Here is a 262,500-nt window from a genome sequence, read left to right as displayed (position 1 = left end):
TACTGCTACTACAAGGCTTGCTTCTCCAAATACTACTACTACAAGGCTTGCTTCTCCAAATACTGCTACTACTAGGCTTCTCCAAATACTACTACTACAAGGCTTGCTTCTCCAAATACTGCTACTACAAGGCATGCTTCTCCAAATACTGCTACTACTAGGCTTCTCCAAATACTGCTACTACAAATCTTGCTTCTCCCCAAAAAAATTTTTTTTTTCACCTTTATTTAACCAGGTAAGCTAGTTGAGAACAAGTTCTCATTTGCAACTGCGACCTGGCAGTTCTTGAGGCATGAGGAGGTAGGCGAATAATTACAATTTTGCAGATTAACACTGGAGTGATAAATTATCAGATGGTCATGTACAGGTAGAGAGAGATATTGGTGTGCAAAAGAGCAGAAAAGTAAATAAATAAAAACAGTACGGGGATGAGGTCGGTAAAAATGTGTGGGCTATTTACCGATAGACTATGAACAGCGGCAGCGATCGGTTAGCTGCTCGGATAGCAGATGTTTGTAGTTGGTGAGGGAGATAAAGTCTCCAACTTCAGCGATTTTTGCAATTCGTTCCAGTTACAGGCAGCAGAGAACTGGAATGAAAGGCGGCCAAATGAGGTGTTGGCTTTAGGGATGATCAGTGAGATACACCTGCTGGAGCGCGTGCTACGGATGGGTGTTGCCATCGTGACCAGTGAACTGAGATAAGGTGGAGCTTTACCTAGCATGGACTTGTAGATGACCTGGAGCCAGTGGGTCTGGCGACGAATATGTAGCGAGGGCCAGCCGACTAGAGCATACAAGTCGCAGTGGTGGGTGGTATAAGGTACTTTAGTGACAAAACGGATGGCACTGTGATAAACTGCATCCAGTTTGCTGAGTAGAGTGTTGGAAGAAATTTTGTAGATGACATCGCCGAAGTCGAGGATCGGTAGGATAGTCAGTTTTAGTAGGGTAAGTTTGGCGGCGTGAGTGAAGGAGGCTTTGTTGCGGAATAGAAAGCCGACTCTTGATTTGATTTTCGATTGGAGATGTTCCATATGAGTCTGGAAGGAGAGTTTACAGTCTAGCCAGACACCTAGGTACTTATAGATGTCCACATATTCAAGGTCGGAACCATCCAGGGTGGTGATGCTGGTCAGGTGTGCGGGTGCAGGCAGCGAACGGTTGAAAAGCATGCATTTGGTTTTACTAGCGTTTAAGAGCAGTTGGAGGCCACGGAAGGAGTGTTGTATGGCATTGAAGCTCGTTTGGAGGTTAGATAGCACAGTGTCCAAGGACGGGCCGGAAGTATACGGAATGGTGTCATCTGCGTAGAGGTGGATCAGGGAATCACCCGCAGCAAGAGCAACATCATTGATATATACAGAGAAAAGAGTCGGCCCGAGGATTGAACCCTGTGGCACCCCCATAGAGACTGCCAGAGGACCGGACAGCATGCCCTCCGATTTGACACACTGAACTCTGTCTGCAAAATAATTGGTGAACCAGGCAAGGCAGTCATCCGAAAAACCGAGGCTACTGAGTCTGCCGATAAGAATATGGTGATTGACAGAGTCGAAAGCCTTGGCAAGGTCGATGAAGACGGCTGCACAGTACTGTCTTTTATCGATGGCGGTTATGATATCGTTTAGTACCTTGAGCGTGGCTGAGGTGCACCCGTGACCGGCTCGGAAACCAGATTGCACAGCGGAGAAGGTACGGTGGGATTCGAGATGGTCAGTGACCTGTTTGTTGACTTGGCTTTCGAAGACCTTAGATAGGCAGGGCAGGATGGATATAGGTCTGTAACAGTTTGGGTCCAGGGTGTCTCCCCCTTTGAAGAGGGGGATGACTGCGGCAGCTTTCCAATCCTTGGGGATCTCAGACGATATGAAAGAGAGGTTGAACAGGCTGGTAATAGGGGTTGCGACAATGGCGGCAGATAGTTTCAGAAATAGAGGGTCCAGATTGTCAAGTCCAGCTGATTTGTATGGGTCCAGGTTTTGCAGCTCTTTCAGAACATCTGCTATCTGGATTTGGGTAAAGGAGAACCTGGAGAGGCTTGGGTGAGTAGCTGCGGGGGGGGGCTGTTGGCCGAGGTTGGAGTAGCCAGGCGGAAGGCATGGCCAGCCGTTGAGAAATGCTTGTTGAAGTTTTCGATAATCATGGATTTATCGGTGGTGACCGTGTTACCTAGCCTCAGTGCATAGGGCAGCTGGGAGGAGGTGCTCTTGTTCTCCATGGACTTCACAGTGTCCCAGAACTTTTTGGAGTTGGAGCTACAGAATGCAAACTTCTGCCTGAAGAAGCTGGCCTTAGATTTCCTGACTGACTGCGTGTATTGGTTCCTGACTTCCCTGAACAGTTGCATATCGCTGGGACTATTCGATGCTATTGCTGTCCGCCACAGGATGTTTTTGTGCTGGTCGAGGGCAGTCAGGTCTGGAGTGATCTGTTCTTAGTTCTGCATTTTTTGAACGGAGCATGCTTATCTAAAATGGTGAGGAAGTTACTTTTAAAGAATGACCAGGCATCCTCAACTGACGGGATGCGGTCAATGTCCTTCCAGGATAACCGGGCCAGGTCGATTAGAAAGGCCTGCTCACAGAAGTGTTTTAGGGAGCGTTTGACAGTGATGAGGGGTGGTCGTTTGACTGCGGCTCCATAGCGGATACAGGCAATGAGGCAGTGATCGCTGAGATCCTGGTTGAAGACAGTGGGGGTATATTTGGAGGGCCAGTTGGTCAGGATGACGTCTATGAGGGTGCCCTTGTTTACAGATGTATGGTTGTACCTGGTGGGTTCCTTGATGATTTGTGTGAGATTGAGGGCATCTAGCATAGATTGTAGGACTGCCGGGGGGTTAAGCATATCCCAGTTTAGGTCACCTAACAGAACAAACTCTGAAGCTAGATGGGGGGCGATCAATTCACAAATGGTGCCCTGTGCACAGCTGGGAGCTGAGGGGGGTCGGGAGCAGGCGGCAACAGTGAGAGACTTATTTCTGGAGAGTCATTTTCAAAATTAGTAGTTCGAACTGTTTGGGTATGGACCTGGAAAGTAAGCCTGCAAAGTAATGTCAATCTCTGCAGTAGACTGCAACTCCTCCCCCTTTGGCAGTTCTATCTTGACGGAAAATGTTATTGTTGGGTATGGAAATCTCAGAATTTTTGGTGGCCTTCCTGAGCCAGGATTCAGACACGGCAAGGACATCAGGGTTAGCAGAGTGTGCTAAAGCAGTGAGTAAAACAAACTTAGGGAGGAGGCTTCTGATGTTGACATGCATGAAACCAAAGCTTTTTCGATCACAGAAGTCAACAAATGAGGGTGCCTGGGGACATGCAGGGCCTGGGTTTACCTCCACATCACCCGCGGAACAGAGAAGGAGTAGTATGAGGGTGCGGCTAAAGGCTATCAAAACTGGTCGCCTAGAGCGTTGGGGACAGAGAATAAAAGGAGCAGATTTCTGGGCATGGTAGAATATATTCAGGGCATAATGCGCAGACAGGGGTATGGTGGGGTGCGGGTACAGCGGAGGTAAGCCCAGGCACTGGGTGATGATGAGAGAGGTTGTATCACTGGACATGCTGGTTGTAATGGGTGAGGTCACCGCATGTGTGGGAGGTGGGACAAAGGAGGTATCAGAGGTATGAAGAGTGGAACTAGGGGTCCATTGTAAACTAAAACAATGATAACTAACCTGAACAACAGTATACAAGGCATATTGACATTTGAGAGAGACATACAGCGAGGCATACAGTAATCACAGGTGTTGAATTGGGAGAGCTAGCTAAATCAGTAGCTAAAACAGTAGGTGAGACAACAACAGCTAATCAGCTAGCACAACAACAGCAGGTAAAATGGCGTTGACTAGGCAGGGAGGGTCGGATTAACTACACACAGAGCCTGAGTGCGCCTGGGGCCGACAGATAAAACATAAACAAGCAGAATGGAGTACCGTGATGGACAGTCCAGCATGCATCAGCTATGTAGCCAAGTGATCAGTGTCCAGGGGGCAGCGGTGGATGGGGCAGGGAAGCTGGACTGGCGAGTGTTATCCAGGTTTTTAAAAAACTGGCTGGCTGTGCAGAAGGTAAAAGGTAAAAGCCGCTAGCAGTGGCTAACAATGACTAAATAGCTTGTAGCTAGTTAGCTGGTTAGCTTCTGGAGGTTCTTGAATGTGTTCTAAGAATTTAAAATAATAGCGATTCCGTATCACATTAGGTGAGGCAGGTTACCGGAAGGTATAAACAAATTAAAAATCGAAAAGAGATTGAAAGTAAATATAGGTCCAGTGAGTGGTTGGGACGCGGCGATTCAGACGGTTAGCAGGCCTGTGCTAACAAGCTAACAGTTAGTAGGCCGGGGCTGAGCAAGGTAGCAGTTAGCGGACCGGGGCTAAACAAGCTAGCAGTTAGCAGGCCGAATTAGCAAGCAAGGAGATAGCAAGGGCTAGAAAGCCTTTGGGGGACGTCGCGATGGGGTGAGTCTGTTTATGCCTCTTCATGCGTTGACATCGATAGACCGGTCATGGGTCCGGATATTGTAGCCCTGGAGTATGCTTCGGTGGTAGCACAGGAGCTCTGGCCGGGTGGGAACGCTAGCCAGGAGTAATCATCCGGGGTTGCGGTTAGCTAGTTAGCTAGTTGTGAAGATCCAGCTGAAAATGTTCCGTTTGCGGTGGGAATCCGGGGATAAAAAATAATAGGTCCGTTATGCTCTGGTTAGAGTCGCGTTGTTCGAACTGGCGAGAGCTTTCCGAGCTAAAGGTTAGCTGATGACCGGTTAGCTGAAGACCGCTAGCAATGGTTTGCTGACTGATAGCTGGTAGTTAGCTGGCTAGCTTCAGTTGAGGGGTTCCGGATCCGAAGTAAATATAAATACTTTAGAAAAAAAAGCAGATCCACGCTACATTGGGTGAGGCGGGTTGCAGGAGAGTATTTAGAAGTTGAGGTTTAGCAAAATGTTTTAAAAGATATGCGAAGAAAAATTAGTTTAAAAAAACGATATATACAAGGGACACGACACGACAAGACGTCTGACTGCTACGCCATCTTGGAAATACTACTACTACAAGGCTTGCTTCTCCAAATACTGCTACTACAAGGCTTGCTTCTCCAAATACTGCTACTCGAAGGTTTACTTCTCCTAGGTTTACTACACAAGGGCCTACTTCTCCTAATCTTTCCATAGAAGGGTCATATTAGTTTATAGGCCAAACCGTTTTCGTGAGAAGACCGATTTTTGGGATATCGTCTGGTCTGACAAACAGCGCTTTCGTTCTGCCACTTTCCACAGCGGATACAGAAGGCCGACAGGTCTCTAGCTTAAAAACTGACTGGTTTTTATGGCCATTTTTTATTACGTAAGTGTTTTATTCTCTTTCGTGTTGGTCTATTAACTAACTTGATGTCACCAGGCAGGCCAAAACTAATTCAGGTGGTCTTTTCAAACAGCTCTTACACTAAAAGGACATTCAAAATAATTTTCACAATTTCACAGTATTATTCCAACCTCATAGTGTGGAAATGTATATAAAACACAGGAAATCACTTTTTTTTTTTACTGTACTGGTCCTTTAACGTAGTTTCTCTCTGTCTCCCCCCTTCTTTCAGGGCTCTGTGTACATTAATGATGACGCTAGGATAGTCTCCAGTGATTATGTGACAGCTGACGGTGTGATCCACTACATTGACAAGGTCCTCACCCCATATGACCTGAAGGATCAAAAGGCCATACCATCTAAGGTAGGCTACGGCTGCATGCCACTCAGCAGACGCTTTGATCCAAAGCTACTTACAGACACATGGTGTGCATATATTTTCCATATGGGTGGCCTCAGCGGGAATCAAACCTATGATCCTGGCGTTGCAAGCTCCGTGCTCTACCAACTGATCAACAGAGAGATGGGCACCCTATTCCTATACTATATAGGGCTTAGGGTGTTGCCATTTAATATAATAATAATAATATATGCCATTTAGCAGACGCTTTTATCCAAAGCGACTCACAATGTGTGCATACATTCTACGTATGGGTGGTCCCGGGAATCGAACCCACTACCCTGGCGTTACAAGCGCCATGCTCTACCAACTGAGCTATAGAAGGACCACAAGTCACAATTTACTCCCCAAATAGGTTTTATTCATTTTAAAATCACTCGTAAATAGGGGTTCAAATTTTCCTGAAAATCTACCAAGTTTAAATTCTGGGAATAATTCATATTTATCCCGAGAGTCCAAGAAAATACAGCAAAAAGTCCTAGCGTTTAAAACCAAGATGGTCACTATGCCAGGGTCCTCCCAAAATGAGAGGCGCGTTGCGTCACCTTGTCTGCTTGGACTCGCCACTATGTAAAGGTTTTAGAGCAAATTAAACTCATATTTAGTATCTGTGATCGCTTAATGAAATTGTGAAACAGGACGTTCATAAATTCCAGAGCGCTATGTTCCTCAATTCATTCAGCGGGTTTTCTGGTCAGGGCGCACAGGCTTTGTCAAATCATACAAAACTTTGTAATGGCAGTTACAAAAGTCAAATGACAAAAGTTGCTAAACTTCCTCCTTCGACAAATGACAGAATATCACCTGTATTTGTCCAAATAGAGTCGATGGTTATACAGAAAGCTGATCAGCCCAAGACTAACGGGGAGATGAAGAGTGGAATTCTTTTAGTATCAAAGTATATCTTTTTACATTTGATTTTATTTCTACCTTGATTTAACTAGGCAAGTCAGTTAAGAACAAATTCTTATTTTCAAAGACGGCCTAGGAACAGTGGGTTAACTAACTGTTCAGGGGCAGAACGACAGATTTGTACCTTGGGGGTACAACTTGCAACCTTCCGGTTACTAGTCCAACACTCTAACGACTAGGCTACCCTAAAAAAACATCCATATCTCCTGTCATAGCGTTTGTTGATCACACGTTCTCTACCTGAACTCTATATGGGCAGCAATACGAGACAGCACCCAGAAGCGAGGTAAATGTTATAGAGGTATTCTGATGTCACATGTGCTCTGAAAATGCAACCTATAGATTAGAGAATAAAGTTAGGACTTTTTCAGGACTCAGGATTTGGGGTTTCAGGGGGGTTGATACTGGATAGGATATTATCCTAGGCTTTAGGACAGAAGGAGACTGGATAGGATATTATCCTAGGCTTTAGGACAGAAGGAGACTGGATAGGATATTATCCTAGGCTCTAGGACAGAAGGAGACTGGATAGGATATTATCCTAGGCTCTAGGACAGAAGGAGACTGGATAGGATATTATCCTAGGCTCTAGGACAGAAGGAGACTGGATAGGATATTATCCTAGGCTCTAGGACAGAAGGAGACTGGATAGGATATTATCCTAGGCTCTAGGACAGAAGGAGACTGGATAGGATATTATCCTAGGCTCTAGGACAGAAGGAGACTGGATAGGATATTATCCTAGGCTCTAGGACAGAAGGAGACTGGATAGGATATTATCCTAGGCTCTAGGACAGAAGGAGACTGGATAGGATATTATCCTAGGCTCTAGGACAGAAGGAGACTGGATAGGATATTATCCTAGGCTCTAGGACAGAAGGAGACTGGATAGGATATTATCCTAGGCTCTAGGACAGAAGGAGACTGGATAGGATATTATCCTAGGCTCTAGGACAGAAGGAGACTGGATAGGATATTATCCTAGGCTCTAGGACAGAAGGAGACTGGATAGGATATTATCCTAGGCTCTAGGACAGAAGGAGACTGGATAGGATATTATCCTAGGCTCTAGGACAGAAGGAGACTGGATAGGATATTATCCTAGGCTCTAAGACAGAAGGAGACTGGATAGGATATTATCCTAGGCTCTAAGACAGAAGGAGACTGGATAAGATATTATCCTAGGCTCTAGGACAGAAGGTGACTGGATAGGATAACAGCCTAGGCTCTAGGACAGGAGAAGATATACTTTTCCCTAATGACTCGGAATTGTCTGTGACAGAGATGCCTACAATATGTAGTGAATTGTGCATAGACCTATCACGGTTATCCATGTTAATCTATGGACCTATCACGGTTATCCATGTTAATCTATAGACCTATCACGGTTATCCATGTTGATCTATGGACCTATCACGGTTATCCATGTTAATCTATAGACCTATCACGGTTATCCATGTTAATCTATAGACCTATCACGGTTATCCATGTTGATCTATAGACCTATCACGGTTATCCATGTTAATCTATAGACCTATCACGGTTATCCATGTTAATCTATAGACCTATCACTGTTATCCATGTTAATCTATGGACCTATCACGGTTATCCATGTTAATCTATAGACCTATCACGGTTATCCATGTTAATCTATAGACCTATCACGGTTATCCATGTTAATCTATGGACCTATCACGGTTATCCATGTTAATCTATGGACCTATCACGGTTATCCATGTTAATCTATAGACCTATCACGGTTATCCATGTAAATCTATAGACCTATCACAGTTATCCATGTTAATCTATAGACCTATCACAGTTATCCATGTTAATCTATAGACCTATCACATTTATCCATGTTAATCTATAGACCTATCACGGTTATCCATGTAAATCTATAGACCTATCACATTTATCCATGTTAATCTATAGACCTATCACGGTTATCCATGTTAATCTATAGACCTATCACAGTTATCCATGTTAATCTATAGACCTATCACATTTATCCATGTTAATCTATAGACCTATCACGGTTATCCATGTAAATCTATAGACCTATCACGGTTATCCATGTTAATCTATAGACCTATCACAGTTATCCATGTTAATCTATAGACCTATCACATTTATCCATGTTAATCTATGGACCTATCACGGTTATCCATGTTAATCTATAGACCTATCACTGTTATCCATGTTAATCTATAGACCTATCACGGTTATCCATGTTAATCTATAGACCTATCGCGGTTATCCATGTTAATCTATGGACCTATCACTGTTATCCATGTTAATCTATAGACCTATCACGGTTATCCATGTTAATCTATAGACCTATCACGGTTATCCATGTTAATCTATGGACCTATCACTGTTATCCATGTTAATCTATAGACCTATCACGGTTATCCATGTTAATCTATAGACCTATCACGGTTATCCATGTTAATCTATAGACCTATCACGGTTATCCATGTTGATCTATAGACCTATCACGGTTATCCATGTTAATCTATAGACCTATCACGGTTATCCATGTTAATCTATAGACCTATTACGGTTATCCATGTTAATCTATAGACCTATCACGGTTATCCATGTTAATCTATAGACATATCACGGTTATCCATGTTAATCTATGGACCTATCACGGTTATCCATGTTAATCTATGGACCTATCACGGTTATCCATGTTAATCTATGGACCTATCACGGTTATCCATGTTAATCTATAGACCTATCACGGTTATCCATGTTAATCTATAGACCTATCACGGTTATCCATGTTAATCTATAGACCTATCACGGTTATCCATGTTAATCTATAGACCTATCACGGTTATCCATGTTAATCTATAGACCTATCACGGTTATCCATGTTGATCTATAGACCTATCACGGTTATCCATGTTAATCTATAGACATATCACGGTTATCCATGTTAATCTATAGACCTATCACGGTTATCCATGTTAATCTATAGACCTATCACGGTTAGCCATGTTAATCTATAGACATATCACAGTTATCCATGTTAATCTATAGACCTATCACGGTTATCCATGTTAATCTATGGACCTATCACGGTTATCCATGTTAATCTATAGACCTATCACGGTTATCCGTGTTAATCTATAGACCTATCACGGTTATCCGTGTTAATCTATAGACCTATCACGGTTATCCGTGTTAATCTATAGACCTATCACGGTTATCCGTGTTAATCTATAGACCTATCACGGTTATCCGTGTTAATCTATAGACCTATCACGGTTATCCGTGTTAATCTATAGACCTATCACGGTTATCCGTGTTAATCTATAGACCTATCACGGTTATCAGTGTTAATCTATAGACCTATCACGGTTATCCGTGTTAATCTATAGACCTATCACGGTTATCCGTGTTAATCTATAGACCTATCACGGTTATCCGTGTTAATCTATAGACCTATCACGGTTATCCATGTTAATCTATAGACCTATCACGGTTATCCATGTTAATCTATAGACCTATCACTGTTATCCATGTTAATCTATAGACCTATCACGGTTATCCATGTTAATCTATAGACCTATCACTGTTATCCATGTTAATCTATAGACCTATCACGGTTATCCATGTTAATCTATAGACCTATCACTGTTATCCATGTTAATCTATAGACCTATCACGGTTATCCATGTTAATCTATAGACCTATCACGGTTATCCATGTTAATCTATAGACCTATCACGGTTATCCATGTTAATCTATAGACCTATCACTGTTATCCATGTTAATCTATAGACCTATCACGGTTATCCATGTTAATCTATAGACCTATCACGGTTATCCATGTTAATCTATGGACCTATCACTGTTATCCATGTTAATCTATAGACCTATCACGGTTATCCATGTTAATCTATAGACCTATCACGGTTATCCATGTTAATCTATAGACCTATCACGGTTATCCATGTTAATCTATAGACCTATCACGGTTATCCATGTTAATCTATAGACCTATCACGGTTATCCATGTTAATCTATGGACCTATCACTGTTATCCATGTTAATCTATAGACCTATCACGGTTATCCATGTTAATCTATAGACCTATCACGGTTATCCATGTTAATCTATAGACCTATCACGGTTATCCATGTTGATCTATAGACCTATCACGGTTATCCATGTTAATCTATAGACCTATCACGGTTATCCATGTTAATCTATAGACCTATTACGGTTATCCATGTTAATCTATAGACCTATCACGGTTATCCATGTTAATCTATAGACATATCACGGTTATCCATGTTAATCTATGGACCTATCACGGTTATCCATGTTAATCTATGGACCTATCACGGTTATCCATGTTAATCTATGGACCTATCACGGTTATCCATGTTAATCTATAGACCTATCACGGTTATCCATGTTAATCTATAGACCTATCACGGTTATCCATGTTAATCTATAGACCTATCACGGTTATCCATGTTAATCTATAGACCTATCACGGTTATCCATGTTAATCTATAGACATATCACGGTTATCCATGTTAATCTATAGACCTATCACGGTTATCCATGTTAATCTATAGACCTATCACGGTTATCCATGTTAATCTATAGACATATCACGGTTATCCATGTTAATCTATAGACATACACGGTTATCCATGTTAATCTATAGACCTATCACAGTTATCCATGTTAATCTATAGACCTATCACGGTTATCCATGTTAATCTATAGACCTATCACGGTTATCCATGTAAATCTATAGACATATCACGGTTATCCATGTTAATCTATAGACCTATCACGGTTATCCATGTTAATCTATGGACCTATCACGGTTATCCATGTTAATCTATAGACCTATCACGGTTATCCATGTAAATCTATAGACATATCACGGTTATCCATGTAAATCTATAGACCTATCACGGTTATCCGTGTTAATCTATAGACCTATCACGGTTATCCATGTTAATCTATAGACCTATCACGGTTATCCATGTTAATCTATAGACCTATCACGGTTATCCATGTTAATCTATAGACCTATCACGGTTATCCGTGTTAATCTATAGACCTATCACGGTTATCCATGTTAATCTATAGACCTATCATGGTTATCCATGTTAATCTATAGACCTATCACGGTTATCCATGTTAATCTATAGACCTATCACTGTTATCCATGTTAATCTATAGACCTATCACGGTTATCCATGTTAATCTATAGACCTATCACTGTTATCCATGTTAATCTATAGACCTATCACGGTTATCCATGTTAATCTATAGACCTATCACGGTTATCCATGTTAATCTATAGACCTATCACGGTTATCCATGTTAATCTATAGACCTATCACTGTTATCCATGTTAATCTATAGACCTATCACGGTTATCCATGTTAATCTATAGACCTATCACTGTTATCCATGTTAATCTATAGACCTATCACGGTTATCCATGTTAATCTATAGACCTATCACGGTTATCCATGTTAATCTATAGACCTATCACTGTTATCCATGTTAATCTATAGACCTATCACGGTTATCCATGTTAATCTATAGACCTATCACTGTTATCCATGTTAATCTATAGACCTATCACGGTTATCCATGTTAATCTATAGACCTATCACGGTTATCCATGTTAATCTATAGACCTATCACTGTTATCCATGTTAATCTATAGACCTATCACTGTTATCCATGTTAATCTATAGACCTATCACTGTTATCCATGTTAATCTATAGACCTATCACGGTTATCCATGTTAATCTATAGACCTATCACGGTTATCCATGTTAATCTATAGACCTATCACGGTTATCCATGTTAATCTATAGACCTATCACTGTTATCCATGTTAATCTATAGACCTATCACGGTTATCCATGTTAATCTATAGACCTATCACGGTTATCCATGTTAATCTATGGACCTATCACTGTTATCCATGTTAATCTATAGACCTATCACGGTTATCCATGTTAATCTATAGACCTATCACGGTTATCCATGTTAATCTATAGACCTATCACGGTTATCCATGTTAATCTATAGACCTATCACGGTTATCCATGTTAATCTATAGACATATCACAGTTATCCATGTTAATCTATAGACCTATCACGGTTATCCATGTTAATCTATAGACCTATCACAGTTATCCATGTTAATCTATGGACCTATCACGGTTATCCATGTTAATCTATAGACCTATCACGGTTATCCATGTAAATCTATAGACCTATCACGGTTATCCATGTTAATCTATAGACATATCACGGTTATCCATGTTAATCTATAGACCTATCACTGTTATCCATGTTAATCTATAGACCTATCACTGTTATCCATGTTAATCTATAGACCTATCACGGTTATCCATGTTAATCTATAGACCTATCACGGTTATCCATGTTAATCTATAGACCTATCACGGTTATCCATGTTAATCTATAGACCTATCACGGTTATCCATGTTAATCTATAGACATATCACGGTTATCCATGTTAATCTATAGACCTATCACGGTTATCCATGTTAATCTATAGACCTATCACGGTTATCCATGTTAATCTATAGACCTATCACGGTTATCCATGTTAATCTATAGACCTATCACGGTTATCCATGTTATTCCCTACTTGTGACACATTTGTTTTCTTATATTTCAGCTTAATTTCACTGAAGCAGGTGAACTATATGGATACATGAAGTTCACCAAACTGGTGCAGGTAAACAAATCTAATTTTATTGGTCACATGCACATGGTTAGCAGATGTTAATGGTCACATACACATGGTTAGCAGATGTTAATGGTCACATGGTTAGCAGATGTTAATGGTCACATACACATGGTTAGTAGATGTTAATGGTCACATACACATGGTTAGCAGATGTTAATGGTCACATGCACATGGTTAGCAGATGTTAATGGTCACATGCACATGGTTAGCAGATGTTAATGGTCACATACACATGGTTAGCAGATGTTAATGGTCACATGGTTAGCAGATGTTAATGGTCACATACACATGGTTAGTAGATGTTAATGGTCACATACACATGGTTAGCAGATGTTAATGGTCACATGCACATGGTTAGCAGATGTTAATGGTCACATGCACATGGTTAGCAGATGTTAATGGTCACATACACATGGTTAGCAGATGTTAATGGTCACATACACATGGTTAGCAGATGTTAATGGTCACATACACATGGTTAGCAGATGTTATTGGTCACATGGTTAGCAGATGTTAATGGTCACATGGTTAGCAGATGTTAATGGTCACATGCACATGGTTAGCAGATGTTAATGGTCACATGGTTAGCAGATGTTAATGGTCACATGGTTAGCAGATGTTAATGGTCACATGCACATGGTTAGCAGATGTTAATGGTCACATGGTTAGCAGATGTTAATGGTCACATGGTTAGCAGATGTTAATGGTCACATGCACATGGTTAGCAGATGTTAATGGTCACATACACATGGTTAGCAGATGTTATTGGTCACATGGTTAGCAGATGTTAATGGTCACATGTTTAGCAGATGTTAATGGTCACATGCACATGGTTAGCAGATGTTAATGGTCACATACACATGGTTAGCAGATGTTAATGGTCACATACACATGGTTAGCAGATGTTAATGGTCACATGCACATGGTTAGCAGATGTTAATGGTCACATGCACATGGTTAGCAGATGTTAATGGTCACATACACATGGTTAGCAGATGTTAATGGTCACATACACATGGTTAGCAGATGTTAATGGTCACATACACATGGTTAGCAGATGTTAATGGTCACATACACATGGTTAGCAGATGTTAATGGTCACATACACATGGTTAGCAGATGTTAATGGTCACATACACATGGTTAGCAGATGTTAATGGTCACATACACATGGTTAGCAGATGTTAATGGTCACATACACATGGTTAGCAGATGTTAATGGTCACATACACATGGTTAGCAGATGTTAATGGTCACATACACATGGTTAGCAGATGTTAATGGTCACATGCACATGGTTAGCAGATGTTAATGGTCACATGGTTAGCAGATGTTAATGGTCACATGGTTATCAGATGTTAATGGTCACATGCACATGGTTATCAGATGTTAATGGTCACATGCACATGGTTAGCAGATGTTAATGGTCACATGCACATGGTTAGCAGATGTTAATGGTCACATGCACATGGTTAGCAGATGTTAATGGTCACATGCACATGGTTAGCAGATGTTAATGGTCACATGCACATGGTTAGCAGATGTTAATGGTCACATACACATGGTTAGCAGATGTTAATGGTCACATACACATGGTTAGCAGATGTTAATGGTCACATACACATGGTTAGCAGATGTTAATGGTCACATACACATGGTTAGCAGATGTTAATGGTCACATACACATGGTTAGCAGATGTTAATGGTCACATACACATGGTTAGCAGATGTTAATGGTCACATGCACATGGTTAGCAGATGTTAATGGTCACATACACATGGTTAGCAGATGTTAATGGTCACATACACATGGTTAGCAGATGTTAATGGTCACATGCACATGGTTAGCAGATGTTAATGGTCACATACACATGGTTAGCAGATGTTAATGGTCACATACACATGGTAAGCAGATGTTAATGGTCACATACACATGGTTAGCAGATGTTAATGGTCACATGCACATGGTTAGCAGATGTTATTGGTCACATGCACATGGTTAGCAGATGTTAATGGTCACATACACATGGTTAGCAGATGTTAATGGTCACATGCACATGGTTAGCAGATGTTAATGGTCACATGCACATGGTTAGCAGATGTTAATGCGAGTGTAGCTAAATGCTTCTTGTTCCGACCGTGCAGTAATATCTAACAAGTGGCTGTTCCACTGGATGTCATAAGGTGTATGCACCAATTTGTAAGTCGCTCTGGATAAGAGCGTCTGCTAAATGACTTAAATGTAAATGTAAATGTAACAAGTAATCTAACAATTTCACAACAACTACCTTGTACACACAAGTGTAAAGGAATGAATACGAATATGTACATATAAATATATGGATGAGCGATGGCCGAATGGCATAGGCAAGATGCAGTAGATGGTATAGAGTACAGTATATACATATGAGATGAGTAATGTAGGATATGTAAACATTATATAAAGTGGCTAGTGATACATTTATTACATCCAATTATTCATTTTTAAGTCGCTCTGGATAAGAGCGTCTGCTAAATGACTTAAATGTAAATGTAAATGATTATTAAAGTGGCTAGAGATTTGAGTCAGTGTGTTGGCAGCAGCCACTCAATGTTAGTGGTGACTGTTTTTCAGTCTGATGGCCTTGAGATAGAAGCTGTTTAACAGTCTGATGGCCTTGAGATAGAAGCTGTTTAACAGTCTGATGGCCTTGAGATAGAAGCTGTTTATCAGTCTGATGGCCTTGAGATAGAAGCTGTTTAACAGTCTGATGGCCTTGAGATAGAAGCTGTTTAACAGTCTGATGGCCTTGAGATAGAAGCTGTTCAACAGTCTGATGGCCTTGAGATAGAAGCTGTTCAACAGTCTGATGGCCTTGAGATAGAAGCTGTTCAACAGTCTGATGGCCTTGAGATAGAAGCTGTTTAACAGTCTGATGGCCTTGAGATAGAAGCTGTTTATCAGTCTGATGGCCTTGAGATAGAAGCTGTTCAACAGTCTGATGGCCTTGAGATAGAAGCTGTTCAACAGTCTGATGGCCTTGAGATAGAAGCTGTTTAACAGTCTGATGGCCTTGAGATAGAAGCTGTTTATCAGTCTGATGGCCTTGAGATAGAGGCTGTTCAACAGTCTGATGGCCTTGAGATAGAAGCTGTTTAACAGTCTGATGGCCTTGAGATAGAAGCTGTTTAACAGTCTGATGGCCTTGAGATAGAAGCTGTTTATCAGTCTGATGGCCTTGAGATAGAAGCTGTTTAACAGTCTGGTGGCCTTGAGATAGAAGCTGTTTAACAGTCTGATGGCCTTGAGATAGAAGCTGTTTAACAGTCTGATGGCCTTGAGATAGAAGCTGTTTATCAGTCTGATGGCCTTGAGATAGAAGCTGTTTTTCAGTCTCTCGGTCCCAGCTTTGATGCACCTGTTCTGACCTCACCTTCTGGATGATAGCGGGGTGAACAGGCAGTGGCTCGGGTGGTTGTTGTCCTTGATGATCTTTATGGCCTTCCTGTAACATCGGGTGGTGTAGGTGTCCTGGAGGGCAGGTAGTTTGCCCCCGGTGATGCGTTGTGCAGACCTCACTACCCTCTGGAGAGCCTTACGGTTGTGGGCGAAGCAGTTGCCGTACCAGGCGGTGATACAGCCCGACAGGATGCTCTCGATTGCGCATCCGTAGAAGTTTGTGAGTGCTTTCAGTGACAAGACAAATTTCTTCAGCCTCCTGAGGTTGAAGAGGCGCTGTCTGTGTGGGTGGAGCAGTTGCCGTACCAGGCGGTGATACAGCCCGACAGGATGCTCTCGATTGCGCATCCGTAGAAGTTTGTGAGTGCTTTCAGTGACAAGACAAATTTCTTCAGCCTCCTGAGGTTGAAGAGGCGCTGTTGCGCCTTCTTCACCACGCTGTCTGTGTTGGTGGACCATTTCAGTTTGTCCGTGCTTTGGCCGTTGGTTTACTAATTCATGTATAAAGCTAATACACATTTACTACCGCATAAATAACTTCAATCTCAAATACTTTTATGGGGCAAATCCCAATTTACACAAAGTCAAAATTTCACATTTTCTCCCATTGAAGTAGCATATGGCATTCAGCCAATCATTTACATTTACATTTACATTTAAGTCATTTAGCAGACTTAGACAGAGCGACTTACAAATTGGTGCATTCACCTTATGACATCCAGGAGAACAGTCACTTTACAATAGTGCATCTAAATCTTAAAGGGGGGTGAGAAGGATTACTTCTCACATTGTACAAATGGACCAGGGCTTTACACTCTTTGTTAGGGTCCACCTGATTGGCTGAACACAGTAAACTACACCTAGCATTGTGGTGGAAAATGGATCCTATTGGTCGTTTTCACGCCTGCACTAATACATCTGAGACCAGATTGGAGAGAGAGAGGAACAGGGCTTCATGCCCCTGACCATGTTGTTGTTATTATTTTTAGGATGCCAACATGCTGAACCTGGTCGAGAACTCCATCCACCAGCCCCTGACCATGTTGTGGCCGTCTGACGCTGCTCTCAGCTCTCTGTCTGAAGAGAGACAACACTGGCTCTACAGTCTTGCCCACAGGGACAAACTCACAGCCATCATCAAAGCTCACATCATACGCAATATCAAGGTGAAGCTATGGGTGCATCACAAATGTTATGATTACTTCTTGATGTTGTTTTGATTGTGATCTTGTATTGATTATAATGACGTTGATCTCGCTACAGAAGATGACCTTGACTTCGTTCACTACCTACCGGACGATGCACGGATCAACCTTCACCTTTAGCTGTAACAAGAAAGTCGTTGTGAGTCGCTACTTCATTTACATGACACCCCGCTCCCGATATAGGGCACTGCTTTTGACCAGAGCCCAAAGGGAATAGGGTCTAAAGTAGTCCACTATATAGGGAATAGGGTCTAAAGTAGTGCACTATATAGGGAATAGGGTCTAAAGTAGTGCACTATTTTTTAAATATTTATTTATTTATTTCACCTTTATTTAACCAGGGAGGCTAGTTGAGAACAGGTTCTCATTTACAACTGCAATCTGGCCAAGATAAAGCACAGCAGTGTGAACAGACAACACAGAGTTACACATGGAGTAAACAATTAACAAATCAATAACACAGAGAAAAAAGGGGAGTCTATATACAATGTGTGCAAAAAGGCATGAGGAGGTAGGCGAATAATTACAATATTGCAGATTAACACTGGAGTGATAAATGATCAGATGATCATGTACAGGTAGAGATATTGGTGTGCAAAAGAGCAGAAAAGTAAATAAATAAAAACTGTGGGGATGAGGTAGGTGAAAATGGGTGTGCTATTTACCAATAGATTATGTACAGCTGCAGCGATCGGTTAGCTGCTCAGCTAGCTGATGTTTGAAGTTGGTGAGGGAGATAAAAGTCTCCAACTTCAGCGATTTTTGCAATTCGTTCCAGTCACAGGCAGCAGAGTACTGGAACGAAAGACGGCCGAATGAGGTGTTGGCTTTAGGGATGATCAATGAGATACACCTGCTGGAGCGCGTGCTACGGATGGGTGTTGCCATCGTGACCAGTGAGCTGAGATAAGGCGGAGCTTTGCCTAGCATGGCCTTGTAGATGACCTGGAGCCAGTGGGTCTGGCGACGAATATGTAGCGAGGGCCAGCCGACTAGAGCATACAAGTCGCAGTAGTGGGTAGTATAAGGTGCTTAAAGGGAATAGGGTCTAAAGTAGTGCACTATATAGGGAATAGGGTCTAAAGTAGTGCACTATAAAGGGAATAGGGGGCCATTTGGGAAATACCCCTTATTTATCCCCAAGGCACAATTATAGCTGAGAATGAAAGAAAGACAGTGAAGATACATGGTACACCATCTGCTCAGAATTACTGGGCCTTCTGGGCCTACTGGGCCTTCTGGGCCTACTGGGCCTTCTGGGCCTTCTGGGTCTACTGGGCCTACTGGGCCTACTGGGCCTACTGGGCCTTCTATATGCCTCTCTCCCCAATCTCCCATTTTCATCTAGCCTCAGCCTGGTTCTAGATTTGTTTGTGCTTTCTTGCCACGGGTGTAACTGACTTTAGGAGTCTGGGACCAGGTTAGTTCTCATCTTGTCCTGTGTTTATCTTATTACCTTTGTCATGTTTGTTTGTTTGTGTCTGTCAGGGGGACATGATGGTGAATGACAACATGGCGAGGGTCCTGGATCGTTTTATGATGTTTAACGGGGGCGTTGCGTACGGCATCGACCAGCTACTGGAACCTCCCGGTCTGGGTGCACACTGCGATGGACTGGAGGACAGGACTATATACGTAAGATACTTTAATATCACCTTCATATATAGAGATGAGTCTTCAGTAAAGACTTAGTAAAGTAAAGTAACCCCCAATGGGGACAGTTCTTATAGCATTTAGCAGTACCCTTATCCTACCCCTCCTCTGTTCCTCTGGTGATGTAATATATAATAATAATAATATAAAAATAATAATAATAATAATATATGCCATAATAATAATAATAATAATATAATAATAATAATAATAATAATAATAATAATATATAATAATAATATATGCCATTTAGCAGACGCTTTTATCCAAAGCGACTTACAGTCATGTGTGCATACATTCTACGTATGGATGGTCCCGGGGATCGAACCCACTACCCTGGCGTTACAAGCGCCATGCTCTACCAACTGAGCTACCCTTTCCCCCAGAGGTTAACCCAGACCCTGTAGCCCCCAGTTCCACTCCTATTCCCCAAGTGCTCTCATTTGTTGACTTCTGTAACCATAAAAGCCTTGGTTTCATGCATGTTAACATCTGAAGCCTCCTCCCTAAGTTTGTCTTAGTCATTGCTTCCGCACACTCCGTCAACCCAGATGTCCTAGCCATGTCTGAATCCTGGCTTAGGAAGGCCACCAAAAATTCTGAAATTTACATCCCTAACTATAATATTTTCCATCAAAATAGAAGGGGCGTATTGCAATCTACTGCAGAGACAGCCTGCAGAGTTCTGTCATGCTATCCAGGTCTGTTCCCAATCTACTGCAGAGATAGCCTGCAGAGTTCTGTCATGCTATCCAGGTCTGTGCCCAATCTACTGCAGAGATAGCCTGCAGAGTTCTGTCATGCTATCCAGGTCTGTGCCCAATCTACTGCAGAGATAGCCTGCAGAGTTCTGTCATGCTATCCAGGTCTGTGCCCAATCTACTGCAGAGACAGCCTGCAGAGTTCTGTCATGCTATCCAGATCTGTGCCCAATCTACTGCAGAGACAGCCTGCAGAGTTCTGTCATGCTATCCAGGTCTGTGCCCAATCTACTGCAGAGATAGCCTGCAGAGTTCTGTCATGCTATCCAGGTCTGTGCCCAATCTACTGCAGAGACAGCCTGCAGAGTTCTGTCATGCTATCCAGGTCTGTGCCCAATCTACTGCAGAGATAGCCTGCAGAGTTCTGTCATGCTATCCAGGTCTGTGCCCAATCTACTGCAGAGACAGCCTGCAGAGTTCTGTCATGCTATCCAGGTCTGTGCCCAATCTACTGCAGAGACAGCCTGCAGAGTTCTGTCATGCTATCCAGGTCTGTGCCCAATCTACTGCAGAGATAGCCTGCAGAGTTCTGTCATACTATCCAGGTCTGTGCCCAAACAGTTCGAACTTTTACTTCTAAAAATCCACCTTTCCATAAATAAGTCTCTCACTGTTCCTGCTTGTTATAGACGCCCCTCAGCCCCCAGCTGTGCCCTGGACACCATATGTGAATTGATTGCCCCCCGTCTATTTTCAGAGTTCGTACTGTTAGGTGACCTAAACTGAGATATGCTTAACGCCGCCCTAAAATCTAAGCTAGATGCACTCAATCTCACACAAATTATCAAGGAGCCTAGCAGGTACAGCCCTAAATCCGTAAACATGGGCACATTCATAGATATCATTCTGACCAACTTGCCCTCTAAATACACATCTGCTGTCTTCAACCAGGATCCTAGCGATCACTGCCTCATTGCCTGCTTACGTAATAGGTCCGCGGTCAAACGACCACCCCTCATCACTGTCAATCGCTCCCTAAAACACTTTTGCAAGCAGGCCTTTCTAATCAACCTGGCCCGGGTATCCTGGAAATATCTAGGTGTCTGGTTAGACAGTAAACTCTCCTTCCAGACTCACATTAAGCATCTCCAATCCAAAATTAAATCTAGAATTGGCTTCCTATTTCACAGCAAAGCCTCTTTCACTCATGCTGCGAAAAATACACTCGTAAAGCTGACTATCCTACTGATCCTACTGTGTCTCCAACACTCTACTCAGCAAATTGGATGTAGTCTATCACAGTATCATTGTTTTGTCACCAAAGCCCCATATACTACCCACCACTACGACCTGTATGCTCTCGTTGGCTGGCCCTCGCTACATATTCGTTGACAAACCCAGTGGCTCCAGGTCATCTACAAGTCTTTGATACGTAAAGCCCCGCCTTATCTCAGCCCACTGGTCACCATAGCAACACACATCCGTAGCACACTCTAAAGCAAGTATATTTCACTGGTCATCCCCAAAGCCAACACCTGCTTTGGCCGCCTTTCCTTCCAATTCTCTGCTGCCAAAGACTGGAACGAATTGCAAGAATCACTGAAGCTGGAGACTTATATCTCCCTCACTAACGTTAAGCAACAGCTGTCAGAGCAGATTACCGATCACTGCACCTGTACACAGCCCATCTTTAAATAGCCCACCCATCTACCTCATATTGTTTATTTTATTTTTTGCTCTTTTGCACCCCAGTATCTCTACCTGCACATCATCATCTGCACTTCTATCGCTCCAGTGTTAATGCTAAATTGTAATTATTTCACCTCTATGGCCTATTTATTGCTTTACCTCCCTAATCTTACTACATTTGCACACACTGTACATATATTTTGTATTGTGTTATTGATTGTATGTTTGTTTATTCCATGTGTAACTCTGTGTTGTTGTTTTTGTCGCACTGCTTTGCTTTATCTTGGTCCAGGTCGCAGTTGTAAATGAGAACTTGTTCTCAACTGGCCTACCTGGTTAAATAAAGGTGTTCTCAACTGGCCTACCTGGTTAAATAAAGGTGTTCTCAACTGGCCTACCTGGTTAAATAAAGGTGTTCTCAACTGGCCTACCTGGTTAAATAAAGGTGTTCTCAACTGGCCTACCTGGTTAAATAAAGGTGTTCTCAACTGGCCTACCTGGTTAAATAAAGGTGTTCTCAACTAGCCTACCTGGTTAAATAAAGGTGTTCTCAACTAACCTACCTGGTTAAATAAAGGTGTTCTCAACTAGCCTACCTGGTTAAATAAAGGTGTTCTCAACTAGCCTACCTGGTTAAATAAAGGTGTTCTCAACTAGCCTACCTGGTTAAATAAAGGTGTTCTCAACTAGCCTACCTGGTTAAATAAAGGTGTTCTCAACTAGCCTACCTGGTTAAATAAAGGTGTTCTCAACTAGCCTACCTGGTTAAATAAAGGTGTTCTCAACTAGCCTACCTGGTTAAATAAAGGTGTTCTCAACTAGCCTACCTGGTTAAATAAAGGTGTTCTCAACTAGCCTACCTGGTTAAATAAAGGTGTTCTCAACTAGCCTACCTGGTTAAATAAAGGTGTTCTCAACTAGCCTACCTGGTTAAATAAAGGTGTTCTCAACTAGACTACCTGGTTAAATAAAGGTGTTCTCAACTAGCCTACCTGGTTAAATAAAGGTGTTCTCAACTAGCCTACCTGGTTAAATAAAGGTGTTCTCAACTGGCCTACCTGGTTAAATAAAGGTGTTCTCAACTGGCCTACCTGGTTAAATAAAGGTTAAAAAAATATTATAATGATAATACATTACAATACATTTCCAAAAGATTTAACAACATATTAAGTGTGTTCCATCAGGCCCATACTCCACTACCACATATCTACTACACAAAATCCATGTGTACGTGTGTGTATAGTGCGTATGTTATCATGTATGTTATCACAAATACAAGTAGTGATGAAGTCAATTTCTCCTCCACTTTGAGCCAGGAGAGTTTGACATGCATATTATTGATGTTAGCTCTCTGTGTACATCCAAGGGCCAGCCGTGGCCCTATTTGTGGCACTTGACCACACAACTGAACAGTAGTCCATGTGCCACAAAACTAGGGCCTGTAGGACCCGCCTTGTTGATAGTGCTGTTGACTTGTTATGCCTGCAATCCCGCTAACGGGATCGATATGATTGTACAACTGGTACAACTACCAGTGAAAATAGAGGGCGCCAAATTCAAACCACAGAAATCTCATAATTACAATTCCTAAAACATGCATGTGTCTTATACCATTTTAAAAGTAATCTTGTTGTTAATCCCACCAAAGTGTCCGATTTCAAATAGGCTTTTCAGCGAAAACACTACAAACGATTATGTTAGGTCTCCACCAAACCACAATAAGCACAGCCATTTTCCAGCGAAATATAGCATTCAATAAAAGCAGAAATAAAGATAAAATTAATCACTAACCTTGAATTATCTTCATCAGATGACACCCATAGGACTTCATGTTACACAACACATGCATGTTTTGTTTGATAAAGTTCATATTTATATTTTTAAAAAATGAGTTTACATTGGCATATTAGATTCACTAGTTCCAAAAACATCAAGTGATTTTGCATAGCCACATCATTTCAACAGAAATACTAATCATAAATGTAGATGATAATACAAGTTATACACATGGAATTATAGATATACCTCTCCTTAATGCAACCGCTGTGTCAGATTTTTTTTTAAAGTTTACGGAAAAAGCAACCCATGCAATAATCTGAGACGGAGCTCAGAACAGTAGCCATGTTAGCCACCATATTGGAGTCAACAGAAACCAGAAAATACATGATAAATGTTTCCTTACCTTTGATGAACTTCATCAGAATGCAGTCCTAGGAATCCCAGGTCCACAATAAATGCTTGATTTAATCGAAAATGTCCGTTATTTATGTCCAATTAGCTACTTTGATTAGCGCGTTTGGTAAACAATTCCAAAGTCACAAAGCGCGTCCACTATAACGTGACGAAATGTCCAAAAGTTCCGTAACAGTGGAAACATGTCAAATGATGAACTGAATCAGTCTTTAGAATGTTGTTTACATATATCTTGAATAACATTCCAACCGGAGAATTAGAATGACTTCAGATGACCGGTGGAATGCAGGTCCTTCCCCTGTGAATGCGCATAGTGAAAGCATGGTCAACTCGTGGCAGTGGTGACTATTTCCTGTGTCATTCGACCCCCCGTCACATTAGAGTCATCAGACAAAGTTCTATTGACTGTTGACATCTAGTGGAAGGCGTAGGAAGTGAAAACTCATCCATATCTCGCTGTAATTTCAATGAGAGCTTGGTTGAAAATCTGCCACTCCCAGAAAAAATCCAAACAGGAAGTGGAATTTCTTAGGTTTTTGCCTGCAATATGAGTTCTGTTATACTCACAGACATAATTGAAACAGTTTTAGAAACTTCAGAGTGTTTTCCATCCAATACTAATAATAATATGCATATATTAGCAACTGAGACTGAGGAGCTGGCCGTTTACAATGGGCACATTTTCAGCCAAGCTACTCAATACTGCCCCTGCAGCCATAAAAAGTAGAACACCCCCTGTGTTCTGTTAGACAGGTAACTCTTTATCCACAATATAGCAGGGGGTGTAAAGCCATAACACATGTGTTTTTCCAGCAGCAAACTATGATCGATAATGTCAAAAGCTGCACGGAAGTCTAACAAATCAGCCCCCACAATATTTTTATTATCAATTTCTCTCAGACAATCATAAGTCATTTGTGCTGTGTTTGTTGAATGTCCTTCCCTATACTCAATGCTGAATGTCTGTTTTTTTACTGTGAAATAGCATTGTATCTGGTCAAACACTAAGGGTTGAAGTTTACGAATGGTTGGTAACAAGCTGATTGGTCTGCTATTTGAGCCAGTAAAGGGGGATTTACTATTCTTGCGTAGCGGAATGACTTTAGCTTCCCTCCAGGCCTGAGGGCACACGCTCTAGTAGGCTAATTTTCTATCCATTTTGTTAGACCTCAGTGGTTTGCTGATAGACAACAATAATTTTTCACCTCTTCTCTTCCACACGGACTTCAAAATTACAATGCTTGTCTTTCATAATTTGGTCAGATATACCTGGATGTGTAGTGTCAGTGTTTGTTGCTGGCATGTCATCCCTAAGTTTGTTTATCTTGCCAATGAAACTATCAGCGGGTTTTGTGATGAATGAGCCATTTGATTCAATGAACGATGGAGATGAGTTTGCCTTGTTGCCCAAAATGTTATTGAAGGTGCTTGAAAGCTTTTTACTTTCATTCTTTATGTAATTTATCTTTGTTTAATTGTGTCGTTTTTCTTCTTTTTATTCAGTTTAGTCACATGATTTTTCAATTTATGTTTGCCAATCGGTTGTGCAGCAAGCTTGTTTGCCATTCCTTTTGACTCATCCCTCTCAACCATACCATTTTTCAATTCCTCATCAATCCACAGGGATTTAACAGTTTCTCCAGCCATTTTCTTAATGGGTGCATACTTATTATTAAATGGAATGAGCAATTTCATAAATGTGTCAAGTGCAGCGTCTGTTTTTAAAACTTTTATTTCACCTTTATTTAGCCAGGTAGGCTAGTTGAGAACAAGTTCTCATTTACAACTGCGACCTGGCCAAGATAAAGCAAAGCAGGTCGACACATACAACAACACATAGTTACACATGGAGTTAACAAACATACAGTCAAAAATGCAGTAGAAAACAAGTATATATACAGTGTGTGCAAATGAGGTAAGATAAGAGAGTTAATTAAGGCAATAAATAGGCCATAGTGGCGAAGTAATTACAATATAGTAATTAAACACTGGAATGGTAGATCGGCAGAAGATGAATGAGCAAGTAGAGATACTGGGGTGCAAAGGAGCAAAATAAATAAATAAATACAGTATGGGGTTGAGGTAGTTGGAAGGGCTATTTACAGATGGGCTATGTACAGGTGCAGTGATCTGTGAGCTGCTCTGACAGCTGGTGCTTAAAGCTAATGAGGGAGATATGAGTCTCCAGCTTCAGACATTTTTGCAGTTCGTTCCAGTCGAGTCGCCATGGACCAACAGATATTCTTTACATCAACAGCATGGAAATCACTACAAAACGTATTGTATGTGTGTTGTTAGAGTCGATGTGGTAGCTGCTTGGGTCCCCGACCCTGTCCCCACGGAACTGAAGATACGGTGAGCTCACACACACACACACACACACACACACACACGCACACGCACGCACGCACGCACACACACACACACGCACGCACGCACACACACACACACACACACACACACATACACACACACACACACACACACACACACACACACACACGCACACACACGCACACACACACACGCAAACCATAAGACAATTTCCTGCCTTTCACAGGGCAAGACTGAGTTCTGCAGCTTCATCAACCCCTACTCTATGCTCTACCCTCGACAACACAGTTTGATGTATAACCACGACTTCAGGTAGGGAGACTCCACAGTGATGCACAACAATGACATCAGGTAGGGAGACTCCACAGTGATGTGTAACCACGACTTCAGGGAGGGAGACTCCACAGGGATGTTTGACCATGACGTCAGGTTGGGAGACTCCACAGTGACGTTTAACCATGACTTCAGGGAGGGAGACTCCACAGGGATGTTTGACTACAAAGTCAGGTAGGGAGACTCCACAGGGATGTGTAACCACGACTTCAGGGAGGGAGACTCCACAGGGATGTTTGACCACGACGTCAGGTTGGGAGACTCCACAGGGATGTTTAACCACTACTTCAGGGAGGGAGACTCCACAGGGATGTTTGACTACAAAGTCAGGTAGGGAGACTCCACAGTGACGTTTAACCATGACTTCAGGGAGGGAGACTCCACAGGGATGTTTGACCATGACTTCAGGGAGGGAGACTCCACAGTGATGTTTAACCACTACTTCAGGGAGGGAGACTCCACAGGGATGTTTAACCACTACTTCAGGGAGGGAGACTCCACAGGGATGTTTGACCATGACGTCAGGTAGGGAGACTCCACAGGGATGTTTAACCACTACTTCAGGGAGGGAGACTCCACAGGGATGTTTGACCATGACGTCAGGTAGGGAGACTCCACAGGGATGTTTAACCACTACTTCAGGGAGGGAGACTCCACAGTGATGTTTAACCACTACTTCAGGGAGGGAGACTCCACAGGGATGTTTGACCATGACGTCAGGTAGGGAGACTCCACAGGGATGTTTAACCATGACTTCAGGGAGGGAGACTCCACAGGGATGTTTGACTACAAAGTCAGGTAGGGAGACTCCACAGTGACGTTTAACCATGACTTCAGGGAGGGAGACTCCACAGGGATGTTTGACCACTACTTCAGGTAGGGAGACTCCACAGGGATGTTTAACCACTACTTCAGGGAGGGAGACTCCACAGGGATGTTTAACCACTACTTCAGGTAGGGAGACTCCACAGTGATGTGTAACCACTACTTCAGGTAGGGAGACTCCACAGGGATGTTTAACCACTACTTCAGGGAGGGAGACTCCACAGTGACGTTTAACCACTACTTCAGGGAGGGAGACTCCACAGGGATGTTTGACCACCACTTCAGGTCGGGAGACTCCACAGTGATGCATACATCAAATCAAATCAAATGTATTTATATAGCCCTTCGTACATCAGCTGATATCTCAAAAGTGCTGTACAGAAACCCAGCCTAAAACCCCAAACAGCAAGCAATGCAGGTCTAGAAGCACGGTGGCTAGGAAAAACTCCCTAGAAAGGCCAAAACCTAGGAAGAAACCTAGAGAGGAACCAGGCTATGTGGGGTGGCCAGTCCTCTTCTGGCTGTGCCGGGTGGAGATTATAACAGAACATGGCCAAGATGTTCAAATGTTCATAAATGACCAGCATGGTCGAATAATAATAAGGCAGAACAGTTGAAACTGGAGCAGCAGCACAGTCAGGTGGACTGGGGACAGCAAGGAGTCATCATGTCAGGTAGTCCTGGGGCATGGTCCTAGGGCTCAGGTCCTCCGAGAGAGAGAAAGAAAGAGAGAATTAGAGAGAGCATATGTGGGGTGGCCAGTCCTCTTCTGGCTGTGCCGGGTGGAGATTATAACAGAACATGGCCAAGATGTTCAAGTGTTCATAAATAACCATGACTTCAGGTAGGGAGACTGCACAGTAATCGATAACCATGACTTCAGGTGGGGAGTATCCACAGTGATGTCTGACCACGACTTCAGGACGGGAGACTCCACAGTGATGTCTGACCACGACGTCAGGTAGGGAGACTCCACAGGGATGTTTGACCACCATCTCAGATAGGGAGACTCCATAGTGATGTTTGACCACCGCCTCAGATAGGGAGACTCCACAGTGATGTCTGACCACGACGTCAGGTAGGGAGACTCCACAGGGATGTTTGACCACCGCCTCAGATAGGGAGACTCCACAGTGATGTTTGACCACCATCTCAGATAGGGAGACTCCATAGTGATGTTTGACCACCGCCTCAGATAGGGAGACTCCATAGTGATGTTTGACCACCGCCTCAGATAGGGAGACTCCACAGTGATGTTTGACCACCGCCTCAGATAGGGAGACTCCATAGTGATGTTTGACCACCGCCTCAGATAGGGAGACTCCATAGTGATGTTTGACCACCGCCTCAGATAGGGAGACTCCTTAGTGATGTTTGACCACCGCCTCAGATAGGGAGACTCCATAGTGGTGTTTGACCACCGCCTCAGATAGGGAGACTCCATAGTGATGTTTGACCACCGCCTCAGATAGGGAGACTCCATAGTGATGTTTGACCACCGCCTCAGATAGGGAGACTCTGCAGTGATGCATAACCATGACTTCAGTTAGGGAGTATTATTTTTCTTCATCCTCTTCTTCTACAGCCTCCATCCCTCTATGACGAGGCACCACATGGGCCAAAGGATGGGCTGTAAGAGGATGTGTAAGAGTCAAGCCTGGGTCATGAGCTGCTGTAAGAACCACTATGGAAGAGATTGCCAAGGTGAGCCTTCCCACTGCCTCAGATAGTGATATACATGACATGATGTGCAGTGCCCTCAGATAGTAGACATGATATACAGAGCCCTCAGATAGCGGACGTGATATGCAGTGTCCTCAAATAGAAGACATGATATACAGTGTCCTCAGATACATTAAGGTGTTTAGAAACATATTCTATTCTTATCCACAATAAAAGTGACTCCAAAATGACATAAAACATTATTACAAATAAACGGTTCACCCAATATGGATGAAAATCCCTTCAAATCCAAACTTTGAGTACAGAGCCAAAAGAAGAACAATTCATTTGACTGTCCCAGTCATTCTTATATCGTATGGATCCCAAATGGCATAGGGCCCTAGTCAAAAGCACTTTATAGGGAATAGGGTGCCATTTGGGATGCAGCCATCTACAGTATATGTGTACTTCAGGGGTATCAAACTCATTCCTCAGAGGGCCAAGTGTTTGCGGGTTTTTCCTTTCAATTAAGACCTAGACAACCAGGCGAGGGGAGTTCCTTACTAATTAGTGACCTAGACAACCAGGTGTGGGGAGTTCCTTACTGAGACCCAGACAACCAGGTGAGGAGAGTTCATTACTGAGACCCAGACAACCAGGTGAGGAGAGTTCCTTACTAATTAGTGACCTAGACAACCAGGTGTGGGGAGTTCCTACCTGAGACCCAGACAACCAGGTGAGGGGAGTTCCTTACTGAGACAACCAGGTGAGGGGAGTTCCTTACTAAGACCCAGACAACCAGGTGAGGGGAGTTACTTACTGCGACATAGACAACCAGGTGAGGGGAGTTACTTACTGAGACCTAGACAACCAGGTGAGGGGAGTTCCTTACTGAGACCTAGACAACCAGGTGAGGGGAGTTCCTTACTTAATTAGTGACCTAGACAACCAGGTGTGGGGAGTTCCTTACTGAGACCCAGACAACCAGGTGAGGGGAGTTCCTTACTGAGACAACCAGGTGAGGGAAGTTCCTTACTAAGACCCAGACAACCAGGTGAGGGGAGTTCCTTACTAAGAACCAGACAACCAGGTGAGGGGAGTTCCTTACTGAGACCTAGACAACCAGGTGAGGGGAGTTCATTACTAATTAGTGACCTAGACAACCAGGTGATGGGAGTTACTTACTGAGACCTAGACAACCAGGTGAGGGGAGTTACTTACTGAGACCTAGACAACCAGGTGAGGGGAGTTCCTTACTGAGACCTAGACAACCAGGTGAGGAGAGCTCCTTACTGAGACCTAGACAACCAGGTGAGGTGAGTTCCTTACTGAGACCTAGACAACCAGGTGAGGGGAGTTACTTACTGAGACCTAGACAACCAGGTGAGGGGAGTTCCTTACTGAGACCTAGACAACCAAGTGAGGGGAGTTCCTTACTAATTAGTTACCTAGACAACCAGGTGAGGGGAGTTACTTACTGAGACCCAGACAACCAGGTGAGGGGAGTTCATTACTAATTAGAGACCTAGACAACCAGGTGAGGGGAGTTCCTTACTGAGACCTAGACAACCAGGTGAGGGGAGTTACTTACTGAGACCTAGACAACCAGGTGAGGGGAGTTCCTTACTAAGACCCAGACAACCAGGTGGGGGGAGTTCCTTACTGAGACCTAGACAACCAGGTGAGGGGAGTTCCTTACTAATTAGTGACCTAGACAACCAGGTGAGGGGAGTTCCTTACTGAGACCCAGACAACCAGGTGATGGGAGTTCATTACTAATTAGTGACCTAGACAACAAGGTGAGGGGAGTTCCTTACTAATTAGTGACCTAGACAACCAGGTGAGGGGAGTTCCTTACTGAGACCTAGACAACCAGGTGAGGGGAGTTACTTACTGAGACCTTGACAACCAGGTGAGGGGAGTTCCTTACTAAGACCCAGACAACCAGGTGAGGGGGGTTCCTTACTAAGAACCAGACAACCAGGTGAGGGGAGTTCCTTACTAAGACCCAGACAACCAGGTGAGGGGAATTACTTACTGAGACCCAGACAACCAGGTGAGGGGAGTTCATTACTAATTAGTGACCTAGACATCCAGGTGAGGGGAGTTCCTTACTAAGACCCAGACAACCAGGTGAGGGGAGTTCCTTACTGAGACCTAGACAACCAGGTGAGGGGAGTTACTTACTGAGACCTAGACAACCAGGTGAGGGGAGTTACTTACTGAGACCTAGACAACCAGGTGAGGGGAGTTCCTTACTGAGACCCAGACAACCAGGTGAGTGGAGTTCATTAATAATTAGTGACCTAGACAACAAGGTGAGGGGAGTTCCTTACTAATTAGTGACCTAGACAACCAGGTGAGGGGAGTTCCTTACTGAGACCCAGACAACCAGGTGAGGGGAGTTCCTTACTGAGACCTAGACAACCAGGTGAGGGGAGTTCCTTACTGAGACAACCAGGTGAGGGGATTTCCTTACTGAGACAACCAGGTGAGGGGAGTTCCTTACTGAGACAACCAGGTGAGGGGAGTTCCATACTGAGACAACCAGGTGAGGGGAGTTCCTTACTAATTAGTGACCTAGACAACCAGGTGAGGGGAGTTCCTTACTAAGACCCAGACAACCAGGTGAGGGGAGTTCCTTACTGAGACCTAGACAACCAGGTGAGGGGAGTTCCTTCCTAATTAGTGACCTCGACAACCAGGTGAGGGGAGTTACTTACTAATTAGTGACCTAGACAACCAGGTGAGGGGAGTTACTTACTGAGACCTAGACAACCAGGTGAGGGGAGTTACTTACTGAGACCTAGACAACCAGGTGATGGGAGTTCCTTACTGAGACAACCAGGTGAGGGGAGTTCCTTACTAATTTGTGACCTAGACAACCAGGTGAGGGGAGTTCCTTACTAAGACCCAGACAACCAGGTGAGGGGAGTTCCTTACTAAGACCCAGACAACCAGGTGAGGGGAGTTCCTTACTGAGACCTAGACAACCAGGTGAGGGGAGTTACTTACTGAGACCTAGACAACCAGGTGAGGGGAGTTCCTTACTGAGACCTAGTCAACCAGGTGAGGGGAATTCCTTACTACGACCCAGACAACCAGGTGAGTGGAGTGCCTTACTAAGACCCAGACAACCAGGTGAGGGGAGTTCCTTACTACGACCCAGACAACCAGGTGAGGGCAGTTCATTACTAAGACCCAGACAAGCAGGTGAGGGGAGTTCCTTACTGAGACCTAGACAACCAGGTGAGGGGAGTTCCTTACTGAGACCTAGACAACCAGGTGAGGGGAGTTCCTTACTGAGACCCAGACAACCAGGTGAGGGGAGTTCATTACTAATTGGTGACCTTCATGAATTATTAAGGGAGAAGCGAAAACCCGCATCAACTCTGCCCTACGTGGAATTAGTTTGACATGTGCTGTATATTCATGCTAACAGTAAATACATTTTTCTTTAAAATATTCTATTTTAAAGAATGTTTGATGATTTGGAAAGTATTCACACTTGACTTTTTCCACATTTTGTGTCATTACAGCCTTATTCTAAAATGAATTAAATATTTTTTTTCCCTCATCAGTCTACACACAATACCCCATAATGGCAAATGAAAACAGTGTTTTAGACATTTTTGCAAATGTATTACAAATTAAAACCGGAAATACCTTATTTACATAAGTATTCAGCACCTTTGCTATGAGACTCGAAATGAGCTCAGGTAGATCCTGTTTCCATTGATCATCCTTGAGCTCTTTCGACAACTTAATTTGAGTGCACCTGTGGTAACTTTAATTGATTGGACGTGATTTGGAAAGGCACACATTTGTCTATATAAGGTCCCACAGTTGACAGTGCATGTCAGAGCAAAAAAAACAAGCCATGAGGTCGAAGGAATTGTCTGTCCAACTATGAGACAGGATTGTGCCAAGAAACAAAACATTTGTGCAGCATCGAAGTTCCCCAAGAACACAGTGGCCTCCATCATTCTTAAATGGAAGAAGTTTGGAACCACCAAGACTCTTCCTAGAGTTGGCCATCAGACCAAACTGAGCAGTCGGTGGAGAAGGGCCTTGGTCAGGGAGGTGACCTAATGGGAGGTGACCTAATGGTTACTGACAGAGCCCCAGAGTTCCTCTGTGGAGATGGGAGAACCTTCCAGAAGGACAACCATCTCTGCAGTGGCCAGATGGAAGCCACTCCTCAGTAAAAGACACATGACAGCATGCTTGGAGTTTCCCAAAAGGCACCTAAAGCCTCTCAGACCATGAAAAACAAGATTCTCTGGTGTGATGAAACCAAGATTGAACTCTGTGGCCTGAATGCCAAGCGTCAGATCGGGAGGAAACCTGTCACCATCCCTACGGTGAAGCATGGTGGTGGAAGCATCATGCTGTGGGGATGTTATTCAGCGGCAGAGACTGGGAGACTAGTCTGGATCGAGGGAAATATGATTAGAGCAAAGTACAGAGAGACCCTTGATGAAAACCTGCTCCAAAGCACTCAGGACCTCAGACTGGGGCGAAGGTTCACCTTCAAACAGGACAACGACCCTAAGCACACAGCCAAGACAATGCAGGAGTGGCTTCGGGACAAGTCTCAATGTCCTTGAGTGGTCCAGGCGGACTTGAACCCGATCAAACATCTCTGGAGAGACCTGAAAATGGAGACCTGAAAATAGCTATACAGTGACTTTCCCCTCCAACCTGACAGAGCTTGAGAGGATCTGCAGTGTGAAAAAAATGTCAAAGGGTATGAATGCACTGTCCATGTGGCTCAGTTGGTAGAGCATGGCGCTTGTAACGCCAGGGTAGTGGGTTCGATTCCCGGGACCGCCCATACGTAGAATGTATGCACACATGACTGTAAGTCGCTTTGGATAAAAGCGTCAGCTAAATGGCATATATTATTATTATTATTATGTCAGTTGGTTTACAGTGGTGTACAACCTTGTTGTCATAGTAATGATAACAACACTCAGAGCTTTACTTTGAAAAGGTGATATGTTCCAATGTGTTTCAGTGTAAACTCACTTCATCCACTACCAATGTGTTTCCGTGTAAATTCACTTCATCCACTACCAATGTGTTTCAGTGTAAACTCACTTCATCCACTACTAATGTGTTTCAGTGTAAACTCACTTCATCCGCTACCAATGTGTTTCAGTGTAAATTCACTTCATCCACTACCAATGTGTTTCAGTGTAAACTCACTTCATCCACTACCAATGTGTTTCAGTGTAAACTCACTTCATCCACTACTAATGTGTTTCAGTGTAAATTCACTTCATCCACTACCAATGTGTTTCAGTGTAAACTCACTTCATCCACTACCAATGTGTTTCAGTGTAAACTCACTTCATCCACTACCAATGTGTTTCAGTGTAAACTCACTTCATCCACTACCAATGTGTTTCAGTGTAAACTCACTTCATCCACTACCAATGTGTTTCAGTGTAAACTCACTTCATCCACTACCAATGTGTTTCAGTGTAAACTCACTTCATCCACTACCAATGTGTTTCAGTGTATGTGTTTCAGTGTCACTTCATCCACTACCAATGTGTTTCAGTGTAAATTCACTTCATCCACTACCAATGTGTTTCAGTGTAAACTCACTTCATCCACTACCAATGTGTTTCAGTGTAAACTCACTTCATCCACTACCAATGTGTTTCAGTGTAAACAGTGTAAACTCACTTCATCCACTACCAATGTCAGTGTCCACTTCATCCACTACCAATGTGTTTCAGTGTAAACTCACTTCATCCACTACCAATGTGTTTCAGTGTAAACTCACTTCATCCACTACCAATGTGTTTCAGTGTAAACTCACTTCATCCACTACCAATGTGTTTCAGTGTAAACTCACTTCATCCACTACCAATGTGTTTCAGTGTAAACTCACTTCATCCACTACCAATGTGTTTCAGTGTAAACTCACTTCATCCACTACCAATGTGTTTCAGTGTAAATTCACTTCATCCACTACCAATGTGTTTCAGTGTAAACTCACTTCATCCACTACCAATGTGTTTCAGTGTAAACTCACTTCATCCACTACCAATGTGTTTCAGTGTAAACTCACTTCATCCACTACCAATGTGTTTCAGTGTAAACTCACTTCATCCACTACCAATGTGTTTCAGTGTAAACTCACTTTCCACTACCAATGTGTTTCAGTGTAAACTCACTTCATCCACTCAATGTGTTTCAGTGTAAACTCACTTCATCCACTACTAATGTGTTTCAGTGTAAACTCACTTCATCCACTACCAATGTGTTTCAGTGTAAACTCACTTCATCCACTACTAATGTGTTTCAGTGTAAACTCACTTCATCCACTACCAATGTGTTTCATGTGTCAGTGTAAACTCACTTCATCCACTACCAATGTGTTTCAGTGTAAACTCACTTCATCCACTACTAAAGTGTGATTCACTTCATCCACTACCAATGTGTTTCAGTGTAAACTCACTCCACTCAGTGTAAACCACTATCCACTACCAATGTGTTTCAGTGTAAACTCACTTCATCCACTACTAATGTGTTTCAGTGTAAATTCACTTCATCCACTACCAATGTGTTTCAGTGTAAACTCACTTCATCCACTACTAATGTGTTTCAGTGTAAACTCACTTCATCCACTACCAATGTGTTTCAGTGTAAACTCACTTCATCCACTACTAATGTGTTTCAGTGTAAACTCACTTCATCCACTACCAATGTGTTTCAGTGTAAACTCACTTCATCCACTACTAATGTGTTTCAGTGTAAACTCTACTAATGTGTTTCAGTGTTCATCCACTACCAATGTGTTTCAGTGTAAATTCACTTCATCCACTACTAATGTGTTTCAGTGTCATCCACTACTAATGTGTTTCAGTGTAAACTCACTTCATCCACTACCAATGTGTTTCAGTGTAAACTCACTTCATCCACTACTAATGTGTTTCAGTGTGAATTCACTTCATCCACTACCAATGTGTTTCAGTGTGAATTCACTTCATCCACTACCACTATCATCCACGGTCCTTCTGTAGCTCAGTTGGTAGAGCATGGCGCTTGTAACGCCAGGGTAGTGGGTTCGATTCCCGGGACCACCCATACGTAGAATGTATGCACACATGACTGTAAGTCGCTTTGGATAAAAGCGTCTGCTAAATGGCATATATATTATATATATTACCAATGTGTTTCAGTGTAAACTCACTTCATCCACTACTAATGTGTTTCAGTGTAAACTCACTTCATCCACTACTAATGTGTTTCAGTGTAAACTCACTTCATCCACTACTAATGTGTTTCAGTGTAAATTCACTTCATCCACTACTAATGTGTTTCAGTGTAAACTCACTTCATCCACTACCAATGTGTTTCAGTGTAAACTCACTTCATCCACTACTAATGTGTTTCAGTGTGAATTCACTTCATCCACTACCAATGTGTTTCAGTGTGAATTCACTTCATCCACTACCAATGTGTTTCAGTGTAAACTCACTTCATCCACTACCAATGTGTTTCAGTGTAAACTCACTTCATCCACTACCAATGTGTTTCAGTGTAAACTCACTTCATCCACTACCAATGTGTTTCAGTGTAAACTCACTTCATCCACTACCAATGTGTTTCAGTGTAAACTCACTTCATCCACTACCAATGTGTTTCAGTGTAAACTCACTTCATCCACTACCAATGTGTTTCAGTGTAAACTCACTTCATCCACTACCAATGTGTTTCAGTGTAAACTCACTTCATCCACTACCAATGTGTTTCAGTGTAAACTCACTTCATCCACTACTAATGTGTTTCAGTGTAAACTCACTTCATCCACTACCAATGTGTTTCAGTGTAAACTCACTTCATCCACTACTAATGTGTTTCAGTGTAAACTCACTTCATCCACTACCAATGTGTTTCAGTGTAAACTCACTTCATCCACTACCAATGTGTTTCAGTGTAAACTCACTTCATCCACTACCAAATGTGTTTCAGTGTAAACTCACTTCATCCACTACCAATGTGTTTCAGTGTAAACTCACTTCATCCACTACCAATGTGTTTCAGTGTAAACTCACTTCATCCACTACCAATGTGTTTCAGTGTAAACTCACTTCATCCACTACCAATGTGTTTCAGTGTAAACTCACTTCATCCACTACCAATGTGTTTCAGTGTAAACTCACTTCATCCACTACCAATGTGTTTCAGTGTAAACTCACTTCATCCACTACCAATGTGTTTCAGTGTAAACTCACTTCATCCACTACCAATGTGTTTCAGTGTAAACTCACTTCATCCACTACTAATGTGTTTCAGTGTAAACTCACTTCATCCACTACCAATGTGTTTCAGTGTAAACTCACTTCATCCACTACCAATGTGTTTCAGTGTAAACTCACTTCATCCACTACCAATGTGTTTCAGTGTAAACTCACTTCATCCACTACCAATGTGTTTCAGTGTAAACTCACTTCATCCACTACCAATGTGTTTCAGTGTAAACTCACTTCATCCACTACTAATGTGTTTCAGTGTAAACTCACTTCATCCACTACCAATGTGTTTCAGTGTAAACTCACTTCATCCACTACCAATGTGTTTCAGTGTAAATTCACTTCATCCACTACTAATGTGTTTCAGTGTAAACTCACTTCATCCACTACCAATGTGTTTCAGTGTAAACTCACTTCATCCACTACCAATGTGTTTCAGTGTAAACTCACTTCATCCACTACCAATGTGTTTCAGTGTAAACTCACTTCATCCACTACTAATGTGTTTCAGTGTAAACTCACTTCATCCACTACCAATGTGTTTCAGTGTAAACTCACTTCATCCACTACCAATGTGTTTCAGTGTAAACTCACTTCATCCACTACCAATGTGTTTCAGTGTAAACTCACTTCATCCACTACCAATGTGTTTCAGTGTAAACTCACTTCATCCACTACCAATGTGTTTCAGTGTAAACTCACTTCATCCACTACTAATGTGTTTCAGTGTAAACTCACTTCATCCACTACCAATGTGTTTCAGTGTAAACTCACTTCATCCACTACTAATGTGTTTCAGTGTAAACTCACTTCATCCACTACCAATGTGTTTCAGTGTAAACTCACTTCATCCACTACTAATGTGTTTCAGTGTAAATTCACTTCATCCACTACCAATGTGTTTCAGTGTAAATTCACTTCATCCACTACTAATGTGTTTCAGTGTAAACTCACTTCATCCACTACCAATGTGTTTCAGTGTAAACTCACTTCATCCACTACTAATGTGTTTCAGTGTGAATTCACTTCATCCACTACCAATGTGTTTCAGTGTAAACTCACTTCATCCACTACTAATGTGTTTCAGTGTAAATTCACTTCATCCACTACTAATGTGTTTCAGTGTAAACTCACTTCATCCACTACCAATGTGTTTCAGTGTAAACTCACTTCATCCACTACTAATGTGTTTCAGTGTGAATTCACTTCATCCACTACCAATGTGTTTCAGTGTGAATTCACTTCATCCACTACCACTATCATCCACGGTCCTTCTGTAGCTCAGTTGGTAGAGCATGGCGCTTGTAACGCCAGGGTAGTGGGTTCGATTACCAGGTAAACCACTTCATCCACTACGTAGAATGTATGCACACATGACTGTAAGTCGCTTTGGATAAAAGCGTCTGCTAAATGGCATATATGTTATATATATTACCAATGTGTTTCAGTGTAAACTCACTTCATCCACTACCAATGTGTTTCAGTGTAAACTCACTTCATCCACTACCAATGTGTTTCAGTGTAAACTCACTTCATCCACTACCAATGTGTTTCAGTGTAAACTCACTTCATCCACTACTAATGTGTTTCAGTGTAAACTCACCCTTTCATCCACTACTAATGTGTTTCAGTGTAAACTCACTTCATCCACTACCAATGTGTTTCAGTGTAAACTCACTTCATCCACTACAAATGTGTTTAAGTGTAAACTCACTTCATCCACTACCAATGTGTTTCAGTGTAAACTCACTTCATCCACTACCAATGTGTTTCAGTGTAAACTCACTTCATCCACTACCAATGTGTTTCAGTGTAAACTCACTTCATCCACTACTAATGTGTTTCAGTGTAAACTCACTTCATCCACTACTAATGTGTTTCAGTGTAAACTCACAATGTGTTTCATCCACTACTACTAATGTGTTTCAGTGTAAACTCACTTCATCCACTACCAATGTGTTTCAGTGTAAATTCACTTCATCCACTACCAATGTGTTTCAGTGTAAACTCACTTCATCCACTACCAATGTGTTTCAGTGTAAACTCACTTCATCCACTACTAATGTGTTTCAGTGTAAATTCACTTCATCCACTACCAATGTGTTTCAGTGTAAACTCACTTCATCCACTACCAATGTGTTTCAGTGTAAACTCACTTCATCCACTACTAATGTGTTTCAGTGTAAATTCACTTCATCCACTACCAATGTGTTTCAGTGTAAACTCACTTCAATCCACTACCAATGTGTTTCAGTGTAAACTCACTTCATCCACTACTAATGTCACTTCACTTCATCCACTACTAATGTGTTTCAGTGTAAACTCACTTCATCCACTACCAATGTGTTTCAGTGTAAACTCACTTCATCCACTACTAATGTGTTTCAGTGTAAACTCACTTCATCCACTACCAATGTGTTTCAGTGTAAACATCCACACCAATGTGTTTCATCCACTACCAATGTGTTTCAGTGTAAACTCACTTCATCCACTACCAATGTGTTTGTGTTTCAATGTGTTTCAGTGTAAACTCACTTCATCCACTACCAATGTGTTTCAGTGTAAACTCACTTCATCCACTACCAATGTGTTTCAGTGTAAACTCACTTCATCCACTACCAATGTGTTTCAGTGTAAACTCACTTCATCCACTACCAATGTGTTTCAGTGTAAACTCACTTCATCCACTACCAATGTGTTTCAGTGTAAACTCACTTCATCCACTACCAATGTGTTTCAGTGTAAACTCACTTCATCCACTACCAATGTGTTTCAGTGTAAACTCACTTCATCCACTACCAATGTGTTTCAGTGTAAACTCACTTCATCCACTACCAATGTGTTTCAGTGTAAACTCACTTCATCCACTACCAATGTGTTTCAGTGTAAACTCACTTCATCCACTACCAATGTGTTTCAGTGTAAACTCACTTCATCCACTACCAATGTGTTTCAGTGTAAACTCACTTCATCCACTACTAATGTGTTTCAGTGTAAACTCACTTCATCCACTACTAATGTGTTTCAGTGTAAACTCACTTCATCCACTACCAATGTGTTTCAGTGTAAACTCACTTCATCCACTACTAATGTGTTTCAGTGTAAACTCACTTCATCCACTACCAATGTGTTTCAGTGTAAACTCACTTCATCCACTACTAATGTGTTTCAGTGTAAACTCACTTCATCCACTACCAATGTGTTTCAGTGTAAACTCACTTCATCCACTACTAATGTGTTTCAGTGTAAACTCACTTCATCCACTACCAATGTGTTTCAGTGTAAACTCACTTCATCCACTACCAATGTGTTTCAGTGTAAACTCACTTCATCCACTACCAATGTGTTTCAGTGTAAACTCACTTCATCCCACAATGTGTTTCAGTGTAACTCAGTTGGTCCAGAGCATGGAGCTTGAGATGGGAACTCCTGTACGCCAGGGTGTGTGTTTCAGACCCGGGACCATCCTTACGTAGAATGTATGCACACATGACTGTAAGTCGCTTTCCATAAAAGCGTCTGCTAAATGGCATATATATTATATATATTACCAATGTGTTTCAGTGTAAACTCACTTCATCCACTACTAATGTGTTTCAGTGTAAACTCACTTCATCCACTACTAATGTGTTTCAGTGTAAACTCACTTCATCCACTACTAATGTGTTTCAGTGTAAACTCACTTCATCCACTACCAATGTGTTTCAGTGTAAACTCACTTCATCCACTACCAATGTGTTTCAGTGTAAACTCACTTCATCCACTACTAATGTGTTTCAGTGTAAACTCACTTCATCCACTACTAATGTGTTTCAGTGTAAACTCACTTCATCCACTACCAATGTGTTTCAGTGTAAATTCACTTCATCCACTACCAATGTGTTTCAGTGTAAACTCACTTCATCCACTACTAATGTGTTTCAGTGTAAACTCACTTCATCCACTACCAATGTGTTTCAGTGTAAACTCACTTCATCCACTACCAATGTGTTTCAGTGTAAACTCACTTCATCCACTACCAATGTGTTTCAGTGTAAACTCACTTCATCCACTACCAATGTGTTTCAGTGTAAACTCACTTCATCCACTACCAATGTGTTTCAGTGTAAATTCACTTCATCCACTACCAATGTGTTTCAGTGTAAACTCACTTCATCCACTACCAATGTGTTTCAGTGTAAACTCACTTCATCCACTACCAATGTGTTTCAGTGTAAACTCACTTCATCCACTACCAATGTGTTTCAGTGTAAACTCACTTCATCCACTACCAATGTGTTTCAGTGTAAACTCACTTCATCCACTACCAATGTGTTTCAGTGTAAACTCACTTCATCCACTACTAATGTGTTTCAGTGTAAACTCACTTCATCCACTACTAATGTGTTTCAGTGTGAATTCACTTCATCCACTACCAATGTGTTTCAGTGTGAATTCACTTCATCCACTACCAATGTGTTTCAGTGTAAACTCACCCTTTTCCACTACTAATGTGTTTCAGTATGTTCTGGTGGGTTGGAGTCTCCCTGTGGAGATCACGGGGACTGTGATGATGGCCGTCTGGGGTCTGGACGCTGCCGGTGCCACGATGGCTTCAAAGGAATAGCCTGTGAGCTGTGTGAACTTAAACACTACGGAACCAATTGTACAGCGTGTAACTGCACAAACCAGGGCCAGTGTGAGGAGGGGATGGAGGGAGATGGGAGCTGCTCCTGTACTGAGGGCTGGACTGGAGACCGCTGCCACCTTAAAATAGGTATTAGCTATTATGGAACTACACTATTACATTCAAAAAGCATTCCTTATCCATGATACTTCAATGGGTGACTATCCAGACCTGTACTGGGTGTAAGGAATGTTTTGGGGGATGTTCAAGTCCCTCCGTCAAGTACCTGATTCCCTTTTTCTTCAAGCTGGGCTGAAGCACCTTTGGGGATATATTTTTTAACTATTACATGGTATTGTGTTATGCCATTTACACAATGCCACAAACAGACAATAAATTCATAATATGATCTTAAATACTACCTTCATGCCATGTGTGCGTGTAGCAGTATATCGTTGGTAGGTAGCCCAGCGGCTAAGGAGTTGGACCTGTAGCTGAACGATCCCCTGTTCAAATCCCAGGCCAGGTGCTGAAAAGTTCATTTTCTAACAACTATCCCCTACCGTTGGGTGCTTGAGCAAGGTCCTTAACCCTTCACCATGTTCTCCATCCAGGGGCATTGCAGCTTCACCCTGTGCTGCTGTCAACTCTGTGATGTGTCTGTGTGATGTGTCATGTGGTGGGGGGTTAAGAGAGAAGAAGACATTTCTCTGTATCTATAAAAAAATATTATAACTATAATATTAATAACAACAACAATATTATATAATAATAACAGACTATAATAATAATAACTATAATAATATTAACAACTATAATAATAACAACTATAATAACAATAACAAACTATAATAACAATAACAACTATAATAATAACAACTATAATAACAATAACAAACTATAATAATAACAACTATTGTATGTGTGGGCCCGTGTGTGATAACTTTGTCTACTGTTGTGTCCAATCAGAGAAGAAGCTGGTGTGTTCTCCAGAGTGCCATAGCAACGCTGTGTGTCAGGCCGGCAACATCTGTCTCTGTCAGTCACAGTATGTGGGGGACGGCTTGAACTGCACCGGTGGGTTGGAATCATTATTTAACTCATTTATTACCCACAATCCAGTTAGCTAATAGATTAACCCAAAGTATTCATTCTAAATCCACACTCTTGGGGTGGTGCGTCATGAGTAGGGGCCCAGAGTTTTTCCAGACCATGTGACCTGACCTGGGAAAACTCTTTGGCCCTAAACATTTAGCGAGTCTTGGGATGCGTCCCAAATGGTACCCTATTTCCGATATTGTGCACTTATTTTGAGTAGTGCACAATATAGGGAACAGGGTGATATTTTAGATGAAGACCCAATGTAGTTTGTTAGTCACTACGGAAACTGTGTGCACTAATTAGGTAATAGGGTGCCATTTGAGAAATCTCCTCCAGCACCTGGTCTGTTATATTATTCTCTCTGTCTCCTCCAGCTCCTGGTCTGTTATATTATTAATGATCTCTGTCTCCTCCAGCTCCTGGTCTGTTATATTATTCTCTCTGTCTCCTCCAGCTCCTGGTCTGTTATATTATTAATGATCTCTGTCTCCTCCAGCTCCTGGTCTGTTATATTATTCCCTGTGTCTCCTCCAGCTCCTGGTCTGTTATATTATTCTCTGTGTCTCCTCCAGCTCCTGGTCTGTTATATTATTAATGATCTCTGTCTCCTCCAGCTCCTGGTCTGTTATATTATTAATGATCTCTGTCTCCTCCAGCTCCTGGTCTGTTATATTATTCTCTGTGTCTCCTCCAGCTCCTGGTCTGTTACATTATTAATGATCTCTGTCTCCTCCAGCTCCTGGTCTGTTATATTATTCCCTGTGTCTCCTCCAGCTCCTGGTCTGTTATATTATTCTCTGTGTCTCCTCCAGCTCCTGGTCTGTTATATTATTAATGATCTCTGTCTCCTCCAGCTCCTGGTCTGTTATATTATTAATGATCTCTGTCTCCTCCAGCTCCTGGTCTGTTATATTATTCTCTGTGTCTCCTCCAGCTCCTGGTCTGTTATATTATTAATGATCTCTGTCTCCTCCAGCTCCTGGTCTGTTATATTATTAATGATCTCTGTCTCCTCCAGCTCCTGGTCTGTTATATTATTCTCTGTGTCTCCTCCAGCTCCTGGTCTGTTATATTATTAATGATCTCTGTCTCCTCCAGCTCCTGGTCTGTTATATTATTAATGATCTCTGTCTCCTCCAGCTCCTGGTCTGTTATATTATTCTCTGTGTCTCCTCCAGCTCCTGGTCTGTTATATTATTAATGATCTCTGTCTCCTCCAGCTCCTGGTCTGTTATATTATTAATGATCTCTGTCTCCTCCAGCTCCTGGTCTGTTATATTATTAATGATCTCTGTCTCCTCCAGCTCCTGGTCTGTTATATTATTAATGATCTCTGTCTCCTCCAGCTCCTGGTCTGTTATATTATTAATGATCTCTGTCTCCTCCAGCTCCTGGTCTGTTATATTATTAATGATATCTGTCCCCTCCAGCTCCTGGTCTGTTATATTATTCTCTCTGTCTCCTCCAGCTCCTGATCTGTGTGCGGAGTACAACGGGGGCTGCCACCAGCATGCAGCCTGTCTCCAGACAGACCTGCAGGTCAACTGTACATGTCTGTCTGGCTACGAGGGTGACGGCTCTGTCTGCTCACCTATCAACAGGTGTGTCACAGAGACCAACGGAGGATGCAGTGACTTCGCTACTTGCCTGTTCACAGGGCCTGTGAGTGGTGGCTTCATATTATCTTTCCTTCCTGTTGAATGCAGAACGAGGGAGCGCTCCGTTTGTTGTTTTGTAAAGTTATGAAAGTCTCTGAAAAAGTGTTCAAGTGAAAAAGTTTGGTTAGTAGCTAGCTACCGTTTGAGTTTGGTTAGTAGCTAGCTACCGTTTGAGTTTGGTTAGTAGCTAGCTACCGTTTGAGTTTGGTTAGTAGCTAGCTACCGTTTGAGTTTGGTTAGTAGCTAGCTACCGTTTGAGTTTGGTTAGTAGCTAGCTACCGTTTGAGTTTGGTTAGTAGCTAGCTACCGTTTGAGTTTGGTTAGTAGCTAGCTACCGTTCGAGTTTGGTTAGTAGCTAGCTTTGGTTTTAGTAGCTAGCTACCGTTCGAGTTTGGTTAGTAGCTAGCTACCGTTCGAGTTTGGTTAGTAGCTAGCTACCGTTCGAGTTTGGTTAGTAGCTAGCTACCGTTCGAGTTTGGTTAGTAGCTAGCTACCGTTCGAGTTTGGTTAGTAGCTAGCTACCGTTCGAGTTTGGTTAGTAGCTAGCTACCGTTCGAGTTTGGTTAGTAGCTAGCTACCGTTCGAGTTTGGTTAGTAGCTAGCTACCGTTCGAGTTTGGTTAGTAGCTAGCTACCGTTCGAGTTTGGTTAGTAGCTAGCTACCGTTCGAGTTTGGTTAGTAGCTAGCTACCGTTCGAGTTTGGTTAGTAGCTAGCTACCGTTCGAGTTTGGTTAGTAGCTAGCTACCGTTGAGTTTGGTTAGTAGCTAGCTACCGTTTGAGTTTGGTTAGTAGCTAGCTACCGTTTGAGTTTGGTTAGTAGCTAGCTACCGCTGAGTTTGGTTAGTAGTGAGTAGCTAGCTACCGTTTGAGTTTGGTTAGTAGCTAGCTACCGTTTGAGTTTGGTTAGTAGCTAGCTACCGTTTGAGTTTGGTTAGTAGCTAGCTACCGTTTGAGTTTGGTTAGTAGCTAGCTACCGTTTGAGTTTGGTTAGTAGCTAGCTACCGTTTGAGTTTGGTTAGTAGCTAGCTACCGTTTGAGTTTGGTTAGTAGCTAGCTACCGTTTGAGTTTGGTTAGTAGCTAGCTACCGTTTGAGTTTGGTTAGTAGCTAGCTACCGTTTGAGTTTGGTTAGTAGCTAGCTACCGTTTGAGTTTGGTTAGTAGCTAGCTACCGTTTGAGTTTGGTTGTAGCTAGCTACCGTTTGAGTTTGGTTAGTAGCTAGCTACCGTTTGAGTTTGGTTAGTAGCTAGCTACCGTTTGAGTTTGGTTAGTAGCTAGCTACCGTTTGAGTTTGGTTAGTAGCTAGCTACCGTTTGAGTTTGGTTAGTAGCTAGCTACCGTTTGAGTTTGGTTAGTAGCTAGCTACCGTTTGAGTTTGGTTAGTAGCTAGCTACCGTTTGAGTTTGGTTAGTAGCTAGCTACCGTTTGAGTTTGGTTAGTAGCTAGCTACCGTTTGAGTTTGGTTAGTAGCTAGCTACCGTTTGAGTTTGGTTAGTAGCTAGCTACCGTTTGAGTTTGGTTAGTAGCTAGCTACGTTTGAGTTTTGAGTTTGAGTTTGGTTAGTAGCTAGCTACCGTTTGAGTTTGGTTAGTAGCTAGCTACCGTTTGAGTTTGGTTAGTAGCTAGCTACCGTTTGAGTTTGGTTAGTAGCTAGCTACCGTTTGAGTTTGGTTAGTAGCTAGCTACCGTTTGAGTTTGGTTAGTAGCTAGCTACCGTTTGAGTTTGGTTAGTAGCTAGCTACCGTTTGAGTTTGGTTAGTAGCTAGCTACCGTTTGAGTTTGGTTAGTAGCTAGCTACCGTTTGAGTTTGGTTAGTAGCTAGCTACCGTTCGAGTTTGGTTAGTAGCTAGCTACCGTTCGAGTTTGGTTAGTAGCTAGCTACCGTTTGAGTTTGGTTAGTAGCTAGCTACCGTTTGAGTTTGGTTAGTAGCTAGCTACCGTTTGAGTTTGGTTAGTAGCTAGCTACCGTTTGAGTTTGGTTAGTAGCTAGCTACCGTTTGAGTTTGGTTAGTAGCTAGCTACCGTTTGAGTTTGGTTAGTTTGAGTTAGTAGCTACCGTTTGAGTTTGGTTAGTAGCTAGCTACCGTTTGAGTTTGGTTAGTAGCTAGCTACCGTTTGAGTTTGGTTAGTAGCTAGCTACCGTTTGAGTTTGGTTAGTAGCTAGCTACCGTTTGAGTTTGGTTAGTAGCTAGCTACCGTTTGAGTTTGTTAGTAGCTAGCTACCGTTTGAGTTTGGTTAGTAACAGCTACCGTTTGAGTTTGGTTAGTAGCTAGCTACCGTTCGAGTTTGGTTAGTAGCTAGCTACCGTTCGAGTTTGGATAGTAGCTAGCTACCGTTTGAGTTTCTAGTAGCTAGCTACCGTTTGAGGTTAGTAGCTAGCTACCGTTTGAGTTTGGTTAGTAGCTAGCTACCGTTTGAGTTTGCCTAGCTAGCTACCGTTTGAGTTTGGTTAGTAGCTAGCTACCGTTTCAGTTTGGTTAGTAGCTAGCTACCGTTCGAGTTTGGTTAGTAGCTAGCTACTGTTTGAGTTTGGTTAGTAGCTAGCTACCGTTTAAGTTTGGTTAGTAGCTAGCTACCGTTTGAGTTTGGATCCTACGAGGTGGTTGGCATCCGTTGCTGGGACTGCAACTATCGGTCCAGTGATCCTGACGGCCAATGACAGGTCTGTGGGGCTGTTTGGTGTAGAAGCGAGCCTAGTTGCTAGCTAGTTGCCTATCAAGCTAGAAGGGTTTCATTGAGGGCTTGAACGCAGCCCGCGACACGGTTAGCCATGCTGTTTGTTGCTGCTTCCATCTTCCCTCTGACATGACCTGTCTGGAACTGAGAGGAGTAACAGTATAACCTGTCCTGTCTGGAACTGAGAGGAGTAACAGTATAACCTGTCCTGTCTGGAACTGAGAGGAGTAACAGTATAACCTGTCTGGAACTGAGAGGAGTAACAGTATAACCTGTCCTGTCTGGAACTGAGAGGAGTAACAGTATAACCTGTCCTGTCTGGAACTGAGAGGAGTAACAGTATAACCTGTCCTGTCTGGAACTGAGAGGAGTAACAGTATAACCTGTCCTGTCTGGAACTGAGAGGAGTAACAGTATAACCTGTCCTGTCTGGAACTGAGAGGAGTAACAGTATAACCTGTCCTGTCTGGAACTGAGAGGAGAAACAGTATAACCTGTCTGGAACTGAGAGGAGTAACAGTATAACCTGTCCTGTCTGGAACTGAGAGGAGTAACAGTATATAACCTGTCTGGAACTGAGAGGAGTAACAGTATAACCTGTCCTGTCTGGAACTGAGAGGAGTAACAGTATAACCTGTCCTGTCTGGAACTGAGAGGAGTAACAGTATAACCTGTCCTGTCTGGAACTGAGAGGAGTAACAGTATAACCTGTCCTGTCTGGAACTGAGAGGAGTAACAGTATAACCTGTCTGGAACTGAGAGGAGTAACAGTATAACCTGTATAACCCAGGAGTACCGTTGATGACAGTGGTGTCTTTCTATCACAGTTCTTCTAAACAAATAAAATAGTTCTAAAAGTTGTTACAACAAGAAAATAAATACAAATGTTTTGTCCAATTACTGGTGGAGTCAACTAATAAAAGAATGGACGACCTGACCAGAGAGGTCCAGGACCTGAAGAACAGTTTGCAGTTCTCCCAGGTTCAGCTCGGTGAGGTGAAACAGGAGAACGGCAAGTCATTGAGAGAGGTCATCAGTTCTGTGTGTGAATCCATTATAACAATGACTGAGGAATCAGATTATCTCCAGGGATAATCAAGACGGAACAATATGGTTATGGATGAAATTTCAGAATCTCCACGAGACCTTGACGGAGTCTGAGGACAAAGTGAGGAAAATGACCTGAGAAATTGAAGATGGACCACAGGAAGATTGACGTAGAGCGCACCTACAGGATTGGAAAACCCACCACCGGCCCGGGTGACAGGCCCAGGCCGACAGTGATCAGATGCCTGAGGTTCAAGGACAAGGTAGTTGGTCTGGAAAGAGCCAAGATCTTGAGAGATTCAAGATCCTTTTCTCTTTTCCATGTGTCTATCTCTGATCAGCTACCCAGGAAATGACTGAAAATAGCCCATATTAATATATGTAGTCTTAGAAATAAGGTAATGAATAATGAAATCAATAACTTGTTAACAACAGATAACATTTATATATTAGCCATTTCTGAGACTCACTTAGATAATTCATTTGATGATACAGCAGCAGCAATACAAGGATATAACATCTACAGAAGAGACAGGAATGCTTATGGGGGAGGTGTTGCTGTATATATTCAGAGCCATATCCCTGTAATGCTTAGATAAGATCTCATGTCAACTGTTATTGACGTGTTGTGGTTGCAGGTTTCCAGCTGTGTGTAATAACACAAAAAAACTTTCTGGGCTAATAATGTAAGAAATAACACACACAAAAAAAATACTTTCAAAGTTGCTTAGGAGCTGAAAGCAGAGCTGCCATGTCTGTCGGCACCATCTTGTAGAAAGACAAATTCAACTCCATCTTTCATCCAATCAGATGGCTTATTCATCACAAAACCATTTAATGTTTCCAATTATTTGATTGATTACTTCATTGGCAAAGCGGGAAAATGTAGGCAGGAAATGCCACACACGAACAGTGAGCCATCGTGCATAAAAAAACGAAAGTTAGAATTTTGTAAAGTTAGTGGGAGAGGTGGAGAAATTATTGTTATCGAGCAATAATGACAAAACTGGCTTTGACAAATTAGATGGAAAGCTACTGAGGATGGTAGCTGACTCTATAGCCACTAATATCTGACATATCTTTAATCTGAGTCTAGAGGAAAGTCTTTGTCCTCAGGCCTGGAGGGAAGCCAAAGCCATTCCGATACCCAAAAGTGATAAAGCTTTACCTTTACTGGTTCTAACAGCAGACCTATCAGCTTGCTGCCAGCTCTTAGGAAACTGTTGGAAAGAAATGTGTTTGACCAAATAAAATAGTATTTCTCTGTAAACAGGTTGACACTTTCAGCATTTTTATAGAGAAGGGCACTCAACATGTACTGCACTGACACAAATGACTGATGGTTGATTGAGAAATTGATAATAAGAACATTTGTGGGAGATGTACTGTTAGATTTCAGTGCAGCCTTTGATATTATTGACCATAACCCGTTGAGAAAAAACTAAGAGCATTGTATGTGATACAAATCATTCCCTAAGCTCTAGCCCTCCGCTGATTCTGGTAATGAATGGTGTGGCTGTTGAACAAGTTGAGGAAACTAAATTACTTAGATTGTAAACTGTCATGGTCAAAACATTTTTTTATTTTCTATAACCTTTATTTAACCAGGAAGGGCTCATTGAGATTTGAAATCTATTTTTCAAGAGCGTCCTGGCCAAGATAGGCAGCCCCAAGTCATTACACAATTACAGACAGACAACATGAAAAAAACATGAAAAAGTAATCTAGTAAAACCATAGAATTCACAATAGTTTAACAAAATCAAAAACAGAAAATTAAAAACATTGACAGGTCAGGGAATCAGCCTCAAAATCCTCCATCAGTGATTTAAAAACACCAATCGGGACAAGTTCTTCCAGTTTAAAAGTATTTTGTAAGGTGTTCCAAGACGATGGCGCAGAGGACATAAAAGCCCTTTTACCAAATTCAGTTTGGACATTTGGAACAGTCAGCAGGATGAAGTCATAGATTCAATGGTTGTAAAGATGGGGAGAGGTCTCTCCATAATAAAGAGATGGGGAGAGGTCTCTCCATAATATAGAGATGGGGAGAGGTCTCTCCATAATATAGAGATGGGGAGAGGTCTCTCCATAATAAAGAGATGGGGAGAGGTCTCTCCATAATAAAGAGATAATATATAAAGATGGGGAGAGGTCTCTCCATAATATAGAGATGGGGAGAGGTCTCTCCATAATAAAGAGATGGGGAGAGGTCTCTCCATAATAAAGAGATGGGGAGAGGTCTCTCCATAATATAGAGATGGGAGAGGTCTCTCCATAATAAAGAGATGGGGAGAGGTCTCTCCATAATATAGAGATGGGGAGAGGTCTCTCCATAAGAAAGAGTTGGGGAGAGGTTCCTCCATAATAAAGAGATGGGGAGAGGTCTCTCCATAATATAGAGATGGGGAGAGGTCTCCATAATATAGAGATGGGGAGAGGTCTCTCCATAATATAGAGATGGGGAGAGGTCTCTCCATAATAAAGAGATGGGGAGAGGTCTCTCCATAATATAGAGATGGGGAGAGGTCTCTCATAATATAGAGATAATAATATAGAGATGGGGAGAGGTCTCTCCATAATATAGAGATGGGGAGAGGTCTCTCCATAATATAGAGATGGGGAGAGGTCTCTAGAGATGGGGAGAGGTCTCTCCATAATATAGAGATGGGGAGAGGTCTCTCCATAATATAGAGATGGGGAGTCTCTCTCTATAATATAGAGATGGGGAGAGGTCTCTCCATAATATAGAGTCTCTCCATAATATAGAGATGGGGAGAGGTCTCTCCATAATATAGAGATGGGGAGAGGTCTCTCCATAATATAGAGATAGAGATGGGGAGAGGTCTCTCCATAATAGAGATAGAGATAGAGATGGGAGAGGTCTCTCCATAATATAGAGATGGGGAAGGTCTCTAAAGAGATGGGAGAGAGAGGTCTCTCCATAATAAAGAGATGGGGAGAGGTCTCTCCATAATGGGGAAGAGATGGGGAGAGGTCTCTCCATAATATAGAGATGGGGAGAGGTCTCTCCATAATATAGAGATGGGGAGATGTCTCTCCATAATAAAGAGATATAGAGATGGGAGAGGTCTCTCCATAATATAGAGATGGGGAGAGGTCTCTCCATAATATAGAGATGGGGAGAGGTCTCTCCATAATAAAGAGATGGGGAGAGGTCTCTCCATAATAAAGAGATGGGGAGAGGTCTCTCCATAATATAGAGATGGGGAGAGGTCTCTCCATAATATAGAGATGGGGAGAGGTCTCTCCATAATATAGAGATGGGGAGAGGTCTCTCCATAATAAAGAGATGGGGAGAGGTCTCTCCATAATATAGAGATGGGGAGAGGTCTCTCCATAATATAAAGATGGGGAGGTCTCTCCATAATATAGAGATGGGGAGAGGTCTCTCCATAATATAGAGATGGGGAATATAGAGATGGGGAGAGGTCTCTCCATAATAAAGAGATGGGGAGAGGTCTCTCCATAATATAGAGATGGGAGAGGTCTCTCCATAATAAAGAGATGGGGAGAGGTCTCTCCATAATAAAGAGATGGGGAGAGGTCTCTCTCTCCATATATAGAGAAAGAGATGGGGAGAGGTCTCTCCATAATATAGAGATGGGGAGAGGTCTCTCCATAATAAAGAGATGGGGAGAGGTCTCTCCATAATAAAGAGATGGGGAGAGGTCTCTCCATAATAAAGAGATGGGGAGAGGTCTCTCCATAATATAGAGATGGGGAGAGGTCTCTCCATAATATAGAGATGGGGAGAGGTCTCTCCATAATATAAAGATGGGGAGAGGTCTCTCCATAATAAAGAGATGGGGAGAGGTCTCTCCATAATAAAGAGATGGGGAGAGGTCTCTCCATAATAAAGAGATGGGGAGAGGTCTCTCCATAATATAAAGATGGGGAGAGGTCTCTCCATAATAAAGAGATGGGGAGAGGTCATAATAAAGAGATCTCCATAATAAAGAGATGGGGAGAGGTCTCTCCATAATAAAGAGATGGGGAGAGGTCTCTCCATAATATAGAGATGGGGAGAGGTCTCATAATATAGAGATCCATAATATAGAGATGGGGAGAGGTCTGTCCATAATATAGAGATGGGGAGAGGTCTCTCCATAATATAGAGATGGGGAGAGGTCTCTCCATAATAAAGAGATGGGGAGAGGTCTCTCCATAATAAAGAGATGGGGAGAGGTCTCTCCATAATATAGAGATGGGGAGAGGTCTCTCCATAATATAGAGATGGGGAGAGGTCTCTCCATAATATAAAGATGCTCTGCTTTTTTGACACCACACTCCACAAAGCAAGTCCTGCAGGCTCTAGTTTTATCTTATCTTGATTATTGTCCAGTCATATGGTCAAGTTCTGCTAAGAAAGACTGCAGCTGGCCCAGAACAGAGCGACACGTCTTGCTCTTCATTGTAATCAGAGGACTAATATAAATATTATGCATACCATTATGCATACCAGTCTTTCATTGGCTAAGAGTTGAAGAAAGACTGACTGTGACACTTCTTGTCTTTATAAGAACATTTAATGTGTTGGAAATTCCAAATGATTTGCATAGTCAACTTACTCACAGCTCTGACACACACACTCACCCCACCAGACAAGCCACCAGGGGTCTTTTCACAGTCCCCAAATCCAGAACAAATTCAAGAAAGCGTACAGTATTACATGAAAATCCCATCATATTGCTCAAATGAACAGCAAACCTGGTTTAACAAAACAGATAAAGCAACGCCTCGTGGCACAACGCCTCTCCCCTATTGGACCTGGAGATTGTGTGTGTATGTATTGATACCGTAATGTAGGCTATGTGAGATGCTTTTAAATGTATATGTAGTTCTGTCCTTGAGCTGTTCTTGTCTATTAATGTTCTGTATTATGTAATGTTGTGTGTGGACCCCAGGAAGAGTCGCTGCTGCTCATAAACCCCCTAACACCTGATTCCTTGCGTCCTATCCCCTCACTTCTTTCTCAAAATGCGTTGGAGGAGAAAGTCCAAGGTTGGTCTCCTCCGGTACATTTTGAGATCTAGTTATCCTTGTTTTTAGTAATATCCTGATGTGTTTTATCCTATCAGAATGAGCGTCAGTGCGAGTGTCTTGATGGGTACGTGGGGAACGGGCTCCAGTGTCTGGAGAAGGTGGTTCCACCCGTCGACCGCTGTCTGGAGGAGAACGGAGGATGTCACCCCCAGGCCACGTGCAAGGACCTGCACTACCACAGTAAGAACTGACCTAAGACCTGCACTACCACAGTAAGAATTGACCGAAGACCTGCACTACCACAGTAAGAACTGACCTAAAACCTGCACTACCACAGTAAGAACTGACCTAAGACCTGCACTACCACAGTAAGAACTGACCTAAGACCTGCACTACCACACTAAGAACTGACCTAAGACCTGCACTACCACAGTAAGAACTGACCTAAAACCTGCACTACCACAGTAAGAACTGACCTAAGACCTGCACTACCACAGTAAGAACTGACCTAAGACCTGCACTACCACACTAAGAACTGACCTAAGACCTGTTTTCCATGGTCGGGCTAGGCCCCTTAGTTCCAGTGAAGGGAAATATTAACACTACAGCATACAATGACATTCAAGACGATTATGTGCTTCCAACTTTGTGGCAACAGTTTGGGGAAGGCCCTTTCCTGTTTCAGCATGACAATGCCACTCTGCACAAAGCAAGGTCCATACAGAAATGGTTTGTTGAAACCCGAGTGGAAAAACTTGACTGACCTGCACAGAGACCTGACCTCAACCCCATCGAACACCTTTGGGATGAATTGGAAAGCCGAATGCGAGCCAGGCCTAATCGCCCAACATCAGTGCCCGACCTCACTAATGATCGTGGCTGAATGGAAGCAAGTCCCTGCAGCAATGTTCCAACATCTAGTGGAAAGCCTTCCCAGAAGAGTGGAGTGCATGACCATCTCCATGATTTTGGAATGAGATGTTGGACAAGCAGGTGTCCGCATACATTTGGCCATGTAGTGTATGTACAGTTGAAGTCGGAAGTTTACATACACTTAGGTTGGAGTCATTAAAAATAGTTTTTCAACCACTCCACAAATGTCTTGTTAACAAACTATAGTTTTGGCAAGTCGGTTAGGACATCTACTTTGTGCATGACACAAGTCATTTTTCCATCAATTGTTTACAGACAGATTATTTCACTTATAATTCACTGTATCACAATTCCAGTGGGTCAGAAGTTTACATACACTAAGTTGACTGCCTTTAAACAGCTTGGAAAATTCCAGAAAATTATGTCATGGCTTTAGAAGCTTCTGATAGGCTAATTGACATCATTTGAGTCAATTGGAGGTGTACCTGTGGATGTATTTCAAGGACTACCTTCAAACTTAGTGCCTCTTTGCTTGACATCATGGGAAAATCAAAAGAAATCAGCCAAGACCTCAGAAGACAATTGTAGACCTCCACAAGTCTGGTTCATCCTTGGGAGAAATTTCCAAATGCTTGAAGGTATCACATCTGTACAAACAATAGTACGCAAGTATAAACACCATGGGACCACGCAGCCGTCATACCTCTCAGGAAGGAGACGCGTTCTGTCTCCTAGCGATGAAAGTACTTTGGTGCAAAAAGTGCAAATCAATCCCAGAACATCAGCAAAGGACATTGTGAAGATGCTGGAGGAAACAGGTACAAAAGTATCTATATACACAGTAAACGAGTCCTATATCGACATAACCTGAAAGGCCGCTCAGCAAGGAAGAAGCCACTGCTCCAAAACCGCCATAAAAAAGCCAGACTACGGTTTGAAACTGCACATTGGGGACAAAGATTGTACTTGGTCTGATGAAACAATAATAGAACTGTTTGGCCATATTGACCATCGTTATGTTTGGAGGAAAAAGAGGGAGGCTTGCAAGCCGAAGAACACCATCCAAACCGTGAAGCACGGGGGTGGCAGCATCATGTTGTGGGGTTGCTTATCTGCAGGAGGGACTGGTGCACTTCACAAAATAGATGTTATCATGAGGGAAGAAAATGGTGTGGATATATTGAAGAAACATCTCAAGACATCAATCAGAAAGTTAAAGTTTGGTCGCAAATGGGTGTTCCAAATGGACAATGACCCCAAGCATACTTCCAAAGTTGTGGCAAAATGGCTTAAGGACAACAGAGTCAAGGTATTGGAGTGGCCATCACAAAGCCCTGACCTCAATCCCATAGAAAATTTGTGGGCAGAACTGAAAAAGCGTATGAGAGCAAGGAGGCCTACAAACATGACTCAGTTACACCAGCTCTGTCAGGAGGAATGGGCCAAAATTCACCCAAAATATTGTGGGAAGCTTGTGGAAGGCTACCCGAAATGTTTTACCCAAGTTAAACCATTTAAAGGCAATGCTACCAAATACTAATTGAGTGTATGTAAACTTCTGACCCACTGGGAATGTGATGAAAGAAATAAAAGCTGAAATAAATCATTCTCTATACTATTATTCTGACATTTCACATTCCTAAAATAAAGTGGTGATCATTAATGACCTAAAACAGGGAGTTTTTACTAGGATTAAATGTCAGGAATTGTGAAAAACTGAGTTTAAATGTTTTTTTATTATTTTTTTTAAATTGTATGTAAACTTTATTTAACCAGGACTTGAGAACACCTTTATTTAACCAGGTACAAGTTTAACCAGGTAGGCTAGTTGAGAACACCTACTCATTCAAGCATTTTTTTCTTTATTTTTTTACAATTTTATACATTGTATAATAATAGTGTGAACAGACAACACAGATACATCACATCTATGAAATAACACATATGGAATCATTCAAGCATTTTTCTTTATTTTTTTTAACAATTTTATACATTGTATAATAATAGTGAATACATCACATCTATGAAATAACACATAAAAGTGTTAAATATACATATTTTTTATTTTAAATTTGAGATTCTTCAAAGTAGCCACCATTTGCCTTGATGACAGCTTTGCACACTCTCAACCAGCTTGGTAATCTCTCAACCAGCTTGATGGGGTAGTCACCGGGAATGCATTTCAATTAACAGGTGTGCCTCGTTAAAAGTTCATTTGTGGAATTTCTTTCCTTCTTAATGCATTTGAGCCAATCAGTTGTGTTGTGACAAAGTAGGGGTGGCATACAGAAGATGGTCTTTTAGCAATTAGGGTCCATATCATGGAAAGAACAACTCAAATAAGCACAGAAAAACGACAGTACATCATTACTTTAAGACATGAAGGTCAGTCAATCCGGAAAACGTGAAGAACTTTTAAAGTTTCTTCAAGTGCAGTCGCAAAAACCCTCAAGCGCTATGATGAAACTGGCTCTCATGAGGACCCCCACAGGAAAGGAAGACCCAGAGTTACCTCTGCTGCAGAGGAGAAGTTCATTAGAGTTACCAGACTCAGAAATTGCAGCCCAAATAAATGCTTCAGAATTCAAGTAACAGACACATCTCAACATCAACTGTTCAGAGGAGACTGCGTGAATCAGGCCTTTATGGTTGAATTGCTGCAAGAAACCACTACTAAAGGACACCAATAAAAATAAGAGACTTGCTTGAACAGGAAACACAAGCAATGGACATTAGACCGGTGGAAATCAGTCCTTTGGTCTGATGAGTCCAAATGTGAGATTTTTGGTTCCGACAGCCATGCCTTTGTGAGACGCAGAGTAGGTCAATTGATGATCTCTGCATGTGTGCTTCCCACTGTGAAGCATGGAAGAGGTGGTGTGATGGTGTGGAGGTGCTTTGCAGGTGACACTGTCTGTGATTTATATAGAATTCAAGGCACACTTAACCAACATGGCTACCACAGCATTCTGCAGCATTCTGCAGCGCTTAGTGGGACTATCATTTGTTTTTCAACAGGACAATGACCCAACACACCTCCAGGCTCTGTAAGGGCTATATGACCAAGAAGGAGAGTGATGGAGTGCTGCAACAGATGACCTGGCCTCCACAATCACCTGACCTCAACCCAATTGAGATGTTTTGGGATGAGTTGGACCACAGAGTGAAGAAAAGCAGCCAATTGCTCAGCGTATGTGGGATCTCATTCAAGACTGTTGGAAAAACATTCCAGGTGATGCTGGTTGAAAGAATGCAAAGCTACTTTGAAGAATCTCAAATATATTTGGATTTGTTTAACACTTTTTTTGTTTACTACATGATTCCATATGAGTTATTTAATGGTTTTGATGTCTTCACTAGTATTGTACAATGTATAAAACAATTTTAAAAAATAGAGAAAACCCCTTAATTGAGTAGATGAATTCAAACTTTTGACTGGTTCTGTACTACATACATTTTACACAGACAGACAGACAGACAGACAGACAGACAGACAGACAGACAGACAGACAGACAGACAGACAGACAGACAGACAGACAGACAGACAGACAGACAGACAGACAGACAGACAGACAGACAGACAGACAGACAGGACACAGAGACACAGAGACACAGAGACACAGAGACAGACAGACAGCATTATCCTGAATGATACATGCATTGTCATGCTGAAACATGAGGTGATGGTGGCAGATGAATGGCACCACAATGGGCCTCGGGATCTCGTTACGGTTTCTCTGCGTTCAAATTGCCATCGATAAAATGCACTTGTGTTCATTGTCCTTAGCTTATGCCGCCCATACCAGAAGCCCATCGCCACCATGGGACACTCTGTTCACAACATTGACATCAGCAAACCGCTCACCCACACAATGCTATACATGTGGTCTATGGTTGTGAGCCCAGTTGGACGTACTGCCACATTTTCTAAAACGATGATGGGGCTTATGGTAGAGAAATGAACATTAAATTATCTGGCAACAGCTGTGGTTGGACATTCCTGCAGTCAGCTTGCCTATTGCACGCTCACTCAAAACATGAGACATCTGTGGCATTGTGTCTTTTGACAAAACTGCGCCAAATACAGCCTTACCGTGAACAGCCCTTAACCAACAGTGTAAATAGTCCGCTGGCAATTGGATTTAATTGTTCAGCAGTCTTATGGCTTGGGGGTATAAGCTGTTAAGGAGCCTTTTGGTCCTAGACTTGGCGCTCCGGTACCGCTTGCCGAGAGAACAGTCTATGACTTGGGTGACTGGAGTATCTGACAATTTAATGGGCTTTCCTCTGTCATCGCCTATTATATAGTTCCTGGATGGCAGGAAGCTTGGCTCCAGTGATGTACTGGGCCGTTCATACTACCGTCTGTAACGCCTTACGGTCAGATGCCGAGCAGTTGCCATACCAGGCGGTGATGCAACCGGTCAGGATGCTCTCGATGGTGCAGCTGTATAACTTTTTGAGGATCTGGGGACCCATGCCAAATCTTTTCAGTCTCCTGAGGGGGAAAAGGTTTTGTCGTGCCATCTTCACGCCTGTCAAGGTGTGTGATAGATCGTTGGTGATGTGGACACCAAGGAACTTGCTCCACTACAGCCCCGTTGATGTTAATGGGGGCTAGTTCGGCCGCCCTTTTCCTGTAGTCCACAATCAGCCTTTTTGTCTTGCTCACGTTGAGGGAGAAGTTGTCCTGGCACCACACTGCCAGTTCTCTGACCTCCTCCCTATGGGATGTCTCATCGTTGTCAGTGATCAGGCCTACCCCTGTTGTGTCGTCAGCAAACTTAATGATGGTGTTGGAGTCGTGTTTGGCCACGCAGTCGTGGGTGAACAGGGAGTACAGGAGGGGACTGAGTACGCATCCCAGAGGGGCACCAGTGTTGAGGATAAGTGTGGCAGACGTGTTGTTGCCTATCCTTACCACCTGGGGGCGGCCCATCAGGAAGTCCAGGATCCAGTTGCAGAGGGAGGTGTTTAGTCCCAGGGTCCTTAGCTTAGTGATGAGCTTCGTGGGCACTATGGTGTTGAACTCTGAGCTGTAGTCAATGAACAGCATTCTCACATAGGTGTTCCTTTTGTCCAGGTGGGAAAGGGCAGTGTGGAGTGCGATTGAGATTGCATCATCTGTGGATCTGTTGGGTCGGTATGCGAATTGGAGTGGCTCTAGGGTACCCGGGAGGATGCTGTTGATGTGAACCATGACCAGCCTTTCAAATCACTTCATGGCTACCGACATGAGTGCTATGGGGGCGATAATCATTCAGGCAGGTTACTTTCGCTTCCTTTGGCACAGGGACGATGGTGGTCTGCTTGAAACATGTAGGTATTACAGACTCAGTCAGGGAGCGGTTGAAAATGTCAGTGAAGACACTTGCCCGTTGGTCCACGCATGCTTTGAGTACACATCCTGGTAGTCCATCTGGCCCTGTGGCTTTGTGTATGTTGACCTGTTTGAAGGTCTTGCTCACATCGGCTACCGAGAGCGTTATCACACAGTCATCCAGAACAGCTGGTGCTCTCATGCATGCTTCAATGTTACTTGCCTCGAAGCGAGCATAAAGGAAGTTTAGCTCGTCTGGGTTTCCCTTTGTAGTCCATAATAGTTTTCAAGCCACATCCGACGAGTGTCAGAGCCGGTGTTGTAGGATTCAATCTTAATCCTGTATTGAAGCATTGATGGTTCGTCTGAGGACATAGCAGGATTTCTTATAGGCGTCCGGATTAGTGTCCTACTCCTTGAAAGCGGCAGCTCTGGCCTTTAGCTCAATGCGGATGTTGCCTGTAATCCATGGCTTCTGGTTGGGAAATGTACGCACGGTCACTGTGGGGGATGACGTCGTCGATGCACTTATAGATGAAGCTGATGACTGATGTGGTGTACTCCTCAATGCCATTGGATGAATCCCGGAACATATTCCAGTCTGTGCTAGCAACACATTCCTGTAGAGTAGCATCCGCGCCATCTGACCACTTCCGTATTGCATGCGTCACTGGTACTTCCTGCTTTAGTTTTTGCTTGTAAGCAGGAATCAGGAGGATCGAGTTCAGGTCAGATTTGTCAAATGGAGGGCGAGGGAGAGCTTTGTATGCTTCTATCTGTGTGGAGTAAATGTGGTCTATAGTTATTTTCTTCCTCTGGTTGCACTTGACATGCTGGTAAAAATTTGGTAAAACTGATTTAAGTTTGTCTGCATTAAAGTCCCCGGCCACTAGGAGTGCTTCTGGATTAGAATTGTATTATTATTATTATTATTGGTAGTTGAGTAGAGCTGGTTGAGTGTGGTTTTAGTGCCAGCATCAATCTGTGGTGGTAAGTAGACCACCACAGACCGATGAACTCTTCTGGTAGATAGTGTGGTCTACAGCTTATCATGAGGTTTTCTACCTCAGGTGAGCAATACCTCGAGACTTCTTTAATATTTGACATCGTGCACTTGCTGTTATTGACAAAAAAAACACACACCCAACCCTCGTCTTAACAGAAGTGGCTTCTCTGTTCTGCCGGTGCATTGAAAATCCCTCTAGCTCTATATTGTCATCCGTGTCGTCGTTCAGCCACAACTCTGTGAAACATAGGATATTACAGTTCTGAATGTCCCTTTGGTAGTATAATCGTAAACGTAGGTCATCTATTTTATTTTCCAATGATTGTTAGCAAGTAGAATTGATCACAGCGAGCGGTTACTTGCTCGTCTACGGATTCTCAAAAGCCTGATCTGCGTGCTTTTTTCCTCCGTCTCTTCTTCACGCAAATAACGGGGATCTGGGTCTGTTCCCGGGAGAGCAGTATATCCTTCTCATTGGACTCGTTAAAGGAAAAAGGTTCTTCCGAGTCCTGATGTCCAGAAGTTATTTTTGGCCATAAGAGACGGTAGCAGCAACATTATGTACAAAATAAGTTACAAACAACACAAAAAATAAAAAATAAAAAGTAGCACACTTTGGTGACGGGTCGTCAGATTGTTCTTCCCAATTGTGTCAGGTTATTTATACATATTAAAGGAGAAGAGGACCAGAGGAGGAGAAGAGGACTCAGCAAGATGCAATACAGCAGTAGTAGTTCAATGTCAACAACAACTAAGAGCATTGAAGCGTTGAAACTTCTCTGAAGTTTTGGTCCAGTAGTTACTGCGTCGTATCAACGTGACGCTAACACCTGCACACGCGCAGATACTCTGTGTGACTGCGTGTTTAATTATCATAACACCAACCCCTCTTTTAAGCTACTGCTACTCTGTGTTTATCATATATGCATAGTGACTGTAACTATACATTCATGTACATACTACCTCAATTGGCCCGACCAACCAGTGCTCCTGCACATTGGCTAATCAGGCTATCTGCATTGTGTCCCACCACCCGCCAACCCCTCTTTTTACACTACTGCTACTCTCTGTTCATCATATATGCATAGTCACTTTAACCATATCTACATGTACATACTACCTCAATCAGCCTGACTAACCGGTGTCTGTATGTAGCCTCGCTACTTTTATAGCCTCGCTACTTTTATAGCCTCGCTACTGTCATAGCCTCGCTACTGTCATAGCCTCGCTACTGTATAAAGCCTCTCTACTGTCATAGCCTCGCTACTGTCATAGCCTCGCTACTGTATAAAGCCTCTCTACTGTCATAGCCTCTCTACTGTCATAGCCTCGCTACTGTACATAGCCTCGCTACTGTACATAGCCTCTCTACTGTATAAAGCCTCTCTACTGTATAAAGCCTGTCTTTTTACTGTTGATTTATTTCTTTACCTACCTATTGTTCACCTAATACCCTTTTTGTACTATTGGTCAGAGCCTGTAAGTAAGCATTTCACTGTAAGGTCTACTACACCTGTTGTATTCAGCATTTCACTGTAAGGTCTACTACACCTGTTGTATTCAGCGCACGTGACAAATAAACTTTGGTTTGATTTGATCTGCGGTGCTGCTCATGGCAACATAATTCAGCAGATTCTTACCTTTAAAGTGATTTCCATCTTTATTAAGAGCCCGTTTGTTCCTTTGTGTCGTCAGGTAACACTGCCGGAGTGTTCCACCTGCGTTCCAGTGCAGGGAAGTACCAGCTGAACTACACAGATGCTGAGCTAGCCTGTCAAGCTGAGGGGGCTACGCTCGCCACCTTCTCTCAGATGGCTGATGCACAACAGGTCAGAGGTCATCCTTTAAAAGGAAAATCTGGGATTCGAAACAACAGAGCAGTCATCCTGACACTTTTCATCAAAAGCTATATATCATTACTTTAAAAAGTCCACACATTGATGTGCCAATCACAGACTGCCCATTTAACTCAGCAAAATTATACTCTTGATTTTAAGTGTTCCCAACTATTTGGTCAGTGGCAGTAGTTTGAAGTTGAACCAGGACATCATTAACTCTCAGCTACATGTAACCTGGTGATTGAAAGTGATAGTTCACTATTTAGAAGTTTTACAGTGGTAGTGTCCCAATTCTCCCCCTGTGCACTTGCACACTCCTGGTCAGTGGAAACTCCCAGGCTCCAGCCAATGCTTTTAAAATCGGTGACGACCAGGAAGTGTACAAGTGCAGTTTTTAAGAGAAGGGCAGAGAATCGGGATGCAACCAGTAACTGTCTGATTGACACTCCACCTCCTGATGTTGCAGTTCATGTCTTTCTCTAGCTGGGAATGCACCGATGCGTTGCTGGATGGATACAGGGGAAGAAAGTGGGCTATCCAACCAGGTTTCCCTCGGTCAATTGTGGTGACAACCATGTTGGTATAGTGCTATACAAAGACCCCGTGGACCCCAGCAGCAAATACGACACCTACTGTTACAGACTGTCAGGTAATACCATCAGCCAGGGTTGGGCTTCACTTACAGACTGTCAGGTAATACCATCAGCCAGGGTTGGGCTCCACTTACAGACTGTCAGGTAACACCATCAGCCAGGGTTGGGCTCCACTTACAGACTGTCAGGTAACACCATCAGCCAGGGTTGGGCTCCACTTACAGACTGTCAGGTAACACCATCAGCCAGGGTTGGACTCCACTTACAGACTGTCAGGTAACACCATCAGCCAGGGTTGGGCTCCTTACTGTTACAGACTGTCAGGTAATACCATCAGCCAGGGTTGGGCTCCACTTACAGACTGTCAGGTAACACCATCAGCCAGGGTTGGGCTTCACTTACTGTTACAGACTGTCAGGTAATACCATCAGCCAGGGTTGGGCTTCACTTATAGACTGTCAGGTAACACCATCAGCCAGGGTTGGGCTTCACTTACAGACTGTCAGGTAACACCATCAGCCAGGGTTGGGCTTCACTTACTGTTACAGACTGTCAGGTAATACCATCAGCCAGGGTTGGGCTCCACTTACAGACTGTCAGGTAACACCATCAGCCAGGGTTGGGCTTCACTTACTGTTACAGACTGTCAGGTAACACCATCAGCCAGGGTTGGGCTCCACTTACAGACTGTCAGGTAATACCATCAGCCAGGGTTGGGCTCCACTTACAGACTGTCAGGTAACACCATCAGCCAGGGTTGGGCTCCACTTACAGACTGTCAGGTAATACCATCAGCCAGGGTTGGGCTCCACTTACTGTCACAGACTGTCAGGTAACACCATCAGCCAGGGTTGGGCTTCACTTACTGTTACAGACTGTCAGGTAACACCATCAGCCAGGGTTGGGCTTCACTTACAGACTGTCAGGTAACACCATCAGCCAGGGTTGGGCTCCACTTACTGTTACAGACTGTCAGGTAACACCATCAGCCAGGGTTGGGCTTCACTTACAGACTGTCAGGTAACACCATCAGCCAGGGTTGGGCTCCACTTACAGACTGTCAGGTAACACCATCAGCCAGGGTTGGGCTCCACTTACTGTTACAGACTGTCAGGTAACACCATCAGCCAGGGTTGGGCTCCACTTACTGTTACAGACTGTCAGGTAACACCATCAGCCAGGGTTGGGCTTCACTTACAGACTGTCAGGTAACACCATCAGCCAGGGTTGGGCTCCACTTACAGACTGTCAGGTAACACCATCAGCCAGGGTTGGGCTCCACTTACTGTTACAGACTGTCAGGTAACACCATCAGCCAGGGTTGGGCTCCACTTACTGTTACAGACTGTCAGGTAACACCATCAGCCAGGGTTGGGCTCCACTTACTGTTACAGACTGTCAGGTAACACCATCAGCCAGGGTTGGGCTTCACTTACAGACTGTCAGGTAACACCATCAGCCAGGGTTGGGCTCCACTTACAGACTGTCAGGTAACACCATCAGCCAGGGTTGGGCTCCACTTACAGACTGTCAGGTAATACCATCAGCCAGGGTTGGGCTCCACTTACTGTTACAGACTGTCAGGTAACATCATCAGCCAGGGTTGGGCTCCACTTACAGACTGTCAGGTAACACCATCAGCCAGGGTTGGGCTCCACTTACAGACTGTCAGGTAACACCATCAGCCAGGGTTGGGCTCCACTTATAGACTGTCAGGTAACACCATCAGCCAGGGTTGGGCTTCACTTACTGTTACAGACTGTCAGGTAACACCATCAGCCAGGGTTGGGCTCCACTTACTGTTACAGACTGTCAGGTAACACCATCAGCCAGGGTTGGTCTCCACTTACAGACTGTCAGGTAATACCATCAGCCAGGGTTGGGCTGCACTTACTGTTACAGACTGTCAGGTTACACCATCAGCCAGGGTTGGGCTTCACTTACTGTTACAGACTGTCAGGTAATACCATCAGCCAGGGTTGGGCTCCACTTACTGTTACAGACTGTCAGGTAACACCATCAGCCAGGGTTGGGCTTCACTTACTGTTACAGACTGTCAGGTAACACCATCAGCCAGGGTTGGGCTTCACTTACAGACTGTCAGGTAACACCATCAGCCAGGGTTGGGCTCCACTTACAGACTGTCAGGTAACACCATCAGCCAGGGTTGGGCTTCACTTACAGACTGTCAGGTAACACCATCAGCCAGGGTTGGGCTTCACTTACAGACTGTCAGGTAACACCATCAGCCAGGGTTGGGCTTCACTTACAGACTGTCAGGTAACACCATCAGCCAGGGTTGGGCTTCACTTACAGACTGTCAGGTAACACCATCAGCCAGGGTTGGGCTTCACTTATAGACTGTCAGGTAACACCATCAGCCAGGGTTGGGCTTCACTTACTGTTACAGACTGTCAGGTAACACCATCAGCCAGGGTTGGGCTCCACTTACAGACTGTCAGGTAATACCATCAGCCAGGGTTGGGCTCCACTTACTGTTACAGACTGTCAGGTAACACCATCAGCCAGGGTTGGGCTCCACTTACAGACTGTCAGGTAACACCATCAGCCAGGGTTGGGCTCCACTTACTGTTACAGACTGTCAGGTAACACCATCAGCCAGGGTTGGGCTTCACTTACTGTTACAGACTGTCAGGTAATACCATCAGCCAGGGTTGGGCTCCACTTACAGACTGTCAGGTAACACCATCAGCCAGGGTTGGGCTCCACTTACAGACTGTCAGGTAACACCATCAGCCAGGGTTGGGCTCCACTTACTGTTACAGACTGTCAGGTAACACCATCAGCCAGGGTTGGGCTTCACTTACTGTTACAGACTGTCAGGTAACACCATCAGCCAGGGTTGGGCTTCACTTACTGTTACAGACTGTCAGGTAACACCATCAGCCAGGGTTGGGCTCCACTTACAGACTGTCAGGTAACACCATCAGCCAGGGTTGGGCTCCACTTACAGACTGTCAGGTAACACCATCAGCCAGGGTTGGGCTCCACTTACAGACTGTCAGGTAACACCATCAGCCAGGGTTGGGCTCCACTTATAGACTGTCAGGTAACACCATCAGCCAGGGTTGGGCTCCACTTACAGACTGTCAGGTAACACCATCAGCCAGGGTTGGGCTTCACTTACTGTTACAGACTGTCAGGTAACACCATCAGCCAGGGTTGGGCTTCACTTACAGACTGTCAGGTAACACCATCAGCCAGGGTTGGGCTTCACTTACAGACTGTCAGGTAACACCATCAGCCAGGGTTGGGCTTCACTTATAGACTGTCAGGTAACACCATCAGCCAGGGTTGGGCTTCACTTACTGTTACAGACTGTCAGGTAATACCATCAGCCAGTGTTGGGCTCCACTTACTGTTACAGACTGTCAGGTAACACCATCAGCCAGGGTTGGGCTTCACTTACAGACTGTCAGGTAACACCATCAGCCAGGGTTGGGCTCCACTTACAGACTGTCAGGTAACACCATCAGCCAGGGTTGGGCTCCACTTACAGACTGTCAGGTAACACCATCAGCCAGGGTTGGGCTTCACTTACTGTTACAGACTGTCAGGTAACACCATCAGCCAGGGTTGGGCTCCACTTACAGACTGTCAGGTAACACCATCAGCCAGGGTTGGGCTTCACTTACTGTTACAGACTGTCAGGTAACACCATCAGCCAGGGTTGGGCTCCACTTACAGACTGTCAGGTAACACCATCAGCCAGGGTTGGGCTTCACTTACTGTTACAGACTGTCAGGTAACACCATCAGCCAGGGTTGGGCTCCACTTACAGACTGTCAGGTAATACCATCAGCCAGGGTTGGGCTCCACTTACAGACTGTCAGGTAATACCATCAGCCAGGGTTGGGCTCCACTTACTGTTACAGACTGTCAGGTAACACCATCAGCCAGGGTTGGGCTCCACTTACTGTTACAGACTGTCAGGTAACACCATCAGCCAGGGTTGGGCTTCACTTACAGACTGTCAGGTAACACCATCAGCCAGGGTTGGGCTCCACTTACAGACTGTCAGGTAACACCATCAGCCAGGGTTGGGCTCCACTTACTGTTACAGACTGTCAGGTAACACCATCAGCCAGGGTTGGGCTCCACTTACTGTTACAGACTGTCAGGTAACACCATCAGCCAGGGTTGGGCTTCACTTACAGACTGTCAGGTAACACCATCAGCCAGGGTTGGGCTCCACTTACAGACTGTCAGGTAACACCATCAGCCAGGGTTGGGCTCCACTTACTGTTACAGACTGTCAGGTAACACCATCAGCCAGGGTTGGGCTCCACTTACTGTTACAGACTGTCAGGTAACACCATCAGCCAGGGTTGGGCTCCACTTACTGTTACAGACTGTCAGGTAACACCATCAGCCAGGGTTGGGCTTCACTTACAGACTGTCAGGTAACACCATCAGCCAGGGTTGGGCTCCACTTACAGACTGTCAGGTAACACCATCAGCCAGGGTTGGGCTCCACTTACAGACTGTCAGGTAATACCATCAGCCAGGGTTGGGCTCCACTTACTGTTACAGACTGTCAGGTAACACCATCAGCCAGGGTTGGGCTTCACTTACAGACTGTCAGGTAACACCATCAGCCAGGGTTGGGCTCCACTTACAGACTGTCAGGTAACACCATCAGCCAGGGTTGGGCTCCACTTATAGACTGTCAGGTAACACCATCAGCCAGGGTTGGGCTTCACTTACTGTTACAGACTGTCAGGTAATACCATCAGCCAGGGTTGGGCTTCACTTACAGACTGTCAGGTAACACCATCAGCCAGGGTTGGGCTCCACTTACTGTTACAGACTGTCAGGTAACACCATCAGCCAGGGTTGGGCTCCACTTACTGTTACAGACTGTCAGGTAACACCATCAGCCAGGGTTGGGCTTCACTTACTGTTACAGACTGTCAGGTAACACCATCAGCCAGGGTTGGGCTTCACTTACAGACTGTCAGGTAACACCATCAGCCAGGGTTGGGCTCCACTTACAGACTGTCAGGTAACACCATCAGCCAGGGTTGGGCTTCACTTACAGACTGTCAGGTAACACCATCAGCCAGGGTTGGGCTTCACTTACAGACTGTCAGGTAACACCATCAGCCAGGGTTGGGCTTCACTTACAGACTGTCAGGTAACACCATCAGCCAGGGTTGGGCTTCACTTACAGACTGTCAGGTAACACCATCAGCCAGGGTTGGGCTTCACTTATAGACTGTCAGGTAACACCATCAGCCAGGGTTGGGCTTCACTTACTGTTACAGACTGTCAGGTAATACCATCAGCCAGGGTTGGGCTTCACTTACTGTTACAGACTGTCAGGTAACACCATCAGCCAGGGTTGGGCTCCACTTACAGACTGTCAGGTAATACCATCAGCCAGGGTTGGGCTCCACTTACTGTTACAGACTGTCAGGTAACACCATCAGCCAGGGTTGGGCTCCACTTACAGACTGTCAGGTAACACCATCAGCCAGGGTTGGGCTCCACTTACTGTTACAGACTGTCAGGTAACACCATCAGCCAGGGTTGGGCTTCACTTACTGTTACAGACTGTCAGGTAATACCATCAGCCAGGGTTGGGCTCCACTTACAGACTGTCAGGTAACACCATCAGCCAGGGTTGGGCTCCACTTACAGACTGTCAGGTAACACCATCAGCCAGGGTTGGGCTCCACTTACTGTTACAGACTGTCAGGTAACACCATCAGCCAGGGTTGGGCTTCACTTACTGTTACAGACTGTCAGGTAACACCATCAGCCAGGGTTGGGCTCCACTTACAGACTGTCAGGTAACACCATCAGCCAGGGTTGGGCTCCACTTACAGACTGTCAGGTAACACCATCAGCCAGGGTTGGGCTCCACTTACAGACTGTCAGGTAACACCATCAGCCAGGGTTGGGCTCCACTTATAGACTGTCAGGTAACACCATCAGCCAGGGTTGGGCTCCACTTACAGACTGTCAGGTAACACCATCAGCCAGGGTTGGGCTTCACTTACTGTTACAGACTGTCAGGTAACACCATCAGCCAGGGTTGGGCTTCACTTACAGACTGTCAGGTAACACCATCAGCCAGGGTTGGGCTTCACTTACAGACTGTCAGGTAACACCATCAGCCAGGGTTGGGCTTCACTTATAGACTGTCAGGTAACACCATCAGCCAGGGTTGGGCTTCACTTACAGACTGTCAGGTAACACCATCAGCCAGGGTTGGGCTCCACTTATAGACTGTCAGGTAACACCATCAGCCAGGGTTGGGCTCCACTTACAGACTGTCAGGTAACACCATCAGCCAGGGTTGGGCTCCACTTACAGACTGTCAGGTAACACCATCAGCCAGGGTTGGGCTTCACTTACTGTTACAGACTGTCAGGTAATACCATCAGCCAGGGTTGGGCTTCACTTACTGTTACAGACTGTCAGGTAATACCATCAGCCAGGGTTGGGCTCCACTTACTGTTACAGACTGTCAGGTAACACCATCAGCCAGGGTTGGGCTCCACTTACTTTTACAGACTGTCAGGTAACACCATCAGCCAGGGTTGGGCTCCACTTACAGACTGTCAGGTAATACCATCAGCCAGGGTTGGGCTCCACTTACAGACTGTCAGGTAATACCATCAGCCAGGGTTGGGCTCCACTTACTGTTACAGACTGTCAGGTAACACCATCAGCCAGGGTTGGGCTCCACTTACAGACTGTCAGGTAATACCATCAGCCAGGGTTGGGCTCCACTTACTGTTACAGACTGTCAGGTAACACCATCAGCCAGGGTTGGGCTCCACTTACAGACTGTCAGGTAATACCATCAGCCAGGGTTGGGCTTCACTTACTGTTACAGACTGTCAGGTAACACCATCAGCCAGGGTTGGGCTCCACTTACAGACTGTCAGGTAATACCATCAGCCAGGGTTGGGCTTCACTTACTGTTACAGACTGTCAGGTAACACCATCAGCCAGGGTTGGGCTCCACTTACAGACTGTCAGGTAACACCATCAGCCAGGGTTGGGCTCCACTTACTGTTACAGACTGTCAGGTAACACCATCAGCCAGGGTTGGGCTTCACTTACTGTTACAGACTGTCAGGTAACACCATCAGCCAGGGTTGGGCTCCACTTACTGTTACAGACTGTCAGGTAACACCATCAGCCAGGGTTGGGCTTCACTTACTGTTACAGACTGTCAGGTAACACCATCAGCCAGGGTTGGGCTCCACTTACAGACTGTCAGGTAACACCATCAGCCAGGGTTGGGCTCCACTTACTGTTACAGACTGTCAGGTAACACCATCAGCCAGGGTTGGGCTTCACTTACTGTTACAGACTGTCAGGTAACACCATCAGCCAGGGTTGGGCTTCACTTACAGACTGTCAGGTAACACCATCAGCCAGGGTTGGGCTCCACTTACAGACTGTCAGGTAACACCATCAGCCAGGGTTGGGCTCCACTTACAGACTGTCAGGTAACACCATCAGCCAGGGTTGGGCTTCACTTACTGTTACAGACTGTCAGGTAACACCATCAGCCAGGGTTGGGCTCCACTTACAGACTGTCAGGTAACACCATCAGCCAGGGTTGGGCTTCACTTACTGTTACAGACTGTCAGGTAATACCATCAGCCAGGGTTGGGCTTCACTTACAGACTGTCAGGTAACACCATCAGCCAGGGTTGGGCTCCACTTACAGACTGTCAGGTAACACCATCAGCCAGGGTTGGGCTTCACTTACTGTTACAGACTGTCAGGTAATACCATCAGCCAGGGTTGGGCTCCACTTACTGTTACAGACTGTCAGGTAACACCATCAGCCAGGGTTGGGCTTCACTTACTGTTACAGACTGTCAGGTAATACCATCAGCCAGGGTTGGGCTTCACTTACAGACTGTCAGGTAACACCATCAGCCAGGGTTGGGCTTCACTTACTGTTACAGACTGTCAGGTAATACCATCAGCCAGGGTTGGGCTTCACTTATAGACTGTCAGGTAACACCATCAGCCAGGGTTGGGCTTCACTTACTGTTACAGACTGTCAGGTAACACCATCAGCCAGGGTTGGGCTCCACTTACTTTTACAGACTGTCAGGTAACACCATCAGCCAGGGTTGGGCTCCACTTACAGACTGTCAGGTAATACCATCAGCCAGGGTTGGGCTCCACTTACAGACTGTCAGGTAATACCATCAGCCAGGGTTGGGCTCCACTTACTGTTACAGACTGTCAGGTAACACCATCAGCCAGGGTTGGGCTCCACTTACAGACTGTCAGGTAATACCATCAGCCAGGGTTGGGCTCCACTTACTGTTACAGACTGTCAGGTAACACCATCAGCCAGGGTTGGGCTCCACTTACAGACTGTCAGGTAATACCATCAGCCAGGGTTGGGCTTCACTTACTGTTACAGACTGTCAGGTAACACCATCAGCCAGGGTTGGGCTCCACTTACTGTTACAGACTGTCAGGTAACACCATCAGCCAGGGTTGGGCTCCACTTACAGACTGTCAGGTAACACCATCAGCCAGGGTTGGGCTCCACTTACAGACTGTCAGGTAACACCATCAGCCAGGGTTGGGCTCCACTTACAGACTGTCAGGTAACACCATCAGCCAGGGTTGGGCTTCACTTACAGACTGTCAGGTAACACCATCAGCCAGGGTTGGGCTTCACTTACTGTTACAGACTGTCAGGTAACACCATCAGCCAGGGTTGGGCTCCACTTACAGACTGTCAGGTAACACCATCAGCCAGGGTTGGGCTTCACTTACAGACTGTCAGGTAACACCATCAGCCAGGGTTGGGCTTCACTTATAGACTGTCAGGTAACACCATCAGCCAGGGTTGGGCTTCACTTACAGACTGTCAGGTAACACCATCAGCCAGGGTTGGGCTTCACTTACAGACTGTCAGGTAACACCATCAGCCAGGGTTGGGCTTCACTTACAGACTGTCAGGTAACACCATCAGCCAGGGTTGGGCTCCACTTACAGACTGTCAGGTAACACCATCAGCCAGGGTTGGGCTCCACTTACTGTTACAGACTGTCAGGTAACACCATCAGCCAGGGTTGGGCTTCACTTACTGTTACAGACTGTCAGGTAACACCATCAGCCAGGGTTGGGCTTCACTTACTGTTACAGACTGTCAGGTAACACCATCAGCCAGGGTTGGGCTTCACTTACTGTTACAGACTGTCAGGTAACACCATCAGCCAGGGTTGGGCTCCACTTACAGACTGTCAGGTAACACCATCAGCCAGGGTTGGGCTCCACTTACAGACTGTCAGGTAATACCATCAGCCAGGGTTGGGCTCCACTTACAGACTGTCAGGTAACACCATCAGCCAGGGTTGGGCTTCACTTACTGTTACAGACTGTCAGGTAACACCATCAGCCAGGGTTGGGCTCCACTTACAGACTGTCAGGTAACACCATCAGCCAGGGTTGGGCTCCACTTACTGTTACAGACTGTCAGGTAACACCATCAGCCAGGGTTGGGCTCCACTTACAGACTGTCAGGTAACACCATCAGCCAGGGTTGGGCTCCACTTACAGACTGTCAGGTAACACCATCAGCCAGGGTTGGGCTCCACTTACTGTTACAGACTGTCAGGTAACACCATCAGCCAGGGTTGGGCTCCACTTACAGACTGTCAGGTAATACCATCAGCCAGGGTTGGGCTTCACTTACAGACTGTCAGGTAACACCATCAGCCAGGGTTGGGCTCCACTTACAGACTGTCAGGTAACACCATCAGCCAGGGTTGGGCTCCACTTACTGTTACAGACTGTCAGGTAACACCATCAGCCAGGGTTGGGCTCCACTTACAGACTGTCAGGTAACACCATCAGCCAGGGTTGGGCTTCACTTACTGTTACAGACTGTCAGGTAACACCATCAGCCAGGGTTGGGCTCCACTTACTGTTACAGACTGTCAGGTAATACCATCAGCCAGGGTTGGGCTCCACTTACAGACTGTCAGGTAACACCATCAGCCAGGGTTGGGCTCCACTTACTGTTACAGACTGTCAGGTAACACCATCAGCCAGGGTTGGGCTCCACTTACAGACTGTCAGGTAATACCATCAGCCAGGGTTGGGCTCCACTTACAGACTGTCAGGTAACACCATCAGCCAGGGTTGGGCTCCACTTATAGACTGTCAGGTAACACCATCAGCCAGAGTTGGGCTCCACTTACAGACTGTCAGGTAACACCATCAGCCAGGGTTGGGCTCCACTTACAGACTGTCAGGTAATACCATCAGCCAGGGTTGGGCTCCACTTACTGTTACAGACTTCATTTAAATTCCAGAAATTTCAGGAAGTACTGTACACTGAAATTCCAATTCTCCTCAATTCCAATCAATGTGTCATAAAGCATCTCAGAGTAGGATTGCTGATCTAGGATCAGGTCCCCCTATATCCATATAATAATGAAATTATGATTAGAAAAGAAAAACAGATCCTAGATCAGGTTTATGAATATAGGCCTACCAGCTATACTGTCTCCATTCTCTCCATTCTTCTCCATTCAGTCTTTCAACAACATTTAGATGTGTCCTGTGGTCCTGTGTATTACAACCCATCTGTCTCTCTGTAGATGTGTACTGTATATTACAACCCGTCTGTCTCTCTGTAGATGTGTACTGTATATTACAACCTGTCTGTCTCTCTGTAGATGTGTCCTGTATATTACAACCCGTCTGTCTCCCTGTAGATGTGTCCTGTGTATTACAACCAGTCTGTCTCCCTGTAGATGTGTCCTGTATATTACAACCAGTCTGTCTCCCTGTAGATGTGTCCTGTATATTACAACCCGTCTGTCTCTCTGTAGATGTGTCCTGTATATTACAACCAGTCTGTCTCCCTGTAGATGTGTCCTGTGTATTACAACCAGTCTGTCTCCCTGTAGATGTGTCCTGTATATTACAACCAGTCTGTCTCCCTGTAGATGTGTCCTGTGTATTACAACCAGTCTGTCTCCCTGTAGATGTGTCCTGTGTATTACAACCAGTCTGTCTCCCTGTAGATGTGTCCTGTGTATTACAACCAGTCTGTCTCCCTGTAGATGTGTCCTGTGTATTACAACCAGTCTGTCTCTCTGTAGATGTGTCCTGTGTATTACAACCAGTCTGTCTCCCTGTAGATGTGTCCTGTATATTACAACCAGTCTGTCTCTCTGTAGATGTGTCCTGTGTATTACAACCAGTCTGTCTCCCTGTAGATGTGTCCTGTATATTACAACCAGTCTGTCTCCCTGTAGATGTGTCCTGTGTATTACAACCAGTCTGTCTCTCTGTAGATGTGTCCTGTATATTACAACCAGTCTGTCTCTCTGTAGATGTGTCCTGTATATTACAACCAGTCTGTCTCTCTGTAGATGTGTCCTGTATATTACAACCAGTCTGTCTCCCTGTAGATGTGTCCTGTATATTACAACCAGTCTGTCTCCCTGTAGATGTGTCCTGTATATTACAACCAGTCTGTCTCTCTGTAGATGTGTCCTGTATATTACAACCAGTCTGTCTCCCTGTAGATGTGTCCTGTGTATTACAACCAGTCTGTCTCCCTGTAGATGTGTCCTGTATATTACAACCAGTCTGTCTCCCTGTAGATGTGTCCTGTATATTACAACCAGTCTGTCTCTCTGTAGATGTGTCCTGTATATTACAACCAGTCTGTCTCTCTGTAGATGTGTCCTGTATATTACAACCCGTCTGTCTCTCTGTAGATGTGTCCTGTGTATTACAACCAGTCTGTCTCTCTGTAGATGTGTCCTGTGTATTACAACCAGTCTGTCTCTCTGTAGATGTGTCCTGTATATTACAACCAGTCTGTCTCCCTGTAGATGTGTCCTGTGTATTACAACCAGTCTGTCTCTCTGTAGATGTGTCCTGTATATTACAACCAGTCTGTCTCCTGTAGATGTGTCCTGTGTATTACAACCAGTCTGTCTCCCTGTAGATGTGTCCTGTGTATTACAACCAGTCTGTCTCTCTGTAGATGTGTCCTGTGTATTACAACCAGTCTGTCTCCCTGTAGATGTGTCCTGTATATTACAACCAGTCTGTCTCCCTGTAGATGTGTCCTGTATATTACAACCAGTCTGTCTCTCTGTAGATGTGTCCTGTGTATTACAACCAGTCTGTCTCCCTGTAGATGTGTCCTGTGTATTACAACCAGTCTGTCTCTCTGTAGATGTGTCCTGTATATTACAACCAGTCTGTCTCCCTGTAGATGTGTCCTGTGTATTACAACCAGTCTGTCTCCCTGTAGATGTGTCCTGTAGTACTGTATATTACAACCAGTCTGTCTCTCTGTAGATGTGTCCTGTGTATTACAACCAGTCTGTCTCTCTGTAGATGTGTCCTGTGTATTACAACCAGTCTGTCTCCCTGTAGATGTGTCCTGTAGTACTGTATATTACAACCAGTCTGTCTCTCTGTAGATGTGTCCTGTGTATTACAACCAGTCTGTCTCCCTGTAGATGTGTCCTGTGTATTACAACCAGTCTGTCTCCCTGTAGATGTGTCCTGTATATTACAACCAGTCTGTCTCTCTGTAGATGTGTCCTGTGTATTACAACCAGTCTGTCTCTCTGTAGATGTGTCCTGTGTATTACAACCAGTCTGTCTCCCTGTAGATGTGTCCTGTATATTACAACCAGTCTGTCTCTCTGTAGATGTGTCCTGTATATTACAACCAGTCTGTCTCCCTGTAGATGTGTCCTGTGTATTACAACCAGTCTGTCTCCCTGTAGATGTGTCCTGTAGTACTGTATATTACAACCAGTCTGTCTCCCTGTAGATGTGTCCTGTGTATTACAACCAGTCTGTCTCTCTGTAGATGTGTCCTGTGTATTACAACCAGTCTGTCTCCCTGTAGATGTGTCCTGTATATTACAACCAGTCTGTCTCTCTGTAGATGTGTCCTGTAGTACTGTATATTACAACCAGTCTGTCTCCCTGTAGATGTGTCCTGTGTATTACAACCAGTCTGTCTCTCTGTAGATGTGTCCTGTGTATTACAACCAGTCTGTCTCCCTGTAGATGTGTCCTGTATATTACAACCAGTCTGTCTCCTGTAGATGTGTCCTGTATATTACAACCAGTCTGTCTCCTGTAGATGTGTCCTGTATATTACAACCAGTCTGTCTCCCTGTAGATGTGTCCTGTGTATTACAACCAGTCTGTCTCCCTGTAGATGTGTCCTGTATATTACAACCAGTCTGTCTCTCTGTAGATGTGTCCTGTATATTACAACCAGTCTGTCTCCCTGTAGATGTGTCCTGTGTATTACAACCAGTCTGTCTCTCTGTAGATGTGTCCTGTGTATTACAACCAGTCTGTCTCTCTGTAGATGTGTCCTGTGTATTACAACCAGTCTGTCTCCCTGTAGATGTGTCCTGTGTATTACAACCAGTCTGTCTCTCTGTAGATGTGTCCTGTAGTACTGTATATTACAACCAGTCTGTCTCCCTGTAGATGTGTCCTGTGTATTACAACCAGTCTGTCTCCCTGTAGATGTGTCCTGTGTATTACAACCAGTCTGTCTCCCTGTAGATGTGTCCTGTAGTACTGTATATTACAACCAGTCTGTCTCCCTGTAGATGTGTCCTGTGTATTACAACCAGTCTGTCTCCCTGTAGATGTGTCCTGTGTATTACAACCAGTCTGTCTCCCTGTAGATGTGTCCTGTGTATTACAACCAGTCTGTCTCCCTGTAGATGTGTCCTGTGTATTACAACCAGTCTGTCTCCCTGTAGATGTGTCCTGTAGTACTGTATATTACAACCAGTCTGTCTCCTGTAGATGTGTCCTGTGTATTACAACCAGTCTGTCTCTCTGTAGATGTGTCCTGTGTATTACAACCAGTCTGTCTCCCTGTAGATGTGTCCTGTGTATTACAACCAGTCTGTCTCCCTGTAGATGTGTCCTGTAGTACTGTATATTACAACCAGTCTGTCTCTCTGTAGATGTGTCCTGTGTATTACAACCAGTCTGTCTCTCTGTAGATGTGTCCTGTGTATTACAACCAGTCTGTCTCCCTGTAGATGTGTCCTGTGTATTACAACCAGTCTGTCTCCCTGTAGATGTGTCCTGTGTATTACAACCAGTCTGTCTCCCTGTAGATGTGTCCTGTATATTACAACCAGTCTGTCTCCCTGTAGATGTGTCCTGTATATTACAACCAGTCTGTCTCCCTGTAGATGTGTCCTGTATATTACAACCAGTCTGTCTCCCTGTAGATGTGTCCTGTGTATTACAACCAGTCTGTCTCCCTGTAGATGTGTCCTGTGTATTACAACCAGTCTGTCTCCCTGTAGATGTGTCCTGTGTATTACAACCAGTCTGTCTCCCTGTAGATGTGTCCTGTAGTACTGTATATTACAACCCGTCTGTCTCTCTGTAGATGTGTCCTGTATATTACAACCAGTCTGTCTCCCTGTAGATGTGTCCTGTGTATTACAACCAGTCTGTCTCCCTGTAGATGTGTCCTGTATATTACAACCAGTCTGTCTCCCTGTAGATGTGTCCTGTGTATTACAACCTGTAGATGTGTCCTGTCTCTCCTGTAGATGTGTCCTGTGTATTACAACCAGTCTGTCTCCCTGTAGATGTGTCCTGTATATTACAACCAGTCTGTCTCCCTGTAGATGTGTCCTGTAGTACTGTATATTACAACCAGTCTGTCTCCTGTAGATGTGTCCTGTATATTACAACCAGTCTGTCTCCCTGTAGATGTGTCCTGTGTATTACAACCCGTCTGTCTCCCTGTAGATGTGTCCTGTGTATTACAACCAGTCTGTCTCCTGTAGATGTGTCCTGTGTATTACAACCAGTCTGTCTCCCCTGTATATGTGTCCTGTATATTACAACCAGTCTGTCTCCCTGTAGATGTGTCCTGTGTATTACAACCAGTCTGTCTCCCTGTAGATGTGTCCTGTGTATTACAACCAGTCTGTCTCCCTGTAGATGTGTCCTGTGTATTACAACCAGTCTGTCTCCCTGTAGATGTGTCCTGTGTATTACAACCAGTCTGTCTCCCTGTAGATGTGTCCTGTGTATTACAACCAGTCTGTCTCCCTGTAGATGTGTCCTGTGTATTACAACCAGTCTGTCTCCCTGTAGATGTGTCCTGTGTATTACAACCAGTCTGTCTCCCTGTAGATGTGTCCTGTGTATTACAACCAGTCTGTCTCCCTGTAGATGTGTCCTGTGTATTACAACCAGTCTGTCTCCCTGTAGATGTGTCCTGTATATTACAACCAGTCTGTCTCCCTGTAGATGTGTCCTGTGTATTACAACCAGTCTGTCTCCCTGTAGATGTGTCCTGTGTATTACAACCAGTCTGTCTCCCTGTAGATGTGTCCTGTGTATTACAACCAGTCTGTCTCCCTGTAGATGTGTCCTGTAGTACTGTATATTACAACCAGTCTGTCTCCCTGTAGATGTGTCCTGTGTATTACAACCAGTCTGTCTCCCTGTAGATGTGTCCTGTATATTACAACCAGTCTGTCTCTCTGTAGATGTGTCCTGTGTATTACAACCAGTCTGTCTCCCTGTAGATGTGTCCTGTGTATTACAACCAGTCTGTCTCCCTGTAGATGTGTCCTGTGTATTACAACCAGTCTGTCTCCCTGTAGATGTGTCCTGTGTATTACAACCAGTCTGTCTCTCTGTAGATGTGTCCTGTGTATTACAACCAGTCTGTCTCTCTGTAGATGTGTCCTGTGTATTACAACCAGTCTGTCTCTCTGTAGATGTGTCCTGTAGTACTGTATATTACAACCAGTCTGTCTCCCTGTAGATGTGTCCTGTGTATTACAACCAGTCTGTCTCCCTGTAGATGTGTCCTGTGTATTACAACCAGTCTGTCTCCCTGTAGATGTGTCCTGTGTATTACAACCCAGTCTGTCTCCCTGTAGATGTGTCCTGTGTATTACAACCAGTCTGTCTCCCTGTAGATGTGTCCTGTAGTACTGTATATTACAACCCGTCTGTCTCTCTGTAGATGTGTCCTGTAGATATTACAACCAGTCTGTCTCTCTGTAGATGTGTCCTGTATATTACAACCAGTCTGTCTCCCTGTAGATGTGTCCTGTAGTACTGTGTATTACAACCCGTCTGTCTCCCTGTAGATGTGTCCTGTATATTACAACCAGTCTGTCTCCCTGTAGATGTGTCCTGTATAGTCTGTCTCCCTTACAACCAGTCTGTCTCCCTGTAGATGTGTCCTGTATATTACAACCAGTCTGTCTCCCTGTAGATGTGTCCTGTGTATTACAACCAGTCTGTCTCCCTGTAGATGTGTCCTGTATATTACAACCAGTCTGTCTCCCTGTAGATGTGTCCTGTATATTACAACCAGTCTGTCTCCCTGTAGATGTGTCCTGTATATTACAACCAGTCTGTCTCCCTGTAGATGTGTCCTGTATATTACAACCAGTCTGTCTCCCTGTAGATGTGTCCTGTATATTACAACCAGTCTGTCTCTCTGTAGATGTGTCCTGTGTATTACAACCAGTCTGTCTCTCTGTAGATGTGTCCTGTGTATTACAACCAGTCTGTCTCCCTGTAGATGTGTCCTGTATATTACAACCAGTCTGTCTCTCTGTAGATGTGTCCTGTGTATTACAACCAGTCTGTCTCTCTGTAGATGTGTCCTGTGTATTACAACCAGTCTGTCTCTCTGTAGATGTGTCCTGTGTATTACAACCAGTCTGTCTCCCTGTAGATGTGTCCTGTGTATTACAACCAGTCTGTCTCCCTGTAGATGTGTCCTGTGTATTACAACCAGTCTGTCTCCCTGTAGATGTGTCCTGTGTATTACAACCCGTCTGTCTCCCTGTAGATGTGTCCTGTGTATTACAACCAGTCTGTCTCCCTGTAGATGTGTCCTGTATATTACAACCAGTCTGTCTCCCTGTAGATGTGTCCTGTAGTACTGTATATTACAACCCGTCTGTCTCCCTGTAGATGTGTCCTGTGTATTACAACCCGTCTGTCTCCCTGTAGATGTGTCCTGTGTATTACAACCAGTCTGTCTCCCTGTAGATGTGTCCTGTATATTACAACCAGTCTGTCTCTCTGTAGATGTGTCCTGTATATTACAACCAGTCTGTCTCCCTGTAGATGTGTCCTGTGTATTACAACCAGTCTGTCTCCCTGTAGATGTGTCCTGTGTATTACAACCAGTCTGTCTCCCTGTAGATGTGTCCTGTATATTACAACCAGTCTGTCTCCCTGTAGATGTGTCCTGTATATTACAACCAGTCTGTCTCTCTGTAGATGTGTCCTGTATATTACAACCAGTCTGTCTCCCTGTAGATGTGTCCTGTATATTATAACCAGTCTGTCTCCCTGTAGATGTGTCCTGTGTGTGTGGAAGTGGGTACGTGGGTAACGGGGACTTCTGTAACGGAGACCTGGCCAGTGTTGTGGCCACCAACTTAAACTACTCTGTATTCTACAATGTAAGTTTGCTGTTGTTTCCTTCAGGACTAATCCTAAATTAACATCCTCACATGCAACTCAGACTTCATTGTATTCATTCAAATTAAAGTACATTATTCACGGGTGATATGGATCTCAAGTTATTTGTTTTTTGAGTGTAAAATATTGAACAACATGACATTTTCTCTCCTGGTTGTAGATATTGTTGAAGTATGCAGGCTCGTCCACAGAGGGAGAAGTTCTGTTGGACTTCCTGTCCAGCAGTTCATCCTATGCCACTGTGTTTGTGCCACTCAACACTGGGTTCTCTGAGAACGAGGTGATTTTACGTCTGAAATCATGGACCCCCCCAAAAAAAAAAAAAATACATTTTTACTTTCTTTTTCTTGTGGATTCATGTATTTTTTGTCATTTAAATAAGGGATAGTTCACCTAAATTACAAAATGCCATATTGGTTTCTTTACCCAGTGAGAAGTCTGTGCACAGGCTATGACAGTAATCCATGCTTTGGTTGGCACGGTTTTCAAATGCTAACGTTTTAGCATTTGTTTTAGCATTTGTGGCATAAATCCCATTCAAAGTCATTTTTTTGCACATCATGTCCAAATCACCTATGTGACTTGTGAGCTTCAAAATCACTGCTATATTTATGATTTGGACATTATATCGGTCCCATGCCTTTAATGGGATTTGTTCTCACCGGGTAAAGAAACCAATATTTCATTTTGTAATTTAGGTGAACTATCCCTGTTTTTTTTTTAATGTTTATATAATGATGTATAATTTTGTCTTAGTCATTTGATGTAATAGTTTTCTTGACTGTATGTAGACGCTATCAGACCGGGATGTGGAGTACCATATCTCCACTAACAACAGCATTACGTTCTATGAGGACCTGAAACACGACGGAGTCATCCCTTCCAGACTGGGATATAACCTCTCAGTGGTCATTTCCCCCAGCAACATCACACAGCAGAACCAGGTGAGTGTGGACCGGTCTGTTACAAATGTCCAGGAGCTGCTTGTGCAAAATTCAAGCAACTCTTTACTCTAGATCAACATGTTACTAATAACTTTCAAATTTAAAAAAAATAAAATAAAATAGTAATAATAAACAAAAACAATTAAGTGTATAATGTCATACATTTCTTAAAGCAACAATTCATTTCATGGATGTCTTGTTTTGGATGAAGTGATTCTTGATTTTGTGTGTGTGACGGTTGTTTCTCCCCAGGAGCCCCAGACGTTCAAGCTAGTGAACCGGAGGCTAGTGTTGACCTGGGACATCCCAGCCTACAATGGAATCATCCATGTCATAGAGGGCCCACTCAGAGCCCCGCCACTACCAGTGAGTTGGTTAAGCAGTTGAGTGAAGTTGTACCCTAGATGCTGATCTTGGATCAGTTTGACATTTTCCCCACTAATGGTTAAGGTTGGGGAAGGTGATCCTAGATCTGTAACTAGGGGAAATTTCAGATCGTTATAACAATCCTAATTCATTGCAAATTCCACCCTATTTCAGAGCCACACAAGGAGTCTCTGGTCAACAGTAGCAAACTGCATTATGGGAGAATAGAGTGGCTTTGTCCCTTCTAGTAATTCTATTTCTATGATTATCATTCCAGGTGCACCATGCCCAGTCATCAGGCCACGCCCATGGGGGCGGGACTGTGGCCACCTCCATCCTGGTCACCTGTCTGATAGTCTGCGTCATCGCTGGCCTCACCTATTACGTCTTCAAACACAAGAATGACGCCTTCCGCTTCCACTACTTCAAGGTAACAAGTCCTTCCAACACTACTATAGACCAGGCCCATTGGGCCCACAGGGCTCTGATCAACACTACTATAGACCAGGCCCATTGGGCCCACAGGGCTCTGATCAACACTACTATAGACCAGGCCCATTGGGCCCACATGGCTCTGATCAACACTACTATAGACCAGGCCCATTGGGCCCACAGGGCTTTGATCAACACTACTATAGACCAGGCCCATTGGGCCCACAGGGCTTTGATCAACTCTACTATAGACCAGGCCCATTGGGCCCACAGGGCTTTGATCAACACTACTATAGACCAGGCCCATTGGGCCCACAGGGCTTTGATCAACTCTACTATAGACCAGGCCCATTGGGCCCACAGGGCTTTGATCAACTCTACTATAGACCAGGCCCATTGGGCCCACAGGGCTTTGATCAACACTACTATAGACCAGGCCCATTGGGCCCACAGGGCTTTGATCAACTCTACTATAGACCAGGCCCATTGGGCCCACAGGGCTTTGATCAACTCTACTATAGACCAGGCCCATTGGGCCCACAGGGCTTTGATCAACACTACTATAGACCAGGCCCATTGGGCCCACAGGGCTTTGATCAACTCTACTATAGACCAGGCCCATTGGGCCCACAGGGCTTTGATCAACACTACTATAGACCAGGCCCATTGGGCCCACAGGGCTTTGATCAACTCTACTATAGACCAGGCCCATTGGGCCCACAGGGCTCTGATCAACTCTACTATAGACCAGGCCCATTGGGCCCACAGGGCTCTGATCAACACTACTATAGACCAGGCCCATTGGGCCCACAGGGCTTTGATCAACACTACTATAGACCAGGCCCATTGGGCCCACAGGGCTCTGATCAACACTACTATAGACCAGGCCCATTGGGCCCACAGGGCTCTGATCAACATTACTATAGACCAGGCCCATTGAGCCCACAGGGCTCTGATCAACACTACTATAGACCAGGCCCATTGGGCCCACAGGGCTCTGATCAACACTACTATAGACCAGACCCATTGAGCCCACAGGGCTCTGATCAACACTACTATAGACCAGGCCCATTGGGCCCACAGGGCTTTGATCAACACTACTATAGACCAGGCCCATTGGGCCCACAGGGCTCTGATCAACACTACTATAGACCAGGCCCATTGGGCCCACAGGGCTCTGATCAACACTACTATAGACCAGGCCCATTGGGCCCACAGGGCTCTGATCAACACTACTATAGACCAGGCCCATTGGGCCCACAGGGCTTTGATCAACACTACTATAGACCAGGCCCATTGGGCCCACAGGGCTCTGATCAACACTACTATAGACCAGGCCCATTGGGCCCACAGGGCTCTGATCAACACTACTATAGACCAGGCCCATTGGGCCCACAGGGCTCTGATCAACACTACTATAGACCAGGCCCATTGGGCCCACAGGGCTCTGATCAACACTACTATAGACCAGGCCCATTGGGCCCACAGGGCTTTGATCAACACTACTATAGACCAGGCCCATTGGGCCCACAGGGCTCTGATCAACACTACTATAGACCAGGCCCATTGGGCCCACAGGATCAACACTACTATAGACCTGATCAACACAACTATAGACCAGGCCCATTGGGCCCACAGGGCTCTGATCAACACTACTATAGACCAGGCCCATTGGGCCCACAGGGCTCTGATCAACATTACTATAGACCAGGCCCATTGAGCCCACAGGGCTCTGATCAACACTACTATAGACCAGGCCCATTGGGCCCACAGGGCTCTGATCAACACTACTATAGACCAGGCCCATTGAGCCCACAGGGCTCTGATCAACACTACTATAGACCAGGCCCATTGGGCCCACAGGGCTCTGATCAACACTACTATAGACCAGGCCCATTGAGCCCACAGGGCTCTGATCAACACTACTATAGACCAGGCCCATTGGGCCCACAGGGCTTTGATCAACACTACTATAGACCAGGCCCATTGGGCCCACAGGGCTCTGATCAACACTACTATAGACCAGGCCCATTGGGCCCACAGGGCTCTGATCAACAGTACTATAGACCAGGCCCATTGGGCCCACAGGGCTCTGATCAACACTACTATAGACCAGGCCCATTGGGCCCACAGGGCTTTGATCAACACTACTATAGACCAGGCCCATTGGGCCCACAGGGCTCTGATCAACACTACTATAGACCAGGCCCATTGGGCCCACAGAGCTCTGATCAACACTACTATAGACCAGGCCCATTGAGCCCACAGGGCTCTGATCAACACTACTATAGACCAGGCCCATTGGGCCCACAGGGCTTTGATCACCACTACTATAGACCAGGCCCATTGGGCCCACAGGGCTCTGATCAACACTACTATAGACCAGGCCCATTGGGCCCACAGGGCTCTGATCAACAGTACTATAGACCAGGCCCATTGGGCCCACAGGGCTCTGATCAACACTACTATAGACCAGGCCCATTGGGCCCACAGGGCTTTGATCAACACTACTATAGACCAGGCCCATTGGGCCCACAGGGCTCTGATCAACACTACTATAGACCAGGCCCATTGGGCCCACAGAGCTCTGATCAACACTACTATAGACCAGGCCCATTGAGCCCACAGGGCTCTGATCAACACTACTATAGACCAGGCCCATTGGGCCCACAGGGCTTTGATCACCACTACTATAGACCAGGCCCATTGGGCCCACAGGGCTCTGATCAACACTACTATAGACCAGGCCCATTGGGCCCACAGGGCTCTGATCAACACTACTATAGACCAGGCCCATTGGGCCCACAGGGCTCTGATCAACACTACTATAGACCAGGCCCATTGGGCCCACAGGGCTCTGATCAACACTACTATAGACCAGGCCCATTGGGCCCACAGGGCTCTGATCAACACTACTATAGACCAGGCCCATTGGGCCCACAGGGCTCTGATCAACACTACTATAGACCAGGCCGATTGGGCCCACAGGGCTCTGATCAACACTACTATAGACCAGGCCCATTGGGCCCACAGGGCTCTGATCAACACTACTATAGACCAGGCCCATTGGGCCCACAGGGCTCTGATCAACACTACTATAGACCAGGCCCATTGGGCCCACAGGGCTCTGATCAACACTACTATAGACCAGTACTGTTATTACTGTTATTACTGTTATTCAATAGCGCAGCTTTCAAGTTTGCATTCTCCATTAGCCCACATAATACTTTATTCATTTAGTTTTCCTCAATTTGAAAAAAAAAAAACGAACTAACTTTTTTCAGCGGTTGAAAACGTATAAATGTAAAATAATGGGCTGAAGTTGGTTTACGTTTTGACCAGAGTCACTCAGAGGACTTTCTCCGTATTGTGTTTTAGTTGTATTGTATTTTACATTTGTGCGACTTGTCCACCAGCGTGTCACGTTTTCTGTTGTTTTTTTTGTGGACACCAGGAAAGGGTCAGCTGCTGCTGCTGCAAAAAGAAAAGAAGCTCATGGGGTTTTTAACAAACACATTTTACACATTTGACATTCACCGAATAACAATAGCCAGAAATCCAGTCTGTCTATGCCAACACTCCACTCCTTGTCAAGCTAAACCATTTCTGTTGCCATGACGAGGAGTAGCAAGGAGGTATGGAGGGGGGGAAACTGAAAACTAACTGTTATTGGCAGAGATGTTTGTAACTCTTTCTAATTGGTCTATTAACTCATATATACAGTAAATTATGTCACCATGGAAGGCCAAAATTCCATCCCACCAAAACAGGCTGACATTTCAGTTTTCAAATAGCTTACAATTAAACAGGCATTATCATAATTTTCACAATTTCAAAAGTATTTTTCCAACCTCACCATTGTTTATTAGGTACACCAGCCCATTCACGAAAATGTATTGCTCCTCCAGACAGCGAGTCTCGTGGCCGGGGCTTGTTATAATAAAGCAGGCAGACGGGCATCAAGACATTCAGTTACTGTTCGGTTGAATGTTAGAATGGACTAAACGAGTGACCTAAGTGAATTTGAGAGTGGTATGATTGTCGGTGCCAGGCGCGTCGGATCCAGTATCTCAGAACAGCCAGCCTCCTGGGTTTTTCACGTAGGACAGGTTTACAGAGAATGGTGAGACAAACCAAACATCCAGTCAGCGGCAGTCCTGTTGGGTGAAAACAGCTCAAGCTAACAGAAGGGCGGGTGTTAAGAAGCGCGGTTTGGCGGGTCATGTTCCGGAGAACACATGACTTGACCTTCGCCTCCCGAGCCAGTTGGGGACTTGCCTTTTTCTCCCCCATAATGGGGGAGAAAAAGGGGGTAAAAAAATAAATAATAAAAAAATAAATGAAAGCACAATGATAAATCAAATGTATTTATAAAGCCCTTCTTACATCAGCTGATGTCACAAAGTGCTGCACAGAAACCCAGTCTAAAACCCCAGACAGCAAGCAATGCAGGTGTAGAAGCACCTGTAAAAAGCACACATTGAGAATTTTGCCTGTCTCCGAGTGGGTGAATCAAGGTCACCCACATTTCCACGTTGAAATGACACGGTATGCCCAGATAAAGGGTTTTTTCTAAAACCAGATTTGATTGACTGCCATGTCTTGTCTCCCATGGTGACAGAATGAAGAGGGGGATAAGCCTGCTCTGGTGTCTATTCCCAACCCGCTCTACAGCGGTTACAGGGCCTTCAACCAACCAATCAATGAACAAAGTGTAAGTCTCAATAATGATGGTTTATATCTCAATAATGTTACTGATCAATGTACAATCAATGTCAATGTTATATGTCAATAACACAACTGATCAATATGTAAGGCCAGGATCCAATCTGATCAACAACACTATATTTAAAGGTAATTACTGATTGAGGCACGTAGTGTGGATGCAGTCTGTGAAATGTGGGAACATTACCTTTAAAAGCCGCGTTGTCAACAACCCGAAATCAGATTGATTGTTGACCTAAGTCAATTTTATATATCTCAGTTTTTATCTCAAACACGCTTTATTTTAACCTCATTGGATTTACTCTTAAATCCAAACTTCTGCCTTCTGTGCTCTTGAGCCAAAAGGGGTCCCCTGAATGGACAGAAATACTTTTCAGAAATAACCTCAGGAGTACTGATCTAGCCTAATGGTTTAACATTTTCTTTCCCTGTCTAGGAAGAGGCAGAACCAGCAGCAGCAGAACCAGCAGAACCAGAAGAACCAGTTCCTCGACTACTGGATTTATGAGAACTCTAACAACATTATGTGGGCTCTAAGAAAGGGCTGGAGTGAATAGACTTTCTGCATTTGAACAGACTATGCTGGGAATGTGTAAATAAAATGTGACCTAGGCCTATATTTTCCAAAGACAATGGCTGGGATTCAATCTGTAGAATGCTGTCTGTGCTGTTTAAAGGAGATGGCTGGGATTCAATCTGTAGAATGCTATCTGTGCTGTTTAAAGGAGATGGCTGGGATTCAATCTGTAGAATGCTATCTGTGCTTTCTTTTTAAAGGAGATGGCTGGGATTCAATCTGTAGAATGCTATCTGTGCTTTCTTTTTAAAGGAGATGGCTGGGATTCAATCTGTAGAATGTTATCTGTGCTTTCTTTTTAAAGTGGCGATGGCATTACTGGCAAACACTATTAGAATTGACCTTAAAATATCAAACTTGTTAAAACGAGGCCTCCTTTAAAAAGGCGCATTGCCAGCAGTCCTATGCGTTATTCTAACGACATGCTTTGAATTGAATCCCGGCCTAAACTCGGCAGTAGGTCTGTTTCCCCAAAACAATGTTAAGGGTCTAGGATTAGGCTGTTCAGAACTGGGTTGAAGACTCGACCCTCCACACAGAAACAACACTGATGCAAAACGCCAGGCATGTTTATATGACACTGTATTAAAATATTCCTTCTATGCATCCCTTGTATAGATTATTGGTCATTATTTGATGGTATAAATTATGTTACTACAACAATAACCATTTATACACATGAAGTCCCTTTCACCCAACAATCACATTTTTCATTTAAATGTGATTTTCCCCAGATTCATAGTTTTTTTTAGATTTAAGATGATTTTAGATTTTAGATTTAAGATGTATTATACAACACATACCAGATTATTTTTTCCCCAAATATGTTAATCTAGCTCCACCCCCCCCACCCCCAGCGCTCTGCTCCTCAGAGGGAGCTCCACCCCCCCACCCCCAGCGCTCTGCTCCTTGGGAGCTCCATGCCCCACCCCCGGGACTCTGCTCTCACAAAGCAGTGCACCCATCCCCCCCAGAATAGAGGGAAGAGAAGGAGAGAGGGAGATGAGCCGAGCTGCAGTGTTGGCTGGAGCAGCATGGCAGAGAGAAGGGAATGAGAGGGGGAGCCGAGCTGCAGTGTTGGCTGGAGCAGCATGAACAGAGAGAAGGGAATGAGAGGGGGAGCAGAGCTGCAGTGTTGGCTGGAGCAGCATGAACAGAGAGAAGGGAATGAGAGGGGGAGCCGAGCTGCAGTGTTGGCTGGAGCAGCATGAACAGAGAGAAGGGAATGAGAGGGGGAGCCGAGCTGCAGTGTTGGCTGGAGCAGCATGAACAGAGAGAAGGGAATGAGAGGGGGAGCAGAGCTGCAGTGTTGGCTGGAGCAACATGGAAATGGTTCAATATGAATGGACAAAGCATCACTTTAGTCATCCCAGCAGATTGACCTTTGTCAGATGGCTGCTGGGATGACGAACAAGATTGACAATGGAAACTGATCTTTAAAAAAAAAAACTGTAACCCAAACAGATTTGTCAAGATCAATATATTTATTCAATCTAACACTGAAGCGATCGGAATGTAAAGATATTTTCCATTGAGCTGACACACTACATGACCAAAAGTGTGTGGACACCTGCTCGTCAAACATCTCATTGCAAAAATCATGGGCATTAATATGGAGTTTGTCCCCCTTTGCAAAAATCATGGGCATTAATATGGAGTTTGTCCCGCTTTGTTGCTATAACAGCCTCCACTCTTCAGGGAAGGCTTTCCACTAGATGTAGGAACATTGCTGCTATAACAGCCTCCACTCTTCTGGGAAGGCTTTCCACTAGATGTTGGAACATTGCTGCTATAACAGCCTCCACTCTTCAGGGAAGGCTTTCCACTAGATGTAGGAACATTGCTGCTATAACAGCCTCCACTCTTCTGGGAAGGCTTTCCACTAGATGTTGGAACATTGCTGCTATAACAGCCTCCACTCTTCTGGGAAGTATTTCCACTAGATGTAGGAACATTGCTGCTATAACAGCCTCCACTCTTCTGGGAAGGCTTTCCACTAGATGTTGGAACATTGTTGCTATAACAGCCTCCACTCTTCTGGGAAGGCTTTCCACTAGATGTAGGAACATTGCTGCTATAACAGCCTCCACTCTTCTGGGAAGGCTTTCCACTAGATGTAGGAACATTGCTGCTATAACAGCCTCCACTCTTCTGGGAAGGCTTTCCACTAGATGTTGGAACATTGCTGCTATAACAGCCTCCACTCTTCTGGGAAGGCTTTCCACTAGATGTTGGAACATTGCTGCTACAACAGCTTCCACTCTTCAGGGAAGGCTTTCTACTACATGTTGGAACATTGCTGATATAACAGCCTCCACTCTTCTGGGAAGGCTTTCCACTAGATGTTGGAACATTGCTGCTATAACAGCCTCCACTCTTCTGGGAAGGCTTTCCACTAGATGTTGGAACATTGCTGCTACAACAGCTTCCACTCTTCAGGGAAGGCTTTCTACTACATGTTGGAACATTGCTGATATAACAGCCTCCACTCTTCTGGGAAGGCTTTCCACTAGATGTTGGAACATTGCTGCTATAACAGCCTCCACTCTTCTGGGAAGGCTTTCCACTAGATGTTGGAACAGTGCTGCTATAACAGCCTCCTCCACTCTTCTGGGAAGGCTTTCCACTAGATGTTGGAACAGTGCTGCTATAACAGCCTTCTCCACTCTTCTGGGAAGGCTTTCCACTAGATGTTGAAACAGTGCTGCTATAACAGCCTCCACTCTTCAGGGAAGGCTTTCCACTAGATGTTGGAACATTGCTGCTATAACAGCCTCCACTCTTCAGGGAAGTCTTTCCACTAGATGTTGGAACATTGCTGCTATAACAGCCTCCACTCTTCTGGGAAGGCTTTCCACTAGATGTTGGAACATTGTTGCTATAACAGCCTCCACTCTTCTGGGAAGGCTTTCCACTAGATGTAGGAACATTGCTGCTATAACAGCCTCCACTCTTCTGGGAAGGCTTTCCACTAGATGTAGGAACATTGCTGCTATAACAGCCTCCACTCTTCTGGGAAGGCTTTCCACTAGATGTTGGAACATTGCTGCTATAACAGCCTCCACTCTTCTGGGAAGGCTTTCCACTAGATGTTGGAACATTGCTGCTACAACAGCTTCCACTCTTCAGGGAAGGCTTTCTACTACATGTTGGAACATTGCTGATATAACAGCCTCCACTCTTCTGGGAAGGCTTTCCACTAGATGTTGGAACATTGCTGCTATAACAGCCTCCACTCTTCTGGGAAGGCTTTCCACTAGATGTTGGAACATTGCTGCTACAACAGCTTCCACTCTTCAGGGAAGGCTTTCTACTACATGTTGGAACATTGCTGATATAACAGCCTCCACTCTTCTGGGAAGGCTTTCCACTAGATGTAGGAACATTGCTGCTATAACAGCCTCCACTCTTCTGGGAAGGCATTCCACTAGATGTTGGAACATTGCTGCTATAACAGCCTCCACTCTTCTGGGAAGGCTTTCCACTAGATGTTGGAACATTGCTGCTACAACAGCTTCCACTCTTCTGGGAAGGCTTTCCACTAGATGTTGGAACATTGTTGCTATAACAGCCTCCACTCTTCTGGGAAGGCTTTCCACTAGATGTAGGAACATTGCTGCTATAACAGCCTCCACTCTTCTGGGAAGGCTTTCCACTAGATGTAGGAACATTGCTGCTATAACAGCCTCCACTCTTCTGGGAAGGCTTTCCACTAGATGTTGGAACATTGCTGCTATAACAGCCTCCACTCTTCTGGGAAGGCTTTCCACTAGATGTTGGAACATTGCTGCTACAACAGCTTCCACTCTTCAGGAAGGCTTTCTACTACATGTTGGAACATTGCTGATATAACAGCCTCCACTCTTCTGGGAAGGCTTTCCACTAGATGTTGGAACATTGCTGCTATAACAGCCTCCACTCTTCTGGGAAGGCTTTCCACTAGATGTTGGAACATTGCTGCTATAACAGCCTTCTCCACTCTTCTGGGAAGGCTTTCCACTAGATGTTGAAACAGTGCTGCTATAACAGCCTCCACTCTTCAGGGAAGGCTTTCCACTAGATGTTGGAACATTGCTGCTATAACAGCATCCACTCTTCTGGGAAGTATTTCCACTAGATGTAGGAACATTGCTGCTATAACAGCCTCCACTCTTCTGGGAAGGCTTTCCACTAGATGTTGGAACATTGTTGCTATAACAGCCTCCACTCTTCTGGGAAGGCTTTCCACTAGATGTAGGAACATTGCTGCTATAACAGCCTCCACTCTTCTGGGAAGGCTTTCCACTAGATGTAGGAACATTGCTGCTATAACAGCCTCCACTCTTCTGGGAAGGCTTTCCTCTAGATGTTGGAACATTGCTGCTATAACAGCCTCCACTCTTCTGGGAAGGCTTTCCACTAGATGTTGGAACATTGCTGCTACAACAGCTTCCACTCTTCAGGGAAGGCTTTCTACTACATGTTGGAACATTGCTGATATAACAGCCTCCACTCTTCTGGGAAGGCTTTCCACTAGATGTTGGAACATTGCTGCTATAACAGCCTCCACTCTTCTGGGAAGGCTTTCCACTAGATGTTGGAACATTGCTGCTACAACAGCTTCCACTCTTCAGGGAAGGCTTTCTACTACATGTTGGAACATTGCTGATATAACAGCCTCCACTCTTCTGGGAAGGCTTTCCACTAGATGTTGGAACATTGCTGCTATAACAGCCTCCACTCTTCTGGGAAGGCTTTCCACTAGATGTTGGAACAGTGCTGCTATAACAGCCTCCTCCACTCTTCTGGGAAGGCTTTCCACTAGATGTTGGAACAGTGCTGCTATAACAGCCTTCTCCACTCTTCTGGGAAGGCTTTCCACTAGATGTTGAAACAGTGCTGCTATAACAGCCTCCACTCTTCAGGGAAGGCTTTCCACTAGATGTTGGAACATTGCTGCTATAACAGCCTCCACTCTTCAGGGAAGTCTTTCCACTAGATGTTGGAACATTGCTGCTATAACAGCCTCTACTCTTCAGGGAAGGCATTCTACTAGATGTTGGAACATTGCTGCTATAACAGCCTCCACTCTTCTGGGAAGTATTTCCACTAGATGTAGGAACATTGCTGCTATAACAGCCTCCACTCTTCTGGGAAGGCTTTCCACTAGATGTTGGAACATTGTTGCTATAACAGCCTCCACTCTTCTGGGAAGGCTTTCCACTAGATGTAGGAACATTGCTGCTATAACAGCCTCCACTCTTCTGGGAAGGCTTTCCACTAGATGTAGGAACATTGCTGCTATAACAGCCTCCACTCTTCTGGGAAGGCTTTCCACTAGATGTTGGAACATTGCTGCTATAACAGCCTCCACTCTTCTGGGAAGGCTTTCCACTAGATGTTGGAACATTGCTGCTACAACAGCTTCCACTCTTCAGGGAAGGCTTTCTACTACATGTTGGAACATTGCTGCTATAACAGCCTCCACTCTTCTGGGAAGGCTTTCCACTAGATGTTGGAACATTGCTGCTATAACAGCCTCCACTCTTCTGGGAAGGCTTTCCACTAGATGTTGGAACATTGCTGCTACAACAGCTTCCACTCTTCAGGGAAGGCTTTCTACTACATGTTGGAACATTGCTGCTATAACAGCCTCCACTCTTCTGGGAAGGCTTTCCACTAGATGTTGGAACATTGCTGCTACAACAGCTTCCACTCTTCAGGGAAGGCTTTCTACTACATGTTGGAACATTGCTGCTATAACAGCCTCCACTCTTCTGGGAAGGCTTTCCACTAGATGTTGGAACATTGCTGCTACAACAGCTTCCACTCTTCTGGGAAGGCTTTCCACTCTTCTGGGAAGGCTTTCCACTAGATGTTGGAACATTGCTGCTATAACAGCCTCCACTCTTCTGGGAAGGCTTTCCATTGGATATTGGAACATTGCTGCTATAACAGCCTCCACTCTTCCGGGAAGGCTTTCTACTAGATGTTGGAACATTGCTGCTATAACAGCCTCTACTCTTCAGGGAAGGCTTTCTACTACATGTTGGAACATTGCTGCTATAACAGCCTCCACTCTTCAGGGAAGGCATTCTACTAGATGTTGGAACATTGCTGCTATAACAGCCTCCACTCTTCTGGGAAGGCTTTCCATTAGATGTTGGAACATTGCTGCTATAACAGCCTCCACTCTTCTGGGAAGGCTTTCCATTGGATATTGGAACATTGCTGCTATAACAGCCTCCACTCTTCTGGGAAGGCTTTCCATTGGATATTGGAACATTGCTGCTATAACAGCCTCCACTCTTCTGGGAAGTCTTTCCACTAGATGTAGGAACATTGCTGCTATAACAGCCTCCACTCTTCCGGGAAGGCTTTCTACTAGATGTTGGAACATTGCTGCTATAACAGCCTCTACTCTTCAGGGAAGGCTTTCTACTACATGTTGGAACATTGCTGCAGGGACTTGGTTCCATTCGGCCACAAGAGTATTAGTGAGGTCGGGGACTGATGTTGGGTGATGAGCCCCGGCTCGCAGTAAGCCTTCCAATTCATGGCAAAGCTTTTCGATGGGGTTGAGGTCAGTCAAGTTCTTCCACACTGATCTCGACAAAAAAATTCTGTATGCACCTCGCTTTGTGCATGGGGGCATTGTCAGGCTGAAACAGGAAAGGGCCTTCCCTAAACTTCTGCCACAAAGTTGGAAGCACAGAATCATCTAGAATGTCATTGTATGCTGTAGTGTTAAGATTTCCCTTTTAAGGGGTCTAGCCCGAACCATGAAAAACAACCACAGACCATTATTCCTCCTCCACCAAACTTTACAGTTGACACTACACATTGGGGCAAGTAGCATTCTCATGGCATCCGCCAAACCCAGATCCATCCGTTGGACTGTTAGACGGTGAAGCATGATTAATCACTCCAAAGACTGTGTTTCCACTGCTCCCGAGTCCAATGGCGGTGAGCTTTACACCACTCCAGCAGACGCTTGGCATGGCGCATGGTGACCTTAGACTCGTGTGCGTCTCCTCTGCCATGGAAACCCATTTCATGAAGCCCCCGACGAACAGTTCTTGTGCTGAAGTTGCATCCAGAGGCAGTTGGGAACTCGGTAGTGAGTGTTGCAACTTACGCGCCATACGCTTCAGCACTCATGTTCTGTGAGCTTGTGGCCTACCACTTCGCGGCTGAGCCGTTGTTGCTCCTAGACGTTTTCACTTCAAAAACAGCACTTAAATTTGACCTACCTATGATGGTGGTACGTTGAAAATCTATGAGCTCTTTAAGGCCATTCTACAGTTAATGTTTGTCTATGGATCCCCGGGATTGAATGTATGCACACATGACTGCGTGCGTCTGCTAAATTTTACATACACCTGTCAGCAACAGGTGTGGCTGTAATAGCCAAATCCACGAATTTGAAGATGTGTCCACATACTATGTATATATAGTGTATTTTCTACAGATGGTCATACTACCAACAAACTATCTGTTGTTAAGAAACTGCTTGCTAGGGTTAGAAAAAGGTTTTAGTTTAGGTTTAGAATAATACTTTAGATTAGGTTTAGAATAAGGCTTTAGTTTAGGTTTAGAATAATGTTTTAGTTTAGGTTTAGAATAATACTTTAGATTAGGTTTAGAATAATGCTTTAGTTTAGGTTTAGAATAATACTTTAGATTAGGTTTAGAATAATGCTTTAGTTTAGGTTTAGAATAAGGCTTTAGTTTAGGTTTAGAATAATGTTTTAGTTTAGGTTTAGAATAATGCTTTAGTTTAGGTTTAGAATAAGGCTTTAGTTTAGGTTTAGAATAAGGCTTTGGTTTAGGTTTAGAATAATGCTTTAGTTTAGGTTTAGAATAATGCTTTAGTTTAGGTTTAGAATAATACTTTAGATTAGGTTTAGAATAATGCTTTAGTTTAGGTTTAGAATAAGGCTTTAGTTTAGGTTTAGAATAATGTTTTAGTTTAGGTTTAGAATAATGCTTTAGTTTAGGTTTAGAATAAGGCTTTAGTTTAGGTTTAGAATAAGGCTTTAGTTTAGGTTTAGAATAAGGCTTTAGTTTAGGTTTAGAATAATGCTTTAGTTTAGGTTTAGAGTGATGACATTTATTCACTTCTCAACTGTTTTATTTGATGATTTGATTACAATATTTAAAGCTTATACTAGCATCTACATCTCTATAGTTGATTAAGTATGCCTAGCTCTCTCTCTCTGTGTGTGTGTGTGTGTGTGTGTGTGTGTGAGTGAGTGAGTGAGTGAGTGAGTGAGAGAGAGAGAGAGAGAGAGAGAGAGAACAGGCATGAGAATATTTTACTTGGTAATTGACCCCTCATTAAGTCCTGACCCAGGAACGGTGCTTACTAAATAAAACCCATAATTAAAGTATAGTCAAAATAACTGAATAGCATACTCTGTCTGAGTTGTCCTTATGTTAGGCCCTGACATGGCAATGCCATATGGCTGTGGGCTACACTCGTTAATTTAACAGAAAAGATATGCTTAGAATTCTGTGGCATTTCTTATTATTTGATAGTATGAAGAATACAGTTTAACATAGCTTAATAACATAGAAAGGGTCATTTCTCCAATCGATTTCAAAAGGAGGCACTTTCGGCTGTTCTGTGTTGAGGGGTTAACAAAGAAACTGTGCCTCCAATATGCTTAATTTATAGTTATTTATGTAACTTTAGTTGTGATACAAAACGTTGGCCTATATGTTTTGATTTTTGATACTGCACGATGGGACTCAAATTATGATTTTTAAAAAGTCGCACTACACTACACTGGACGTGGTGCAAACTGGTAAACACGAGGCCCGAGGCCATTTATTGTAGCCGAGGACTAAATCAAATTTGAGGAAAACGCTACTGAAGTTCTATCAACACATTGACTGTCGTACTCGCTTAGGAAAAACAGATCACTGCTACTCACCTTCTCGACAAGGCTCTCCCTCGCCCTCCTTTCGGCAAATCAGATCACGACTCTATTTTGCTCCTCCCTTCCTATAGGCAGAAACTCGAACAGGAAGCACCCTTGCTAAGATCTATTCAATGCTGGTCTGACCAATCAGAATCCATGCTTCAAGATTGTCTTGATCACGTGGACTGGAATATGTTCCGGGTTGCCTCTGAGAATAACATTGACGTATACACTGACACGGTGACTGAGTTCATCAGGAAGTGGATAAGGGATGTTGTTCCCACTGTGGCTATTAAAACCTAACCAAACCAAAGAACAAATTATTTTACAATGATGGCCTACCCCGGCCACAACCTCACCTACCCTGGCCACAACCTCCCCTACCCCGGCCACAACCTCCCCTACCCCGGCCACAACCTCCCCTACCCCGGCCACAACCTCCCCTAGTACAGGTGCATTAAAGCTGGGACTGAGACACTGAAAAACAGCTTATATCTCAAGGCCATCAGACTGTTATATAGCAATTACTAGCAAGCCTCCAACCTCTTCGGGGCCCCTGTGTTGAGGATCAGCGTGGCAGATGTGTTGCTACCTACCCTCACCACCTGGGGGCGGCCCGGCAGGAAGTCCAGGATCCAGTTGCAGAGGGAGGTGTTTAATTCCAGGATCCTTAGATTGGTGATGAGCTTTGAGGGCACTATGGTGTTGAACGCTGAGCTGTAGTCAATGTATAGCATTCTCATGTAGGTGTTCCTTATGTCCTGGTGAGAAAGGGCAGTGTGGAGTGCAATAGAGATAGCATCATCTATGGATCTGTTTGGGCGGTATGCAAATTGGAGTGGGTCTAGGGTTTCTGGGATAATGGTGTTGATGTGAGCCATTACCAGCCTTTCAAAGCACTTCATGGCTACGGACGTGAGTACTACGGGTCGGTAGTCATTTAGGAAGGTTGCCTTTGAGTTCTTGGGCATAGGGACTATGGTGGTCTGCTTGAAACATGTTGGTATTACAGACTCGGACAGAGAGAGGTTGAAAATGTCAGTGAAGACACCTGCCAGTTGGTCAGCACATGCCCGGAGCACAAGTCCTGGTAATCCGTCTGGCTCCGCAGCCTTGTGTATGTTGACCTGTTTAAAGTCTTACGTCGGCTACGTGATCACACAGTCTTCCGGAACAGCTGATACTCTCATGCATGCCTCAGTGTTGCTTGCCTCGAAGCGAGCATAGAAGTGATTTAGCTCGTCTGGTAGGCTCGTGTCACTGGGCAGCTCGTGGCTGTGCTTCCCTTTGTAGTCTGTAATAGTTTGCAAGCCCTGCCACATAAGATAGGCGTCGGAGCCGGTGTTGTACGATTCAATCTTAGCCCTGTATTGACGCTTTGTTTGATGGTTCGTAGGAGGGCATAGCAGGATTTCCACTCCTTGAATGCGGCAGCTCTACCCTTTAGCTCAGTGTGAATGTTGCCTGTAATCCATGGCTTCTGGTTGGGGTATGTGCATACAGTCACTGTGGGGACGACATCCTTGATGCACTTAATGATGAAGCCAGTGACTGATGTGGTGTATTCCTCAATGCCATCGGAAGAATCCCGGAACATATTCCAGTCTGTGCTGCAAAACAGTCCTGTAGCTTATCTGACCACTTTTTTATAGACCGAGTCACTGGTGCTTCCTGCTTTAATTTTTGCTTGTAAGCAGGAATAAGGATAGAATGTGGTCAGATTTACCAAATGGAGGGAGAGGGAGTGCTTTGTACGCGTCTCTGTGGGTGGAGATTTTGTTTTCCCTCTGGTTGCACATTTAACATGTTGATAGAGATTTGGTAGAACTGATTTAAGTTTCCCTGCATTAAAGTCTCCGGCCACTAGGAGCGCTGCCTCTGGGTGAGTGGTTTCCTGTTTGCTTATTTCCTTATACAGCTGACTGAGTGCGGTCTTAGTGTCAGAGTCCGTCTGTGGTGGTAAATAAACAGCCACGAAAAGTATAGCTGAGAACTCTCTAAGCAAATAGTGTGGTCTGCACTTTATCATAAGATATTCTACTTCAGGTGAGCAAAATCTAGAGACTTCCTTAGGTTTCGTGCACCAGCTGTTGTTTACAAATATGCACAGACAGCATCCCAGGTCTCTCCAGAGATGTTCGATCAGGTTCAAGTCCAGATTCTGGCTGGACCACTCAAGGACATCGAGACTTGTCCCGAAGCCACTCCTGTGTTGTCTTGGCTGTGTGCTTAGGGTCGTTGTCCTGTCTGTAGCAGGTTTTCATCAAGGATCTCTCTGTACTTATGGTCTCCCAGTCCCTGCCACTGAAAAAAACCCATCCCCACAGCATGATGCTGCCACCACCATGCTTCACCGTAAGGATGGTGCCAGGTTTCCTTCAGGCCAATGAGTTCAATCTTGGTTTCATCAGAATAGAGAATATTGTTTCTCATGGTCAGAGTCCTTTTGGCAAACTCCAAGCGGGCTGTCATGTGCCTTTTACTGAGGAGTGGCTTCCGTCTGGCCACTCTTCCATAAAAGCCTGATTGGTGGAGTGCTGCAGAGATGGTTGTCCTTCTGGAAGGTTCTCCCATCTCCACAGATGACCTCTGTCAGAGTGATCACCTCCCTGACAAAGGACCTTCTACCCGATTTCTTCAGTTTGGCCTCTCAGCCAGCTCTAGGAAGAGACTTGGTGGTTTCAAACTTCTTCCCTTATAGAATGATGATGATCACTGTGTTCTTGGGGTCCTTGGGAGCCATCTGCCATTTGCTGCCTGTTCAGGGGCCATTTGCCCCTGAACAGGCAGTTAACCCATTGTTCCTAGGCCGTCATTGAAAATAAGAATTTGTTCTTAACTGACTTGCCTGGTTAAATAAAGGTAAAATAAAAAATGCTGCAGAAATATTTTGGTACCCTTCCCCAGATCTGTGTCTCAGGGCTCTACGGACAATTCCTTCGACCTCATGGCTTGGTTTTTTCCTCTGACATGCACTGTCAACTGTGGGACCTTATATAGACAGGTGTGTGCCTTTCCAAATCATGTCCAAATCAATTGAATTTACCACAGGTGGACTCCAATCAAGTTGTAGAAACATCTCAAGGATGATCAATGGAAACAGGATGCACCAGAGCTCAATTTCAAGTCTTGAGCTTGGGTCTGCAAAGAGTCTGAATACTTATGTAAATGTGATTTCATTTATTTTTAATACAATTGCAAATATGTCTAAAAATCTGTTTTTGTTTTGTCATTATGGGGTATTGTGATGTCATTATGGGGTATTGTGATGTCATTATGGGGTATTGTGATGTCATTATGGGGTATTGTGATGTCATTATGGGGTATTGTGATGTCATTATGGGGTATTGTGATGTCATTATGGGGTATTGTAGATAAGGGGGGAAAAAACGTTTAATCCATTTTAGAATAAGGCTGTAACAAAAAACATGGACACAGTCAAGGGGTCTTAATACTACTTGAATGCACTGCACACACACACTCTCTCTCTCTCAGGACTGACATTGCTCGTCCTAATATTCATATATATTTCTTAATTCCATTCTTTTAGATGTGTGTATTGTTGTGAATTGTTAGATATTACTGTGGGAGCTAGGAACACTTGAGTTTCACTACACCTGCAATCACATCTGCTAAATGTGTGTGTGTGTGTGTGTGTGTGGCCAATCACATCTGCTAAATGTGTGTGTGTGTGTGTGTGTGTGTGACCAATCACATATGCTAATTGTATGTGTGTGACCAATAACACTTCATTTGGATTTGAAAGGCTCTGATTCGTTTCTTGTTCAAGCTGCACAGACTTCATCAGGCTCCCATTCACAATTTGACTAGCACTTGATAAAATCCTCACCAGGCCTCCAATTTCCCAGCGGTGTCCCCCTTGTGTGGCTGTAGTGTCCCCTAAAAAAATATATGCCTTTTACGGCCAAAGTTGCCGTTGTGCCCTTGGGCTGAATAATTATAATTCCCTTCTCCCGGCTGCCACGCTCCGAAGCACCTCAACACTCAGATGGCTCTCTCAGATACTTCAACTCTTATTAGCCAACACCAGTCATTGTTTCAGCATGACAATGCCCCCGTGCACAAAGCGAGGTCCATACAGAAATGGTTTGTCGAGATCGGGCTGGAAGAACTTGACTGGCCTGTACAGAGCACTCACCTCAACTCCATGAAACACCTTTGGAATGAATTGGAACGCCGACTGCGTGCAAGGCCTAATCGCCCAACATCAGTGCCCGATCTCACTAATGCTCTTGTGGCCCCCGCAGCAATATTCCAACATCTAGTGGAAAGCCTTTCCAGAAGAGTGGAGGCTGTTATAGCAGCAATGTTCCAACATCTTGTGGAAAGCCTTCCCAGAAGAGTGGAGGCTGTTATAGCAGCAATGTTCAAACATCTAGTGGAAAGCCTTCCCAGAAGAGTGGAGGCTGTTATAGCAGCAATGTTCCAACATCTAGTGGAAAGCCTTCCCAGAAGAGTGGAGGCTGTTATAGCAGCAATGTTCCAACATCTAGTGGAAAGCCTTCCCAGAAGAGTGGAGGCTGTTATAGCAGCAATGTTCCAACATCTAGTGGAAAGCCTTCCCAGAAGAGTGGAGGCTGTTATAGCAGCAATGTTCCAACATCTAGTGGAAAGCCTTCCCAGAAGAGTGGAGGCTGTTATAGCAGCAAAGGGGGGACCAACTCCATATTAATACCCATGATTTTGGAATGAGATGTTCAATGAGCAGGTGTCCACATGCTATTGATCGTGTGTGTACACACAAAATTAAAAACACAAACTGCCATTTTGTGAGCTAAATCTCCAACTTGGGACCATTTTCACATTGCAGTAGATTACAACGCCGACGGACCAAGAGTCTGTCGCCACAGCAGCTCAACACGAAGAACCTATGCAGCTGCCAACATCTCAGACATGTTGACACATTTACAACACCCCGGTATTCCTAGCACCAGAGCAAGACAGAAACGCAAATAAATATCTTTGTCTCCCCTCTGCATTTAAGCAGCCCTTTCACAGCTCATTCTGACCGGGCCAAATAAATTAGAAGAACGATGGGCATGTTTATAGCCACTGATATGTGTCCACCATTCCCGCTGGTTGAGAAGTTGTCAGAAAGTGCCAGAACTTCATGAAACCGAGTCACATCATGAACTCTACCCATTTCAGCAAACAGGAAGTACCCCGCTCTATATAAGCACCCATTTCAGCAAACAGGAAGTACCCCGCTCTATATAAGCACCCATTTCAGCAAACAGGAAGTACCCCGCTCTATATAAGCACCCATTTCAGCAAACAGGAAGTACCCGCTCTATATAAGCAAGCTAAAGCCAAACTTGGCAATGATTTTGCCAATGCGTTGCATTTCAGACAGATGGACCTTCAGGAAGAACTCTCTCTCTACAGAGAGATACTTAAGCTAGGCTACTTACCAGTGAAAGGCCATCACCCCAGAGGGAAATGTGACTTACCGCGCTACAGACGCAAAAGGGCACGGATTATTATGGATAGCCATTAGCACTCTCCCTGGGGTTTATTATGGATAGCCATTAGCACTCTCCCTGGGGTTTATTATGGATATGCCCATTAGCACTCTCCCTGGGGTTTATTATGGATACCCATTAGCACTCTCCCTGGGGTTTATTATGGATGCCCATTAGCACTCTCCCTGGGGTTTATTATGGATGCCCATTAGCACTCTCCCTGGGGTTTATTATGGATACCCATTAGCACTCTCCCTGGGGTTTATTATGGATGCCCATTAGCACTCTACCTGGGGTTTATTATGGATACATATTAGCACTCGCCCTGGGGTTTATTATGGATCCATATTAGCACTCTCCCTGGGGTTTATTATGGATACCCATTAGCACTCTCCCTGGGGTTTATTATGGATACCCATTAGCACTCTCCCTGGGGTTTATTATGGATCCATATTAGCACTCTCCCTGGGGTTTATTATGGATCCATATTAGCACTCTCCCTGGGGTTTATTATGGATACATATTAGCACTCTCCCTGGGGTTTATTATGGATCCATATTAGCACTCTCCCTGGGGTTTATTATGGATACATATTAGCACTCTCCCTGGGGTTTATTATGGATACATATTAGCACTCTCCCTGGGGTTTATTATGGATGCCCATTAGCACTCTCCCTGGGGTTTATTATGGATCCATATTAGCACTCTCCCTGGGGTTTATTATGGATCCATATTAGCACTCTCCCTGGGGTTTATTATGGATACCCATTAGCACTCTCCCTGGGGTTTATTATGGATACCCATTAGCACTCTCCCTGGGGTTTATTATGGATCCATATTAGCACTCTCCCTGGGGTTTATTATGGATACATATTAGCACTCTCCCTGGGGTTTATTATGGATCCATATTAGCACTCTCCCTGGGGTTTATTATGGATACATATTAGCACTCTCCCTGGGGTTTATTATGGATACATATTAGCACTCTCCCTGGGGTTAAAATACAAGATCAGGCCCCTTCACCACTGCAATATATTTACAATACAAAATCAATGTGCACATGCTTGTATAGTACGTATGTTATGATGTGTGTGAGTGTATACATCAGTGCCTGTTTGTGTCTCTTCACAGTCCCCGCTGTTCCACAAGGTGTACTTTTATCTTCTTTGTTTTATCTGATTCTACTGCTGCATCAGTTACCTGATGTGGAATAGAGTTCCATATTGTCATGGCTCTATCTAGTACTGTGCGTCTCCCATAGTCTGTTCTGAACTTGGTGACTGTGGCATGTCTTGTGTCAGTAGTTCAAACAGACTGCTTGGTGCATTCAACATGTCAATACCTCTCACAAATACATGTCATGAGGACGTCAATCTCTCCTCCACTTTGAGCCAGGAGAGATTGACATGCCCACTAGTCATGTCAGCTCTCTGTGTTCCTCCAAGGGCCAGCCGTACAACCCTGTTCTGAGCCAGCCGTACAACCCTGTTCTGAACCAACCGTACTGCCCTGTTCTGAACCAGCCGTGCTGTCCAGTTCTGAACCAGCCGTACTGCCCTGTTCTGAACCAGCCGTGCTGTCCAGTTCTGAACCAGCCGTACTGCCCTGTTCTGGATGTCATAAGGTGAATGCACCAATTTGTAAGTCGCTCTGGATAAGAGCGTCTGCTAAATGACTTAAATGTAATGTAAATGTAAATGTTCTGAACCAGCCGTGCTGTCCTGTTCTGAACCAGCCGTACAACCCTGTTCTGAGCCAGCTGTACAACCCTGTTCTGAGCCAGCCGTGCTGCCCTGTTCTGAACCAGCCGTACAACCCTGTTCTGAACCAGCCGTGCAACCCTGTTCTGAACCAGCCGTGCAACCCTGTTCTGAACCAGCCGTGCTGCCCTGTTCTGAACCAGCCGTGCTGCCCTGTTCTGAACCAGCCGTGCTGCCCTGTTCTGAACCAGCCGTGCAACCCTGTTCTGAACCAGCCGTGCAACCCTGTTCTGAACCAGCCGTGCTGCCCTGTTCTGAACCAGCCGCGCTGCCCTGTTCTGAACCAGCCGCGCTGCCCTGTTCTGAGCCAGCCGTACAACCCTGTTCTGAGCCAGCCGTACAACCCTGTTCTGAGCCAGCCGTACAACCCTGTTCTGAGCCAGCCGTACAACCCTGTTCTGAGCCAGCCGTACAACCCTGTTCTGAACCAGCCGTACAGCCCTGTTCTGAACCAGCCGTGCTGCCCTGTTCTGAACCAGCCGTGCTGCCCTGTTCTGAACCAGCCGTGCTGCCCTGTTCTGAACCAGCCGTGCTGCCCTGTTCTGAACCAGCCGTGCTGCCCTGTTCTGAACCAGCCGTGCTGCCCTGTTCTGAGCCAGCCGTGCTGCCCTGTTCTGAACCAGCCGTGCTGCCCTGTTCTGAGCCAGCCGTACAACCCTGTTCTGAGCCAGCCGTACAACCCTGTTCTGAACCAGCCGTACAACCCTGTTCTGAACTGCCCTGTTCTGAACCAGCCGTGCTGCCCTGTTCTGAGCCAGCCGTACAACCCTGTTCTGAACCAGCCGTACAACCCTGTTCTGAGCCAGCCGTGCTGCCCTGTTCTGAACCAGCCGTACAACCCTGTTCTGAACCAGCCGTGCAGCCCTGTTCTGAACCAGCCGTGCAGCCCTGTTCTGAACCAGCCCGCTGCCCTGTTCTGAGCCAGCCGTACAACCCTGTTCTGAACCAGCCGTACAACCCTGTTCTGAACCAGCCGTACAACCCTGTTCTGAACCAGCCGTACAACCCTGTTCTGAGCCAGCCGTACAACCCTGTTCTGAACCAGCCGTACAACCCTGTTCTGAACCAGCCGTACAACCCTGTTCTGAACCAGCCGTACAACCCTGTTCTGAACTGCCCTGTTCTGAGCCAGCCGTACAGCCCTGTTCTGAGCCAGCCGTACAACCCTGTTCTGAGCCAGCCGTACAACCCTGTTCTGAACCAGCCGTACAACCCTGTTCTGAGCCAGCCGTACAACCCTGTTCTGAGCCAGCCGTACAACCCTGTTCTGAACCAGCCGTACAACCCTGTTCTGAACTGCCCTGTTCTGAACCAGCCGTGCTGCCCTGTTCTGAGCCAGCCGTGCTGCCCTGTTCTGAGCCAGCCGTACTGCCCTGTTCTGAGCCAGCCGTACAGCCCTGTTCTTAGCCAGCCGTACAGCCCTGTTCTGAACCAGCCGTACAACCCTGTTCTGAGCCAGCCGTACAACCCTGTTCTGAACCAGCCGTACAACCCTGTTCTGAACCAGCTGTACAACCCTGTTCTGAACCAGCCGTACAACCCTGTTCTGAACTGCCCTGTTCTGAACCAGCCGTGCTGCCCTGTTCTGAGCCAGCCGTGCTGCCCTGTTCTGAGCCAGCCGTACTGCCCTGTTCTTAGCCAGCCGTACTGCCCTGTTCTTAGCCAGCCGTACTGCCCTGTTCTTAGCCAGCCGTACAACCCTGTTCTTAGCCAGCCGTACAACCCTGTTCTTAGCCAGCCGTACAACCCTGTTCTTAGCCAGCCGTACAGCCCTGTTCTGAACCAGCCGCGCTGCCCTGTTCTGAACCAGCCCGCTGCCCTGTTCTGAACCAGCCGCGCTGCCCTGTTCTGAGCCAGCCGTACAACCCTGTTCTGAGCCAGCCGTACAACCCTGTTCTGAGCCAGCCGTACAGCCCTGTTCTGAGCCAGCCGTACAACCCTGTTCTGAACCAGCCGTACAACCCTGTTCTGAACCAGCCGTACAGCCCTGTTCTGAACCAGCCGTGCTGCCCTGTTCTGAACCAGCCGTGCTGCCCTGTTCTGAACCAGCCGTGCTGCCCTGTTCTGAACCAGCCGTGCTGCCCTGTTCTGAGCCAGCCGTGCTGCCCTGTTCTGAGCCAGCCGTACAGCCCTGTTCTGAGCCAGCCGTACAACCCTGTTCTGAACCAGCCGTACAACCCTGTTCTGAACCAGCCGTACAACCCTGTTCTGAACCAGCCGTACAACCCTGTTCTGAACCAGCCGTACAACCCTGTTCTGAACCAGCCGTACAACCCTGTTCTGAACCAGCCGTACAACCCTGTTCTGAACCAGCCGTACAACCCTGTTCTGAACCAGCCGTACAACCCTGTTCTGAACCAGCCGTACAACCCTGTTCTGAACCAGCCGTACAACCCTGTTCTGAACCAGCCGTGCTGCCCTGTTCTGAACCAGCCGTGCTGCCCTGTTCTGAACCAGCCGTACAACCCTGTTCTGAACCAGCCGTACAACCCTGTTCTGAACCAGCCGTACAACCCTGTTCTGAACCAGCCGTACAACCCTGTTCTTAGCCAGCCGTACAACCCTGTTCTGAACCAGCCGTACAGCCCTGTTCTGAACCAGCCGTACAACCCTGTTCTGAACCAGCCGTACAACCCTGTTCTGAACCAGCCGTACAACCCTGTTCTGAACCAGCCGTACAACCCTGTTCTGAACCAGCCGTACAACCCTGTTCTGAACCAGCCGTACAACCCTGTTCTGAACTGCCCTGTTCTGAGCCAGCCGTACAGCCCTGTTCTGAGCCAGCCGTACAACCCTGTTCTGAGCCAGCCGTACAACCCTGTTCTGAACCAGCCGTACAACCCTGTTCTGAGCCAGCCGTACAACCCTGTTCTGAACCAGCTGTACAACCCTGTTCTGAACCAGCCGTACAACCCTGTTCTGAACTGCCCTGTTCTGAACCAGCCGTGCTGCCCTGTTCTGAGCCAGCCGTGCTGCCCTGTTCTGAGCCAGCCGTGCTGCCCTGTTCTGAGCCAGCCGTACAGCCCTGTTCTTAGCCAGCCGTACAGCCCTGTTCTGAACCAGCCGTACAACCCTGTTCTGAGCCAGCCGTACAACCCTGTTCTGAACCAGCTGTACAACCCTGTTCTGAACCAGCCGTACAACCCTGTTCTGAACTGCCCTGTTCTGAACCAGCCGTGCTGCCCTGTTCTGAGCCAGCCGTGCTGCCCTGTTCTGAGCCAGCCGTACTGCCCTGTTCTGAGCCAGCCGTACAGCCCTGTTCTTAGCCAGCCGTACAGCCCTGTTCTGAACCAGCCGTACAACCCTGTTCTGAGCCAGCCGTACAACCCTGTTCTGAACCAGCTGTACAACCCTGTTCTGAACCAGCCGTACAACCCTGTTCTGAACTGCCCTGTTCTGAACCAGCCGTGCTGCCCTGTTCTGAGCCAGCCGTGCTGCCCTGTTCTGAGCCAGCCGTACAGCCCTGTTCTTAGCCAGCCGTACAACCCTGTTCTTAGCCAGCCGTACAACCCTGTTCTTAGCCAGCCGTACAACCCTGTTCTTAGCCAGCCGTACAACCCTGTTCTTAGCCAGCCGTACAACCCTGTTCTTAGCCAGCCGTACAGCCCTGTTCTTAGCCAGCCGTACAGCCCTGTTCTGAACCAGCCGCGCTGCCCTGTTCTGAACCAGCCCGCTGCCCTGTTCTGAGCCAGCCGCGCTGCCCTGTTCTGAGCCAGCCGTACAACCCTGTTCTGAGCCAGCCGTACAACCCTGTTCTGAACCAGCCGTACAACCCTGTTCTGAACCAGCCGTACAACCCTGTTCTGAACCAGCCGTGCTGCCCTGTTCTGAACCAGCCGTGCTGCCCTGTTCTGAACCAGCCGTGCTGCCCTGTTCTGAACCAGCCGTGCTGCCCTGTTCTGAACCAGCCGTGCTGCCCTGTTCTGAACCAGCCGTGCTGCCCTGTTCTGAACCAGCCGTGCTGCCCTGTTCTGAGCCAGCCGTACAGCCCTGTTCTGAGCCAGCCGTACAACCCTGTTCTGAGCCAGCCGTACAACCCTGTTCTGAACCAGCCGTACAACCCTGTTCTGAACCAGCCGTACAACCCTGTTCTGAACCAGCCGTACAGCCCTGTTCTGAACCAGCCGTACAACCCTGTTCTGAACCAGCCGTACAACCCTGTTCTGAACCAGCCGTACAGCCCTGTTCTGAACCAGCCGTACAGCCCTGTTCTGAACCAGCCGTACAGCCCTGTTCTGAACCAGCCGTACAACCCTGTTCTGAACCAGCCGTACAACCCTGTTCTGAACTGCCCTGTTCTGAGCCAGCCGTACAGCCCTGTTCTGAGCCAGCCGTACAACCCTGTTCTGAACCAGCCGTACAACCCTGTTCTGAACCAGCCGTACAACCCTGTTCTGAACTGCCCTGTTCTGAGCCAGCCGTACAACCCTGTTCTTAGCCAGCCGTACAACCCTGTTCTGAACCAGCCGTACAGCCCTGTTCTGAACCAGCCGCGCTGCCCTGTTCTGAACCAGCCGCGCTGCCCTATTCTGAACCAGCCGTGCTGCCCTGTTCTGAGCCAGCCGTGCTGCCCTGTTCTGAGCCAGCCGTGCTGCCCTGTTCTGAGCCAGCCGTTCTGCCCTGTTCTGAGCCAGCCGTACAACCCTGTTCTGAACCAGCCGTACAACCCTGTTCTGAACCAGCCGTACAATCCCGTTCTGAACCAGCCGTACAGCCCTGTTCTGAACCAGCCGTGCTGCCCTGTTCTGAACCAGCCGTACAACCCTGTTCTGAACCAGCCGTACAACCCTGTTCTGAACCAGCCGTACAACCCTGTTCTGAACCAGCCGTACAACCCTGTTCTGAACCAGCCGTACAGCCCTGTTCTGAACCAGCCGTGCTGCCCTGTTCTGAACCAGCCGTGCTGCCCTGTTCTGAACCAGCCGTGCTGCCCTGTTCTGAACCAGCCGTGCTGCCCTGTTCTGAACCAGCCGTGCTGCCCTGTTCTGAACCAGCCGTGCTGCCCTGTTCTGAACCAGCCGTGCTGCCCTGTTCTGAACCAGCCGTGCAACCCTGTTCTGAACCAGCCGTGCTGCCCTGTTCTGAACCAGCCGTGCTGCCCTGTTCTGAGCCTATTTCAATTGTCCAAGATCCCCCTTTGTGGCACCTGACCACACGACTGAACAGTAATCCAGGTGTGACAGAACTAGAGCCTGTAGGACCTGCCTTATTGATAGTGTTGTTAAGAAGGTAGAAACTAGGTTCTGTAGGACCTGCCCTTGTTGATAGTGTTGTTATGAAGGTAGAAACTAGGGCCTGTAGGACCTGCCCTTGTTGATAGTGTTGTTATGAAGGTAGAAACTAGGGCCTGTAGGACCTGCCCTTGTTGATAGTGTTGTTAAGAAGGTAGAAACTAGGGCCTGCAGGACCTGCCTTGTTGATAGTGTTGTTAAGAAGGTAGAAACTAGGTTCTGTAGGACCTGCCCTTGTTGATAGTGTTGTTATGAAGGTAGAAACTAGGGCCTGTAGGACCTGCCCTTGTTGATAGTGTTGTTATGAAGGTAGAAACTAGGGCCTGTAGGACCTGCCCTTGTTGATAGTGTTGTTAAGAAGGTAGAAACTAGGGCCTGTAGGACCTGCCTTGTTGATAGTGTTGTTATGAAGGTAGAAACTAGGGCCTGTAGGACCTGCCCTTGTTGATAGTGTTGTTATGAAGGTAGAAACTAGGGCCTGCAGGACCTGCCTTGTTGATAGTGTTGTTAAGAAGGTAGAAACTAGGGCCTGTGGGACCTGCCTTGTTGATAGTGTTGTTAAGAAGGTAGAGCAGCGCTTTATGGACAGACTTCTCCCCATCTTATCTACTGTTGTATCAAAATGTTTTGACCATGACAGTTTACAGTCCAGGGTTCCTCTAAGCAGTTTAGTCACCACAAGGGTTTAGTGAATCATTTGGCTAATACAATGCTTTTAGTTTTTGAAATATTTTAGGCCTAACTTATTCCTTGTAACCCATGGTAGGGAGTGTAAAGCCACAACACATGCATTTTTCCAGCAACAGACTATGACCGATAATGTCAAAAGCCGCACTGAAGTCTAACAAAACAGCCCCCACAATATTTTTATCATCAATTTCTCTCATGCTGTCAGATCCCGGTGGCTTGTCACAGACCAAAAAATAAAATAACATATTCCGCACTCACTTTACAGAATTCAAGATTGGAATTACTTGTCTTTTTTTTTACCAGGCAAGTCAGTTAAGAAAATATTATTATTTTCAATGACGGCCTGGGAACAGTGGGTTAACTGCCTGTTCAGGGGCAGAACAGGCAGCTCGGGGGTTTGAACTCGCAACCTTCCGGTTACTAGTCCAATGCTCTAACCACTAGGCTACGCTGCCGCCCCCTTTCATTTTGGTCAGATATACTTGGATGTGGAATGGCAGTGTTTGTTGCTGGCATGTCATGCTTGAATTTGCTAATCTTGCCAATGAAATGTAGTTGGCAATATCAGTCACTTTAGTGATGAGCCATCTGATTCAATGCATGATGGAGCTGAGTTTGCCTTTGATGTGACTATGCTTAATCTGGTGATTTACTTATTTTAATCAACTATGAACTACTATTTTAATCAAATATCAACTAGAACCCTAGCCCTTTTGAATATTCAGTACTACACAATTTATTTAATCATTTATTTATTAACAAATTAAATTACAACACACTTACATTACATAAGTCCCTAGTGGACTGACACGATATGACATCTTGGAAAGTGGGTGGGGAAGATAAAGAGAGCGAGGGACAAAGAGAGTCAACTTATTGTTCATACATTTGGAAGCTACACTCACAGAAATATGAATACTTAGCACCCTAACCACCACTCATTCAGATTAGAACTGCAATATATATTTACGCGTAGATGTCTTTCTCTGTTGTCTATCTGTTGAATTCGATGGCTCCTATGGTGAAGTTGTTGTAAGACCCTGGTTTGTCCACCAGAGGTTGCAATGTCCTTTGTAGTTGTAGAACTTCTCTGGTCTTTTCCATTAAAATAGATACTTCAGACGTTTGTATCAGAGTCTATAGACAAAGTTCCAGGACAACTTTTTACATGCACAGCTGTAGACTGGGAATGTTTCTGGTCTCCTAGGTGAGGTTTTCTTCTGTGGAGATTGAGAGTTTCAGGGCTTCTAACAATTTTGTGACGGTCAGCTGACGCTGTCTGTCAGGCTGGTCTGTAGAGTTTAAACCATTTTGTGACGTTCGGCTGACGCTGTCTGTCAGGCTGGTCTGTAGAGTTTAAACCATTTTGTGACGTTCGGCTGACGCTGTCTGTCAGGCTGGTCTGTAGAGTTTAAACCATTTTGTGACGTTCGGCTGACGCTGTCTGTCAGGCTGGTCTGTAGAGTTTAAACCATTTTGTGTCTTTTCGGCTCACAGTCCATCTACGTGGTCTGGTCTCGGTACACAAAAGTTTCTAACCATTTCAACATGTAGCCACAGCCTCACATCTTTCTGGTATGATATGTTATTTCTTAGCAAGTCCTTTTAAGCACTCTGGCCAAAGGGGACGTTCCATTATGCTGGCACAAACACTGAGCTCACTGGTCGTGGCTAAAATCACATTGCTATCTTCACAAAATTATTCTTATATTTAATCATATAATTTTTTACAACATTTAGATGTAAACCTGATACATAGAATGTGTATGTTTTCAGAGTGTTAACCCACTGTTCCTAGGCAGTCATTGTAAATAAGAATTAGTTCTTAACTTCCATGGGACTGGGGGTCAGTATTGAGTAGCTTGGATAAAAAGGTACCCAGAGTAAACTGCCTGCTACTCAGGCCCAAAAGCTAGAATATGCATATAATTAGTAGATTTGGATAGAAAACACTCGGAGGTTTCTAAAACTGTTTGAATGCCGTCTGTGAGTATAACAGAACTAATATGGCAGGCAAAAACCTGAGAAAAGAATCCAACCAGGAAGTGGGAAATCTGAAGTTTGTAGTTTTTCAACTCATTGCCTATCGAATATACAGTGTCTATGGGGTCATATTGCACCTCCTAAGGCTTCCACTAGATGTTAACAGTCTTTAGAACCTTGTTTCAGGCTTCTACTATGAAGGGGGAGAGAAAGAGAGCTCTTTCAATCAGGTGTCTGCCATGAGCTGGTCACGCACTCTCCCGTGAGAGGTAGAAATGCAATGGAACAAAACTAAAGTGCACAAGGAATTCTCCTGTTGGAACATTATTGAAGATTTATGATAAAAACATCCTAAAGATTGATTCTATACATCGTTTGACATGTTTCTATGAACTGTAATATAACTTTTTTGACATTTTGTCTGAACAAGTGATTGCGCATTATGCAAAACAAAACAAACATTCATTGTGGAACTGGGATTCCTGGGAGTGCATTCCGATAATGATCACCAAAGTTAAGTTCATATTTATAACGCTATTTCTGCCTTTTCTGACACCTTTCTTTCTTTGGAAAATGGCTGGATGTTTTTCTGTGACTAGCGCTGACCTAACAATCGCAAGGTGTGCTTTCGCCGTAAAGCCTTTTTGAAATCTGACACAGCGGTTGCATTAAGGAGAAGTGTATCTATATTTCCATGCATAACACTTATCTTTTTATTTCTTTTTCTTTTTTTTTTCTTTTATCAATCTTTATTATGAGTATTCCTGTAATTTGACGTGGCTCTCTGCACTTTCACCGGATGTTTGTTTGAGACAATGCATTTCTGATCATAACACACATTTCAAATGAGGTTTTTGGACATGAAGATTAACTTTATCGAACAAAACACAACATGAAACTAACATGAAGTCCTGTGAGTGCCATCTGATGAAGAGGTTAGTGATTAAGGTTAGTGGTTAGTGATTAATTTAATCGCTATTTCTGATTTTTGTGAGCCCTCTCCTTGGCTGGAAAATGGCTGTATGGTTTTCTGTGACTAGGTGGTGACCTAACATAAAATGTTTGGTGTGCTTTCGCCGTGAAGCCCATTTGAAATCGGACACTTTGGCTGGATTAACAACAAGTTTATCTTTAAAATGGTGTAAAATACTTGTATGTTTGATAAATTTTAATTATGGGATTTCTGTTGTTTTGAATTTGGCGCCCTGCAATTTCACTGGCTGATGGCCACCGTCCCACATATCCCTGCGAACTGCCTAGTTAAATAAAGGTTAAATATTTTTAAAAGTCCCCCCCCCTGGACCATTCTTAACATTTGGACGTCAGAAATTAATGTTCCAATCTTTGACATTGGCGTTACCTTTTCCGGCCACAACTTGCAGACGTGTTGCTGTGCGTTTTGTTGTACTCATAATATACAGGAGAACGATCGCCTACAAGCCCAGCTTCAGACGCAATCGTTAGGCAAGGGAAATTTAACTCTAGGAAAGGATGAAACAGCGTCTGTGCCACCAGTAAGTACAGATAGTAGGATAAATCCCCTGGCACAGTCCCCACAGCCGGACAACTTTCTCATGGCTTTTGGATGGAAATGCTGTAGGAAAGCTCAACCGGTGTCGCTCATTCAGCCGACAGAAACTTTCAACCGGTTTTCCCCATTAAGCAGCGAGTCGGAGTGGCTTAAGCCTGATGAATTTACTGTGTTAAATGAGGCCTCTCCTCCTGGCTACACTAGTGACCATATCCCCCGTGCATCCCACAAAAGGCGGAGTTGTTGCTAACATTTATGATAGCAAATTTCAATTTACAAAAAAAAAAATGACGTTTTCATCTTTTGAGCTTCTAGTCATGAAATCTATGCAGACTACTCAATCACTTTTTATAGCTACTGTTTACAGGCCTCCTGGGCCATATACAGCGTTCCTCATTGAGTTCCCTGAATTCCTATCGGACCTTGTAGTCAGATAATATTCTAATCTTTGGTGACTTTAATATTCACATGGAAAAGTCCACAGACCCACTCCAAAAGGATTTGAGCCATCCAACATGTCTCTGGACCTACTCTGGACCTACTCACTGTCACACTCTGGACCTAGTTTTGTCCCATGAAATAAATGTTGTGGATCTTAATGTTTTTCCTCATAATCCTGGACTATCGGACCACCATTTTATTATGTTTGCAATCGCAACAAATAATCTGCTCAGACCCCAACCAAGGAGCATCAAAAGTCGTGCTATAAATTCTCAGACAACACAAAGATGCCTTGATGCCCTTCCAGACTCCCTCTGCCTGCCCAAGGAAGTTAGAGGACAAAAATCATTTAACCACCTAACTGAGGAGGAACTCAATTTCACCTGCAATACACTAGATGCAGTTGCACCCCTAAACATTTGTCATAAGAAACTAGCTCCCTGGTATACAGAAAATACCCGAGCTCTGAAGCAAGCTTCCAGAAAATTGGAACGGAAATGGCGCCACACAAAACTGGAAGTCTTCCGACTAGCTTGGAAAGACAGTACCGTGCAGCATCGAAGAGCCCTCACTGCTGCTCCACCAAACTGGAATTCTTCCGACTAGTTTGGAAAGACAGTACCGTGCGGTATCGAAGAGCCCTCACTGTTGCTCGATCATCCTATTTCTCCAACTTAATTGAGGAAAATGAGAACAATCTGAAATGTATTTTTGATACTGTCAAAAAGCTAACTAAAAAGCAGCATTCCCCAAGAGAGGATGGCTTTCACTTCAGCAGTAATAAATTAATGAACGTCTTTGAGGAAAAGATCATGATCATTGGAAAGCAAATTACGGACTCCTCTTTAAATCTGCGTATTCCTCCAAAGCTCAGTTGTCCTGAGTCTGCACAACTCTGCCAGGACCTATGATCAAGAGAGACACAAGTGTTTTAGTACTATATCTCTTGACAAAATGATGAAAATAATCATGGCCTCTAAACCTTCAAGCTGCACACTGAACCCTATTCCAACTAAACTACTGAAAGAGCTGCTTCCTGTGCTTGGCCCTCCTATGTTGAACATAATAAACGGCTCTCTATCCACCGGATGTGTACCAAACTCACTAAAAGTGGCAGTAATAAAGCCACTCTTGAAAAAGCCAAATCTTGACCCAGAAAATATTTATAAAAAATAAAAAAAAACGGCCTATATCGAACCTTCCATTCCTCTCAAAGTGTTTTAGAAAAATCTGTTGCGCAGCAACTAACTGCCCTCCTGAAGACAAAAAATGTATACGAAATGCTTCAGTCTGGTTTTAGACCCCATCATAGCACCGAGACTGCACTTGAGAAGGTGGTAAATGACCTTTTAATGGCGTCAGACCGAGGCTCTGCACCTGTCCTCGTGCTCCTAGACCTTAGTGCTGCTTTTGATACCATAGATCACCACATTATTTTGGAGAGACTGGAAACCAAAATTAGATTGGAAACCCAAATTGGTCTACAAGGACAAGTTCTGGCCTGGTTTAGATCTTATCTGTTGGAAAGATATCAGTTTGTCTCTGTGAATGGTTTGTCCTCTGACAAATCAACGGAGTTCCTCAAGGTTCCGTTTTAGGACCACTATTATTTTCACTATAGTGAAACTATATTTCACTATACCTCTTGGGGATGTCAGTCGAAAACAATGTTAACTTTCACTGCTATGCGGATGACGCACAGCTGTACATTTCAATGCAACATGGTGAAGCCCGAAAATTGCCCTCGCTAGAAGCCTGTGTTTCAGACATAAGGAAGTGGATGGCTGCAAACGTTCTACTTTTAAACTCGGACAAAACAGAGATGCTTGTTTTAGGTCCCAAGAAACAAAGAGATCTTCTGTTGAATCTGACAATTAATCTTGATGGTTGTACATTCGTCTCAAATAAAACTGTGAAGGACCTCGGCGTTACTCTGGACCCTAATCTCTCTTTTGATGAACATATCAAGACCATTTCAAGGACAGCTTTTTTTCCATCTACGTAACATTGCAAAAATCTAACTTTCTGTCCAAAAATGATGCAGAAAAATGAATCCATGCTTTGTCACTTCTCGGTTAGACTACTGCAATGCTTTACTTTCCGGCTGCCCGGATAAAGCACTAAATAAACTTCAGTTAGTGCTAAATACGGCTGCGAGAATCCTGACTAGAACCTAAAAATTTGATCATATTACTCTCCAGTGCTAGCCTCCCTACACTGGCTTCCTGTCAAGGCAAGGGCTGATTTCAAGGTTTTACTGCTAACCTACAAAGCATTACATGGGCTTGCTCCTACCTATCTTTCTGATTTGGTCCTGCCAGACATACCTCCATGTACGCTAAGGTCACAAGACGCAGGCCTCCTAATTGTCCCTAGAATTTCTAAGCAAACAGCTGGAGGCAGGGCTTTCTCCTATAGAGCTCCATTTTTATGGAATGGTCTGCCTACCTACCGTGTGACAGACGAAGACTCTGTCTCAACCTATAAGTCTCATTGGGTCATATGATTGAGTGTTGTCTGGCCCAGGAGTGTGAAGGTGAACGGAAAGGCTCTGGAGCAACGAACCGCCCTTGCTGTCTCTGCCTGGCCGGTTCCTCTCTCTCCACTGGGATTCTCTGCCTCTAATCCTATTACAGGGGCTGAGTCACTGGCTTACTGGTGCTCTTTCATGCCGTCCCTAGGAGGGGTGCGTCGGGTTGAGTCACTAACGTGATCTTCCTCTCTGGGTTTCCCCCCCCCCCTCGGGTTGTGCCGTGGCAGAGATCTTTGTGAGCTATACTCGGCCTTGTCTCAGGATGGTAAGTTGGTGATTGAAGATATCCCTCTAGTGGTCTGGGGGCTGTGCTTTGGCAAAGTGGGTGGGGTTATACCCTTCCTGTTTGGCCCTGTCCGGGGGTATTATCGGATGGGGCCCCAGTGTCTCCTGACCCCTCCTGTCTCAGCCTCCAGTATTTATGCTGCAGTGGTTTGTGTGTCGGGGGGCTAGGGTCAGTTTGTTATATCTGGAGTCCTTCTCCTGTCTTATCTGGTGTCCTGTGTGAATTGAAGTATGCTCTCTCTCATTCTCTTGCTTGCTGCTTGGGGCTTTAGGCTGGGTTTCTGTACAGCACTTTGAGATATCAGCTGATGTAAGAAGGGCTATATAAATACATTTGATTTGATTTGGACTTTTGACGTTAGAGTATTTTTTAGGCAGGCCAAACTCTCTAGACAAAGCATTCCTTTGGTGGATCCTGAAAGGCAGAGAGGGAAAGATCCCTCTAAATTTACGACCAGCTGTTAAGTCATAAAACCAGCCCAACTGCCCCCTCTCCTCTCCTGTGGGCTGTTATCTGTCCACCATGTTCCAAGCTGATCTGGCACCTTTGATCCTCACCAAGGAGAGTCAAATTTCATTTAAGGTGCTCCAAACCTTTTTACTATCATTCTTGATATAATTTCTCAATGTTTCATAGTGGAGTTTCTTATTTTTAATTCAGTTTAGCAACATGATTTCTCAATTTGCAATACGTTTGCCAAGCAGTCGTGCAGCCAGACTTATTTGCCATATCCTTTACCTCTGCCCTTTCAACCATACAATTTTTCAATTCATCATCAATCATGGGGGATTTAACAGTCATTTACTTAACCTTTTTGGGACAGGGGGCAGCATTTTCACTTTTGGATGAATAGCGTGCCCAGAGTGAACTGCCTCCTACTCTGTCCCAGATGCTAATATATGCATATTATTATTAGCATTGGATAGACAACACTCTGACGTTTCTAAAATTGTTTGAATGATGTCTGTGTATAACAGAACTAATATGGCAGGCAACAACCTGAGAAAAATCCAACCAGGAAGTGGGAAATCTTAGGTTTGTAGTTTTTCAACTCCACCCCTGAAGATACAGGGTGATATTAGTTATGTTTCACTTCCCAAGGCTTCCACTAGATGTCAAAAGTATTTAGAACCTGTTTTGAGGATTCTACTCTAAAGGAGGGGCTCATAAGAGCTCTTTGGGTGAGTGGACTGGCAGAGTGCCACAGCCTCATGTGAAAGGTAGCTACATTCCACTTCATTTGTACAGACAAAGGAATTGTCCGGTTGTATCATTAAAGTTTTATGTTAAAAACATCCTAAAGATTGATTCCATACTTAGAAACATGTAAAACTACGGGCTGTAACGGAACTTTTTGAACTTTTCGTCCGACGTTCGCCGTGACCTGAACATGCTTTTGGATTTGTTTACCAAACGCCCTAACAAAAGAAGATATTTGGACATAACTGATGGACATCATCAAAACAAATCCAAACATTTATGGTGGAACTGGGATTCCTGGGATTGCATTCTGATGAAGCTCATCAAAGTTAAGTGAATATTTAAAATGTTATTTCTGAGTAATGTTGACTACCCAATATGGCAGGTATCTTTTTGGCTGCATTGTTGTCTAAAGGCTGTACTCAGATTATTGCATGGTTTGCTTTCGCCGTAAAGTTTTTTTGAAATCTGACACAGCGGTTGCATTAAAGAGAAGTTTATCTAAAGTTCCATGTATAATAGCCGTATCTTTATCAATGTTTATTATGAGTATTTCTGTAAATTGATGTGGCTCTCTGCACAATCACCGCATGTTTTAGAACTACTTAACGTAACGCGTCAAAGTAAACTCCGATTTTTTTTATATAAATATGAACTTTATCAAACAAAACATGTATTGTGAAACATGAAGTCTTATGAGTGTCATCTGATGAAGAAGGTTAGTGATTTATTTAATCTCTATTTCTGATTTTTGTGACTCAACACCTCCACCATTGGCATTTCTGTCTTTTCTGTAGATGTTATAACAATGGATTGCTACCAAGCCAATCAAAAAGGTATTATCTAAGTTTCAGAGATCGTCAGAATATAAATGTCATCGGTTACTAGCAAATTTACGGATACTATTTGGAATTGTCGTGACCGCTTGAGCCTGTAGATTTCTGAACATAACACGCCAACCAAAAGGAGGTATATTGGATATAAAAATAATCTTTATGGAACAAAAGGAACATTAATTGTGTAACTGGAAGTCTTGTGAGTACAAACATCCGAAGATCAAAGGTAAGCGATTCATTTTTTTTTCTGACTTTCGTGACCAATCTACTTTGCTGCTAGCTGTTTGTAATGTTTAGTCTGCTGAGAGAGATGTCCTTACATAAACGCTTGGTTTGCTTTCAACGAAAAGCTTTTTTGAAATCTGACATGCCAGGTGGATTAACAACAAACCAAGCTGTGTTTTGCTATATTGCACTTGTGATTTCATGAAAATGTAAATATTTTTAGTAATTTAATTTGAATTTGGCGCTTTGCAATTCAGCGGATGTTGACAAAATGATCCCGCTAACAGGATGAGTGCATCAAGAAGTTAACACTTTTCTGGGATGCTTATCTTGCTATACATGTAGGAACAGCGCTCTCCACCATGTAGGAACAGCGCTCTCCACCAGCGCTCTCCACCAGCGCTCTCCACCATGTAGGAACAGCGCTCTCCACCATGTAGGAACAGCGCTCTCCACCAGCGCTCTCCACCAGCGCTCTCCACCATGTAGGAACAGCGCTCTCCACCATGTAGGAACAGCGCTCTCCACCATGTAGGAACAGCGCTCTCCACCAGCGCTCTCCACCATGTAGGAACAGCGCTCTCCACCATGTAGGAACAGCGCTCTCCACCATGTAGGAACAGCGCTCTCCACCATGTAGGAACAGCGCTCTCCACCATGTAGGAACAGCGCTCTCCACCATGTAGGAACAGCGCTCTCCACCATGAAGGAACAGCGCTCTCCACCAGCGATCTCCACCATGTAGGAACAGCGCTCTCCACCAGCGCTCTCCACCAGCGCTCTCCACCATGTAGGAACAGCGCTCTCCACCATGTAGGAACAGCGCTCTCCACCAGCGCTCTCCACCATGAAGGAACAGCGCTCTCCACCATGAAGGAACAGCTCTCCACAGAACGCTCTCCACCCAGAACAGCGCTCCACCATGCAGGAACAGCGCTCTCCACCATGCAGGAACAGCGCTCTCCACCATGCAGGAACAGCGCTCTCCACCATGTAGGAACAGCGCTCTCCACCATGTAGGAACAGCGCTCTCCACCATGTAGGAACAGCGCTCTCCACCATGTAGGAACAGCGCTCTCCACCATGTAGGAACAGCGCTCTCCACCAGCGCTCTCCACCATGTAGGAACAGCGCTCTCCACCATGTAGGAACAGCGCTCTCCACCATGAAGGAACAGCGCTCTCCACCATGAAGGAACAGCGCTCTCCACCATGCAGGAACAGCGCTCTCCACCATGTAGGAACAGCGCTCTCCACCATGCAGGAACAGCGCTCTCCACCATGTAGGAACAGCGCTCTCCAAAATGAAGGAACAGGAACAACGCTCTCCACCATGTAGGAACAGCGCTCTCCACCATGTAGGAACAGCGCTCTCCACCATGAAGGAACAGCGCTCTCCACCATGTAGGAACAGCGCTCTCCACCATGTAGGAACAGCGCTCTCCACCATGTAGGAACAGCGCTCTCCACCATGTAGGAACAGCGCTCTCCACCATGTAGGAACAGCGCTCTCCACCATGTAGGAACAGCGCTCTCCACCATGTAGGAACAGCGCTCTCCACCATGTAGGAACAGCGCTCTCCACCATGTAGGAACAGCGCTCTCCACCATGAAGGAACAGCGCTCTCCACCATGTAGGAACAGCGCTCTCCACCATGTAGGAACAGCGCTCTCCACCATGTAGGAACAGCGCTCTCCACCATGTAGGAACAGCGCTCTCCACCATGTAGGAACAGCTCTCCACCATGTAGGACAGCTCTCCACAGCACTCTCCACCATGTAGGAACAGCGCTCTCCACCATGTAGGAACAGCGCTCTCCACCAGAGATCTCCACCATGTAGGAACAGCGCTCTCCACCAGGCGCTCTCCACCAGCGCTCTCCACCATGTAGGAACAGCGCTCTCCACCATGTAGGAACAGCGCTCTCCACCAGCGCTCTCCACCATGTAGGAACAGCGCTCTCCACCATGCAGGAACAGCGCTCTCCACCATGCAGGAACAGCGCTCTCCACCATGCAGGAACAGCGCTCTCCACCATGCAGGAACAGCGCTCTCCACCATGCAGGAACAGCGCTCTCCACCATGCAGGAACAGCGCTCTCCACCATGCAGGAACAGCGCTCTCCACCATGTAGGAACAGCGCTCTCCACCATGTAGGAACAGCGCTCTCCACCATGTAGGAACAGCGCTCTCCACCATGTAGGAACAGCGCTCTCCACCATGTAGGAACAGCGCTCTCCACCATGTAGGAACAGCGTTCACCACCATGCAGGAACAGCGCTCACCACCATGCAGGAACAGCGCTCTCCACCATGTAGGAACAGCGCTCACCACCATGCAGGAACAGCGCTCTCCAAAATGTAGGAACAACGCTCTCCAACATGTAGGAACAGCGCTCTCCACCATGTAGGAACAGCGCTCTCCACCGACCAGCGCTCTCCACCATGTAGGAACAGCGCTCTCCACCATGCAGGAACAGCGCTCTCGACCAGCGCTCTCCACCATGCAGGAACAGCGCTCTCCACCATGCAGGAACAGCGCTCTCGACCAGCGCGCTCTCCACCATGCAGGAACAGCGCTCTCCACCATGCAGGAACAGCGCTCTCCACCATGCAGGAACAGCGCTCTCCACCATGTATGAACAGCGCTCTCGACCAGCGCTCTCCACCATGTAGCTCTCCACCATGCAGGAACAGGAACAGCGCTCTCCACCATGCAGGCGCTCTTCACCATGTAGGAACAGTGCTCTCCACCATGTAGGAACAGCGCTCTCACCACCAGCGCTCTCCACCATGTAGGAACAGCGCTCCCCAACCAGCGCTCTCCACCATGTAGGAACAGCGCTCTCAACCAGCGCTCTCCACCATGTAGGAACAGCGCTCTCCACCATGTAGCACCAGCGCTCTCCACCAACAGCGCTCTCCACCATGCCGGAACAGCGCTCTCCACCATGCCGGAGCAGCGCTCTCCACCATGCCGGAAGCAGCGCTCTCCACCATGTAGGAACAGCGCTCTCCACCATGCCGGAACAGCGCTCTCCACCATGCAGGAACAGCGCTCCACCATGCAGCGCTCTCCACCATGCCGGAGCAGCGCTCTCCACCATGCCGGAACAGCGCTCTCCACCATGCAGGAGCAGCGCTCTCCACCATGCAGGAGCAGCGCTCTCCACCATGCAGGAGCTCTCCACCAGCGCTCTCCACCATGCAGGAGCAGCGCTCTCCACCACGCAGGAACAGCGCTCTCCACCACGCGCTCCACCAGGGAGCAGCGCTCTCCACCACGCAGGAGCAGCGCTCTCCACCATGCAGGAGAACAGCGCTCTCCACCATGCAGGAACAGCGCTCTCCACCAGCGCTCTCCACCATGTAGGAACAGCGCTCTCCACCATGCAGGAACAGCGCTCTCCACCATGCAGGAACAGAGCTCTCCACCATGCAGGAACAGAGCTCTCCACCATGCAGGAACAGAGCTCTCCACCATGCAGGAACAGAGCTCTCCACCGACCAGCGCTCTCCACCATGTAGGAACAGCGCTCTGCAGGAACGACCAGCGCTCTCCACCATGTAGGAACAGCGCTCTCGACCAGCGCTCTCCACCATGTAGGAACAGCGCTCTCGCTCTCCACCAGCGCTCTCCACCATGTAGGAACAGCGCTCTCAACCAGCGCTCTCCACCATGTAGGAACAGCGCTCTCCACCAGCGCTCTCCACCATGCAGGAACAGCGCTCTCCAACATGTAGGAACAGCGCTCTCCACCAGAACAGCTCTCCAACATGTAGGAACAGCGCTCTCCACCATGAAGGAACAGCGCTCTCCACCATGTAGGAACAGCGCTCTCCACCAGGAACAGCGCTCTCCACCAGCGCTCTCCACCATGTATGAACAGCGCTCTCCAACATGAAGGAACAGCGCTCTCCACCATGTAGGAACAGCGCTCTCCACCATGTAGGAACAGCACTCTCCACCATGTAGGAACAGCACTCTCCACCATGAACAGCGCTCTCCAACAGCACTCTCCACCATGTAGGAACAGCGCTCTCCACCATGTAGGAACAGCGCTCTCCAACAGCGCTCTCCACCATGTAGGAACAGCACTCTCCACCAGAGCTCTCCTCCATGTAGGAACAGCGCTCTAGGAACAGCGCTCTCCACCATGTAGGAACAGCACTCTCCACCAGAGCTCTCCACCATGTAGGAACAGCGCTCTCCACCATGTAGGAACAGCACTCTCCACCAGAGCTCTCCACCATGTAGGAACAGCGCTCTCCACCATGTAGGAACAGCGCTCTCCACCAGCGCTCTCCACCATGTCAGGAACAGCGCTCTCCACCATGCAGGAACAGCGCTCTCCACCATGTCGGAACAGCGTTCTCCACCAGCACTCTCCACCCAGCGCTCTCCACCATGTCCACCAGGAGCAGCGCTCTCCACCATGTAGGAACAGCGCTCTCCACCATGTAGGAACAGCGCTCTCCACCATGTAGGAACAGCGCTCTCCACCATGTAGGAACAGCGCTCTCCACCATGTAGGAACAGCGCTCTCCACCATGTAGGAACAGCGCTCTCCACCATGTAGGAACAGCGCTCTCCACCATGTAGGAACAGCGCTCTCCACCATGTAGGAACAGCGCTCTCCACCATGTAGGAACAGCGCTCTCCACCATGCAGGAACAGCGCTCTCCACCATGTAGGAACAGCGCTCTCCACCATGTAGGAACAGCGCTCTCCACCATGTAGGAACAGCGCTCTCCACCATGCAGGAACAGCGCTCTCCACCATGTAGGAACAGAGCTCTCCACCATGTAGGAACAGCGCTCTCCACCATGTAGGAACAGCGCTCTCCACCATGTAGGAACAGCGCTCTCCACCATGTCCACCAGGAACAGCGCTCTCCACCATGTAGGACCAGCGCTCTCCACCATGAACAGACCAGCGCTCTCCACCATATAGGAACAGCGCTCTCCACCATATAGGAACAGCGCTCTCCACCATATAGGAACAGCGCTCTCCACCATGTAGGAACAGCACTCTCCACCATGCAGGAACAGCGCTCTCCACCATGCAGGAACAGCGCTCTCCACCATGTATGAACAGCGCTCTCCACCATGTCCACCATGAACAGCGCTCTCCACCATGTAGGAACAGCGCTCTCCACCATGTAGGAACAGCGCTCTCCACCATGTAGGAACAGCGCTCTCCACCAGCGCTCTCCACCATGTAGGAACAGCGCTCTCCACCAGCGCTCTCCACCATTACATTTACATTTAAGTCATTTAGCAGACGCTCTTATCCAGAGCGACTTACAAATTGGTGCATTCACCTTATGACATCCAGTGGAACAGCCACTTTACAATAATGCATCTAAATCTTAAGGGGGGGTGAGAAGGATTACTTTATCCTATCCTAGGTATTCCTTAAAGAGGTGGGGTTTCAGGTGTCTCCGGAAGGTGGTGATTGACTCCGCTGTCCTGGCGTCGTGAGGGAGTGTGTTCCACCATTGGGGAGCCAGAGCAGCGAACAGTTTTGACTGGGCTGAGCGGGAACTGTACTTCCTCAGTGGTAGGGAGGCGAGCAGGCCAGAGGTGGATGAACGCAGTGCCCTTGTTTGGGTGTAGGGCCTGATCAGAGCCTGGAGGTACTGAGGTGCCGTTCCCCTCACAGCTCCGTAGGCAAGCACCATGGTCTTGTAGCAGATGCGAGCTTCAACTGGAAGCCAGTGAGAGAGCGGAGGAGCGGGGTGACGTGAGAGAACTTGGGAAGGTTGAACACCAGACGGGCTGCGGCGTTCTGGATGAGTTGTAGGGGTTTAATGGCACAGGCAGGGAGCCCAGCCAACAGCGAGTTGCAGTAATCCAGACGGGAGATGACAAGTGCCTGGATTAGGACCTGCGCCGCTTCCTGTGTGAGGCAGGGTCGTACTCTGCGGATGTTGTAGAGCATGAACCTACAGGAACGGGCCACCGCCTTGATGTTAGTTGAGAACGACAGGGTGTTGTCCAGGATCACGCCAAGGTTCTTAGCGCTCTGGGAGGAGGACACAATGGAGTTGTCAACCGTGATGGCGAGATCATGGAACGGGCAGTCCTTCCCCGGGAGGAAGAGCAGCTCCGTCTTGCCGAGGTTCAGCTTGAGGTGGTGATCCGTCATCCACACTGATATGTCTGCCAGACATGCAGAGATCATGGAGAGCGACATGCTCTTGTTATTTATGTTAGTGCAGGATGAGCTGCAAACGGTGGACTTCCTGCTAGGCCACACCGCCTCATACTGTTAGCACCAACTCTGGTTCATAGGCATAGGCTTTCCGCATACAACAGCTGTAGGATCAGCAGAGGCATTCAGGGCAATAAGAGGGACATAAATTAGGTTACTTACATTGTGTCTTCCAACGCCCCCTTCCAACAGCTCGAGCATCTACTTTTAAAGATCCATTTTATCAGAAATAAGTCCCTCACTGTTGCTGCTTGTTATAGACCCCCCCAGCTGTGCCCAGGACACCATATGTGAATTGATTGCTGCCCCCCCCACCCCATCTATCTTCAGAGCTCGTGCTGTTAGGTGACCTAAACTGGTATATGTTTAACAACCCGGTCGTCCTTCAATCTAAGCTATCAATCTCCCACAAATTATCAAGGAACCTACCAGGTACAACCCAAATTCGTACACCCGGGGCACACTCATAGATATTATCCTTACCAACTTGTCCTCCAAATACACCTCTCGTCTTCAACCAGGATCTCAGAGATCAATGACTCATTGCCTGAGTCCGTTATGGGTCCGCGGTCCAACGACCACCCCTCTTCACTGTCAAACGCTCCCTAAAACACTTTTGCGAGCAGGCCTTTCTATAATCGACCTGGCCCGGGTATCCTGGAAGGATCCAATCAAATTGTCTGTCACATACACATGGTTAGCAGATGTTAATGCGAGTGTAGAGAAATGCTTGTGCTTCTAGTTCCGACCATGCAGTAATATCTAACAAGTAACCTAACAATTTCACAACTACCTTGTACACACAAGTGTAAAGGAATGAATGAGAATATGTACATAAAAATATATGAATGAGCGATGGCCGAATGGCATAGGCAAGATGCAGTAGATGGTATAGAGAACAGAATATACATATGAGATGAGTAATGTAGGGTATGGTAACAAGATGCAGTAGATGGTATAGAGAACAGTATATACATATGAGATGAGTAATGTAGGGTATGTAAACAAGATGCAGTAGATGGTATAGAGTACAGTATATACATATGAGATGAGTAATGTAGGGTATGTAAACATTATATAAAGTGGCTGATACATTTACTACATCAATTTTTCATTATTAATGTGGTTAGAGATTAATCAGTGTGTTGGCAGCAGCCACTCAATGTTAGTGATGGCTGTTTAACAGTCTGATGGCCTTGAGATAGAAGCTGTATAACAGTCTGATGGCCTTGAGATAGAAGCTGTTTAACAGTCTGATGGCCTTGAGATAGAAGCTGTTTAACAGTCTGATGGCCTTGAGATAGAAGCTGTTTATCAGTCTGATGGCCTTGAGATAGAAGCTGTTTAACAGTCTGATGGCCCGGAGATAGAAGCTGTTTAACAGTCTGATGGCCCTGAGATAGAAGCTGTTTAACAGTCTGATGGCCTTGAGATAGAAGCTGTTTAACAGTCTGATGGCCTTGAGATAGAAGCTGTTTAACAGTCTGATGGCCTTGAGATAGAAGCTGTTGACCAGTCTGATGGCCTTGAGATAGAAGCTGTTGACCAGTCTGATGGCCTTGAGATAGAAGCTGTTGACCAGTCTGATGGCCTTGAGATAGAAGCTGGAAAACATCTTCTTGGTCCCCGGTTTGATGCACCTGTACTGACCTTGCCTTCTGGATGATAGCGGGGTGAACAGGAAGTGGCTCGGGTGGTTGATGTCCTTGATGATCCTTCTGGATGATAGCGGGGTGAACAGGAAGTGGCTCGGGTGGTTGATGTCCTTGATGATCCTTCTGGATGATAGCAGGGTGAACAGGCAGTGGCTCGGGTGGTTGTTGTCCTTGATGATCTTTATGGCCTTCCTGTGACATCGGGTGGTGTAGCTATTAACCTTATCCCATCAGTGGAGGATGCCTGGTTGTTCTATAAAAAAAACTGCTTTCCACACCATCGTAAGCATGCCCCTTTCAAAAAATGTAGAACTAAGAACAGATGATATTCACTCCAGACTTGACTTAGCCCTTGACCAGAGGAAAAACACCCTGTGGCATACAGCACTAGCATCGAATAGTCCCCGCGATATGCAACTTTTCAAGGAAGTCAGGAACCATTACACACAGTCAGTTAGGAAAGCAAAGGCTAGCTTTTTCAAAACAGAAATGTGCAGCACTAATTCCAAAAAGTTTTGGGACACTAAAGTCCATGGAGAATAAGAGTACCTCCTCACAGCTACCCACTGCTCTGAGAATAAGAAACACTGTCACCACTGAAAAAATCCACGATAATCGAGAATTTCAATAAGCATTTTTCTATGGCTGGCCATGCTTTCCACCAGGCTACCCCAACAGCTCTGTACCCCCCACAGCAACTGGGCCAAGCCCCCCCAGCTTCTGCTTCACCCAAATCCAGACAGCTGATGTTCAGAAAGAGCTGCAAAACCTGGAAACAAATCAGCCGGGCTAGACAATCTGGACCCTCTCTTCCTAAAATTATATGCCACCACTGTTGCAACCCCTATTGCTAGCCTGTTCAACCTCTCTTTTGTATCGTCCGAGATTCCTAAAGTTTGGAAAGCTGCTGCAGTAATCCCCCTCTTCAAAAGGGGGAGACACGCTAGACCCAAACTGTTATAGTTATCTATATATCCATTCTTCCCTGCCTTTCTAAAGTCTTCGAAAGCCAAGTTAACAAAACAGATCACCAACCATTTTGAATCCCACTATGCAATCTGGTTTTCGAGCTGGTCATGGGTGCACCTCAGCCCCGCTCAAGGTCCTACGCAATATCATAACCGCCATCGATAAAATACATTATTGTGCAGCCATATTCGTCGACCTGGCCAAGGCTTTCGACTCTGTCAAATCACCATATTCTTATCGGCAGAGTAAACAGCCTTGGTTTCTCTAATGACGGCCTCGCCTGGTTCACCAACTACTTCTCAGATAGAGTTCAGAGTGTCAAATCAGAGGGCTTGTTGTCCAGACCTCTGGCAGTCTCTATGGGGGTGCCACTGGTACGTAGAAGTAGACTCCACACCCTTGGAGAAGTAGACTCCACACCCTTGGAGAAGTAGACTCCACACCCTTGGAGAAGTAGACTCCACACCCTTGGAGAAGTAGACTCCACACCCTTGGAGAAGTAGACTCCACACCCTTGGAGAAGTAGACTCCACACCCTTGGGTATCTCATTCAAATGCCTTTTTTAGATTCATTTTATTGAGCGATTTCTGAAAATGTAATCCAACACACACACTGTACAGTTTTGTTCAGCAAATTTCAACCAACTGCAACAAATCGGACACATCTGGGAGACACACGGTTGGTTGAGAAACTGCAGCACTGTGTCATGTGACAAGAGTACTTATCTATACAAGACAAGAGTGCAACGCAAATAACACAATTATCGAAGCAAAATGGCCATTCTGCGTACATACACATTGCAGGGCTGCACATGTTTGTGTAATACGAAACTATCGCCATTTTGAGTAGATAATTACGTTCTTGCGTTGCATACTTGCATGAGGTATAAATTAGGCATTAAAGATCCCGTGAAAAAATGTATTTGCTGCAAATAAGTGTTGTATAAAACCCATGACCTATTGTACATACATACATACCCTAGTTCAAAATAACATGGCAACTTCATTTAGTCATTTTATATCGGTACACTGAAATTAAGATTGGCTGGAAAAAAACAAAAAAAACACATTTTTACAGCCATAGTAATCTGCTGTCATTTTCTCGAAGAACGCCTGGCTATGACTGGTTGTTTCCTGGCCTGAACGCAACCACTCAGTAACATTTACAATATTTTCAACGTATGGCAACAAAGGATCAACTTACGGCCCTGATTTTTGGGCCACAACATGATTCAAAACATTTGAACACTTCACTTTCCCTAACATTAAACCCGACCTAACAAAAACCTTAAACTTAACCCATTCCTTAATTTGACTGTACTTTTGTTCTGCAACTTCTGGGATGGTGAAAATGTTAAATTAAATCCAGATGAAGACGCAGCAAGCCAATACAAATAAAACACTAAAGAGTTGCTAAACCAGAATTATGGATGTTTCACAAATGGCACCCTATTCAGTCCATTACATTTGATCAGAACCCTATGGGACCCGGGTCAAAAGTAGTGCACTATAAAGGGAAAAGGGTGCCATTTGGGACAGGACCCGTGAAGTAGGCTACCCTTGATGGACTGTACCAATACAACACAACATGTTCAAAACTTAAAATAAGTCATGGAAACAACATATCTGAGACCATTCAACTAAACTAATGATGAAAGATTATATTATATGAAAGATGGATCACAAAACACTTTGTGGCAACTTCCTCAGTTAGCACCGATGCAAAGTTAGCGTCCGATCTAAAACTAATATCTGTGTTTCCAATTTTCAAAAGTCTGGAATAATTCTGCAATCCAGGTTGAATAAAATACTTCATAGATGAAGAGGGTGGTTGATGATGCTATTAAATGCTTTGCCCAGAGAAAATATAATTATATATAGAAAAGGAAAAAAAAGCCACTACAAAAATACTATTTATTTTAGTTAAAAAGAATAAGGCCATTTTAAACTTAGTCCTGCAATGGAATTGCTACGATTCAAGTGCTTACATTCAGAAAACACAGAATAAATCTGAGGCCGTCAAAGTTTAAACTCAATGAAACAGTCTAGACTACACAAAAGTAGATAAAAATGGCAAATCAAATGAGTCAGTGACAACAGGAAGAGCTCCATCAAGAGAAGAAGTCTTGTACATTCCTTTCAGGTGACCAAAAATCAGCAAACTGTCGTGTAGGCTAGACCAAATAGGGTAAACATTTGATTTGATTTTTTTGTTCTTGCAAGAAAAGTGGTCCGACAGTGACACCGTTTACCAAATCCATCAGTCCATCCTCAAGGTACAAAACAGAAGCTCGTAAAAAAAAATTTAAAAAAATAAACTAAATGTGCACCATTCTGCACTGTAAGGTCTATGGAGTGTCTGTCAAGCACCACCGTGTGTGTAACTTCTGCGTCAGTTTCTTCAGTCCTGTTGACACGTGAGATCCATGACGTCATCCCGTCGTTGCACAATACAAGAAACATACTTTACTGTAGTCAGACGATGCCGACGTAATGTTCCCCTTCTGGCTCCAACAGTAAAAGTCAAACCTCAGCGTGCTCAGTCGTGTTGCGTATCTGTATCACAGGGGACAGGTTCACCTGCAGGATCCTCTGGGCCTTCCTCCTCAGTTCCTCCACTGTGATGCAGTCGTCCACTTTGACCACCTTCCACCGCAGGCTGTTCTCATCCAGACGACACTCCTCCTGATTGTTCATCGCCCACAGAGACTGGTCGTCCCTCCAGGACCGTCTGTGGTTTGACACGTCAATCTTGTAGTTGTAAACTCCTCGGCCGTTTTGATACATCACTGGGGCGGAGTCTCCGATAAGGGCCCCGTTCCATTCCGGACAGGAGGGATGATACCTTTGACCGACCAATGCCATTGCCTTTTGTGTTCTACCCATGTTCTGCAACGGTATCCCTGAAAGTTGAGAGTGGATCTGTAGTCTCGCGGTGTGGCCTCTCGTCAAACCTGTAATGTTTGTTAGTTTCAGACATTGCTGTATCAGTGGAGGTTCAATAGTCATAACCGGAGGTCGGGAAAAGACAGATCCTTTGTGAGATTCTGATGCACTAGTAGTCCACGATGCGTACTTGTTAGACTCCTTCTTCTTCTTCCTTCCCCTCTTCTTGCCTGTCCTTGAGCCCTTGCTAGTCGTGTCTGTACAGCACATCTCTTCTGGTAGTGTTCTGGCTGTACAGGATCTATATCCATAAACATCTTTGCTTCGTAGCACTGTGGGCTTGTGGCCTTCTTCTTTAAGCCCTTGGAGAAAGGTTACTAGTTCCTCGGTGTCCGAGAGATCCTTTGACATGGGGTTGAGGATCTGTAATGTCTCTAGAAGGACAGTCTGTCCAGCCGAGGCGATTCTGGACCAGGAGTTGACGGCCTTCTCCACAATCGGGTCTGTGTAATTCATGACATCTGCCTTGAGGTAAAATGTTTGAGAGCTCCCGAAGTCTGTCTTGCTTTTCACCCTGTTGAGAGAATTGAGAGTAGCAGTTTCCAATAAAAAAATAATAATTGAGAAGACAAACTAAAAACTAATGCATGCTTACTGCTGTAGGCTGGAAAGGGTTCCTAAATGGGATCACTTTTATGGGTTGGGACTGAATTCAAGCACTTATTTCAATGGCAAAAGAAGAAACAATGTGACTATCTGCACAAACATGTACGAAAGCTAAACATAAGCAGACTTGGCTTTCCAAGCCATAAATAACTTAATTGTTTAGCTAGTAGGGATGGGCACAAGTACTCGGTCAAGGTTTGTATTCAGTTACCAATGAGTACTTAACATTCTCAAATGCAACCAATTAGCAAGTTGATATAACATTTCAAACAGGGATTGACACAAAGGGTTGCCTTTTTGCCTGAGCAAAGTAAACTGAGCAGTCATGCAAGTTGAGCATGCGCTGAGGTTGCCCTATTGGACAGGTGACACAAAGACAAACCGAGGTGGGGGGGTGCAAAGAATTACAGTAGCCTAAAGCTGATCTTTCTGGTTCCCCAGTATTGTAAGTGAAAGACCGACAATGTATGGCAGTTGAGCAAGTTGAGCTTGCTCTGATTTTTTTTTTCTTCTTCCATAGAGTTAAATAGAGTTAAACCAAAATACCTAGAATCCGGTTCCTCCTCTGAAAGGAAGGCAATATTGTATATGGCATTTCTGCATGTAAATAGCTAGTCATAATAATTTACGGGCAAGTGATCATAATCTTCAGGCAAGTGAAAAATACTCCCGACTTGCCTGACAAAAAACAAATGTGTTAGAAGAATGTCAAATATAAAATATATATTAATTTAAGTAGCCACCCTTTACATTGATATCTTCGCAACACTTGACATTCTCAACCAGATACATGAGGTAGTCACCTGGAATGCATTTAGATTGGCAGGTGTGCCTTGTTAAAAGTTAATTCCACAAGTTTCTTTCCTTCTTAATGCGTTTGAGGCAAATCAGTTGTGTTGTGACAAGGTAGGGCTGGTATACAGAAGATACCCCTATTTGGTAAAAGACTAAGTCCATATTATGAACAGCTCGAATAAGCAAAGAGAAACGACAGTCCATCATTACTTTAAGACATGGTCTGTCAATCCGGAACATTTCAAGAACTTTAAATGTTTCTTCAAATGCAGTCGCAAAAACCATCAAGCGTTATGAAACTGGCTCTCACGAGGACCGCCACAGGAAAGGAAGACCCAGAGTTACCTCTGCTACAGAGGATAAGTTCATTAGAGTTACCAGCCTCAGAAATTGCAGCCCAAATAAATGCTTCAGAGTTCAAGTAACAGACATTAACATCAACTGTTCAGAGGAGACTGTGTGAATCAGGCCTTCATGGTCAAATTGCTGCAAAGAAAACACTACTAAAGGACACCAATAAGAAGAAGAGATTTGGTTGGGCCAAGAAACACAAGCAATGGACATTAGACCGGTGGAAATCTGCCCTTTGGTCTGATGAGTCCAAATTGGAGATTTTTGGCCATGGTCTTTGTGAGAAGCAGAGTAGGTGAACAGATGATCTCCGCATGCGTGGTTCCCACCATGAAGCATAGAGGTGTGATGTTGCTTTGCTGGTGACACTGTCAGTTAATTCATTTGAATTCAAGGCACACTTAATAAGCATTGCTACCACAGCATTCTGCATCAAGTGGGACTATCATTTGTTTTTCAACAGGACAATGACCAGACACAACTCCAAGCTGTGTAAGGGCTATTTGACCAAGACAGAGTGCTGCATCAGATGACCTGGCCTCCACAATCACCTGACCTCAACCCAATTGAGATGTTTTGGGATGAGTTGGACTGCAGAGTGAAGGAAAAGCAGCCAACAAGTGGTCAGCATATATGGGAACTCCTTCAAGATTGTTGGAAAAGCATTCCAGGTGAAGCTGGTTGAGAGAATACCAAGAGTGTGCAAAGCTGTAAAGGCAAAGGGTGGCTACTTTGAAGAATCTAAAATATATTTTTATTTGTTTAAAACTTTTTTTGGTTACTACATGATTCCATGTGTTATTTCACAGTTTTGATGTCTTCACTATTATTCTACAATGTAGAAAATAGTAAAAATGAAGAAAAACCCTTGAATGAGTAGTTGTGTCCAAACTGTTGACTGGTAATATAAATACACAGTGCCGTCTGAAAGTATTCAGACCCCCTTGACTTTTCCACATTTTATTCTAAAAATTATTACATTAAAAAAAAAAAAAATTCTCAGCAATCGACACACATCACCCCCTAATGACAAAGCCAAAATAGCTTAAGAAATTTCCACATTTGTTAATTAAAAAAAAAAAATATATATATATATATATATATCTTATTCACATTAGTATTCAGTCCATTTGTTATGAGACTTGGAATTGAGCTCAAGTGAATCCGGTTTCCATTGATCATTCTTGAGAAGTTTCTACAACTTGGAGTCCACCTGTGGCAAATGTAAATGATTGGACATGATTTGGAAAGGCACACGCACCTGTCTATACAAGGTCCCACAGTTGACAGTACATGTCAGAGGAAAAACAAAGCCACGAGGTCAAAGGAATTCTCTGTAGACCACCCGAGACAGGATTGTGTCAAGGCACAGATCTGGGGAAGGGTACCAAAACAGTGACCTCCATAATTCTTAAATGTTAGCAGTTTGGAACTACTAAGACTCTTCCTAGAGCTGCCCGGCCAAACTGAGCAACCGGAGGAGAGGGGCCTTGGTCAGATTGGTGACCAAGAACCCGATGGTTTGTGTAGATGGGAGAAACTTCCAGAAGGACCATTTCTGCAGCACTCCACCAATCAGGCCTTTATGGTAGAGTGACCAGACGAAAGCAATTCCCCAGTAAAAAAAGGCACATGACAGCCAGCTTATAGTTTGCTAAAAGGCACCTAAATTGTCTTAGACCATGAGAAACAAGATTCTGTGGTCTGATGATACCAAGATTGAACTCTGCCCTGAATGCCAAGTGTCACGTCTGGAGGAAACCTGGCACCATCCTTACGGTGAGGCATGGTGGTGGCAGCATCATGCTGTGGGGATGTTTTTCAGCGGAAAAGACTGGGAGGCTAGTCAGGATCGAGGGTAAGATGAACGAAGCAAAGTACAGAGAGATCCTTGATTAAAACCTTCCCCAGAGCACTCAGGACCTCCAACTGGGGTGAAGGTTCACCTTCCAACAGGACAACGACCCTAAGCTCACAGCCAAGACAATGCAGGAGTGGCTTCGGGACAAGTCTCTGAATGTCCATGAGTGGCCCTGCCAGAGCCTGGACTTGAACCTGATCGAACATCTCTGGAGAGACATGAAAATAGCTGTGCAGTGACGCTCCCCATGTAACCTGACAGAGCTTGAGAGGATCTTGTAGCGTCATACCCAAGAAGACTGGAGGCTGTAATCGCTGCCAAAGGTGCTTCAACAAAGTACTGATTAAAAGGATCTGAATACTTATGCAAATGTGATATTTTTGTTGAAATTAGCAGACATTTCCACAAACCTGTTTTTGCTTTGTCATTATGGGGTATTGTGATGTCATTATGGGGTATTGTGTGAAGATTGATAAGGGAATAAATTATTTAATCCATTTTAGAATTAGGCTGTAACCTAACAAAATGTGGAAAAAGTCAAGGGGTCTGAATACTTTCCAAAGGCACTGTATGTATGCATGTTCCAATAGTTCCTTTGAAAAGTATTCAGACCCCTTGACTTTTTCCACATTTTGTTAGGTTACAGCCAAATTCTAAAATGGATTAAACATTTACATTTTCCTTTATTATATTCTACTACCACCGCTCCCCTAATTGGAATAAACTAAATGAACCCTTCTACTTCCAGTTAATACGTACTATATACATTTTACTGACTATTTTAGAATAGTTATATTTGGTTTGTTTTAAGTCCTGGTCTTCATTTCTGATGTCAATCCTGTTCGATTTTTATTTTCCATTTATTTTTTAAAATGTTTGGTTAAAGGTTCTGAACCTATATGCATTTTATGGACACAGTATATTTAGTCATCTTGGTTATTATAGTCCCGCCCTTCAGCTACATTCAACCCCTCCCATCTGTCTCTCAACACCATCCAGTCCCTTCAGCTCCATTCAACCCCTCCCATCTGTCTCTCAACACCATCCAGTCCCTTCAGCTCCATTCAACCCCTCCCATCTCTCCATCCAGTCCCTTCAGCTCCATTCAACCCCTCCCATTTCTCTCCATCCAGTCCCTTCAGCTCCATTCAACCCCTCCCATCTGTCTCTCAACACCATCCAGTCCCTTCAGCTCCATTCAACCCCTCCCATCTGTCTCTCAACACCATCCAGTCCCTTCAGCTCCATTCAACCCCTCCCATCTGTCTCAACACCATCCAGTCCCTTCAGCTCCATTCAACCCCTCCCACAATTTTTTGGTCCCGAAATTAAATTGGTGCACTTTTTTTATTGATCACATTTTCTTTAACCAATTGTGGTCTTTAATACAGGGCCGATAGACAAGTTCCTTACTTTTTCCCCTTTCCACTTGCCTCTTCCATTTTTGCAGTAATGCTGCAATTAGTTGGTTGTCATTTTGGGTAGAGCAGATATTTCCATATCTATGTGTTAGCTGCATGTGTGACATAACACCACCAGTCTTATTTATTATATCATTTACAAAGATTCTACCATTTTTAAATCAATTAAGTATATTTCAGTTTAAATCACAATATTTGCTGTATTATTGGATCTGCCTATTCTGGTGGATTAAACTGAAATTGCAACCAACTTTCTATGGCTGGTTTTAATATTTGTCCATATTTTGGAGATTATTTCATTTTCAAATAACCTAAAGTGAGAGGTTGTAATCTGAATAAAGGGAAAAGGCCATTCTTGAACATGCACTAAGAAATTCTTACCATAACTTACTAGAGAACCAGTTTGGATTTAAGTATAACTTTTGTATGACTGACGCCTTTAGTGAGAGGTCTAATGCTTTAATATTTAATCATTTCTGCCCCCACCGGAATTCATATATTAATTATATAAATAGGCCCTTTTAAATTTTGTCTGACTTACCATTCCGAATTAAATTGAATATTTTTTGCTCATAAAATAATAAAAGCAGGTCACTAGGTGTAGGCAAAACCACAAGCAAACAGGTCAAATGTGATATGACTAAAGAGTTAATCAGGGTAAACTGGGATATGACTAAAGAGTTAATCAGGGTAAACTGTGATATAACTAAAGAGTTAATCAGGGTGATTTTTCCACAAATAGACAGGTATTTTCCTTTCCATGTTAGCCAAAGCTTCTCTTTCTGCTAACTTTCTATAAAAATTAATTGAGTGAGAATTTGTTGTATCCAGAGTATATCCACATCGCCATCAGACCATTTTATTGGTAAACTACATGGTTATGTCAAAGTTGTATTTTTTTGTTGTCTAATATGCATTTATAATTTGGTTGTAATCCGGAGAGGTTTGAAAAAGTATCTAGATCCTCTATGAGGCGGTGGAGCTGAAGGGGTCATTGTATGGTGTTAAGCCCTGAATTTCTAATCCTTTAAGAATATTGTTGGACCTGATTTTAACAGCTAACATTTCGATGGCAATATAAATAGATATGTCAATTGTGGACAACCTTGTTTTACTCCTCTTGAGAGTTTAAAACTTTGAGAAGTAGCCATTATTTACTATTTTACACCTATGGTTACTATACATGACTTAAACACATTTTATAAGATATTCTCCTAAATGTAAATGTTCTAGGCATTTATATATAAACTCCAGTCATAGTTTATTAATCTGCCTTTTCAAAGTCAGCTATGAAAACCAGGCCTGGTTTCCCCAGATGCTAATATATGCATATTATTATTGGATAGAAAACCATTTCTAAAACTGTTTGAATTATGTCGGAGTATAACATACCTCATATGGCAGGCAAAAAAATAAAAAAAACGGAGAAAAAAAATCCAAACAGGAAGTGGGAAATCTGAGGTTTGTAGTTTTTCCAACTCAGCCCCTATAAAATACACAGTGGGATATGGGTCAAGCTGCACTTCCTAAGGCTTCCACTAGATGTCAACCGTCTTTAGAACGTTGTTTCAGGCTTCTCCTGTGAAGGGGGGCCGGATGGGATATATATATATGGGACTAAGGGGTCTGCCTGCAGCCTCGTTCTCAGTCACGCGGTTTCACATGAGAGGTATCTCTCGTTCCATTGCTTTTCTACAGACAATGGAATTCTCCGGTTGGAACATTATTGAACATTTATGATAAAAACATAAGTTTATCTAAAGTTTCGATGCATAACACTTGAATTTTCATCAACATTTACAATGAGTATTTCTGTGAATTCATGTGGCTCTCTGCAAAAATCACTGCATGTTTTGGAACTACTGAATGTAACGATGGTGCCGCTAGTGGAACCCCAGTCCTAGGCAGGTTAAGAATCAGTACATTCATTTAAACAAATAACCTTAAATTCATTACATTATATTATTATATTATTATTATTTACATTTTCATCTCATATCAAAATGAAAAACAAACTAGTAAAATGTTATTTTTCAAAATCTCAACTGTGTTTGTATATTCTCCCGTACAATAATCTCACTGCAGTTTGTATATTCTCCCGTACAATAATCTCACTGCAGTTTGTATATTCTCCCGTACAATAATCTCACTGCAGTTTGTATATTCTCCCATACAATAATCTCACTGCAGTTTGTATATTCTCCCGTACAATAATCTCACTGCAGTTTGTATATTCTCCCATACAATAATCTCACTGCAGATACAATAATCTCACTGCAGTTTGTATATTCTCCCGTACAATAATCTCACTGCAGTTTGTATATTCTCCCATACAATAATCTCACTGCAGTTTGTATATTCTCCCATACAATAATCTCACTGCAGTTTGTATATTCTCCCATACAATAATCTCACTGCAGTTTGTATATTCTCCCATACAATAATCTCACTGCAGTTTGTATATTCTCCCATACAATAATCTCACTGCAGTTTGTATATTCTCCCATACAATAATCTCACTGCAGTTTGTATATTCTCCCATACAATAATCTCACTGCAGTTTGTATATTCTCCCATACAATAATCTCACTGCAGTTTGTATATTCTCCCATACAATAATCTCACTGCAGTTTGTATATTCTCCCATACAATAATCTCACTGCAGTTTGTATATTCTCCCGTACAATAATCTCACTGCAGTTTGTATATTCTCCCATACAATAATCTCACTGCAGTTTGTATATTCTCCCGTACAATAATCTCACTGCAGTTTGTATATTCTCCCATACAATAATCTCACTGCAGTTTGTATATTCTCCCATACAATAATCTCACTGCAGTTTGTATATTCTCCCGTACAATAATCTCACTGCAGTTTGTATATTCTCCCATACAATAATCTCACTGCAGATACAATAATCTCACTGCAGTTTGTATATTCTCCCATACAATAATCTCACTGCAGTTTGTATATTCTCCCATACAATAATCTCACTGCAGTTTGTATATTCTCCCGTACAATAATCTCACTGCAGTTTGTATATTCCCCCATACAATAATCTCACTGCAGTTTGTATATTCTCCCGTACAATAATCTCACTGCAGTTTGCGAACCCATGGGGTCCTCAGTCAACAAGAAGGGTGTGAACGGCTTGTGTCAGCCCATAGAAATGGACGTGGCAGCGCATGAGATGCTGGAAGGGGACCCTGAGAGAAAAGTTTGGGAACCCCTGATCTAGCATAGTTTCTTCCAAAAAAAAATAAAAAATCAAGCTTCGCTTTCTTATTAACAGTAGAGAGAATCCCCTCCTGGATCTAGAGCCTTGCTGTGTAATATTTTTTATTTTTTTTACAGAAAACTGTATAGCATTTTTGAGTTACTTGTATAATTTTAAGCTGGGATGTCTGTTCTGCAAATAGCTTAGGTCTGACTGTATAAAAAAAAAATGTCTGCAATGTGCTTGTTAGCATTCTCTATGGGATTTTACATGTACATAGGGATAGAAAATGTCACCCCTTGTGTTCAGTGCCGGTATTACCAAATATCTCAGTATGGCACTAGGTCGGTATAAAAAAAATGGTATGGCAATCTGGATACCGCTAAACCTAAATGTTAGTGTTAAATTCAGTGATACCCGATCCCTAAACTAGATAATGAGAAAACAATCCCTACTCGATCCCTAACCATAACCTAGTTAATGAGAAAACAATCCCTACTCAGCCCTAACTCAAGTGTTGGGCCTGTCGAGCTCAGTAGAAACAACAGGATTAGATATCCGCTCTTGGGGCGGGGGTTGTCATTCAGAGACATGTCCGAAACGAACACGTCTGGACTCTCTTTAATAACAATCAACTGCTCTCGTCAATATATTATTATTATTATATTATTATTATTATTATATTATTATAATTATTATAATAATTATTATAATTATTATTATAATTATTATTATTATAATTATTATTATAATTATTATTATAATAATTATTATTATAATTATTATATTATTATTATATTATTATTATTATTATAATTATTATTATTATTATATTATTATTATTATTATTATTATTATATTATTATATTATTATTATTATTATATTATTATTATATTATTATTATTATTATTATTATTATTATTATTATTATTATATTATTATTATTATTATAATAATATTATAATAATATAATAATAATATTATATTATTATAATTATTATATTATTATTATTATTATTATTATTATTATTATTATTATTATTATTATTATTATTATTAGTTCATCTGGTAAAAGGACTGTTTTCAGTTGGCTAAATGATTTATATCATTACGACGCCCTCCCAGCCAACTTGACAACTGTGTGAAGCATTGGAGTCAACATGGACTAACATCCCTGTAAATGCTTTCAACACCTTGTCGAGTCCACGCCCTGACGAATTAAGGCTGTTCTGAGGGCAAAGAGGGGGTGCAACTCAATATAAGGAAGGTGTTCCTAATGTTTAGTACAGTGCCTTGCAAAAAATATTCACCCCCGTGGCATTTTTCCTATTTTGTTACATTACAACCTGTAATTTAAATAGATTTTTATTTGGATTTCATGTAATGGACAGACACAAAAGAGTCCAAATTGGTGAAATGGAAAAACGTGTCAAACAATTACAAAAAATTACAAACAGAAAAGTGGTGCGTGTATATGTATTCACCCCCTTAGCCTTGAAGCCCCTAAATAAGATCTGGTGCAACTAATTACCTCCAGAAGACACACAATTAGTTAAAATAAAGTCCACCTGTGTGCAATCTAAGTGTCACATGATCTGTCACATGATCTCAGTATATATGGAGCACCATTAAATCCATTATTAAAAAATTGAAAGAATATGGCACCACAACAAACCTGCCAAGAGAGGGCCGCCCACCAAAACTCACGGACCAGGCAAGGAGGACATTAATCAGAGAGGCAACAAAGAGACAGAAGATAACTCTGAAGGAGCTGCAAAGCTCCACAGTGGAGATTGGAGTATCTGTCTATAGGACCACTTTAAGCTGAACACGCCACAGAGCTGGGCTTTATGGAAGAGTGGCCAGAAAAAAGCCATTGAAAGAAAAAAAGAAGCAAGCACATTTGGTGTTCGCCAGAAGGCATTTGGGAATCTCCCCAAACATATGGAAGAAGGTACCTCTGGTCAGACGAGACTAAAATGTAGCTTTTTGACCATCAAGGAAAACGCTATGTCTGGCGCAAACCCAACACCTCTCATTATGCCGAGAACACCATCCCCAGAGTGAAGCATGGTGGTGGCAGCATCATGTTGTGGGGATGTTTTTCATAGGCAGGGACTGGGAAACTGGTCAGAATTGAAGGAATGATGGATGGTGCTAAATACAAGGAAATTCTTGAGGGAAACCTGTTCGTCTTCCAGAGATTTGAGACTGGGACTTAGGTTCACCTTCCAGCAAGACAATGACCCTAAGCATACTGCTTAAGCAACACTCGAGTGGTTTAAGGGGAAACATTTAAACGTCTTGGAATGGCCTAGTCAAAGCCCAGACCTCAATCCAATTGAGAATCTGTGGTATGACTTAAAGATTGCTGTACAGCAGCGGAACCCATCCAACTTGAAGGAGCTGGAGCAGTTTTGCCTTGAAGAATGGCTAAAAATCCCAGTGGCTAGATGTGCCAAGCTTATAGAGACATACCCCAAGATACTTGCAGCTGTAATTGCTGCAAAAGGTGTCTCTACAAAGTATTGACTTTGGTGGGTGAATAGTTCTAGTACACTCAAGTTGTTTTTTAAAATCTTATTTGTTTGTTTCACAATAAAAATATACTGTGCATCTTCAAAGTGGTAGGCATGTTATGTCAATCAAATGATACAACCCCCCCCCCAAAACATTTTTTTTTTTTTTCAAATTGTAAAGCAACAAAATAGGAAAAATGCCAAGGGGGGTGAATACTTTCACAAGGCACTGTATAGTAGTAAAGTATGGTATACCGCAAAGTAGGGCTGTGACAGTCTTGACATTTTTGATGTCTTCATTGGTTATCCAAATGACCACGGCCACCAATATAATCATTCTAATAGCAAAACAGACTAAACATTTGTGTATATTTTTTTTGACAGCTAATTCTGCTCACCTCCGTTCCTGATTGCATGTGCTGCATGGAGGAAGGGGGGGAGCTTTGCCTAGGCAACCGAAGAGTCAGTACAACGCCTTGCTGAAATAAGGAGCAACAAAGTTATTACGTTTTTATATTTACAAAAATACACGCGTCATCTTTTTGACCGCCTTCAATCAGCTGTTTGTTCCACAACATAATACTGAAACGGTACGTTTTTCTCCTCCTATCTCTCCTGATGTTGACGTTAGATGAAAACCAGGCTTACTTTTACTTTGCTGCTTTTGGGTCAAGTTTGTAGACTTGAAGTTAATTTAAAATGTACATTTATTTGTTAAGTTATTTTCATGATGGTCTTCATCAATAATCATTGGGTATACAAATATAAAATGACCTGACAGCGCTAATGTCAAGTGCAGTGAAAATGTGTTATGGTAAAATTCCCTTCTCAGTTAATAATTAGCCTTCAGTCTAGTTTTACTTTAAAAAGGCTTAAATGAGAGTAAACTATATTATTTTCACAAGTATATGAAAACAGACCTCAAATGACAAACTAGGCTAGTTAGCTATATTTATTAACAGTTAGCAGCCACCCCTAAAGTATTTTCTACTAGCTACCATATCACTTTGGTCAATAACATAGTCTTCAAAAAAGTGTCTTGACGACTCAATATTCAATCAAGGGAGGGAAATGTTCACCGTGCTGAATAGGCTGCCAACCAACCGTTTCCCATGCTGTTCCATAGAGATGTAGGCGATGCCGTCTTACAAAAGGTAGTAGGCTATAATGTGAGCATCCTAGTACTAATCAGAGACTACGAAACACAAACTACAAACTCTATGGTGGACCAGTTGTAGCACAGGAAAGCAGTGGGCGCGGCTCACCCCCACAACAGTTGAACAGTGAGATCTAAATATTGATAATTTCAGTGATATAACAAGTTACTTTCGATGGAAAGTAGGCCTAAAATGTTATTTATACCATTACACAAGAACACAAGCTACGCAAATTGGTGATCTTTCGTAATTCTGCCGAGTCACAAATTGAGTTTCTGTATTTTTTGCTAAACTACAGCAGATTGCCATTTTGCGTAGTTAAATTTTACTTTTTGCATGTAGTTTGTTTAGTTTTGCGTAGGGTATAAATTAGGCTTAAACGTAATGGATTACTGTTCTTAGAAGTAACGAGTCGTGAATTATTACACATAACGACCCCAACATTGGTGATAGCGCCCCTTGTGGTATGGAGGAACACCCCCCCCATATGAAAACCTTTGGTAACTCCCATCCCAAAACTAGCTAGTTTTAAATTAAATGTAAATATGACCAAATAAACTTAGTAATAACAGAAAGGGGTTTACAATAAACTACAAACAAAGAAAATCCAATGTATTTTAAAATTAAAATCTCAGTAATAAGACGTAAATTAGACTTCACACAAAGCTAGCTAGCGACAGCCGGGTCACTAGTAGACTGACGTTAACACACACTTCCCTCTCAGTTATCAAGCAACACAGTTTGCTATGCGATTTTGTGTTTCCTTACGCTTTCCCTGCGTTCAACGCGAAATTGGAGCCCAAAATTGGAGGGAAATGTCATTAGATGAAACACTGACAGCTACCAAGAGACGCACATTTTTTAAATCTAAATAAAACCTTACCTTTCAACGGTCTTAAACAAGCATCATTCAGTCCACTGGCAACTGAAGTCTAGATTAAAATGGCTGCAATGGGGCGAATTGACTCAGTGAAAAGAGGCGGGGATAATTTAAAAAAAAAGGAAACTGGGTGGAATGAACACCCATATAAGGAAGAAGGGGCGTTTGTGAACGTTCACCCGTCCAGTAAAAAGGCTGCTTTTTTTAGTTCGGTCAAAGATTGTCTATTATATTGACAAGATATTCGAGTGACCAGTCTAATAATGGCAATAGATGTCCACAAATATGTAAAGCAGGCGGGAGGAGACGAGATCAGGTGGGACCATTCTAGCCAATGAGACGGCAGATACGCGAGTGCACAACAGGCCATAGATATCGGTAGAGGACTCATCTTTGTATCTGTGCCATTATAGCGTCTGTGACAACATGGGCTTCGCAGGGGTTGGAACCGAAATTATTACCCAATCGTTTCGTTTTGAACAGAACCACTATTTTTTTGTTCTGTTACAGTGTTTCTGACCAGCAACATAAAGTTCTGAACCTTTCTGTTCCTTTTTTAACCTGTGAAATCAACCAATTTTTACCTTTAGCTCATTAAATGACTTCACCAATCAGTGCGGATGGAGCAGGCAAGCTAGTTGTTCTCATGCATGATGGACAGAGAAGTGTAGCTTATGTTGCAAAATGTGACAGAAATTTTACAGGTGGGGAGAGAGCGAGGGTTGACGAGCAGGCTTGAAGCGCTAAGCATTTTATTACAAGCATTATCTGAATTAGGTCCATAGAATTATACCTAGGACGAGAGGCTTCTATGAAGGAATCTTGAATATCCTTTGAGCTAGTGTTGCACATGGGGATGTGTGAAACTTACTCCTCAGCCTAAAATGTCCCCACTTGCACCAGTGTATAGCTAACTTTTCGAATTGCACCAACTGGTAAGACACTTCAGGAAGGCAGTCATGAGTGCTAGCAAGGCAGAGGTCCCAAGTTTGTGCCAGGTCTGGGCCAAATCAGGAGAAAGAGGTACTTGCTAAGCAAGCAGTGGTTGCATCCCCGCCTGGTATGGCAATAGCTCGGCATCTGACTGTAAGGCACTACCCGGGTAGTGCGTCAGATGCTGTGCAGTACATCACTGGGGCCAAGCTTCCTGACATCCAGGACATATATACTAGGGGGTGTCAGTGGAAGGCCCCAAAAATGGTCAGACTGCTCTCTCTGCTACCGGGCGGAACCGGAGCACCAAGTCTAGGAACAAAAGGCTCCTTAACAGCTTCTAACCCCAAGCCATAAGACTGCTGAACAATTAATCAAATGGCCACCGGGACTATTTACATTGACCCTCCCCCCACTGCTACTCACTGTACATTATCTATGCACAGTCACTTTACAACTGACCTCGGCTAACCTGTACCGCCACCGATTGGCTCAGTACCGATACCCCCTGCATAAAGCCTTGTTATTACTATGCAATTTTCTTCTGTTACTTTTTATTTTATAAATATATATTTTTGCTTTAGTTTATTTCAGTAAATATTTTCAGAATGTATTTTTTGAATATTGCATTGTTGGTTAAGGGCTTGTAAGTCAGCATTTCACAGTAAGGTCTACCTACACCTGTTGTATTCGGAGCAAGTCCTTCACAGTGGTGCAATGACCTGGATCTACAGCTGGGGGCACTGTTGAGTACATTTGAGTAGTGACTGGAGCACATGGGGATGTGTGAAACTTACTTCTCAGACTGAAATGTCCCCACTTGCGCCAGCGAATAGCTAGCTGTTCGTGTGGCACCGACTGGTAAGTTTGGGCCGAATCGGGAGGAAGTTGTACTGCTAAGCAAGCAGTGTGACGTCCCTTACACTAGCAAGCTAACAAGCTTGAGTTTCAGAGCGGCACCAGAATTAAAAACACATCTTACCTTAGTGTAATGAATAAATCCATTGTGAAACGTGATAACTAGGCTTACAGTATCCTTCAATAGTTTAAAAAAAGTGAATTTGATGTTCTCTAGCTAATAAAACACCTCTTTCCCTATCTTCTCACACTTCAAACATCAGTACAGTAGCCTATGGTAATGTCAGGTCAGTTCAGTAACCTATGGTAATGTCAGGTTAGTACAGTAACCTATGGTAATGTCAGGTCAGTTCAGTAACCTATGGTAATGTCAGGTCAGTACAGTAACCTATGGTAATGTCAGGTCAGTACAGTAACCTATGGTAATGTCAGGTCAGTACAGTAACCTATGGTAATGTCAGGTCAGTTCAGTAACCTATGGTAATGTCAGTACAGTAACCTATGGTAATGTCAGGTCAGTACAGTAACCTATGGTAATGTCAGGTCAGTACAGTAACCTATGGTAATGTCAGGTCAGTTCAGTAACCTATGGTAATGTCAGGTCAGTTCAGTAACCTATGGTAACGTCAATACAGTAACCTATGGTAACGTCAGGTCAGTACAGTAACCTATGGTAACGTCAGTACAGTAACCTATGGTAACGTCAGTACAGTAACCTATGGTAACGTCAGTACAGTAACCTATGGTAACGTCAGGTCAGTACAGTAACCTATGGTAATGTCAGTACAGTAACCTATGGTAACGTCAGTACAGTAGCCTATGGTAATGTCATTACAGTAGCCTATGGTAAAGTCAGTACAGTAGCCTATGGTAACGCGTCATTACAGTAGCCTATAGTAACGTCAGTACAGTAACCTATGGTAACGTCAGTACAGTAGCCTATGGTAACGTCAGGTCAGTAGCCTATGGTAACGTCAGTACAGTAGCCTATGGTAACGTCAGTACAGTAGCCTATGGTAACGTCAGTACAGTAACCTATGGTAACGTCAGGTCAGTAGCCTATGGTAACGTCAGTACAGTAGCCTATGGTAACGTCAGTACAGTAGCCTATGGTAACGTCAGGTCAGTACAGTAACCTATGGTAACGTCAGGTCAGTAGCCTATGGTAACGTCAGGTCAGTACAGTAGCCTATGGTAACGTCAGGTCAGTACAGTAGCCTATGGTAACGTCAGGTCAGTACAGTAGCCTATGGTAATGTCAGTTCAGTAGCCTATGGTAACGTCAGTACAGTAGCCTATGGTAACGTCAGTACAGTAACCTATGGTAATGTCAGTACAGTAACCTATGGTAATGTCAGTACAGTAGCCTATGGTAACGTCAGTACAGTAGCCTATGGTAACGTCAGTACAGTAACCTATGGTAACGTCAGTACAGTAACCTATGGTAATGTCAGTACAGTAACCTATGGTAACGTCAGGTCAGTACAGTAACCTATGGTAACGTCAGTACAGTAGCCTATGGTAATGTCAGTTCAGTAACCTATGGTAACGTCAGGTCAGTACAGTAGCCTATGGTAACGTCAGGTCAGTACAGTAACCTATGGTAACGTCAGTACAGTAACCTATGGTAACGTCAGGTCAGTACAGTAGCCTATGGTAACGTCAGTACAGTAACCTATGGTAATGTCAGTACAGTAACCTATGGTAATGTCAGTACAGTAACCTATGGTAACGTCAGTACAGTAACCTATGGTAACGTCAGTACAGTAACCTATGGTAACGTCAGTACAGTAACCTATGGTAACGTCAGGTCAGTACAGTAGCCTATGGTAACGTCAGTACAGTAACCTATGGTAACGTCAGTACAGTAGCCTATGGTAACGTCAGTACAGTAACCTATGGTAACGTCAGGTCAGTACAGTAGCCTATGGTAACGTCAGTACAGTAACCTATGGTAACGTCAGTACAGTAGCCTATGGTAACGTCAGTACAGTAGCCTATGGTAACGTCAGTACAGTAGCCTATGGTAACGTCAGTACAGTAGCCTATGGTAGTACAGTAACGTCAGTACAGTAGCCTATGGTAATGTCAGTACAGTAACCTATGGTAACGTCAGTACAGTACAGTAACCTATGGTAACGTCAGTACAGTAACCTATGGTAACGTCATTACAGTAGCCTATAGTAACATCAGTACAGTAACCTATGGTAACGTCAGGTCAGTAACCTATGGTAACGTCAGGTCAGTACAGTAACCTATGGTAACGTCAGTACAGTAGCCTATGGTAACGTCAGTACAGTAGCCTATGGTAACGTCAGTACAGTAGCCTATGGTAACGTCAGTACAGTAGCCTATGGTAACGTCAGTACAGTAGCCTATGGTAACGTCAGTACAGTAACCTATGGTAACGTCAGTACAGTAACCTATGGTAACGTCAGTACAGTACAGTAACCTATGGTAACGTCAGTACAGTAACCTATGGTAACGTCAGTACAGTAACCTATGGTAACGTCAGTACAGTACAGTAACCTATGGTAACGTCAGTACAGTAGCCTATGGTAATGTCAGTACAGTAGCCTATGGTAACGTCAGTACAGTAACCTATGGTAACGTCAGTACAGTACAGTAACCTATGGTAACGTCAGTACAGTAACCTATGGTAACGTCAGTACAGTAACCTATGGTAACGTCAGGTCAGTACAGTAACCTATGGTAACGTCAGTACAGTAACCTATGGTAACGTCAGTACAGTAACCTATGGTAACGTCAGGTCAGTACAGTAACCTATGGTAACGTCAGTACAGTAACCTATGGTAACGTCAGTACAGTACAGTAACCTATGGTAACGTCAGTACAGTAACCTATGGTAACGTCAGGTCAGTACAGTAACCTATGGTAACGTCAGTACAGTAACCTATGGTAACGTCAGTACAGTACAGTAACCTATGGTAACGTCAGTACAGTAACCTATGGTAACGTCAGTACAGTAGCCTATGGTAACGTCAGTACAGTAACCTATGGTAACGTCAGTACAGTAACCTATGGTAGCGTCAGTACAGTAACCTATGGTAACGCTTTGTTCAGGTCAGTACAGTAGCCTATGGTAACGTCAGTACAGTAACCTATGGTAATGTCAGTACAGTAACCTATGGTAATGTCAGTACAGTAGCCTATGGTAACGTCAGTACAGTAACCTATGGTAACGTCAGTACAGTAACCTATGGTAATGTCAGTACAGTAGCCTATGGTAACGTCAGTACAGTAACCTATGGTAACGTCAGGTCAGTACAGTAGCCTATGGTAACGTCAGTACAGTAGCCTATGGTAACGTCAGTACAGTAACCTATGGTAACGTCAGTACAGTAACCTATGGTAATGTCAGTACAGTAGCCTATGGTAACGTCAGTACAGTAACCTATGGTAACGCTCAGTACAGTAGCCTATGGTAACGTCAGTACAGTAACCTATGGTAACATCAGTACAGTAACCCATGGTAGCGTCAGTACAGTACAGTAACCTATGGTAACGTCAGTACAGTAACCTATGGTAGCGTCAGTACAGTACAGTAACCTATGGTAACGTCAGTACAGTAACCTATGGTAACGTCAGTACAGTAACCTATGGTAACGTCAGTACAGTAGCCTATGGTAACTCAGTACAGTAACCTATGGTAACTCTCAGTACAGTAGCCTATGGTAACGTCAGTACAGTAACTGACAGTAACTGATTTGAGTTTTAATTCCAGTCCCCTTTTCTCTCCCTATGCCCTCGTTCCCTCCCCCAGTCTCCCTTTCTCTCCCTATGCCCTCATTCACTCCCCCTTTCTCTCGTTCTCTCCCCCAGTCCCCCTATGCCCCCATTCTCTCCCCCGGTCCCCCTATGCCCTCATTCTCTCCCCCAGTCCCCCTATGCCCCCATTCTCTCCCCCAGTCCCCCTATGCCCCCAATCTCTCCCCCAGTCCCCCTATGCCCTCATTCTCTCCCCCAGTCCCCCTATGCCCTCATTCTCTCCCCCCCTGGTCTCCCCCAGTCCCCCTATGCCCTCATTCTCTCCCCCAGTCCCCCTATGCCCTCCCCCATTCATTCTCTCCCCCAGTCTCCCTATGCCCTCATTCTCTCCCCCAGTCCCCCTATGCCCTCATTCTCTCCCCCGGTCTCCCTATGCCCTCATTCTCTCCCCAGTCCCCCTATGCCCTCATTCTCTCCCCCAGTCTCCCTATGCCCCCATTCTCTCCCCCCCAGTCCCCCTATGCCCTCATTCTCTCCCCCAGTCCCCCTGAATTATGCTAAAGTCCCCCTATGTCCCCTCATTCTCTCCCCCAGTCCCCCTATGCCCCCATTCTCTCCCCCAGTCCCCCTATGCCCTCATTCTCTCCCCAGTCTCCCCTATGCCCCCATTCTCTCCCCCAGTCCCCCTATGCCCTCATTCTCTCCCCCAGTCCCCCTATGCCCTCATTCTCTCCCCCAGTCCCCCTATGCCCTCATTCTCTCCCCCAGTCCCCCTATGCCCTCATTCTCTCCCCAGTCCCCCTATGCCCTCATTCTCTCCCCCAGTCCCCCTATGCCCTCATTCTCTCCCCCAGTCCCCCTATGCCCTCATTCTCTCCCCCAGTCCCCCTATGCCCTCATTCTCTCCCCCAGTCCCCCTATGCCCTCATTCTCTCCCCCAGTCCCCCTATGCCCCCATTCTCTCCCCCAGTCCCCCTATGCCCTCATTCTCTCCCCCAGTCCCCCTATGCCCCCATTCTCTCCCCCAGTCCCCCTATGCCCTCATTCTCTCCCCCAGTCCCCCTATGCCCCCATTCTCTCCCCCAGTCCCCCTATGCCCTCATTCTCTCCCCCAGTCCCCCTATGCCCTCATTCTCTCCCCCAGTCCCAGTCCCCCTATGCCCCCATTCTCTCCCCCAGTCCCCCCCAATCTCTCCCCCAGTCCCCCTATGCCCCATTCTCTCCCCCAGTCCCCCTATGCCCTCATTCTCTCTCTCCCCCCCAGTCCCCTATGCCCTCATTCTCTCCCCCAGTCCCCCTATGCCCCCATTCTCTCCCCCAGTCCCCCTATGCCCCCATTCTCTCCCCCAGTCCCCCTATGCCCTCATTCTCTCCCCCAGTCCCCCTATGCCCTCATTCTCTCCCCCAGTCCCCCTATGCCCCCATTCTCTCCCCCAGTCCCCCTAGTCCCCCATCTCTCCCCCAGTCCCCTATGCCCCCATTCTCTCCCTCTCCCCCCCCAGTCCCCCTATGCCCTCATTCTCTCCCCCAGTCCCCTATGCCCCCATTCTCTCCCCCAGTCCCCTATGCCCCCAATCTCTCCCCCAGTCCCCCTATGCCCTCATTCTCTCCCCCAGTCCCCCTATGCCCTCAATCTCTCCCCCAGTCCCCCATTCTCTCCCCCAGTCCCCCTATGCCCCCATTCTCTCCCCCCCCCAGTCCCCTTATGCCCCCATTCTCTCCCCAAGTCCCCCTATGCCCTCATTCTCTCCCCCAGTCCCCCTATGCCCCCATTCTCTCCCCCAGTCCCCCTATGCCCTCATTCCCTCCCCCAGTCCCCCTATGCCCCCATTCTCTCCCCGTCCCCCTATGCCCCTTTCTCTCCCCAGTCCCCCTATGCCCTCATTCTCTCTCCCCCAGTCCCCCTATGCCCTCATTCTCTCCCCCAGTCCCCCTATGCCCTCATTCTCTCCCCCAGTCCCCCTATGCCCTCATTCTCTCCCCCAGTCCCCCTATGCCCTCATTTTTTAGGCCCTTATCTATGGCTTTCACATGACTGGGCAGGGGCGCAGCCATGGATGGTCCTGGGTGGGGATCGGCCAATCGACTTGGGAACAAGGCCCAGTCAATCAGAATGAGTTCTTCCCCCACAAAAGGGCTTTATTACAGGCAGAAATACTCCTCAATTGTCTGGGTGGCTGGTCTCAGACGATCCTGCATGTGAAGAAGCCAGATGTGGAGGTCCTGGGCTGGTCTGCGGATGTGAGGCCGGTTGGACGTACTGCCAAATTCTCTAAAACGATGGAGGCAGCTTATGGCAGAGAAATTAACATTAAATTCTCTGGCAACAGCTCTGGTAGACATTCCTGCTGTCAGCATGCCAATTGCACAAAAAGTTGATACTGTAAGTGTTTTACAGTATAAAATAATGCTACAGGATTTATAAACATAGCTTGTCTGATAAATGAACAAGTCTACAGCCAGATAACATACAGTATCTAGTCTGATAAATGAACTAGTCTATAGCCAGATAACATACAGTATCTAGTCTGATAACATACAGTATCTAGTCAGATAACATACAGTATCTAGTCTGATAAATGAACAGGTCTACAGTCTATAGCCAGATAACATACAGTATCTAGTCTGATAAATGAACAAGTCTACAGTCTATAGTCTGATAACATACAGTATCTAGTCTGATAAATGAACTAGTCTACAGTCTATAGCCAGATAACATACAGTATCTAGTCTGATAAATGAACTAGTCTACAGTCTATAGTCAGATAACATATGGTATCTAGTCTGATAAATGAACAGGTCTACAGTATCTAGTCTGATAACATACAGTATCTAGTCTGATAAATGAACTAGTCTACAGTCTATAGCCAGATAACATACATTATCTAGTCAGATAAATGAACAGGTCTACAGTCTATAGCCAGATAACATACAGTATCTAGTCTGATAAATGAACAGGTCTACAGTCTATAGCCAGATAACATACAGTATCTAGTCAGATAAATGAACTAGTCTACAGTCTATAGTCTGATAACATACAGTATCTAGTCTGATAAATGAACAGGTCTACAGTATCTAGTCTGATAACATACAGTATCTAGTCTGATAAATGAACTAGTCTACAGTCTATAGCCAGATAACATACAGTATCTAGTCTGATAAATGAACTAGTCTACAGTCTATAGTCAGATAACATATGGTATCTAGTCTGATAAATGAACAGGTCTACAGTATCTAGTCTGATAACATACAGTATCTAGTCTGATAAATGAACAAGTCTACAGTCTATAGCCAGATAACATACAGTATCTAGTCTGATAAATGAACAGGTCTACAGTCTATAGCCAGATAACATACAGTATCTAGTCTGATAAATGAACAGGTCTACAGTCTATAGCCAGATAACATACAGTATCTAGTCTGATAAATGAACAGGTCTACAGTCTATAGCCAGATAACATACAGTATCTAGTCTGATAAATGAACAGGTCTACAGTCTATAGTCAGATAACATACAGTATCTAGTCAGATAAATGAACCAGTCTACAGTCTATAGTCAGATAACATACAGTATCTAGTCTGATAAATGAACAGGTCTACAGTATCTAGTCTGATAACATACAGTATCTAGTCTGATAAATGAACAGGTCTACAGTCTATAGCCAGATAACATACAGTATCTAGTCTGATAAATGAACAGGTCTACAGTCTATAGCCAGATAACATAGCAGGCCAACTCATATTATGTTCTTCTGAAATACATTTTCTTCATATAGTGTTTCTTTAGACCTGTCTAAAATAAATAAATGAGTTTATTGTGATGGTATTTAATCAGGTGATTTATTAGACTTTAAAATGTAGCTGTTTATAAGGTGACAGAATATAACTGCCACAGACAGCCCTTAGGTCCCCAAGACATGACCTTAACCCTGACAGAATATAACTGCCACAGCCCTTAGGTCCCCAAGTCACATGACCTTAACCCTGACAAAATATAACTGCCACAGCCCTTAGGTCCCCAACACATGACCTTAACCCTGACAGAATATAACTGCCACAGCCCTTAGGTCCCCAACACATGACCTTAACCCTGACAGAATATATCTTACCACAGCCCTTAGGTCCCCAACACATGACCTTAACCCTGACAGAATATATCTTCCACAGCCCTTAGGTCCCCAACACATGACCTTAACCAGATGACAGAATATAACTGCCACAGCCCTAAGGTCCCCAACACATGACCTTAACCTGACAGTGTCAACAGGTGGGTTCACTAACTGGCTCAGAGTTACAGCCAGGGTGATTATGACCAGGGTTACATACCAGGGTGATTATGACCAGGGTTACAGCCAGGGTGATTATGACCAGAGTTACAGCCAGGGTTGATTATGACCAGGGTTACAACCAGGGTGATTATGACCAGAGTTACAACCAGATTTACAACGAGGGTGATTATGACCAGGGTTACAGCCAGGGTTGATTATGACCAGGGTTACAACCAAGGTGATTATGACCAGAGTTACAACCAGAGTTACAGCCAGTGATTATGACCAGAGTTACAGCCAGGGTTGATTATGACCAGGGTTACAACCAGGGTGATTATGACCAGAGTTACAACCAGGGTGATTATAACCAGAGTTACACCAGAGTTACAGCCAGGGTGATTATGACCAGAGTTACAGCCAGGGTTGATTATGACCAGGGTTACAACCAGGGTGATTATGACCAGAGTTACAACCAGATTTACAACAGTAGGGTGATTATGACCAGGGTTACAGCCAGGGTTGATTATGACCAGGGTTACAACCAGAGTTACAACCAGGGTGATTATGACCAGGGTTACAACCAGAGTTACAGCCAGGGTGATTATGACCAGAGTTACAGCCAGGGTTGATTATGACCAGGGTTACAGCCAGGGTTGATTATGACCAGGGTTACAACCAGAGTTACAACCAGGGTGATTATGACCAGGGTTACAAACAGGGTGATTATGACCAGGGTTACAAACAGGGTGATTATGACCAGGGTTACTAACAGGGTGATTTTGACCAGGGTTACAGCCAGGGTGATTATGACCAGGGTTACAACCAGGGTGATTATGACCAGGGTTACTAACAGGGTGATTTTGACCAGGGTTACAGCCAGGGTGATTATGACCAGGGTTACAACCAGGGTGATTATGACCAGGGTTACAGCCAGGGTTGATTATGACCAGGGTTACAACCAGGGTGATTATGACCAGGGTTACAACCAGGGTGATTATGACCAGGGTTACAACCAGGGTGATTATGACCAGGGTTACAACCAGAGTTACAGCCAGGGTGATTATGACCAGAGTTACAGCCAGGGTTGATTATGACCAGGGTTACATACCAGATTTACATGAGGTGATTATGACCAGGGTTACAGCCAGGGTTGATTATGACCAGGGTTACAACCAGAGTTACAACCAGGGTGATTATGACCAGGGTTACAAACAGGGCGATTATGACCAGGGTTACAAACAGGGTGATTATGACCAGGGTTACTAACAGGGTGATTTTGACCAGGGTTACAGCCAGGGTGATTATGACCAGGGTTACAACCAAGGTGATTATGACCAGAGTTACAACCAGAGTTACAGCCAGGGTGATTATGACCAGAGTTACAGCCAGGGTTGATTATGACCAGGGTTACAACCAGAGTTACAGCCAGGGTGATTATGACCAGAGTTACAGCCAGGGTTGATTATGACCAGGGTTACAACCAGGGTGATTATGACATGAGTTACAACCAGATTTACAACAGGGTGATTATGACTAGGGTTACAGCCAGGGTTGATTATGACCAGGGTTACAACCAGAGTTACAACCAGGGTGATTATGACCAGGGTTACAACCAGAGTTACAGCCAGGGTGATTATGACCAGAGTTACAGCCAGGGTTGATTATGACCAGGGTTACAGCCAGGGTTGATTATGACCAGGGTTACAACATGACCAGAGTTACAACCAGGGTGATTATGACCAGGGTTACAAACAGGGTGATTATGACCAGGGTTACAAACAGGGTGATTATGACCAGGGTTACTAACAGGGTGATTTTGACCAGGGTTACAGCCAGGGTGATTATGACCAGGGTTACAACCAGGGTGATTATGACCAGGGTTACTAACAGGGTGATTTTGACCAGAGGGTTACAACCAGGGTGATTATGACCAGGGTTACAACCAGGGTGATTATGACCAGGGTTACAACCAGGGTGATTATGACCAGGGTTACAACCAGGGTGATTATGACCAGGGTTACAACCAGGGTGATTATGACCAGGGTTACAACCAGGGTGATTATGACCAGAGTTACAGCCAGGGTTGATTATGACCAGAGTTACAGCCAGGGTTGATTATGACCAGGGTTACAACCAGGGTGATTATGACCAGGGTTACAACCAGGGTGATTATGACCAGGGTTACAACCAGAGTTACAACCAGGGTGATTATGACCAGGGTTACAAACAGGGTGATTATGACCAGGGTTACAAACAGGGTGATTATGACCAGGGTTACTAACAGGGTGATTTTGACCAGGGTTACAGCCAGGGTGATTATGACCAGAGTTACAAACAGGGTGATTATGACCAGGGTTACAGCCAGGGTTGATTATGACCAGGGGGTTACAACCAGGGTGATTATGACCAGGGTTACAACCAGGGTGATTATGACCAGGGTTACAACCAGGGTGATTATGACCAGAGTTACAACCAGAGTTACAGCCAGGGTGATTATGACCAGAGTTACAGCCAGGGTTGATTATGACCAGGGTTACAACCAGGGTTGATTATGACCAGGGTTACAACCAGGGTGATTATGACCAGAGTTACAGCCAGGGTGATTATGACCAGGGTTACAACCAGGGTGATTATGACCAGGGTTACAACCAGGGTGATTATGACCAGAGTGATTATGACCAGAGTTACAGCCAGAGTTACAACCAGGGTGATTATGACCAGGGTTACAACCAGGGTGATTATGACCAGGGTTACAACCAGATTTACAACGAGGGTGATTATGACCAGAGTTACAGCCAGGGTTGATTATGACCAGGGTTACAACCAGAGTTACAACCAGGGTGATTATGACCAGGGTTACAACCAGGGTGATTATGACCAGGGTTACAACCAGGGTGATTATGACCAGGGTTACAACCAGGGTGATTATGACCAGGGTTACAACCAGGGTGATTATGACCAGGGTTACAACCAGGGTGATTATGACCAGGGTTACAACCAGGGTGATTATGACCAGAGTTACAACCAGGGTGATTATGACCAGGGTTACAACCAGGGTGATTATGACCAGAGTTACAACCAGGGTGATTATGACCAGAGTTACAACCAGAGTTACAACCAGGGTGATTATGACCAGAGTTACAACCAGAGTTACAACCAGAGTTACAGCCAGGGTTGATTATGACCAGAGTTACAGCCAGGGTTGATTATGACCAGGGTTACAACCAGGGTGATTATGACCAGGGTTACAACCAGGGTGATTATGACCAGAGTTACAACCAGGGTGATTATGACCAGAGTTACAACCAGGGGTGATTATGACCAGGGTTACAACCAGGGTGATTATGACCAGGGTTACAACCAGGGTGATTATGACCAGGGTTACAACCAGGGTGATTATGACCAGGGTTACAACCAGGGTGATTATGACCAGGGTTACAACCAGGGTGATTATGACCAGAGTTACAACCAGATTTACAACGAGGGTGATTATGACCAGGGTTACAAACAGGGTGATTATGACCAGGGTTACAAACAGGGTGATTATGACCAGGGTTACAAACAGGGTGATTATGACCAGGGTTACAACCAGGGTGATTATGACCAGGGTTACAACCAGGGTGATTATGACCAGGGTTACAACCAGGGTGATTATGACCAGGGTTACAACCAGGGTGATTATGACCAGGGTTACAACCAGGGTGATTATGACCAGGGTTACAACCAGAGTTACAGCCAGGGTTGATTATGACCAGGGTTACAACCAGGGTGATTATGACCAGGGTTACAACCAGGGTGATTATGACCAGGGTTACAACCAGGGGTGATTATGACCAGGGTTACAACCAGGGTGATTATGACCAGGGTTACAACCAGAGTTACAGCCAGGGTTGATTATGACCAAGGATACAACCAGGGTGATTATGACCAGGGTTACAACCAGGGGTGATTATGACCAGGATACAACCAGGGTGATTATGACCAGGGTTACAACCAGGGTTGATTATGACCAAGGATACAACCAGGGTGATTATGACCAGGGTTACAACCAGGGGTGATTATGACCAAGGATACAACCAGGGTGATTATGACCAGGGTTACAACCAGGGTTACAACCAGGGTTGATTATGACCAGGGTTACAACCAGGGTGATTATGACCAGAGTTACAACCAGGGTGATTATGACCAGGGTTACAACCAGAGTTACAGCCAGGGTTGATTATGACCAGGGTTACAACCAGGGGTGATTATGACCAGGGTTACAACCAGAGTTACAGCCAGGGTTGATTATGACCAGGGTTACAACCAGGGGTATTTATGACCAGGGTTACAACCAGGGTGATTATGACCAGGGTTACAACCAGGGTGATTATGACCAGGGTTACAGCCAGGGAGTAAGTACAAGGAGTTGATGTCCACTCAGCAATAAATTAACCCCAAATAATCCTGGTCAGTCGTCGACCTTGTGAGCCAGCCGGCAGAAAGTCCCTGCAGTGCTCCACTGTTTTCTCGTTGGCACTCTCACTCATCGTGTGGACCCTGGTGTTCCTGAAGCCCTGTTTGGAGATACAGTCCAACAGGAACACTCTCAGAGACACCTCCTGGTGATCGTCACACGGACCAAAAGGTGAAGGACACCTGGAAGTCACCGGAATAGTGTTTGATCCACTTGGCGAAGCTGTTACAAACCCTCTCCAGTAGGGAGTGGACTTTGGTACAACAGGGGTGGAGTACTTGGACAGCTTCCTGGTTGACGAGAGCTTCACCACCTCCTCAAGAGGTGTCCATGGGGGGGTAGAGGGGTTTAGTGTCGGTGAGAGACTGCATCAACGGCTCGATCTGGTAGAAGTCTGCCTCCGAAGAAGAAGAAGAAGGATATTACTTTAATGTCAAGACAAAGTTACTGAAATGTTTATTTATTTTACCTTAACACCCACGAGAAACACACTAAGAGGATAATACCCTGCTGGCTCAGATTTGAACCGGCAACCCTCCAGTAGGTCGCCCTCTAACCCCCGAGGCGACCTTACGCAGCAGATCCATCTCCGTGATGTCACAGGGCAGGGTGAGCTCTGAGGTGCGTAGGAGGTTGAGGACGTAGCGGAAGAGGGGCCCCATCTCTGTCGATGAAGTAGTGTCCCTGTCAAATCAAAGATGGTCATATTCCCATATCACGCAGACATACCGGTATGTACAGTGCATTCAGAAAGTATTCAGACCCCTTGACTTTTTCCACATTTTGTACATAAAATGGATTAAAGAATATTTTCCCCCTCATCAATCATGCAGTGGGGAGCTTGTTTCAGCTGCAGGTACTGGGAGACTAGTCAGGATCAAGGGAAAGATAAATGGAACAAAGTACAGAGAGATCCTTGATGAAAAGCACTCTGGAACAGGTTAAGAATGGGGAGAAGGTTCACCTTCAAAACAGGACACAGCCAAGACAACACAGGAGTGGCTTCGGGACAAGTCTCTGAATGTCCTTGAGTGGCCCAGCCAGAGCCCGGACTTAAACCCGATCGAACATCTCTGGAGAGACATGAAAATAGCTATGCATTAACGGTCCCCATCCAACCTGACAGAGCTTGAGAGGATCTGCAGAGATGAATGGGAGAAACTCCCCAAATACAGGTGTGCCAAGCATGTAGTATCATACCCAAGAAGACTCTGGGCTGTAATTGCTGCCAAAGGTGCTTCAACAAAGTACAGAGTAAATGTGCTGAATACTTATGTAAATATGTTATTTATTTTAATACATTTGCACAATTTAAAAAACAAAACAGTTTTTGCTTTGTCATTATGGGGTATAGTAGGTAGATTAATGAGGGGAAAAAACAAGCCAATCTATTTTAGAATAAGGCTGTAACGTAACAAAATGTGGAACATTTTCCAAATGCACTGCAGAACTGTGGCAAAGTACCTGAGCGTCGTGTATGGTGGATAAAGTCCCTGTGGAACATGGGCCCCCCAGCATGGAGTCAGGGTAGCGCTGCAGGGTGGACTGGGGCGTGGTGTACAGACAGCCACCCACGTTGAGGGTCACCGGGTCAGTCATCTATAGACAGAGACAAACACATGACAGTGTCTACAGAAAGTATCCCTGGACTTTAATCCACATTCTGGTGCTACAGCCTATTATTAAAGTACACTTTGGATGGTGTATCAATACACCCAGTCAATATGAAAATACAGGCGTCCTTCCTAACTCAGTTGCCGGAGAGGAAGGAAACCGCTCAAGGTTTTCACCATGAGGCCAATGGTGACTTTAAATCAGGTACAGAGTTGAATGGCTGTGATAGGAGAACACTGAGGATGGATCAACAACATTGTAGTTACTCCACAATACTAACCCAAATGACAGAGTGAAAAGAAGGAAGCCTGTACAGAATAAAAATATTCCAAAACATGCTTCCTGTTTTCAACAAGGCACTAAAATATACTGCATCAAATGTGGCAAAGCAATTACATTTTTGTCCTGAATACAAAGTGTTATGTTTGGGGTAAATCCAATACAAGACATTACTGAAACCCTCTCTCCATATTTTCAAGCATAGTGGTGGCTGCATCATGTTATGGGTATGCTTGAAGTCGTTAAGGACTAGGGAGTTTTTCAGGATAAAAAAATTAACGGAATAGAGCTAAGCACAGGCAAAATCCTGAACCTGGTTCAGTCTGCTTTCCACCAGACACTGGGAGATGAATTCACCTTTCAGCAGGACAATAATTTAAACCACAAGGACAAATCTACACTGGAGTTGCTTACCAAGAAGACAGTGGATGTTTCTGAATGGCCGAATTACAGTTCGGACTTAAATCTCGTTGAAAATCTACGGCAAGATCTGAAAATAATGATAATCAATAATCAACAACCAATTTGACAGAGCGAGAATCATTTTTAAAACAATAATGGGCAAATGTTGTGCAATCTGTGTGGAAAGCTCTTACAGACTTACCAGAAAGACAGCCGTAACTGCAGATTTTGACTCAGGGGTGTGAATGGAAATTAGACATTTCTGTATATAATTTTCAATACATTTGTAAACATTTCAAAAAACATGTTGTCACTTCATCATTATAAGTTATTGTGTGTTGATGGGTGAGAAAAATTATACATTTTAAATGCAGGCTGTAACAACAAAACGTGGATTAAGTCAAGGGGTGTGAATACCTTCTGAAGGCTCTGTACCAGTCAAGGGGTGTGAATACCTTCTGAAGGCTCTGTACCAGTCAAGGGGTGTGAATACTTTCTGAAGGCTCTGTACCAGTCAAGGGGTGTGAATACCTTCTGAAGGCTCTGTACCAGTCAAGGGGTGTGAATACCTTCTGAAGGCTCTGTATCAGTCAAGGGGTGTGAATACCTTCTGAAGGCTCTGTACCAGTCAAGTCAAGGGGTGTGAATACCTTCTGAAGGCTCTGTACCAGTCAAGGGGTGTGAATACCTTCTGAAGGCTCTGTACCAGTCAAGGGGTGTGAATACCTTCTGAAGGCTCTGTACCAGTCAAGGGGTGTGAATACCTTCTGAAGGCTCTGTACCAGTCAAGGGGTGTGAATACCTTCTGAAGGCTCTGTATCAGTCAAGGGGTGTGAATACCTTCTGAAGGCTCTGTACCAGTCAAGGGGTGTGAATACTTTCTGAAGGCTCTGTACCAGTCAAGGGGTGTGAATACCTTCTGAAGGCTCTGTACCAGTCAAGGGGTGTGAATACCTTCTGAAGGCTCTGTACCAGTCAAGGGGTGTGAATACCTTCTGAAGGCTCTGTATCAGTCAAGGGGTGTGAATACCTTCTGAAGGCTCTGTATCAGTCAAGGGGTGTGAATACCTTCTGAAGGCTCTGTATCAGTCAAGGGGTGTGAATACCTTCTGAAGGCTCTGTATCAGTCAAGGGGTGTGAATACCTTCTGAAGGTTCTATACCAGTCAAGGGGTGTGAATACCTTCTGAAGGCTCTGTACCAGTCAAGGGGTGTGAATAACTTCTGAAGGCTCTGTACCAGTCAAGGGTGTGAATACCTTCTGAAGGCTCTGTACCAGTCAAGGGGTGTGAATACCTTCTGAAGGCTCTGTATCAGTCAAGGGGTGTGAATACCTTCTGAAGGCTCTGTACCAGTCAAGGGGTGTGAATACCTTCTGAAGGCTCTGTACCAGTCAAGGGGTGTGAATACCTTCTGAAGGCTCTGTATCAGTCAAGGGGTGTGAATACCTTCTGAAGGCTCTGTACCAGTCAAGGGGTGTGAATACCTTCTGAAGGCTCTGTACCAGTCAAGGGGTGTGAATACTTTCTGAAGGCTCTGTACCAGTCAAGGGGTGTGAATACCTTCTGAAGGCTCTGTATCAGTCAAGGGGTGTGAATACCTTCTGAAGGCTCTGTACCAGTCAAGGGGTGTGAATACCTTCTGAAGGCTCTGTATCAGTCAAGGGGTGTGAATACCTTCTGAAGGCTCTGTATCAGTCAAGGGGTGTGAATACCTTCTGAAGGCTCTGTATCAGTCAAGGGGTGTGAATACCTTCTGAAGGCTCTGTATCAGTCAAGGGGTGTGAATACCTTCTGAAGGCTCTGTACCAGTCAAGGGGTGTGAATACCTTCTGAAGGCTCTGTATCAGTCAAGGGGTGTGAATACCTTCTGAAGGCTCTGTATCAGTCAAGGGGTGTGAATACCTTCTGAAGGCTCTGTATCAGTCAAGGGGTGTGAATACCTTCTGAAGGCTCTGTATCAGTCAAGGGGTGTGAATACCTTCTGAAGGCTCTGTATCAGTCAAGGGGTGTGAATACCTTCTGAAGGCTCAGTATCTGAATCAGTCAAGGGGTGTGAATACCTTCTGAAGGCTCTGTATCAGTCAAGGGGTGTGAATACTTTCTGAAGGCTCTGTACCAGTCAAGGGGTGTGAATACCTTCTGAAGGCTCTGTATCAGTCAAGGGGTGTGAATACCTTCTGAAGGCTCTGTATCAGTCAAGGGGTGTGAATACTTTCTGAAGGCTCTGTACCAGTCAAGGGGTGTGAATACCTTCTGAAGGCTCTGTATCAGTCAAGGGGTGTGAATACCTTCTGAAGGCTCTGTACCAGTCAAGGGGTGTGAATACCTTCTGAAGGCTCTGTACCAGTCAAGGGGTGTGAATACCTTCTGAAGGCTCTGTACCAGTCAAGGGGTGTGAATACCTTCTGAAGGCTCTGTACCAGTCAAGGGGTGTGAATACCTTCTGAAGGCTCTGTACCAGTCAAGGGGTGTGAATACCTGTTTGTACCGTCTTGCCAACTGGACCATATATGTTAACAGAAGCTAGACCTACTCATCGTCACATGACAGCACAAACAGATCTGGGATCAGGCTACCACTGACCTGTCCAAGCAGATCTGGAATCAGGCTACCACAGACCTGTTCTAGCAGATCTGGGATCAGGCTACCACTGACCTGTCCAAGCAGATCTGGAATCAGGCTACCACAGACCTGTTCTAGCAGATCTGGAATCAGGCTACCACAGACCTGTTCTAGCAGATCTGGGATCAGGCTACCACTGACCTGTCCTAGCAGATCTGGGATCAGGCTACCACAGACCTGTTCTAGCAGATCTGGAATCAGGCTACCACAGACCTGTTCTAGCAGATCTGGGATCAGGCTACCACTGACCTGTCCAAGCAGATCTGGGATCAGGCTACCACTGACCTGTCCAAGCAGATCTGGGATCAGGCTACCACTGACCTGTCCAAGCAGATCTGGAATCAGGCTACCACTGACCTGTCCAAGCAGATCTGGGATCAGGCTACCACTGACCTGTCCAAGCAGATCTGGAATCAGGCTACCACTGACCTGTCCTAGCAGATCTGGGATCAGGCTACCACTGACCTGTCCAAGCAGATCTGGGATCAGGCTACCACTGACCTGTCCAAGCAGATCTGGGATCAGGCTACCACTGACCTGTCCTAGCAGATCTGGGATCAGGCTACCACTGACCTGTCCAAGCAGATCTGGAATCAGGCTACCACTGACCTGTCCAAGCAGATCTGGAATCAGGCTACCACTGACCTGTCCTAGCAGATCTGGGATCAGGCTACCACTGACCTGTCCTAGCAGATCTGGGATCAGGCTACCACTGACCTGTCCAAGCAGATCTGGAATCAGGCTACCACTGACCTGTCCTAGCAGATCTGGGATCAGGCTACCACTGACCTGTCCTAGCAGATCTGGGATCAGGCTACCACTGACCTGTCCAAGCAGATCTGGGATCAGGCTACCACTGACCTGTCCTAGCAGATCTGGGATCAGGCTACCACTGACCTGTCCTAGCAGATCTGGGATCAGGCTACCACTGACCTGTCCTAGCAGATCTGGGATCAGGCTACCACTGACCTGTCCTAGCAGATCTGGGATCAGGCTACCACAGACCTGTCCTAGCAGATCTGGGATCAGGCTACCACTGACCTGTCCTAGCAGATCTGGGATCAGGCTACCACTGACCTGTCCAAGCAGATCTGGGATCAGGCTACCACTGACCTGTCCTAGCAGATCTGGGATCAGGCTACCACTGACCTGTCCTAGCAGATCTGGGATCAGGCTACCACTGACCTGTCCTAGCAGATCTGGGATCAGGCTACCACTGACCTGTCCTAGCAGATCTGGGATCAGGCTACCACTGACCTGTCCTAGCAGATCTGGGATCAGGCTACCACTGACCTGTCCTAGCAGATCTGGGATCAGGCTACCACTGACCTGTCCTAGCAGATCTGGGATCAGGCTACCACTGACCTGTCCTAACTGTTGTAGCCGATTTCGTCACATTTCACCTCCTTCATAAGACATGGATTGTCACTTACTCTTATTGACACTCACCATATATCCCCAGTCTCCATCTTCCTATTCACTAGCATACGGCCCCCACCGCCACCCTCCTCCCCGGGTGAACAGAGGCAGGGTGGAACGAATGGCTGTTCCGCCTGTTATTCCACAGTCTTTTCTTGTCACACCTGGGATCTGTTCTCGGTAGCAACACAGAACAGGGTCAGAGAGAAAGAAGTCAGAGAGAAAAAATATATATGCAGGGATTTAATTGTACCTTTATTTAACCAGGCAAGTCAGTTAAGAACAAATTCTTATTTACAATGACGGCCTGGGAACAGTGGGTTAACTGCCTGTTCAGGGGCAGAACGACAGATTTGTACCTTGTCAGCTCGGGGGTTTGAACTCGCAACCTTCCGGTTACTAGTCCAACGCTCTAACCACGAGGCTACCCTGCCACTCCGGATGAAGAACTGTCAACAAGACATCAATAGATTGGTCTGATTTGACCCTTATCAAATGTCAATATAGCTAGTAGGGCTGGGCGATATGGCCAAAATATCATGGTATTTTATGTTTTTGATTAATAAAAGTTTAAAATGTGCTTCATGAGTAGTGCATGACCCTAGGGTGGCAACACATATATTCTACATTATTTCAATGGGTCCTTCTCCATTCTGATTGGTTTATACTGTTCAATTCAACAATCATTTCCTGCACTCATTTGAGATCATTTCCACACTGCCACAATATGGGCAATAATACCAGGCCTTATTTTAAACCAAACGTTGCAATCGCGATTTAGATCAAAACACTTGGGTGAACATTTAGAATCATATATTATAATTCTATAGTTAGAATATAAATAATAGTGGGCACTTTGAATAGTGTTGTTTGACATGACAACAAATTAAAATGCCACAGACAAATTTTTGTGACATGGTAGGAACCTAAAGTGATGTTCAGTGTTTCCTAGGGGACCCTATAATCTTTGGCTACATTAAATTTTTATTCATATAGCCAACATATTCATGCTTTCGCCTATTCCTCTTTGGTATCAGGCTGTATTAGCTAGCTACGTAGCCAGCTAACTAACAATTAGCATTAGTGGCTAACACGATTTAGCTTAACATGCTAAGAAAATACAAACTAGCTGTTTGCAGATGTAATAAACACAAACTAATATTCTAATTATAGGATGTTTGTCAATTTATATTAAGATGAAACTGGAAACAACAACGTCAGTAACATTGTTCATGCAGACTGAACACAAGTGTCTCGAGGTCAAGCAACAACAAACGAGCTCCTTGAGTGACGTGGGAGGGGGGGGGGGTGTCTGTGTGGAAAGCAGTAAAATATAGATTTGGAGTTAGATAACCTTGGATTTTTTGTGGGGCAGGGACAGGATTCTACAGCATAACCTTCGCTCCAGATCAAAACATGCAACCTGTTTTTGGACGGAATTACCTGGAAGGCCCAAGCGATACAGCAAATGCTCTGGCAAACCATCAGAAAACACCATCCAACCTGGAACTGAGTGATGTTTAGTCTGAAGCTATATTTTATATTCAAAAGCCATGAATACATTACAAATGATATATTTTACTTTATGAGGACTGAATGCTGAGTTGGACTACCAAGCCTGCCAGGACAAGGAGATTCAGCTTCAACTAGCACTGACGTGTCAGATGAGAGGTGTCAGAGCCCTTTAGCCCAACAATGGCAGGAGAATCCAACCGGCTACTCCAAACCAAATGTAGAGGGCTTTGAAGCTGCCTCCCGCTGATCAGAGGTAATTAAAATACAGTACCCTCTGTATGTAAAAAAATGATAAGGCAAGAAAAGAGTACAGAATGGAGCTCCTTATGGAAAAATCAAGAGACACTTTTTGCTGACTATTATAAAAATGAGAACATCAGCAAACTCATGTTCCACATTGATCATCCCTTGGCAGGGCACAGTGCAATATTAGCACACTACCACTATGTTAAGAGGGGGGTGTTAATGAGGGGTGGAAACTCAGGATATTAAGACAATGAGGACCTCTGAGTCAGCTAATATAAATCTTCGTAAGTCTGGAACAGTATTGGTACAGACCAACCCCAAACAGTTTTAGTTTTCACCTAATCAAAGAAATAGCCCAGCAGGAGAAGCTCTCCATTGAAAGATACCCCCACCCCGAGCGGGTCAGACCAGACCTCTTTCATTATGTAACCCCACAGACGAGCCACCCCCAGCAGGTCAGACCAGACCTCTTCATTATGTAACCCCACAGACGAGCCACCCCCAGCGGAAAGTCAACCTCCCAGCACAGAGTACTACTCCCTCATTAAAATGAAAGATACCTCCAGCTGGGTGAATTTAAGGCAGGCGGAGCTGGTCAGCAGGTGATTACACCCCAGTCAGCACAACACCACTCCCTTAACCAGACCCGTGAGGGGGATGGAGGAGAGGGTGAGGGGGATGGAGGAGAGGGTGAGGGGGATGGAGGAGAGGGTGAGGGGGATGGAGGAGAGGGTGAGGGGGACGGAGGGGAGGGTGAGGGGGGACGGAGGAGAGGGTGAGGGGACGGAGGAGAGGGTGAGGGGGGGACGGAGGGGGGAGGAGGTGAGGGGATGGAGGAGAGGGTGAGGGGGATGGAGGAGAGGGGGTGAGGAGGGGGATGGAGGAGAGGTTGAGGGGGATGGGGGTGAGGGGGATGGAGGAGAGGGTGATGGAGGAGAGGTTGAGGGGATGGGGAGAGGGTGGGGGGATGGGGGAGAGGGTGAGGGGGATGGAGGAGAGGGTGAGGGGGATGGAGGAGAGGGTGAGGGGGATGGAGGAGAGGGTGAGGGGGACGGAGGACAACCTACTAGAGAGGTGGCCACCCCCACAGAGAAGCCAGCAGAACAGCCCACCTCAGCTCCCGACAAAAGTCTAGACACCATAGCAGAACAGTCCACCTGACCATAGCATCAAAATCACGGAGGGACAGACCCTTCTGAGCACCCCCCATCAGCCACCTTGATAGCCCTCCTGACAACCCCCCCCCCCCCCACCCACTGAGGACAAACATAACACAGATTGTACTCATTATGGACTCAAACTGGAAATATATACAAGAGAGTGTCTAAACTCTGGTGTCCAAACACCCAGCGCGCCCTAGACCTTCTGTCTGAGGACCGACTAGGGTCACCCAGCGCTCCCTAGACCTGTCTGACCAACTAGGTTCACCCAGCTCGCCCTAGACCTTCTGTCTGAGGACCGACAAGGGTCACCCAGCACTCCCTAGGCCTGTCTGACCAACTAGGTTCACCCAGCGCTCCCTAGACCTTCTGTCTGAGGACCGACTAGGGTCACCCAGCGCTCCCTAGACCTGTCTGACCAACTAGGTTCACCCAGCGCTCCCTAGACCTTCTGTCTGAGGACCGACTAGGGTCACCCAGCGCTCCCTAGACCTGTCTGACCAACTAGGTTCACCCAGCGCTCCCTAGACCTTCTGTCTGAGGACCGACTAGGGTCACCCAGCGCTCCCTAGACCTGTCTGACCAACTAGGTTCACCCAGCGCTCCCTAGACCTTCTGTCTGAGGACCGACTAGGGTCACCCAGCGCTCCCTAGACCTGTCTGACCAACTAGGTTCACCCAGCGCTCCCTAGACCTTCTGTCTGAGGACCGACTAGGGTCACCCAGCGCTCCCTAGACCTGTCTGACCAACTAGGTTCACCCAGCGCTCCCTAGACCTTCTGTCTGAAGACCGACTAGGGTCACCCAGCGCTCCCTAGACCTGTCTGACCGACTAGGTTCACCCAGCGCTCCCTAGACCTTCTGTCTGAGGACCGACTAGGGTCACCCAGCTACAAGTCTTTTCCGTGACTGTGCCTCAAAACCAAATGTTTTCCTGGCTCACCACTCCACCCTGGACTAGAACAGCCTCTATGACCAGGTCCACCTCTACAAGGCAGCAGTGCCCACCACTCCACCCTGGACTAGAACAGCCTCTATGACCAGGTCCACCTCTACAAGGCAGCAGTGCCCACCACTCCACCCTGGACTAGAACAGCCTCTATGACCAGGTCCACCTCTACAAGGCAGCAGTGCCCAACACTCCATCCTGGACTAGAACAGCCTCTATGACCAGGTCCACCTCTACAAGGCAGCAGTGCCCACCACTCCACCCTGGACTAGAACAGCCTCTATGACCAGGTCCACCTCTACAAGGCAGCAGTGCCCACCACTCCACCCTGGACTAGAACAGCCTCTATGACCAGGTCCACTTCTACAAGGCAGCAGTGCCCAACACTCCACCCTGGACTAGAACAGCCTCTATGACCAGGTCCACCTCTACAAGGCAGCCGTGCCCAACACTCCACCCTGGACTAGAACAGCCTCTATGACCAGGTCCACCTCTACAAGGCAGCAGTGCCCAACACTCTACCCTGGACTAGAACAGCCTCTATGACCAGGTCCACCTCTACAAGGCAGCAGTGCCCACCTTTGCCCGGACCCTAAAGGACATCGCTCTCAAACGTATCCCCAACACTTCACACAGGAGGACCAGATCAATAGACACCCCAGACCTGCGGGACACCCTACCCCAGACCTGCGGGACACCCTACCCCAGACCCTGCAAGGACACCCTACCCCAGACTAGAACAGCCTCTATGACCAGGACACCCCACCCCCGGACCTGCGGGACACCCCATCCCCCCCGGACCTGCGGGACACCCCACCCCGGACCTGCGGGACACCCCACCCGGACCTGCGGGACACCCCACCCCGGACCTGCGGGACACCCTACCCGGACCTGCGGGACACCCCACCCGGACCTGCGGGACACCCTACCCCGGACCTGCGGGACACCCCACCCCTGCGGGACACCCCTACCCCGGACCTGCGGGACACCCCACCCCGGACCTGCGGGACACCCCACCCCGGACCTGCGGGACACCCTACCCCGGACCTGCGGGACACCCTACCCCGGACCTGCGGGACACCCTACCCCGGACCTGCGGGACACCCCACCCCGGACCTGCGGGACACCCCACCCCGGACCTGCGGGACACCCTACCCCGGACCTGCGGGACACCCCACCCCGGACCTGCGGGACACCCCACCCCGGACCTGCGGGACACCCCACCCCGGACCTGCGGGACACCCCACCCCGGACCTGCGGGACACCCCACCCCGGACCTGCGGGACACCCCACCCCGGACCTGCGGGACACCCCACCCCGGACCTCCATTATAGTGGACCCACAGCGAGAGGACCTACATCCAGACCACACCACCAGCCACATACACACCCCCACCCCAACCAATCAACACTCCCCCAAGTCAACCATGCCCACACCTCATTTAGGCCCCCTCAGATCAGACCTATGCCCCTCCTGCCCACCCCATGCCCCCCACTCCCACAAAGAGGGCCCAAACATGGAAGTCACACATCCACCCAGGCCGTGAGCAGGCAAACAGGCACAACCCCCACTCTTACACTCGCCCAAGCCAATGGAATGTACCAGATGCTCAGCAGGCTCTGCTCACACTTACTGGCCTGAGGCCAAACCACACGACCAACAACATTGGACACTTTATGGAACACAAAGCCTTCACTATCTCATCCTGGAATATCCAAGGCCTGAGGTCATCTGCCTTTGGCCTAAAGAGCAGGAACCTGGACTTCATCAAAGAAATCGGAAATACAGACATTGTCATCCTACAAGAAACATGGTATATAGGAGACGGACCCACTGGTTGCTCTCTAGCTTATGGAGGGCTGGTAGTCCCATCCACCAAACTACCAAGTGTGAAACAGGGAAGGGACTGGATTCCAGAACCCACTGGATTCTCCAATTACATTGAATGAGTTACAGGACAAAATAAAAAACCCTCCAACCCAAAAAGGCCTGTGGTGTTGATGGTATCCTCAATGAAATTATCAAATATACAGACCACAAATTCCAACTAGCTATACTTAAACTCTTTAACATCATACTTAGCTCTGGCATGTTCCCCAATATTTGAAACCAAGGACTGATCACCCTAATCCACAAAAGATGAGACAAATTTGACCATAATAACTACCGTGGGATATGTGTCAACAGTAACCTTGGAAATTCCTCTGCATTATCATTAACCGCAGACTCGTACATATTCTCAATGAAAACAATGTACTGAGCAAAAGTCAATTTGGCTTTTTACGAAATGATCATACGACAGACCATGTATTCACCCTGCACACCCAAACTGGCAAACAAAGGCAAAGTCTTCTCATGCTTTGTTGATTTAAAAAAAATCCTTAGACTTAATTTTGCATGAGGAGGCCGGGCTCCCCCTACTCACCCAAATGTCTACTGATGATCTGGTGCTTCTGTCGCCAACCAAGGAGGGCCTACAGCAGCACCTAGATCTTCTGCACAGATTATGCCAGACCTGGGCCCTGGCAGTAAATCTCAGTAAGACCAAAATAATGGTGTTCCAAAAAAGGTCCAGTTGCCAGGACCACAAATACAAATTCCATTTTAGACACAGTTGCCCTGGAGCACACAAAAAAAACTATACATACCTCGGCCTAAACATCAGCACAACAGGTAACTTCCACAAAGCTGTGAACGAACTGAGAGACACGGCAAGAAGGGACTTCTATGCCATCAAAAAGGAACATAAAATTAGACATACCAATTAGGACCCAGTTAATAGTTAATACAATGTTTCACATTTGTTGTAGAGATGCCATGCCTAGCCAATGTGATTCACAGGATATTATTATATCTAAAAAAAATGAAGATGTTTTTTCTACCTGTTATGTTTTTATTTGTTGGCTTTATGTAGACTCTTTGGAAGTAATTTTTAGATTGGTATCATTTACATTTAGATATAATTTAGATGAACCGCATGACAATGATTTTAAGATACAAAAGACTATTATAAATTAAATGAAACTGTTCCACAAAAAGGTGCTTATGAAAATCATAACTGGCCTGCAGATCTGGTTGAAATGGTAATATAACTTGGCAGTCCGAATGGAAAAGGCTGCCCGACACAGCCTATTACCAGCAACTACAGGAGTATAATGGCTGAATCTGCCAAGACCAGCAGCTGGAGAAGGGTCTTTATTCTTCAGGATAGGCTCTCTCTGTTTCCCTCGAGTCATGTATGTCTTAAATATTTAATCAAACAGTGAGCGTAAAAGCATCAGACAAGCTCAGTACATATAGTTGATTTGATTAAAACACAGTGTCTTTATGGAAAAATACACGTTGTAACATTTCAACCAATCGATTGGTCAACAAAAAAAAAAAAGGGCAACTCTTGGTTGGTCAAGATTTTATTTTAACCAGGGACTGCCCTATGACACAGGGACTGCCCTATGAGACAGGGACTGCCCTATGAGACAGGGACTGCCCTATGAGACAGGGACTGCCCTATGAGACAGGGACTGCCCTATGAGACAGGGACTGCCCTATGAGACAGGGACTGCCCTATGAGACGGGGACTGCCCTATGAGACAGGGACTGCCCTATGAGACTCTCACGAACATGAGCCAGGGACCGCCCTATGAGACTCTCACGAACATGAGCCAGGGACCGCCCTATGAGACTCTCACGAACATGAGCCAGGGACTGCCCTATGAGACTCACGAACATGAGTCAGGGACTGCCCTATGAGACTCACGAACATGAGTCAGGGACTGCCCTATGAGACTCTAACGAACATGAGTCAGGGACTGCCCTATGAGACTAACGAACATGAGTCAGGGACTGCCCTATGAGACTAACGAACATATATAGAGAAGTCATTTAGTGCCAAAAAATGTTAAATATAGGGGGATAATATTCTGATCTTATATCTCTCAAAAGAAAAGGTCTGACACTTTAAAAAAATAAACTTCCTTTAGATAGATTTTTTGACAATTTTTCCCCATGTATGAATCTGTTTTTCCAATGTGTTTCTATGGGCTAATAGCAGTAAGGCCATTTGTAATGTTTCATCAAGCATTTGTCCTATACCTAAAAAGGGGACCTACAATTCAAATAGCTAAATGTTCCTTGGTATGACCATCTTTAAAAAATTCCACGTTAGCTTAGAACGTTTTCATGCAAAAATGTTTTTGAGAAATACTGCACCAAACATCGTAGGGCGTAAAATGTAGCTCTAAGATATATGACAAAAAAACGTAAAAATGTATGATTTCTTGAGGAAGAGTATACTGGCTACGGTGTCTCAAAATTGATAAATGAAATTTTGGGGTAAAAAGCCAACTCGGCTCCTTCATTAATTTAATCAGATGGCTCATTCATCACAAAGCCCACTGATATTGCAAACTACTTTAATGACTTTTTCATTGGCAAGATAAGCAAACTCAGGGATGACATGCCAGTAACAAACACTGACACCACACATCCAGGTATATCTGACCGAATTATGAAAGACAAGAATTGTACTTTTGAATTCCGTAAAGTCGGTGTGGAAAAGGTGAAAAAAGTACTGTCTATTAACAATGACAAGCCACCGGGGTCTGACAATATGGATGGATAATTACTGAGGATAGCGGACGATATTGACACTCCTATTTGTCACATCTTCAATTTAAGCCAACTAGAAAGTGTGTGCCCTCAGGTCTGGAGGGCAGTTAGTCATTCCTCTACCCAAGAATAGTAAAGCCCCCTTTACTGGCTGAAACAGCCAACCTTTAGCAAATTCATTTCCGCTGCTTGGGCACCTACAATTTTCTATGGAGTCGAAGTCTACACCTCTTCGTCAGGTGATTGGTCAAAAGAAGAGATTCTTCAATAAAATCTTTGTCATTCAACGAGAGAACTGGTTCTCATGCAAAAAAAAAAAAATTGATAAAAATACTGTCACCAAACATCTTAGTTAGATGTCAAATTGCACGACTAACATCTCTTCGGCAGAAACGTCAAAATGAATGACATTTCTTGAGTTACCTTAGATTAATTCAGACTATTTCAATATAGTGAATAGTGGCTACGGCGTCTCAAAATAGACAAACGGTACTATTGACGCCTTTTCCCCCCGTGTTTCAAGTATGCTCTTGGGGGAATCCCCGCGGACATATTTGTCTTTGGTCCAACGATTGGCCAAACAAGGAAAGTCCGCAACGTAAACCCTTCAGCCCTCGTTATTTTCACTTCGGGGCCTGAAATGCCCCATAATTCAATTCGCGATGATTGTACATCCGCTAAGAAAAGTCGGCCGAAACGTAAAACCTCAATATGGAGAAGTTAACATACAAGTCTAAGTACAAACAAATGTAAATACATTTGAAATTGTGCTACTAATGCACATTATGGCACAAACACGTCACATAAAAGTAATTGTGTATTTGTTTGGTTAGTTTTTTGGAAATTGTAGAAATAAAACATGTTCCTTCTTCAGAAGTTCCAGCTAGGCAGGCTAACATTAGCTAATTTATTTTCTAGCTATCATACAGTAGGCCAATATTCATAATTATATATTTAATGTAATGTACAATTCCTCCCTTCTTCTGCTTTTCATCTGCAGGTTTTCTTGTCATGGTCCTTAATTTATAAACACAATTTTTCTCCACACAGATATTATATATGGAATAATCGCGATATATTGTATAAAAATACCTCTGTTTTTAGAATTTTCGTTCCGAAATAATATCCTATTGGTGAGCCAACTGGTAAATGCAGAGGGTCTTTTACTCAGTTATAAAGAATTCTTATCACTTTACAAGGTCCCTGTAACACCTAAAGATTTTGCAATTGTTTTAGATGCCATTCCCTCAGGTGTTGCTATGTTATTCAGGAACATGTCAAGACCTGACCCCCAGAGCCGACCTTCTGTTGACCCTGTTGACTCATCAGTAGGAAAGACCTGACCCTCAGAGCCGACCTTCTGTTGACCCTGTTGACTCATCAGTAGGAACGATTTGTTTATCTTTTCATTCAACAACAGAGCGATAGGATCCTTGTTTCAGCAGGATGTTGTATCTATCTATACCTTATGTCATTCCTTATTGGAATGGATTTATTGATAATATCTGTTGGAAAAAAGTTTGGATGTTACCACAAACATACCTACTTGTTAACTAAATTAAGGAAGTTTCCTTTAAAATTATTCATAAATATTATCCTGCCAACCACTATATGAAGAAGTTTAAGGAAGACATCAACTCAAATTGCTCCTTTTGTAATGACCACCCAGAAACAGTTGTGCATCTTTTTTGGCATTGTATGCATGTACGAAAACTGTGGCAAGACATCAGTAGGTTTATAATTGAACACATTTATGAAGATTTTACACTATTGTGGAGAGATGTACTGTTTGGATTCTTTACATACAATAGTAATAAGCGCAATCATTTTTATGTAATTAATTTCATTATTCTTTTGGCCAAATTTCATATACACAAATGTAAATTTACAAACAGAAAACCACATTTTCGTATCCTACAAAAAGAAATTGAACTGTATTTTAAGACAATTAAATACTCTACTAACAAAAAAGCTGTTAGAATTGTAAGTATATGCATGTCCCTTAAGGTCCTTGTGTAATTGTTATGTGATATTGTACCCCCTAGCCCCGCCCCCAGCCCCGCCCCTAGCTCGATTGTCTATTGTCTGTAATCTATGTGTGCTTGTGTTCCCTCATGTGCTTTATGTATTGATATTAATAAATATTAAAAAATTAATTAACTAAAAAATAAAATAAAATATACAATTCCTCCCTTCCTCGCCCTGCAAGTGTGTACTCATCAAATGTCATCAGAAGTGGCCACCTAATTTGCGGATGTGGCTTTTAGGTGTTTGGAATTCAGACGTCTTAAGGGAATATAAGAGCACATTCATTCGGGTCAGCAAGGCGCTAGAGACGAACTGAAGCATGCCGACTCATTTAGTCCATTATAGGGATAATAACTAGCCAGTCTTGCTTATTATCACAGGTTACTAGTTAGCTAGCTAAACTCCAATAGCAAAAATAGCAAAAGCGAATTACACAGACCATAGTAGGTCATGTTTTAAGCGTAGTAACGTTAACTAGCTGGCTACATCCATGATTGGAAGCTGGGATACAAACAGTAGGAGATGTTAGCCAGTTAGCATTAGTTAGTCAGTTAGCATGAGTTAGTTAGCATTAGTTAGCCAGTTAGCATTAGTTAGCCAGTTAGCATTATTTAGTCAGTTAGCATTGGTTAGTTAGCATTAGTTAGCCAGTTAGCATTAGTTAACCAGTTAACATTAGTTAGTCAGTTAGCATTAGTTAGTCAGTTAGCATGAGTTAGCCAGTTAACATTAGTTAGCCAGTTAGCATGAGTTAGTTAGCATTAGTTAGCCAGTTAGCATTAGTTAGCTAACTGAAACAAATACTAGTTAGTTGCACACTAGCTAACTGTGCGATTGCCCTGTCTAATAAACATTGTCATGAACTAGGTTTATGAGATTAATTTTACCCAACCTGTTTGCGATGTTGCATTTGTTCCTCTGTAGCTAAATAAGATGGGATCCATGTTGAAGCAGTGAGTTGGTCAGTCGGACATTTTAAACCATGGTACCAATATCAAAGAGGATGTTTCAGTGTGGCTCCGCGACCTGCGCCACAAATAGCGTGACTAGACAACCAACAAACCAACCAACCATCAACAACATTGTCGCTATAAACTAACAACTTCCACCTGGATGGTCTTCTGTGGGGAGTTAGTCTGAGCGCCAGTCTGTATGGTGTCAGAGAGGAAGAGGCGAAGCGAGAGGTTTTACTCCAACACTAATATTACACAGGGTCGTTGCAATAAGGCCACGAAGTGAGAGAGAGAGGAGGGGGTTGTTGTTTATTGCTCATTTGTTACTTGAGGCTTATTTGATCGAATTCAAGTTTCATAATGATTAAGTTGTTACGAATGCACTGATAATAGGTGGACACACATGTGGCCTTCCGGCAACTTTGGAGAAAAACAATGTACGTTATATTGGAGTTGTGCCCGTTGTCATAGAGATATAAGGGATAATCATGGATATCACCAGTTTTAGCATGGACATTGCCATTGAGCGCTTCCTTATTTTTAAAGTAGTCAACTGGGTGGGTTTTCATGCGTTGGGAGCGATCAGCCAATGAAGAAAATTAACTACTTTAAAATGTTGTCACAGACGTTAATTAATATAGCAAGGACACAAAGGTCAGTCCTGTATCTCAATGGTCTGTGGTTCACAGCGTATCTGCCGTTTCATTGGATAGAATGGTCCCGCCTGCCTTCCATCTTTGAGGACATGTATTTCCAGTCACTCGAATAGCTTGTCAATATAACAGGCAATCATTGGTAATAAACGCCATTGTGAAGCAGGCAAGAATAACAAAGTACTTCCGGGTCACGGACTTTTGGAACGGTTCAGAATAAATCCTGTCCTTTTATTTTTGTTATTTAATAATTATGGAACATATATTATACTTCTTATAATACAAATAAAAGTATTTCTACAAGATATTAGTTTATTAAAAAAAATGTTCAAACCTAAATGGTAATTTTTGTGTCCTGAGTGTTACGGACTGCTGTGGACAACTGTATTTCAAGACAAGCCATGTATCCTGAAATATTTAATCGGAAATCAATTGAATAATTGTTTTTCTCCAACCGTGGGTCCTGCTCATTCCCACCTACCTTGGCTCCTCTGGTCCTTGAGTCTACACATGGACCCCTTCCCCCTTTTACTATGACACAACATAGACATTTTGTAAGATGCCATTTTTTTTTTAACCAGGCAAGTCGGTAAAGAACTAATTCTTATTTACAATGACGCCAATATGCATGTCCAATATGAAGAAACTACTGAACATCCTGCAGTACGAAATAACAATGGGATTTCAATGTTTCCTAAAGTGTATTTTATAATTATCAATATTAAACAGTAGAACGATACAGGTTTATTTTATTGGTATTACTGTGTAATCATTCCTTTTATTGGTACTCCCTTTAATGCAGTTAATGGCCAATGCTATAATACTTGTGCTATTCACTTTTTCCTTTTTTGTGAAACAAAATTGTAAGTCAACTAACAGTTATGAATTTTGACCATTTGTATAATTTACCATCTTCATTGCGGGACTTCGTCGAGGCCGAGGACTTATTCTTCCTAGGTCCTCGCTCATAACAGCATTTAGTAGCTTGTGTCCCGGGCATTCCGTGCGTTTGCATGACACCTCCCCTTCCGCACATGTAACACCTCGTCTACACCTAGTCTACACCTCGTCTACACCTCGTCTACACCTAGTCTACACCTAGTCTACACCTAGATGGATTAGCTTGTAAGTGAACATCCATTTGTCCCGAGTCGTTCAATGTAATCACCATGCACTTACATTTATCATTTTAGTCATTTAGCCGATACTCTTATCCAGAGCTTATGCTTGGGATTAAAAACAGCAGGAGGGAGTTTTATTTCTGTAACAGAGCAATTTATAGCAATAAAATAGTCTGATGTTACAATAAGAAATACACTTCCTTACAATCCACAATGTATTCTTCTTCTTCTTCTTCGAGAGAGTTTCTTTTCACCAATGGATCAATGACAGATCCCTACTACTACTACTACTACTACTAGATGACGAGGTTTACTTGACATCATCATCTTATTTGTCCCCTATCCAATCAGGAAACAGAAGAGCAAGTCATTGTAGGTATTAATGTATCTGAATAAGGACCATGTTCCCATAGCCACGTGATGTGAATAAGAACTACGTTCCCGTAGTGATGTGCGTATATTTACTGGTAAATTGACATGGGGGGGGGGGGATAAGTACTTACTATTGTGTAAGTATATACTGAGAAGGTAAATAAAGGTTGGTCTGCAAGTAACGGAGGGAGACATTCGGTATGTTTACATATTCAAGACCTTCTTGACTGTGAAGATGATGTCTTTGATCTGAGGTACACTGTGGTCCTCCAGGATCTTAGCGTAGGGCATGGGGATGTCGACACCAGTCACGCGGACTGCAGGGGCATCCAGGTAGTTGAAGGCTGGGCCTGGAAACAGGACAGATCATTATTAAACATAAATCCTGAGAATGACTCGTCTTTGTGTGTGTGTTTTTTTTAATAGTCATAACTCTCAGAAAAAGACACACCCGTGTATGTATTCCTACAATTAGCACAATACAACTTCAGGTTGCTTCATGGGTTGTTTTCCCAGATACAGATTGAGCCCAACGTGCCGGAGTGAGCTGGGAAAACTACCCATAAAGCTCTGTTCACTCGGTTTAAAGGCAATGACATAACCCATCCACACAGTGCATTCAGAAAGGATTCACTTTTTCCACGTTTTGCTACGTTACAACTTTAATCAAAAATATTTAAATTATTTTCCCACTCAATCTACACACAATAATGACAACGCAAAAACAGGTTTGTAGAATTGCTTGCAAAAAATAATTACATTTACATGAGTATTCAGACCCTTTACTCAGTACTTTGTTGAAGCACCTTTGGCAGCGAGTACAGCCTCAAGTCTTCTTGGGTATGACACTAGATGCTTGGCACAACTGTATTTGGGGAGTTTCTCACATTCTTCTCTGCAGATCCTCTCAAGCTCGGTCAGGTTGGATGGGGAGTGTCGCTGCACAGCTATTTTTCAGGTCTCTCCAGAGATGTTAGATCGGGTTCAAGGCTGGGCCACTCAAGGATATTCAGAGACTTGTCCCGAAGCCACTCCTGCGTGGTCTTGGCTGTGTGTTTCTGATCTGTTGGAAGGTGAATGGTCACCTCGGTCTGAGGTCCTGAGCAGGTTTTCATCAAGGATCACTCTGTACTTTTCTCCGTTCATCTTTGCCTCCATCCTGACTAGTTTCCAGTCCCTGCCGCTGAAAAACATCCCCACAGCATGATGCTGCCACCACCATGCTTCACTGTAGGGATGGAGCCAGGTTTCCTCCAGATGTGACGCTTGGCATTCAGGCAAAAGAGTTCAATCTTGGTTTCATCAGACCAGAGAATCTTGTTTCTCACGGTATGAGTCCTATAGGTGCCTTTTGGCAAACTCCAAGTGGGCTGTCATGTGCCTTTTCCTGATGAGTGGCTTCCGTCTGGCCACTCTACCATAAAGGCCTGATTGGTGGACTGCTGCAGAGATGGTTGTCCCTCTGGAAGGTTCTAGACCCCTTCCCCTTTTCCACATTTTGCTACGTTACAGCCTATTTCTAAAATAGATTAAATAATTTTCTTCCCGCATCAATCTACAGAATGTGATTTCAGTTTATTTTTAACACATTGCAAAAATGTATTAAAAAAAAAAACATTTTTGCTTTGTAATTTTGGGGTAATGTGTGTAGATTGATGAGGGGAAAAAAGGCTGTAATGTTTAAAACAAGTCCAGGTCTGAATACTTTCTGAACACACTAAATAACTGATATAGCCTACCGCGTAATAACTGATATAGCCTACCGCGTAATAACTGATATAGCCTACCGCGTAGTAACTGATATAGCCTACCGCGTAATAACTGATATAGCCTACCGCGTAGTAACTGATATAGCCTACCGCGTAATAACTGATATAGCCTACCGCGTAGTAACTGATATAGCCTACCGCGTAATAACTGATATAGCCTACCGCGTAGTAACTGATATAGCCTACCGCGTAGTAACTGATATAGCCTACCGCGTAGTAACTGATATAGCCTACCGCGTAGTAACTGATATAGCCTACCGCGTTCTCGCTTCCTTCAAACTACCCAGGAGTTCTATTGGCTGCTGTATTTAACATTCAGCAAACAAGAGCGTGCATCCCTCTTCCAATAGTCTGTTGGTATAAGAAACGCTAACAGAAATAATGTCCAGCAACCTATTCTAGTCTAGCTTCCTTCAAACTACCCAGGAGTTCTATTGGCTGCTGTATTTAACATTCAGCAAACAAGAGCGTGCATCCCTCTTCCAATAGTCTGTTGGTATAAGAAACGCTCCACCCTGAAAATAATGTCCAGCAACCTAGGACTAGTCTAGCTTTTCCTGAGATGGGACCCCAAGAGCATTAATTAGCATTTCAGAGGCCGTAGAGAGAGACAGTCCCCACCCTGGAGGATTCATCATTCAAAGGTAGAGATGGGGAGTCCCCACCCTGAGCATTCAGATTCATCATCAGAAGGCTCAACTAGAGATGGGTCGTCAGGCCCCACCCTGAGCATTAATGATTCATCATCAGAGGACTGAGGTGGGCTGTCTGTCCCTCCATCCTGAGATGGGCTGTCAGTCCTCCACCCTGAGCATTAATGATTCATCATCAGAGGACTGAGGTGGGCTGTCTGTCCCTCCATCCTGAGATGGGCTGTCAGTCCTCCACCCTGAGCATTAATGATTCATCATCAGAGGACTGAGGTGGGCTGTCTGTCCCTCCATCCTGAGATGGGCTGTCAGTCCTCCACCCTGAGCATTAATGATTCATCATCAGAGGACTGAGGTGGGCTGTCTGTCCCTCCATCCTGAGGTGGGCTGTCTGTCCCTCCATCCTGAGATGGGTCATCAGTCCCCACCCTGAGCATTAATGATTCATCATCAGAGGCTGTAGAGATGGGTCGTCAGTCCCCACCCTGAGCATTAATGATTCATCATCAGAGGCTGTAGAGATGGGTCGTCAGCCCCCACCCTGAGCATTAATGATTCATCATCAGAGGCTGTAGAGATGGGTCGTCAGTCCCCACTCTGAGCATTAATGATTCATCAGAGGACTGAGGTGGGCTGTCTGTCCTTCCATCCTGAGGTGGGTCGTCAGTCCCCACCCTGAGCATTAATGATTCATCATCAGAGGCCGTAGAGAGGCCAGATTTAGACATCACATATAATGTAACAGTTCCATTTCACGCCCTGCTGTTCATATAAATACTTTATTATAATTTACTGGTTTCTCGCTGTTATTTATCCTGGGAAAGGGGACTGGTTTTAGGCGGTAAATCCCAGTAACCAGGTTCCCGCCCTCCATAACACCAGACCTGTACTGCCCCCCCCCCAACACCAGACCTGTACTGTCCCCCACCCCCAAAACCAGACCTGTACTGCCCCCCCCCCAACACCAGACCTGTACTGCCCCCAACACCAGACCTGTACTGACCCTGCCCCCAACACCAGACCTGTACTGCCCACCTGTACTGCCCCCCAACACTAGACCTGTACTGCCCCCCAACACTAGACCTGTACTGCCCCCCAACACTAGACCTGTACTGCCCCCCAACACTAGACCTGTACTGCCCCCCAACACTAGACCTGTACTGCCCCCAACACCAGACCCCCCCAACACCTAGACCTGTACTGCCCCCAACACCAGACCTGTACTGCCCCCAACACTAGACCTGTACTGCCCCCCAACACTAGACCTGTACTGCCCCCAACACCAGACCTGTACTGCCCCCCCCAACACTAGACCTGTACTGCCCCCAACACCAGACCTGTACTGCCCCCCAACACCAGACCTGTACTGCCCCCAACACCAGACCTGTACTGCCCCCAACACTAGACCTGTACTGCCCCCAACACCAGACCTGTACTGCCCCCAACACTAGACCTGTACTGCCCCCCAACACCAGACCTGTACTGCCCCCAACACTAGACCTGTACTGCCCCCAACACCAGACCTGTACTGCCCCCCAACACCAGACCTGTACTGCCCCCAACACCAGACCTGTACTGCCCCCCAACACTAGACCTGTACTGCCCCCCAACACTAGACCTGTACTGCCCCCCAACACCAGACCTGTACTGCCCCCCAACACTAGACCTGTACTGCCCCCCAACACCAGACCTGTACTGCCCCCAACACCAGACCTGTACTGCCCCCAACACTAGACCTGTACTGCCCCCAACACCTAGACCTGTACTGCCCCCAACACCAGACCTGTACTGCCCCCAACACTAGACCTGTACTGCCCCCCCAACACCAGACCTGTACTGCCCCCAACACTAGACCTGTACTGCCCCCAACACCAGACCTGTACTGCCCCCAACACTAGACCTGTACTGCCCCCAACACTAGACCTGTACTGCCCCCAACACTAGACCTGTACTGCCCCCAACACTAGACCTGTACTGCCCCCAACACTAGACCTGTACTGCCCCCAACACTAGACCTGCCCCCAACACTAGACCTGCCCCCAACACTAGACCTGTACTGCCCCCAACACTAGACCTGTACTGCCCCCAACACTAGACCTGTACTGCCCCCAACACTAGACCTGTACTGCCCCCCAACACTAGACCTGTACTGCCCCCAACACTAGACCTGTACTGCCCCCACACTAGACCCCAACACTAGACCTGTACCTTATCAATTTACCAAAATGTCACGTGCTTCCACATATCAGTGCATTTGTAACTTTTTATAAGATCGAATAAGCCTCAGGTTGCAAATTAGCAATAAAAACAACAACAACATTCCACTCTCATCGACTTCAATACAAAAATACCTCCCTTCATGGGCTTATCTTCGTGGACAGATTTTGGGCAGAGTAAAATCTCTCGATTCGCCTCTTCCACTACGGTACATTTCACATCGCACTACGAAGACGTAGCTGTAATGTACAAGACAAGAGAACTTCAACGTACCCTCCATGACTCTGGCACAGATCTCAGCCCCCACTCCGTACTGGGGCCAGCCCCCCTCCACTGTGACCAGATGGCCGGTTTTCATCACACTGGCCTCAATGGTGTCCACATCCAGGGGCCTTATGGTGCGCAGGTTAACCACCTAGGAGGAGGAGACAGAACAGGTTAACCACCTAGGAGGAGGAGACAGAACAGGTTAACCACCTAGGAGGAGGAGACAGAACAGGTTAACCACCTAGGAGGAGGAGACAGAACAGGTTAACCACCTAGGAGGAGGAGACAGAACAGGTTAACCCCCAGGACCTAGGAGGAGGAGACAGAACAGGTTAACCACCTAGGAGGAGGAGACAGAACAGGTTAACACCTAGGAGGAGGGAGACAGAACAGGTTAACCCCTAGGAGGAGGGGACAGAACAGGTTAACCACCTAGGAGGAGGAGACAGAACAGGTTGCCCCTAGGAGGAGGACTAGAACAGGTTAACCACCTAGGAGGAGGGACAGAACAGGTTAACCACCTAGTAGGAGGACAGGTTAACCACCTAGGAGGAGGGGACAGAACAGGTTAACCACCTAGTAGGAGGAAGAACAGGTTAACCACCTAGGAGGAGGAGACAGAACAGGTTAACCACCTAGGAGGAGGAGAGACAGGTTAACCACCTAGGAGGAGGAGACAGAACAGGTTAACCACCTAGGAGGAGGAGACAGAACAGGTTAACCACCTAGGAGGAGGAGACAGAACAGGTTAACCACCTAGGAGGAGGGACAGAACAGGTTAACCCCCCTAGAGGAGGACTAGAGGAGGGAGACAGAACAGGTTAACCCCTAGGAGGAGGAGACAGAACAGGTTAACCACTGCCCCCAGAACACTAGGAGGAGAGAACAGGTTAACCCCCCACTAGGACCAGAACAGGTGCCCCCCCAGGACAGGAGACCTGAACAGGTTAACCCCCAAGGACTAGAACAGGTTACTGCACCTAGGACAGGAGACAGAACAGGTTAACCCCCTAGGAGGAGACAGAACAGGTTAACCACCAGGACACTAGACCTGAACAGGTTGCCCCCCAGAGGAGGAGACAGAACACTAGGAGGAGACCAGAACAGGTTAACCACCTAGGAGGAGGAGACAGAACAGGACCTGGACAGAACCCCCCAGGAGGAGGAGACAGAACAGGTTAACCACCTAGGAGGAGGAGGAGACAGAACAGGTTAACCACCTAGGAGGAGGAGGAGACAGAACAGGTTAACCAGGAGGAGGAGGAGACAGAACAGGTTAACCACCTAGGAGGAGGAGGAGACAGAACAGGGAGGAGGAGGAGACAGAACAGGTTAACCCCAGGACACTAGACAGAACAGGTTAACCACCTAGGACCTGAGGAGACAGAACAGGTTAACCACCTAGGAGGAGGAGGAGACAGAACAGGTTAACCACCTAGGAGGAGGAGGAGACAGAACAGGTTAACCACCTAGGAGGAGGAGGAGACAGAACAGGTTAACCACCTAGGAGGAGGAGGAGACAGAACAGGTTAACCACCTAGGAGGAGGAGACAGAACAGGTTAACCACCTAGGAGGAGGAGGAGACAGAACAGGTTAACACCTAGGAGGAGGAGGAGACAGAACAGGTTAACCACCTAGGAGGAGGAGGAGACAGAACAGGTTAACCACCTAGGAGGAGGAGGAGACAGAACAGGTTAACCACCTAGGAGGAGAGACAGAACAGGTTAACCACCTTCAGGAGACAGAACAGGTTAACCACCTATGGGAGGAGAGACAGAACAGGTTTGGGAGGAGGAGATGACAGAACAGGTTAACCACCTAGGAGGAGGAGATGAACAGGTTAACCACCTAGGAGGAGGAGTGAACAGGTTCCACCTAGGAGGAGGGACAGAACAGGTTAACCACCTAGAGGAGGAGATGACAGAACAGGTTAACCACCTGAGGACAATGACAGAACAGGTTAACCACCTAGGAGGAGGAGATGACAGAACAGGTTAACCACCTAGGAGGAGGATGACAGAACAGGTTAACCACCTAGGAGATCTCAGAGATGACAGAACAGGTTAACCACCTAGGAGGAGGGAGACAGAACAGGTTAACCACCTAGGAGGAGGAGACCAGGTTAACCTCCACTGTAACCACCTAGGAGGAGGAGATGAACAGGTTAACCACCCTAGGAGGAGGAGACAGAACAGGTTAACCACCTGAGGAGGATGGAACAGGTTAACCACCTGGGAGACAGAATGGTTGTCCACATCCAGGAGGAGGAGACAGAACAGGTTAACCACCTAGGAGGAGGAGACAGAACAGGTTAACCACCTAGGAGGAGGAGACAGAACAGGTTAACCACCTAGGAGGAGGAGACAGAACAGGTTAACCACCTAGGAGGAGGAGACAGAACAGGTTAACCACCTAGGAGGAGGAGACAGAACAGGTTAACCACCTAGGAGGAGAGGACAGAACAGGTTAACCACCTAGGAGGAGGAGACAGAACAGGTTAACCACCTAGGAGGAGACAGAACAGGTTAACCACCTAGGAGGAGGAGACAGAACAGGTTAACCACCTAGGAGGAGGAGACAGAACAGGTTAACCACCTAGGAGGAGAGGACAGAACAGGTTAACCACCTAGGAGGAGGAGACAGAACAGGTTAACCACCGAGGAGGAGGAGACAGAACAGGTTAACCACCTAGGAGGAGGAGACAGAACAGGTTAACCACCTAGGAGGAGGAGACAGAACAGGTTAACCACCAATGAGGGCACAGAACAGGTTAACCACCAATGAGGGCACAGAACAGGTTAACCACCTAGGAGGAGGAGACAGAACAGGTTAACCACCTAGGAGGAGGAGACAGAACAGGTTAACCACCTAGGAGGAGGAGACAGAACAGGTTAACCACCTAGGAGGAGGAGACAGAACAGGTTAACCACCAATGAGGGCACAGAACAATACTTTAGAAATGTTGTACGTTTTCAAAAACACTCGTCGACTCAAACCTCATTCCAGGGATTGTTTAAAGGTGCTATGCATCAATGGTCTACAGAACTTAAAACACAAAAAGATTTCAATTACCTATACTGAGCCTTCAGAAGGTATTCACACCCCTTGACTGGTACTGAGCCTTCAGAAGGTATTCACACCCCTTGACTGGTACAGAGCCTTCAGAAGGTATTCACACCCCTTGACTGGTACTGAGCCTTCAGAAGGTATTCACACCCCTTGACTGGTACTGAGCCTTCAGAAGGTATTCACACCCCTTGACTGGTACAGAGCCTTCAGAAGGTATTCACACCCCTTGACTGGTACTGAGCCTTCAGAAAGTATTCACACCCCTTGACTGGTACAGAGCCTTCAGAAGGTATTCACACCCCTTGACTGGTACTGAGCCTTCAGAAGGTATTCACACCCCTTGACTGGTACTGAGCCTTCAGAAAGTATTCACACCCCTTGACTGGTACTGAGCCTTCAGGTATTCACACCCCTTGACTGGTACAGAGCCTTCAGAAAGTATTCACACCCCTTGACTGGTACAGAGCCTTCAGAAGGTATTCACACCCCTTGACTGGTACTGAGCCTTCAGAAGGTATTCACACCCCTTGACTGGTACTGAGCCTTCAGAAGGTATTCACACCCCTTGACTGGTACAGAGCCTTCAGAAAGTATTCACACCCCTTGACTGGTACAGAGCCTTCAGAAGGTATTCACACCCCTTGACTGGTACAGAGCCTTCAGAAGGTATTCACACCCCTTGACTGGTACAGAGCCTTCAGAAGGTATTCACACCCCTTGACTGGTACTGAGCCTTCAGAAGGTATTCACACCCCTTGACTGATACTGAGCCTTCAGAAGGTATTCACACCCCTTGACTGGTACAGAGCCTTCAGAAGGTATTCACACCCCTTGACTGGTACTGAGCCTTCAGAAAGTATTCACACCCCTTGACTGGTACATGATACCATCTATTTTGTGAAGTGCACCAGTCCCTCCTGAAGAAAAGTACTACCACAACATGATGCTGCCACCCCCGTGCTTCACGGTTGGGATGGTGTTCTTCGGCTTGCAAGCCTACCCCCTTTTCCTGCAAACATAATGATGGCCAAACAGTTCTATTTTTGTTTCATCAGACCAGAGGACATTTCTGCAAAAAGTACGATCTTTGTCCCCATGTGCAGTTGCAAACGGTAGTCTGGCTTTTTTAGGGCGGTTTTGGAGCAGTGGCTTCTTCCTTGCTCAGGTTGTCGATATAAGACAAATTTTACTGTGGATATAGATACTTTTGTACCCGTTTCCTCCAGCATCTTCACAAGGTCCTTTGCTGTTGTTCTGGGATTGATTTGCACTTTTCGCAACAAAGTACGTTCATCTCTAGGAGACAGAACGCGTCTCCTTCCTGAGCGGTATGACGACTGCGTGGTCCCATGGTGTTTATACTAGCATACTATTGTTTAAAGGTAGGCCTTGAAATACATCCACAGGTACACCTCCAATTGACTCAAATGATGTTAATTAGCCTATCAGAAGCTTCTAAAGCCATGACATAATTTTATGGAATTTTCCAAGCTGTTTAAAAGGCACAGTCAACTTAGTGTATGTAAACTTCTGACCCACTGGAATTGTGATAGTGAATTTTAAGTGAAATAATCTGTAAACAATTGTTGGAAAAATGACTTGTGTCATGCACACAGTAGATGTCCTAACTGACTTGCCAAAACTATAGTTTGTTAACAAGAAATGTATGGAGTGGTTGAAAAACGAGTTTCAATGACTCTAACCTAAGTGTATGTACAAATAAAGTTAAAACAATGCAAAAAATAAAAATAGCACAATTTGTTAGTAGCCCATAAAAACGGCAGCCACCCACTCCGGCGCCATTCGTATCTACCAGTTGAGCTACAGGTGATAATGCTTACTGGACCCAAACTGTTACAGACCTATATCCATCCTGCCCTGCCTATCTAAGGTCTTCGAAAGCCAAGTCAACAAACAGGTCACTGACCATCTCGAATCCCACCGTACCTTCTCCGCTGTGCAATCTGGTTTCCGAGCCGGTCACGGGTGCACCTCAGCCACGCTCATGGTACTAAACGATATCATAACCGCCATCGATAAAAGACAGTACTGTGCAGCCGTCTTCATTGACCTGGCCAAGGCTTTCGACTCTGTCAATCACCGTATTCTTATCGGCAGACTCAGTAGCCTCGGTTTTTCTAATGACTGCCTTGCCTGGTTCACCAACTACTTTGCAGACAGAGTTCAGCGTGTCAAATCGGAGGACATGTTGTCCGGTCCTCTGGCAGTCTCTGGGGGTGCCACAGGGTTCAATTCTCGGGCCGACTCTTTTCTCTGTATATATCAATGATGTTGCTCTTGCTGCGGGTGATTCCCTGATCCACCTCTACGCAGACGACACCATTCTATATACTTTCGGCCCGTCATTGGACACTGTGCTATCTAACCTTCAAACGAGCTTCAATGCCATACAACACTCCTTCCGTGGCCTCCAACTGCTCTTAAACGCTAGTAAAACCAAATGCATGCTTTTCAACCGATCGCTGCCTGCACCCGCGACTAGCATCACCACCCTGGATGGTTCCGACCTTGAATATGTGGACATCTATAAGTACCTAGGTGTCTGGCTAGACTGTAAACTCTCCTTCCAGACTCATATGGAACATCTTCAATCTAAAATCAAATCAAGAGTTGGCTTTCTATTTTGCAACAAAGCCTTCTTCACTCACGCCGCCAAACTTACCCTAGTAAAACTGACTATCCTACCGATCCTCGACGATATAATCTACAAAATAGCTTCCAACACTCTACTCAGCAAACTGGATGCAGTTTATCACTGTGCCATCCGTTTTGTTACCAAAGCACCTTATACCACCCACCACTGCGACCTGTATGCTCTAGTCGGCTGGCCCTCGCTACATATTCGTCGCCAGACCCACTGGCTCCAGGTCATCTACAAGTGTTAAGGGAATTTTTATCTATAATGACTAATTATGTATATATTTCAATCAGGATGAATTAAAAGTCTTATGTTACTGTACATGTATGAATTTTCTCTGTTGCTCTCAGTATTGAATATAATGTAGTCAGGAGTTTAGTACAATGACGGTCTGTTCCTTTGTACAAATGAATGAACCATCTCCAGATGGCAGGGACGGACTATCTCCAGACTGTCTAGAATGCTGATCTACACTGACTGACCTTGGCTCTAGGCGAGGAGGGAAGGCTTGAGATCTATAGAGCCTTTCTACCAGTGTCAAGACGAGACGGAACATTTAGAAAACGCTGACGTCATTTTCAGTTTATAACCTGTGGTAAAATGTGTATGAACCCAGTACTCTCTTGAATTAAAGGCTGTTACCTGACTTAAGACCGGGGCTCTGTCCATTCTTATAAAATATAGGGTCTTTACAAACCCTTAATGCATTGACAGAGTGTTTAATTTTGATTGGGAATTAAAAACAGAGGAATTTAGAATTCCTTCAACAACAAGTCCATGCTCGGTAAAAGCTCCGCCTTATCTCAGTTCACTGGTCACCATAACAACACCCACCCTTAGCACGCGCTCCAGGTCATCTACAAGTCCATGCTAGGTAAAGCTCCGGCTTATCTCAGTTCACTGGTCACCATGACAACACCCACCCTTAGCACGCGCTCCAGGTCATCTACAAGTCCATGCTAGGTAAAAGCTCCGGCTTATCTCAGTTCACTGGTCACCATAACAACACCCACCCTTAGCACGCGCTCCAGGTCATCTACAAGTCCATGCTAGGTAAAGCTCCGGCTTATCTCAGTTCACTGGTCACCATAACAACACCCACCCTTAGCACGCGCTCCAGGTCATCTACAAGTCCATGCTAGGTAAAGCTCCGGCTTATCTCAGTTCACTGGTCACCATAACAACACCCACCCTTAGCACGCGCTCCAGGTCATCTACAAGTCCATGCTAGGTAAAGCTCCGCCTTATCTCAGTTCACTGGTCACCATAACAACACCCACCCTTAGCACGCGCTCCAGGTCATCTACAAGTCCATGCTAGGTAAAAGCTCCGGCTTATCTCAGTTCACTGGTCACGATGGCAACACCCATCCGTAGCACGCGCTCCAGGTCATCTACAAGTCCATGCTCGGTAAAGCTCCGCCTTATCTCAGTTCACTGGTCACCATAACAACACCCACCCTTAGCACGCGCTCCAGGTCATCTACAAGTCCATGCTAGGTAAAGCTCCGCCTTATCTCAGTTCACTGGTCACCATAACAACACCCACCCTTAGCACGCGCTCCAGCAGGTGTATCTCACTGATCATCCCTAAAGCCAACACCTCATTTGGCCGCCTTTCGTTCCAGTTCTCTGCTGCCTGTGACTGGAACGAATTGCAAAAATCATTGAAGTTGGAGACTTATCTCCCTCACCAACTTCAAACATCTGCTATCTGAGCAGCTAACCGATCGCTGCAGCTGTACATAGTCCATCTGTAAATAGCCCACCCAATGTACATACCCTCATCCCCATACTGTTATAATTTATTTACTTTTCTGCTCTTTTGCACACCAATATCTCTACCTGTACATAACCATCTGATCATTTATCACTCCAGTGTTTATCTGCAATACGGTAATTATTCGCCTACCTCATGCCTTTTGCACACATTGTATATAGACTCCCCCTTTTTTCTACTGTGTTATTGACTTGTTAATTGTTTACTCCATGTGTAACTCTGTGTTGTCTGTTCCCACTGCTGTGCTTTATCTTGGCCAGGTCGCAGTTGTAAATGAGAACTTGTTCTCAACTAGCCTACCTGGTTAAATAAAGGTGAAATAAAAATAAAAATAGACATTGTAAGTTCAGTTTATATAAAAACAAGTACAAATCTAATTGTTGACCCCATAAATAGGACACTCACCTCACATTCAACCCCCTCCTTAGCCAGGACAGTAGCTGCATCCAGACAGAAACCCACACACCGGGAATGTGACACGAGAGTGATATGGGTTCCTGGAGTAAACAGACAGAAATGGTTGGGTAGTGTACAATGTTTTGTATATCTGTGTTGTAACAAGAGCCTACGACTGAACTTAGGCACCCTTAGGAGTTTTCTGTTTTCCACCACCCACAACTAAGTGGCACATTCCAGGCCAAGAGTTCCAGTTCTGTTATTGACCCCTTCAAGCCATCAAAAGAACAAATAAACTGCCTGCTTTTTTTTTTTTTACCTGAGTGGCCCGGTGGAGGGGGCCAGGAGGGGAAGGGGGTCAGGAGGAGAAGGGGGTCAGGAGGAGGAGGGGGTAAGGAGACCGAAAAAACAGATGCCTTCTGCAAATCAGCAGACCGCCTTGTGATCTGCATGTTTTACTGGGAATGACCAGCCAGGCTTTCAAATAGCCAAGGAAGAGCAGTAACCAGGGTAGCGTATTGCAGGGGAAGGGCGGTAACCAGGGTAGCGTATTGCAGGGGAAGAGTGGTAACCAGGGTAACGTATTGCAGGGGAAGAGCAGTAACCAGGGTAGCGTATTGCAGGGGAAGAGCAGTAACCAGGGTAGCGTATTGCAGGGGAAGTGCGGTAACCAGGGTAGCGTATTGCAGGGGAAGTGCGGTAACCAGGGTAGCGTATTGCAGGGGAAGAGCGGTAACCAGGGTAGCGTATTGCAGGGGAAGAGCGGTAACCAGGGTAGCGTATTGCAGGGGAAGAGCGGTAACCAGGGTAGCGTATTGCAGGGGAAGAGCGGTAACCAGGGTAGCGTATTGCAGGGGAAGAGCGGTAACCAGGGTAGCGTATTGCAGGGGAAGAGCGGTAACCAGGGTAGCGTATTGCAGGGGAAGAGCAGTAACCAGGGTAGCGTATTGCAGGGGAAGAGCAGTAACCAGGGTAACGTATTGCAGGGGAAGAGCAGTAACCAGGGTAACGTATTGCAGGGGAAGAGCAGTGACCAGGGTAACGTATTGCAGGGGAAGAGCAGTAACCAGGGTAGCGTATTGCAGGGGAAGAGCAGTAACCAGGGTAGCGTATTGCAGGGGAAGAGCAGTAACCAGGGTAGCGTATTGCAGGGGAAGAGCGGTAACCAGGGTAGCGTATTGCAGGGGAAGAGCGGTAACCAGGGCAGCGTATTGCAGGGGAAGGGAGGTAACCAGGGTAGCGTATTGCAGGGGAAGAGCGGTAACCAGGGTAGCGTATTGCAGGGGAAGAGCGGTAACCAGGGTAGCGTATTGCAGGGGAAGAGCGGTAACCAGGGTAGCGTATTGCAGGGGAAGAGCAGTAACCAGGGTAGCGTATTGCAGGGGAAGAGCGGTAACCAGGGTAGCATATTGCAGGGGAAGAGCGGTAACCAGGGTAGCGTATTGCAGGGGAAGAGCGGTAACCAGGGTAGCGTATTGCAGGGGAAGAGCAGTAACCAGGGTAGCGTATTGCAGGGGAAGAGCAGTAACCAGGGCAGCGTATTGCAGGGGAAGAGCGGTAACCAGGGTAGCGTATTGCAGGGGAAGAGCGGTAACCAGGGTAGCGTATTGCAGGGGAATACCTGCCCCCCTTTCGGGAAAGCTGACCACGACTCCATTTTGCTGATCCCTGCCTACAGGCAGAAATTAAAACAAGAGGCTCCCACGCTGAGGTCTGTCCAACGCTGGTCAGACCAAGCTGACTCTACACTCCAAGACTGCTTCCATCACGTGGACTGGGACATGTTTCGTATTGCGTCAGATGGAAATATTGACGAATACGCTAATTCGGTGTGCGAGTTCATTAGAACGTGCGTCGAAGTTGTCGTTCCCATAGCAACGATAAAAACATTCCCAAACCAGAAACCGTGGATTGATGGCAGCATTCGCGTGAAACTGAAAGCGCGAACCACTGCTTTTAATCAGGGCAAGGTGTCTGGTAACATGTCCGAATATAAACAATGCAGCTATTCCCTCCGCAAGGCTATTAAACAAGCTAAGCGTCAGTACAGAGACAAAGTGGAATCTCAATTCAATGGCTTAGACACAAGAGGCATGTGGCAGGGTCTACAGTCAATCACGGACTACAAGAAGAAACCCAGCCCCGTCACGGACCAGGATGTCTTGCTCCCAGGCAGACTAAATAACTTTTTGCCCTCTTTGAGGACAATACAGTGCCACTGACACGGCCTGCAACGAAAACATGCAGTCTCTCCTTCACTGCAGCCGAGGTGAGCAAGACATTTAAACGTGTTAACCCTCGCAAGGCTGCAGGCCCAGACGGCATCCCCAGCCGCGCCCTCAGAGCATGCGCAGACCAGCTGGCCGGTGTGTTTACGGACATATTCAATCAATCCCTATACCAGTCTGCTGTTCCACATGCTTCAAGAGGGCCACCATTGTTCCTGTTCCCAAGAAAGCTAAGGTAACTGAGCTAAACGACTACCGCCCCGTAGCACTCACTTCCGTCATCATGAAGTGCTTTGAGAGACTAGTCAAGGACCATATCACCTCCACCCTACCTGACACCCTAGACCCACTCCAATTTGCTTACCGCACAAATAGGTCCACAGACGATGCAATCTCAACCACACTGCACACTGCCCTAACCCACCTGGACAAGAGGAATACCTATGTGAGAATCCTGTTCATCGACTACAGCTCGGCATTCAACACCATAGTACCCTCCAAGCTCGTCATCAAGCTCGAGACCCTGGGTCTCGACCCCGCCCTGTGCAACTGGGTACTGGACTTCCTGACGGGCCGCCCCAGGTGGTAAGGGTAGGCAACAACATCTCCTCCCCGCTGATCCTCAACACGGGGCCCCACAAGGGTGCGTTCTGAGCCCTCTCCTGTACTCCCTGTTCACCCACGACTGCGTGGCCACGCACGCCTCCAACTCAATCATCAAGTTTGCGGACGACACAACAGTGGTAGGCTTGATTACCAACAACGACGAGACGGCCTACAGGGAGGAGGTGAGGGCCCTCGGAGTGTGGTGTCAGGAAAATAACCTCACACTCAACGTCAACAAAACTAAGGAGATGATTGTGGACTTCAGGAAACAGCAGAGGGAACACCCCCTATCCACATCGATGGAACAGTAGTGGAAAGGGTAGCTAGTTTTAAGTTCCTCGGCATACACATCACAGACAAACTGAATTGGTCCACTCACACTGACAGCGTCGTGAAGAAGGCGCAGCAGCGCCTATTCAACCTCAGGAGGCTGAAGAAATTCGGCTTGTCACCAAAAGCACTCACAAACTTCTACAGATGCACAATCGAGAGCATCCTGGTGGGCTGTATCACCGCCTGGTACGGCAACTGCTCCGCCCTCAACCGTAAGGCTCTCCACAGGGTAGTGAGGACTGCACAACGCATCACCGGAGACAAACTACCTGCCCTCCAGGACACCTACACCACCCGATGTTACAGGAAGGCCATAAAGATCATCAAGGACATCAACCACCCGAGCCACTGCCTTTTCACCCCGCTATCATCCAGAAGGCGAGGTCAGTACAGGTGCATCAAAGCTGGGACCGAGAGACTGAAAAACAGCTTCTATCTCAAAGCCATCAGACTGTTAAACAGCCACCACTAACATTGAGTGGCTGCTGCCAACACACTGTCATTGACACTGACCCAACTCCAGCCATTTTAATAATGGGAAATGATGTAAATATATCACTAGCCACTTTAAACAATGCTACCTTATATAATGTTACTTACCCTACATTATTCATCTCATATGCATATGTATATACTGTACTCTACATCATCGACTGCATCCTTATGTAATACATGTATCACTAGCCACTTTAACTATGCCACTTTGTTTACTTTGTCTACACACTCATCTCATATGTACATACTGTACTCGATACCATCTACTGTATGCTGCTCTGTACCATCACTCATTCATATATCCTTATGTACATATTCCTTATCCCCTTACACTGTGTATAAGACAGTAGTTTTGGAATTGTTAGTTAGATTACTTGTTGGTTATCACTGCATTGTCGGAACTAGAAGCACAAGCATTTCGCTACACTCGCATTAACATCTGCTAACCATGTGTATGTGACAAATACAATTTGATTTGATTTGATTTGAACCAGGGTAGCGTATTGTAGGGGAAGAGCAGTAACCAGGGTAGCGTATTGCAGGGGAAGGGCGGTAACCAGGGTAGCGTATTGCAGGGGAAGGGCGGTAACCAGGGTAGCGTATTGCAGGGGAAGGGCGGTAACCAGGGCAGCGTATTGCAGGGAAGGGCGGTAACCAGGGTAGCGTATTGCAGGGGAAGGCAGTAACCAGGGTAGCGTATTGCAGGGGAAGAGCGGTAACCAGGGTAGCGTATTGCAGGGGAAGGCGGTAACCAGGGTAGCATATTGCAGGGAAGAGCGGTAACCAGGGTAGCATATTGCAGGGAAGCGCAGTAACCAGGGTAGCGTATTGCAGGGGAAGAGCGGTAACCAGGGTAGCGTATTACAGTGGAAGAGCGGTAACCAGGGTAGCGTATTGCAGGGAAGAGCGGTAACCAGGGTAGCGTATTGCAGGGAAGGGCGGTAACCAGGGTAGCGTATTGCAGGGGAAGGGCGGTAACCAGGGTAGCGTATTGCAGGGGAAGGGCGGTAACCAGGGTAGCGTATTGCAGGGGAAGGGCGGTAACCAGGGTAGCGTATTGCAGGGGAAGGGCGGTAACCAGGGTAGCGTATTGCAGGGGAAGGGCGGTAACTAGGGTAGCGTATTGCAGGGGAAGGGCGGTAACCAGGGTAGCGTATTGCAGGGGAAGAGACCTTGGACCTTTACTCTTTTTAACATAAGAAATGGCACCAATACAGCCCAGTGACCCTTATGAACAATATATTAAACTGGAGGACATGTTGGCATAACGTGACCATTTTCTCCTGGTTGTTATGTCATTAAAAGGGGTAGAATGAGGATTTACTGTTTGGTACCTGCAGGCTACGCATTTCATCCTAGAGACAAACAGTTTTCTGTACAGTAGAAACATTCTGCGAACACTTCTGAACATAAATGTGTGGGGTTCCTCCAATCAGAGTCCGCCCTCTGTGAGGATCACTATAAATTACAGGATTCTCTAACAGACGCGGGGATCAAGTTTCTTTGAGATGCGCCCACACCAAGTTGAACTGAATAATTCCATCTCCTTGGAAAACAAACACCTACCGACGAAATCCTATCCTACTCAGACAGAATCAATCATCCCAGAGAATCTGCGGAGAGCACTGTTGCTCATTCAAGACCAACGGACTGAGTTCACAATACATCCCGGGTGGGATCAGAGAAACGTCTGGGGAAAAAAACTAGTAGACATTACTTTCCTGGACTGAGGCCAGAGCGGAGCTGGTCTCTCTCCTTTAGCTGTGAGCTATTTTTTGGCCTCAGCACGACTGTCAAGAGAAGAGGACAACAGGCCTTGACTTCATCCTATCCTAGCGGGAGCTAACCGGGCAGGCAACATCAGCATACCAGTAAATGACCCATAGCATACTTAAATTCCTCTGAAAGGGGCATTGTGTGTGTGCGTCTGTAAAGTAGTGGACGTCATTGAGTAATAGTGGGATGGCAGGTATAATTTACAAGCCCATGATCAATACTGTCCCGGCATTGTCCACAACATATGCTGACAGCCTAGCTCATTGTCCACAACAGATGCTAACTGACAGCCTAGCCCATTGTCCACAACAGATGCTAACTGACAGCCTAGCCCATTGTCCACAACAGATGCTAACTGACAGCCTAGCCCATTGTCCACAACAGATGCTAACTGACAGCCTAGCCCATTGTCCACAACGGATGCTAACTGACAGCCTAGCCCATTGTCCACAACAGATGCTAACTGACAGCCTAGCCCATTGTCCACAACGGATGCTAACTGACAGCCTAGCCCATTGTCCACAACAGATGCTAACTGACAGCCTAGCCCATTGTCCACAACAGATGCTAACTGACAGCCTAGCCCATTGTCCACAACGGATGCTAACTGACAGCCTAGCCCATTGTCCACAACAGATGCTAACTGACAGCCTAGCCCATTGTCCACAACGGATGCGAACTGACAGCCTAGCCCATTGTCCACAACAGATGCTAACTGACAGCCTAGCCCATTGTCCACAACGGATGCTAACTGACAGCCTAGCCCATTGTCCACAACAGATGCTAACTGACAGCCTAGCTCATTGTCCACAATGGATGCTAACTGACAGCCTAGCCCATTGTCCATTCCTGTTTGGTGAAGCTCTCTATAATTCAGTTGTGACAGCTGTCAATGTAGCCCTCTCACACTTTCTCTTTCAATGAATACGAACCCTATAATTCTCAAAGTCCTGTGAAAGTGTTTTTGTATTTGAGTTGAGTACGGAAGCCATTCATATTCCAACTTTGGAGATTCACCTCAAACTGCATTGTATCCGTTAACTACCTGATATTACAACTTATTCTAGTAAATAAAACCTTGAATTAATTATTTGTGACATTAAGTTAATTTGTGAGCGATTGGGTTATTGAGGTTTCAAGGGGTAAATAAAAATCCCATAACTGAAACTTCAGTCTCAAATTAAATTTGTACATAATCAGACCATGCATATAGCTTTGTTGTCTATATTATCAGATGTGCTATTAGCAATAAGCATTATCACCTGTCGCCCAACAAACAGCATAGTGACATAGAAAGTCCATGGCTGAAGAATGGGGTGTATCCATCTCCATTTACCCCAACATCCTGATTATTATTAGTTTCTATTACAAAGTATGTCATTGCCCTTTTAAGACGCCATTGCCCCTTTAAGAGGCCTGGTACACAGCCACTCCTAAACCATGCTTGCAGCGCTGGTTGTAAAACGATGCCACACAGGCAACTGAAGGAGTAGAAACAAACGTTGTAGCGATGGAAAACCGGGATCCCCTCTTTTCAACAAGGGACAAAACTACTTCAAATGTGTTTCCCCGCAATTGGATTAAGAATTGTTGTGCATTGACTGCTTGTCAGAAGACATGTTTCTCTCCTACGCCTCTCCCACGCCTCTCCCACGCCTCTCCTATGGCTCTCTTTAGTTTAATAACACCATTACATAACTAGGTAATCTATTGTCTGGTTTAGTTTAATAACACCATTACATAACTAGGTAAATAGATCTATTGTCTGGTTTAGTTTAATAACATGACGAGGTAAATAGGTGACACAAACAGTAGGAGTGGAAAGTTCCATCCTGAGTGACTTTACCAACAGCTACACACGTACACTACACTGCTGTCTGAGTTGAGGCTGCTGTGGTGCACATTGGACTATTTAATTCATCTGAACATCGTGGTCAGCAACAATCCATGAATGGCAGTTCAGTGCACACAGCTTAACAGAAAATAAAATACAGTTGGGAATATATTTCCTAGAACAGACATGCTTCTGTCTGATCGACAAACCACCAATCCCCAACTCTCACTCACAATGAAATGATCAATAAACTCAATGTTTTTCTAGGGGAGGGTACAATGAACATTCTCCAGCGGCTGCTAGTTACCTTGTCTTTCCACCTTGGCCTTTCCAATAGGTACGACAAAGTCTTTGTGCATAACCTCCTCAGACAGGTCAAAGGGCACACCGTACATCAGCTCATTCTCCAGGAACACCACTGTTGAAGGAGAAATACAAGACCACGGGCTTTTGATTAGCAGGTGTCACCATGGTTACAGCACAGGAACTTATGTCTACACTACAGGACATGAGCAGATCGCTAGTGATTCCCCTCATCTATACTACAGGACGTGAGCAGATGGCCAGTGATTCCCCTCATCTATACTACAGGACGTGAGCAGATGGCCAGTGATTCCCCTCATCTATACTACAGGACGTGAGCAGATGGCCAGTGATTCCCTCATCTATACTACAGGACGTGAGCAGAGGGCCAGCGATTCCCCTCATCTATACTACAGGACGTGAGCAGATGGCCAGTGATTCCCCTCATCTATACTACAGGACGTGAGCAGATGGCCAGTGATTCCCCTCATCTATACTACAGGACATGAGCAGATGGCCAGTGATTCCCCTCATCTATACTACAGGACATGAGCAGATGGCCAGTGATTCCCCTCATCTATACTACAGGACGTGAGCAGATGGCCAGTGATTCCCCTCATCTATACTACAGGACGTGAGCAGATGGCCAGTGATTCCCCTCATCTACACTACAGGACGTGAGCAGATGGCCAGTGATTCCCCTCATCTACACTACAGGACGTGAGCAGATGGCCAGTGATTCCCCTCATCTATACTACAGGACGTGAGCAGATGGCCAGTGATTCCCCTCATCTATACTACAGGACGTGAGCAGATAGCCAGTGATTCCCCTCATCTACACTACAGGACGTGAGCAGATGGCCAGTGATTCCCCTCATCTATACTACAGGACATGAGCAGATGGCCAGTGATTCCCCTCATCTATACTACAGGACATGAGCAGATGGCCAGTGATTCCCCTCATCTATACTACAGGACGTGAGCAGATGGCCAGTGATTCCCCTCATCTATACTACAGGACGTGAGCAGATGGCCAGTGATTCCCCTCATCTACACTACAGGACGTGAGCAGATGGCCAGTGATTCCCCTCATCTATACTACAGGACATGAGCAGATAGCCAGTGATTCCCCTCATCTATACTACAGGACGTGAGCAGATGGCCAGTGATTCCCTCATCTATACTACAGGACGTGAGCAGATGGACGTCCTTGTATCAGAGATAATTGCATAATTATCGTATTTCGTCGCCCTAACGTAGCCTTCACTGCTATTCGCCCAGGAGCTAGCTAACGCTAGCTAACGCACACAGATTAGCATCACTGTAGTGCTATTCACTCAACTGTACGACTTGATTAGTTTACTGTTAGCTAGCTACATTATCTTAGCCATTCTTCTTAGCTAGCTACATAGCCGTCCTTGTATCAGAGATAATTGCATAATTATCGTATTTCGTATTTCGTCGCCCTAACGTAGCCTTCACTGCTATTCGCCCAGGAGCTAGCAACGCTAGCTAACGCACACAGATTAGCATCACTGTAGTGCTATTCACTCAACTGTACGACTTGATTAGTTCAGTGTTAGCTAGCTACATAGCTGTCTTTGTTTCAAGATAATTGTGTAGTTTAGTGTGTGTAGCCTTGGAGTGATTATCTTAATTCACTGAGGTTCGCTAGCCAGCTGTTTGTCGTCCTTAACGTAGGAGACTCTGCTAGCTAGCCAACAGCTAACAGCTAACAGCTAGCCAACGTCTACTGAATAGAACTCAACAACCCGGTCGCATTCACAGGTAGTATCACATTTTCATTTCATTACAGTACAACGGTTTGATTTGTTTGATCGTAGCTAGCTACATAGCCGTCTTTGTTTCAAAGATAATTGTGTAGTCTAGACCGATTTCCTAGGTTAGCTAGCCAGCTATTGTCGTTCTTTTAACTCAACGTAACGTAAACAACACTGCTAGCTAGCCAGCTGCCCCCGAATAGCAGCACTGTAGAAATTATTACACTCAACGGAACGACTTGATTAGTGTAGTGTCAACAACGCAGCTACTGCCAGCTAGCCTACTTTAGCATTACTGTATCATTTTAATCATTTTAGTCAATAAGATTCTTGCTACGTAAGCTTAACTTTCTGAACATTCGAGACGTGTAGTCCGCTTGTCATTCAATTTCCTTGCATTAGCGTAGCCTTTTCTGTAGCCTGTCAACTATGTGTCTGTCTATCCCTGTTCTCTCCTCTCTGCACAGACCATACAAACGCTCCACACCGCGTGGCCGCGACCACCTAACCTGGTGGTCCCAGCGCGTACGACCCACGTGGAGTTCCAGGTCTCTGGTAGCCTCTGGAACTGCCAATCTGCGGCCAACAAGGCAGAGTTCATCTCAGCCTATGCCTCCCTCCAGTCCCTTGACTTCTTGGCACTGACGGAAACATGGATCACCACAGATAACACTGCTACTCCTAATGCTCTCTCCTCGTCCGCCCACGTGTTCTCGCACACCCGAGAGCTTCTGGTCAGCGGGGTGGTGGCACCGGGATCCTCATCTCTCCCAAGTGGTCTTTTCTCTTTCTCCCTTACCCATCTGTCTATTGCCTCCTTTGAATTCCATGCTGTCACAGTTACCAGCCCTTTCAAGCTTAACATCCTTATCATTTATCGCCCTCCAGGTTCCCTCGGAGAGTTCATCAATGAGCTTGATGCCTTGATAAGCTCCTTTCCTGAGGACGGCTCACCTCTCACAGTTCTGGGCGACTTTAACCTCCCCGTCTACCTTTGACTCATTCCTCTCTGCCTCCTTCTTTCCCTCCTCTCCTCTTTTGACCTCACCCTCTCACCTTCCCCCTACTCACAAGGCAGGCAATACGCTTGACCTCATCTTTACTAGATGCTGTTCTTCCACTAACCTCATTGCAACTCCCCTCCAAGTCTCCGACCACTACCTTGTATCCTTTTCCCTCTCGCTCTCATCCAACACTTCCCACACTGCCCCTACTCGGATGGTATCGCGCCGTCCCAAACTTCGCTCTCTCTCCCCCGCTACTCTCTCCTCTTCCATCCTATCTTCTCTTCCCTCTGCTCAAACTTTCTCCAACCTATCTCCTGATTCTGCCTCCTCAACCCTCCTCTCCTCCCTTACTGCATCCTTTGACTCCCTATGTCCCCTATCCTCCAGGCCGGCTCGGTCCTCCCCTCCCGCTCCGTGGCTCGACGACTCATTGCGAGCTCACAGAACAGGGCTCCGGGCAGCCGAGCGGAAATGGAGGAAAACTCGCCTCCCTGCGGACCTGGCATCCTTTCACTCCCTCCTCTCTACATTTTCCTCCTCTGTCTCTGCTGCTAAAGCCACTTTCTACCATTCTAAATTCCAAGCATCTGCCTCTAACCCTAGGAAGCTCTTTGCCACCTTCTCCTCCCTCCTGAATCCTCCCCCCCCTCCCTCCTCCCCTCTCTGCAGATGACTTCGTCAACCATTTTGAAAAGAAGGTCGATGACATCCGATCCTCGTTTGCTAAGTCAAACGACACCGCTGGTTCTGCTCACACTGCCCTACCCTATGCTCTGACCTCTTTCTCCCCTCTCTCTCCAGATGAAATCTCGCGTCTTGTGACGGCCGGCCGCCCAACAACCTGCCCGCTTGACCCTATCCCCTCCTCTCTTCTCCAGACCATTTCCGGAGACCTTCTCCCTTACCTCACCTCGCTCATCAACTCATCCCTGACCACTGGCTACGTCCCTCCCGTCTTCAAGAGAGCGAGAGTTGCACCCCTTCTGAAAAAACCTACACTCGATCCCTCCGATGTCAACAACTACAGACCAGTATCCCTTCTCTCTTTTCTCTCCAAAACTCTTGAGCGTGCCGTCCTTGGCCAGCTCTACCGCTATCTCTCTCAGAATGACCTTCTTGATCCAAATCAGTCAGGTTTCAAGACTAGTCATTCAACTGAGACTGCTCTTCTCTGTATCACGGAGGCGCTCCGCACTGCTAAAGCTAACTCTCTCTCCTCTGCTCTCATCCTTCTAGACCTATCGGCTGCCTTCGATACTGTGAACCATCAGATCCTCCTCTCCACCCTCTCCGAGTTGGGCATCTCCGGCGCGGCCCACGCTTAGATTGCGTCCTACCTGACAGGTCGCTCCTACCAGGTGGCGTGGCGAGAATCTGTCTCCTCACCACGCGCTCTCACCACTGGTGTCCCCCAGGGCTCTGTTCTAGGCCCTCTCTTATTCTCGCTATACACCAAGTCACTTGGCTCTGTCATAACCTCACATGGTCTCTCCTATCATTGCTATGCAGACGACACACAATTAATCTTCTCCTTTCCCCCTTCTGATGACCAGGTGGCGAATCGCATCTCTGCATGTCTGGCAGACATATCAGTGTGGATGACGGATCACCACCTCAAGCTGAACCTCAGCAAGACGGAGCTCCTCTTCCTCCCGGGGAAGGACTGCCCGTTCCATGATCTCGCCATCACGGTTGACAACTCCATTGTGTCCTCCTCCCAGAGCGCTAAGAACCTTGGCGTGATCCTGGACAACACCCTGACGTTCTCAACTAACATCAAGGCGGTGTCCCGTTCCTGTAGGTTCATGCTCTACAACATCCGCAGAGTCGACCCTGCCTCACACAGGAAGCGGCGCAGGTCCTAATCCAGGCACTTGTCATCTCCCGTCTTGATTACTGCAACTCGCTGTTGGCTGGGCTCCCTGCCTGTGCCATTAAACCCCTACAACTCATCCAGAACGCCGCAGCCCGTCTGGTGTTCAACCTTCCCAAGTTCTCTCACGTCACCCCGCTCCTTCGCTCTCTCCACTGGCTTCCAGTTGAATCCGCTACAAGACCATGGTGCTCGCCTACGGAGCTGTGAGGGGAACGGCACCCCAGTACCTCCAGGCTCTGATCAGGCCCTACACCCAAACAAGGGCACTGCGTTCATCCACCTCTGGCCTGCTCGCCTCCCTACCACTGAGGAAGTACAGTTCCCGCTCAGCCCAGTCAAAACTGTTCGCTGCTCTGGCCCCCAATGGTGGAACAAACTCCCTCACGACGCCAGGACAGCGGAGTCAATCACCACCTTCCGGAGACACCTGAAACCCCACCTCTTCAAGGAATACCTAGGATAGGGTAAGTAAGGGTAAGTAATCCTTCTCACCCCCTTCTCCCCCAACAAGATTTAGATGCAAGTGGCTGTTCCACTGGTTGTCATAAGGTGTATGCACCAATTTGTAAGTCGCTCTGGATAAGAGCGTCTGCTAAATGACTTAAATGTAAATGTAATGTAATGATTCCCTCATCTATACTACAGGACATGAGCAGATGGCCAGTGATTCCCCTCATCTATACTACAGGACGTGAGCAGATCGCTAGTGATTCCCCTCATCTATACTACAGGACGTGAGCAGATCGCTAGTGATTCCCCTCATCTATACTACAGGACGTGAGCAGATCGCTAGTGATTCCCCTCATCTATACTACAGGACGTGAGCAGATCGCTAGTGATTCCCCTCATCTATACTACAGGACGTGAGCAGATCGCTAGTGATTCCCCTCATCTATACTACAGGACGTGAGCAGATGGCCAGTGATTCCCCTCATCTACACTACAGGACGTGAGCAGATGGCCAGTGATTCCCCTCATCTATACTACAGGACGTGAGCAGATGGCCAGTGATTCCCCTCATCTATACTACAGGACGTGAGCAGATGGCCAGTGATTCCCCTCATCTACACTACAGGACGTGAGCAGATGGCCAGTGATTCCCCTCATCTATACTACAGGACGTGAGCAGATGGCCAGTGATTCCCCTCATCTACACTACAGGACGTGAGCAGATGGCCAGTGATTCCCCTCATCTATACTACAGGACGTGAGCAGATGGCCAGTGATTCCCCTCATCTATACTACAGGACGTGAGCAGATGGCCAGCGATTCCCCTCATCTATACTACAGGACGTGAGCAGAGGGCCAGCGATTCCCCCTCATCTATACTACAGGACGTGAGCAGATGGCCAGCGATTCCCCTCATCTATACTACAGGACGTGAGCAGATGGTCAGTGATTCCCCTCATCTACACTACAGGACGTGAGCAGATGGCCAGTGATTCCCCTCATCTACACTACAGGACGTGAGCAGATGGCCAGTGATTCCCCTCATCTACACTACAGGACGTGAGCAGATGGCCAGTGATTCCCCTCATCTACACTACAGGACGTGAGCAGATGGCCAGTGATTCCCCTCATCTACACTACAGGACGTGAGCAGATGGCCAGTGATTCCCCTCATCTACACTACAGGACGTGAGCAGATGGCCAGTGATTCCCCTCATCTACACTACAGGACGTGAGCAGATGGCCAGTGATTCCCCTCATCTACACTACAGGACGTGAGCAGATGGCCAGTGATTCCCCTCATCTATACTACAGGACGTGAGCAGATGGCCAGTGATTCCCCTCATCTACACTACAGGACGTGAGCAGATGGCCAGTGATTCCCCTCATCTACACTACAGGACGTGAGCAGATGGCCAGTGATTCCCCTCATCTATACTACAGGACGTGAGCAGAGGGCCAGTGATTCCCCTCATCTATACTACAGGACGTGAGCAGAGGGCCAGTGATTCCCCTCATCTATACTACAGGACGTGAGCAGATGGCCAGTGATTCCCCTCATCTATACTACAGGACGTGAGCAGATGGCCAGTGATTCCCTCATCTATACTACAGGACGTGAGCAGATGGCCAGTGATTCCCCTCATCTATACTACAGGACGTGAGCAGAGGGCCAGTGATTCCCCTCATCTATACTACAGGACGTGAGCAGATGGCCAGTGATTCCCCTCATCTATACTACAGGACGTGAGCAGATGGCCAGTGATTCCCCTCATCTATACTACAGGACGTGAGCAGATGGCCAGTGATTCCCCTCATCTATACTACAGGACGTGAGCAGATGGCCAGTGATTCCCCTCATCTATACTACAGGACGTGAGCAGATGGCCAGTGATTCCCTCATCTACACTACAGGACGTGAGCAGAGGGCCAGTGATTCCCCTCATCTATACTACAGGACGTGAGCAGATGGCCAGTGATTCCCCTCATCTATACTACAGGACGTGAGCAGATGGCCAGTGATTCCCCTCATCTATACTACAGGACATGAGCAGATGGCCAGTGATTCCCCTCATCTATACTACAGGACGTGAGCAGATCGCTAGTGATTCCCCTCATCTATACTACAGGACGTGAGCAGATCGCTAGTGATTCCCCTCATCTATACTACAGGACGTGAGCAGATCGCTAGTGATTCCCCTCATCTATACTACAGGACGTGAGCAGATCGCTAGTGATTCCCCTCATCTATACTACAGGACGTGAGCAGATCGCTAGTGATTCCCCTCATCTATACTACAGGACATGAGCAGATGGCCAGTGATTCCTCTCATCTGTTCTACAGGAGCGGATGTGAGGAAACATGAAAAGGCGATTAGCACCCTATTCCCTTCGAGAGTAATACTTTTCAACAGAGCCCTACGGGCCCCTGGTCAACAGAGCCCTACGGGCCCCTGGTCAACAGAGCCCTACGGGCCCCTGGTCAACAGAGCCCTACGGGCCCCTGGTCAACAGAGCCCTACGGGCCCCTGGTCAACAGTAGTGGAATAGGGTGCTAAACTCAGAGGGAAAAAAAATCTACTTTCGCTCACTGTCAACGGCATATATTTTCAGCAAACTTAACATGTGTAAATATTTGTATGAACATAACAAGATTCAACAACAGACATAAACTGAACAAGTTCCACAGACATGTGACTAACAGAAATGGAATAATGTGTCCCTGAACAAAGGGGGGTTAAATTCAAAAGTAACAGTCAGTATCTGGTGTGGCCACCAGCTGCATTAAGTACTGCAGTGCATCTCCTCCTCATGAACTGTACCAGATTTGCAAGTTCTTGCTTCTTAGGAGTCTCACAGTACAGACATTGCAATTTATTGCCCTGGCCACATCTGCAGTCCTCATACCTCCTTGCAGCATGCCTAATGCATATTCACGCAGATGAGCAGGGACCCTGGGCATCTTTCTTTTGGTGTTTATCAGAGTCACTAGAAAGACCTCTTTAGTGTCCTAAGTTTTCATAAGTGTGACCTTAATTGCCTACAGTCTGTAAGCTGTTAGTGTCTTAACGACCGTTCCACAGGTTCATGTTCATTAATTGTTTATGGTTCATTGAACAAGCATGGGAAACAGTGTTTAAACCCTTTACAATGAAGATCTGTGAAGTCATTTGGATTTTTTTTCAAATTATCTTTGAAAGACGGGGTCCTGAAAAAGGGACGTTTCTTTTATTTTGCTCAGTTTATTTGGGACACAACTCAATGCTCACCAGGGTTGTCGTCCCTGATAGCTGCTTTAAGGAGCCCTCTGGCGTCCTCAGAGTTCCAGGGGCTGACTACTTTGAGACCGGGGCAGTGGCCGTACCAGGCAGCGAAGCACTGGGAGTGTTGGGCTGCCACGCCTGCAGACAAAGAAATAAATAAATAAAAAGTTTCTTAGTCAAGTTTCCCCAAAGGTGACGTTCCCAGAATAAAACTCAGAACGGAGCATAGAGTCCTCATAGATCAATGCAATCCTGGTCCTGGGGAACCAAAGGGGCCAAAAACCCCAGGACCAGTATTGGGAAACACGGGCATTGACGTTTGTTTACCTGCGGAGGAGCCGTTGGGACCGCGGAACACAATGGGGACAGGCTGGGCTCCGGCCGACATGTAGTAGGTCTTAGCAGCGGAGTTGATCACCTGGTCGATGGCTTGCATGGAGAAATTCCAGGTCATGAACTCACAGATTGGCCTCAACCCGGCCTGGAAACACAGCATGATGGATGACTCAACCGGCAGCCTATATAGCGCACTTCCTTTGGCCAGGGCCCATATGCACAAGATGAGAAGGCTGTCATCTTTCTACCAAAATCACATGTAGACATTCAATCGTTTGTGTCTTATTACATTTCACACTCAATATAAAGGGTTAGTGAAGAGACGCTTGTACAACGTTACTTTCTATAGGAATAGGACATACATACCATTATAGTGATACTAATTGACTTACGAATGCAGCACCTACAGCAATGCCAGCAAATCCCATCTATAAGGGGAGGAGAAAACGCATCCGTTATATTCCTTAAGAGACCATCAGACTGACAACATAGAAACAACTTTCAAAATAAACAGTCTTGTGGCCTTGTTTACCTCTGTGATTGGCGTGTCGATGATGCGTTTGTCTCCATATTTCTTCCACAACCCTCTGCTGACCTATGAATACACAAAGCCAAAATAAATTAATACCATTCAAACTGTCAAATAAACCATAGATTGTTTGAAATGTTTGAATCAGGTTCAAGTCCAGGCTGGACCACTCAAAGCCACTCCTGTGTTGTCTTGGCTGTGTGCTTAGGGTCGTTGTCCTGTTTTGAAGGTGAATTGTCGCCCCAGTCTGAGGTCCTGGGCTCTCCGGAGCAGGTTTTCGTCAAGGATCGCTCTGTACTTTGCTCCGTTCATCTTTGCCTCCATCCTGACTAGTCTCCCAGTACCTGCCGCTGAATAACATCCCCACAGCATGATGCTGCCACCACCATGCTTCACCGTAAGGATGGTGCCAGGTTCCCCCAGACGTGACGCTTGGCATTCAGGACAAAGAGTTCAATCTTGGTTTCATCAGACCAGAGAATCTTGTTTCTCCTGGTCTGAGAGTCCTTTAGGTGCCTTTTGGCAAACTCAAAGCGGGCTCTCATGTGCCTTTTACCGAGGAGTGGCTTCCGTCTGGCCACTCTACCATAAAGGCCTGTGTACGCCTATGTAGATATTCCATTACAAATCAGCCATTTCCAGCTACAATAGCTACAACATTAACAATGTCTACACTAATTCTGATCAATTTGCTGTTATTTAATGGACAAATATTTTTGCTTTTCTTTCAAAAACAATGACATTTCTAAGTGACCCCAAACTTGAACGTGTGTGTGCGCACACACACACACACACACACACACACACACACACACACACACACACACACACGTCAAAAGTGTGGACACGCCTACTCATTCAAGGGTTTTTCCATTTTTACTATTTTCTACATTTTAGAAGACTTCAACACTATAAATTAACTGTTGTTTGTCTGTTTGTTGCCGGCCTGTTAGCTTGTCATTCTCCTTTGACCTCTCATCAACGAGCCGTTTTCAGGACTGCCGCTGACTGGATGTTTAGTCGCACCACTATCAGGAAACCCCTTGACACTGTCATTCGTGAAATGGACGGGGTGGGCGTTTTTGAGATACTGTCGCCGGCACCGACGATCAAACCACTCTCAAAGTCACCGAGGTCACTGGTTCTAACATTCAATCCAACAGTAACCAGATGCCTCGATGCCTGCCTGCTTTATATATCAACCCGTAGGAGCGATCCATTTTGGTGAAAGGGGTGGTGTACCTAATAATGAGTGTACATTCTTACCTTGTAGGCTCCATCATACTGAGCCACCTCCTCCCCAAGAAGGAAGACTCTCTCATCCCTCTCCAGTTCCTCATCCATGGCCTGGTTGAGGGCATCTCGGACATTCACCTGAAATACAGACACAAAAAAATACATTCAGAAAGTATCCTTTACTCCACTTTGTTACTTTACAGACTTGTTCGAAAATGGATTAGAGAAACAATTTTAAATCGACACACAATTCCCCATCATGACAAAGCAAAAACAGGTTTAGAATTTTTTTGCTAATGTATTAAAACACCACATTTACATAATTTTTCAAACCCTTTGATATGACACTCAGGTGCATCCTGTTTCCATTGATCATCCCTGAGATGTGGACTCCAATCAAGTTGTAGAAACCTGTGGTAAATTCAATTGTTTGGACACCTGTCTATATAAGATCCCACAGCTGACAGTGCATGGCAGAGCAAAAACCAAGACTTGAGGTGGAAGGAATTGTCCGTAGCGCTCCGAGACAGAATGGTGTCGAAGCACAGATCTGGGGAAGGGTACCAACACATTTCTGCAGCATTGAAGGTCCCCAAGAACACAGTGGAAGAAGTTCTGAAGTGGAAGAAGTTTCAAACCACCGAGACTCTTCCTAGAGCTGGCCGCCCGGCCAAACTGAGCACTCAGGAGAGAAAGGCCTTGATCGGGGGAGGTGACCAAGACGGAGGGAGGACAGGACAGAGCTCCAGAGTTCCTCTGTGGAGATGGGAGAAACTTCCAGAAGGACAACCATCTCTGCAGCTCTCCACCAATCAGGCCTTCATGGTAGAGTGGCCAGACTGAAGCCACTCCTCAGTAAGAAGGCACATGCTTGGAGTTTGCCAAAAGGCACCTAAAGGACTCTCAGACCATGAGAAACACGATTCACTGGTCTGATGAAACCAAGATTGAACTCATTGGCTGGAATGGAAATCGTCCCGTCTGGAGGAAACCTGGCACCAGGTGAAGCATGGTGGTGGCAGCATCATGCTGTGGGGATGTTTTTCAGGGATTGGGAGACTAGTCAGGATCAAGGGAAAGATGAACAGAGATCCTTGATGAAAACCTGCTCCAGATCCAGAGTGCTCAGGACCTCAGACTGGAGTGAAGGTTCACTTTTCAACAGGACAACGACCCTAAGCACACTGCCAAAACACTAGAGTGGCTTCGGGACAGGTCTCAATGTCCTTGATTGACCCACCAAGAGCCCGGACTTGAACCTGATCAAATATCTCTGGAGAGACCTAAAATAGCTGTGCAGCGATGCTCCCCATCCAACCTGACAGAGCTTGAGAGGATCTGCAGAGAAGAATGGGAGAAACTCCCCAAATACAGGTGTGCCAAGCATGTAGTGTCATACCCAAGAAGACACGAGGCTGTAATCCACTGAAGTCAGTGGCGTTTCCCTTCTATCCACCAATCTGTCTGTCCTCCGTCCTCCTCCATCCCCCTCCGTCCTGTCCTCCCTCCCTCCGTCCCCCTCCGTCCTGTCCTCCCTCCCTCCGTCCCCCTCTGTCCTGTCCTCCCTCCGTCCCCCTCTGTCCTGTCCTCCCTCCGTCCCCCTCTGTCCTCCCTCCTCCTCTGTCCCCCTCCGTCCACACCGTGTGTGTTGTTGCTTTCTTCTTCACCTTCATTGTTTTGGTCTCACATGCTGAGTGTTCATTGGTTATTTACAGTAGTCCTTACCCAACCGCGTTCCGAAAGTGGTCTAGAGAACAGAACAGGCATCATCCGTGAGTCCTCGGCCGCTCAAACGACGCAAATCCCGAAGCATGAAAATGTGTCTGGGTTGGCAAAAATGTGGCGAAATCGTGTAGTGTCTGCCCAGCATAAAATAATATGTCCTTGTTAATGGGCAAGTCAGGCCTTAACATCGCACAAGACTGACTATAAGACGTTCATCATAGGCCGTGAGCTGGCCAACTTGTTATGATGACTTGAATCGACAGTAGATGCTACCGTTCAAGCAATTCAATGACACAAGCAAATATTATGTTTTGGGGTATATACAATTGACAGCTGTAAGCCACAAGTCAGAAATCCCAACTATTTCTACATTAAAAAAAACATTCATACGGAAAAGGCACGTTTTTGTTTTCATGAATTTTTACGATATAGACCATTTTGACTTTGCCTGTGGTAACTAGTGAAAACACGTAAGGTTGTTAGTTAGATCAACCCATTAGCAAAGATGAAACTATCCCTCACCTGCACAGCAGCCGGAGGTGTCTTGCTGAACTCCCTTCGTAGGACCACCGACACGGCATTCTGCACAAGACAACACACAAAAGGACTTGTTTTTTTTTCTCTCATCCGAACAAATAGGTCATTGTCTGCACATGGATGTAAAGTTAATAAATACCTTCCCGGAGCGAAGAAAACACCCCAACGACGCCATCTTTGACCTGTCCGCTGAGTGGGAGCAGCGACTTGTCCTGGAGAAGGATCCGGTCCAATCAGAGCAGCTGTCTGAGTCCGTCCAGAGATACTACTTGAGGAGATGGGCATCTCATTAACACCCATAAAGCGTCTGCAATGGGCCTCGCGGTGCATTCTGGGAGATTCTGCGACAATTCTGGGACAACGCGATCTCTCCTTCAATATGGTCCAAAAACCCAACATTAGCATGAATTTCGTCAATAAGTGGTACACCACATTTTACAAGATGTGAGATAATTAGCGAGGCTCTCTTTAATGTAGTATAGCTGTGGAATTGTGACATTATGTACTTTCGATAAAAAAAAATAGGCAGGTTTCTCGACTCATACCCGAACTTTGAGAAGGGATTGCGTGACGATTAGTTTAGCAACCGAGCGACGCAGCATAACAACGTGAAGGCGATTGGTCGACCGTCTGCTGAGTGCGGCGTTAAACGTGTTTTTCCATTCAATCACCCTTGGAATTTATATATCCTCCTTTCTGAAATGTCTCTGGTCAGTCTAATGAAGCAAGGTATTGAGAACCAATCAGGACCACTCTGATTGGCCGTCATTGTAAATAGGAATGTGTTCTTAACTGACTTGCCAAGATAAATAAATAGCATATATTTTAATTAAATCTGTGTGCATATCTGTCACTGTAGACTACTATGCTGAAGTTTGATGTAGCCTAGCTCAGACTAGAGGCAGTGATTACAGCTACTACCAGAGGCTGTCTGGGTATATACATAGAAGGCTCACAGTGCTCGTCGTATTTAGGCATCATGATGTTGGACATATTTGGACAGCGCACAGGCAGGGTTGGGGAGTAACAGATTACATGTAATCCTTTACATGAAAGGGATTACAAAAACCGGTAACTGTAATCCGTTACCTTACCAGTAAAAATATTGTAATCAGATTACAGATACTTTTGAAAAACTAGATGATTACTTCGAGGATTACTTCTAAATTCAGAATGGATGTTTGCGAAAAAACATCTTAGAAATGTCTCTGCTTTCTCAATGATATTCAAATCAGCATTGATAAAAGGCGCAAGTTTAAATTTGTTCCACCTGAGTGAGTCTGGCCATAACTCAGAGACCACTATGATGTCAGAGACCACTATGATGTCAGAGACCACTATGATGTCAGAGTCCACTATGATGTCAGAGACCACTATGATGTCAGAGACCACTATGATGTCAGAGACCACTACGATGACACACCAAATGTGTTTGATGGATCGAGGGAAAAGAGCAGGAACAGGCTTTTGTAGGCTACAGTCCAAGCTATGTCTTCCAATGGTGCGACTGCTATCGGCATCAAAATATTATCCAACTTGAATAAACGCTTGGAGGTAAGGATGACAGCAGTGGTGTAGTCTACGGTGATACGGATATCACTTATTATTGATATCTACATAGAGCATTGATGTGAATAACACTGCTAACTCTCTCATTTAGCTATCTGCGCCTTACGGACTGTGGTTGTTAAATGTGTATTTTAACCCAATAACGGTTGAATTCAAGAAGTTTAAGTTTCATTGTTTTTGAAACCAGTGGACAGCCAGTGAAAAATGCGCTCTTGCAACAGCTGCACAGTGTGGATCCCAGCCTATAGAATAACAGTGTGGATCCCAGCCTATGGAATAACAGTGTGGATCCCAGCCTATAGAATAACAGTGTGGATCCCAGCCTATAGAATAACAGCTGCATAGTGTGGATCCCAGCCTATAGAATAACAGTGTGGATCCCAGCCTATAGAATAACAGTGTGGATCCCAGCCTATAGAATAACAGTGTGGATCCCAGCCTATAGAATAACAGTGTGGATCCCAGCCTATAGAATAACAGTGTGGATCCCAGCCTATAGAATAACAGCTGCAGAGTGTGGATCCCAGCCTATAGAATAACAGTGTGGATCCCAGCCTATAGAATAACAGTGTGGATCCCAGCCTATAGAATAACAGTGTGGATCCCAGCCTATAGAATAACAGTGTGGATCCCAGCCTATAGAATAACAGTGTGGATCCCAGCCTATAGAATAACAGTCTGGATCCCAGCCTATAGAATAACAGTGTGGATCCCAGCCTATAGAATAACAGTGTGGATCCCAGCCTATAGAATAACAGTGTGGATCCCAGCCTATAGAATAACAGTGTGGATCCCAGCCTATAGAATAACAGTGTGGATCCCAGCCTATAGAATAACAGTGTGGATCCCAGCCTATAGAATAACAGTGTGGATCCCAGCCTATAGAATAACAGTGTGGATCCCAGCCTATAGAATAACAGCTGCAGAGTGTGGATCCCAGCCTATAGAATAACAGCTGCAGAGTGTGGATCCCAGCCTATAGAATAACAGTCTGGATCCCAGCCTATAGAATAACAGTGTGGATCCCAGCCTATGGAATAACAGCTGCAGAGTGTGGATCCCAGCCTATAGAATAACAGTGTGGATCCCAGCCTATAGAATAACAGTGTGGATCCCAGCCTATAGAATAACAGCTGGATCCCAGCCTATAGTGTGGATCCCAGCCTATAGAATAACAGCTGCAGAGTGTGGATCCCAGCCTATAGAATAACACAGTGTGGATCCCAGCCTATAGAATAACAGTGTGGATCCCAGCCTATAGAATAACAGTGTGGATCCCAGCCTATAGAATAACAGAATAACAGTCTGGATCCCAGCCTATAGAATAACAGTGTGGATCCCAGCCTATAGAATAACAGTGTGGATCCCAGCCTATAGAATAACAGTGTGGATCCCAGCCTATAGAATAACAGTGTGGATCCCAGCCTATAGAATAACAGTGTGGATCCCAGCCTATAGAATAACAGTCTGGATCCCAGCCTATAGAATAACAGCTGCATAGTGTGGATCCCAGCCTATAGAATAACAGTGTGGATCCCAGCCTATAGAATAACAGTGTGGATCCCAGCCTAATATTATTATTATATTATTATATTATATTATTAGATCCCAGCCTATAGAATAACAGCTGCATAGTGTGGATCCCAGCCTATAGAATAACAGTGTGGATCCCAGCCTATAGAATAACAGTGTGGATCCCAGCCTATAGAATAACAGTGTGGATCCCAGCCTATAGAATAACAGCTGCATAGTGTGGATCCCAGCCTATAGAATAACAGTGTGGATCCCAGCCTATAGAATAACAGTGTGGATCCCAGCCTATAGAATAACAGTGTGGATCCCAGCCTATAGAATAACAGCTGCATAGTGTGGATCCCAGCCTATAGAATAACAGTGTGGATCCCAGCCTATAGAATAACAGTGTGGATCCCAGCCTATAGAATAACAGTGTGGATCCCAGCCTATAGAATAACAGCTGCATAGTGTGGATCCCAGCCTATAGAATAACAGTGTGGATCCCAGCCTATAGAATAACAGTGTGGATCCCAGCCTATAGAATAACAGTGTGGATCCCAGCCTATGGATCCCAGCCTATAGAATAACAGTGTGGATCCCAGCCTATAGAATAACAGTGGATCCCAGCCTATAGAATAACAGTGTGGATCCCAGCCTATAGAATAACAGTGTGGATCCCAGCCTATAGAATAACAGTGTGGATCCCAGCCTATAGAATAACAGTCTGGATCCCAGCCTATAGAATAACAGCTGCATAGTGTGGATCCCAGCCTATAGAATAACAGTGTGGATCCCAGCCTATAGAATAACAGTGTGGATCCCAGCCTATAGAATAACAGTGTGGATCCCAGCCTATAGAATAACAGTGTGGATCCCAGCCTATAGAATAACAGCTGCATAGTGTGGATCCCAGCCTATAGAATAACAGTGTGGATCCCAGCCTATAGAATAACAGTGTGGATCCCAGCCTATAGAATAACAGTGTGGATCCCAGCCTATAGAATAACAGCTGCATGGTGTGGATCCCAGCATATAGAATAACAGATCCCTAGAATAATAGTGTGGATCCCAGCCTATAGAATAACAGCTCCCAGCCATAACAGTGTGGATCCCAGCCTATAGAATAACAGTGTGGATCCCAGCCTATAGAATAACAGTGTGGATCCCAGCCTATAGAAGAACAGTGTGGATCCCAGCCTATAGAATAACAGCTGCATAGTGTGGATCCCAGCCTAAAGAATAACAGCTGCATAGTGAGGATCCCAGCCTATAGAATAACAGCTGCATAGTGTGGATCCCAGCCTATGGAATAACAGCTGCACAGTGTGGATCCCAGCCTATAGAATAACAGCTGCACAGTGTGGATCCCAGCCTATAGAATAACAGCTGCACAGTGTGGATCCCAGCCTATAGAATAACAGCTGCACAGTGTGGATCCCAGCCTATAGAATAACAGCTGCACAGTGTGGATCCCAGCCTATAGAATAACAGCTGCACAGTGTGGATCCCAGCCTATAGAATAACAGCTGCACAGTGTGGATCCCAGCCTATAGAATAACAGTGTGGATCCCAGCCTATAGAATAACAGCTGCATAGTGTGGATCCCAGCCTATAGAATAACAGTGTGGATCCCAGCCTATAGAATAACAGCTGCATAGTGTGGATCCCAGCCTATAGAATAACAGTGTGGATCCCAGCCTATAGAATAACAGTGTGGATCCCAGCCTATAGAATAACAGTGTGGATCCCAGCCTATAGAATAACAGTGTGGATCCCAGCCTATAGAATAACAGTGTGGATCCCAGCCTATAGAATAACAGTGTGGATCCCAGCCTATAGAATAACAGCTGCATAGTGTGGATCCCAGCCTATAGAATAACAGTGTGGATCCCAGCCTATAGAATAACAGCTGCATAGTGTGGATCCCAGCCTATAGAATAACAGTGTGGATCCCAGCCTATAGAATAACAGTGTGGATCCCAGCCTATAGAATAACAGTGTGGATCCCAGCCTATAGAATAACAGTGTGGATCCCAGCCTATAGAATAACAGTGTGGATCCCAGCCTATAGAATAATAGTGTGGATCCCAGCCTATAGAATAACAGTGTGGATCCCAGCCTATAGAATAACAGTGTGGATCCCAGCATATAGAATAACAGCTGTGTGGATCCCAGCCTATAGAATAACATGGAATAACAGCTGCATAGTGTGGATCCCAGCCTATAGAATAACAGCTGCATGGTGTGGATCCCAGCCTATAGAATAACAGATGCATAGTGTGGATCCCAGCCTATAGAATAACAGATGCATAGTGTGGATCCCAGCCTAAAGAATAACAGCTGCATAGTGAGGATCCCAGCCTATAGAATAACAGCTGCATAGTGTGGATCCCAGCCTATAGAATAACAGCTGCACAGTGTGGATCCCAGCCTATAGAATAACAGCTGCACAGTGTAGATCCCAGCCTATAGAATAACAGCTGCATGGTGCGGATCCCAGCCTATAGAATAACAGCTGCATGGTGTGGATCCCAGCCTATAGAATAACAGTGTGGATCCCAGCCTATAGAATAACAGCTGCATAGTGTGGATCCCAGCCTATGGAATAACAGTGTGGATCCCAGCCTATAGAATAACAGCTGCATAGTGTGGATCCCAGCCTATAGAATAACAGCTGCATAGTGTGGATCCCAGCCTATGGAATAACAGCTGCATAGTGTGGATCCCAGCCTATAGAATAACAGCTGCATGGTGTGGATCCCAGCCTATAGAATAACAGATGCATAGTGTGGATCCCAGCCTATAGAATAACAGATGCATAGTGTGGATCCCAGCCTACATAATAACAGCTGCACAGTGTGGATCCCTGCCTATAGAATAACAGCTGCATGGTGTGGATCCCAGCCTATAGAATAACAGCTGCATGGTGCGGATCCCAGCCTATAGAATAACAGTGTGGATCCCAGCCTATAGAATAACAGCTGCATAGTGTGGATCCCAGCCTATAGAATAACAGCTGCATAGTGTGGATCCCAGCCTATGGAATAACAGCTGCATAGTGTGGATCCCAGCCTATAGAATAACAGCTGCATGGTGCGGATCCCAGCCTATAGAATAACAGTGTGGATCCCAGCCTATAGAATAACAGCTGCATAGTGTGGATCCCAGCCTATAGAATAACAGCTGCATAGTGTGGATCCCAGCCTATGGAATAACAGCTGCATAGTGTGGATCCCAGCCTATAGAATAACAGCTGCATAGTGTGGATCCCAGCCTATGGAATAACAGATGCATAGTGTGGATCCCAGCCTATAGAATAACAGCTGCATGGTGTGGATCCCAGCCTATAGAATAACAGCTGCACAGTGTGGATCCCAGCCTATAGAATAACAGCTGCATAGTGTGGATCCCAGCCTATAGAATAACAGCTGCATAGTGTGGATCCCAGCCTATAGAATAACAGCTGCATAGTGCAGATCCCAGCCTATAGAATAACAGCTGCACAGTGTGGATCCCAGCCTATAGAATAACAGCTGCACAGTGTGGATCCCAGCCTATAGAATAACAGCTGCACAGTGTGGATCCCAGCCTATAGAATAACAGCTGCATGGTGCAGATCCCAGCCTATAGAATAACAGCTGCATGGTGTGGATCCCAGCCTATAGAATAACAGTGTGGATACCAGCCTATAGAATAACAGCTGCATAGTGTGGATCCCAGCCTATGGAATAACAGTGTGGATCCCAGCCTATAGAATAACAGCTGCATAGTGTGGATCCCAGCCTATAGAATAACAGTGTGGATCCCAGCCTATAGAATAACAGTGTGGATCCCAGCCTATGGAATAACATGGATCCCAGCCTATAGAATAACAGTGTGGATCCCAGCCTATAGAATAACAGCTGCATAGTGTGGATCCCAGCCTATGGAATAACAGTGTGGATCCCAGCCTATAGAATAACAGTGTGGATCCCAGCCTATAGAAGAACAGCTGCATAGTGTGGATCCCAGCCTATGGAATAACAGTGTGGATCCCAGCCTATAGAATAACAGCTGCATAGTGTGGATCCCAGCCTATGGAATAACAGTGTGGATCCCAGCCTATGGAATAACAGCTGCATAGTGTGGATCCCAGCCTATAGAATAACAGCTGCATGGTGTGGATCCCAGCCTATAGAATAACAGATGCATAGTGTGGATCCCAGCCTATAGAATAACAGATGCACAGTGTGGATCCCAGCCTATGGAATAACAGCTGCACAGTGTGGATCCCAGCCTATAGAATAACAGCTGTATAGTGTGGATCCCACCCTATAGAATAACAGCTGCACAGTGTAGATCCCAGCCTATAGAATAACAGCTGCACAGTGTGGATCCCAGCCTATAGAATAACAGCTGCACAGTGTGGATCCCAGCCTATGGAATTAAATTGGGGCTTTTATTGCTCAATCTAATTAATGCGGATAAAAACAAAATAGAAGAATATAACTTATAAATGCCTCATGATCTTAGTTCAACTGTCACACTCCATGAGAACCCAACATATAAACTTGTTTTACTCCAATGTTTGTAAACATTGTAAATGTAAATAACACTATAATGTTGATATCATGGATGGTCAGTCCTTACATCCACAGCTCTGTCTATTTTTAAATGTTTTATTTATTTTACCTTTATTTAACCATGGAAGTCAATTAAGAAAAAAATCTTATTTTCAATGACGGCCTAGGAACAGTGGGTTAACTGCCTGTTCAGGGGCAGAACGACAGATTTGTACCTTGTCAGCTCCGGTTACTAGTCCAACGCTCTAACCACTAGGCTACCCTGCCGCCCCCTGAGCGTGGTTACATTTCTCCAGGCCCATCCCTCAGCTTTTTACCAACAGGGGCGGGGTGTCCGTTTTGTTTGTTTCATTTGTGGATTTGCATTTAAACAGCTGTATATTATCAAGATATCAAAGTGTCACCAACTAACAGGTCAACAATAGGCCTACAGCAAATGCAGCATATGGAATTCATTTTTCACATGTAAATAGCACTTTTTAGTAGAGCTCAAATCATGCCATTCCATGAGCACAGAATTTATTTTTCAGCTTGAATCAATGAGCCCGATCAGTCCTCCATGACAACTGATCAGTCCTCCATGACAACTGATCAGTCCTCCATGACAACAAAATCATAAACAACAGAGTAGGGCTGGCTAATAAGTCCTTCGTTTTGGGGTCATGCTCAGGTAAAACTATTTGTCTAATCTATACTTCCATATTTCCAAGTCCTATTCTTGAAGATCAAGGGGTATAACATTTATTGGAATTACTGGAATTCTGATACTTTGGTTTTGAATGTAAAGATATAATTTACCCATAAAACCATAAAGTAAAATGCAACATCCATATATGTCCAGGAAATGTAAACATTGATTTATCCTGCAATAGATCTCATTCAATTGGTAACATACATTTTTGTCTTCTTCTAATACCTCTGGAAGGGCATTAGAAGGGGCATTAAGGTATCCTACCCAACCCTGCACACAGGCTATAGACAGAATCTGTCAATTCTGTGCAAAATCCAATCCATAGATGTACAGTAGATTACAGTAGGTTATAATACAGTAGGTGGCAGTAGGCTATAATACTGTAGATTACAGTAGGCTATAATACTGTAGATTACAGTAGACTATAATACTGTAGATTACAGTAGGCTATAATACTGTAGATTACAGTAGACTATAATACTGTAGATTACAGTAGGTTATATATAGAAATAGAAAGAGGAGTGGGAGGCCCCGGTGCACAACTGAGCAAAAGGACAAGTACATCAGAGTGTCTAGAAACAGATGCCTCACAAGTCCTCAATTGGCAGCTTCATTAAATAGTACCCACAAAACACCAGTTTCACCGTTAACAGTGAAGAGGCGACTCCGGGATGCTGACCTTCTAGGAGTTCAAGTAACAGACGCATCTCAACATCAACTGTTCAGAGGAGACTGTGTGAATCAGGCCTTCATGGTCGAATTGCTGCAAAGAAACCACTACTAAAGAACACCAATAAGAAGAAGAGATTTGGTTGGGCCAAGAAACACAAGCAATGGACATTAGACCAGTGGAGATCTGTCCTTTGGTCTGATGAGTCCAAATGTGAGATTTTGTTTTATTTTTTAAAACATTTTAAAAAATTGTGTTCCAACTGCTGTGTCTTTGTGAGACGCAGAGAAGGTGAATGGATCATCTCTGCATGTGTGGTTCCCACCATGAAGCATGGAGGAGGAGGTGTGATGGTGTGGAGGTGCTTTGCTGGTGACACTGTAGGGGATTTATTTAGAATTCAAGTCACACTTAACCAGCATGGCTGCCACAGCATTCTGCAGCGATACGCCATCCCATCTGTTTGAGCTTAGTGGGACTATCATTTGTTTTTCAGCAGGACAGTGACCCAACACACCTCCAGGCTGTATAAGGGATATTTGGCCAAGAAGGAGAGTGATGGAGTGCTGCATCAGATGACCTGGCCTCTACAATCACCAGTACTCAGCAGATGTCTGAACTCCTTCAAGACTGTTAGAAATTCCAGATGAAGCTGGTCGAGAGAAGGCCAAGAGTGTGCAAAGCTGTCATCACAATTTGACCATGGAGGTCTGATTCATCCTGATTCACGCAGTCTCCTCTGAACAGTTGATGTTGAGATGTGTCTGTTACTTGAACTCTGTGAAACATTTATTTGGGGTGCAATTTCTGAGGCTGGTAACTCAAATGAACTTATCCTCTGCAGCAGAGGTAACTCTGGGTCTTCCTTTCCTGTGGTGGTCCTCATGAGAGCCAGTTTCATCATAACGGTTGATGGTTTTTACTACTGCACTTGAAGAAACGTTCTTGACATTTTCCGAATTGACTGACCTTCATGTCTTAAAATAATGACTGTCGTTTCTCTATGCTTATTTGAGCTGTTCTTGCCATAATATGGACTTTGTATTTGACCAAATAGGGCTATCTTCTGTATACCAACCATACCTTGTCACAACACAACTGATTGGCTCAAAAACTTAAAAAGTAAAGAAATTCCACAAATGAACTTTTAACAAGGCACACATGTTAATTTAAATGCATTCCAGGTGACTACATCATCACCCTGGTTGAGAGAATGCCAAGAGTGTGCAAACCTGTCATCAAGCAAAGGGTGGCTACTTAGAAGAATCTCAAATATAAAATGTATTTTGATTTGTTTAACACTTTTTTGGTTACTACATGATTCCATATCAAATAAAGCCCTTCTTACATCAGCTGATGTCACAAAGTTGTACAGAAACCCAGCTTGCAACCCCAAACAGCAAGAAATGCAGAAGTAGAAGCACGGTGGCTAGGAAAAACACCCTAGAAAGGCCAGAAACTAGGAAGAAACCTAGAGAGAAACCAGACTCTGAGGGGTGGCCAGTCCTCTTCTGGCTGTGCCGGGTGGAGATTATAACAGAACATGGCCAAGATGTGCAAACGTTCATAGATGATTCCATATGTGTTATTTCATAGTTGTGATGTCTTCACTGTTATTCTACAATGTAGAAAATAGTAAAAAATAAAGAAAAACCCTGAAATGGGTAGGTGTGTCCAAACCTTTGACTGGTACTGAATATCAGGAAATGTACGTAGTGAACTCGTTCGTATACATTGTAAATATTTAAATAGAATGCACTATTTCAGAATGTGACATACCGCTTGAATAGAATTCAGACTGGAATGAATTGAAGTTCGCAAATATCCCCCTATCTGCAAGGATGACCAATGGCAGAACACCTTATGGATATGAAAGTTGACCAATGGCAGAACACCTTATGGATATGAAAGTTGACCAATGGCAGAACACCTTATGGATATGAAAGTTGACCAATGGCAGAACACCTTATGGATATGAAAGTTGACCAATGGCAGAACACCTTATGGATATGCAAGTTGACCTATTTCCTTTACATGCCCCCATTTCCTAGTGGTTAATTTAAGCAAAAAGGCCCAAGGAGGTGTGGTATATGGCCAATATACCACGGCTAAGGGCTGTTCTTTAAGCACGACACAACGCAGAGTGCCTGGATACAGCCCGTAGCCATGGTATATTGGCCATATATCACAAACCCCAAAGGAGCCTTATTGCTGTTATAAACTGGTCACAAACGTAAGAGCAGTAAAACTAAATGTTTTTCATACCCGTGATATACGGTCCGATATACCAGGGTTGTCTGCCAATCAGCATTCAGGGCTCGAACCACCTAGTTTATAATAGTAGTTGTGTCATTTCCTCCTGGGTTATCAGTAGTTGTGTCATTTCCTAGTGGTTTATCAGTAGTTGTGTCCTTCCCTAGTGGTTTATCATTAGTTGTGTCATTTCCTAGTGGTTAATCAATCAGTAGTTGTGTCATTTCCTAGTGGTTTATCAGTAGTTGTGTCATTTCCTAGTGGTTAATCAGTAGTTGTGTCATTCCTAGTGGTTTATCAGTAGTTGTGTCATTTCCTAGTGGTTTATCAGTAGTTGTGTCATTTCCTAGTGGTTAATCAGTAGTTGTGTCATTTCCTAGTGGTTTATCAGTAGTTGTGTCATTTCCTAGTGGTTAATCAGTAGTTGTGTCATTTCCTAGTGGTTTATCAGTAGTTGTGTCATTTCCTAGTGGTTTATCAGTAGTTGTGTCATTTCCTAGTGGGTTATCAGTAGTTGTGTCATTTCCTAGTGGTTAATCAGTAGTTGTGTCATTTCCTAGTGGTTTATCAGTAGTTGTGTCATTCCCTAGTGGTTAATCAGTAGTTGTGTCATTCCCTAGTGGTTAATCAGTAGTTGTGTCATTTCCTAGTGGTTTATCAGTAGTCGTGTCATTTCCTAGTGGTTTATCAGTAGTCGTGTCATTTCCTAGTGGTTTATCAGTAGTTGTGTCATTTCCTAGTGGTTAATCAGTAGTTGTGTCATTACCTAGTGGTTTATCAGTAGTTGTGTCATTTCCTAGTGGTTTATCAGTAGTCGTGTCATTTCCTAGTGGTTTATCAGTAGTTGTGTCATTTCCTAGTAGTTTATCAGTAGTTGTGTCATTTCCTAGTGGTTTATCAGTAGTTGTGTCATTCCCTAGTAGTTTATCAGTAGTTGTGTCATTTCCTAGTAGTTTATCAGTAGTTGTGTCATTTCCTAGTGGTTTATCATTAGTTTTGTCCTTCCCTAGTAGTTAATCATTAGTTTTGTCATTTCCTAGTGGTTTATCAGTAGTTGTGTCCTTCCTAGTAGTTTATCAGTAGTTGTGTCCTTCCCTAGTAGTTTATCAGTAGTTGTGTCCTTCCCTACTAGTTTATCAGTAGTTGTGTCCTTCCCTAGTAGTTTATCAGTAGTTGTGTCCTTCCCTAGTAGTTTATCAGTAGTTGTGTCCTTCCCTAGTAGTTTATCAGTAGTTGTGTCCTTCCCTACTAGTTTATCAGTAGTTGTGTCATTCCCTAGTAGTTTATCAGTAGTTGTGTCCTTCCCTAGTAGTTTATCAGTAGTTGTGTCCTTCCCTAGTGGTTTATCATTAGTTTTGTCCTTCCCTACTAGTTTATCAGTAGTTGTGTCCTTCCCTACTAGTTTATCAGTAGTTGTGTCCTTCCCTAGTGGTTTATCATTAGTTTTGTCCTTCCCTAGTAGTTTATCAGTAGTTGTGTCCTTCCCTAGTAGTTTATCAGTAGTTGTGTCATTCCCTAGTGGTTTATCATTAGTTGTGTCCTTCCCTAGTGGTTTATCAGTAGTTGTGTAATTCCCTAGTTGTGTCCTTCCCTAGTAGTTTATCAGTAGTTGTGTCATTCCCTAGTGGTTTTCCTTCCCTAGTAGTTTATCAGTAGTTGTGTAATTCCCTAGTGGTTTATCATTAGTTGTGTCCTTCCCTAGTGGTTTATCAGTAGTTGTGTCCTAGTGGTTTATCAGTTGTGTCCTTCCCTAGTAGTTTATCAGTAGTTGTGTCAGTTTTGTCCTTTTCCTAGTAGTTTATCAGTAGTTTATCATTAGTTTTGTCCTTCCCTAGTGGTTTATCAGTTTTGTCCTTCCCTAGTAGTTTATCATTAGTTTGTCCTTCCCTAGTAGTTTATCTGTCCTTCCTAGTGGTTTATCATTAGTTGTGTCATTTCCTAGTAGTTTATCAGTGGTTTATCAGTAGTTTGTCCTTCCCTAGTGGTTTATCATTAGTTGTGTCATTCCCTAGTAGTTTATCATTAGTTTTGTCCTTCCCTAGTAGTTTATCAGTAGTTTTGTCCTTCCCTAGTGGTTTATCATTAGTTGTGTAAAGTGGTTTATCAGTAGTTGTGTCATCCCAGTGGTTTATCATTAGTTGTGTCCTTCCCTAGTAGTCCTTTAGTTGTGTCAGTTGTGTTTCCCTAGTGGTTTATCAGTAGTTGTGTCCTTCCCTAGTGGTTTATCAGTAGTTGTGTATTTCCTAGTGGTTTATCAGTAGTTGTGTCCTTCCCTAGTAGTTTATCAGTAGTTGTGTCTTCCCTAGTAGTTTATCAGTAGTTTGTCCTTCCCTAGTAGTTTATCAGTAGTTGTGTCCCCTAGTAGTTTATCAGTAGTTGTTCTTCCCTAGTAGTTTTCAGTAGTTGTGTCCTTCCCTAGTGGTTTATCAGTAGTTGTGTCCTTCCTAGTGGTTTATCAGTAGGGTTTATCAGTAGTTGTGTCCTTCCCTAGTAGTTTATCAGTAGTTGTGTCCTTCCCTAGTAGTTTATCAGTAGTTGTGTCATTCCCTAGTAGTTTATCAGTAGTTGTGTCCTTCCCTAGTAGTTTATCAGTAGTTGTGTCCTTCCCTAGTAGTTTATCAGTAGTTGTGTCCTTCCCTAGTAGTTTATCAGTAGTTGTGTAATTCCCTAGTGGTTTATCATTAGTTGTGTCCTTCCCTAGTGGTTTATCAGTAGTTGTGTAATTCCCTAGTGGTTTATCAGTAGTTGTGTCCTTCCCTAGTGGTTTATCAGTAGTTGTGTCCTTCCCTAGTAGTTTATCAGTAGTTGTGTCCTTCCCTAGTAGTTTATCAGTAGTTGTGTCCTTCCCTAGTAGTTTATCAGTAGTTGTGTCATTCCCTAGTAGTTTATCAGTAGTTGTGTCCTTCCCTAGTAGTTTATCATTAGTTGTGTCCTTCCCTAGTAGTTTATCATTAGTTGTGTCCTTCCCTAGTGGTTTATCATTAGTTTTGTCCTTCCCTAGTAGTTTATCATTAGTTTTGTCCTTCCCTAGTAGTTTATCAGTAGTTTTGTCCTTCCCTAGTGGTTTATCATTAGTTGTGTCCTTCCCTAGTGGTTTATCAGTAGTTGTGTCATTTCCTAGTGGTTTATCATTAGTTGTGTCCTTCCCTAGTAGTTTATCAGTAGTTGTGTCATTTCCTAGTGGTTTATCAGTAGTTGTGTCCTTCCCTAGTAGTTTATCAGTAGTTGTGTCCTTCCCTAGTAGTTTATCAGTAGTTGTGTCCTTCCCTAGTAGTTTATCAGTAGTTGTGTCCTTCCCTAGTAGTTTATCAGTAGTTGTGTCCTTCCCTAGTAGTTTATCAGTAGTTGTGTCCTTCCCTAGTAGTTTATCAGTAGTTGTGTCCTTCCCTAGTAGTTTATCAGTAGTTGTGTCCTTCCCTAGTAGTTTATCAGTAGTTTTGTCCTTCCCTAGTAGTTTATCAGTAGTTTTGTCCTTCCCTAGTAGTTTATCAGTAGTTGTGTCCTTCCCTACTAGTTTATCAGTAGTTGTGTCATTCCCCTAGTAGTTTATCAGTAGTTGTGTCCTTCCCTAGTAGTTTATCAGTAGTTGTGTCCTTCCCTAGTGGTTTATCATTAGTTTTGTCCTTCCCTACTAGTTTATCAGTAGTTGTGTCATTCCCTAGTGGTTTATAATTTATGTATCAAAACTTGCACAGGTAAAGTAAACAACATCAGATTTCCTAATAAGCTACAAGGTCAAATATCTCCACTGGTAAAATGGTAAACCACAACAGCCCACAATAACAATAGAGCTCAATGGTCTCCATTCTGTGTGATATTTGTAACAGTGTGTAATCTGGGTTATATGAGGTACTGCCAGGGTCAAGGCGGACACTAGAGAAGCCTTTCTTTCAGTGATTGAAATGGATACATCCTCCTGACATTTCAGTTCAGTGCAGGTGGTTTCACCTTAACAGAGACTCCCAGGGCTTCAGGTTACCTCACTGTGATGAGCTCATACAGGCCTTCTTGTTTCCATATTCAGGCTGAATCATCATATAACTTCACTGCAAATGTTTAGACGACTATGGGTCTTCGCCAATATCATTTACATAAATGGTGAACAAAACAGGCCCTAAAACGGAACCTTGCTGAACACCTTTTCGGTGTAATATAAACTGTAATCTATACAAGATTAAGCCAGTTTATTCCAGGGCTAAAACGTGACCATTGAGCATCCTTTGTTTAGTCCAGGAGCAGGCTTAATCTGGGTCCAGGAAAACATCACTTTAGTTTTCTACTTTGTCCCCCTGTGTTAGTGTTCAGTCTCAAACTAGGTTTCCATCCACATTTTTTATGCGAGTAAAGTACATGTCGGATAAAACATGTCATGACAGGCCTGATGGAAACAGCACATTTATGAGTAAACTTTCCAAATGTTGACAAAACAAAATACGCTAGACAAGGTGGGATCTATTTGTGTCTAAAATGAATAATGAGAGAAATGGAGATCAATATAACTAATATTGATATGCCAACTATGGTAACACTTTACAATAAGGTTACACGTCTAAAGGGTTTATATTGAGCTTATAAATACATTATGAATGATTATTTAATCATTTCTAAATACACTAAACCATTAAAACGGTTATATCGCATTGGTCAAAATAGTGCAATAACTTGTCAGCGTTTGCCAAATAGTGAGCCGATATTTACCTCCAGTTGTTATAAATGCACTTGTAGTGAAACACCAAATGGATCTCCCTCCTGGTCCTCTCCCCCTGCCTTACCCCTGATGGTAAACACAGAGCTGACCACGCCTACTGAAATACCTGATTGGGCAACGTCACCAGAAGATGGCTCAAGACAATCAACTGCGGAACCAGAATGGTATCAGGAAGGACCACCCTCTGCCCATATATGTACTGTTATAAGAGTAAGGGCACTGTCATAAACGGATGCCCATATATGTACTGTTATAAGAGTAAGGGCACTGTCATAAACAGATGCCCATATATGTACTGTTATAAGAGTAAGGGCACTGTCATAAACAGATGCCCATATATGTACTGTTATAAGAGTAAGGGCACTGTCATAAACAGATGCCCATATATGTACTGTTATAAGAGTAAGGGCACTGTCATAAACGGATGCTCATATATGTACTGTTATAAGAGTAAGGGCACTGTCATAAACAGATGCCCATATATGTACTGTTATAAGAGTAAGGGCACTGTCATAAACAGATGCCCATATATGTACTGTTATAAGAGTAAGGGCACTGTCATAAACAGATGCCCATATATGTACTGTTATAAGAGTAAGGGCACTGTCATAAACAGATGCCCATATATGTACTGTTATAAGAGTAAGGGCACTGTCATAAACAGATGCCCATATATGTACTGTTATAAGAGTAAGGGCACTGTCATAAACAGATGCCCATATATGTACTGTTATAAGAGTAAGGGCACTGTCATAAACAGATGCCCATATATGTACTGTTATAAGAGTAAGGGCACTGTCATAAACAGATGCCCATATATGTACTGTTATAAGAGTAAGGGCACTGTCATAAACGGATGCCCATATATGTACTGTTATAAGAGTAAGGGCACTGTCATAAACGGATGCCCATATATGTACTGTTATAAGAGTAAGGGCACTGTCATATACAGATACCCATATATGTACTGTTGTTAATGTGTGGGCAAGCAGCTGTGTGTCCTCCAAGTTTGTAGAGGGGAGGACACTCACGTGACCTCGAGTGAGGGATAAAAAGGTGTATATATAGAGAAACTGCCGATACTTCGGCGCTGACTTCTTGAATTCTGAATTCATTTAGACAACCGTTTGACTTCGGGTAATTGGCACCTGACTCAAATGACTTAAAGATTCTAACTTGTTGGATCTAAGAAGTGTCTCTCCGTTATATCGTTTAACTATTGAACAGCTGTCCTGTCGCTTGCGGCCTTGGTGCGTGTATACTGATGCAATAAGTCCAGAGAAAGTCTCAGTAACTTAACCTCTCGATTGAGCTCAGTACCTCGGCCTTGTTGCGTGCCACAGACTCTTCGATATTCCATTGGGGCTGGGGATCACCAGTAGGTTCTCTCATCCAGTCCAAACTTGAATCTCGAAATTCCAATTCAACCTCTCGGCAGTTAGAGGGGAGTCGCTACCTAACTAAATTCTCAGTCGCTACCAGGCAACTGATGAAGAGGTGACCAGACCATGCTAGCTTGTTAATTATAAACCACAACATTTCCGATGTGGGTTTCCTTGTTGCTCGGAGACCAGTTGAACCTGTGACCAACTCATGTCGAGCGTGGCAGCCTGCTTTCTCCTCATGCCTGGCAATTTTTTCACATCTATTATTTTCACACAGGAATGTTTAAACCACACAAACCCGACAGCAAATAACTAGAAAAACGTTTATCCAAACATATATTATAACACATTTTCTCCAACAGTTATAACAGTTTGTATACGTAAAGTAACAGTGTTTTCATAAGGATTGCATATGAACATAATTTATAGCTAACACACATCTGTATATCCTATAGAAGAGAATATATATTGTTATAAATCAAACAGAGATAGCATGCTTATACAGCAGAAAAACAAATTAAAGTTAATCTTCATCAAATATCGAGAGAATTTAAGAGTAAAGTATAAAACCCGCTGAAAACTGAAGCCTTTCGCTCGTCATCCAAGACGATCCGTTTCGGAGGGAAAATGGAATATTCCATTCCTGGCGTAAAAATTGTTCCTCACGACTCCTGATCTCCCATTGGCTGGCGACCCGTAGTCTCTTCCATAGTCACCTACACACAGATGGAATGTTGACGTTGTAATAGCCCATTTAAATGTCTATTTCAATGTCTTTCTTTTACCGCGCATTGCTTTGTGATAAACACGCTCAAACAAACACACATTAGTTTGTGATCCTTTCAAACATCTTTATTTTCTTATTGTATTTTATTTGATAATGTTATATTTATTAGCCAGGGAAATAGCATTGAGGATGAACATGATATGTTTCCATTCTGACTATATGAAGCATCCCAGAACCAATCTCCATCCATAGTCATTATAAAGGCTTGCTTATAACCAGCAATGAAGCATTATACCGGCAGACATAGTGTTATTACATGGTGTTATTAAGTGTTACCAAACATTTCACCAACTCTCCATCCATAGTTATATAATGTCATACACGCTTATAACAAGTACTCAAGCTTCGAGTACAAGATTACCAAACATCTCACCCAGTCTCCATCCGTAGTCCCAGGAAGACAGTAGAGGGTAGTCAAACTTCTCCTCTGGGCCTTTCTGGGTGCGTGTATGGAGGTACAGGCTACGCCCCTTCCCCTCCTTGGAAAAACCCTGGTAGAGAGATTCCTTGGTCTGGGGTGTCACTTCTCTCATCAGGGGAGCCTCGCTCAGTGATCTGGGTTGAAGGTTACCAGGAACATATTGATGTCTACCGGAATTATGTTTTAAATCCTCAAAGTGACCTGGGTTGAAGGTTACCAGGAACATCATTCAGGTAGACATTAATACGTTTTAAATCCTCAAAGATTTTTGATATGAATTTGTACTGTTGTAATTTTTCTAAAAATGGCCTCGTCTGGTGTATTCTGAGCCTGTGTGGGGACAACTGAATGGGTCCATCTTAAAGGTTGAGTTCTTTCTCATTAAACCAAAAAGGTGGCGTCGCTGTATCTAGTGGCCCGAGGCTTAGACACCGAGGCTTAGACCCCTAGGTTTAGACCCCTAGGTTTAGACCCCTAGACCCCGAGGCTTAGACCCCTAGACCCCTAGGTTTAGACCCCTAGACCCCGAGGCTTAGACCCCTAGGCTTAGACCCCTAGGCTTAGACCCCAAGGCTTAGACCCCTAGGTTTAGACCCCTAGGCTTAGACCCCTAGGTTTAGACCCCTAGGCTTAGACCCCTAGGTTTAGACCCCTAGGCTTAGACCCCTAGACACCTAGGTTTAGACCCCATAGGCTTAGACCCCTAGACCCCTAGGTTTAGACCCCTAGACCCCTAGGCTTAGACCCCTAGACCCCTAGGTTTAGACCCCCCTAGGTTTAGACCCCTAGGTTTAGACCCCTAGTTTTAGACCCCTAGACCCCTAGGCTTAGACCTCTAGTTTCAGACCCCTAGACCCCTCGGCTTAGACCCCTAGACCCCTAGTTTTAGACCCCTAGGCTTAGACCCCTAGTTTTAGACCCCTAGGCTTAGACCCCTAGTTTTAGACCCCTAGGCTTAGACCCCTAGACCCCTTGTTTTAGACCCCTAGACCCCTAGGCTTAGACCCCTAGGTTTAGACCCCTAGGTTTAGTCCCCTAGGCAGTGAAGTAAAGTAAGTCCCTGACATCCTAAAGAGCTCATTACATTTCATATGCTCCGGCATGACAGAAAAAATGGTCCAATTTACACACTTATCAAGAGATCATCATCTCTACTGCCTCTGAACTGTCGGACTCACGAAACACAAGTTCTGCAGTTTATACATTTTGTCTGAGTGTTTTGGAGTATGCCCCTTGCTGCCCCAAAAAAAGGAAATAAGACATTTGATGTATAGCACTTACTTTTGATACATAAGTACATTTTAAACTAGATAATTTTACTCAAGTAGTATTTTACTGGGCACTTTCAGTTTTATTTGGTCATTTTCTATTGAGGTATCTTTACTTTTACTCAAATATGACAATTGGGAACTTTTCCACCACTGGGCTTAGGTTACCACACACATTTTGGCGTAGTCGGCAAAATCAATAATTGTGGTACTCAAATAAAATGTACGAATTAATTCACTCACCTGTCCATAGGCACTGCAGCCTCTCTCCTCCTCTCCAGGGTAGATAACACAGGAGGCAGGATGGTCTTAGTGGTCAGGGGGAGCTCAGGGAGCCTCAGCCTTATCTGCTCATTGGCCCTGCGGGAGACGAAACTGGTGGGGTAGTCTCGTCCGTAGCGGCTCTTCCAGGCCAGCCGGGTATAGCACTCCTTCTCAATCTGCTCCCGGTAACAGTTCTGGTTCTCGGTGGTCAGGAGGTTCCTCATCCTCGAGAGTGTTCTGTCCAGTTCTAGAATGTCCTGTACCTCTTCTAGTGTGTCCTATCCTGTTCTAAAATACCCTGTTCTGTTCTAGAATGCTAGTGTCTGTTCTAGGATGTCCTGTACTGTTCTGACCTGTCTGTAGAATAGGCTTTTGCTGCACTGGTTGGCTGGTTCTGCTGTTCTAGTGTCCTGTCCCTGTTGGTTTCAGAGTGGAGACTTCCGGAATATTGATCTTCTCCCTCACTGAACCAGAACTCTGTCTGCTTTTCCACAGGTATTATCTCAGTCAGAAACCTAACCTAACCTTGTGGCTCAGATTCAGAAACCTAAGAACAGTTTGTCAGGTTGCTCTCTCTCTCTCTATGGTTAACCAATCAGAGACCAGAACATTCCAGACAGGTGCCTTTGTGTGTGTGTGTGTGTCTAGAAAACAGATTTCATTTTACCTGCCAGCCTCACTGCCCCCACCAGCCAGCTGACAGTACTTCAGAACATGACGGAACATTTAGGGGTGTTTTGGCCTTTCTAGGGAGTTTTTCCTAGCCACAGTGCTTCTACACCTGCATTGCTTGCTGTTTGGGGTTTTAGGCTGGGTTTCTGTACAGCACTTTGAGATATCAGCTGATGTACGAAGGGCTATATAAATAAATACATTTGATTTGAACACAGCATATACAGAACGAGTGAGAGCAGTTCTGCTTCCAGTCCAGATGGTGGCGCTGTAACTTTAAAGTAGTGTTTTCTCTCTGTGAGTCCGCATACTGTGGTCCCTGCTGAGCAATGATACTTTAAGAGAACCTCCATGTTTATCCCAGGAATAGGCTTAATATGGGTCTGAAAACCGGTGCATACCGTCTGTATAAAAGAGTACTGATTTACCCGGCAACACAGTTTTTTAAAGGTGCATGTTTGCCAAGACTCTGGGATGCCGTCCGCTATCCTTGCTATCCGGGATCCTTGGGACGTCCCTAACCAATTGAAGCTGACATTTAAAACAGGTAAGGGTTGGGGGGGGGGTGTTGATGTGGGTGTGTCCTTGCCACCACCAAGACACACCCATCTGTCAGAGCCTTGTCCGCAGCCCCCCCCCCAAACAAAGCTCCTGCAGGTTGAGTTCAATAACCAGGGGCGTTTCTAGGATTTGAAGACATTTAGGGGTTCAGCCCAAAACCGGTAGTGGGGTCCAGGGCCATTATCCCTTGCCAAAAATAAAACCATTTTCAACAACTAAAGGCATGAATTTGGTTTGAGATGAACATTGCTAGAGTAGATACTTCAGGTAACTTGGACCTTCCACAGAAGACACCGTCAGTACTCAATTACAGTAGCTAAAAAAACACCTTCAAACAGACTCTGACCTGTCCAATGAGCCAAACTGATTAATGAATCCCAGAGACGGAGAAACTAAATCCTCAGCCTCTCTCTGTCCCTGATACTGGAGCTCAGCCTCTCTCTGTCCCTCTGATACTGGAGCTCAGCCTCTCTCTGTCCCTGATACTGGAGCTCAGCCTCTCTCTGTCCCTCTGATACTGGAGCTCAGCCTCTCTCTGTCCCTGATACTGGAGCTCAGCCTCTCTCTGTCCCTGATACTGGAGCTCAGCCTCTCTCTGTCCCTCTGATACTGGAGCTCAGCCTCTCTCTGTCCCTCTGATACTGGAGTTCAGCCTCTCTCTTTCCCTCTGATACTGGAGCTCAGCCTCTCTCTTTCCCTCTGATACTGGAGCTCAGCCTCTCTCTGTCCCTCTGATACTGGAGCTCAGCCTCTCTCTTTCCCTCTGATACTGGAGCTCAGCCTCTCTCTTTCCCTCTGATACTGGAGCTCAGCCTCTCTCTTTCCCTCTGATACTGGAGTTCAGCCTCTCTCTTTCCCTCTGATACTGGAGCTCAGCCTCTCTCTGTCCCTCTGATACTGGAGCTCAGCCTCTCTCTGTCCCTCTGATACTGGAGCTCAGCCTCTCTCTTTCCCTCTGATACTGGAGCTCAGCCTCTCTCTGTCCCTCTGATACTGGAGCTCAGCCTCTCTCTGTCCCTCTGATACTGGAGCTCAGCCTCTCTCTGTCCCTCTGATACTGGAGCTCAGCCTCTCTCTGTCCCTCTGATACTGGAGCTCAGCCTCTCTCTGTCCCTCTGATACTGGAGCTCAGCCTCTCTCTTTCCCTCTGATACTGGAGCTCAGCCTCTCTCTTTCCCTCTGATACTGGAGCTCAGCCTCTCTCTTCCTCTGATACTGGAGCTCAGCCTCTCTCTGTCCTCTGATACTGGAGCTCAGCCTCTCTCTGTCCTCTGATACTGGAGCTCAGCCTCTCTCTGTCCCTCTGATACTGGAGCTCAGCCTCTCTCTTTCCCTCTGATACTGGAGCTCAGCCTCTCTCTTTCCCTCTGATACTGGAGCTCAGCCTCTCTCTTTCCCTCTGATACTGGAGCTCAGCCTCTCTCTGTCCCTGATACTGGAGCTCAGCCTCTCTCTGTCCCTCTGATACTGGAGCTCAGCCTCTCTCTGTCCCTCTGATACTGGAGCTCAGCCTCTCTCTGTCCCTCTGATACTGGAGCTCAGCCTCTCTCTTTCCCTCTGATACTGGAGCTCAGCCTCTCTCTGTCCCTCTGATACTGGAGCTCAGCCTCTCTCTGTCCCTCTGATACTGGAGCTCAGCCTCTCTCTGTCCCTCTGATACTGGAGCTCAGCCTCTCTGTCCCTCTGATACTGGAGCTCAGCCTCTCTCTGTCCCTCTGATACTGGAGCTCAGCCTCTCTCTGTCCCTCTGATACTGGAGCTCAGCCTCTCTCTGTCCCTCTGATACTGGAGCTCAGCCTCTCTCTGTCCCTCTGATACTGGAGCTCAGCCTCTCTCTGTCCCTCTGATACTGGAGCTCAGCCTCTCTCTGTCCCTCTGATACTGGAGCTCAGCCTCTCTCTGTCCCTCTGATACTGGAGCTCAGCCTCTCTCTGTCCCTCTGATACTGATCAGCCTCCCTCTTTTTCCCTGATAGCTCAGCCTCTGTCCCTCTGATACTGGAGTTCAGCCTCTCTCTTTCCCTCTGATACTGGAGCTCAGCCTCTCTCTGTCCCTCTGATACTGGAGCTCAGCCTCTCTCTTTCCCTCTGATACTGGAGCTCAGCCTCTCTCTTTCCCTCTGATACTGGAGCTCAGCCTCTCTCTGTCCCTCTGATACTGGAGCTCAGCCTCTCTCTGTCCCTCTGATACTGGAGTTCAGCCTCTCTCTTTCCCTCTGATACTGGAGTTCAGCCTCTCTCTTTCCCTCTGATACTGGAGCTCAGCCTCTCTGTGTCCCTCTGATACTGGAGTTCAGCCTCTCTCTTTCCCTCTGATACTGGAGCTCAGCCTCTCTGTGTCCCTCTGATACTGGAGTTCAGCCTCTCTCTTTCCCTCTGATACTGGAGCTCAGCCTCTCTCTTTCCCTCTGATACTGGAGCTCAGCCTCTCTCTGTCCCTCTGATACTGGAGCTCAGCCTCTCTCTTTCCCTCTGATACTGGAGCTCAGCCTCTCTCTTTCCCTCTGATACTGGAGTTCAGCCTCTCTCTGTCCCTCTGATATTGCCCACATTGTATAAATACATACTCCCAGTCTTTGTTTCCTGGCAATAATCACTTTCCTCTTGAAAATAGAGCCTCCTCTCTCCTGTCCCTTGCTGCCGTCCTCCACTCCCAGACTTTCCTCTGTACTTGAAATAAATGCCTGCCCTGAGTATCTCTACACCATCACTGTCTATATCAGGCTTTAACCTGTCATCTCTACACCATCACTGTCTATATCAGGCTTTAACCTGCTCCTGTCATCTCTACACCATCACTGTCTATATCAGGCTTTAACCTGTCATCTCTACACCATCACTGTCTATATCAGGCTTTAACCTGTCATCTCTACACCATCACTGTCTATATCAGGATATTAATCACTGTCATCTCTACACCATCACTGTCTATATCAGGCTTTTAACCTGCTCCTGTCATCTCTACACCATCACTGTCTATATCAGGCTTTAACCTGTCATCTCTACACCATCACTGTCTATATCAGGCTTTAACCTGCTCCTGTCATCTCTACACCATCACTGTCTATATCAGGCTTTAACCTGCTCCTGTCATCTCTACACCATCACTGTCTATATCAGGCTTTTAACCTGCTCCTGTCATCTCTACACCATCACTGTCTATATCAGGCTGTTAACCTGTCATCTCTACACCATCACTGTCTATATCAGGCTTTTAACCTGTCATCTCTACACCATCACTGTCTATATCAGGCTTTAACCTGTCATCTCTACACCATCACTGTCTATATCAGGCTTTAACCTGTCATCTCTACACCATCACTGTCTATATCAGGCTGTTAACCTGCTCCTGTCATCTCTACACTATCACTGTCTATATCAGGCTTTAACCTGTCATCTCTACACCATCACTGTCTATCAGGCTTTAAACTGCTCCTGTCATCTCTACACCATCACTGTCTATATCAGGCTGTTAACCTGTCATCTCTACACCATCACTGTCTATATCAGGCTTTAACCTGCTCCTGTCATCTCTACACCATCACTGTCTATATCAGGCTTTAACCTGCTCCTGTCATCTCTACACCATCACTGTCTATATCAGGCTTTAACCTGCTCCTGTCATCTCTACACCATCACTGTCTATATCAGGCTTTTAACCTGCTCCTGTCATCTCTACACCATCACTGTCTATATCAGGCTTTAACCTGTCATCTCTACACCATCACTGTCTAGATCAGGCTTTAACCTGCTCCTGTCATCTCTACACCATCACTGTCTATATCAGGCTGTTAACCTGCTCCTGTCATCTCTACACCATCACTGTCTATATCAGGCTGTTAACCTGTCATCTCTACACCATCACTGTCTATATCAGGCTTTAACCTGTCATCTCTACACCATCACTGTCTATATCAGGCTTTAACCTGTCATCTCTACACCATCACTGTCTATATCAGGCTTTAACCTGCTCCTGTCATCTCTACACCATCACTGTCTATATCAGGCTTTAACCTGTCATCTCTACACCATCACTGTCTATATCAGGCTTTAACCTGTCATCTCTACACCATCACTGTCTATATCAGGCTTTTAACCTGCTCCTGTCATCTCTACACCATCACTGTCTATATCAGGCTTTAACCTGTCATCTCTACACCATCACTGTCTATATCAGGCTTTAACCTGCTCCTGTCATCTCTACACCATCACTGTCTATATCAGGCTGTTAACCTGTCATCTCTACACCATCACTGTCTATATCAGGCTTTAACCTGCTCCTGTCATCTCTACACCATCACTGTCTATATCAGGCTTTAACCTGCTCCTGTCATCTCTACACCATCACTGTCTATATCAGGCTTTAACCTGCTCCTGTCATCTCTACACCATCACTGTCTATATCAGGCTTTAACCTGTCATCTCTACACCATCACTGTCTATATCAGGCTTTAACCTGCTTTAACTGTCTATATCAGGCTTTCCTGTCATCTCTACACCATCACTGTCTATATCAGGCTATTAACCTGCTCCTGTCATCTCTACACCATCACTGTCTATATCAGGCTTTAACCTGTCATCTCTACACCATCACTGTCTATCAGGCTTTAACCTGCTCCTGTCATCTCTACACCATCACTGTCATATCAGGCTGTTAACCTGCTCCTACCATCTCTACACCATCACTGTCTATATCAGGCTGTTAACCTGTCATCTCTACACCATCACTGTCTATATCAGGCTGTTAACCTGCCATCTCTACACCATCACTGTCTATATCAGGCTTTTAACCTGCTCCTGTCATCTCTACACCATAACTGTCTATATCAGGCTTTAACCTGCTCCTGTCATCTCTACACCATCACTGTCTATATCAGGCTGTTAACCTGTTATCTCTACACCATCACTGTCTATATCAGGCTTTTACCTGTCATCTGTACACCATCACTGTCTACATCAGGCTTTAACCTGTTATCTCTACACCATCACTGTCTATATCAGGCTGTTAGCCTCTACCTTGCTCATTAAAACTACTACATCCCCACTACTAAGTGCTTGCTTGGCCAATACATCAACTGCCTTGTTCCCCTCCACATGGGCTGGGCCCCAAGTAATCCTAACCTGGGGTATATATTATATATTATATTTATAATCCTAACCTGTAACCCATCTGTCTCATCCTACCATGGGTTTGTAGCACATCATAAATCAGAGCGAAAGGACTGGAGACTCATTAACACTATAGATGGACAGCTATTCAGAGATGGCTCCATAACAACATGGCTGTACTAAAATCTACAGGGACTTAATATAATAATATCTATCCTTCTATGTGGCCGTCTCTCTTATCTCTTAGCCTTCTATGTGGCCGTCTCTCTTATCTCTTAGCCTTCTATGTGGCAGTCTCTCTTATCTCTTAGCCTTCTATGTGGCAGTCTCTCTTATCTCTTAGCCTTCTATGTGGCAGTCTCTCTTATCTCTTGGCCTTCTATGTGGCAGTCTCTCTTATCTCTTAGCCTTCTATGTGGCAGTCTCTCTTATCTCTTAGCCTTCTATGTGGCAGTCTCTCTTATCTCTTAGCCTTCTATGTGGCTGTCTCTCTCTCTTAGCCTTCTATGTGGCCGTCTCTCTTATCTCTTAGCCTTCTATGTGGCCGTCTCTCTTATCTCTTAGCCTTCTATGTGGTCGTCTCTCTTATCTCTTAGCCTCTTAGCCTTTATCTCTTACGGCCCGATCCGTGTGGGGTGGAGGGCCTGATCCGTGTGGGGTGTAGGGCCCGATCCGTGTAGGGCCCGATCCGTGGGGTGGAGGGCCCAATCTGTGGGGTGGAGGGCCCGATCTGTGGGGTGGAGGGCCCGATCCGTGGGGTGGAGGGCCCGATCCGTGTGGAGGGCCCGATCCGTGGGGTGGAGGGCCCGATCTGTGGGGTGGAGGGCCCAATCTGTGGGGTGGAGGGCCCGATCCGTGGGGTGGAGGGCCCGATCCGTGTAGGGCCCGATCCGTGGGGTGGAGGGCCCGATCCGTGTAGGGCCCGATCCGTGGGGTGGAGGGCCCAATCCGTGGGGTGGAGGGCCCGATCCGTGGGGTGGAGGGCCCAATCCGTGGGGTGGAGGGCCCGATCCGTGTAGGGCCCGATCCGTGGGGTGGAGGGCCCGATCCGTGTAGGGCCCGATCCGTGGGGTGGAGGGCCCAATCCGTGGGGTGGAGGGCCCGATCCGTGGGGTGGAGGGCCCAATCCGTGGGGTGGAGGGCCCGATCCGTGTAGGGCCCGATCCGTGGGGTGGAGGGCCCGATCCGTGTAGGGCCCGATCCGTGGGGTGGAGGGCCCAATCCGTGGGGTGGAGGGCCCGATCCGTGGGGTGGAGGGCCCAATCCGTGGGGTGGAGGGCCCGATCCGTGGGGTGGAGGGCCCGATCCGTGTAGGGCCCGATCCGTGTAGGGCCCAATCCGTGGGGTGGAGGGCCCGATCCGTGTAGGGTGCAGGGCCCGATCCGTGGGGTGGAGGGCCCGATCCGTGGGGTGGAGGGCCCGATCCGTGGGGTGGAGGGCCCGATCCGTGGGGTGGAGGGCCCGATCCGTGTTGGGTGGAGGGCCCGATCCGTGGGGTGGAGGGCCCGATCCGTGGGGTGGAGGGCCTGATCCGTGTAGGGCCCGATCCGTGGGGTGGAGGGCCCGATCCGTGGGGTGGAGGGCCCGATCCGTGGGGTGGAGGACCCGATCCGTGGGGTGGAGGGCCTGATCCGTGGGGTGGAGGGCCCGATCCGTGGGGTGGAGGGCCCGATCCGTGGGGTGGAGGGCCTGATCCGTGGGGTGGAGGGCCCGATCCGTGTAGGGCCTGATCCGTGGGGTGGAGGGCCCGATCCGTGGGGTGGAGGGCCCGATCCGTGGGGTGGAGGGCCCGATCCGTGTGGGGTGTAGGGCCCAATCCGTGTGTTCATATTTCATGTCTATTCATGGTTATTCACACTTACCTGGTAGTTGGATGATCACCAATACCCCTGTTACTCATCACCAATACCACTGTTACTCATCACCAATACCCCTGTTACTCATCACCAATACCCCGTTACTCATCACCAATACCCTGTCACTCATCACCAATACCCCTGTTACTCATCACCAATACCCCTGTTACTCATCACCAATACCACTGTTACTCATCACCAATACCACTGTTACTCATCACCAATACCACTGTTACTCATCACCAATACCCCTGTTACTCATCACCAATACCCCTGTTACTCATCACCAATACCCCTGTTACTCATCACCAATACCCCTGTTACTCATCACCAATACCCCTGTTACTCATCACCAATACCCCTGTTACTCATCACCAATACCACTGTTACTCATCACCAATACCCCTGTTACTCATCACCAATACCCCTGTTACTCATCACCAATACCACTGTTACTCATCACCAATACCCCTGTTACTCATCACCAATACCACTGTTACTCATCACCAATACCCCTGTTACTCATCACCAATACCCCTGTTACTCATCACCAATACCCCTGTTACTCATCACCAATACCCCTGTTACTCATCACCAATACCCCTGTTACTCATCACCAATACCCCTGTTACTCATCACCAATATCCCTGTTACTCATCACCAATACCCTGTTACTCATCACCAATACCCTGTTACTCATCACCGATACCACTGTTACTCATCACCAATACCCCTGTTACTCATCACCAATACCACTGTTACTCATCACCAATACCCCTGTTACTCATCACCAATACCCCTGTTACTCATCACCAATACCCTGTTACTCATCACCAATACCACTGTTACTCATCACCAATACCACTGTTACTCATCACCAATACCCCTGTTACTCATCACCAATACCCCTGTTACTCATCACCAATACCCTGTTACTCATCACCAATACCCCTGTTACTCATCACCAATACCCCTGTTACTCATCACCAATACCCCTGTTACTCATCACCAATACCACTGTTACTCATCACCAATACCCCTGTTACTCATCACCAATACCCCTGTTACTCATCACAATACCCTGTTACTCATCACCAATACCCTGTTACTCATCACCAATACCCCTGTTACTCATCACCAATACCCTGTTACTCATCACCAATACCCTGTTACTCATCACCAATACCCTGTTACTCATCACCAATACCACTGTTACTCATCACCAATACCCTGTTACTCATCACCAATACCCTGTTACTCATCACCAATACCCTGTTACTCATCATCACATCACCAATACCCTGTTACTCATCACCAATACCCCTGTTACTCATCACCAATACCACTGTTACTCATCACCAATACCCCTGTTACTCATCACCAATACCCTGTTACTCATCACCAATACCCCTGTTACTCATCACCAATACCCTGTTACTCATCACCAATACCACTGTTACTCATCACCAATACCCTGTTACTCATCACCAATACCCTGTTACTCATCACCAATACCCTGTTACTCATCACCAATACCCTGTTACTCATCACCAATACCCCTGTTACTCATCACCAATACCCTGTTACTCATCACCAATACCCCTGTTACTCATCACCAATACCCTGTTACTCATCACCAACCCCTGTTACTCATCACCAATGTTACTCATCACCAATACCCTGTTACTCATCACCAATACCCTGTTACTCATCACCAATACCCTGTTACTCATCACCAATACCCCTGTTACTCATCACCAATACCCCTGTTACTCATCACCACCTGTTATATCACCCTGTTACTCATCACCAATACCCTGTTACTCATCACCGATACCACTGTTACTCATCACCAATACCACTGTTACTCATCACCAATACCCTGTTACTCATCACCAATACCCCTGTTACTCATCACCAATACCCCTGTTACTCATCACCAATGCCCTGTTACTCATCACCAATACCCCTGTTACTCATCACCAATACCCTGTTACTCATCACCAATACCCCTGTTACTCATCACCAATACCCCTGTTACTCATCACCAATACCCCTGTTACTCATCACCAATACCCCTGTTACTCATCACCAATGCCCCTGTTACTCATCACCAATGCCTGTTACTCATCACGATGCCTGTTACTCATCACCAATACCCCTGTTACTCATCACCAATCACCCCTGTTACTCATCACCAATACCCCTGTTACTCATCACCAATACCCCTGTTACTCATCACCAATACCCCTGTTACTCATCACCAATACCCTGTTACTCATCACCAATACCCCTGTTACTTACTGTTACTCATCATCACCAATACCCTGTTACTCATCACCAATACCCTGTTACTCATCACCAATACCCTGTTACTCATCACCAATACCCTGTTACTCATCACCAATACCCCTGTTACTCATCACCGATACCCCTGTTACTCATCACCAATACCCTGTTACTCATCACCAATACCCTGTTACTCATCACCAATACCACTGTTACTCATCACCAATACCCCTGTTACTCATCACCAATACCCCTGTTACTCATCACCAATACCCCTGTTACTCATCACCAATACCACTGTTACTCATCACCAATACCCCTGTTACTCATCACCAATGCCCTGTTACTCATCACCAATACCCCTGTTACTCATCACCAATACCCTGTTACTCATCACCAATGCCCTGTTACTCATCACCGATACCCTGTTACTCATCACCGATACCCCTGTTACTCATCACCAATACCACTGTTACTCATCACCAATACCACTGTTACTCATCACCAATACCCCTGTTACTCATCACCAATACCCCTGTTACTCATCACCAATACCACTGTTACTCATCACCAATACCCTGTTACTCATCACCAATACCCCTGTTACTCATCACCAATACCACTGTTACTCATCACCAATACCCCTGTTACTCATCACCAATGCCCTGTTACTCATCACCAATACCCCTGTTACTCATCACCAATGCCCTGTTACTCATCACCAATACCCTGTTACTCATCACCAATACCACTGTTACTCATCACCAATACCCCTGTTACTCATCACAATACCCCTGTTACTCATCACCAATGCCCTGTTACTCATCACCAATATCACCCTGTTACTCATCACCAATACCCTGTTACTCATCACCAATACCCTGTTACTCATCACCAATACCCCTGTTACTCATCACCAATACCCTGTTACTCATCACCAATACCCTGTTACTCATCACCAATACCCCTGTTACTCATCACCAATACCCCTGTTACTCATCACCAATACCCCTGTTACTCATCACCAATACCCCTGTTACTCATCACCAATACCCTGTTACTCATCACCAATACCCCTGTTACTCATCACCAATACCCCTGTTACTCATCACCAATACCCTGTTACTCATCACCAATATCACCCCTGTTACTCATCACCAATACCCCTGTTACTCATCACCAATACCCTGTTACTCATCACCAATACCCCTGTTACTCATCACCAATACCACTGTTACTCATCACCAATACCCCTGTTACTCATCACCAATACCCCTGTTACTCATCACCAATATCCCCTGTTACTCATCACCAATACCCTGTTACTCATCACCAATACCCCTGTTACTCATCACCAATACCCCTGTTACTCATCACCAATACCCTGTTACTCATCACCAATACCCCTGTTACTCATCACCAATACCCCTGTTACTCATCACCAATACCACTGTTACTCATCACCAATGCCCTGTTACTCATCACCAATACCCTGTTACTCATCATACCCAATACCCTGTTACTCATCACCAATACCCTGTTACTCATCTGTTACTCATCACAATACCCCTGTTACTCTCATCACCAATACTCATCCCTGTTACTCATCACCAATACCCTGTTACTCATCACCAATACCCCTGTTACTCATCACCAATACCCCTGTTACTCATCACCAATACCCTGTTACTCATCACCAATACCCTGTTACTCATCACCAATACCCCTGTTACTCATCACCAATACCCCTGTTACTCATCACCATCAATACCCCTGTTACTCATCACCAATACCCTGTTACTCATCACCAATACCCCTGTTACTCATCACCAATACCCCTGTTACTCATCACCAATACCCTGTTACTCATCACCAATACCCTGTTACTCATCACCAATACCCCTGTTACTCATCACCAATACCACTGTTACTCATCACCAATACCCTGTTACTCATCACCAATACCCCTGTTACTCATCACCAATACCCTGTTACTCATCACCGATACCACTGTTACTCATCACCAATGCCCTGTTACTCATCACCAATACCCCTGTTACTCATCACCAATACCCCTGTTACTCATCACCAATACCCTGTTACTCATCACCAATACCCCTGTTACTCATCACCAATACCCCTGTTACTCATCACCAATACCACTGTTACTCATCACCAATACCCCTGTTACTCATCACCAATACCCTGTTACTCATCACCAATACCCCTGTTACTCATCACCCCTGTTACTCATCACCAATACCCTGTTACTCATCACCAATACCCTGTTACTCATCACCAATACCCTGTTACTCATCACAGATACCCCTGTTACTCATCACCAATACCCTGTTACTCATCACCGATACCACTGTTACTCATCACCAATACCACTGTTACTCATCACCAATACCCTGTTACTCATCACCAATACCCCTGTTACTCATCACCAATACCCCTGTTACTCATCACCGATACCCCTGTTACTCATCACCGATACCCCTGTTACTCATCACCGATACCCCTGTTACTCATCATACCCCTGTTACTCATCACCAATACCACTGTTACTCATCACCAATACCACTGTTACTCATCACCGATACCCCTGTTACTCATCACCAATACCCCTGTTACTCATCACCAATACCACTGTTACTCATCACCAATACCCTGTTACTCATCACCAATACCCCTGTTACTCATCACCAATACCCCTGTTACTCATCACCAATACCCTGTTACTCATCACCAATACCCCTGTTACTCATCACCAATACCCTGTTACTCATCACCAATACCCCTGTTACTCATCACCAATACCCTGTTACTCATCACCAATACCCTGTTACTCATCACCAATACCCCTGTTACTCATCACCGATACCACTGTTACTTATCACCGATACCCCTGTTACTCATCACCAATACCACTGTTACTCATCACCAATACCCATGTTACTCATCACCAATACCCCTGTCACTCATCACCAATACCCCTGTTACTCATCACCAATACCCATGTTACTCATCACCAATACCACTGTTACTCATCACCAATACCCTGTTACTCATCACTGATACCCCTGTTACTCATCACCAATACCCCTGTTACTCATCACCAATACCCTGTTACTCATCACCAATACCCGTTACTCATCACCAATACCCTGTTACTCATCACCAATACCACTGTTACTCATCACCAATACCCCTGTTACTCATCACCGATACCCTGTTACTCATCACCAATACCCCTGTTACTCATCACCGATACCACTGTTACTCATCACCGATACCCCTGTTACTCATCACCAATACCACTGTTACTCATCACCAATACCCCTGTTACTCATCACCAATACCCCCTGTTACTCATCACCAATACCACTGTTACTCATCACCAATACCCTGTCACTCATCACCAATACCCCTGTTACTCATCACTGATACCCCTGTTACTCATCACCAATACCCCTGTTACTCATCACCAATACCCCTGTTACTCATCACCAATACCCCTGTTACTCATCACCAATACCACTGTTACTCATCACCAATACCCCTGTTACTCATCACCAATACCCCTGTTACTCATCACCAATACCCCTGTTACTCATCACCGATACCCCTGTTACTCATCACCAATACCCCTGTTACTCATCACCAATACCCCTGTTACTCATCACCAATACCCCTGTTACTCATCACCAATACCACTGTTACTCATCACCAATACCCCTGTTACTCATCACCAATACCCCTGTTACTCATCACCAATACCACTGTTACTCATCACCAATACCCCTGTTACTCATCACCAATACCCCTGTTACTCATCACTGATACCCCTGTTACTCATCACCAATACCCCTGTTACTCATCACCAATACCCCTGTTACTCATCACCAATACCACTGTTACTCATCACCAATACCCCTGTTACTCATCACCAATACCCCTGTTACTCATCACCAATACCCCTGTTACTCATCACCAATACCCATGTTACTCATCACCAATACCCGTCACTCATCACCAATACCCCTGTTACTCATCACCAATACCCCTGTTACTCATCACCAATACCCGTTACTCATCACCAATACCCCTGTTACTCATCACCAATACCCCTGTTACTCATCACCAATACCCCTGTTACTCATCACTGATACCCCTGTTACTCATCACCGATACCCCTGTTACTCATCACCAATACCCCTGTTACTCATCACCAATACCACTGTTACTCAACTTTTATTTTGTGTCTAGAATGTCTATATTTACATACATATTGTGTCTGATTTCCAACTGAATTCTTCTCCATATTATAGCAATAGTAGCAATGTAAAAACATCACATTTGAAAAAGCATGGAAAGGAAATATTTTTGTCTTGTCCTTCAGATGATCTTGCGATGAAGCACACAATTACCGAGGGACGCCTCTGTGTTTGCGTACTAGTCGGAACTAGGAAACGGTGAAATGTCCAACTTACTAACTGGTTGTAGTTATACACGTGCTGCGTTCAACTTGTTAGGAAGTCAGACATTTCAGCGTTCCCTCGTTCTGACAGGCACATTTCAGCGTTCCCTAGTTCTGACAGGCACATTTCAGCGTTCCCTAGTTCTGACAGGCACATTTCAGCGTTCCCTAGTTCTGACAGGCACATTTCAGCGTTCCCTCGTTCTGACAGGCACATTTCAGCGTTCCCTCGTTCTGACAGGCACATTTCAGCGTTCCCTCGTTCTGACAGGCACATTTCAGCGTTCCCTCGTTCTGACAGGCACATTTCAGCGTTCCCTAGTTCTGACAGGCACATTTCAGCGTTCCCTCGTTCTGACAGGCACATTTCAGCGTTCCCTAGTTCTGACAGGCACATTTCAGCGTTCCCTAGTTCTGACAGGCACATTTCAGCGTTCCCTCGTTCTGACAGGCACATTTTAGCGTTCCCTAGTTCTGACAGGCACATTTCAGCGTTCCCTCGTTCTGACAGGCACATTTCAGCGTTCCCTCGTTCTGACAGGCACATTTCAGCGTTCCCTCGTTCTGACAGGCACATTTCAGCGTTCCCTAGTTCTGACAGGCACATTTCAGCGTTCCCTAGTTCTGACAGGCACATTTTAGCGTTCCCTCGTTCTGACAGGCACATTTTAGCGTTCCCTCGTTCTGACAGGCACATTTCAGCGTTCCTAGTTCTGACAGGCACATTTCAGCGTTCCCTAGTTCTGACAGGCACATTTCAGCGTTCTGACAGGCACATTTCCGTTCCTCGTTCTGACAGGCACATTTTAGCGTTCCCTCGTTCTGACAGGCACATTTCAGCGTTCCCTCGTTCTGACAGGCACATTTCAGCGTTCCCTCGTTCTGACAGGCACATTTCAGCGTTCCCTCGTTCTGACAGGCACATTTCAGCGTTCCCTAGTTCTGACAGGCACATTTCAGCGTTCCCTAGTTCTGACAGGCACATTTCAGCGTTCCCTCGTTCTGACAGGCACATTTCAGCGTTCCCTCGTTCTGACAGGCACATTTCAGCGTTCCCTCGTTCTGACAGGCACATTTCAGCGTTCCCTCGTTCTGACAGGCACATTTCAGCGTTCCCTCGTTCTGACAGGCACATTTCAGCGTTCCCTCGTTCTGACAGGCACATTTCAGCGTTCCCTCGTTCTGACAGGCACATGAACGCTGCAGGTATCACTGTGAATAACATACAGGGAGGGCTCTTGTTCAAGTTGGACTGCTGGCTGTTAAAGGACTGACTGACCTTAACAGTTACATCCTCCGGTCTACTTGAGAGTAGTTTGTCTTCCCTCCTGTGGATAGAATAGTTCAGTCCTGTGCTTGGTGGTGGCTCAACGAGAAAAAGTTCAGATCAGGGTTGGGTTAAAGTGTTGACAATGTATTGACACAGTGGAATATGATGAATAGCTTGTTTGTTCTTGGACTGACTCAGTGTTTATTTACAGAAACAGCGCGGGCAGTAATGTGGTAAAACCAGACAACCAGTGAGAACAAAGGAGGTGGCAGCACTCAGTCTGCACACAGGAGGTGAAGCCTAAAGCCTTCCTTCACCCCACAGTTCATCCGGTTGTCTTCCTCTCAACCACCTCCTGATTCACATTCAGCATCATAACCCTCATCAGATCCAGTCTCTGTTCACAAGAGGTTCACCTCTGCCCTTTCACCCCATTATAAACCACACGGGTTTCAGTGAATATTGATCTTTCCTTAGAAGGGGTCACAAGGATACGAAACCAACAGAGAGACAGGTAGACAGACAGACAGGTAGGTAGACAGACAGGTAGACAGACAGGTAGACAGACAGACAGGTAGGTAGACAGACAGGTAGGTAGACAGACAGGTAGACAGACAGATAGGTAGACAGACAGACAGGTAGACAGACAGACAGGTAGACAGACAGGTAGGTAGACAGACAGACAGGTAGACAGACAGACAGGTAGGTAGACAGACAGACAGGTAGGTAGACAGACAGACAGGTAGACAGACAGACAGGCAGGTAGACAGACAGACAGGTAGGTAGACAGACAGGTAGGTAGACAGACAGGTAGGTAGACAGACAGGTAGGTAGGTAGGTAGACAGACAGGTAGGTAGACAGACAGGTAGGTAGACAGACAGACAGGTAGGTAGGTAGACAGACAGGTAGGTAGACAGACAGGTAGACAGACAGACAGGTAGGTAGACAGACAGACAGGTAGGTAGACAGACAGACAGGTAGACAGACAGACAGGCAGGTAGACAGACAGGTAGGTAGACAGACAGGTAGGTAGACAGACAGACAGGTAGGTAGGTAGGTAGGTAGACAGACAGGTAGGTAGACAGACAGGTAGGTAGACAGACAGGTAGACAGACAGACAGGTAGGTAGACAGACAGACAGGTAGACAGACAGACAGGCAGGTAGACAGACAGACAGGTAGGTAGACAGACAGGTAGGTAGACAGACAGGTAGGTAGACAGACAGGTAGGTAGGTAGGTAGACAGACAGGTAGGTAGACAGACAGGTAGGTAGACAGACAGACAGGTAGGTAGACAGACAGGTAGGTAGACAGACAGGTAGACAGACAGACAGGTAGGTAGACAGACAGACAGGTAGGTAGACAGACAGGTAGACAGACAGACAGGCAGGTAGACAGACAGACAGGTAGGTAGACAGACAGGTAGGTAGACAGACAGGTAGGTAGACAGACAGGTAGGTAGGTAGGTAGGTAGACAGACAGGTAGGTAGACAGACAGATAGGTAGACAGACAGGTAGAGAGACAGACAGGTAGGTAGACAGACAGGTAGACAGACAGGTAGGTAGACAGACAGGTAGACAGACAGGTAGACAGACAGATAGGTAGACAGACAGGTAGGTAGACAGACAGGTAGACAGACAGACAGGTAGACAGACAGACAGGTAGACAGACAGGTAGGTAGACAGACAGGTAGGTAGACAGACAGGTAGGTAGACAGACAGATAGGTAGACAGACAGGTAGGTAGACAGACAGGTAGGTAGACAGACAGACAGACAGACAGGTAGGTAGACAGACAGGTAGGTAGACAGACAGGTAGGTAGACAGACAGGTAGGTAGACAGACAGGTAGGTAGACAGACAGGTAGACAGACAGACAGGTAGGTAGACAGACAGACAGGTAGACAGACAGACAGGTAGACAGACAGGTAGGTAGACAGACAGGTAGGTAGACAGACAGGTAGGTAGACAGACAGATAGGTAGACAGACAGGTAGGTAGACAGACAGGTAGGTAGACAGACAGGTAGATAGGTAGACAGACAGGTAGGTAGACAGACAGGTAGGTAGACAGACAGGTAGGTAGACAGACAGGTAGGTAGACAGACAGGTAGGTAGACAGACAGGTAGGTAGACAGACAGGTAGACTCCATGTCATGGACAGGTAAGGCAGGACTAGAACCCAACAAGTACTGCGAGCAGAGGCTGGGGACTAGAACCGGTAGAGTTCAGAGAGCCTAGAACCCAGAGACAAGAAAGCAGCGTTAGAAGGCTAGAGTTTAAAGCATAGACAGACAATTGGTTCAGTCCACTAGAGCCTTTATAGACGTTCAACCTGAAGGGGTTTGTGGGCCATAATGTCTTCCAGTGTCCACTGTCTCAAACCAGTGAACACAAACACAAGTCAACAAGCTCCAAAATGACCAAAAATCATGGAAAGTAGCACATCAAACGTTCCATTTTAATGACACATCTATGTTCTGTAGTGTTCTCTTGAAAACATTCTGATGATTTAGTCCTAGTTGTTTACAACACACAGCTGAGACAAGACAGTAGTACAGACATACAGCACCATCATGTGGTGTATAACAGTTACTCTGAACATAGTCATCTACCAACAATGTTATTTAAGTGATTACTGGGTTGTTGTTTTAGTTCAAAACCTGCCTCTGTAGGAGTGGCACTGTCTTCACAAACACACCTCTGCTGTTCCTTACCATAGGCACTTAACCCCTTATGCACAACGAACGTAAGATGATTCCCAAATGGCACCCTATTCCCTATATAGTGCACTACTTTACACCAGTCAAATGGCACCCTATTCCCTATATAGTGCACTACTTTACACCAGCCAAATGGCACCCTATTCCCTATATAGTGCACTACTTTACACCAGCCAAATGGCACCCTATTCCCTATATAGTGCACTACTTTACACCAGCCAAATGGCACCCTATTCCCTATATAGTGCACTACTTTACACCAGCCAAATGGCACCCTATTCCCTATATAGTGCACTACTTTACACCAGCCAAATGGCACCCTATTCCCTATATAGTGCACTACTTTACACCAGTCAAATGGCACCCTATTCCCTATATAGTGCACTACTTTACACCAGTCAAATGGCACCCTATTCCCTATATAGTGCACTACTTTACACCAGCCAAATGGCACCCTATTCCCTATATAGTGCACTACTTTACACCAGCCAAATGGCACCCTATTCCCTATATAGTGCACTACTTTACACCAGCCAAATGGCACCCTATTCCCTATATAGTGCACTACTTTACACCAGCCAAATGGCACCCTATTCCCTATATAGTGCACTACTTTACACCAGCCAAATGGCACCCTATTCCCTATATAGTGCACTACTTTACACCAGCCAAATGGCACCCTATTCCCTATATAGTGCACTACTTTACACCAGTCAAATGGCACCCTATTCCCTATATAGTGCACTACTTTACACCAGCCAAATGGCACCCTATTCCCTATATAGTGCACTACTTTACACCAGTCAAATGGCACCCTATTCCCTATATAGTGCACTACTTTACACCAGCCAAATGGCACCCTATTCCCTATATAGTGCACTACTTTACACCAGCCAAATGGCACCCTATTCCCTATATAGTGCACTACTTTACACCAGCCAAATGGCACCCTATTCCCTATATAGTGCACTACTTTTGACCAGGCTCGAGGGCACTATACAGTAAACTGGGTGTAATTTGGGACGTGATGATTAGGCTTTAATAATAAACCCTGTTATGTAATAGAACATTAACACCCCAACCTGGTAAACCAACCACACAGGAAGTCAACTCAGCTAAAACAACCACACAGGAAGTCAACTCAGCTAAACCAACCACACAGGAAGTCAACTCATCTAAACCAACCACACAGGAAGTCAACTCATCTAAACCAACCACATGTAAGTCAAACATCTAAACCACCCACAGGAAGTCAACTCAGCTAAAACAACCACACAGGAAGTCAACTCAGCTAAACCAACCACACAGGAAGTCAACTCATCTAAACCAACCACACAGGAAGTCAACTCATCTAAACCAACCACACAGGAAGTCAACTCAGCTAAAACAACCACACAGGAAGTCAACTCAGCTAAACCAACCACACAGGAAGTCAACTCAGCTAAAACAACCACACAGGAAGTCAACTCAGCTAAAACAACCTGGAGACATAATAAAAAAATAAAGGTTAGGTACCCATCAGAAAAACTAAACCAAAGCCTAGTTTAGGCCACTTTAACAATAATACCAATATTCCCATCATCAAACTGATTAAGAACAGCTGATAAATACTATATCTATGTTAGAAATAGTCCTATATCTACGTTAGAAATAGTCCTATATCTACGTTAGAAATAGTCCTATATCTACAGTAGAAATAGTCCTATATCTACAGTAGAAATAGTCCTATATCTACGTTAGAAATAGTCCTATATCTACAGTAGAAATAGTCCTATATCTACGTTAGAAATAGTCCTATATCTACAGTAGAAATAGTCCTATATCTACAGTAGAAATAGTCCTATATCTACAGTAGAAATAGTCCTATATCTACGTTAGAAATAGTCCTATATCTACAGTAGAAATAGTCCTATATCTACGTTTAGAAATAGTCCTATATCTGTAGAAATAGTCCTATAGACGTTAGAAAGTCCTATATCAATAGAAATAGTCCTAATATCTAAGTAGAAATAGTCCCTATATCTACGTTAGAAATAGTCCTATATCTACAGTAGAAATAGTCCTATATCTACAGTAGAAATAGTCCTATATCTACAGTAGAAATAGTCCTATATCTGGGATAGAAATAGTCCTATATCTACGTTAGAAATAGTCCTATATCTACAGTAGAAATAGTCCTATATCTACAGTAGAAATAGTCCTATATCTACGTTAGAAATAGTCCTATATCTACAGTAGAAATAGTCCTATATCTACGTTAGAAATAGTCCTATATCTACAGTAGAAATAGTCCTATATCTACAGTAGAAATAGTCCTATATCTACGGTGGAAATACTACTTCTCTTGATCGCTCTCTCTCTCTCTCTATATATATACAGTTATACTTTGTACAGTTTAAAGCAGAGGGACTTTCTGTAGGGGAACCGACCAGAGGTAATAAATTAATCAATAGATGAATTAATGGATTAATGAATCAATCAAAAATGGGCAGGGGATTGGTGTGGGCAGAGGTAGAGATGCCAGAAGAAGACGTGGTAGAGGACATGTAGTAGGTAAGGTCTCAGGTGGAGGTGCTCTTGGAGAAGTTGGGATAAAGCACCGCAGCAGTCACTGCTACCATCACTGCTACAACTGGCATCCAGGGGCTCCAACCGGCCTGCAGGAGACAGACGGACAGAGAGAGAAAGACTGGGTTAGTCTAGGCCGTCAGCTAGCCTACACCGGGGCTGAGATTGAGGCCACAGGTACAGGTTGGAGAGAGAGAGAGAGAGAGATAGAGGGGGGATGGGGTGTAGGGCCAGTTAAGTTACCTCACGGGAGAAAAATAATCAGAAAATCAAACACGACTGTTCTGACTGAGGGAACAAGGAAAAATACATGCAAATTTGTTTTAGAAACAGGAAAACATTTAGAAGCTGCAGAAGTACGATGCTCATAAAGCAATAATGACAAAAAACTAAAACTAAAACAACTTGAAGCCAAAGAATAGGTGTTGGTGGCATTGTGTTAGTGATCCAAGACAGACAGGCATCAATGAGTATTGTGTTAGTGATCCAAGACAGACAGGCATCAATGAGTATTGTGTTAGTGATCCAAGACAGACAGGCATCAATGAGTATTGTGTTAGTGATCCAAGACAGACAGGCATCAATGAGTATTGTGTTAGTGATCCAAGACAGACAGGCATCAATGAGTATTGTGTTAGTGATCCCAAGACAGACAGGCATCAATGAGTATTGTGTTAGTGATCCAAGACAGACAGGCATCAATGAGTATTGTGTTAGTGATCCAAGACAGACAGGCATCAATGAGTATTGTGTTAGTGATCCAAGACAGACAGGCATCAATGAGTATTGTGTTAGTGATCCAAGACAGACAGGCATCAATGAGTATTGTGTTAGTGATCCAAGACAGACAGGCATCAATGAGTATTGTGTTAGTGATCCAAGACAGACAGGCATCAATGAGTATTGTGTTAGTGATCCAAGACAGACAGGCATCAATGAGTATTGTGTTAGTGATCCAAGACAGACAGGCATCAATGAGTATTGTGTTAGTGATCCAAGACAGACAGGCATCAATGAGTATTGTGTTAGTGATCCAAGACAGACAGGCATCAATGAGTATTGTGTTAGTGATCCAAGACAGACAGGCATCAATGAGTATTGTGTTAGTGATCCAAGACAGACAGGCATCAATGAGTATTGTGTTAGTGATCCAAGACAGACAGGCATCAATGAGTATTGTGTTAGTGATCCAAGACAGACAGGCATCAATGAGTATTGTGTTAGTGATCCAAGACAGACAGGCATCAATGAGTATTGTGTTAGTGATCCAAGACAGACAGGCATCAATGAGTATTGTGTTAGTGATCCAAGACAGACAGGCATCAATGAGTATTGTGTTAGTGATCCAAGACAGACAGGCATCAATGAGTATTGTGTTAGTGATCCAAGACAGACAGGCATCAATGAGTATTGTGTTAGTGATCCAAGACAGACAGGCATCAATGAGTATTGTGTTAGTGATCCAAGACAGACAGGCATCAATGAGTATTGTGTTAGTGATCCAAGACAGACAGGCATCAATGAGTATTGTGTTAGTGATCCAAGACAGACAGGCATCAATGAGTATTGTGTTAGTGATCCAAGACAGACAGGCATCAATGAGTATTGTGTTAGTGATCCAAGACAGACAGGCATCAATGAGTATTGTGTTAGTGATCCAAGACAGACAGGCATCAATGAGCATTCTGTTAGTGATCCAAGACAGACAGGCATCAATGAGCATTGTGTTAGTGATCCAAGACAGACAGGCATCAATGAGTATTGTGTTAGTGATCCAAGACAGACAGGCATCAATGAGTATTGTGTTAGTGATCCAAGACAGACAGGCATCAATGAGTATTGTGTTAGTGATCCAAGACAGACAGGCATCAATGAGTATTGTGTTAGTGATCCAAGACAGACAGGCATCAATGAGTATTGTGTTAGTGATCCAAGACAGACAGGCATCAATGAGTATTGTGTTAGTGATCCAAGACAGACAGGCATCAATGAGCATTGTGTTAGTGATCCAAGACAGACAGGCATCAATGAGTATTGTGTTAGTGATCCAAGACAGACAGGCATCAATGAGTATTGTGTTAGTGATCCAAGACAGACAGGCATCAATGAGTATTGTGTTAGTGATCCAAGACAGACAGGCATCAATGAGTATTGTGTTAGTGATCCAAGACAGACAGGCATCAATGAGTATTGTGTTAGTGATCCAAGACAGACAGGCATCAATGAGTATTGTGTTAGTGATCCAAGACAGACAGGCATCAATGAGTATTGTGTTAGTGATCCAAGACAGACAGGCATCAATGAGTATAGAGTGATAATATAGACTGATAATGCTGACAGGTTAGTTTAGGGCAGGGATGGTCAACTGTGATAATATAGACTGATAATGCTGACAGGTTAGTTTAGGGCAGGGATGGTCAACTGTGATAATATAGACTGATAATGCTGACAGGTTAGTTTAGGGGGATGGTCAACTGTGATAATATAGACTGATAATGCTGACAGGTTAGTTTAGGGCAGGGCTGGTCAACTGTGATAATATAGACTGATAATGCTGACAGGTTAGTTAGGGGGATGGTCAACTGTGATAATATAGACTGATAATGCTGACAGGTTAGTTTAAGGCAGGGCTGGTCAACTGTGATAATATAGACTGATAATGCTGACAGGTTAGTTAAGGGGGATGGTCAACTGTGATAATATAGACTGATAATGCTGACAGGTTAGTTTAGGGGGATGGTCAACTGTGATAATATAGACTGATAATGCTGACAGGTTAGTTTAGGGCAGGGATGGTCAACTGTGATAATATAGACTGATAATGCTGACAGGTTAGTTTAGTGCAGGGCTGGCAGTTAGAGAGGAAGACTCTGACGAAGGCAGTTAGAGAGGAAGACTCTGACGAAGGCAGTTAGAGAGGAAGACTCTGAAGGCAGTTAGAGAGGAAGAGGCAGTTAGAGAGGAAGACTCTGACGAAGGCAGTTAGAGAGAGGAAGACTGACGAAGGCAGTTAGAGAGGAAGACTCTGGCAGAAGGCAGTTAGAGGAGGAAGACTCTGACGAAGGCAGTTAGAGAGGAAGACGAAGGCAGTTACGAGAGGAAGTTCGAGGCAGTTAGAGAGGAAGACACTGACGAAGGCAGTTAGAGAGGAAGACACTGACGAAGGCAGTTAGAGAGGAAGACACTGACGAAGGCAGTTAGAGAGGAAGACACTGACGAAGGCAGTTAGAGAGGAAGACACTGACGAAGGCAGTTAGAGAGGAAGACTCTGACGAAGGCAGTTAGAGAGGAAGACTCTGACGAAGGCAGTTAGAGAGGAAGACTCTGACGAAGGCAGTTAGAGAGGAAGACTGACGAAGGCAGTTAGAGAGGAAGACTCTAGTCTCTAGTATTTTTATTTATTTATTTTATTTTGCACCTGCTCTCAATGATCGGCTATGAAAAGCCAACTGACATTTACTCTGAGGTGCTGACTTGTTGCACCCTCTACAACCACTGATTATTATTTGACCCTGCTGGTCATTTATGAACGTTTGAACATCTTGGCCATGTTCTGTTATAATCTCCACCCGGCACAGCCAGAAGAGGACTGGCCACCACACATAGCCTGGTTCCTCTCTAGGTTTATAATCTCCACCCGGCACAGCCAGAAGAGGACTGGCCACCACTGGCCACCCCTCATAGCCTGGTTCCTCTCTAGGTTTATAATCTCCACCCGGCACAGCCAGAAAGAGGACTGGCCCACCCCTCATAGCCTGGTTCCTCTCTAGGTTTATAATCTCCACCGGCACAGCCAGAAGAGGACTGGCCACCCCTAGCCTGGTTTCTCTGGCCACCCTCAGGTTTCTTCTCTAGGTTTATTTGCACAGCCAGAAGAGGACTTTCTGGTTTCTCTAGGTTTATTTCACCCGGCACAGCCAGAAGAGGCTGGTCACCGTGCTAGGTTTATTCTCCACACCTGCCCATTGCCTGCTGTTTGGTTTCTCTCTAGGTTTTAGGCTAGGGAGTTTTTCTGTACAGCACTTTGAGGTTTTAGGCTGGGTTTCATCAGCTGAGTTGATAATAAGGGCTTTATAAATACATTTGATTGATTGGTTAGAGAGGATGATACTGATGAAGATGACAGACAGATGACAGACAACACAACAGGAACACGGTGTACCTTTCTACCACAACTGGCTGAACCACCAATACAGCAAGGCCGAGATAAGGCCGATGAAAATGGCCTGGACAGGCTGCAATATGGGGGGCTAAAGGAGGGAGGGATCAGAGAGAATCATCAAATAGAATAACCAATATTTTAAACTAATCAAAGAAATGAAAACGAAGAAAAAATGAAAACTAATCAATAAACAAAGAGGGGAACTGGAGGCAGGGGGGAACGGGAGACAGGAGGGGAACGGGAGGCAGGGGGAACGGGAGGCAGGAGGGGAACTGGAGGCAGGGGGAACGGGAGGCAGGAGGGGAACTGGAGGCAGGGGGAACTGGAGGCAGGGGGGAACGGGAGACAGGAGGGGGAACTAGGAGGCAGGGGGAACTGGGAGGAACAGGAGGGGGAACTGGAGGCAGGGGGGAACTGGAGGCAGGGGGGAACGGGAGGCAGGAGGGGGAACTGGGAGGCAGGGGGGAACTGGAGGCAGGAGGGGAACGGGAGGCAGGGGGAACTGGAGGCAGGGGGAACTGAGGAGGGGGAACTGGAGGCAGGGGGAACTGGAGGCAGGGGGAACTGGAGGCAGGAGGCAGGGAACTGGAGGCAGGGGGAACGGGAGGCAGGGGGGGAACGGGAGGCAGGAGGGGAACTGGAGGCAGGGGGGGAACGGGAGGCAGGAGGGGAACGGGAGGCAGGGGGAACGGGAGGCAGGAGGGGAACGGGAGGCAGGAGGGGAACGGGAGGCAGGAGGGGAACGGGAGGCAGGGGGAACGGGAGGCAGGGGGGGAACGGGAGGCAGGGGGGGGAACTGGAGGCAGGGGGGGAACTGGAGGCAGGAGGGGGAACTGGAGGCAGGAGGGGGAACTGGGGAGGCAGGAGGGGGAACAGGGGAGGCAGGAGGGGGAACTGGAGGGGGGAACAGGAGGGGAACGGGAGGCAGGGGGGGGGGGAGGCAGGGGGCAGGAGGCAGGGGGAACTGGAGGCAGGGGGGGAACTGGAGGCAGGGGGGAACTGGAGGCAGGAGGGGAACTGGAGGCAGGAACGGGAGGGGGAACTGGAGGCAGGAGGGGGAACTGGAGGCAGGAGGGGGAACTGGAGGCAGGAGGGGGAACTGGGAGGCAGGAGGGGGAACTGGAGGCAGGAGGGGAACTGGAGGCAGGAGGGGGAACTGGAGGCAGGAGGGGGAACTGGAGGCAGGAGGGGGAACTGGAGGCAGGAGGGGAACGGGAGGCAGGAGGGGGAACTGGAGGCAGGAGGGGGAACTGGAGGCAGGAGGGGGAACTGGAGGCAGGAGGGGGAACTGGAGGGGGAACAGGAGGCAGGAGGGGGAACTGGAGGCAGGGGGGGAACTGGAGGCAGGGGGGAACTGGAGGCAGGGGGAACTGGAGGCAGGGGGGAACTGGAGGCAGGAGGGGAACTGGAGGCAGGGGGAACTGGAGGCAGGGGGAACTGGAGGCAGGAGGGGGACTGGAGGCAGGAGGGGGGAACTGGAGGCAGGGGGAACTGGAGGCAGGAGGGGAACTGGAGGCAGGGGGGAACTGGAGGCAGGGGGAACTGGAGGGAGGGGGAACTGGAGGCAGGGGGGGAACTGGAGGCAGGGGGAACTGGAGGCAGGAGGGGAACTGGAGGCAGGGGGAACTGGGAGGCAGGGGGGAACTGGAGGCAGGGGGAACTGGAGGCAGGGGGGAACGGGGAGGCAGGGGGAACTGGAGGCAGGAGGGGGAACTGGAGGCAGGAGGGGGGGGAACTGGAGGCAGGAGGGGAACTGGAGGAGGCAGGAGGGGAACTGGGGCAGGCAGGGGAACTGGAGGCAGGGGAACTGGAGGCAGGGGGGAACTGGAGGCAGGGGGAACTGGAGGCAGGGGGGAACGGGAGGCAGGGGGAACGGGAGGCAGGAGGGGAACTGGAGGCAGGGGGGAACGGGAGGCAGGGGGAACGGGAGGCAGGAGGGGGAACTGGAGGCAGGAGGGGGAACGGGAGGCAGGAGGGGGAACAGGGGGCAGGAGGGGGAACAGGAGGCAGGCAGGGGGAACTGGAGGCAGGAGGGTGGAACTGGAGGCAGGGGGGGAACTGGAGGCAGGAGGGGGAACTGGAGGCAGGAGGGGGTACTGGAGACAGGAGGGGGAACTGGAGGCAGGAGGGGGGAACTGGTGGCAGGAGGGGGAACTGGAGGCAGGAGGGGTGGGTACTGGAGGCAGGAGGGGGGCTGGAGGCAGGAGGGGGGTACTGGAGGCAGGAGGGGAACTGGAGGCAGGAGGGGAACGGGAGGCAGGGGGGAACTGGAGGCAGGGGGAACGGGGAGGAGGGGGAACTGGAGGCAGGAGGGGGAACTGGAGGCAGGAGGGGGGACTGGAGGCAGGAGGGGAACTGGAGGCAGGAGGGGGAACTGGAGGCAGGGGGGAACTGGAGGCAGGGGGAACTGGAGGCAGGGGGAACTGGAGGCAGGAGGGGAACTGGAGGCAGGGGAACTGGAGGCAGGAGGGGGACTGGAGGCAGGGGGGAACTGGAGGCAGGAGGGAACGGGAGGCAGGGGGAACTGGAGGCAGGGGGGAACTGGAGGCAGGAGGGGAACTGGAGGCAGGGGGGAACTGGAGGCAGGAGGGGAACTGGAGGCAGGGGGGAACTGGAGGCAGGGGGGGAACTGGAGGCAGGGGGGAACGGGAGGCAGGGGGGAACAGGAGGCAGGAGGGGGAACAGGAGGCAGGGGGGGGGAAGGGAGGGGAGGCAGGAGGGGGAAATGGAGGCAGGAGGGGAAGGAGGGTACTGGAGGCAGGACTGGAGGCAGGGGGAACTGGAGGCAGGAGGGGGAACTGGAGGCAGGAGGGGAACTGGAGGCAGGAGGGGGAACTGGAGGCAGGAGGGGGAACTGGAGGCAGGAGGGGGAACTGGAGGCAGGAGGGGGAACTGGAGGCAGGAGGGGGAACTGGAGGCAGGAGGGGGAACTGGAGGCAGGAGGGGGAACTGGAGGTAGGAGGGGGAACTGGAGGCAGGAGGGGGAACTGGAGGCAGGAGGGGGAACTGGAGGCAGGAGGGGGTACTGGAGGCAGGAGGGGAACTGGAGGTAGGAGGGGGAACTGGAGGCAGGAGGGGGAACTGGAGGCAGGAGGGGGAACTGGAGGCAGGGGGGGAACTGGAGGCAGGAGGGGGAACTGGAGGCAGGAGGGGAACTGGAGGCAGGAGGGGGGAACTGGAGGCAGGGGGAACGGGATAGGGGGGAACTGTCACACCACATCTAGAGGCAGGAACAGGCGGGGGGGGAATTTTTTGAGGCAGGGGGAGGTCTAGGGGGAACTGGAGGCAGGACTGGAGGCAGTTATAACTCCCTGAGTGGGGAACTGGAGGCAGGGGCTCACCAGGCAGGAGATATAAAGGCAGGGGGAACCATTAGGGTGGATGTAGGCAGGGGGGGGCTGGAGGCAGGAGGGGGACTGGAGGCAGGAGGGGGATTCTTAGGCCGGGGGAACTGGAGGCAGGGGGAACTGGAGGCAGGAGGGGGTTATATCATATTGACTGGAGGCAGGAGGGTGGATGGAGGCAGGGGGAACTGGAGGCAGGGGGTTATATCAGGAGGGGGGACTTAGGCCGTTAGGGTGGATGAGCCCAGGGAACTAGAGGTAGTTATATCATATTGATTCTTAGGCAGTTAGTAGGGGACTGGAGGCAAGCCCAGGCTAGCATGCAGTAGAACTGGATCATAGGGGATTCATTATGCAGTTAGGGGGGGACTGGAGGCAGGCTAGGGTAGTTGGAGGCAGGAGGGGGGAGGCATATTTACTTCAGGCAGGAGGGGGACTGGAGGCAGGAGGAGGGAACTTAGGCAGGATTTATTCTGGAGGCAGGAGGGTGGACTGGAGGCAGGAGGTGGTTATATCAGGATTTATTCATTAGGCAGGGGGTGGACTGGAGGCAGGAGAGGGGTTATATCAGGATTTATTCATTATGGCAGGAGGGTGGATGGAGGCCTGGAGGCAGGAGGTGGTTATAGGCAGGAGGGTTTATTCATTATGCAGGAGGTGGGATGGAGGCAGGAGGGTGGGCGGGGAGGCAGGAGGGGTTATATCATATTTATTCATTAGGGGGAACCGGAGGCAGTGAGGGGGAAACGGGAGGCAGAGGGGGGTAGTTATATCATATTTATTCGGGAGGCAGTCAGGGGGAACGGGATGTAGCCCAGGCAGAAGGGTAGTTATATCATATTTAACGGGAGGCCGTTAGGGTGGACGGGAGGCCCAGGCGGGAGGCAGTTATATCATATTTATTCGGGATGCAGGAGGGGGTGGATGGAGCAGGAGGAAGGGTAGGGGGAGGCAGGAGTTATATCATATTTATTCAGGATTATGGAGGCAGGAGGGGATGGAGGCAGGAACTGGAGGCAGTTATATCATATTGATTCAGGATTATGCCGTTAGGAGGGGGAACTGGAGGCAGGAGGGGGAACTGGAGGCAGGAGTTAACTCATATTGAGGGGGAACTTATGCAGGAGGGGGAACTGGAGGCAGGAGGGGGGAATAAACGTATAGATACATGTCACACCACATCTAGAAGCAGAACAGAGGTGTAATTTTTGTTCAGGGAGGTCTAGTAGCAGTGAGAACCAGTTATAACTCCCTGAGGTGTATGCTTGCTCACCAGCCATCTTAGATATAAAAGCATTACACCATTAGGGTGGATGTAGCCCAGGCTAGAGGTAGTTATATCATATTGATTCATTACACCATTAGGGTGGATGTAGCCCAGGCTAGAGGTAGTTATATCATATTTATTCATTATGCCGTCAGGGTGGATGTAGCCCAGGCTAGAGGTAGTTATATCATATTGATTCATTATGCCGTTAGGGTGGATATAGCCCAGGCTAGAGGTAGTTATATCATATTTATTCATTATGCCGTCAGGGTGGATGTAGCCCAGGCTAGAGGTAGTTATATCATATTTATTCATTATGCCGTTAGGGTGGATGTAGCCCAGGCTAGAGGTAGTTATATCATATTTATTCATTATGCCGTTAGGGTGGATGTAGCCCAGGCTAGAGGTAGTTATATCATATTGATTCATGTTTCTTATTCTGGTCATCTCTCCCTCAGACTGGGAACTCTAAATGGTGGTACTGGTATATAGTCTTCGGCATCCCAACACTGGACAGCTACTAAAAAGTTATATATGTGTGATATATGTGTATATATGTGTGATTGACTGATTGAAATAAATTACAATCAAATGCCCTATGGGATATTCTGTCTCAGGCAATGCTGACTTGTCCAAGACTCACAGTCAAATGTCTTGCAAAAAATAACATTAAATTGGGAACATCATGAATGGTTCTCATAACAGACACAGATGTCCCAGAGCAACCATTGTGATTCCTTTAGCATATCCAGCACAGGCTCTGAACCAAAGACAAGAGAGAGATTGGTGACCTCTGTTTAGGGTCAGGGGGTCACTACTCACATTCTTGCCCTTGTCCTGCAGCAGTTTGAGGTTAACTTTACACTGTTCCAGCTCCTCGTTGATGGAGCGTTTCTCCTGCTCTGTCCTCTCACAACACTTCCTCAGATCACACAGCGAGTTCTGAGTGTCCTCATACTATGGGGGGGATAGACAGATAGAAAGGGAGAGAAGGGGGGATAAGGGGAGAAGGGGAGAGAGAAAAGCAACAGAAAGTGACATACACGTGTTTGTA

General features: G+C 45.5%; 6 protein-coding genes, 5 long non-coding RNA genes and 1 pseudogene across 63 annotated transcripts in view; 4 read left to right on the top strand and 8 right to left on the bottom strand.

Moving 5' to 3' along the window:
• Positions 1-88,652, top strand: part of stab1 (stabilin 1) — a 224,961-nt gene extending 136,309 nt beyond the window's left edge. For 2 of the 3 annotated variants that reach the window (XM_052526150.1, XM_052526149.1), the window contains exons 49-70: positions 5,594-5,725; positions 13,381-13,440; positions 17,881-18,057; positions 18,155-18,235; positions 19,585-19,731; positions 26,631-26,687; positions 26,893-26,978; positions 28,708-28,785; positions 29,410-29,528; positions 42,261-42,515; positions 43,335-43,442; positions 44,935-45,128; positions 53,950-54,094; positions 62,750-62,883; positions 63,376-63,541; positions 80,877-80,983; positions 81,163-81,282; positions 81,794-81,946; positions 82,199-82,312; positions 82,590-82,742; positions 87,366-87,458; positions 87,906-88,652. In XM_052526150.1, the coding sequence (XP_052382110.1) occupies positions 5,594-5,725; positions 13,381-13,440; positions 17,881-18,057; positions 18,155-18,235; positions 19,585-19,731; positions 26,631-26,687; positions 26,893-26,978; positions 28,708-28,785; positions 29,410-29,528; positions 42,261-42,515; positions 43,335-43,442; positions 44,935-45,128; positions 53,950-54,094; positions 62,750-62,883; positions 63,376-63,541; positions 80,877-80,983; positions 81,163-81,282; positions 81,794-81,946; positions 82,199-82,312; positions 82,590-82,742; positions 87,366-87,458; positions 87,906-87,977 (2,751 nt within the window). In that variant the 3' untranslated portion in view covers positions 87,978-88,652. The remainder of the gene's footprint in view (positions 1-5,593; positions 5,726-13,380; positions 13,441-17,880; positions 18,058-18,154; positions 18,236-19,584; positions 19,732-26,630; positions 26,688-26,892; positions 26,979-28,707; positions 28,786-29,409; positions 29,529-42,260; positions 42,516-43,334; positions 43,443-44,934; positions 45,129-53,949; positions 54,095-62,749; positions 62,884-63,375; positions 63,542-80,876; positions 80,984-81,162; positions 81,283-81,793; positions 81,947-82,198; positions 82,313-82,589; positions 82,743-87,365; positions 87,459-87,905) is intronic. The other variant, XM_052526151.1, reaches the window with a different exon arrangement.
• A 41,862-nt stretch (positions 88,653-130,514) lies between these two features.
• Positions 130,515-143,832, bottom strand: LOC118380358 (uncharacterized). The gene is made up of 2 exons (XM_035767340.2): positions 143,750-143,832; positions 130,515-131,451 (listed from the first exon to the last, which is right to left on the bottom strand). The coding sequence occupies exon 2, from the start codon at positions 131,391-131,393 to the stop codon at positions 130,515-130,517; it is 879 nt and encodes a 292-aa protein (XP_035623233.2). The 5' UTR covers positions 131,394-131,451; positions 143,750-143,832.
• A 9,255-nt stretch (positions 143,833-153,087) lies between these two features.
• On the bottom strand, positions 153,088-153,545 carry LOC127931988 (uncharacterized). 2 transcript variants are annotated; one of them, XR_008143453.1, is made up of 3 exons: positions 153,518-153,545; positions 153,244-153,410; positions 153,088-153,188 (listed from the first exon to the last, which is right to left on the bottom strand). It is a non-coding gene; the product is annotated as an uncharacterized LOC127931988 (long non-coding RNA). The 2 variants fall into 2 exon arrangements; XR_008143452.1 differs by having other exon boundaries at positions 153,088-153,410.
• A 61-nt stretch (positions 153,546-153,606) lies between these two features.
• On the top strand, positions 153,607-158,019 carry LOC127931987 (uncharacterized). Of its 34 annotated transcripts, XR_008143427.1 has the most exons (11): positions 153,917-153,984; positions 154,025-154,158; positions 154,551-154,590; positions 154,859-155,019; positions 155,057-155,218; positions 155,873-155,900; positions 156,268-156,334; positions 156,509-156,707; positions 156,763-156,817; positions 157,127-157,451; positions 157,709-157,874. It is a non-coding gene; the product is annotated as an uncharacterized LOC127931987 (long non-coding RNA). The 34 variants fall into 34 exon arrangements; XR_008143432.1 differs by lacking the exon at positions 155,873-155,900 and adding an exon at positions 154,657-154,723 and having other exon boundaries at positions 154,025-154,253; positions 156,307-156,563; positions 156,790-156,817; positions 157,709-157,876; XR_008143429.1 differs by lacking the exon at positions 156,268-156,334 and having other exon boundaries at positions 154,859-154,991; positions 155,124-155,218; positions 155,699-155,900; positions 157,709-157,871.
• Positions 157,701-161,046, bottom strand: LOC118377130 (BTB/POZ domain-containing protein KCTD6-like; annotated as a pseudogene).
• Positions 161,047-163,103: 2,057 nt separating this feature from the next.
• LOC127931989 (uncharacterized) lies at positions 163,104-177,552 on the bottom strand. Its single transcript, XR_008143454.1, has 5 exons — positions 177,538-177,552; positions 175,726-177,504; positions 164,274-164,498; positions 163,338-163,445; positions 163,104-163,193 (listed from the first exon to the last, which is right to left on the bottom strand). It is a non-coding gene; the product is annotated as an uncharacterized LOC127931989 (long non-coding RNA).
• Positions 177,553-177,672: 120 nt separating this feature from the next.
• On the bottom strand, positions 177,673-211,337 carry LOC118389433 (pyruvate dehydrogenase E1 component subunit beta, mitochondrial-like). Its single transcript, XM_052526146.1, has 11 exons — positions 211,194-211,337; positions 211,040-211,099; positions 208,823-208,930; positions 207,560-207,622; positions 207,420-207,455; positions 207,019-207,172; positions 206,698-206,829; positions 198,319-198,429; positions 190,749-190,840; positions 182,842-182,983; positions 177,673-178,282 (listed from the first exon to the last, which is right to left on the bottom strand). The coding sequence occupies exons 1-11, from the start codon at positions 211,227-211,229 to the stop codon at positions 178,137-178,139; spliced, it is 1,080 nt and encodes a 359-aa protein (XP_052382106.1). The 5' UTR covers positions 211,230-211,337; the 3' UTR covers positions 177,673-178,136.
• A 17,379-nt stretch (positions 211,338-228,716) lies between these two features.
• LOC118388191 (protein ATP6V1FNB) lies at positions 228,717-233,570 on the bottom strand. Its single transcript, XM_035777009.2, has 3 exons — positions 231,127-233,570; positions 229,568-229,749; positions 228,717-229,123 (listed from the first exon to the last, which is right to left on the bottom strand). The coding sequence occupies exons 1-3, from the start codon at positions 231,369-231,371 to the stop codon at positions 229,005-229,007; spliced, it is 546 nt and encodes a 181-aa protein (XP_035632902.1). The 5' UTR covers positions 231,372-233,570; the 3' UTR covers positions 228,717-229,004.
• Positions 233,571-234,372: 802 nt separating this feature from the next.
• LOC127931986 (uncharacterized) lies at positions 234,373-237,373 on the bottom strand. 6 transcript variants are annotated; one of them, XR_008143411.1, is made up of 8 exons: positions 237,348-237,373; positions 236,906-236,952; positions 236,613-236,835; positions 236,176-236,564; positions 235,857-236,086; positions 235,599-235,680; positions 235,326-235,514; positions 234,373-235,239 (listed from the first exon to the last, which is right to left on the bottom strand). It is a non-coding gene; the product is annotated as an uncharacterized LOC127931986 (long non-coding RNA). The 6 variants fall into 6 exon arrangements; XR_008143412.1 differs by lacking the exon at positions 236,906-236,952 and having other exon boundaries at positions 235,857-235,991; XR_008143415.1 differs by lacking the exon at positions 236,906-236,952 and having other exon boundaries at positions 235,857-235,944.
• Positions 237,374-247,759: 10,386 nt separating this feature from the next.
• Positions 247,760-249,407, top strand: LOC127931985 (uncharacterized). 8 transcript variants are annotated; one of them, XR_008143406.1, is made up of 8 exons: positions 247,760-247,992; positions 248,049-248,128; positions 248,185-248,328; positions 248,401-248,512; positions 248,569-248,612; positions 248,649-248,756; positions 248,945-249,060; positions 249,109-249,407. It is a non-coding gene; the product is annotated as an uncharacterized LOC127931985 (long non-coding RNA). The 8 variants fall into 8 exon arrangements; XR_008143405.1 differs by having other exon boundaries at positions 248,185-248,364; positions 248,449-248,512; positions 248,569-248,656; ... (1 more) ...; positions 249,045-249,096; positions 249,157-249,407; XR_008143410.1 differs by adding an exon at positions 248,797-248,848 and having other exon boundaries at positions 248,185-248,364; positions 248,449-248,512; positions 248,569-248,724; positions 249,009-249,032; positions 249,217-249,407.
• Positions 249,408-252,435: 3,028 nt separating this feature from the next.
• On the bottom strand, positions 252,436-262,403 carry LOC127932597 (sarcolemmal membrane-associated protein-like; the record flags this gene model as incomplete). Its single annotated transcript, XM_052528602.1, has 2 exons — positions 252,436-252,762; positions 262,269-262,403. Coding segments are annotated over 2 exons (231 nt in total), but the record flags the coding sequence as incomplete, so codon positions are not given.
• Positions 253,319-255,541, top strand: LOC127931984 (uncharacterized). 5 transcript variants are annotated; one of them, XM_052526144.1, is made up of 3 exons: positions 253,319-255,125; positions 255,179-255,234; positions 255,505-255,541. In XM_052526144.1, exon 1 carries the CDS (start codon positions 253,336-253,338, stop codon positions 254,986-254,988), a length of 1,653 nt encoding a protein of 550 aa, XP_052382104.1. In that variant the 5' UTR covers positions 253,319-253,335; the 3' UTR covers positions 254,989-255,125; positions 255,179-255,234; positions 255,505-255,541. The 5 variants fall into 5 exon arrangements, with proteins under 5 accessions (XP_052382104.1, XP_052382100.1, XP_052382103.1 ...); XM_052526140.1 differs by having other exon boundaries at positions 255,287-255,519; XM_052526143.1 differs by having other exon boundaries at positions 255,449-255,514.
• Positions 262,404-262,500: the final 97 nt, after the last annotated feature.

The sequence above is a fragment of the Oncorhynchus keta genome, chromosome 10 (genome assembly GCF_023373465.1).
Source record: "Oncorhynchus keta strain PuntledgeMale-10-30-2019 chromosome 10, Oket_V2, whole genome shotgun sequence".
In the NCBI taxonomy this organism is placed as follows: Eukaryota; Metazoa; Chordata; class Actinopteri; order Salmoniformes; family Salmonidae; genus Oncorhynchus; species Oncorhynchus keta.
Note: the sequence above shows the minus strand (reverse complement) of the source record. Positions and strands in the feature narration are given on the sequence as shown.

Excerpts from the sequence above, each read along its gene's own strand:
- LOC118380358 (XM_035767340.2), bottom strand. The coding sequence starts at position 131,393 with ATGAATTACACAGACCCGATTGTGGAGAAGGCCGTCAACTCCTGGTCC.
- LOC118389433 (XM_052526146.1), bottom strand. The coding sequence starts at position 211,229 with ATGGCGTCGTTGGGGTGTTTTCTTCGCTCCGGGAAG. Across the intron at positions 207,623-208,822 it reads AGTATGATGGAGCCTACAAG|GTCAGCAGAGGGTTGTGGAA; the intron begins GTAAGAATGTAC and ends GTGTATTCATAG. Across the intron at positions 190,841-198,318 it reads GGCCAAGGTGGAAAGACAAG|GAACCCATATCACTCTCGTG; the intron begins GTAACTAGCAGC and ends TGTTTACTCCAG.
- LOC118388191 (XM_035777009.2), bottom strand. The coding sequence starts at position 231,371 with ATGAGGAACCTCCTGACCACCGAGAACCAGAACTGTTACCGGGAGCAG. Across the intron at positions 229,750-231,126 it reads GCTGCAGTGCCTATGGACAG|ATCACTGAGCGAGGCTCCCC; the intron begins GTGAGTGAATTA and ends CCTTCAACCCAG. Across the intron at positions 229,124-229,567 it reads GGACTACGGATGGAGACTGG|GTGACTATGGAAGAGACTAC; the intron begins GTGAGATGTTTG and ends ATCTGTGTGTAG.
- LOC127931984 (XM_052526144.1), top strand. The coding sequence starts at position 253,336 with ATGAGTATTGTGTTAGTGATCCAAGACAGACAGGCATCAATGAGTATT.